General features: G+C 42.4%; 1 protein-coding gene and 1 long non-coding RNA gene across 2 annotated transcripts in view; one reads left to right on the top strand and one right to left on the bottom strand.

Annotated features, from left to right (window-relative positions):
• LOC137525786 (uncharacterized) overlaps nucleotides 1-14,122 on the bottom strand; it is a 44,973-nt gene extending 30,851 nt beyond the window's left edge. Inside the window, exons 1-2 of the long non-coding RNA XR_011023013.1 lie at nucleotides 14,038-14,122; nucleotides 12,482-12,830 (exon numbers count right to left, since the gene is read on the bottom strand). This is a non-coding gene — a long non-coding RNA (uncharacterized lncRNA). The remainder of the gene's footprint in view (nucleotides 1-12,481; nucleotides 12,831-14,037) is intronic.
• A 7,943-nt stretch (nucleotides 14,123-22,065) lies between these two features.
• Nucleotides 22,066-193,063, top strand: COL6A3 (collagen type VI alpha 3 chain). The gene is made up of 46 exons (XM_068245332.1): nucleotides 22,066-22,272; nucleotides 70,213-70,338; nucleotides 79,802-80,401; nucleotides 81,735-82,337; nucleotides 87,738-88,331; nucleotides 89,364-89,966; nucleotides 91,048-91,626; nucleotides 100,220-100,840; nucleotides 101,088-101,690; nucleotides 103,099-103,704; nucleotides 107,580-108,185; nucleotides 111,304-111,650; nucleotides 111,818-111,896; nucleotides 113,850-113,995; nucleotides 114,611-114,703; nucleotides 115,897-115,950; nucleotides 116,120-116,191; nucleotides 116,284-116,310; nucleotides 117,933-117,977; nucleotides 118,072-118,125; nucleotides 118,310-118,372; nucleotides 121,834-121,899; nucleotides 124,888-124,941; nucleotides 128,774-128,809; nucleotides 133,892-133,954; nucleotides 134,036-134,098; nucleotides 134,642-134,704; nucleotides 135,999-136,061; nucleotides 138,777-138,827; nucleotides 139,043-139,078; nucleotides 140,049-140,111; nucleotides 143,281-143,343; nucleotides 143,463-143,495; nucleotides 144,515-144,551; nucleotides 144,667-144,678; nucleotides 146,345-146,838; nucleotides 155,211-155,307; nucleotides 155,707-156,405; nucleotides 157,766-157,868; nucleotides 160,965-161,053; nucleotides 163,698-163,988; nucleotides 166,560-166,805; nucleotides 169,037-169,207; nucleotides 173,202-173,252; nucleotides 190,405-190,578; nucleotides 192,101-193,063. Exons 2-46 carry the CDS (start codon nucleotides 70,242-70,244, stop codon nucleotides 192,139-192,141), a joined length of 9,651 nt encoding a protein of 3,216 aa, XP_068101433.1. The 5' UTR covers nucleotides 22,066-22,272; nucleotides 70,213-70,241; the 3' UTR covers nucleotides 192,142-193,063.
• The last annotated feature ends 71,875 nt before the right edge of the window (nucleotides 193,064-264,938 follow it).

The raw sequence follows: 264,938 nt of genomic DNA, 5'->3' as shown, positions 1-264,938 counted from the left end.
GCCACGTAGAAAGCAATCCCATACTATTGCTCTGACTGCAGATAAACTTCAATAGAATAACAGTCACTGGGCCAAGACGTCTTGTGCGTGTAATTATTATAGCCTAGTTTCTGTTATTTTTTCATCATTGCACAAACCCCACTGCAGAGACTCCTGTACCGTGGTGTAGCAATAGGGGTTGCAGAGTTAGCGACCGCATTGGGGCCCTCTCTCAAGCACAATATTAGCTCTCTATTGGCCCTATGTTGGTAATAATCACTTCTACTATAGATGCTTTATATAGTAGTAATCATTAACAAACTGTTTCCCACCCCCAACTTGCACCTCTGACACTGTTGTTGTCTTTTGCAGATTTTGGTGCGCCGTATCAATTGTAATGTATAAAGTGCTTGGAGGGCCCCATGCAAAACTTATACCGGGCCCATAGCTCCTTAGCTATCCTGTAACTATCCAGCTCACACATCTATCTCAGTACAAAAGCCTGTATAAAGTGCATAAACCTCACTGTCAGTGACTCCCCTGCCCTGGCTTCTGCTCTGCAGATACCCTGGAATAGAGTGTGCACATATTCTGACTCATACAGTAATCAGTGGGGGATGCATAAGAGTTTTGATTTGTTCTTTCATTACAAATTTCTCCACTATACAGATATAAATGAGTGTTGAACTATTATTAGACATCTGTACTGATTGTAGGTTTCTTGGAGTGAAAATCTGCCCATGTGGCATGGCAGAGCCAGAGGCATTACTACAGATTATGAGGCCAGTGAACATTTCATAAGGGCCCCTGCCAAACTTTTACACCCTCCACCTCACTCCCCATGGTAATCACCTTAACCCCCCCCCCCCCCATTTAACACCCTAGTAAATGTAGCCAATCGTCACAACAAGTGTTGCCATTACTATTAATATTATTTGGATTTATGTAGCGGCAACATATTACGCAGTGCTGTGCAATACATAAGGTTACAGACAATGATAATGTGTAGCTGACAGACAGTACAACACTGGTGATGAGCAATAAGATACACAATGCCTGATCATACACTGGAGTGGTAGTCCCAATAATACAAGCTCACGTTATTATGTAGGTAGAGTGCACAATCAAGTATGATGCACAAGGTACAAGGGCCTAATCTAAAGAGAGGGGGTGGGGACACGATAGGAGAGGGGCTGAATCAAGAGGTTCTTGGCAGAAAGAGTTACACTATCAAAACACACTCCTCCACCAACAAGTGTGGCAACTGTCACCATCACCAACCTCATAACAATTGCTGTAACCATTACCCATCCCCAAGAATAGGTGAGGCTTACACAACTCGCCCCCTCCCCCACCTTCTCCCGATCAACACAGAAACTGTGGGTGTATAAGTCCACTACCCGACCAGTATAAAAATCCCCCCAAGTGCTGCTAGTATACAGTTTGAACAGCTGCTGTGGAGAGGAGGTAAGAGTGCCTGCTGCTGGAGCATGTACCAGTATACTCCACTATGCTGCTCTGCATATTCAAAGGTGGGTCCCCTTAGTGCATTAAATAAGAGTGTGAGGGAAAAAAGGGTGTAAGGTGAACCCGAAATTTCAAAATATTGTTTATAGCAATGTTTTTTTTTAATAATTTCTTCATCTTTATCTCCATTAGAATAATAAATATGGTAAATTAACGGTATTAAAAAGGGCAAAGGGTGAAGCAAAAATTGCAAAATAGCCTATATAACAATGTTTGTTTTTTTTTGTTTTTTTTATAATGAATATCTCTGTTAGTCTAATAAATATGGTAAAATAACGGTATTATAAGGGCCCGGGGTGAAGTTAAAATCAGTGTAAAAGATAAATATCATTGTAAATTGGGTGCCAAATGAACACGACAAACACTGGTATATATCACCGATATTTTACTACAGCTAAACCTAGCCCTACTCCCACATAGGACCCTCCCTTTACCAATGCCTGAACTTAAAACCCCCTTTCCTAATACCTAACCCTAAAACCCCCATTCCTAATGCCTAATCCTAAACCCCCCCTTCATGATGCCTAATCATAATACCCCCCTTCCTGGTGCCTAACCTTAACACCCCCCCTTCCTAACTCATAACCCTAAGACCCCCCTTCCTGACACCTAACCCTAAACCCCCCCTTCCTAAGGCATAACCCTAAGACCCCCCCTGGTAACCCTAAAACCTCCCTTCCTGACACCTAACCCTAAGACCCCCCTTTTCTGATGCCTAACCTTAAAACCCATTCCTCAACCGCAAATAACGTTAATTAATAAAATTATACATATAAAAAAATACATAGAACAATAATTTACAAAATTATAATTCTCCAAATGATTTCCGAAATGATAATTTCCAAGTTGATAATTCTCAAAACAAAAAAACTTCAGTTGGACGGGCCCGGCGCCGGCTATTTATCGGGAGCCTAAACTTCTACTTCTGGCACCCAATAGTCGATATTTTACATTAGCAGGCATCCAAAATGTCATGCTTCCTCCTTAGCCCCCCCCCCCCCCCCATATTGTACCATTATGATATATCCAAGAGAAAAATGAGCTTTCTTAGAGATTTGTAGGATGTCAAAAGCCAACTCACATACATTGGCCAGGGATCAAACCCAGGCCTACCGCTCTGTAGGCTGCTATTCTAACCATTATACCACCAACACAACACACTACAATGCACATGCTGAAGCCACCCTAGCATGTACCATTGTGATATATCCAAGAGAAAAATTACCTTGCTTAGGGATTTGTAGGATGTCAAAAGCCAACTCACATACATTGGCTAGGAATCGAACCCAGGCCTACAACTTGGTAGGCTGCTATCCTAACCATTATACCACCAACACTACATGCTGAAACTTCTTGGAGCAGACTTACTTCCTCCCTCCAAAAGACACACACACACATCCCCATAAAATCATTCAACAGCAACTGCGTGCACAGTCATTGTGGTACCAGTCTCTGTGGCACAATTGGTTAGCGCGTTTGGCTGTTAACTGAAAAGTTGGTGGTTTCAAGCCCACCCAGGCATAGCCTTGCCTTTTGTGTTCAACAGTTGTCGAAGAGAACCCCAGATAGCCATGCAGATTCATCTCTCTCTCTCTCTCTCTCTCTCTCTCTCTCTCTCTCTCTCTCTCTCTCTCTCTCTCTCTCTCTCTCTCTCTCTCTCTCTCTCTCTCTCTCTCTCTCTCTCTTCTCTCTCTCTCTCTCTCTCTCTCTCTCTCTCTCTCTCTCTCTCTCTCTCTCTCTCTCTCGTAGGGATGGTCACCGCTTTCGCGGAATTGTATTTTTCGACAATTTTGCGCGAAAATTGGTCATTCCGTTCCGTTTGGTCGGAACGGAATTGCTTTGTCAATCCGGCGGAATTCCGAAATTGCCTGTGAAATTCTGCCGGTATCCGTTGATGGTTTTAAGCTGAAAATTCAGTTCAATGGCGTCAATGGCGGAACGGAATTTGCTCTTTCCAATCATCCCTACTCAGAACAAGCAGATAAAGCATACATTACTTTTACATGTCTTGTACTTGTCAATTACCTCACAACTGATGATCATCATATGGTTTCACTTACTAATACCCCCCAAGTCACCATCCACACGTCCCTCTCTTTCATGCTTCAGCTATTGCAGATGGTTTCAGTATATCATACAGTTTACCATCTCCCATCAGCTTCCACTGAAGAGGCATGAGCTGAGCTGGGTCTCAGTTCTAGTCTTTTTAATGGTAAGCGAAGTTACAGCAAAATAGCATCCTGGAGACAATTAAGAACAAAGCTGATCACAGAAGGAAACGTTTTGAATGATTTTGTGGACAGCAGTAAACTGTCTGATCAGGTATAATGCATTCAGCAATAAATGTGCTTGTACAGTATATTTCACTATCATTATCTATCAATTAAACTATCACTCTGTTTTATACTTGAGTCTAATAATGCATACGTACTGTTGTTGAAGCATCAGTTCAAAGAACTATTATTATTTCAGAGTATCCCTTTCTTTCATTGACACATCTATCATTTTATCTTTAAATGACAAAAAGCACTTACTGTATGTGCCAATCTGCTGTTAACTTTTTATTATACTGGGGAGGACAGTTGAGCATTCATGTGTAGCCCCTTACTGGCTAACACAATACACATTTTTACTGGGGCTCGATTAGGCCTACACAAGATTACACTCAAACACAGTTCTTACTGTCTGTCACTGAGCTGTGGTGGACTCTTTACTCAGCTGGGCAGAGATAGGGGTGCATGGCTCTAGCCTTGCAGGGATAATAGAGAAATAACTGGAACCCCTTTAGCTTGTAAGGCATGATACAAAGTTGGTTTTACACCAGAGGAGTTGAAAGCCAAGCACCTCGAAAAGCAGAAGAGACAAGACCAATGGTTCATTATATGGCTAGATAGTGTACTGGTTAATAGCTCTGTCTCTGACACAGGAGTCCAGGGTTCCAATCTCAGCTCTCCCTGTTCAGTATGCCAGCACCTATTCAGTAGGAGACCTTGGACAAGACCTATATATGTATGTGTATATATATATATATTTGGCGCAGTTGGTGAGCTTAAACGTGTTAAAGCATAACCAAGAGGCCTTGTCACTGCTTTCCTGTTGTGTGCTGCCGCCCCTCTGTATTTATATATTTCTTATGGAGACTGGGGATCTCCAGTGCTGCGTGCATGCTTTGCATAGTATTGCATATAATTTGGTTTGTGGTGCTCATAACCTGGTATATATCCTACTAATATTATAAATGGGAAAGTTCGGATGTTTGGATGTTTGTTACTCGATCACGCAAAAATGGCTGAACGGATTTGAATGAAATTTGGCACACACATGGTACATTACCTGGAATAAAGTATAGGATACTTTTTATTCCCATAACCAAAAAGTGGGCGGAGACAAATACAAATTTAACTGGGAAAACGTAAACTGCAGCCATTCTTACACTGCTAATGGTAGGGTTCTCAAACTTTGCACAGTTGGTCGCTGGGTGACTAGGATTAATATTCAGAAAAGTGTGAGGAGCCTATAAAAGCCAATCAAAATACATTGTAACGGTTGTGGAACTTTCTCCGTGAGCAGCGCACAACGCGTGCGCTGATACGGCGGAAATCCTCCACAAGCGTATAATTGCAGGCACCCAGCAAAAGGTGCTACGCACCCGTAGAGGGAAATTCCTGTCGGCAGATGGGGCTGGGGAGTGCAGAGGAACCAATCCTCTGTACCTCCACAAATGCCAGACAGGAATTGCACGAAGCGCAGAACGCAATCGCAACGTATGCAAATTCCTCTGCAAGCACAAGCTGCAAAACTGACAAAAGCTCTTCTTTCCAGAGTCCTGCAGCATGCAAACCTACACAATGGTCAAAAAGCTGCCTGCCTGCACAGGCAGCTGAGCAAATCATCACATACACCTATTGATTTTCAAGGGGAATATTTACATTGCTGCCATTCCTGCACTGTTAATGGCACAAGCCTCAAACCTGGTACAGTTGGTCATTGGGTGACTAAGGTTCAAATTGAGAAAGGGGGTTTCATTCCAATGCAAATTATTGATGCCAAACACCGCAAAGCTCACAAACTTGGTAATTGAGTAATTGATTAATTGTGTGTTAGGGTTAGGAAAAGTGGGCGCAGCCAACACCAGCCAGATACATAGCCAGGCAACAACTGGGTCATCAGAGGGTGGAGACAAAATACAAATTTCACTGGGAAAATGTAAACAGCAGCCATTCTCACACTGTTAATGGTAGGTTTCTCAAACTTTGCACAGTTGAATACTGGATGACTGGGATTAATATTCAGAAAAGTGGATGGAGCCTACAGAAGCCAATCTGATTTGCTTCATTTTAATGCAAGTTATTGATGCCAAAGACCGTAAAGCTCACAAACTTGGTCGAGTTATTGAGTAATTGTGTGTTAGGGTTAGGAAAAGTGGGCACAGCCAACACCAGCCAAATATATAAGCGGGCAATGACGGGTCATCAGTGGGCAGAGACAAGTACAAATTTCACTGATAAACTGTAAACTGCAGCCATTATTAAACTGTTAATGGTAGGGCTGTCAAACTTTGCATAATTGGTTACTGGGTGACTGGGATTAATATTCAGAAAAGTGGGTGGAGCCTACAAAAGCCCATCAAAATTCACCTATTGATTTTTGAGGGGAATGTGTAATTGCTGCCATTCTTGCACTGTTAATGGCACAAGCCTTAATCCTGGTACAGTTGGTCATTGGGTGACTGGGGTTCAAATTCAGAAAAAGGAGTTGAGCAACAAACAGTCAATCAGATTTGTTTCATCTCAATGAAAATTATTGATGCCAAAGACCGCAAAGCTCACAAACTTGGTCATTGAGTAATTGTGTGTTAGGGTTAGAAAAAGTGGGCGGAGCCAACACCAGCCAAATACATACCCGAGCAATGTCGGGACATCAGTTGGTGGAGAAAAATACAAATTTCATTGGGACAATGTAAACTGCAGCCATTATTACACTGTTAAAAGTAGGTTTCTCAAACTTTGCACAGTTGGTCACTGGGTGACTGGGATTAATATTCAGAAGGGTGAGTGGAGCCTATAAAAGCCAATCAAAATCCACCTATTGATTTTCAAGGGGGAATATTTAATTGCTGCCATTCTTGCACTGTTAATGGCACAAGCCTCTTGCAATATTAATCACCTCTACCTGGTACAGTTGGCCAGTGGGTGATTGGGGTTCAAATTCAAAAAAGGGGTGGAGCCACAGCCAGTCAGATTTATTTTATTTCAATGCAAATTATTGATATATATATATATATCCTAGAAAATAATCCCCCTGTCCATTGTTTAAGGTGCCTGACACACAGGTGGGCTTTGGCCAGCCATTGCTGGCTGAATATCCCCCCCCCCCCCCCCACCGAGAATCCTGAGTTTGCCCCAGCTTTTTACTTGTTTTATGCTGGGTGTTGATAGGCGAGTGAATGGGCGCTGGTGGTCAGCTGAGAGCGGATGTGTAGGTGGGTGGCTGGAGCAGCATGTGCGCGCACATACACACACACAAACACACGCCATGCTTTCCTCAGTCACTCAGTCATACATGTACAGCAATAAACCGCAGCATAACCAGGGAAACCAGAGGGCAGATAGGCACATGGAGAGGAGGCGGGGCTGTCAAAGAGCAGTGCATATTTAAGTAAGGAGCGTTCCTGCAGATGCAGACTAACAGCAGGCAAGCTCTGTGCTCCCTGAGTTAGGCAGAAGCAGCAGAGCAGAGGGATAGACTGAAATAGAGTGTAGAGCTAATGCTGCCCCCTACAGTCTGCTGCCCTGAATCATGTGATTCAGTCTTCTTCATGGTAGGGCCACCCCTGAGCTTCCCCCTCCTTTCCCCCATAACTAATTCTCTGTAGTCTAGGAGGTACCTGATGACTAGGCAAATCCACCCTTCTCAAGTTGGTATTTCTTGTATTTTCAAAGCATCCTGCAGAGGGGGAAGTCTTGTTGCCTAGGTTTTTGGAAATCTGCTGTGCTAGCTATTACTGACTGCAAATTATAAGCCTTAGAACTAGGCCAGGATTTACATCACAGGAGCATAGGCACAGATGTCCTGGCACCCTAGATTTTGCCCTTCATGAACCTGCAAACCCCCACCGAACTCCGCAAGTGTGCCGCTGGCCCAGCTGTCACTTCTCCCTTACTTCCCTTGCTCATCATAGGTAGCTACAGGTGTCCCTTAGTATTGGGCAGCCAGAAGAAGTACCCTCAATACTAAGTAGTTAGAGGTGCCCCAAGTATTAGGTAGCTAGAGGAACCTCAGTATTAAGTAGCTAGAGGTGCCCCTGACTGAAAGGAGATCTGGTCAGTGGAATGCAGAGAGCAGGGTGTGTGACCTTTCATTTACACTCTCATCAGGACTCTGCATCGGAAGGAGGGAGGGAAGCACTCAGGGAGGGTAGTGAGCCGCCTTCCCACCTCAGGCACCTGTAGGCACGTGCCTACAGTGCCTTATAGTAAATCCGACCCTGCTTAAAACCATGTCAGGATACACTTATGTAAAATGGCAGTTGTTTCATAACAGATACCACAAGATATTTGCAACTACCTTTTGCTATACTCCAAACTTTCATGGTTATTTCCTAACACCCCCCAAATCTAGACTAGTGTATATACCAAACAGAAATGTTAGCTTCTTATCAGGCATTCTGCCCCATCCCTTCCTGCCAATCAGAGACTAACGAGAACACGTTATTACAAATAAGAATGATTTAATTAATTTGGACATCAAGAAGGGGCAGGGAAGAATACCTAACCAGAAGACAGAACTTCTGTTAAGCACATGGATTCCAGAAAAAAATCAGGGAAGCATCTGGAAAATAACTTGGGGACTTGAAGACACCTTGTTGTAGATGTATTTAAACAGCAATGTCAGTTTACAAACTGTGATAATCCTGACGGGTTTGATTTGAGTTAGTTTAGTAACTTTTATAACTTGAGGTCTGCTTTAGTGCCCAGTTCCTGATATTTGTAAATGTTTACCAACATCCTGCATACCGTCCAGACCATTCCTAGAGCTATATACACCATTTTCTGTCTCTTTGGAATCAGATGTTATGTGATATATACAAATATTCTTCTCTTCAACATGGACTAGCAAGATCCTGCCCTGTCCAATAGCCTGACAGCCTAGCACCTTTCCTCTTCCAAAGGCCTGTGTTGCAGAGGAGGGAGCCTAGCAGTCTTGGCCTCTCCAGTTCTCATAGGTATTGTGTAATCAGAGAGAGCCCGGCAGTCTGTTCCCTTCTACCTCCAAGAGTGCTGTGTGGCAGGGAAGAGAGCCTGGTAGTTTTGGCCACTCCTCCTCTCAAAGTCTATGTGGCATAGGAGGGAGCCATGTGGTCTGCTCCCTTGCCCTTTCCAAAAAGCAGTGTGGTAGAGGCAGGGACAGATTTCTGGAAAGGCCACAACGGCCCAGGACTTAAGTGGCTGCAGCCCCAGATGGCACCTGGACCTGTAATAGTTGTTCTTCCATATGAAAGAGAAGGCTGAAAATGGAGAACAACACATTAAAAAGTGAACCTGATGCCCAAGGCAGCTGTACATGAAAGAAAGGGGCTGCAGTACATGGATACTAAGTACACATGGAGGAGAGGGCTACGCGGAATGGGCACTGCTGCACTTGAAAGGGGAACCCCAACATACTCGCAGTTGCATGATTATAGAAATTGGGAGCCTAAAAAGGAGGTACAATCCAGAGCATGCTCCATGCAGGAACTCCTTAAACTTTTTCAAATTGCTGAAGAGTTACTTCAAGACTAAAGAAAGTTCCTCCAGTTTATGAACAGTCCAACAACCTCACTATGTTCTTGTATGACCCAAGCAACAGCTTCAAACTCTTACCATCCAACAGCAGAACATCTAAAAAAAATAGGCTGTCCAGGTTTGCTGGATTATTTACATTTCCCCAGTATTCTCCATGGTTCACCAACCACAGCAAAGCAACCAAGGGGAGCGTATTAACTCACCTTTTCTCCTTAGTTATTTTCTAGGAGATAATTTTCATCTTCTGTTTAAAATAACTTTAACAATGCAATTAAAAAAGTACCAAAAAGTATTGTTAAAATTGTTCTGAATATTTTCTTGCTTGCTGGTGGCTTAAAGGACAACTGAGCTGAGAGGTATATTGAGGCTGACATATTTAGTTCCTTATGAACCATTGCAGTTGCCTGGCACTCTTGCTGATCTCTTTGGTTGCAATACTATGTGGACCACACACCTGAAACTGAATCAAGTAAAAATGTAGCAGGACGAGTGCAGCTAAAAATTGCACTGCTATAGGTGGCAAAAGTAAAAACTGCGATTAGCGGCAATAATCAGTAATAATGGCCCACAAAAAAAAAGCATGTGCCTGGAAGCCACTATTTATCAAGCTCCATAATTACTGTTCACTGCTGCCAATCGCAGCTTTTACTATTGCTGCCTATGGTGGCAGCTAGGTAGTTTAGGGGTTAAAGCTAGGCAAAAGGAAAGGGGGGTGGGGGAGGGAATTTAAGCTTAAAGAGGAACTCCAGTGAAAATAATGTAGTAAAAAAAGTGCTTCATTTTTTACCATAATTATGTATAAATGATTTAGTCAGTGTTATTCCATTGTAAAATCTTTCCTCTCCCAGATTCACATTCTGACATGTATTACATGGTGACATTGTTACTGTGGGCATGTTATGTAGCTGTTTCTAGCTGTTTTGGCTGTTAGACAGCTCTAAACAGCTATTTCCTGTCTGTGAACATTGTTACATTGTGGCAGTTTGCCAGGAGTACCGCGGTATTCAGAGCCTCTAGTGGGAGTGGTTTCAGCACAAAATCAGTCACACAGCGCCCCCTGATGGTCTGTTTGTGAAAATCATTCTATTTCTCATGTAAAAGGAGGTATCAGCTACTGATTGGGATAAAGTTCAATTCTTGGTTGGAGTTTCTCTTTAAGCACAGGATTAGTTAGGTTTTGGGGTGTTGGTTAATGAGACTCTGAAGCTAATTTGTTTTGCTATATTTACCTTAGCATATGCTTCAGAAGTCTCACCGGCGCTAAATCGCTGCATCCCCGCCGAAAAATGAGGGCTGCAGACCCCCAAATCCCCGGGCAAACATCCACGACCAACTTGGTCGTGGATTGTGCTGCCCTGAGAGGCTGAGCTATTCGCTGTAGCTCCGCCTTTCCTGCTGTCAATCGCCGCATGGATCGCTTCCTCTCCCGCCCCTCTCTGTGAAGGAAGAGTGAGAGGGGCGGAGAGGGGTGGGGAGAGGCGGCGATGCGTGGTGATTGATGGCAGGTAAGGCAGAGCTACAGCAGAGAGCTCTGCCACTTCCAGGAAGCGCTAAGGTAAATTTAGCAATTATTTTTCGCTTCAGACTCTCTTTAAGGGCTTGGCACCTGGGGATTGGTTAAGGATAAGCAATGGTGTGTGTGTGTGTGGGGGGGGGGGGGGGGGAGGTGTTAAGGTTAAGTAGCACCAAGTGATGTCTTAGGGCTAGGCATAGGAGGAGGGAGGATTCAGCGTGAGAGTATACAGGGGTGGAAGCATTATACATTGCCTTCTCCTGGAGATTGCATCTCCTTCACTTCCTGGTTATTTTGCAGGTGCTTGCTGTGTAGCCAGCCAATCACCATGCGGCTTCAGTACCCACATGGTGATTGACTGGCTGCTCAGCACTTGCAAACCAAGAAGTGGAGGAGATGTGATCGCCGAGATCAAGTAATGTATAATGCTAGAGTAGTGTTAGGTAAGGTCATAGTAGAATATCGGTAAAGATCACTGATATTTTATTATCGTAATTAATTCGTAGAATATTGGTAATTTTACTGATGTTCTACTACCAACAGTCTCCAGTGCTATTTTTTTCCTGCAACATTTTTATAGGTATGCCCTGAAACAAGCATGTACAGTAGCTTGCTATTGAAGTCTGACTAGATTAAAGCGGAATATAACCCAAAATTTCTTCTTTGCTCTAATAGATTATTCACAGCATATTATATACAACCAGCATTTTTTTTTTTTTTTAGAACATCATTCAAAGGGTTAAACACCGCATCCGAAAATTAAACAATGTAATCTTGTGTTTACTTAAATGTATCAAGTGTGGAATGTGACAAATTTTTTGACTGTGCAGGAGCTCCCGGACACAGAGAGTGAGTCAAAGCTTGTCTGCCTGAATGAATGAATGAATGAATGAATGAATGAATAAAAGCAGTTATTAATAAAATGCAAAGTCAGCTCACAAAGCAAAAAACTGTACTTTTGGGAAGCTATAACTTATAAATGAATACTAATTCTTATGCACAAATGCAAATATGATAACTGTATGACATATAAAAAGTAGGAAAACATGATTTTACTGAATATTATGTCTGGGTTTTAAACCGCTTTAAGTTGAACTTCAGTCAGAAACTACTGATCTGCCAGCTTGTTCAGAGTCTATGGCTAAAAGTATTAGAGGCAGAGGATCAGCAGGACAGCCAGGCAACTAGTATTGTTTTAAAGGAAATAATAAATATGGCAGCATCCTATCCCTCTGAGTACAGGTGTCCTTTAAAATACGTGAAATAACACCGTCTGGCGCTGGAATTACACTTCCCTCAATGATAAGCTGCGTATTTCGTGGAGGGAATCCCTAAACCCTCATTGAAGAATATCAGATTTATGTATAACACCAATACGCGCTAAATTGTATATCACTTTATTAAAATATATAAAAGATTTTGAATCACTCTCCACACACTCTCATTAACCAATCATACTCCAGAGAGGCCTCTCCACTTACACTATCTACCACCTATCACTACTATAAAAGATTCAAAATTATCTTTAAGGGGATTTGTGTTCAAGGGGCTGTCTGTTTATTCCTTTTGCTTCACACAGCTCTGCTAAGTATGCAGATTTCCCTTGTCAGTTTTTCCAATTCAGGGATAGGTTCCACTGTATATAGTTCCTTCAAAACGGCAATATTGATACACTCACGTGCCTCCTTATGCTGCATATGTCACTCTATTGAAGTCCTTTTCGGGTCCTGGCCAGCTTTTCCTGTCCCTGTCTGGATCTCACCAGGCTCCGTGTCCCCAGAACTGTCTTCTGTGCCCGCCGCTTGCCGGATCAGCGTTTTCATGCGGCATACGCCACTTCCGCATAGAGATTATGGGAGTGCGCCCGCCGTATAATCAGTCTCTCGGCTTCTCGCGTGCTCTGCTTTCGGTGACGTCACCTTTGTCGGCTATTGGGATTTTTGCTGGCGGTTGTTGCGCGCTGACAATCCGCTCCTTCCAATACCTTTTACAGATTCATATGGGCAGTCGGTTCACTTCTGCTATTCCTTTAAAATACATTTTATTGATAAGGTGTGAAAATGGGAGAAAACATAGAAGAAAACATGAATTGAATAACGGCCACTTGCCCTTAGTCAATTGACTTTTTCTCCATTTTTTTCTCCCAGGAGATATTTTTTCATCTTACCTAAAAAATAAATTTTCAGCACTTAGCAATTAAAATGTACTAAAAAGTAAAAAAAAAGTAGGTAAAAAGTAATACCAAACTTATTTTGAGTATTTTCTTGCATGGTGGGAGCTGTAAAGATTTATTGGTAAGGTTTAAAAATATCTCCTTGGAAAAGAAAACTCATAGGATATGGAATTCTATTACACTCTTTCAGATAATGTCAGTGTGTGTTGGCCACATGTCTCCATTTGGTGAAACAATGGTTGGTATTTGCAGATGGGTCTAACATTAATGGATACTGACTGCCTAAACGAGTTAAATTTGTACTGTATGTGCCTTTAGCAGTGAGGACTCCTTATTTCTTTGTAATGATGAATATAAATGCATGTTTTAAATAAAATGTAAATCTATATCATGTTATGCAGCTCACTTCCAGATACACAGGATTTCTCTCACTGTGTGATCAAAAGTTTCACAAAGCCACATCTTCTAAAGAATTTGGCTGATACTGAAGGTAGACAGCTGTGTCTATCTAAAGGGGTCATTTATTTCCTGTGTCCTGTGGTCTCTGCAAGATCTGCTATAATTATATTTAGACTATTCTGTTTTTTTTAGGGAAGAAAAACTTTCACTGTCTCAAGACTGTTTGTCTATCAAGTGATGGAGAATAGCAATTTCTTACCTTTGGTTTGGGTGATGGAAATATTGAAAGGGGTATTTACTACTACAAGGAATATTGTTGCTCGGATACAATCCATGATCACGGCATAGCTGTGATTCACGAGCATTTTTTTCACTATTCGACCTCATGATCGGAATCCGTGATCGGGAATTGATCACAGAATTCAATCACAGATGCGTCCGTTATTTTGCGTATACTGGCCGTGATCATGGAAAATATATCCGTGATTATAAGCTGAAAAGCCGCCAACTTTAGTGGTTAATAGCAAAGCCCCCTTACATGATTTAAACACCAGATTTGCAGGATATGTTAAAGAGGAACTTCAGCCTAAACAAACATACTGTCATTACATTACATTAGTTATGTTAATTAAAATAGATAGGTAATATAATCTCTTACCCACCCTGTTTGAAAAAAAACAGGCATCTTTTTGGTTGAAAGGAGGTGACAGGGAGCATGAGACACAGTTCCAACTTTCCTGTGTGCTGATCACCCCTCCCAGTTGCTAAGCAACATGAATAACAACATAGGAAATCCCATCATGCTTTGCACAGCATCAGGGAAAAAAAAGTCCAGGCAGTTTTCTTTGATGGGTGGAGCTTAGCTAAAAAAGCAGCTAAAAATGATGTTTTGGTAAGAAAAACAAAGGTCTGATGCTGTGAAACTGTTAAAGAAACACCATGCCTTTTCAGTTCTGCTGAGTAGATGTTTAGTCCGGAGGTTCACTTTAAGTAGAACAGTGGGAACAAGTGGATTTAAAAAAACAAAACAAAAAAAAAAACATCTAGTTTTTGAGATAATCGATTTTAAAGGTTCAAAGGAAATTTCAATGGAAAAAAGTATACATGTAAATGCGGTAAATACATTGGCCTCAATTCACTAAGATCATGCTGGAGATAATAAGGCAAGAGAAAACGTACCACCACACAGTAAGAGAGTTATCTTATCTCTTCATTCCTTAAGATACCTCCTCTGTAGTTATTTTCACATGCAGTTAATTAACACCCTATATTTAACTTTAGAATTCTGGAGTTATTTTAAGGATTGAAAAGTTAACTTTAGGTTTGCCTGAGGTAAAATGTTTCCTGAATACTACATGCCTCATCACCATGGTGATAACTCTCGAAACGTTATTAAAGACAGGAGATAAGCTTAGTGAATTGAGGCCAATGACTGTCAGTTACTGCATTAAAATGTACAGTGGGATGCGAAAGTTTGGGCAACCTTGTTAATCGTCATGATTTTCCTGTATAAATCGTTGGTTGTTACGATAAAAAATGTCAGTTAAATATATCATATAGAAGACACACACAGTGATATTTTAGAAGTGAAATTAAGTTTACTGGATTTACAGAAAGTGTGCAATAATTGTTTAACCACTTCAGCCTACAGTGTCGTTTCACCTTATGCATCCGAGCAATGTTCAGCTCCCATTCATTCGCCAATAACTTTATCACTATTTATCACAATTAATTGATTTATATCTTGTTTTTTCTGCCACCATTTAGGCTTTTTTGGGTGGTACATTTTGCTAAGAATTATTTTTTCTAAATGCATTTGAAAAGGAATATTAAGAAAAAATTGAAAAAAAATCATTATTTCGCAGATTTCAGCCATTATAGCTTTAAAATAATACATGCTACCATAATTATAACCCACTTATTTTATTTGCCCATTTGTTTCGGTTATTACACCATTGAAATTATGTCCCTTTAACAATGTATGGCATCAATATTTTATTTGGAAATAAAGGTGCATTTTTTCAATTTGCGTCCATCACTATTTACAAGCTTATAATTAAACAAAATATAGTAATATACTCTCTTGACATGTATATTAAAAAAAAGTTCAGACCCTTAGGTAACTATTTATGTTGTTATTTTTTTTATTGTAATTTTTTTTTTTTTATTAAACATGTTATTTGGGTTTTTTTGGAGTGGGGAGGTAAACCGATACTTTTAAATGCAATTGATTGTGTATATTTAAAAAAATATATATTTAGATGTAGTTTTACTATTTGGCCACAAGATGGCCACAGTGATGTTTTGTTGTTATTCGTCCTGTAAGTGAGAGTCCTCGCTTACAGGAACTGAAGGGATAACGTGACACCTAGAATAATTGCGGCTTTTTAGAGAAGCCGTCGGTTTTTGTTACGGAGACACAAATCAATGAATGGGAACTGTCTTCCCATTCATTGATCTCCGGGGCATTGGAAGGCGAAGGGAGCGCACACAGTAGCGCGCGGGGCCAGCGGCAATTAGTTCAGCCTATGTGGACGGATATATCCGTCCAGATAGACTGAAGTGGTTAAACAAAATTAAGCAGGTGCATACATTTAGGCACCACAAAAAATAAATGAAATCAATATTTAGTAGATCCTCCTTTTTCAGAAATGATAGCCTCTAAAAGCTTCCTGTAGGTTCCAATGAGAGTCTGGATTCTAGTTGAAGGTATTTTGGACCATTCCTCTTTACAAAACCTATCTAGTTCATTCAGGTTTTATGACTTCTGAGCTTTAACTCACACCACAGATTTTCAATTATATACAGATCTGGGGACTGAGATGGCCATTTCAAAACATTGTACTTGTTCCTCTGCATGAATGCCTTAGTGGATTTTGAGCAGTGTTTAGGGTCTTTGGGCCATATGCAATTCACTTTTTCACCTGAGTTATCTCCTAGGAGATAATTTTCATTTTCTCTTTAAACTAACTGTTCAGCATATTACAATTGAAAAAGTACCCAAATGTTGGTGAAATAGTACTATCAAATTCATATTGAGTATTTTCTTGCTTGCTGGTAGCTTAAAAGGCATTTTATGAGAAGTTGTGAAAATATCACCTCGGAGAAAACTCAGGTGAAAAGGGGAATTGCATATGGGCCTTTGTCTTGTTGAAAGATCCAGCCCCGGCGCAGCTTCAGCTTTGTCACTGATTTCTGGACATTGGTTTCCAGAATCTGCTGATACTGAGTGGAATGCATGCATTCCTCAACTTTGACAAGATTCCCAGTCCCTGCACTGGCCACACAGCCCCACAGCATGATGGAACCACCACCACATTTTACTGTAGGTAGCAGGTGTTTTCTTGGAATGCTGTGTTCTTTTTCCTCCATGCATAACGCCTCTTGTTATGACCAAATAACAAAATTTTCATTTCATCAGTCCACAGCACCTTATTCCAAAAAGAAGCTCGCTTGTCCAAATGTGCTATAGCATACCTCAAGCGGCTCTGTTTGTGCTGTGGGCGGAGAAAAGGCTTCCTCTGCATCACTCTCGCATACAGCACCTCCTTGTGTAAAGTGCGCTGAATGTTTGAACTATGCAAAGTGCTCTTCCTCTGCAGCAAGATGATGTTGTAGGTCTTTGGTGCTGGTCTGTGGGTTGACTCTGACTGTTCTTACCATTCGTCGCTTCTGTCTATCCGAGATTTTTCTTGGTCTGCCACTTCGAGCCTTAACTTAAACTGAGCCTGTGGTCTTCCATTTCCTCAATATGTTCCTAACTGTGGAAACAGACAGCTGAAATCTCTGAGACAGCTTTCTGTATCCTTCCCCTAAAGCTTGATGGTGAACAATATTTGTCTTCAGGTCATTTGAGAGTTGTTTTGAGACCCGCCTGTTGCTACTCTTCAGAGAAAATTAAAAGAAGAGGGAAACTTACAATTGACCCCCTTAAATATTCTTTGTCACAAGTGGATTCACCTGTGTATGTAGGTCAGGGGTCACTGAGCTTACCAAGCCAATTTGAGTTCCAATAATTCGTTCTAAAGGTTTTGGAATCAATAAAATAACAGTGCCCAAATTTATACACCTGCCTAATTTTATTTAAACAATTATTGCGCACTTTCTGTAAATCCATTAAACTTCATTTCACTTCTCAAATATCACTGCGTGTTTCTCCTATAGTCCTATATGATATATTTAACGGACATTTTTTATCGTAACAACCAATGATTTACAGTGTACAAAAAAATCATGACAATTAACAAGGTTGCCCAAACTTTCACATCCGACTGTATATTATTTTCCTTTGAACCTTTAAAATCCATTATCTCAAAAACTATAAGGTCTTTTTGAAAAAAAAAAATCCCCTTCTTCCCACAGATCTTTTCTTCTTAACATATCCTGCAAATTTGGAGTTTATATCATATAAGGGGGCTTTGCTACTAACCGCTAAAGTCGGCGGGTTTTAGTGGTATTTAATCACCAATACTTTTTCATTGGAAACTCTAAATTCGATTTTCTCAAAAACTGTAAGGTCTTTTTGAAAAAATGTTCTTAAGTTGTAACCACTGATCACCTTTATAATCCATGCAATTTTGGTGATTGTAGCATGTATGGGAGCTTCGCTAGTAACGTTAAAGGCAAATCCGGATCACGAACCCATGATCACGGATTTTACAGGCAACCCCGATAAAATCTGAGTCAAATGCGTCAGTCGGTTTCATATCCGGATCACAGTCACGGCTTATCTGGATTTTGGGACGGCCCTGGCCGGATTTATTCGAATCCGTGATTGGGGGTATCCGAACGACAATAATTGCTAATAATCCACTTAATTTTTTCTAAATCAATCTATCACTTCTTTGGTACTAACAAACTGAAATGAATACGTTGCTGAAAATTACGGCTTTCCAAAAAAATCCTTGTTCTATGTGGCAGAATGCCGCCTGTTGGCATAGTGAATAGCACCCTTGACTTGCAGCGCTAGGGTGCCTGGTTCAAATCTGGTCCAACACACTACAACCAGGACTGGTCCTACCATGAAGCTGACTGAATCATGTGATTCAGGGTGGCAGACTGTAGGGGGCAGCATCAGCTCCACACTGAGCAAATCTTTGGCAGTTACCGCAAAACGCACACATTAATAGTGACAGTGAAGCATACTTTTCAATTACTGTGTGCTTCACTGTGTGCAATGCAACTCGTGGATAACATGCTGTGCAACTTTACATTCCATAGTGTTGAACTCGTGCTTTTACAGGGAATGCATGCCCACTGTGAACGTAGCCCTATGGAATAGCTGAGCACACACCTCTTTGTTGATGCAGCATTGCCAAAATGGCCAGTGCCAAAAGGAAGGCCCTCCCAAGCCCCTCAGCACAGATCTGCATGCAAATGAAGTTTCATCCCTCAATACTTTCTGATGCTGAGCACAGGAACGTTCCCATACTTCCCTTGGAGTTTTGGTGGTGAGTCGTGACATCACAGCTGGAAAAGGGAATTCCATAGATTATATATTTTTAGATAGGGATTCCAACAATATGATGGCTGCTACTGAGGCTGTGATTCCTATATATTCCTCTATATCTTCATACCTCAAGTTACCTGATTACCTCACTAAGAAAAGTTAATACAGGAAAACCTCACTGCTAACATCTGGAAAACATCAATTTAACACAGCATTGATGACTCATAAGACATCATACCACAGAGGCAGATGTGTAGGATTCATTAGGCTACTAATATTTCTGTCTCAAGCATAAGCTCACAATGGAAAACGAATAGAATGCATCTTCATCTACATGGGATAAAAGTCCACCAGCAGCAAGTCAGTTTGCTTTGAACATATATGACTATCTCTCTGAGTTCAGGCGCTGCTCCTCCAGCCTTCTACATAACTTCAGCATCTGCCAGAAAGTGCAAAGGACTAGAAGCTGCCAAGTCCAAATCCTGGAAGCTGCTTTCCGGAGAGGTTTGAAGCTTCCCTTCTCTAAAGAATAGTATGCAGAATAGAAGGAGGAGGGGAACTGGGAGGTGAGGGAAGGCAGGACATGGCATCATGATGATCATATCTGTCTTATCAGCAGGATAACAATGTCACAGGCAGGGAACACACTTATGGCCCATACACACGGGTTACAACTGTCGCCGCAACCACGTGGCACGCGCGTGTTGAGGCGGCAGGTCGCCCGTGTGTATGAAGCACACACCCCGAACCGTCGCTGCTGTCGCCAGACGATTGGACAATTGCCGGCAACAGCTGTCACCGCAACTTCGCTGCAACATCGACACAACTGTCGCTAGTCCGCCGTGTGTATGCGGACTAGCGACAGCAACTCCATACACAGTATATGGAGCTTCCGGCGACAGCTTCCGACGAATCTGTGTCCCTCTGTGCACCGTGTGTACGGCTGTTGCACAGAGGGACCCGGCGATGAGCTGTCTATGCTTTTTTTTTTTCTTTATGGCTCGAGCCACCGCCGTGGCTCATGTGTATGAGCCTTTACAGGGCCATTTTTTTGCTGCGATTCCTGGTCTCCGTTGGCCTTTGCATTTTCTGTAAATGTTTTTTCGCAATCGTTCCATGATTTTTCCGCATTTGCGGCATCATATACTGTGTGTGAATGCATGTGCGGAAAATCGATAATGCAAAATGCAAATGAACAGGCACAGCAAGCGTTTCCCATGCAAGGCTTTTTACTTCAATAGCCTGTGGAATCGTGTGCATTTTGCAGTCCACAGCAAAATGCGCACAATCGCATATAGTGGGTTCCCTGCCTAAGTCCGTGTACAACGCCAGCAGTTTTACACAGATGATTTTCTGTGTTTCATGCACGTCTTTGCATGTAGAGATGGCCCGAACGGTTCGCCGGCGAACAGATAGGGCAGTTCGATAAGTCCCACTACATACCTTGTCATTGGGCTAAACTTTGACCCCCTACATCACAGTGAGCAGACACATGGCAGCCAATCAGGCTGCAGTCACCCACGGACCCCCACCACCCCTATAAAAATGCAGCAGCGCCGGCCATGTTCTCAGTCTGGTGCTGCTGCTGTAGTGAGTGGAAGGGAGAGACATTGCTGCAGAGACAGGGACTGTTAGCTAGGCGCTTCTGTGAATTGCTGATTGCTGAAAGCACTCCAAATCAAAAGCCCTTTTGAGGGCTCATATTGTTCTATTTGGCGTTTTGTTTGCGTGTGTGAGACACTGTTCACACTGCATACAGGACCGGCCACATTCTATCTATATTGCAAGCAAGCCAGCACACTGCCTATCATAAGCTGTATTTAGCTTGCAACTGTATCTGTTATTCATATCTGTGTGGGTTACACACACTGCATACAGTCCACAGTCAGTTGCTGGGCTTTGTAGTTCTACTGTACTCTTCTATCTATATTGCAAGCAAGCCAGCACACTGTCTATCATAAGCTGCGCTTAGCTTGCTACTGTATCTGTTATTGTTATCTGTCTGTGTGGGTTACACACACTGCATACAGCCCACAGTCAGTTGCTGGGCTTTGTAGTTCTACTATACTCTTCTAACTATTGCAAGCAAGCCAGCACACTGTCTACCATAAACTGTGCCACGAGGACTGATGTTTTTTGTCCTGATAGTGTCAACTAATGACAACCCTTTGCGGCTGTCTGTGGCGGTGCGTTAAACAGTGAGTTTGGTCTGTCAGTGTGAAGCAGTGCATTACTTACACTACCTACACAAAATGTTTTAAAGCACTTCATGCCTCCAACTTAGCAATGCAATGTGATTTCTGCACTTTAGGGATTGTAACCCTACTCTGCGTCAAATATGTAATTTTCCGAGGGACTTTTGGCATGTATCCCACTCCGCCATGCCCTTCTTCAGGTGTTAGACCCCTTGAAACAACTTTTGCATCACTTATTTCATGTGTTAAAGTTTGCCTGCCCTTTGAAGTCTATGGCAGTTCACCTGGTTCGCGCAAACTCAAACTTTTGCGGAAGTTCACGTTCGCATTTCGCGAACCCGAAACCTGAAGTTCGAGCCATCTCTACTTGCGTGTGCGTTGGCCACCCTAGAATGCCGCCACCTGCTAGCAGTCTATTGGAATCATAGGTGCATCGCAATTTTATGTTGCGGGGAATCAGTTTTATTAATGTGTGCAAGTTCCCGGAAAATCAGGAACTTGCAAAGGAATGCACACGTCGCCATTGGAAAGCATTGCATGCGATTTCACCTATTGCAAAATTGTACGCGTTTTTAACAAGTGTGGCCCCAGCCACATCTCACCGCTGCTCTCTATCATGCGATGCCCACTGAGACTATTGTAATGCACATAGACCTGGAGAACATTACGGCAGTTTGCCAGGGGCTGGTCCGCATCACGTTATTACTGTAACAGTCCTTCATTCAGTTACATTTGCCTGATTGGAGCCTGTGACTACATTTGCCCTGTGCTGTTTATTTCCATACTGCTATACACAGAAAATGAGAGACCACCTGAGTGTGGCTACATTTACTTCATGATTCCCGGGATTAGAAGATTGTGATACATACGTTCCATAGTGGTTTGAGGGTTAAACAAGAAGTAGTGACATCAGCCCATGATAGGAGCCAGATGGGAGCCGTTTGGAAAGGGGGGCAGGTTTGGAAGGGGAGAAGGAGGGCAGGTTTGTAGAGGGGGGAGAGTGGGAGAGGAGTATTTTGAACTGCTTCTCATTTGGGCTGGGATTGTAGGGGATTGGATTTCCCTCTTTCAGTCCTTCACTGCTACCTTCAATCTCAGCAGCTGGACCCCTCACCATCCCTTCCCCACATCCCATAGAAGATAAGGAGAACTCTCTGCCCTGCAGAGCACCAGAGGATTCCAGACTGAAGACCATGATTGGCACTCACGTGTGAAGCTGACAAGTTACCTTCTATTGCTTCTTCAGCTCAGGGGTATGCGGGGAGGGGTGCTGTGTGTTTAGGAACGCTGAAAAGTCTAATAATACAGTGACTAGCTTACCAGATTTTCATACTAATGTTATTATAGTTTAGCAAGTAACAGCCTATTGATTTACAGGGTATGTGTGTTGTGCAAGAGCGCTGAGCACACTGTCTGCACACTGTACTGTACAGAATAATGTACACATGCAAGTGCAGCTGTGCAGGCTGCCTAATAGAGAACTGTAAGCTCTGCAGTCATTAAGTAGTAAGATAGACAGTGTGCATAGTGACAGTTAGACGTAACATCTTAAGGTGTCCATCAACCAAACAATTTTGATTGTAAAATCTAACCACCTCTATGTAATATGACAGGTAACGTAAAGTATCTGTTCAAAGTATTTTCACTCAGATTACCCTTGTGCTACACAGATTTAGTCTGGACAATCAAGATTGTCTCGTCAATGGGCACCTTAAGCATTTTATTTACCATACAATCTTGATTGTCCAATTTTACCACTTCCATATAGCATGCAGAACTACCTAAAGTTCAAATTGTATTCATTGAGTTTACCTTCCCATATTGATCTGGTGAACCTACATAAGTCAACAGGGATATGTGAGGGAGCAGGCTGGTGTTGTGCTTTGTACTGGTTGAGCTCGATGGACGTATGTCTTTTTTCAACCAAAGTAACTATGTAACTATGTAACTATGTAAGTTTGTACAATCAAGATTGTATAGTGGGTTGTCAGATTTGCTGGGGTGCAGAGAGAGAAGGAATGTGATAAAGGGCGGTGCAGAATAATGAAGCAATGGATGCATAAATGTCATGGTGACAGATATATTGAAGATTATAGCTTCAACACGATACTCAGACCTGCACAATAGGATGCAGAGCAAAATAATGCAACAACACTGCTAACTGGTGACAATCAGGATGTGGGAATCTAAAGTGACTAATTGTTCATGCTTCAGCAAGCAGGAACATCTGAAAAAGATGGATTGAAATATTACATTGTGTTATAATGGTGGAAGTCAGAGCCTACTTCATATACTGCAGGGAATCAGGATTAGACTAATGAAGACAGGAATAAAATAGAAAGAGTTGCTCTTGGTAATGAACTAATTACCTGATATGTTTGAAGGAGGAAATCTCATCAGCTGTTAAGTGCAATTGCTTTACTTTTACTTAGTTGCCCAGTCATTCCCTGCACATAGGAAGAAAGCTGCAGAACTATAGAGTTAAGTGTGTTGACAGGTGGTCCTCATAGCGATAGGTGTGTGTAAACAGGGTCATCATGGAGGTAGGTGTGTGTTAACGGATTTCCCTTTAAATTATGTGCACATACAGGAGGTTCCCTTAGAGTTATATGTGTTACAGGAGGTCCCCTTAGAGTTAGATGTGTGTACAGTTGGTACTCATAGAAATAGGTGTGCACAAATGGGATCTCCACACACTTAGGTGTATGTGCAGAAGGTCCTTATAGAGCTAGGTTTGTGTACTGGGCTTCTCCATAGTGCAAGGTGTTTAGAGGGGGTCCCTATCGATATAGGTGTGCACACAGTGGGTCCCCCAAGCAAGTGTGTACAGAAGATTCTCATAGATTTAGGTGTATTTACAGAGGAACCCAAGGGAGTTATGTGTGTGCATTGTTCCCATAGTGTGTTATGTGTACTAAAAGGGGATCCCTATAGATATATGTGTATAGTACAGTGGCCCCCCTGGAGATAGGTGTGTGTTCAGTGTGTGCCCATAGAGTTGGGTGTATTTGCAGAGGTCCCCAAAGAGATAGGTGTGTGTACAGATGGTCCTCACAGAAATAGATGTGTGTACAGCAGTTTTCAGTAAAGTTAGATGTATGTATAGAGAGTCCCCATTATGTGTTTACAGGGGGTTCTCTTAGTGTTATGTACAAAAGGTTTGTGTCTAGAGGTTCTTCATATGTGTACAGAGGGTCTCCATTGATCTGGAGATGTACACAGTGGGTCCCTATAGAGTTAGGTGTGGGTATAATGGGTCTCCTCTGTATAGAACTAGGCGTGTGTACAGTGGTGTCCTATAGGGCTAGGCATGGGTGTGGCGGATACCCAAAGATCTGGAGAATTCTGTGTACAGAGTATTCCTATAGAGCCAGGGGTGTGTACAGAGGGTCCCCCCAGTTTTTTTCTGTTGTGGGTGTGTCTGGTGATCTTGTCACGCAATTGCACGATCATGCAAAGCATTCTCCCTTTATGGTAATTGTGTTAACCTGTTCACTGATCTGCTGCTGTTTTTCTGCTATTTGCTGTTCACCTTTTCTTGTGTGTCTCTTGTATAATGCGATGCTGATGATCTGGACCCTGGTCTTGTTTTGTACTCGGCAGAGTAAAATTCATCCAGTATGGCTTTCACTGTCCAGTTGCTGCTGCATTTCCATGTGCTCTGCTCATTCACACTTTCTTTACTAGTCACAAACCTATATTAATGACTGTCATGGAATTCTCCTGATGTATTGTAATAGTCTAGTGCCTTTATTATATGTTTGCATATTCATGATTTTCACATTTCATATTCATGTTTCATTGTTGCTTACTGTGTGTTGCTATATCTAGCCTTGTTTGTGTGGGTTTAACAGTTTGTGTACTATTACATTCACCTATATATATATATATATATATATATATATATATATATATATATATATATATATGTGTGTATATGTTCACCTATATACCGTTTAAAAAACGGGCTCTAGTTCTCTCTCTCTCATCACCGCCACTGCCGCATGTCAGTGTGCATGCGAACACACCCACTGTGCGCACACCCCCTGTCCGCCACACGCGTGCACCCGTCCGCCCGTGCATCCGCCCTCCCGGCTCCCTGGCCCGTCCTCCTGTCCCAATGGCTGTCCATGCGGCACATGCGCAGTAGCGCAAACCCACAGACACAGGGGCACAGGGACAGGAGTGTACAACTGCTGTGGAACTACAACTCCCAGCACGCAACTATTAATGTCTCCAGGAGGGTATAAAAATGTGCTTGTACCCAGTCAAGCGGAATTTCTTTCATTCTGTGTCAGCATGGCCTGAGGTGATTTGTAGTCACACCAATGGCAAATTCCAAAGAACTTTCATCTACCATCACTACAACAGTCACTCAGCTAGGAGGGACAATTTGGATGGAAGCCAGGTTACCTGCTGTCTGGTGGGGTTTTTGGCTTTTGATGGCAAACAGCAAATGGAAAGCCACTGATTGTTGTGGAATTGTGGTGAGGGTGGTTGAGTTCTCCACTTTCTGGCCACATAATGACCATATATAACTGTACATACTCTTAAAACTACAATCTATAAAAAGACCATAATCATATCAACCTCAAATCATGAAATAGGTTGGTAATTACAAAGCATTGAGGCAACCATACCTGCAAACCACAATGACCTCATTTCCTTGCAGTTTCTGCAGTAGGGACTAGTTAAAAGTTTATGTGTGAATTGACCCTTGAAGGCTTATGTTTAGTTCCTTTGGGATTATCAGAGAATGGAATTACAATTATTAAACCCATCAGTTGATAGTTGACAGTTATACTTAGGAAAATATACAAATCACGTAATAAACATGTAATAATATACAGATAGAGATTTGGGAGATTTATCATAAGCCGATAATATCGCCTTGCAGAGGCATGTTTGTTTGGGCAGAGACTTACAGTATGTGTGCCAGAGAAGATCTTTTGTTTCCCTTTTCACAACGGCAGATGAATGTGTAATGAGAAATCAGTGGCATTGGGATCTGTTCCATGTATGTGTGGAGGATGATAGACGGATCAGTGACTGGTCTCTTATCCATCAGACAGAGGGACCTTCTGTGGTAGAATATCCCTAATCTGACACCCTGGCCCCTCCCCTTCTCCACTCCTACCAGCTGAAATCATTCATGAATGAACTTACCCGTAGTATGCACTGGATGGATGTCACTTGCACTTACATTTTGGAACAGTGATGCACTTTGCTTTTCACAGCCTGAATATATTTTTCTATACTATTGTTGCGATGGTTTAGAACATAACAACCATAAGAGTTTACACATGAGGGACATTTTCCCCCTAATTGTTGGGTAAACCCAAGTGTAGTTTATAGCTGCATTTTCTTGCATTTTTGTACAATTCTTCTTTTTACGAGCTTAATTTATGTAGCTTGTAAAAACGTTTTCAATAGCAGAAAACTCTATCCAACCAAAGCTGGGCCATTAAAGTTACAATAATGGCTTTTGAAAAGCCTATATGTATGAGCTGAAACAAGTCTTCAGTCAGGGGCGAATATTAGCACACAAAAGCTGTGGCCTAGGTGAGATGGTATCAATTAGTGGCGTTGAGCTGCTGCACACAGAGAGAGGGGAAGGGGAGCCAGATCTGTGGGGAAGCAGCCTATTAAATTCCAGATACACCCAAAACTGAAGTTGTTACATTCTGAAAACACACATTCCTTTAGTCAGCGTACCTGATAAGTACATCTTTTGGCACTGTCTTTCCATTCAACTTTAAAACTGTTTGCTGTGCTTGCCTGCAGCTGAACACCTATCTATACAGATTGCAAGACCCTTGCAGTTTGCTAACTTCCTGTTCAGAAAGTGGGGTCTTGAACTTCCACTTCCTGTTAAGTTAACTACTTTACCAGCATTGCGACTGTCACAAGCTGCTGCCCATTTTTGTACATAAAACTGAATATGTATAAGGTGGGTGATGAACTTTGCAGCTAAAGAAACAAATGCGCAAACTATCTCCATTCTTCACCCTTGTCACTGCCTCTTGCTTGCTGCCACCACTTTCAGTTACATGTTTTATAGTGTAATCCTGGACTATGTAGTCTGACATCTATTATTCTTCTTCCTTCTTTGGGAGTCCCACGGTCACACCTGAATGCCCCACTCTCCAGCTGAATCTAACACGAACAGGACACAAGCTGTAGTGCACTGGCAGGCACATTTGACTCATGAAAAATGTATTTTGTCTCCTACTTTGCTTTTTAAATATTGAATTATCAACCTGATTACTATTAGAATTTGCCTTGTTCAATATTAAAGGTCCAGTTGGGTTTCAAAGAAATAGGTTTCTGAACATAGTGTGAAGAATTGATGGTCTACTACAGTAGTTGCAAGTGATAGTCCTGATATAACTAAGCCTTGTCTGTTTTTGTTTTTTATATTATTTTATCTTCCAAATCTATTTAGGGCTATGTTCATAGAAGGATTCATATTTGTCCCTTATTCCAAAAGAGCTTGCAATCTAATATGTAATATCTCTGCCTTAGACATAAATAGCCAACCAAATAAATAGCCATACCGTAAATAGCCAGCAGGGCCGGTAAATGCATGTTAACCTACTAATATGTATTTGAGAAGTGGTAACTAACTAGTAGTGATGATCGTAATGGTAAGTTTTGCTTACGAGTAATCTTGTGTAATTTTCGTAATAACAAAATCGTAATTGCAAAAAATTATGCGATATTTCACGAAATTACAAGTATATGCGTAATTTTCGCAATTACAATTATATTCATACCTACAATTTTGTTCGGAATAGCTAGTTCATAAATAAGCACAATTTTGCATAATTATAATATATTTTTGTGTAATTACGATTGATTATGATTACTTTTCACATAACTACAAACAAATTATGCAAAATTATGAGTAAACATGATTTTACACATAAAATTACAAGTTAACAGGAAATTACGATCTGACAATACAAATCACGACAAAACAATGAGTTTGCTGAAAATAACAAATTACAATTTTGCATCTTAATTGCAAATTACGACGCAAAATTACGTATTTGCAAAATTTCACCTCATCACTACTATCCATCACAAACACAGGAGAACTATCTCAATACACATTTCAGAAACAGAATCCAGTTCCCCAGACCAGAGCTGAAAATCAAGAGCATTAGCCACATAGCCACCAGTAGCTATTCCTCCCCACACAGAACATATAATTGCGTAGTCTAATGTGTCATTATAACTGCATTTCACTGTTTTTCCTTTACCACCTAAAAGTTTTACAGCTGGTTTAAAAGCAGCAGTTATATTCCTCTTATTTCAAAAATCCCGCTTTCCATATAAGCTTCATCAGCCAAATCTGCATGTGGTTAAGACCGTTGCCAAAAGACTACACCCTTACCAGTAACTCCACTCTAGTGACATCATAACCGTCACACAAACCGCAGATTTTGTAGTAGTGGAAGCAAACGGAACACTAAACATCAGATTTTTAGGTCACCTAATTAACGTGGCAATGACATCCTGTAATGTGTTAATTAGTAGATAAATGACAGTCTACATTAATAATATTAAATGGGATTATAGGTTTGCTATCCCAAATGCATAGCTACTGTAAAGAGAAAATTGAGGCATGACTTTTTTTCCATTCCAGTTGTGTGATATCTGATATGAGAAAACTGTACATACTCATGCAGAGTTTTACCAGCTGTCATGCATGGAAGTAGTGCTTTTGCTACAGTCCCAATGAGATGTGAGCAGATGCTAATCTACTAACCAGTCCGAGCTTACATTAGAAAATGTATATTTACTGAAGTGACCTTGCAGTTGATCAATGCATATTTATCTATTACGGTATTATTTACTGAAACAGAAGTGTTTAATATCAAACTCAGATTCTTACCATGAACACATTTTCCGCTGTCATATGAACCATATGAAAAAAATCCTGCAGCTCACTCAAACCTGCTTTCATGTAATCATTCGTCAACTATCCCCACTCTCTTCCCTTCTGATGAGTCATACTGTCTACTCTCCACCTAGACAGCTAACAGGACCCCCTTCTGATGAGTCATACTGTCTACTCTCAACCTAGACAGATAACAGGACCCCCTTCTGATGAGTCATACTGTCTACTCTCCACTTAGACAGCTAACAGGACCCCCTTCTGATGAGTCATACTGCCTACTGTCCACCTAGACAGCTAACAGTACCCCCCTTCTGATAAGTCATGTTGTCTACTCTCCACCTAATCAGCTAACAGGACCCCCTTCTGATGAGTCATGTTGTCTACTGTCCACCTAGACAGCTAACAGGACGCCCTTCTGATGAGTCATACTGTCTACTTTCCACTTAGACAGCTAACAGGACCCACAGGACTTTCAGCTGTGACTGGACTACTCATTAGTTGATTTGAACTGCAGGATTTTCATATGGCTGAGTAAGACAGAAGAAAAGCTTTTTCAGGGTAAGAAATATCCACTGTGCTTTCATTAGACACTTCTGTGAGTGCTACAAATGTAATATCTAATAATAATAATAATAATAATCTTGGCCATGCATTTTAATAGTATACCCATTATATGGGCAAGCAACAGTTATCCAGGTTCACTCAAATGTACCCGTAAATTAGATAACAGTCTGAAACTCTGCCACCCCATCGGCAAATACCCCATGGCGGCTTTGCCTGAAGCCTTTCTGAAGCAGACGATAGCCCTGTAGACACCCAAGCTGTGTTGGTGCGGCCCGCCCTCAGCTTAGCAGCTGCTGAGCAAGGGACAAACTGGAGCAACACAACTGGGGGGTGGTCTGCCACAGTGGTTTTCCTGGCGGTGGGAGGGGGAATGTGTGGGATTTCAGGATTTTAGCTATTTACTGGTTGAGGTGACCACACACTTATCGATTTATCATGTTGATTCCCAGCAGATTCAATCACTTTGATCAAAGCTGCTAGAAATGGGTGCTCCAGCGTGCCAGCCTGATCGATAATTTGATTGATTTCAGGTGAAAATTGATCGAATTGATCAATCACACCAGAGAGAACAAATCAATCAATCATGGCCGGTTGAGAGCGCCGGTATATAAACCGCTCTATAGATTTTTTATAGATTTCATACTAAAATCTATTTAAAAAATCTATGTTTAGTGAGTGTGAGGATTCAATCCCTCTCTGATCAGATTTGATCTGACACAGGGATCTTTCTGATGGTCGAATCTGGTGGCCATCTATAAGTGTATGGCCACCTTTAGATTGGTTGATAATCATCTCATGTCTGTTTGTAGCTTTATATCCTAAGGAATAAAGCAAAATGAGTTGTTTTTGGAATATGCACAGCTAATATGGTAATATGATCTGCATATGAACCAGCCATGTGAGGGACCGTATTGGTAGGAAACTCTGGTTAAAAAAAAGGAAAAATGTAGCTGCATATTACTGGTTTTCTATTACTCAGTGAGGTTTCTGCAGATCTCTGCTCTTGTATGGGTTGCAGAGAATGCAGTAGCTTTCCATAAATGGAGACTTTTCAAGGCTAGAGAATTGCTGGCATAAGACACAGACACAGTAGTCCAACATCCCAGACACCACTCCTAACTCCTTCACTGCCAGAACTGCATAACAGAGCAATGATTACTGATAGCAGCCAGTGTGTGGAATATTGGCAAAGTCATGTGATTTCTGACACATAACAGCTGCGGAATACTGGAGGTGGCTGAGGTACCTCAGTTTAGCCTGTGCTATAAATTATATATATTATCATGTATTGCGCTCTATGCAATTGATTCCTCTAATGTGATTTGGACATCAAAAAGCAATCCCCCCCCCCTGTCACACAATATCATTAGGTGACTATCATATGTCACCAAAAGTATTGTTGGGGTACCCATTATTACCCTTCTCTTTTACCCTACAAATGCAGAAGGTACACATAGCAGTGTTCTATGACGTTCTCTATGCTCTGGACTTCTTCTCTTCCTCATTCCCTGCAGGCATGGATAGGGTCACCATAGCTGGAGAGGAGGGGGAGACACCTTGAGGGCCCCTAAAGGCTCTGGGACCCTGCTGGGGCAATTGCCCAGTTTACCTCTATGGAAGCGTCGACCCCAGCTAGGCTTATGCCTAAGGGTTAGTAGGTGCATAGAAGCCTGGCTGATATCCTTCCTGAGCGCCTGTGCTCACCTTACCTTATGAAATCTTTCAAGTGACAAGTAAGGGTTACCTATAGCACCATTTTGTGTTCCAAGAAAAAGAAATAGTGTGGCACTTCCCGTTTAAATGAATGTTCCAGTCAGTGAGAAAATCCTAATTGGTGGCTAAAGAACATGTAGCAGCGTGCTTTCATTCCCACCACTTGCTTCAGATGTGTGCTCCGCTGACAAATCACAGGAAGGAAGCAGAGAAATCCTGTACCAAAAAGTAAAACAGAGCGTGCACCTTCCATCCAAACCAAACCGCTTTATTGCAAGGGAATATCAACAATTGTGGTAATATGAGTAATATAATCCGTGTGTAAATACCTTGATTGTAGTTGCTGTGCAGGCTGGTCACAAGAGGAGGTGGGAGAGAGGGACAAACATGGGCCTAGCGACGGCCGTTTTGCATCCCACAGGACGCTTGGTCACGCTGCGTTCGACTATGAACTAGCACTAGTGGAACGCAGCGTGACTAAGCGTCCTGTAGGACACGAAACGGCCATCGCTAGGCCCACGTTTGTCCCTCTCCCCCACCTCCTCTTGTAACCAGCCTGCACAGCAACTACAGTCAAGGTATTTGCACACAGATTATATTACTCATATTACCACAATTGTTGATATTCACTTGCAATAAACCGGTTTGGTTTGGATGGAAGGTGCACGCTCTGTTTACTCTATAACCCCATTTTGCCTTAACGTCTAGGTACAATACTCAATTACTGACAGTCGTTGGGAGGATGTACATACCAGGTCATTTGGGTGCTCGTCTACTTTTGTCCCACCAGAGGGCAGTATTGCTCACCATCCTCTAACCTTCCACACGGGAAACAGCTGAGTGAATTAAAAAGGTGCATTTTATGATAGAACATCTGTGCTAAGCAGAAAGCAATTCCATCTAATGACACACTAAAATAAATCGCAAGTTTAAAGGAATGAGCACATGTCGCCATATTAATGTAAAAGAATAAAGTATTTTTGTCTTTATGCGACCTCGTGAAATACTGTAGGTCTTTTAATCAGCTACAAGTTTTATAAAATGCAGTACAAGATTGTGGTGGACTATATATAGAAGCCTGGCATATAAACATTATTGAGAGTACGAAACAGAAGACATGAAAGAGAATCCTGGGTGGGAGTCACTGTTGTAGGTCAAATAGTAGAGCAGGTTAGTGACCAGAGAAGGATTAAGATTTAAGACGAAATGTGGCACAAGGCAAGAGAGTAGTTTTTTCTTGCCTGATAGTCTTTTTGGTAGAATGGGAAAGTGGTCAGAGAAAGTGGTCCCTGGGTCCTTTGATACCCTTTAAAGATAACCCGAGGTGGGTTCTAAGAACACGAATTAGCATACAGAGGTTGGGTCTGCATATACTGCCCAGCCTCTGTTGCTATACTGATCCCCCCACAGGCCCCCCTGCACTCTGCTGTGCCCCTCATAAATCATACGCCGAGCTGTCGACATGCAGCCGGCTGTTTACCTTCTGTCACTTTCGCCGCTTCCCCGCCTCCTCCATAGCGCCAGTCCCCACCTGCGTCCCTCCCCTCCCCGCTGATTGGAGGGAATGGACGTGGGCGGGAACCGGAGCTATGGAGGAGGCGGGGGAGCGGCGAGAGTGACAAATGGAAGGTAAACAGCCGACTGCGACACGCTGTGTGTCGACAGCTCGGCGTATGATTTATGGAGGGTAAGCAGAGCGCAGGGGGGGGGGGGGTCTGTGGGGGGGGGGGAATTGTATAGCAACAGAGGCTGGGCAGGATATGCAGACCCAGCCTCTGTGTGCTAAGTGTTCTTAGAACCCACCTCGGGTTCTCTTTAAGCCACAGAAACCTGCCTAGGTGGCCTTGTAGATGATCCTGCTCTGTTAGTGACCCAATGTGTCACTTGCACAATCTGGTTTAGGGCCTGAGTACATTTTCCAGATGTAAATTTCAGTAATTCCTGATTGGGAGTGATTGCTAAAGGTCCATACCCATGGCAAGATTTTTTTAACCTCTAGCGTCACGCCGATGGGTGTGGCCGTGGCGGCAGACCCAGGACCGCCTAACGCCAATCGGCGTGAAGTCCTGGGGCTCTGTTTTGCAGGAGATCGCGCGCAGACTGCACGTGCATCTCCCGCATGGTGGGCAGAGCGGAGCTCCGCCTTCAGACTCCGAGCTGTCTAATTACCCGTACAGCACTGTGATCTACAGCAGCGCTGTACTGGGGACAGCCGTGTGACATGGCTGTCTCCTCCAGAGGCACAGAGGTGATCAGCTGTCATAGTCTGAAGCCTATGACAGCTGATCACAGGGATTGAATGGCGGGGGAGGAAGGGGGTGTATAATAGTTTAAAAAAACACATTATCTATTTAAAAAAGACAAATATACTGTAAACAAAAATAAACAAACAAACAAACATCTGGGGGGCGATCAGACCCCACCAACAGAGAGCTCTGTTGGTGGGGAGAAAGGGGGGGGGGGAAATCACTTGTGTGCTGTGTTGTGTGGCCCTGCAGCTTGACCTTAAAGCTGCAGTGGACAATTTAAAGGAGAACTGTAGTGAGAGGTATATGGAGGCTGCCATATTGCTTTCCTTTTAAGCAATACCAGTTGCCTGGTTATCCTGCTGATCCTCTGCCTCTAATACTTTGAGCCCTAGACCCTGAACAAGCATGCAGCAGATCAGGTGTTTTAGTCATTTTTGTCAGATCTGACAAGATTAGCTGCATGCTTGTTTCTGGTGTGATTCACTCTATTGCAGGCAGATGGCTTAGCTGGGCTGCCAGGCAACTAGTATTGCTTAAAAGGAAATCAATATGGCAGCCTCCATATACCTCTCACTACAGTTCTCCTTTAATGAAAAATGGCCTGGTCTTTAGGGAGGGTTAACACTGCGGTCCTCAAGTGGTTAAACCATTTTGCACGGCAAACAATTGTATCATACAACATTGCGTAACATCGTCTAATGCCGAACCTGGATTTTGTTCTGAATATGTGCATAGTTAGTTTGGTTGAAAAAAGACCATCCAACCAGAAAAAAAATAAATAAATAAAAACCACCTTGAAGTTAAACCTGAACATATCCCAGTTGATCCAGGGGAAGGTGAAAAACGTTACAAGCCCTAGGCCAATTAGCCTTAAAAGGGAAAAATTCCTTCCCGACTCCAGAAGGCAGCCAGATAAATCCCTGGATCAAATCTCCTGAGAATTACCTAATAAATATAGCCGTGGGCGCCCTTCAGGCTTTATTCACAGTGGGACGTTGCAGAGCTGCGTTATAAACTCTTATAACAGTTTACCGCACTGCAATGCTAATCCTATGGGATGTTCACAGTGCGGCATTAGCGTCGCATTGTAACATGTAGCGTTATGGTAACACACTGCTTGCAGTGCGTTACCTCTAAATGCACACGTTACTAGGTACAGGAAAGCATACTTTTCATTGCCTGTATGCTTTACTGTACCTACTGTATGCAACGGTAACGCAGTGTTAATGTGCGTTACCACCTTTTTTTGAGTTGCGTTGTAATGCTGCGTTGTGACTTTAGCATCGCATTACAACGCAACGTCCCACTGTGAATGAGGCCTTAATGCAAGGAAAGCACCCAAAGCCCTCTTTAAATGCAGATATAGAGTTTGTCATAACTATTTCCTGTGATAAGATATTCCAGATTTTTACCACTCTCACTGTGAAGGACCCCTTTCTAAATAAATGGTAAAAACTTTTTTCCTCCATACGCAGATCATGTCCTCTTGTCCGTTGTACAACCCTAGGGACAAAAAGCAAGCCAAGCTTTTGTATTGCCCTCTGATGTATTTATACATGTAAATCAGGTCACCTCTCAGTCACCTTTTTTCCAAGCTAAATAAGCCAAATGTGTCCAACTTTTCTTGGTATGTGAGCTCTTCCATCAATCTGATTAATTTAGTTGCCCATCCTTGTACCCGTTCTTTTTTAAAGAAAACTATTAACAATACCTAATGCAGCAGCTGATTGGTTCCCATCTCCTTGCTGCTGATATACTGGTCTCTCTGATCTTCTTCCCTCTCCCGCAGTCAAAGCCTATGACCCCCCCGCAGAGACTCATGAGTCAGAGACCACAGCTGTCAAATGTGTAATAAAAAGGATTTCAGCTTAACTCCAGGAAAATAACATATTTTAGTTTTGGATAGTGTGTGTCCATATTAGGGAGGGTTTCCCACACTGTCCCTGGGACTTCAGTGGTCCTCCATGGTTTCAATATGAGCTCTGAAATGATGAATAACAATAAAACTTGATTGAGGTCTTCACTTTTCCTTACACTGCAAACAAAAAGGTTCTGTTCATTGGCTCTGTTCTCGTTGACGGTGTTTACCAGTTACCTGTCAGAACAGGAAATTTGCCTCTGTTCACAGCAAAAATCACAATACAATCACAATCGCAAAGCAATTGCGATTTTAGCATGCATTTTTTTTTCTATGTTTTGCAATCTTCTTTTCATTGACCTCAATTGCAAACTCAGAAAAAAATGCATCAAGGTCAGCTATTGCCTTTTGGGAAAATCAGAATGCATTCTGTGTGGATGTGTTCTCGTCATTGCCATTACAACAGTGCTGACCTTGCGATCGGTAGAGAGGATTCACATTCTTCTTTTGCAATCCGGTGGGGAGCCCAATGCCGCTGCCAGGGCTCCGATCCGTGTCCCAGCGCTTGTCCCCTGCAGTGGACCCAAGCAGCGAGGATAGCAGCAGCAGTGGTAGAACTGAATGTGATGGCGGCAGGTAAACTGGATTGGGGGGGGGGTGTAGTGGACTGGATGTACAATGCATATGTAATCGAGGTGCACAGACCACAGAGTATCCTGCATGAATACTTAGTGAACGCACCGTTGTGCATCCAGTACAGTGAGAAATTAGCCATACTATGGCCTATGACCCTCCCCCTCCATTCCCCACTGTAACCAAAGGCAGCCCAAGTAATCATCCCACAATGAGAGGCTATTACACACCCAGCCATGCCCTAATCCTGCCTATTGCACTGATTTAATTGCAGGGTAGAAAGTGAGATTTAAACTGGGGATGTGATTTCACAGAGGACAGAAGCTCAATTCACATACGAGGACAGTACACTGCAGCAGATGAACAGGGAGTATTTAAAGAGACTGAAGTTTCATAAAATGCCACTTTTTATGTAACAGTTACCTTCAGCAGTATCGCCCTAACTAAAACGCTGCATCCCCCGCGGTAGATCGCTGGTTTTAAACCCCCCCAATACCGGGGCAAAGATCCAGGACTTTGAAAGTTGTGGATTTTGCTGCCCGGGGAGGCAGAGCTTTGAGCTGCAGCTCTTCCTCCATTCACGTCAATCCCCGCAGATCCCCGCCTCTCCCCCGCCCCTCTCAGTGAAAGAAGACTGAGGGGGAGGGGGGAGGGGGGGAGGGAAGAAGTGGCGATCAGCGGGGATTGACACGCATGGAGGCAGAGTTACAGCCCAAAGCTCTGCCTCTATGAGGAAGCGCTCTCCACATTTTCCCACGGGGATTTGGGGGGTTTAAAACCAGCGATCTGCCGCGGTGATGCACCGTTTTAGTTACAGTGATACTGCTGAAGGTAACTATTACATAAAAAGTGTTTTTAGGAGATTTCAGAGTCTATTTAACCATTATTTTAAAGTGTACTTGTAGTGCACCTATAGAGGCTTCCCTCTATTAATGGGTAATTACCTTAATTGAGGGTAATTACTTGACAGGCAGTGTATTGGGCCAATCAAAGTTCAGGAATCTCGTCCTTTTAAGCCACTGGACCCACCGGGTTCAGTGGATCGCCCATTAAGTTAATGGAACGCTCATTAAAAACGAATGGAGTGCGCCTAAGTTAGCAGCGCAAGCTATGGCAGCATAGCTAGCACTAGAGATTTTTTACCTCGCGCTGCTGGAAAGAAGTGCAGCTTAATGAATCAACCCCAATATGTGCATTGCATAGTGGTAATCCTTACCAAACTGTTTCATTACTCTAAAGACACCTCTCTGACGCTGCAGCTGTCCTTAGTAGGTTGTGAGGCTCCATATCTATATACAGGTAGTTCTTGGGGCCCAATGTAAAACTCACAACTGTCTCTCTTTTGGAGGGACAGTCCCTCTTTGGGAGCCCTGTCCCTGTTTCCTCCTCATTTGTCCCTCTTTCAGGACTTTGTCTCTCTTTCTATGTAAATATATATATTTCTCTACTAAAAACGTGTTTGATTGACTCTATTCCCATAATTTAAATTAATATATTACTTATTATAAAATGTTAATATGAAGGAAAATGAACCAGGATAGAAAGGGCCAGTGTGGGTTGAATTATAAAACAACATATTTTTCTTATGAAATCGTTATGGTATGCGTGACTAGGGTTGTGGCGGGGGCGTGATCAGGGGTGTGGCAAGGGCATGGCTTAAGTGTCCCTCTTTCTCATCTCAAAAAGTTGGGAGGTATGAACTCGCACTGGGGCCCCAAGCTCCTTAGTTATGCCACTGTGTCAGTGGGCTTTGATCTTGAAGTGCTGCTGTAACATGAGTACTGCTAGCTAAGCTAACTAGTGTAAACAGCAGACTGCAGAGTAGGGCCTCTGCTCTACAGATTGCAGGGTCACATTTTTATAAAGCTGATAATGAGCTGCATGAAGCTAATATGTGCCTCCAAAGCAATTAGTGTCCACATGATTCTATCAGATGCAACCTCTTACTGAAACATCAGTTCTTGGCCCCCAAGTAAACTTTTGCTACTCTGTGATGTCATAGCCTTGTAATCTATATGATGGAGTGAGACATGAAATGCTATAAAAATGTTCTTCTTGAAGGCATTTTTATCTTCCACTTAAACAGTTCCAAGAAAATATTTATAGTATAAAACCATGATAAAATGCTTGCATGCCAGTCAACTGTCTCTTTAAATCAGAATAGGTCCTGATATTGTAGCTATTAGTTAGGTAATGTTGTATCAATTCCAGCCATCACATTTTACTGCTGGACTCATGGCAAGAGTTCTTAATAAAGGGTAACGCTCAGATGAACTCATACCTCCTAGCTTTGAGCAATAAGCCATATGACAGGAGCAGTAACAGGACAGGGCATAGGAAAGTTATAAGACTTCAAAATCTTGAAGATTTAATCATAAAATATAATCCTGTGACCAGTGGCTCCCTCGACAGATTGTGTAGTCTAGTAATTATTTCTCAGTCTCTATTCCTCCCATTATCTGCTGCCTCTCAGCTGCTTTGTAACAGGAAGTGTCTCCAAAGGAATACAGACAACCAAGAAAAAAATTATTAAAAAAAACAATACAAAACTCTACTTATGGGGGAGGGGGGAGAGTTTGAACAATTGCAGCCAGTGCTTCTGTTGAAGAGATTCCCAAAGTTGCCACTGTAGTCCTAACAACAGGAAGTACTAACAGCAGGAAGTGCTAACAACAGGAAGTGTGACAAACTTTCCCCAGTGGGACACAGACAGCAGTAACAAAGATTCCAAAGCTCTGGAAGTCTGAATGTACAAGCTTTATAAGTCTTCCTTCATAGAGAATTTCATAAAGATAGTTATACATTTCATAAAGGTAGTTATATTTTTGCTTGTCTTGGTAACTTGGGATGCTGAATGATCCTCGTGTTATCCATATCATTGCTGTGTTATATATATATTGGACCTTTGTCCATCTTTAGTGTTTAGTTAGAGTGGCACTGCCATAAGATTCATAGCCTTAAGACCACAAGGGCAGAATGAGGGCTGAGTCTGCAGCGTTACCCCACAGGTGAGTCAGGCAGGGAAACGCTGCCTATTCCTAGTAGTGGCTTGCCGTCTGAATCGTACTGCAGTGTGATTCTGGACAGCATGCAGCAGTTTCCCACAGCACACATCCGAATACCTATAGCCGTGCAATATCACTACAAGTGCCAGCATGCATCCAGCAAGACGTTCATAAGTGGAAACCGGCCCTTCTTACTTTCACCCACCACAGGTCTAATTGATTGAAAACAATGGACTATTTACAGTCACACAACAGGAATGGGCTAGTCCTCCTAATAGTGCCCCTACACGGTACAATAAAAACATTTGATTTTCTCGTTTATTCCACCAAAATAATCAAATTGAAAAAAAATTTGAAAAGAATCCTTGTTTCGATCAAGAAAAATGAACAATTATCCTGTTTTTTTCGATCAAAAGCAATAATCGAACAAAATTATCTAATAGAAAAAATTAAAAAAATTGTTCCATGTATGGGCACCATAAGAATCAACACTGCTCAATTAAGATACAGATTGGAGGCATTGACTGATATCTCACTCTTCACATTGGGATTGTATCAATCAAATCTTGTGTTGTGGTTGAACTTGCTGCTGTGTTTGGTTTTGTACTGCTCAATTCAGACAAACCACCTCCCCACAGATCTACCCACCATGGATGTTATCCACACTGCAGACATGATTGATTTTGTATTTTGCCTTTAAATAGGATCAGCTAGTTTTGGGGGAAGCAGGGTATTTTGGGCAGGCTGAATTAAAATGATTAAATCTGCCTGCAACTGGTGGGGACCATGTGTGCCAAAGGGATAGTGTAAACACTAGTACCTCTGATTCTTTTTAAGACCCCCCACCACCACCACCCCCGCACATATTCACCACAGCTCCCCTGCCACGGGACTGTGTGGTAATGTTGGTTTCTAGACTCTTCTTCTGGTGTCTTCCCCACTGCTAGTACAGTGTCCTCCCTTCTCTCAGAGGTGCAGCTGGGTCCAGGGGAACCAAGCAGCCACTTGGGGCCTCACCCACAGCACGGTCCGCCCATGCTGCTAGGGCCTCTCTGTTTTGTGACTTGCATGGCCAACCCTGTATCCCTGTCACTGACACACAGAACTCAGACCAGCAACATTGTGAACAGAGGGGAGAGCAGCGCAATGCCCACGGAGTATACTTTAGATGCGGCAGTGAGGACATTGCTCATTTACTGCATTTAAAGTGTGCCACCCAGTTACTATGCACTGCTCTCCTGTTTTTGGGCCACTGCCGATCTGCAGGTGTGTGCGTGTTGGGGAGGGGGAGCCAGAAGGATGCTATATACCCCCACTGACACTAATGCCCTATATGGGGGGGGGGCACCTTTGGCTACCTATACTGGGACTGGCTATCTATACTGGGGGGACGCCTTGGCTACCTATATGAGGATAGCTACCTATACTGGAAGAACACCTGGGCTGCCTATACTGGGGATGGCTACCTATACTGGGGGGTGCACCTTTGGCTACCTACCTATACTGGAGGGCTACCTATTAATGGGGCTTAGGCTACCTATCATAATGGGAGAAAGGACTTCTAATGAGGATCGTTGGAGGGCCACAAATTATGTTCAGCTTGGGGCCACAAAAACTTAGCAACCTTGCTCATTAGTCTGCGCTGCTCAAAGGACCACTGTCACAAAAATCATATAATTTTAAATATATATAAGAACATACAATTAAGAAGTATGTTTCTTCCAGAGTAAAATGGGCCATAAATTACTTTTCTCTTATCTTGCTGTCACTTACATTAAGTAGTAGAAATCTGACAGAAGTGACAGGTTTTGGGCTAGTCCATCTCTCCATAGGGGATTGTCAGCATGGCCTTTATTCTTTATAAAGGCACTCCCTGAAAAAAGATTCATACAAAGATGTTGGCCAGCCTCCCAGCTCACCGTACACTTTTTTGGCAGTTGGATGGAGCAACTGCTATTCACTAAGTGCTTTTGAAATAAAGAAATCCCGGAGAATCCCCTATGCAGAGATGGGCTAGTCCAAAACGTGTTGGTTCTGTCAGATTTCTACTACATACTGTAAGTGACAGCAACATGGGAGTAAAGTAATTTATTGCTCATTTTACTCTGGGAGAAATGCGCTTCTGATCTGTCTACGTTTACATATATTTTAAATTTTAAGATTTTTGCGACAGTGATCCTTTCAGTGTTATCAGCACTTTAAGAAACATTTATTGAATACAGAAGTATGGACTACTAATGAGTCATTTTTCAATGCAAATAGTAGTCCTAACATATCAATATAAAGCAGATACAATCAGTAATGTTAGTATATATTGTATTATTGATCAGAACCTCATTTTAACGACACTAAAATTATGAATATAGTAACACTTTACAGCTTAAGTAAGACATTTTTGAGACTTTGGATGAGGGTGAAATTTTGCAGGGCTTTATTGTCACCTGAGCCCACCACTTAAGGACCAGGGGATTTTGCTGTGATCTGTGCTGCGTGGGCTCTCCAGCCCACAGCACAGATCACTTTGCAGCCCGGGCGACCAGACTTCCCCCCCTTTTTCCCCACTAGGGGGATGTCCTGCTGGGGGGGTCTGATCGCCGCCGGCTATCTGCGTTTTGCGGGGGGGGGGGCTCCTCAAAGCCCCCCTTCACAGCGATTTCCGCCCTCTCTGCCCTTCCTTCCCTCTCGCTATGGGCGGCGCAGGACGGATATCCGTCCTCCGCTGGGCGGATATCCGTCCTGCGCTGCCTAGGATAGGCTTCAGCCTATCAGATGCCGGCGATCCCCGGCCAATCAGAGGCCGGGGATCACCAACCTCCTTTACGCCGCTGCTGCGCAGCAGCGCCGTATGATGTAAACAGGGGGGATTTCTTCCCCGCGTGTTTACATTTCGCCTGTGAGCCGCGATCGGAGGCTCGCAGGCTGTTTATGGAGTCACCTTCCGTGAACTGACATGGAAACCATGTAATACCACTTACGACCTGCCGACGCCTATCGGCGTTAGGCGGTCGTTAAGTGGTTAAGGAGTGCCAGTCTTTAGAGCTGACATATGACAGCAAGAGTTGGCATCTGATAAAGGGCTCCGCCGAAAATTAGTAGTGCATTTCCTGTAATACTTCAAAACTACAAGGTTGCTGTTACTCTTGTGTGCCGTCTCTTTATTTGATACAATAGTGGTAATAGTGAAGGGTATTTCTTGAGGTTAGTAACAGTGGCAGCCAGCGGCATAGATATGGTGCGATGGGCCCCATTTAAAGTTTTATATTGGACCCCTTACATTGACATGGATCACCAAAATCTGCCAAACACAGCTGCAGGGTTATAGAGGTGTAAGCGGGGTAAGGGAATAATTCTTTTTTTTTATAATTAACACTATTCAAAGCACATATAGAAGTAATCATTACTAGAGTAGCATCAATAAAGAGCTATTGCAGCTGTGGAAGGAGGATCCCTGGTGGATCCCTCTGGGCCAGGGGCCTCAGGCGGTCCTAGCCTCTGCATCCCCTGTTGCTAGGCCACTGGTGGCAGCTACATCATTTTTTAGATGACATCAATCTCCCTTTCTGTGTTGTCAGGGGGATAGAGGAAGTTCAGACAGCATGATTTTTATGCATCTCGGTGTCCATTTTAAAATGAAGCACAACATCTGTGTGATTGGGCTCTCATGGGAGAAGTAAGACCACCACGTACAGTGGCTGCTCAGAGAGAGACTGTTATACCGGAATGGAAGAGTTCCGGAATGGTTTGGAGATGCATCATGTGTAAGAACTAAGCAAGGTAGTCATTTTGCTCTGACAGATAGCTTTAATATTTTACTAATCCCACCAGACTCCAGAGTTGAAATGTTTATTGTGAATAATCCAAAGAGGAAAATCCAGCAGGATTGTTAACACACTCACCTAAATTCTCCTAGGTGAAAATGTTTTCTCTTCTATTTAAAATAACCTTTCACCGCTCACAATTAAAAAAGTACCTCAAAGAAGGTGAAACTTTCAACATTATTCTGAGTAGTTTCTTGCTTCCTGGTGGCTTGAAAGGCATTCATTCTATTAATAAGGTGTTGGAAATATCGGCCAAGGAGAAAACTTGCCCCTGCTTCATATGGCTGGACCCCTTGCCATGCATTGGCCCATCTCTTGTTACACCTGTGCCCACTGTAGCCAGGGCCAGATTTACCATAAGGCACCACAGGCACGTGCCTACAGGCGCCTGATGATGGAAAGGCGGCTCACTACCCACCCTGAGTGCCCCCCTCACTCCTTCCCTATGCAGAGTTCCAACAAGAGCATAAATTAGAGGTTACTCACTCAGCTCTCCGCATTCCAGTAATGAGTTTTCACTTCAGTTGGGGGCACCACTAGCTACTTGATACTGAGGGTACCTCTGGCTATCAAATACTAAGATGCACCTGTAACTACCTATGATGGGCAAGGGAAGTAAGGGAGAAGTGACAGCTCGGCCAGCCTGCACACTTGTAGTACGGTTTGGCAAAGGTTTTGTAGGTTCATGGAGGGCGAAGTTTAGGGTTCCAGAACATCCGTGCCTTAAAAAAAAAACATCTAAAAATATTAGAAACATTAGAAATATTACAAATAAATGTTGAGGTTTGTTTTAGCTCCATTTGCTGTTTGGACTGGAAAAGCTTTACTGTTATGCAGATTTTTTTTTTTTTGGCTACTGCCACAGTAGTGCATTGCAGTGCTGCATAACAGGTTTTGCTGCATTGCACCACCTATGCGACATTCCCAGTGCGGCGGGTGCGTTGCAGAATAACGGCGTTCGACATCGTAGCATACTGCGGTGCCACTTTCCTGAATGGCTGCATTATGGGTTTTGCGTTTCTGATTTGTGGATGTGAGTAGACTGCAGCTTCCTTTGTTTTGAAGAACTTTGTATCTCTGAAAAGAAAAAACAAAACAAAAAAATAGTTGTCGGTAATTAGACGCCGGTAGTCAGGCTGTACGTAGTGTGTATTTGTCTAGAATGTCAACGATATTATTTTTGGCATTGTTAGAAGGTTTAAGAAATCAAACATTTCTAGCATATTAAAAAAAAAAAAGATATTTACGTCAAAGCTTCCCCACAGTGGTGCTCTAACTTACTTTAAGCAACATGTGTTATCGTGAAACCACTGGAGGAAACTCCCAGAGAGTCCTTCAAGCATGTTGATGGAAGGTAATGACATGTTTTATGTATCACTCACAAATGGGGTGCTTCCGGAGCCTTCTGCTTTTTATCACGTACAGCTGTGCACAGGACAGGACTGTGTAACATGCCCATCAAAGGCGAGAGGACCAAACCAGGCCACCAAGAGTTCACTTTATGAGAAACCTCTCCAGCCATCTCTGCAAGCAGGACAAGATACATAGCACTAAAAGCAACATTTCAGCACTCTGCAATTGAAAAAGTACCCAAAAAAGTAGATACAAAAGTACTGTCAGAATTATTCGGAGTATTTTCTTGCTCGCTTGTGGCTTAAAGCGGACTCAGACCATCCTCTCTGCTCCAGAAGATACACAACAGCATAATAACAAAAACATTTCTTTGTTACAGCTGATACAAACCCTACAATAAATCTGCACTATTTATACCTCCTGATTCATGGAGGCCAATATATTGTTAACAGCCTGCGCTTTCCAATGAGCTTATCTGCCATCTCTGCCATGACAGTCATGTGACACAGGGGAGAGATCAAATTACAACTTGTCATTAGACACAAATGAGGGGGAGATAAATAGGCTAAACTCTCTAAATACATACAGGGGCATTTCTTTGTTTTCTTTCTGTCCTGTGCAGGAGTTCGGGTCTACTTTAAAAGATATTTTATCGATAAGGTGAGAAAATATCCCCTAGGAGAAAATAGAAAGTTTAATCATAAGGGCCAGTCTGTGCAAAACAAAAACCACAGGCTTATATGTTGTCCCCCGTGTGTTGTGTTAAATGTCAATGACATTTTCCTGCTGATCCTCTGCCACTAATACTGTTAGGCACAGACCCGGAGCTAGCATGCAGATCAGATGTTTCTGACTGAAGTCTGACTGCATTAGCCACATGCTTGTTTCAGGTGTGTGATTCGGACACTACTGCATCCAAAGAGACCAGAAGGATTTCCAGGCAACTGGTATTGTTTAAAGTGGCACTATGGCGAAAAATTTTAAAATATGTGCAAACATAGACAAATAAGAAGTACGTTTTTTCCAGAGTAAAATGAGACATAAATTACCTTTCTCTTATATTGCTGTCACTTACAGTAGGTAGTAGAAATCTGACAGAAGCGACAGGTTTTGGACTAGTCCATCTCTTCATGGGGGGATTCTCAGCAAAGCTCTTATTCTTTATAAAGACACTCCCTAAAAAGGATATAGACAATGATGCTGGCCAGCTTCCCTACAGAGCAACTGCCATTCACTAAATGCTTTTGAAAATAAATAAATCCCTGAGAATCCCCCCATGAAGAGATGGACTAGTCCAACATCTGTCGCTTCTGTCAGATTTCTACTACCTACTGTAAGTGACAGCAACATAGGAGAAAAGTAATTTATGGCTCATTTTACTCTGGAAAAAAACGTACTTCTTATTTTTTTATGTTTGCACCTATTTTAAATTTTAAAATTTTCTCCACAGTGCCCTAAAGGAAATAAATATGTCAGCCTCCATATCCCTCTTACTTCAGTTGTCCACTAATCTGTATTATGCTTTACGTTGTTATGTATATGTGATGGAATCCCATTGTAAAATCATTTGGCCACTGTTTCTGTGCTCCTACAAATAAAGTTTTGTTTTCAGTATAGTTTTGACACTTACATATTTCAATTTCTCTTAGCCACTGCAGAGTTATATTAACATATGAAACTCCTTCCTTTCTTCTCATCCTGGAGTCTGATGAAGTTTGTGTAAGCATTTGGAATGTATATATCCTGTTAATTTTTTCTTCTGTTCCATACAGGCTTTTTCTCACGCTGCCCTTAGTTACAGTTGGGTGGTCCACAATTTAATGTAGGAACATTGTAGGAGTAAACTAGAAATATTTGGCTTTTGTTCCAGCAATTTTGTAATGAACTAATAGCCCAAGCAACAGAAAGCTTACATTAACAGCTGTGATGATATACAGCACATGCTGTCAACCAGGGTGTAGCTAGAGATCATGGGGCCCCATAGCACAACTTTCACGGGGCCCTCAGATGTAGGCACTTAAGCAATTACATCTTCCCCTACCCTACAGATATGAGTTATTTGGGCAATTTACATTCTTATGCAAATAACACTGCACATAGTTCATGGGCACTGAGACAAAGTCAGAGGGTGGAGAAACACAAGTAAGTTAATCCCTATGCTCCAGGACCCCATAGCAGCTGCTATGGTTGCTATGGCTATTGCTACGCCCCTGCCGTGGCTGGATAGTGTACTGGTTAGGGGCTCTGCCTTTGACATGGGAGACCAGGGTTCGAATCCTGGCTAGGTCAAGTACCTATTCAGTAAGGAGTTCAAGGCAGGACTCCCTAACATTGCAGGGTGGCCTCTTGAGTGCGTTCCAGTGGCTGCAGCTCTTGAGCGCTTTGAGTCCGACAGGAGAAAAGCGCTATACAAATGTTCAGATTATTATTATTATTAATCAAGAACACTGGAGACATTGGTAGATGACCAGAAAAAAACTAAGCTGCCTACCGACAAACATAAGGAGTGGGGTGGGAGTAATGCAGAAATAGTACTTATGATGAAGTGCATTTGGCACAGTGATGTCATCCGGTTCTTTCTATGCCAGGAATGTAAAACTCAAATACAAAGTGGGCTGAAATTGAACACAGGAACCAACACATGGACTAACCTCAATGTCTAGTGTCCACCTCACTCCCTTATAAAGTTCCCTGGTATCTGATGACTCAACCCTCTCTCGCCTATATAGTTTCCTTGTGGCTAGTACCCTCCCCCCACCTTTACAGTTCACTGGTGTCTAGTGGTCCTCCCTCCCCCATACAATGCTCTGGTGTCTGGTGGCCTTTTCCCTCCCCTGTACAGTTCCCTGATGTCTAGTAGTCCTTTATCCCCCATACACTTCCCTGGTGTTTAGTGGTTCTCCCTCCCCTATACAGTTCCCTGGTCTCTAGTGACCCATTCCCTCCTCTATACATTGCCTGGTGTTTTGATGTCCTACCTCCCTTATGCACCTCCCTAGTGTCTATTAGTGCACTCCCCTATACAGTTCCCTTGTGTCTTGTGGTCCCCTCCCTACTCTATATAGTTTTCTGGTGTCTAGTGGCCCTCTCCCTCCACTATACAGTTCCCATGTGTCTAGTGCTTTTCCTCTCCCTCCCCATGTGGCTTTCTTGGTAATCCAGAGCTTTATCCTCTATATAGCTTGCCTGGTCATCTAGAGTGGGCCAAGCATAATGCAAAAGGGGGAAGGGGGGGGGGCACTTGCGGGACAAATTTGATGGCTATACGGACCATATTTGGCCTGCGGGCCGGAGTTTGACATTTCTGTTCTATACAGAGGGAAGAGGATATTACATATGCTGCCAGCACATTACAATATCAGTTTAAGCATTAAAGAGAAACTCCGACCAAGAATTGAACTTTATTCCAATCAATAGCTGGTACCCTCTTTTCCAAGAGAAATCTATTCCTTTTCTCAAACAGACCATCAGGGGGCGCTGTATGACTGATATTGTGGTGAAACCCCTCCCACAAGAAGCTCTGAGGACCGTGGTACTCCTGGCAGTTTCCTGTCTTTGAACCTTGTTGCATTGTGGGAAATAGCTGTTTACAGCTGTTTCCAACTGCCAAAAAAGCATGCAGCAGCTGCATCACCTGGCAACAGTAAAAATGTCACCATGTAATAAATGTCAGAATGTAAATCAGGGATTTAAAAGATTTTACAATGGACAAACACTGACTAAATCATTTATACATAATTATTGTAAAAATGAAGCACTTTTTTTATTACAATTTTTTCACTGGAGTTCCTCTTTAAGCCTCAGTAGTCTGGTGATTCTATAACATCTGCCTGTCTGTTGGCTTTGGTTTGCTTGACATCAGCTCATGTTGTTAGTTGTTTCCTAAAAAAACATAAGTTTGTTACCATACCTTAATTTCAGAAGTGTGTGGCAGCACTTTCTGCTGTTCCTGTTTTTTTATTTTTTATTCTGTTTTTAAAACAGTTAATTAACGTTTATGGTTTTTAATGCTTTCACATTTAATCTATTCATACCAAAGTCCTCCAAATTCATTTGGAGGTTCAGATTCCAGCTTTGTCATACCAAGTTCATTTAGAAAAAAAGGTAGTCTGTGCTAACACTTCCCATCGCTTTTTAATGCCTGGTACACACCATGCAATATGGTACAGCTGATACAAATCCTTCAATAAATCTGCTGTTTGTCTACTTCCTGGTCTACTTCCTGCTTTCATGGACCCAAACATAGTGTAAACATCCTGTATTTACAAATGAGATCTTTGCTGTGGCAGTCAGGTGACACAGTTGAGGGATCAAATTACAACTTGTGATTAGTCACAGATACAGAGGAATTAGACAGGCTAAACTCTCTAAATACATACAGGGTGCTTTCCTCAATGTTTTCCTTCCGTCCTGTGCAAGAGATCAAAGCCTTGTACACATGTTAGACGGTTGTCATCTGAGATGGCCTCTGCCAAGAATCTAGCATGTGTTTGATGGTCCTCTACACCACCCCCTCCCCACATGAGACAGTGGGAGAAATGGACCATCCCGCCAAGAACTGGCCACTATTTTCCCACCTTGCCCCTCCCACTCAGTGTCATTCCATCATGCTTCATATGTCGTCTCTCTACCCCCTTCTTTAGCAAGCCTGGAGGCTAGCATTGCATCTGTACAGCACTAGGCCTTGAACCGTCATCCAGTCCCGATCTCTGCGGGTGACAGTACTCCTCCGTGTGTACACACTTTACTTAGCATTATGCAATAAATGTCAAATTCCCTTTTAAGTATCTTAAACAAAAAAGGTCTTTAACGAGTTAATGTGCCTTTTAGACACGCCACAATGTAAATGGTGAGAATAAGTTAAACATCTAGACATTTATGTAAAGTTATATACTAAAGGTAAAGAAATGTGATTTTACTTGCTAGGAACACAGGCTGAATATGTGCCCAAAAGGAGCAGTTGGGAGAGCTGAGATCTGAAGCCGGTACAATAACAGTAATGGAAAGCAGCTGCTAGGATCAGCAGACCTTCTCTGGAGTTATGGAACAGAGATGGCCCATCCTGACACATGTGCAGTGAATCAGTCGCACTAGGGAACAGCTGGCTTCACTTAATATGTCCTCCATCCCTTTGAATTTGACATTCTTCTGATCTCCTCATCTGTTCAGCACATTCTATCCTCATCCTCTGCTTGATGCACTGTAATTAAAAAATGACTCCAATAGACAATGCATGAACTTCGCACATACAGAAGAATATCACATGGCGGGGATGTTGGGATCAAAGCAATCATATAGACGGGAACATGGCAAGATCTGGTTGGTTCTGCAATGATGCCAGAACCTTGTTGTGTCTACATTATTGTGTTCTGTATGGAAACAGCCCTGCTATAAGCAGGAGCATAACTAGAGGGGACACAGAGCTTTTTGGGGGCCCCAAATACTAACCTTTCCTTCCCTAGATATAGGGGGCTATACTTCAGATCAGGTGATGGGAGGCTAGGAAAAGGATGTGAACATTGGAGAGGGGGGGGGGCATCAAAGTTTTGCTGGGGGCCCCCATAAATTGCAGTTAAACCCCTGGCTATATGAGCAGCACTTGGATGAAGACAAATAAACTGCAGAAATCTTGTTGATCTGCAGTTACCAGGTGATAAAATAGTAAGATATGAAATGAGTGTACATTTATTTCATGTGCATTCACATCTTTAGTTGTTTATGTCAAGTTCTGAAGGATTAAAAGTGATATTCCACCCTTCTGGACTGTACAAAAGGAACTTACCTGGGGCTTCCTCCAGCCTCTTGTAATCCATGAGGTCCCCCGCCATCCTTCGGGCTCCAACCGTTCTTCCCACCCACTTCTTCAGCCTAAGTCGTGCACAACTGCACATGCACGGCCCCTCCACGCATGTCTCACTCGCACCCCTGTCGGTGTGATCGTTCTGCACACGGGCGGTTCATTCTTTCAAGAACCGTGCATGCCAGAACGCACACAATGACATGTGCACGAGCGAGATGCGCAGCTGCGTACGACTTTGGCTGAAGTCGCCGCTCTCCTTGGGAAGAACAGAGGGAGCCCGGAGGACCTCACGGACTACAAGGGGCTGGAAGAAATCCCAGGTAAGGTCATTTGCCCATTTTAGATTACTGCTTAGGGTCCCTGTAACCAATAATGAAACATCAGAGCAAGGGATGGTCGGAAATGCAGATTTCCTATTCATCAGAAATTCTGATTTTCAAAAATACTGATTACCGATTCCATGGATTTCCACAGACATCTGAATTTCCAATACCAATTTCCGCAGAAAGATTTGGGTCACAACACTTGAAATTTGAAAATACTGGGTAGTATTGGACCAATCAGAGAATGCAGTCGTTTATCACGTGAATCAGAATACCAAGGAAATTTTAGACCAATCACAATACTACCGAGATTTACTGTGTCTTGTGTTTGGTTTAAAATTTCTGTGGTATTCAAATTTCCACTGAAAAATTGCTGCTGAAAAAAAACTCTTTGATTGGGTTACAATTTCCGAGTTTCGGTAATGAGGTACTTCCGCGGAAAACCGTTTTCCAACTACCGCTGTGGTAAGCCCATTTCCCCTCTAAAATCGGTATTCTGTTGAAATTATCCGACCAGCCCTAATCACACAAGTTGAAACGTAACTTTGCATGGATAACCTAATAATAGGGCAGCACAAGTAATGATTGTGACCTGATTACCACGTCAATGACTGGACTGCATCCACCAGGCTTTTTTTTTTTGTGTGTGTGTTGTGCTTGAATTTGGGTGTTGATTAATCATACGGTAGTTACGGTAGGTTGTACAAGTTATTTTTCCAGTTTGTTGCTGGGTTTGAAGAATACAGCGATGTGATGTTTGTTTGAGATTCTTGAACTCTCCAGTTATATAGAAGATCACTGTGTTGCTGCATTTTATGTTCCTCTCTTCTGTTCTTTGGGAAATGTTCTTTTGAACTTCATGTTGTTTTTACAAAGGCCAAGTCTGGGTAACCATTCTTTATTCTTTGCCTCTGTGCTGTTAATTACTATCTCAGCCCAGTGGTAAGTTCTAATAACAGTGGGAGTCAAAAGGAGGTACTGGTCTGTTTTTATTTTTAAACCAAACACTGAGACAAAACCTTGAATGCTCTAAGGATCCAATATCCACGCATGTGCAAAGTAACTATGTGTTTGCAGTCCAGACAGTATTGATGGCTGCAAAGTTTTGTATAGTGGGGAAAGAAAGAGAGCAACGCCTAATTTAAAGAAGACACGTGGGCTAGTGCTGAAATGTTTTGTACAACACAGAAAGGTATGCAGCTGAAGAAACCTTATTTCTGTTTGGCAGCAAAATTAATGTAACAGAAGCGCCAAAAAGTATAAAATGTATTAAAGAGACACTGAAGCGAAAAAAAAAATGATGATATTATGATTTGTATGTGTAGCACAGCTAAGAAATAAAATATTAAGATCAGATACATCAGTGTAATTGTTTCCAGTACAGGAAGAGTTGAGAAACTCCAGTTGTTATCTCTATGCAAACAAGCCATTAAGCTCTCCGACTAACTTATGCTGGGAATACACGTTTCGTTTTTGCCTTCGTTTAAACCTTCGTTTCGATTGTGCCTTTTGTCCTTTTCGATCCCGAAATAATCGACCGTACGGTTAATATCACCACCCACGGTTTCGTTTTTTTTCCGATTCTGATGGTTTTTCCAATGATCGAAGGCTGCAAAGAAACGAAACGTAGTACAGGGACGGACGGCATAAACGAATATATAATCGATCTGAACAGCCATCAAGCCTACCAATGGCTCGATTAGATGGATAAAGAGAGATAATATCAAACATGTTCGATCACTAGTCGTTCGTTTTTGGGGTCTATTAATCGAAACTATAATGAGATTATGACTATTTTCACATACGTTTTCAACACTCGATTCGTTTACCGAACGAATCGAAGGCTAAAACGAAGGCAAAAACGAAACGTGTATTCCCAGCATTAGTCGTGGAGAGGGCTGTTATCTGACTTTTATTATCTCAACTGTTCCTGGACTATTTACTTTTCCTCTGCTAGAGGAGAGGTCATTACTGCACAGACTGCTCTCAAAGACTCATTTTGAATGCTGAGTGTTGTGTAATCTGCACATATTATAGAATAATGCAATGTTAGAGAAAAACACTATATACCTGAAAATAAAAGTATGAGAATATTTTCTTTGCTGCTAATCTTCTAGTAATTATTCATAGTACACAACCAATTCACTATATCATATTTTTTTTTCCGCTTCAGTGTCTCTTTAAAGGGGAACTGAAGAGAGAGTCTGTCATGTTTATTTCCTTTTAATCAATACAAGTTGCCTGGCAGCCCTGCTGGTCTATTTCTCTGCAGTAGTATCTGATTAAAACCAGAAACAAGCATGCAGCTAGTCTTGTCAGATCAGACTTATAAGTCTGAACCACTGAAACACCTGATCTGCTGCATGCTTGTTCAGGGGCTATGGCTAATAGTATTAGAGGCAGAGGATCAGCAGGGCTACCAGGCAACTGGTATTGTCTAAAAGGAAATAAACATGACAGACTCCATATACCTCTCTCTTCAGTTCCCCTTTAAAGCTGGCTCAAAGTGGAGGTAGTGATGGACTTACCTCCTAATTGATAACCCAAATGGTCAATTAAAAAAAAAGAGTTAATTTATCGTTATTTGTCAAAAAACTTTAAAATGCCCACTCACTCTGGCAAAACAAGAGTATCTGGATAAGGATTTCTGTGAGTTAGGTGCCTATTTCTACCTGGATATACCATTACCTGGATACATGAGAACCATCAGAATGTATTCCCCAATGGACCCGACAGGGACTCGAGCCTTGTACACATCTCTAGATGGTTCTCAGCCAAGGACTCCTGGATCATATCACCCGAGTGTCTGTCAAGTCCATGGTGCTCCCTTCTTACCCTTCCCACTCTGTGCTGCTCTGCCGTGCACCATGAATTGTCACCCCATAGCAACAGTATACAGGCTAGGAACACCTCGGTACAGAGCTCAGTCCTTAAAAGACCAATGTTGCAAAAAAAATGTAAAATGTAAAATACATTTGTACACACGCATATGAGAACTATAATTCCCCTGCATAAAATGAGCTATGAGTTATTTTTGACTATGTTGCTGTCATGTACAGAAGGTAGTAAAAGTCTGACAGAACTGACATGGTTTGGACTAGTTCATTTCCTCATCCGGGATTCTCAGTATTTCCGTCATTCTTTACAAAAGCAATCCCTGGAAAGCATCTGTTCAAATATGTCAGCCAGGCTCCCTACCCACTTGCCCACTATTTTGGCAATTTGACAGAGCAACTGCTACTCAGTAACTGTTTTTGAAAATAAAATAAAAAAACCCTGGGAATCCCCCATGAGGAGATGGACTGGTCCAACACCTGTCAGTTCTGTCTTACTTTTACTATCTACTGTAAGTGACAGCAGCATAGGATAAAAGTAACTTATAGCACATTTTACTCTGGGAGAAATGTACATTTTGTACATATGTATACATACAAATTTAAAATGTTAACATTTTTCACGATAGTGGTCCTTTAACTGTCACCCGAGGGATTCAATCCAGATTTCTGTGGGTGACGGTAATTGTGTGTGTGAATGCACCCTGAGGTAAACAACTTCACCCTTGCTCCATTCTGATTGGCTCTGCTTGTTCTGTTGCACAGTGCACTACCGAGCAGCAGTACAGGCTGTCCAGTCTGTCAGCAGCACCCCATGTTATCTGCATAATCAAATCAATACGTAAGCTACTGTACTAAAAGCAGCATGTCAGTCACAGTATACTACACAGACATTCTCGTACACATTTGTCATTTCTTTGTCTAAATATTTCATCTTCAGCAGAAATCTATTTACTGTTGATTGTGGAAAGTCGCAGAAATTAGTCTTTGTTTATAGAGACGGGGGATGTTCCAGAGCATGATGGCCAAAGAAGTAAAGATGTGGCTTTTGGTGTTTAAATTATCTGCAAACAACTGATGCAGTGCAGCTTAGCTTCTTCGGTATAAAAGGGAACGTCGTCATAATCACTGTGGTAAGGAGTGAATAGTACCACCAGGAGATTGGCTCATATTTACAAAGATTCAGTAAAAGCACAAAAAGAAAAAGTCTAAGTTTGAATTTTTATAGTTAATTTAGCTTTATTCATTATGTAGTAGAAGATGTTTACATGTTTATTCTTTTTTCTTTCATGATTACCAAATACACAAATTCAAACGCATTTCACAGAGCACTCTTTTACATGAATTCTCCTCCCAAAAAAAGTTTTCTAGAAGGCATTGTATGGTTTGCAAAAGGAAAATAGGAAAGTAGCTTTTGAATAAATAGCTTTTTATCTCCTCCTTAGCAATCTCCATTTGCCTGGTCATGCCTTCCTCCCCAACTTTTCTGTATTTCCAAAGCTATACAAGAATAGCTATATTCCTCTCTGATAGACTTTAGGCCGGGCGCCCACTGGGAGCAGCGCTTGTGCGCAATCGCTTTGCTCACTGTTTTTGCCCACGATTTGGGGCACGATTTGCTGACGCTTGCAAGCACTGCATACAGAGTTTGCAATTTGCACTCTATATGGTGAATAAACATACCAGGTCCATGTGCAGTAGTTTCTGGAGCATTGCCCAGCCCCCTTGCACATAATGTCATTGCTTCTATGCAAGGCGGCGGGGCTATGCACCGGAAGCCACCTCACGGGGACCCGGCATGTAGAGCAAACTTTATTCAACAATAATGGCAGCACACAAAATTGCTGCAAAATTGCTTTTGAACAGCTATTCAAAAGCGATTTTTCAGCACTCCTTTACTTTGTATTTGAACGCAATCACTCCAAAATCCTGAAGAATTCGCAATTGCTCTTGTGGGTTTGTGGCAATTAACTTTCATTAGTCTAGGGCTTTTGGAATCACCAGCAATCATCTGCATTTCCAAAGCACGGCTAAAAGCGCTCTAGTGGGCCTTAGCCCTTCATTGGTTTTTTTTACTAAGATTATTTTATTCTTTTAACTTACCTTAAGAACTTTATTTGCTGCAAAAAATCTATATGTCCATATACAGTATATTTTAGTATGAATAAGAAATTTAGCATTCTTTAATAATATTTCCCATATAACAAGAAGCAGAATATAAACATCTTAAAGAGAAACTCCGACCAAGAATTGAACTTTATCCCAATCAGTAGCTGATACCCACTTTTACATGAGAAAAATAATGATTTTCACAAACAGACCATCAGGGGGCGCTGTATGACTGATTTTGTGCTGAAACCCCTCCCACAAGAGGCTCTGGTACCGTACGGTACTCTGGGCAAACTGTCACAATGTAACAATGTTCAGACAGGAAATAGCTGTCTGTTAAAGCCAGACCAGCTAGAAACAGCTCCATAATCTGCCCACAGTAACAATGTCACCATGTAATACAAGTCAGAATGTGAATCTGGGAGAGGAAAGAGTTTACAATAGGCAAACACTGACTAAATCATTTATACATAATTATTGTAAAAATGAAGCACTTTTTTTATTACATTATTTTCACTGGAGTTCCTCTTTAAGTCAAATATTCCATATGCAAAAAATGACTAAAGAAATTCCATTTTTGTTTGGACCTTTTCCTAGTCTCTTTACAAGGACATTCCTGGGCAGACAGTAACTGTGCTATGAGTAAGTGACACACTGTCCATAAACTTCCTTGTCCAAAAACTGTAAATCAGATGCCTATATGGAAAACAGTGCACTGTTAGGCCAGGACTTGGCCAGTGCTTGAAGGCATTTCTAATTTGGGGAGTGTGAGTGGTTTATAGCGGCATGACTTGGCTCAGGTAATGTCACTGCCTGGCACAGGGTTTAGGAACAAGGCGATGTGGCCCTGGATACATACGTGGCACTTGTGGAAGGATAGATTTACAATGGCATTTCTGTCACTTCAGTGTTGTTCACATTCACATCAGAAACACCTGAAAAAAATATCAGTTGTAATTGACATGCTGATACATTCTTCCAGTATGTTATTATGGTTGGTTAAATGTATTATTGGGTCTTGGCTATTGAGATAGCCACGTTGGGCTGCATGGATTCATGTCAGCATTTGAGTTCATGGAAACCTGGAGTACTGGCGCACATTAACATAGCTACTTATGAAAGTGTATGACTGACTATGAAACAAAGAGCTGGTAATGATTAGTAATCAGGTGCGAAGTATAGTCAGCTTTTTAATTCAAGGTCAAAGAACATTCACAGAATTTGTGGTTACTTGTACCTTCCACATGCACTTGTAATAGCTTATAACTTCCTGAATCTCAAAGACAAAGTACAAGCTGTACCACCTCACCGGCACCTGATCCCAGCTAGATCGCTCCCCGATACCACGGCACACCCAATCGAGCAAGTCGGTCCAACATCTTGCAGCATGTCCATCCGATTAATGCATCCAATTTCGGCCTGAAAATTGATCGCATTGTTGGTCCGCATGCACATGGCGGCACCATTTTCATCCGATTTCGATTATAATAATCGATGGTCAATCGGCCGCTAAGTCCCCTGTTGCATGGCCACCTTAAGACCCTTTCCTAGCTATGCTCAGACTAATGGCAATTCACACACCCTAGACTCAGATACAGCAGTGTTCTCCCCAGAATTTTTTTACAGCCGGGTGGCATGAAATAGTAGCCGGGTGGGGCACAACAGAGGAATGCAGGGTCGGTGCTTCTGTGTGCAACTCTGCTTACAGAATAGGAGGAGGTGAGCCAATGGCAGCCGGGTGCTCACCAAACTAGCCGGGTGGCGCACCCGGCTAAATGAGCCTGGGGAGAAAACTGTACAGGCTTCCCATCCCACATTTTTGACCACTTATAGCCACTTACATTTTTGGACAATTAACTATCTGATGACAGCGTGCAATCCATACCTCTCTCTACAGCCCTCATTCAACTAACTTTTTTCCTTGGGGTATTCACAGGATATGTTCTCTCACCTTATCCTGAAAATACTCGTATGAAATGGTAATTAGGACAGGGCATCGTCAAACTTATTTTGGGACAGTTTTGAAAACTTAATTTGCTTGCCTAAGCCTAGAAAGGTATTTTGTTGATAAGGTATAAAAATATCTGGAGAAAAGTTAACGGAATGATTGAGGGCCTATGTTAGAAACTGCTAACTGACACTTCCTTTTTTCACTTGATGAGTTCCCATTACCTCATTTTCTACCCTTAGTAAATGTGACTGTTCCCAGAAAGCTTGATACGGTAACACAAGGAAGTTAGAGTCTGAAGATCTTTTGGCACTTGGGGCCCTTTTACACTTGAGTGTTTTGCCAGGGATTTCGGCAAAACACTCAAACACTAGCGCTTTTGAAAGAGCTAGTATAATTAAACCCTATGGGCCCATTCTTACTTGGGCAATTTGTGCTAATCGCTGCAAATCGCCCAAAATCACGAAACGCAAACGCATCGCCTGCACCATTTTCAGGTGATTTCCCGGTGATCACATTTCAGTGCCATAGAAGCGCTAAATGCGATTGCGGAAAAATCGCCGCAGTGTTCAGTGATTTTTCTGCTAAAAAATCACTCACGCAAAACATCGGCGGTAAGCGCCGGTGTTTTGCGCTTGCAAGTGTGAATGGGCCCTTGGAAGTCTGAATATAGGATGCTAGGTATTGTTTTGATGACTTCATTACATTGATTATGCTAATCCAGGGTGGTATCATGGCCCAGGTTTTTTTAGAAGGTTATTTCTGTTTTTGCCTTTGTGTATGTATTTATTGGCGTCCATCACCTCTGCGGCACTTTTTTTTACTTCTGGCTTATAGGAATGTTGTCATTCTTTGTAATTATTATGCCGTATCTACAGTATATGGTTGTTTGCTCCAGTGCTGAGCAAAAGAACAGCACTTTCATCTGCAAAGTAGATTCAAGGACTTTCAGGTGGTCAATTAAAAATGTGATGTGCAACACAAACAAACCTTTCATTCCAGCGCAGGAGAAATGGGCGCAGCAGTAACTTCAGCGTCTTCAGAAGACGGAGCTGAAGTTACTTATAAAACACTATAATTCGGCCTCCAGCAATTGCTGGAAGCCGAATTATTTCATTCCCTACCATCCATGGCGGCCTGGAGGGGGAATAGTATTTAATACGGCTGGGATTTGTGCAGCAGCAGGATCAGCCATATACCAGCTGTATCCTGCGCCCAAGTCTCCTGCGCCTATTCCTCTCGTACGCACAACACAGAGGTAGCACCAGAAGATACTAAATAAAACTGTATATCTGTTCTTGCTTTGTGGTGGTAGCCATTTGACCTACTCCTGTATAGAGAGTAAATCTTGTGTATGGTAAGGAGGCCATCTCCTGTCGAGCTTTTCTTTTCCTTTGGTGTACTCTAATAAATAAATCTCAAGTAGTCCACTAATTTTCAGAAAATGTGTGTGTGTTGGTGCCCAGAACACAGTGCACCTCATTGCTACCTCCTCCCTCCCCTCATAATACTGACAATACTTCTACCAATGCTTAAATGTGCATCAATGGCTTAGGAATGAAAGGAGGGGCCTGAAAATTGGGGAGGCTAAACACAGAAGAGGGGCTGCTACCTACGTAATAGAGGGGCTGCTGTGTGATCATAGAAAGATAGACTAAAGGCCCGTATCTACCTTGCAAATTTTCTTCTGACGACAGGTGATTTTTTTAAGCGACGAGCGATCATTTTCGCAATCTCGTGATGTGACAGGTGCGCGATTAGCCGAACGCCGCTTTGTGACATGTGGCGGTAACGACCGTCACATCAGATAGGATCTTTAAGATCCCCCACCACTCCTGCACAAACTGCCGTGAACATTTGAACTCTTGTTCACGCCCGTCGTGTACCGCTGCGTTTCCCAGTGGGCAGGAAGATGGATTGGGGAGCCTCGTTCATCGGGAGGCATCAATGTGAGGTTCCCAGATGCATCATTAGGCGAGTTTTCAGCTTATGAGGTTGAACAGAGGGCGATGCAGTTGAAAGACTAACATAGGGACCTACACCTGGAAGGGGGAGGACATTACCTGCTGAATCTAAGAGAGTGCTGCACATGAATAAAGACTGCCATTGCACATATAGGATGTAATCTGCTGCACATAGGTCACTGACAATGGAAGATGAATTGCATTGTAAATGGGGGAGGGAATGAAGTGAGGACAGAGGCTGCTGTACATGGGAAAGGGTCATTGCTACACATGGAGAAGGGAATCTTCTATAGGTGGGTGTACATGATTTTTTTTTTTTTTTTTTTGGGCGGGGTTGCAAAATTGAGTTGGTTTGTGATGAGGGTATGAATGAGTTGTGTTACACATTAGATTTTTGAAGGTCTGCAGTAGTGTACTCTGGAAAGTTATCTCATTCCTAAACATGATACTGAAACTTCAGATGCTTTGTAACAGTAAGTAGGGTTTCCCCATCCTCATGGATGTGTAAGAATATTGATATTGGTTCTTATGGTGAAGCCAGTACATGCATCAAACACACTTGAGTTATCTCTATGTACTTTCTTCAGACAGAGGTCAAATGTACTGCTTTGTGATACTGACAGATCTACTTTAAAGGTGAGCTTTGCAAAATCAATATTATTTATTGCCCTGTGTGCTTCTAATGAGGACCAGATGTTCTGAGAGAGAGTTTATAGATAGGCATAAACTCCCAGCATGTGTTGGGCATTAACATAGTCTTTGGAGATCTGTAACTGCTTGTCTGAACTTGCAGACGGCTGCCTGGTTACCTACTGAGGGAACATGTGGCAGGACTAGGCCCATGCATAGCATCCTAGTTGGTGTCAGCAATGAATCCTATGCAGGAAGCCACTAATTTCACTAAGTGGGGTTGATGGACAATAGAGAGATTTTATATGAGTCAGTGTATGGGTAATTTCTATTTGGCAGTAAATAATAGACATTATGCTAGTAAAGGCAGATGGAAGATATCAGGCTTTCCTAGAAAATGCTCTCTTTGGAAAGTATTGCAACATCTAGATAGATTAAAGTAACAGTTGTGGTGTAATCCAGCAGCGGTCAAAGGAAAACCATTTACTTGGATGGAACATAATATCCCTAATGATGCTTTAAAGAAACTTACTTTAGTTTGTATTGTACATTTTATTCATAGCATAGAATGCTTCTGGCATATATGAAAGATGCCTTTGCTTTCAAGCCCTTCTCCTCTTTCAAGTGTTCTCTTACCCATTGTCCTTCTAATCCCGCACTACTGCATTGTAATACTGTACATGCAAAGCATGAAAGATACACAAAATATATTGGCTTTAAGGCTGCAACATAGTCCTGTGATCTACACTTATCCCTGCTTTTTTTCCTCTTGAGCTAGATTCGCTTTTCTCTGAGAGCCTGACATCAGAACTGTGCGTTCATCCCAGTTTCAGGAGGATTTAATGAATCAGAACTACACCTCACTTCCCTGGCTGTGGCATTCAGTCAACCCAATGAGAGGAATTGAGTGGATCAGAAGAATGGCTCATTCTCCTGACTGCGCCACCAAGGGTTGAGTGCAATTCAGAACACACCTTACTCTCCTGGCTGCACCACCCCCTTCATTCATTCCAGTCAGAAGGGGTTTGACTGGATCAGAACCATGCCTCGTTACCCATGTTCTTTCATTCATCCCAATGGCGGGAAGGGTTTGTTGTTGATTGAATCAGAACTGTGCCTTATTCCCCTGACCATGCTTCTGGCCCTTTGTATTCATCCCAGTGGGACTCTGAAATCCTGATGTGGTGGTTTGGGGAGTGATCTTCTCCCATAGGGTATGGGTTGGTTGGATTTAGAGCAACAGTATGAGTCAAATGACAGCACTGCAGGTCCCAAAGATAAAGGCTGAAGAGAGAGAGAAATATGAGGTTAGCTGTAGAAGAATAAAAACAGCGCCCAAGTACCCAGAAACATGCCAAGTTTTGTGTTGAATGGTTTTATATGTGCAGAGTGTGTTTTTAATCCTGTTGAATGGTACTGTGCTATAGAGATGTTTGGCTGTTATCTTTGAGCTCTGCTCTGAGATGGAGCTGTTTTGCTCAACTTTGGCTCAGTCCCCAGTGGGAGCACTGCTTAAATGAATGGGACACATATGGGTGCTCTGGGATGGGAAGCCAAGTCCATTCATCCCTGGATGTTAGAACCCACGTGAGTATTGGAGCCTAAGTGTAGTGCAGGTTTCTGGCAGGAGTCAAACAATGTAAACCTATGTGTGCTTTTATATAGTTGTTGACCTATGTCTGCTACAGGGATCCCATAGGTAGTAGGATTGATAAGCTTCTCTAACCATCATATGTCTTCTCGGTTTAATTCTGCAGTAAGTGTGAACATTGAAGGGGCTGATGAAACTCTCATAGATTAATTGTATTATTACGTTACTATGAGCCATGGGCGTAAACTGAACACCACTGCCACAGTGTATATCCTCTCTCCTAAAGCATTGAAGCTTTCTGAGCCACCTGACTTTTTGGTGGATGTGCATGTGGAGGAATGTGAAGCACTTTTTATTCAAAGATCAGGAAGGTGACACATGGAAGTGCAAGGCTGATATAGGAAACGGCTTCACACGTGTGGTAATGCAGTGTAACAGGAAAGAGGTTTATTCCACAACACTTCTAGATCTGCTGCATAATTTCAGTTAAATTGTGAGTGAACATATATTTTTGTGTGCTTAAAATAATCCAGAATGGGGATCTGATCATTAATGTAATATAAATGATTGATTTCACTTTTGTACTCCAATGCAAGTTTATCTCCTGACAGTATTTACATTGCAATGCAACACATAGCAATCCTTCTCTGTGGTGAGTGTAGAAGTTATCAGCACTTAAATAAAGGGATCATTATGAGTGCTTTGACTTAAAGGGAATGTCCAAGCAAAATAAAAAAATGAGTTTCACTTACCTGGGGCTTCTACCAGCCCCATGCAGCCATCCTGTGCCCTCGTAGTCACTTACTGCTGCTCCGGTCCCCCGCTGGCAGCTTGCCGACCTCGGAGGTCGGCGGGGCACATTGCGTACATTTTTACGCATTCCCGCTAGTGCAGGAACATTAATACATACATTTTTACGCGTTACTGGTTCAATGCGTACATTTTTACGCATTGAACCAGTAATGCGTAAAAATGTATGTGTTAATGTTCCTGAACTAGCGGGAATGCGTAAAAATGTACGCAATGCGGCCCACCGACCTCCGAGGTCGGCAAGCTGCCAGCGGGGGACTGGAGCAGCAGTGAGTGACTACGAGGGCACAGGATGGCTGCATGGGGCTGGTAGAAGCCCCAGGTAAGTGAAACTCATTTTTTTATTTTGCTTGAACCTTCCCTTTAAGGTGCATACACACGTCCAACTTTATGCCTGCATGTCATTTAAACTGGTCATTTGAACAACATGAAGTGCAAACAAGTCGTTCAGATGTCCTGTACACACTGACCAACAAATCAGCTGATATCCTAATTTACATGTCATTTAACCAACCTGATAATGGACAATGGACTGGCTAGGACAATGGACTAGATTAAAGGTACGTACACACGCACTATGGAAGCCAACGACAGGTCCATCAGACCCTTCCGCTGGGCGGACTTTCAGCAGACAGTAGTGCATGTGTACGCACTGTCGGCGGACTGATAAGGCTGTTCCTGAACGATCCGCTCAGCTAACTGCCTGTTATCAGTTGGTCCTTTAGGCATCCATGTATCCAACTTATCTTCCAACCAACAGGTTTGAACGATAGTTGGTCGAAAATTTGGACCTTTAATATAACTGTGTAGAAGCAGTGGGGAAGATTTAGATACATTATTGAAATAGAGGTCAGCACACACACAATAGTTTGTTTGCTTTAACCACTTCCCGACCGCCGTATATACAATTGGCGGCCGGGAAGTGGACGCCGCAAGGACCGCCGTATTGACAATTGGCGGCGGTCCTTGTATGGGCATGGGCGGAGCGATCGCGTCATCCGTGACGCGATCCTCCGCCTCCGCCTGGCGCCGCTCACCCGCCGCAACATCCCGCCGGCCATACGGAAGCGCCGGCGGGATGTTAACCCGACGATCGCCGCATACAAAGTGTATAATACACTTTGTAATGTTTACAAAGTGTATTATACAGGCTGCCTCCTGCCCTGGTGGTCCCAATGTCCGAGGGACCACCAGGGCAGGCTCTAGCCACCCTAGTCTGCACCAAGCACACTGATTTCCCCCCCCCCCCTGCCCCAGATCGCCCACAGCACCCATCAGACCCACCCCTGCCCACCCCCCAGACCCCTGTTTGCACCCAATCACCCCCCTAATCACCCATCAATCACTCCCTGTCACTATCTGTCAACGCTATTTTTTTTTTATCCCCCCCCCTGCCCCCCGCACCCTCCTGATCACCCCCCACCCCTCAGATTCTCCCCAGACCCCCCCCCCCCCATGTACTGTATGCATCTATCCCCCCTGATCACCTGTCAATCACCTGTCCATCACCTGTCCATCACCTGTCAATCACCCGTCAATCACCCGTCAATCACCCCCTGTCACTGCCACCCATCAATCAGCCCCTAACCTGCCCCTTGCGGGCAATCTGATCACCCCCCCACACCAATAGATCGCCCGCAGATCCGACATCAGATCACCTCCCAAATCCATTGTTTACATCTATTCTCTCCTCTAAACACCCACTAATTACCCATCAATCACCCATCAATCACCCCCTATCACCACCTGTCACTTTTACCTATCAGATCAGACCCTAATCTGCCCCTTGCGGGCACCCAATCACCCGCCCACACGCTCAGATTGCCCTCTGACACCCCCCCCCCCCCTTATCAATTCACCAATGCATTAATTACATCTGTTCTTCCCTGTAATAACCCACTGATCACCTGTCAATCACCTGCCAATCACCTATCACCCATCAATCACCCCCTGTCACCCCCTGTCACTGCCACCCATCAATCAGCCCCTAACCTGCCCCTTGCGGGCAATCTGATCACCCACCCACACCATTAGATCGCCCGCAAACCCGCCGTCAGATTACCTCCCAAATGTATCGTTTACATCTGTTATCTTCTCTAAACACCCACTAATTACCCATCAATCACCCATCAATCACCCCCTATCACCACCTGTCACTGTTACCTATCAGATCAGACCCTAATCTGCCCCTTGCGGGCACCCAATCACCCGCCCACACGCTCAGATTGCCCTCAGACCCCCCCCCCCCTTATCAATTCGCCAGTGCATTAATTACATCTGTCCTTCCCTGTAATAACCCACTGATCACCTGTCAATCACCTGCCAATCACCTATCACCCATCAATCACCCCCTGTCACTGCCACCCAACAATCAGCCCCTAACCTGCCCCTTGCGGGCAATCTGATCACCCACCCACACCAATAGATCGCCCGCAGATCCGACATCAGATCACCACCCAAGCGCAGCGTTTACATCTATTCTCTCCTCTAAACACCCACTAATTACCCATCAATCACCCATCAATCACTCCCTATCACCACCTGTCACTGTTACCTATCAGATCAGACCCTAATCTGCCCCTTGCGGGCACCCAATCACCCGCCTACACGCTCAGATTGCCCTCAGACCCCCCCCTTATCAATTCGCCAGTGCAATATTTACATCTGTCCTTCCCTGTAATAACCCACTGATCACCTGTCAATCACCTGCCAATCACCTATCACCCATCAATCACCCCCTGTCACTGCCACCCAACAATCAGCCCCTAACCTGCCCCTTGCGGGCAAACTGATCACCCACCCACACCAATAGATCGCCCGCAGATCCGACATCAGATCACCACCCAAGCGCAGTGTTTCCATCTATTCTCTCCTCTAAACACCCACTAATTACCCATCAATCACCCATCAATCACCCCCTATCACCACCTGTCACTGTTACCCATCAGATCAGACCCTAATCTGCCCCTTGCGGGCACCCAATCGCCCGCCTACACGCTCAGATTGCTCTCAGACCCCCCCTTATCAATTCGCCAGTGCAATATTTACATCTGTTCTCCCCTGTAATAACCCACTGATTACCTGTCAATCACCTATCAATCACCCATCAATCACCCCCTGTCACTGCCACCCATCAATCACCCCCTGTCACTGCCGCCCATCAATCACCCGCTGTCACTGCCACCCATCAATCAGCCCCTAACCTGCCCCTTGCGGGCAATCTGATCACCCACCCACACCAATAGATCGCCCGCAGATCCGACGTCCGATCACCTCCCAAGTGCAGTGTTTACATCTGTTCTCTACCCTAAACACCCACTAATTACCCATCAATCACCCCCTGTCACTGCTACCTATCAGATTAGACCCCTATCTGCCCCTAGGGCACTCAATCACCCGCCCACACCCTCAGAATGCCCTCAGACCCCAGCCCTGATCACCTCGCCAGTGCATTGCTTGCATCTATTCCCCCCTCTAATCACACCTTGAGACACCCATCAATCACCTCCTGTCACCCCCTAGCACACCTACCCATCAGATCAGGCCCCAATTTGCCCCGTGTGGGCTCCTGATCACTCGGCCAAACCCTCAGATCCCCCTCAGACCCCCTTCCGATCACCTCCCCAGTGCATTGATTGCATCTATTTTCCCCTCTAACCACCCCCTGAGACACCCATCAATCACCTCCTGTCACCCCCCTAGCACTCCTATCCATCAGATCAGGCCCAATACAACCTGTCATCTAAAAGGCCACCCTGCTTATGACCAGTTCCACAAAATTCGGCCCCTCATAGACCACCTGTCATCAAAATTTGCAGATGCTTATACCCCTGAACAGTCATTTTGAGACATTTGGTTTCCAGACTACTCACGGTTTTGGGCCTGTAAAATGCCAGGGCGGTATAGGAACCCCACAAGTGACCCCATTTTAGAAAAAAAGACACCCCAAGGTATTCTGTTAGGTGTATGACGAGTTCATAGAAGATTTTATTTTTTGTCAAAAGTAAGCGGAAATTAATTTTTATTGTTTTTTTTTCACAAAGTGTCATTTTTCACTAACTTGTGACAAAAAATAAAATCTTCTATGAACTCGCCATACACCTAACGGAATACCTTGGGGTGTCTTCTTTCTAAAATGGGGTCACTTGTGGGGTTCCTATACTGCCCTGGCATTTTAGGGGCCCTAAACCGCGAGGAGTAGTCTAGAAAACAAATGCTTCAAAATGACCTGTGAATAGGACGTTGGGCCCCTTAGCGCACCTAGGCTGCAAAAAAGTGTCACACATGTGGTACCGCCGTACTCAGGAAAAGTAGTATAATGTGTTTTGGGGTGTATTTTTACACATACCCATGCTGGGTGGGAGAAATTTCTATGTAAATGGACAATTGTGTGTAAAAAAATCAAACAATTGTCATTTACAGAGATATTTCTCCCACTTAGCATGGGTATGTGTAAAAATACACCCCAAAACGCATTATACTACTTCTCCTGAGTACGGCGGTACCACATGTGTGGCACTTTTTTACACCCTAAGTACGCTAAGGGGCCTAAAGTCCAATGAGTACCTTTAGGATTTCACAGGTCATTTTGCGACATTTGGTTTCAAGACTACTCCTCACGGTTTAGGGCCCCTAAAATGCCAGGGCAGTATAGGAACCCCACAAATGACCCCATTCTAGAAAGAAGACACCCAAAGGTATTCCGTACGGAGTATGGTGAGTTCATAGAAGATTTTATTTTTTGTCACAAGTTAGCGGAAAATGACACTTTGTGAAAAAAAACTATTAAAATCAATTTCCGCTAACTTGTGACAAAAAAATAAAAACTTCTATGAACTCACCATACTCCTAACGGAATACCTTGGGGTGTCTTCTTTCTAAAATGGGGTCATTAGTGGGGTTCCTATACTGCCCTGGCATTTTAGGGGCCCTAAACCGTGAGGAGTAGTCTTGAAACAAAAATGACCTGTGAAATCCTAAAGGTACTCATTGGACTTTGGGCCCCTTAGTGCAGTTAGGGTGCAAAAAAGTGCCACACATGTGGTATCGCCGTACTCGGGAGAAGTAGTACAATGTGTTTTGGGGTGTATTTTTACACATACCCATGCTGGGTGGGAGAAATACCTCTGTAAATGACAATCTTTTGATTGTTTTACACACAATTGTCCATTTACAGAGGTATTTCTCCCACCCAGCATGGGTATGTGTAAAAATACACCCCAAAACACATTGTACTACTTCTCCCGAGTATGGCGATACCACATGTGTGGCACTTTTTTGCACCCTAACTGCGCTAAAGGGCCCAAAGTCCAATGAGTACCTTTAGGATTTCACAGGTCATTTTGAGAAATTTCGTTTCAAGACTACTCCTCACGGTTTAGGGCCCCTAAAATGCCAGGGCAGTATAGGAACCCCACAAATGACCCCATTTTAGAAAGAAGACACCCCAAGGTATTCTGTTAGGAGTATGGTGAGTTCATAGAAGATTTTATTTTTTGTCAAAAGTTAGCGGAAATTGATTTTAATTGTGTTTTTTCACAAAGTGTCATTTTCCGCTAACTTTTGACAAAAAATAAAATCTTCTATGAACTCACCATACTCCTAACGGAATTCCTTGGGGTGTCTTCTTTCTAAAATGGGGTCATTTGTGGGGTTCCTATACTGCCCTGGCATTTTAGGGGCCCTAAACCGTGAGGAGTAGTCTTGAAACGAAATTTCTCAAAATGACCTGTGAAATCCTAAAGGTACTCATTGGACTTTGGGCCCTTTAGCGCAGTTAGGGTGCAAAAAAGTGCCACACATGTGGTATCGCCGTACTCAGGAGAAGTAGTATAATCTGTTTTGTGGTGTATTTTTACACATACCCATGCTGAGTGGGAGAAATATCTCTGTAAATGGACAATTGTGTGTAAAAAAAATTAACAAGTTGTCATTTACAGAGATATTTCTCCCACCCAGCATGGGTATGTGTAAAAATACACCCCAAAACACATTATACTACTTCTCCTGAGTACGGCAATACCACATGTGTGGCACTTTTTTGCAGCCTAACTGCGCTAAGGGGTCCAAAGTCCAATGAGCACCTTTAGGCTTTACAGGGGTGCTTACAATTTAGCCCCCCCAAAATTTAGCCCCCCCAAAATGTCAGGACAGTAAACACACCCCACAAATGACCCCATTTTGGAAAGTAGACCCTTCAAGGTATTCAGAGAGGGGCATGGTGAGTCCGTGGCAGATTTCATTTTTTTTTGTCGCAAGTTAGAAGAAATGGAAACTTTTTTTTTTTTTTCTCACAAAGTGTCATTTTCCGCTTACTTGTGACAAAAAATAAAATCTTCTATGAACTCACTATGCCTCTCAGTGAATACTTTGGGATGTCTTCTTTCCAAAATGGGGTCATTTGGGGGGTATTTATACTATCCTGGAATTCTAGCCCCTCATGAAACATGACAGGGGGTCAGAAAAGTCAGAGATGCTTGAAAATGGGAAAATTCACTTTTTGCACCATAGTTTGTAAACACTATAACTTTTACCCAAACCAATAAATATACACTGAATGGGTTTTTTTTTTATCAAAAACATGTTTGTCCACATTTTTCGCGCTGCATGTATACAGAAATTTTACTTTATTTGAAAAATGTCAGCACAGAAAGTTAAAAAAATCATTTTTTTGCCAAAATTCATGTCTTTTTTGATGAATATAATAAAAAGTAAAAATTGCAGGAGCAATCAAATAGCACCAAAAGAAAGCTTTATTAGTGACAAGAAAAGGAGCCAAAATTCATTTAGGTGGTAGGTTGTATGAGCGAGCAATAAACCGTGAAAGCTGCAGTGGTCTGAATGGAAAAAAAGTGGCCGGTCCTTAAGGGGTAGAAAGCCCTAGGTCCTCAAATGGTTAAAGTGGCCCTAAACTCAGAACTTTCTCTCTGCTCTAAAGGATACGCAACAGCATAATAACTTTTAAAGAAAAAAAGTCTTCGTTACAGCTGACACAAATACTGCAATAAATCTGCAGTGTGTCTACTTCCTACTTTCATGGAAGCAGATATAGGGTTAACATTCTGTGTTAACAAATAAGCTGTTCTGCTGAGGCAGTCAGCTGACACAGCTGAGAGATCAAATTACAGTTGTGATTAGTCACAGATGAGGGGGAATTAGACAGGCTAAAGTGTCTAAATACATACAAGGCACATTTCTCTATGTTTTCCTTCTGTCCTGTGCAAGAGTTCAGGTGTACTTTAAGTATAAGCACTTTAAGTACTTTAAGTATAAGTGTAATAGTTTAAAAGGTACATGCTGAGGATGACATGTCTGCATCTTAAAAAGGGTGAGTTAAATAATGCAGATATATGATATCTGCTAGTACATAGTATTTAATGGTTGTAGTCAATCTGCTACAACTATCGGCCATTTGGGTGCTCAATTTAAAGGTTCTTGGGGGCGGTTAAGTTTAGGCATTAGGAGTGGTGGGGTTTAAGGATTGGCACCCAAATGGGGTTAGGCATTAGGTAGAATGTTAGAATGTCTTCTTTTTAGGCACTTATAGCTGAGGGTTAAGGTTAGAATAGGTGCCAGGTAGTGCACCATTAAATATTGGTAATTTAAATTACTGATATTTTACTATTAGCGGCACCACCCAGGGCCCAACTGATGTGGCCGCTCCGCAATACGTACTAAGGGTCGACCCTCCCTTTGGAGCAGGAGCATGCATGACCTGGTTAGGGGTCCACAAGACCCGTTTACCTGTCCGTTAATAAGCAGATCAGTTTTCAAGGGAAAGACCTAAGTGGATTTGGCTAACTATTTAGCCAATTAATAGTAACAGCACTTTCTAGATGGTCATTAATCTGTTCATTGTTAATCAATAATCTGTTAAAGACAAAAAAAGTTAGCTGACTTACCATAACAATAGCATTTTAGTATTGTAATACAATTGTTATATGTTGTTATATTTCACTTTCCCTAATAAAAGTATTTTGCACATATCCTGTTTACGCTTGAAATAAATAAGTGAAAGAGATTATTTTGGCTGATGCAGATACATAGACTAGTCCTAATGACATTCTTTATCATTTTTCTCCACAGTTTAATCATCTGGTGCTTCTTACCCATATATGGTCAAAATGAGGGAGCGTGGTGTCCTGCCGCTGGTGGCCCTTTTATGTCTCACGCTTTCAGGGATACATCGACTGGATGCACAACAGCAGGAAGGTAGGTGTCACAGTCCACACATAGATATAAGGGGAAATAATAGCGAGGTACTAGGCATCTGATTTACTACACAAATAATATTACTTTTCAAGTACTGATTACATTCAGAGAACTTGCAGCTCTGTGTATGTAGATATGTGAATAATAGGGATATTCTGTACTGTATGTAGATTGTTGTACTTTTGTGGCAATATGTTTTCTGCTTAGAGTGCAGAGCTAGTATCCAAATGTGCAGGTCATTATCCAAGTGGATGGAGAGATGAGGAAAGCTCACATCTCCACTTCCTTAGTTGTATTTACCTCAAGTGGCCAAATAAGGAGAACATAATGAAAAAACAAGCATATGTTGTAAATATAGGCACTATATCCCATCACCATGTTGTCCAAGGTCCATGTCTACAAAAAAGGTATATATACCCAATATATATCGCTTCAGGACTGACTGTGTGCTACCTGGAGTCAACATCAAGACAAGTATAGTAATCCCGTATGATGCAACACCAACAGCAAATAATACTGATACGTAATCAATGTGTAAAAAAAAAACAACTCACAAAAAACTATTTAGATCTACAACTTATTGTGCTGCAAATTGCATCAAGAGCCCTTTTCAAGGTTGTTTACCTGCTTCAGAAATATTGAAGTGTAAAAATACATATAACTATACAAAAACAAATATGCAAAGCACACAATTACACAATTACTTATAAATAATCTTACAAGTGCAATTAAGCAATAAATATAGCAAAACACCTGCAACTTGAAAATGAGTACAAAAAACATCTTGAGATACATGCAGACTTTATATTAGGCCTGTTACAATAATGGGCTCTAGAACAGTCCGAGGCATACAGTTTTGCCATAGTGCCCATGCGGCCCTGTGCAGTCACACTATGGTTGACACGGCCGCAGTCGGTGGACGCAGATACCCTAAGATTTTATTAGGTAAGATGTTTGCCGAGCACTCCCTATTGTAGATAATATCTTAGTCACAGACTTTGTACAACTGTTATTGTGCCATAGGCCCTAAGATTAGATAGGGAGTAGTGGCTATTTCTGTATAATCCCCATATCCTCATTCCCACTCTCCCTCATGAGCCTAAACCACACAGGAAACAACCTGAATTATTGCAAATTCTTTCTGTTTTAAGAAAGCAAACTTTTGTTTTCCTTAAATATAAATGGTGTGGTAGAGAAATACAAAGCTAATAGTGGTGGGTTGAAAATATGTGCACTTACACCATTATAAAGATTTACATTTCCTTGCTTGTTTTTAAGCAGCATTTTCTCGTTGTTGGTAAGTACTGTAAAAATGTATGTATGTATGTTTGTTTTAATGTTTTTTTTTGTTTGTTAGTGTGCCTAGAGGATTAAAATCTCATGTAAATCAAGGTTCCTCTCTATTCACTATACAGTTACAGTTATCTCTAAATAATAGACATAATTTAAAGAGAATCTGTACTCCTGGGCCCCTCTGTGCTGTTTCTGCCTCTCCCTGCTGCAATCCTGGCTTGTAATTGCCAATTTTAGGCAGTGTTTACAAACAAAAGACATGGCTGGTAACCAGCATGTGATAGGCTGAGAGAAGCTCAGTCTGTGACTCATACAGAGCCTGGAGGGGGCGTAGAGAGGGTGTGTATAGCTTCTTCCTATCACAAGCAGAGCAGCACATTCCAGCCTGAGCCAACAAAGCTGACAAAGGAAAGAAGATTAGATTATATAACAGACATAATACAGCCACTGTGCAAGTAGGAAAGGCTGCAGTAAGACAGACCACATTAGAACAGGTATAGGAACTTATAGGATAGAAGAAATAAGGCTGAACATTTTGTTACAGAGTCTCTTTAAGTGGATTTGGTTATTAAAATCAGTAGTTCTAGTGCAGATGAAAAAGTCCCTCAGCTGAATAAACAGTGTTTTACCACAGCAATGATACAAGAACTATAGGTTATGGATTCCAGACCACGTAGCACAAGACATATGAGCTTCATTTGATTTATGAAGCATTATCTGTACTCTTATTGTTTATACACATTTTTGTCAGCTACACAGGGGCTTAGCTAGCTTTTTTTCTAGCCAGAAAGCATTTTATTAAATTTATCAGCCGTACAGTTTCAAGGAAAAACTGTTGGCCAGTTACAAGGGTTATCAATGACATCACTTTCTGAGACACTAGCTTGGGGATGCCAGTGGGTTAGGTTTACAACGTTGAAGATTATGTGTGCTGAAGCTTAGCTGCACATTGGACTTGCAGTGAGTGCATAATTCCATGATACAAATAGTCACTGGAAACTTCTCTCCCAATGCCACGGAAATGACACACTACATAAGGTAATGAACACAGCATACATTACGCAGAAATGCTGGGTTTGGTGCAAAAATCGTCATTTTTTCCTAAATCTGTGTGTCCCACATCCCTTCACACTGTGTCTCAAGCCTTAACTTTCACTGACCAAATACATGTTTCTGATTAGTGCAGAAACATGCTTATTGTGTGATGCACTGGCTTGTTCTAATGTTAATGAAGAGGCTGAGTTTCTAACAGTTTACGCACATTAGAGACCTTTCTAAAGGCCATTATTAGAGATGAGGGTACATTTTCTTAACATGTAAATCTACATCTACCAAGGAAGAGGAAGCAGTGCTTGCAAATGTAAGCCACTAGCTGATAAATTACCTGGCACCCAGGTCATTACATACTGTAGTTATCGGCTAACTAATCAACAGCATTTGTGTTTCATTTGTTAGCGAGGCTTCCATTTCCTGAGTCAGGTGAGATTTGCATGATAGGAGAATTTTCTGCTCATCCCTAGTTATTATTATTAGTAGTACTGCTATACTATCACCTTTTTTGTCTTTTTGTTGATATTGGTATCTTTTTAGATTGTCATTAGTTTAAATTGTCTACACTGCTGAAAGAGTGAGTGTAGTTTTGTACAGGGCTGCTGTAGCTCATGTGCCTTTTAGCAGCCGAGTAGCAATAATCTATTACATCTACTGTATTTATTAGAAACTTCTCTTTGAGCTTTGGGTTGTTCCATGACAATCAACATCAGCCATAGGTTCCCATACAGAAAGGATAGAAATGCCTGCAGACATTTTTTAGAGGAGGGTAGGGTGGTGGTGGTGGAAGGAGGATGTTAAAGCTTTAGGGCCATTTGTAGGTACCGAAATAACAATTGATGACTTATTTTAAACTCCTTTCATTTTTAATGGAAACAGCATTTTGTAATCAATGGTGTGAGGTCTTCCGGCACCCAAGGCAACAATGCTACAGTGTGCCTCCTCATCAAAGCTTGAGTGTTTGCTTGGCCTTGAGGGCTCCACTCCTCTCCAATCCCCCTTGCTGGATGAGTCTCATATAGAGAGATACCACTGGCACCCAACTTCAGTTTGCTGACTTGCTTATTTGGGCTGACTGAGTGAGGACCTCAGTATTTATCCCTCTCCCACTACAAACACACATACACAGAGTTACATGACCAGACACTCACCAGCTGATCCGACTGCACCACTTGCATCAAAGAGAGGCTAGTGACTGCCCACTGTCTGTCAGCCCCGTCTGCTCATTGTGATCAACATAGGAACAGCAGTGGATGAGACAGCTGTTGGTTGGTGCAAGGTGATGTCTGTCTGTACTGTGCAGTTGTTCATACCTGCAGCAGCACTGATATAAATGCACCCTAGTAACCTATCCTCGCAGATGCATTCAAGACTGGCACATCTCTTGCTTTTGCCTGACCCTGAGCAATACTCTCATTTTTTACGAACTATGGTAGTAGGTACCAAGGTCTCATGTGGGGGACAAGTGACCCTACAGATACCCACATCCCTTTTTGGTTCTCATGGAGAAACATGAAATCAGTTTGATCAGGTGATGGATTTGTAAGGCTCTATTTTGCTATGATCATTTCCTGCTTTAGCTTAAATAAGAAATAGTGGCGACCCAAAAAAGGCCTTACTAATCTATTAACTGATTAAAACGATGCCTCTCCATGAGTTCTGCAACACACGCAAACACAGGCGACACTAATCCCTATAATATGTCCATTGTTTACTACAAACAATCCCAACTTTATTACTGTAAACGTGTATTGATGCCCACCACTTCAGAACGTAAAGCTGATGTTACCTTCATGCTAGCCTCATTCAGGCTGGACAGCACAAAGAGGAATTTCTAAAGTACTTGGTTTAAATGACTTATCTGTAGTACACAATTTAACTGTAGTAGACCTGCCTATTTATATAAAACTACTCTTCAGTTGCGGTTCTGTGAGAAACTCAAGCCAAATGGAAATGTTTATACACCAACTGTTTATATCATACAGTGATGACTCTGCCTCTGTGTCCAATGACCACCCATGGAGAGACTGTTAATCTTGCAATCACTGCTAATGCATTTATTACTAGTTAATGCTCTACAAATAAATTAATTACTAGTTGTGCCATCTTTCAATATGTAAAGCCATTTTACTTGCTAGTGGTTACTTTAAAAAATAATGTTTACAAGTTAAAGGAAAGCTAAACATTCATGAAAGTGTAGTTATTTATTTCTTCCAATCCAGCATAGCTACCAGTATACAGTATATCATTTAATTATTTCAGCAGAAGTAGCAGAACTGTTTTATCTAGTCTGCTGTGTACATAGTTCTGTACTACTATTTGAAGTAGCTGAACTGATTCAGCACCTGAATAGAATATGGTAACAAGGAATGTCTGCAGCCGAACTGTGGAGATGGAGATTAGGGTGTGCAAATTAAAAAAAACTGAACTGATTTTCTTGTTGTCAATGAAGCCCAACTAAACACAAAGTTAAAGAAGGCAAATTCTAATTGCAATTTGTATGATAATTGAATATAAATGGTGTATAGAAAAACAATACAGATTTCATTAGCCAAATGTTCTTGGAAGTGCAGTACACCTTGCTATTTTTTACACTCTGGCGGTATCCGCTGGCTGGGTCACTGAGGCATGACCATGTTACAGACAAAGTAGGATAAACAATGGATGCCAGACTACATTTTACCAAAGAAGAAACCATGTATATAAGGAAGTGAGACTTAATAGCAAGTAGGCTTAAGCAATTATAAGACCTTATCTCTTCTGCAGTATCCCTTCCTCTGATGTATACAGAATTATACCACGGAGGCTTAAGGTGCCCATGAACTGGCAGATGGTCAGCAGATCTGACCATCAGATAGATATTGTATCTGATCAGAGAGGGATCTATAGTTGCCAGGGTAGTGCAATCAGATTTACAATAGATTTCAGCATGAAATCTCTTTGAAATCTGTGCAGTGGCTTCCGCCCTGCCTGGCCCCAAGTCTCCCCCAATTATAGTGTACCCTCCTGTGGTGAGTGTTGGAGGCTCACCTGTCTGCTGGCATGCCTCCTCCTGTGTCCTACATCTTTCTTCATGGTGCCTGTACTCCCTGACCCTTCCACATATACATGACATAAGTACATGTGGTTTCACGTGGTACAGATGATCCCAATGGCCATGGAGAACAATGCAGATAAACCTGCAACACTCACTACAGGCCTGGGGAGAATGGCCAGGGGTCTGTTCAAGTATTACCCCCCTCCCTGCCATGCGCACACCTGCCACATAACTGGCGCTTGCCCCTGTGCACATTATGCACATGTGCGTGTGCCCCTCCCTTCTCTTTCACTTCATTGAGTGGGTGGCGACTTGTGCTTTTCAGGGCCTGGACTCGGCTGCTGCGCACGCAGCTGCATCCAGGGTGTGCTTTTAAACTAATTATTAGGTAGATAGATGTTATTTAGGTATGTAGATCATGGCAGAGAAGAGATCAAATTGAGGATTGCTTTACTCCTCTAATAAGCAACCTGATTCAGAATTTACCTTGTTCAATTTTGAGTTTAGTTGCCCTTTAAGGACATTTGGAATAATTTAAAAATGTTTATGGTTGAACTTGATGGACGGATATCTTTTTTCAACCAAACTAACTATGTAACTATGTCTGAAAATCGTAACTGGTTGAAGACTGGAACATCAAAGTAATCTAAATTACATTACATTAGAGTCACTTGTGTACGACTTACATATGTTACATCAACATTTCAATGAAAGTTTAGCTTTCCTTTACATAATGAAAATGGTATAGACCTAGTTTCATGAAGGATGCCATACTCAAATATTTCTTTAAATAGTTTTACTCTTGTGTTTATGGAAATGATGCTGCTGCCTTGGACTACATCTGGTCATCACTGGTACTACTGTTATGCCTTAACAAGATTCTGCATTGCTTATTTGAATAATTGCTTATCGGATCTAGCTACAGTATAATATGCCTGATTTAACGAGACCTCATAGGCTTTACAAACAGTTAATTTTTAGAGATTAAAAGTACCTAATATTGCCAGTTAAAGGACCACTATTGCAATGGTGTGTACCACCGTAAACACATACATACAAGATGCACACTTCTATGTTACACAGTTATAATTCATTTTCAGTTCTATATGAATTTTCTATGTACTCAGTCTGAGCTTGACCATTGTTAATTCAATATTAAAATGGCACCACATATAGACAAAGAACATGGCTGGCTGGAACTGAAAAAAATCAATCACAATCTGTTTGCATTTGACCCTTTGTTTTTTTATTATTTAAATAGACAAATCAAATTAAGATTAACACAAATCATTTACGTCTGGTTCACATTGGGCGCTTTACCGCAATCGTGGACGCAATTCAGCTGCTCAAATCTTGCGATTTGCCACAATGTGCACTTGAGAATCAGAGCACAATCACCCCCAAAATAGCAGCGCTTTTCTGATCGCAGCCGATCAGCAGCGTGCTGAAGAATTGCCCCAGTATGAACCAACCCTTAATTTCAGTCCTCGGGTACGACAATTGCCAACACCTCTTGATCTAGATTTATTAAGATTATAATTCTATGTATCCTAAACATAACTTTATCCAAGAATGAAAGCAGAGGGTGTATTAAGAAGCAAAAACTTTGTATGGGTAAAATCCGAGAGAACTGAGACAGAGGGCTGTTTGACAACTGTGACTACACTTCTGAAAGACACATTCTCAGAGCATTTGTTGCTTGGCTCGCCATTAGGACTTTTGGGGTCTCTTTAATGTCAGAATTGCCATTTTTATACTGTGTGAGTAGTCTGATAACTCCTATCCAAATGTAATGCAGAACGCTGATGTTAAATGTTGCTGTTGTTTTAAAAATGATGATATGCAGTGGTTGCTGAGGATATTTTACAAGCATTTCAGTTCATTTTGTCAACTAATTTTCATAATAGTAAATAAATAATTTCACTGTTCCAAAAGACCATTATAGAGAAGAAATTTTAATCTGAAAATAACTTCTGTAGTATATTATCTTGATCCATCAAAGCCTTCTAGCCCATAGACACTTCCATAGTCAAGGTAGAGAGCCTAATCTACTACTAATGCATTAACAGAGATATTCAAAACATCTCCAGGGGAGCTATCATAAATGATTAAACAAACCTGGACTATTAAGGTGGCCATACATCTAGCCATTTGGCAGGCAATCAACCATCCGTTTCAATGAACACTATCGAGTTGGATGAAAATCAGTGCTACCACAAGCATACCTGATCAACAATTCAGATTTTGGGCCCAAATTGGTTGAATGCATTGATCGGAAAAGCTGGGAAATCTTGGGTCAATGTGGCTTATCAAGTGGGTGGCAGTAACGGCGTGTGATATTGCGAGCAATTAAATCCTCGCTATCCCTCCCAAATGTTATATGTGCCCCCAATGATTATGCCCATGCATTACAATACTTATCATGCCTACTGCTAGTGTCCACCAAGTGTCTGCTCTTTACGCCACATTCTGGTCCCACGTGACTACTGGCATATAGCAGTTCAGAATAGCTTTGCACCACTCAAAGGAACTTCCAGGAGTTACAGGAGCTATGAAGACCAGGGACGGGAAATGAGCAGTGCACTTATGAAAATGGTAAACTATCCTCCCCATGGGCATCATTTAAAGAGTAACTGTCAGGCTGCAGAAGCTAATTTAAACCTCTATTCTCCTGTGTTAAACAGTTTAGACAGAAGCCAAAAAGACATTACTAAAGATAAAAATCTCTCTTACATTTAATGTGTGCTTATCACCAAAGCTAAGCTCCTAAGGAGGACGCAAGCCGCATTCCATACTGCAAAGCATTCTGGGGCCCTCCCCTCGGCTGCTAAGGAGAAGACGGGATCAAGTTTCAGCAGCTTCTAACTCAGTCTAGCCACAGCACAGATAAATCTCCGGGAAGAGTACTCTGCAGGAGTCCGCTATTGTTCCTAGCCACATGGCTCATTAATATTCACTGCACACTGTGTTATTCTGTATGAGCTGTTCTGTGATCAGAAGCAGGCAGGACATGACGACACATTTGGCTTCACAAACATGGAACCTGCCATGGGCTGTCAGGAGCATCATTCTCTGCATATACTATATACAAATTCTGTGAAATCCAAACGTGGACAGTGAAATGCATATGTAATGTAAGTACAGCCAATCTTTAGCTACTGATATATGTGTTTATTTTCTCTGAGACCTTATACCTAACAGCTCCTCTTTAATAGGTTTTACCCCAGTTCAGGGGCTCTTTATTTTTATTTTTTTTAATCCTTCTGAAGAAACAGGCAAGCACAATATGGACAAATGCATTTTTATCAAATATGGATGTGCATTCTCTAGTAAATTAGAAGTAATTTTAATTTTAAAGAAAAGTTTGTATCTGCCAAATCCAGCAGAACAGATGGAAGGCTCTCAATAGGGCCACTTTTACATGGACAGCAAAACAACACATTTAATGCATTGTTTAGCTGCCTATTGTCCAGGTATAAGCAGCTTCCAGTTGCAAAATAATGCAAGCCATAGGGAGTGATTGTAACCACCTGGGAATCCGTGGTTGACATGAAGTGCAGTTGCAAGCGTTGCATGTCTCAACTAGTGGGAGACCACCCCAAGTGCTGGACACTTGCAGCCAACTGCAGTCGCCCAGCAAACCAACAGGAGTGGCTGGCAAGCTGTTGTCAGTTGCTTGTATCAAAGAGCCTCAGTGTCCAAAAAAATATAATTATACCAAAATTGGTGCCATTATATCAGCAAGTTGTCAAAAAAACCCAAAACACTTTACAGAAGTCTGAAAAACATCGCACCACAAAAGCAATGCATGAAGATACATAGTTGAAAATTAGTGTTAACTGCCAGGAACTGAAAATGCTTTTGATATAAGTCCTCATCTTCTGCTGCATCATGTTTCTTAGTGTTGTTGCAGAGAAACATGTGTTCACTTTTTATAGATCTGCATGTTTCCACTGCACCTCAATTAACACTGTTACCTTCTGCATTTCTCTCTCTCCTACTTTTCTGTTTGTTATTTTGGCACTTCTCTCTGTCTTTCACCTAACCTGCTATGCAACACCACTGTTCTATCAATAACACCAGACTCAGCTGACCTGGTTTTCCTCATTGATGGCTCAAACAATGTTGGACGCTCGGGTTTCAATGCCATCCGTGACTTCTTGGCAAATTATGTGGACAGGCGTTTGGAGGTGGGAAGGAGCCGGATGCAAATAGGAGTGGTACAGTATAGTGATGATGTCAAAATAGAATTCACCTTGGATGAACATACTACCAAACGAGAGCTGGTGAGCGCCTTGAGGAGATTACAGTTTGTGGGTGGAGAAGAGGCAAATATGGCGGCTGCGGTTGAGTATGTGGTGGAACAATTGTTTACCTCTGCTGCCGGAAGTCGAAGAGATGAAGGAGTTCCCCAATCATTGCTGATTATCACTGGTGGGCCATCAAGTGATGATCTGAGAGATGCTGCCAATGCTTTAAGACTGAACAGCGTCATCACATTTGGCATTGGTCTGGAAAGAGCAGACAGGAGCGATTTGCAGCAGATTTCAACCGATGATTCCTTTGTATTTACTGTGCCCCAGTTCCAGGCTTTGGGCCAACTGGAGAGTCAGATTGTTCCATACATTGCTGGAGTAGCCCAAAGGACTATTGTTTTACAGCCCCCCACTGTTTTAACTGAAGGTAGGTGAGACCTAAAGAGTCACTTTGATAAATTCTGGGTAAATTCCAAGGTAAGATTAAAAATAAAATACCATCCGACAGCTTAGTCATCAAAGTGCTGAAATGTTATATTTTTATGCCCCCCAAAAATTTGTTCTTTTGATTTTTAGACCAGAAGCAGCTGAGTAGTGTCAGGCTCTATGGGTGGGACTGTCATTGCTTCCTGGATTGCATCATTATGTAATTCAGTCTGCATGGGAGAAGGCATAGACTAAATATTGTCAACAAGATTGCAGTCTACATCAAAGTCAGTCTGCTGCGCAAGATGTGGCCTATCTTGAGGCCCCTGACACAGTATTGTATTTGACAGCAGCTAATCAAGGAGCTTATGCCCAGACACCTACACATATCCAGGAATACAATTGTGTCTGGAGAGAGGCTTTGAAGTTATGAAGACTAAAATCTTGTCCTTTTCTAATGCTGGTTTCCTTGCTAGAAGTCTGATCATCTGACTACAATGCTTTCTGAGACACTTTACAAATCTTCCTACTTCCATGATAGTGATTTCCAACATGGTTGGGGGAAAAATAAATGGCAGTATGCACGGTTAGACTTTTTTTTTATAATTGCTACTGTATTCTTCCCCTGCCCCTCATCCTCCCAACTATGGGACGTTAAAGGACAACTGTAGTGAGAAGAATATGGAGACTGCCATATTTGTTTACTTTTCAACAATACCAGTTGCCTGGTAGTCCTTCTCATCTATTTGGCTGCAGTAGTGTCTGAATCACACAAAAAAACCCATGAAGCTAATCTTTTCAGATCTGACAACACCTGATCTGCATGCTTGTTCAGGCTATATGGCTAAAATTATTAGAGACAGAGGCTCAGCACGATATCTAGGCAACTGGTATTGTTTAAAAGGAAATAAATATGGCGGCCATCATATCCCTCCCATTACAGTTGTTCTTTAGGTACGAGTAGAGATTGGTTATGGAACCACCATGGACCCTTGCCCCCTTCCCCAAGCCATAGCAAGTGTTACCACAACAACACCTGCATCAAAAGGAGAAAATTAAGAGGTTGAGTCGTCCTCCCCAACAACACACACAGCATCAGCCCACCTGAGGGTGCAGGGGTTCATTCCCCCCCCCCCCCCCAGCTACGAATCTGATACTGTCGAAAGCAGCATTTTTATAGTGAGATCAGAAGTGAACACTTACATGTCTTCTTCTTATGACAGGTATAATTTTGTGTATTAAATGTACCTTCACTCAAAGTCTTCGTTTTATTAGCAGCTTCAGCATAGAAACTTTGATGTCTTTTGTACACTTAACTATGTTTTGCTTTGCAGTTACGGAAGTCAACAAGAGGGACATAGTGTTCCTGGTGGATGGTTCCAGTGACCTAGGAGGGCCAAGTTTTTCTGCCATTCGTGAATTAATTGTAAAGATTGTCAACAGGTTGGAAATTGGTTATGATCTTATTCGAGTGGGATTAGCCCAATATGCCAGAGACACAAAATCTGAATTCTACTTGAACACCTTTTCAAGCAAAAAAGATGTAATTGCCCATTTGAAAAAAATAAAGCTCTTGAATAGCTCGCCATTAAATACTGGGGCTGCCCTGTCTTACGTCCAGACAAATTTCTTTACCGCATCTGCAGGAAGCCGTGTAGATGAAGGAATCCCACAGCTGCTTGTCATCATCACTGGTGGGCAGTCAAGAGATGACATTGCCCAGCCATCATTGGCTCTCAAGAGGGCCGGAATTCTGACCTTTTCAGTAGGATCCAAGAATGCCGATGCAGCAGAACTCCAGGAAATTGCTTTTGATTCCTCATTGGTTTTTCAGCCTGCTGAATTCAAACAAGCTCCCCTACAACTCTTACTTCCTCAGATTCTTACACCTCTGAAAACCTTAACAGGAGTTGTTATCACTGAAGGTCCAACAGAAGGTAACAAATCAATTATACATTTCTACAACTTAGACTAACATTTCTATTTCAGATTTGTCCTAGTATCTATATTGGAGGGCTGCACCAACTGTTTGCTTATCTCAGGCTATTATTGAAGTGTTAGACTGTATGTTAATAGTTACCTTGACAACAAAGAACACTTGGTTGATCTAGATTCATTTACATTGCTACTGGGCATAGAGAATAGCACTCTCACCCTGCAGTAGTAGGTTTGAATGTGAGCCAGAAGAGAAGACTATCTTCTAATGTTTGCTTATCTGGGTACTCTGTTTTCCTCTCACATCTCAAAAATAAGTCAATTGGTTTAACCAAACTTAGACTTCAACTGCGGAAGACATAACATTAATACTGCCCTTTTCTCCTGGCAAGCACACAGCGCTTAAGGGCTGCAAACACTTAAGGTGCAGCCCTCGGGTGACCAGGGTCATTAGGGAGCCTTGCCCAAATACTCTTTACTGTTTGACATACTGGCTTGAGCCAGTATTCAACTCCAGGTCAAAGGCTCAAACTCTACATCAAAGGCAACAGCCTTAACCAGTTCAATATCCAGCTGATGGAAGAGACATTAGACTTTGACTAGCGTAGGAATCAGATTGTGAGCTCCTCTTTGTTTGTGGACGACAGCTGGGAGGCTGAACTGACCAACAAACATGCAGTTCAGCCATCTGTAGAAAAGGGTCCCCATTTAAAAAGTTTTTCTCCTAAAGCAAAGGGTACTTTGCTCATGTCCATTTTTGCATTGATGCGTTTAATCGTGCACAGATGAATAGATAGCATTGCTGGTACATTTCAGTTTTGCTATAGCTATGGTTATATTTTGTTTCTTTTGTCCCTTACTCTGTACAGCGCCACTGAATATGTTGGCACTTTATAAGTCATTAAAGTTAATAATATTAATAATATAGTGCTGACATCTTGTGCAGTGCTTTATAGACACCATAATCATGTTATAAACCATCCCTCAAAAGAGCCTACAAGGTATACTCTAGAATAGTCACAGTCTAGTGAGAGTTCCTATCATAGTAAAAGGCCAGTTTTGTAGGCAAGCTAACTGGTTAACCAGAGTGTTTTCGGGATGTAAGATGAGACAGCAGTCCTGGAATAAATACAAGGAGAACATACAAATTCCATGCAGATAATGTCCTCCTGGACCATATTTGAACCTGGGTTCCCAGTGCTGTAGTGCTGCAGAGTGCTCTTCATTACATCACAAATGAAACCCTTATTCACAAATTTTACATGATCAGTTCATAATGATTGAAGATATTCAAGAGTACCTGTATACTATCATTAAAAAATAAAGAGAAAGAAAAGGTAGAACAGTCATAACGGGCTTGCTCAATGTAAATATCCACCAATGTTTGTTGAAGTATTTGTTTTCATGTATGCATTGAATTCAAATTAATTCAAGAGGACTGTTGCCTGGTTTATCACAAAAAGTCTTCTGCAGTATGACAAGCTTGGAGTAGCTTTTGTTCCTAGAGACACCTTCTTGGTATGTTTCTAGTTTGTGGAATAACACAGGACTAATGGTAAGATAAAACCTGTTATTGTCTTGTTATGCTGTGCTAAAAAGCATATCTTTTATAAAGGCTGCTAGGGCTTAGAGAAGACCTATGTACATCCACATAACACTATGTTAAACATATCATAATTTAATATAAATGACACAATAGAGACACCCCTTGGGATTATAATACTAGTTACTGGATCATCTAATTGATTGCCTAAGCTTAGCTTCTGCCTTTTTGGTTGTCTCCCTGCTATTAGTCACATTTGTTTGATTACTGCTGGTTATTATAGCTGGCCATGTCTAGGAGAACTCATGGAGAAGCATGTGATTTGTTTGGTCAGCTAATAGATTTGCAAAGCTCTGACTTGCTGTGATTACATCCTGCTTTAGCACATGATCGAGACTAACAAATCAGAGACTTACATACCTATCACCTGACCAAACTGATCACGAGTTCTGCTAGACCAGGCTTTCTCAACCTTTGTACCCTGGAGAAACCCTGCAAATAACTTTTGGATCTCAAGGAACCCCTGCAAACAATTTTTTGATCTTAAGGAACTCCTGCATTTATTTTGCAGGAGGCATGGTCTTTAAAAGTAGATGAGGCTGTTTATTTAACTACCCCTCATTTATACTGCCTCCTTATTCTAGTGCTTTTTATTAATGTGCTCATTATTCCGACCCCCGATTTAGTGTTTCTTTTTACAGTACCCCCTATTATAATGTGCTCTATTATACTTCCCCCCACGATAGGGGAAAATGCCAAGGAACCTCTGCAGAGTACTCAAGGAACCCTGGAGTTCCAGGGAACCCTGGTTGAGAAAGCCTGTCCTAGACAATGCTATCACTACTAGTGTTATCCATTCTACATATTTTGAACAAGAAGTGAGAAAATCTCACAATTAAGGCCACAGGCAGCAATATGAATCCACAGACATTGTAACTCTTCCACAGTGTAGTAGAATACAAATTTGACACGGAGGAGGACCGTGGCTGCGGCAAGGGACTAAGACGGCTGCGAGGGGCTGGAAAAAGCCCCAGGTGAGTAAAAAATAGATTTGTTATTTGGCTTCAGAAGTCCTTTAAAGGAATACTTAAGTCATCAAAAAAAATGACTTCTACTCACATGGGGCTCTCCTCAGCCCCCTGCAGCTGAACGGTGCCCTCGCCGTGTCCCTCCGATGCACCTGGACTCGCCGGCGGGCACTTCCGGCATGGCCGTCACCGGCCGACAGGCTGGGAACGCGGCTGATTAGCCGCGTTCCCGGCCGCAGTAGCGCCATCTATAATGCTATTGCGGCCGGGAACGCGGCTAATCAGCCGCGTTCCCAGCCTGTCGGCCGGTGACGGCTGAACCGGAAGTGCCCGCCGGCGAGACCAGGCGCATCGGAGGGACACGGCGAGGGCACCGTTCAGCTGCAGGGGGCTGAGGAGAGCCCCGGGTGAGTAGAAGTCATTTTTTTTTGATGACTTAAGTATTCCTTTAAGGCAGGATTTTAAGATAATGGGAAAATGAACTTGAAACATGCAGCATTGAGACTTCTCTACTTTCTTCTTGCTTTATTCTTGTCTTTCGCCTCTGATTGTTTATTCTGCCTTTCCACTGCCTGTTTCCATTTCTTCCTGCCCTTAGCTGCTCCATTGGGGTTGTACTTTTAATGACTTCCATCTACACAGACAAATGTTTTTTTTGTTTTTTTTTAATCATGCTGTATTATTGCCAGGTTCCACACATATACTGGCCGGGCTCACTGACTATTATGCATTCCATTATGGAACACTTTAACTTTTATATTTTGTTGGAGTGCAAATAAACAATTTATGGAATGATGCAGTGTGGCTTGAGAAAATTAACAGATCTAGGCCCACATGCAATTAACTTTTTCGCTGGAGTTATCTACTAGGAGATCATTTGAATCTTCTCTTTAAACAAAATGTTCACCATTTTACAATTGAAAAAGTGCCCAAAAGTTAGTGAAAAAGTGCTATCAAATTTATTTTTAATATTTTTTTGCTTGCTGGTTGCCTAAAAGGCATTTTTTGACAGGTTGCAAAAATATCACCTAAGAGAAAACTCAGGAGAAAAGATTAATTGCATATGGCCACTAGTGTTGCAAATATGGTGTGCATTTTAGTAAAGATAGCCTTACAGTTGATGCCTATGGAGAGCCACCTCGTCTCCTTTACATGGGTAAAAACTTGTGTTTAATGCCATTTTAATACAGACTTGAATGGTTTTAGAAACTGAAAATACACCACTTGGTGGAACATTAGAGATTAAAATAATTCTCCAGTTATAACTCACTTTTGCAATTTTCTTGTCCAGTTTCAATTTGTACACCATCTTAAACGATCAACACTCCTTTGTGATGGCCTTACATGGATAGACTTTAATGTCCTTGCTTAAAGCGGACCCAAACCAACATTTTTTTTGATTAAAAATATTTAGTTGCACCACTCTGACACATACAAATATAAATAAACACTCCTTCAAGCCTATGAGCATTTCAGTGCATGCTTTTCACCCTCCTCTTTGCATAACTAGGGTTATACTGGGGGCAGCCATTAGCAATTCCTCCTTTGCTGGACACCACCTACTCCACCAGTTTGCCGGATTATTTGCCGGCAATATGAAAGAAAGGGAGGGGTTTCTCCAATAAATGTAAAATATTTTATATTTGTCATCATGCAGCTGAAAAAAGGCTGCTATTTATTATTATAATTTAGAAAATAGATTTTATTTCTGAAATCTTGTATTTTTAGTTTGAGTCCACTTTGATGCAGTCTGCTTGAAAGTGGAATTGTAATTTAAAAGATCCTGAGAGGAGAGAGACATCTATACTTACCTATGTTTTGCGATCTCAATGCTGGCGAGTCCTCTGATGCCTGCACTGGATGCAGCTGAAATCTGCTCACACTAACAGCCATTGCAGCATCTGAATCCTCTTCATGATTGTTGGCATATCTAATCTTCCAGCTGCCATATGTAGTGCTTTGCAGTGATGGGAGTGAATATGGCACAGGCCACACGTGGAAATTGTAGTAGCGATCAATCATGGATCTCAGTGCTCTGAACGCAGGGCTGGACTGTCATTGTCTTTTGATCCAGGCATAAAAGCACTTGTTTAGCCTCGCAAGTACCACAGGGGATGTAAGTGCTGATGTTTATCTAACTTAAAATTAGTGAAAGTATTTAGTAAGTAATCAGCAATTAAGCAGTTACGTGCAAATGTAATAACAAATTTATGAGGCAATCAAAGCTTTAACATTTTCCTGTTCAGTAGTTTCATTCAATTAAGAAGGGAAATGTAATGTTATACTTTCATTTCCAATCAACATTGTTACATTATAGAGTCGATTGCTTCTCCATACCACAAGTTATTAATTATGTGGTTCATTTGAAAGATTGGCTTCCTGATATGACATCACATGACAATGAGAAATCATTCCCTTACATTGTAATTAGCACTTAAAAGAAAAGCTTCACACACGCACATGTAAAAAATAAAGCTTTTTAATTCCTGGAATTTATTTTGGCCAGTAATGTTCTACCAAACATGTATCTTCAGTTTAGTTGGTGGTGGTAATATGTTTTTGAGAGATAATGTACCAGATAATGTACAGTGTTGAGTTAAAAAACAATATTTCTTCATACGTATTTAGTAGATGGAAGGGTTTGGCCAAAACTAACATTGCTAGTGTTTTTCATTGCTTTTCCTTTCTTTAGCTTGCTCTATAAGCAATAGCATTATTAAGAGTTATGTGTCTACATTTTGTAAACACATGCATTCCATGATCTTGCCGCACTGATTTTGCTGTGATGTCATGTTCATTGTTTTCTTTATCCTTCACTTAACAACTTACAGTTCTAAACCAAAGAGATATCGTCTTCCTATTGGATGGTTCAGTCAACGTTGGAAGTGCCAACTTTCCATTTGTCAGAGACTTTCTCATCAATGTCATAAACAAGCTTGGTATCAGCAGTGAAGGGACTCGAGTTGGCGTGGTCCAATTTAGTGATACCCCCAGAACTGAGTTCTATCTAAATACACTGACCTCAAAATCTGAGCTTGATAGCCGATTGAGGCAGATGGCAATCAAGGGAGGTAATCAACTAAACATTGGCTCAGCACTTCAATTTGCTCTCCGCAACCAATTCTCAAGCAGTGCTGGTAGCCGAATAGAGGAAAAGATTCCACAGCTCCTTGTAGTTCTGGCTGCCGGGAAGTCCACAGACAACATTCAGGTCGCTGCTAATGAACTCTTGAGATCAGGGGTTTTGACTTTTTGCGTCGGGGTCGGAAATGCTGATAAGGAAGAGTTGGAAACCATTGCATTTAATCCAACCCTGGTTTATGAATTGGATGATTTCAGATCCTTGCCTGGCCTCAGCCAGCAGATCTTAACACCTCTAGTAACGTATGTTAGAGGAGAAGTTACAGAAGTGACAGTAATTGAAGGTAACTCATTTTTTCATTTTGACAACTTTTCTATGTTTATTTAGTCACCTAACATGTGTTTGATAAAAAAGTGAAAAAAAACACCCTACAATATGATTGAGGACAAGTCTGTTGGGTGTGTATATTTATTTGTTGTTAGTAAATACCAGTTTGCTGTGCCATCAACTTTTAAGCTTGCTTTTGCTGATGTGTAAGGTATATGAGAAAGGTGAAGATTGTCTGCTGCTGTATTATCAAATATACTGTACATACTCATTACATGGTATAGTAAGTATGGTTTCTCAGTGCTTCTTAACTGGTGTTTTGACAAGTCAAATGCTACACCACCATAACAACAAATAACCTCTGAGTCAATATTCCAAAGTGAATTTCAGAATCAAACACGATTCTACGAATAGCAGAGCCCTATAAACTAGCTTCACATTTATTTTAAAGATGCTCAGACCATTTTTACATCTGGTGTTACTTGACAGTGTTTCCTAATAAAAGAAACTCAAGCTGAAGCTGTAGGTATGGTTGTAGGCATCTCAGTGAACTTTCTTCAAGTGATGTTCTCATTGACTGGGAAATACATCTGCCCTTTGGAGTAAAAAAATATAGGGTTAGATTGCAAAATTTGCTATGTGATGTAATCTGAATGTTTTAAACTGGGTGTACCGTAGTATTTGTGCTTCACAGATTAAATGGTTATGGTGCAGTTCAGTTCTTGTGCATCAATGGAAGTTCACAAAAATCTTATGGTAATTCACAATTCTTTATTCAATCAGAACTTTCTAATAATAACCAACCCTTAATGTAATGGGTTGTAATGTCGTAATGTTGTTTACATTAAACCATTAAATTCTAATAGTAAAATTGTAACTGGTCACTTTACTAACTAACCCTTATATTGTCTCTGTTATATGTGTTTCTTGTTTGTATATGCTAATTCTCGTTTTACCCTCGGCTACATATGTTGACTAATCTCACAACTGTAATATTCTACTAAAACATTCTACCCTTTCTCTTATTCTCTGTTGACCCTTCTAACAGTGGATGAAGATGCCAAGAAGGATATAGTATTCTTGATTGATGGTTCAGATGATTCCAGGTCTGGTTTCCCATCTCTCAGGAACTTTATTCAGAGGGTGGTAGAGTCCCTTGATGTGGGTCAAGACAGAGTACGCATTTCAGTTGTCCAATATAGTGACGCCTCCAGACCTGAGTTTCTTCTTAATGCCTACTCAGACCGTCAAGATATAATAAGATCTGTTCAGAGCATGTCTCCTATAGGAGGCGCTCCACTCAACACAGGTGCTGCCTTAGATTATGTACAAAGAGATGTGTTTACTGAGTCGGCTGGAAGTCGAGCAGCAGATGGAGTACCACAATTCTTAATCCTGCTAACAGTTGGGAAATCTAGAGATGATGTGAGAAGACCTGCCACTTCTCTCAAGGCCAGTGGGGTTGTGCCATATGCTATTGGAATTGGCAGAGCTGATCGGACTGAGCTTCAAACCATTTCCTTATCTCCTGACTTTTTGATATATGTTCCTGATTTCAGCCAGCTGGACAGCGCTTACCAAACTTTCTACCAACGAGTCAGTTCACTTACTGCAACTGACTTACGTACTCTGATAAAGGCAGTTCCAACTGGTAAGAACAACTTACATTTTGTCTTTCAAAATACTTACTTTCATATAGCTACATATTTGAGCACACTGCTGATTCATAGGTTAATTAATAGGATGAGGTATGGTGTAAAAAAAAAAAGCTAGTGATATGACAGTACTGTTAGACTGCCTTCTGTCATATTAATAAGGATATACAGTAACTAGGACTTTATTGGGTCTGTACACAGCGAGATGCTAGTGAATGCATAATATGTTTTAAAGGTTATTTTCCACACTCTGCAGTGTCTGTGAGTTTGGAAAGAGCATTGTCCCGTCATCATAACTATATTAGCCTGTACTGGTCAGAACATAGGGTTGAACTAAAATTGCATGTGTCTGTGCATTGTCTGTTCTGTGTTGAATCAGGTCACTACTCTTTTGGAATGAGTATCCAAATAGCAGGGGCGGGCAATCAACGAAAAATTTTTTATAAATGGTAAACTGAATTGTTAGTACTTATTTTTAAGCACCTTCTGATTGCTCTCACTTGTTTAAAGATAGTTTTTGAAATCTGCTTGACGCTTGGCATGCTTCTAGCATTTTATTAATTAGGATTATAAGGAGAGCCATTCTAATTTTCTATATAACAACTTGAAAATAATTTTGATGCAGGCGCATAAATACATTTCTTCCGTCCTATACGACGACAATATACATTTTTCTGGTGATTTTTGCAGGCATGAGCAAAAAGTAGTGGTTTCTCAACAGCAAACATTTTTGATTAACTAAAAAAAATGCATACTGGTAAAACATTATTGCTCGAGGCTCAGTTATATAACTGCCCAGGGATGGGCTCCAAATTAATCTTTTTTTGATTACGTCTGCAAATATCAGAGTGCAAACTCAGATAAGATCTGATATCTGTCTGCATGGAGATCCAGGTGGTGAACGGTCAGCCCAGTGGATGGAATAGATTGCTTTGCCTAGTGATCTGGAAACACTAGGAGAACAGGCAAATATCTGATCTTTCGACGTATTGGACGAGAAATCTTTTCGCTTTCGCCTAGCTTAAGCATTTCTTGAGGATTTTTGTAACCATTGCATTTGGTATGTTTTTTGTACAGAGGTCGAAAGCAAACGGGACATCTTATTCCTGATTGATGGCTCTTCCAATATTGCTGGAAAGTTTCCTCTTGTACGAGATTTTGTAGCAAATATCATTGACGGCCTTAATGTTAGCCCAGATGGGACCCGTGTCTCTGTAGGCTTAGTCGGAGACAATGTCAAAGAGGAATTTAAGTTTGATTCATTTCCTACCAAGGCTGAAGTAGTCAGTGCAGTCAGAAAAATAAGGTTCAAACCCAGCAGACAGTTTGCACTTGGAGGTGCATTGGACTATGCTCATGACAATCTTTTCATACCAGAATCTGGAAGTAGAATCCGAGAGGGAATACCACAATATCTAGTGTTGCTTTCAGCAGGCAAATCTGCTGACAGTGTAGAAGAGGCAGCTAATAAGGTGAAGAGAGCTGGTATTGTGACATTTGCAGTCAAGGCACAAAGGGCTGAAGCCGACGAACTTGAGAAGATTGTTTTGGCTCCACAGTTTGTTGTATCCTCAGATACCCTTGCTGATCTTTCTACCATCCAGTCTCAGTTTCTTAATCTCGTTAAAACCTCAGTCGATTTGACAACAGAAACTTGTAAGTACTCTCTTTGTCTTGTATTGTTAGCAAAATGCACAGCACACAAAATGGAAAAGGAAAAATAGGGAAACATTCAGTTTGTTTCATTTTAATCAGTTCAAAATGACACTTTATCTCCAAGCACAAGAAAAGAAGTGGAAACATACTTGCTCTATTAAAAATGGAGGGTGTGAAAAGGTTTAATATAACATTTAATGCTTCATTTAACTTTTAAATATTTCAATGATTGCTGCTGCGCTCTCCGTGATCTGAAATACACATAAAGAGACTCCACATAGGGTGATAACGTTCTGTCTGCAGGTTGCCTATAACACACCACCTCCGTGTCTGTGAGATTCGTGAAAGTGCGTGTCACTCTCCTGTAAATCCACTTCTTTTAACTCTATGCGCTCACCAGAAAAAAGCCAGCTCAGCTTCCAGGTGAGTCTTAAGTTTTAATCACAAGCCTCTTGCTTGTACTCTTGTTCTCTGGTTGCAGGTGGATCATGCACATAGGTTAATTCCTAATAGCAGTCAATGGCATATGCAGAAATTCTTAGCCTCTCTTGAGGGTTCTTTTATTCCAAAACACGATCTCAATAAAACACATAAAATTCACATAGTGTAAAACTGTAAAGAGTTTGCCTCTGGGCGCAATTAGATTTGCACTTACGCGTCCAGGGAGAAGTACAGTGTGCAACATAGATTACTGCCCAATGCCCATCTGCTTTGTCTGAGCCCCTAATCAGTCCGGCATGAGGACGAAAATAGGCTGGAGCTTAACATTCGACGCGCAACGCAAGGAAGTGAACGGACCGGCCGGTCAATGACAGCTGTGCGAACTGAAAGCTCACACACGGTGGGATAGAGGACCCAAGCGGGACGCCGCAACATCCTCACCCGGGACCTACAAAGCGGATGGGCATTGGGCAGTAATCTATGTTACACGCTATACTTCTTCCTGGAAGCGTAAGTGCAAATCTAATTGCTCCTAGAGGCAAACTCTTTACAGTTTTACGATATGTGAATTTTATGTATTTTTATTGAGATTGTGTTTTGGAATAAAAGAACCCCCAAGAGAGGCTAAGAATTTCTGCATATGCCATTGACTGCTATTAGGAATTAACCTATGCGCATGATCCACCTGCAACTAGAGGACAAGAGTAAAAGCAAGAGGCTTGTGATTAAAATGTAAGACCCACCTGGAAGCTGAGGTGGCTTTTTTCTGGTGAGCGCATAGAGTTAAAAAGAAGTGGATTTACAGGAGAGGGCACGCACTTTCACAAATTTCACAGACACGGAGGTGGTGTGTTATAGGCAACCTGCAGACAGAACGTTATCACCCTATGTGGAGTCTCTTTATGTGTATTTCGGATCACGGAGATCGCAGCAGCAATCATTGAATTATTTGATTTTGGGACTTTTCTGCAGCGATCCCGGTAACAAGTAGACTTTGAACAGAACTTTGGGGACTTTGTGGAGCAATTGTATATTTTGAATAAATTTGAAATATGATGCACCCTAATCAGTTGCCAATGAGTACATATAAAAGGGTAGCAAGTATGAACTTACATGGTTATGTCAAAGTGTTTATGTGGTGTTATGAGTTATTTAATTGGAAATAAAGAGCGAACTTTCATGAGAATAACCAACAGATAAACCTCAGTGGAAGTCAGCAAAAACAGGTTTGTTCATTATTTTATGCATATTGAGAACTAAGACTACACATAGAGGCTGATTTTCAAAATAAGATAAAACAAATCCTGAAGCAAATGGAATAATCACCAATAGAGGTTAAAGGATATCCAAAGTGGGGAGTACCACTACCATGTCCACCATTCCCCCCATTCACCTCTGTCCCCCTCTGTTTTTCCTAAAAGCCAGCAGAAGCTGCTTCCATGTTGGCCAGGTCACTAGGCCTGGTGGCGCACATATCATTGATCACGTTCCAGTGGCCATGAGCACTCTGCGCAATGCGTGAATGGGGGAGCGATGGGCATGAGAACTTCTCCTTGTACATGCAAGTTCCCCCAGTTTTTACAATCTTATTTGCCTTGGATATCATTTAAAGCCACACTAAACCCTAAAGTAAACAAGGGAAATTCTCAAAGCAATCATGTTTAGTGTAAATCATAAGTATTACATTTGGAACTGAATTTTTCAAATAGAAGTTTATTGTGTAGCTCTGCTTGCCTACAGTTGTACACCTATCCATACAGGTTTAAGACCTGTCCTTCCTATGAGGTTCGGCATAGCAATCTAAGGTCTTACAGCTGCTCAACACCTACTTCCTGTGAATTATAGGTCCCACCTCCACATATGCAGGTTTGGCCATTTATATGGATACCCCTTAATAAAATGGGAATGGTTGGTGATATTAACTTACTGTTTGTGGCACATTAGTATATGTGAGGGGGGAAACTTTTCAAGATGGGTGTTGACCATGGTGACCATTTTGAAGTCGGCCATTTTGAATCCAACTTTTGTTTTTTTTAATAGGAAGAGGGTCATTTGACACATCAAACTTATTGGGAATTTCACAAGAAAAACAATGGTGTGCTTGGTTTTAACGTAACTTTATTCTTTCATGAGTTATTTACAAGTTATTTACAAGTTTATGACCACTTATAAAATGTGTTCAATGTGCTGCCCATTGTGTTGGATTGTGTTGGACTCTTCACACACTGATAGCAACACCGCAGGAGAAGTGCTAGCACAGGCTTCCAGTATCCATCATTTCAGGTGCAGCACATCTCGTATCTTCACAGCATAGACAATTGCCTTCAGATGACCCCAAAGATAAAAGTCTATGGGGGTCGGGAGACCTTGGGATCCATTCAACTGGCCCACGACAACCAATTCACTTTCCAGGAAACTGTTAATCTAGGAATGCTCGGACCTGACACCCATAATGTGGTGGTGCACCATCTTGCTGGAAAAACTCAGGGAACGTGCCAGCTTCAGTACATAAAGAGGGAAACACATCATCATGTTGCAATTTCGTATATCCAGTGGCCTTGAGGTTTCCATTGATGAAGAATGGCCTGACTATCTTTGTATCCCATATACCACACCGTCATCTGAAGGCAATTGTCTATGCTGTGAAGATACGAGATGTGCAGCACCTGAAACTATGGATACTGGAAGCCTGTGCTAGTATTTCTCCTGCGGTGTTGCTATCAGTGTGTGAAGAGTGGGAGAAGAGGGTTGCATTGACAATCCAACACAATGGGCAGCTCATTGAACATATTTTATAAGTGGCCAGATACTTGTAAATAACTAATGATAGAATAAAGTTACATTAAAATCAAGCACACCATTGTTTTTCTTCTGAAATTCCCAATAAGTTTGATGTGTCACATGACCCTCTTCCTATTGAAAAAAAAAAGTTGGATTCAAAATGTCCGACTTCAAAATGGTCACCACCCATCTTAAAAAGTTTCCCCTCTCACATATACTAATGTGCCACAAACAGGAAGTTAATATCACCAACCATTCCCATTTTATTAAGGTGTATCCATATAAATGGCCCACCCTGTAGACACATGTAATGCAGGGGTGCTAAGAAATATAGCATAGCAACTGTTGTTGCCTACTTGGATTGTGTGTTGTCACCCCTGATTGACAACCTACCAGAGCAAACAGGAAGCAAGCTGCACTGCACTGAAAAGCACATTTATTACTTGAAAAAATGTTTTCTGTCCAGCACATTGTTTCTACATATAACCTATGTTCATTGATCATCCTATAATTTGCCCTCTTCAATGTTAGGATTTAATCAGCATCCTTTTTCATTTCACAATGCTCTAGTTTTGATATTTATTTGCACCTGTCTTAGGACATCTTTCCTATAGTCATTTAAAAGCTTTGGGGGCTCTATGTGCTTCATATAATGCTAATATTTTTCTACCTACAAGCCATAAGCTTTCCATCAGCTCCTATTAATCTCTGCAGAACTATATTCTTGGTTGACTAAGCTTGGCATTTCCCTGATGCAACATGCTGCCAACACTGGTGTTTTTTCAGCTGTAGAAAGTACATGAGGTGTAACGAAGCACATGGGAGTGTTCTGCACATGTCTCTACAGTGATTGCAGGAGGAAGCATAGTGACTTAAAAGTGAACCTGAGTTGAAAATAAACTGATGAAATAAACAATTTAATCTATACTTCTAAAAAGGATTTATTTATTTTTAGATATCCCATAGTTTTATTTTATGCTTAAACAATTACAAAGTAGATTTAAAGTTTTATTGTCTCTGCTCAATGGCAATCTGTTAAGTGTTCAACAGCTAAAATATATGAACTATTGACCTTTTTTATCTATTTCCTGCAGTTAGATGCTCTTCTCTGTAGGAAAGAGTTTTATGGCCGTAATTCCTTTTCAGTGAGGGCTATGCTATAATCCATCAAGGGTCTGACACTTGCATGCTTGAATGTTAACTCTTTAATGCAGAAAAAGAAAAAAGAATCACAGCCTAGTTATAAATACGTTTGGCACGGTACTGACACATGTTTATCTCATCATGTCACATGTCAGCTCAGGAACACTTTAAATTACAAAACATTTCACCAAAACACTATAGCTTGGTAAAGATGGAAAGAGTCAGGTGGGCCAAGGACAACACGTAAAATAATGTGGAAATTGGGGACTTTACATTGTAGGTTCAATAGAATGTTACACGAGTCCAGGAGATTCCACATTAAAGAAAAGGGAAATGTGCTAATTTATTAGTTCTGGATTCCTTAATAGTAAATTATAAGTAGCAAGGTCCTGAAGAGCTGGTGTATTCCATCCATGGACTGAATTTCTTCAAAAATGATCACACACCATCTCCACAAGCTTTGTAAATCAGGACCAGAGCATGTCTTCTCTAGCTCAGTAATTTAGACCTTATCTCAACTACCTTCCACGGTGGTGAACTTCTGAAATTTTGTTCATGTATGTTAATTAGTGTTAAGTGAACTGGCTTACATATTACAAATCTGGCCAATCAGATTGAACAGTAAGTTTTCTGTATGCTCTTGTGAACTGCCATTAGCCTCTACCAGGAACCCTGAGATAATATGTAGTGCAAGTCTATGATTCCAATTTAATTCCTGATAAATAAAGTAAAAATCTAAACACTTATATAGATCACGTGGGCACCAGTTGCAGACTATATCACAATTTATTGCACTGTAAATAGTAATACACACAGCTTGGTACAAAGTACATCACCCGTCCAGGTGGCCACACATACAGACTCCCGGTTGACAACTGTTTTGCATGGTTGGGCTTCATCGCACACCACTACAACTCTATGGTGGGGATAAAGCTCAAGACTATAAAGAAAAAAAGGTGGACTTTTCTTAGAACTAGTAAAGGGGTCCAATGAACTTTTCACTAGTGCACTGTTATGATGTGTCTGAAAACAGAAGTAAAACACAGAATGTGAACAGTCCTCTCCTCCTCAGAGATTTACCTCTGTGAACTCCTGCCACCTTCTGTCAACACTATTTTTTTTATAATCGAAGACCAGGGAATTCCATGCCTAACACCAGTTGCTGCAAATTAGTTAGTAAGAAAAATTATTGGCAAAATCAAAACTGCAGTTAACATTTATATGCTGCTGCTGTTAATAGATTAGTTGTATTATTCCAAATTTTAAGAAAAACATTCTTGTAAAAAAAAAATGCCTGAAATAGTAAAAAAGAGGTTACATTTTATTTTCCACTGACTTATAAGTCACTGAGCCTTGTACCACTGAGCTTCAGTGTTGAGCTCTCCAGGCTGCCAGATTGTTTCTTTTATACTGTATTTCTAAATGCAGGAGATGAAGCTTGAGAGGGCTTCTGTGTGCAAGCTACAGAGATAGATAGATGTGCAGGCTAAAATGGTGTGGTGCTTACAGATTAAACTGGTTATTACATTTTTATGCAAAAAGGCAGCTGACCACCAGGAGGTTACTAAGATTCTTACACAGATGACAAGATGCCGACAGCAGCTCACCATTGTATCTGCAAAACTTTTTGACCAATTTGATGGCCAGTTTAACTATTTGTATACTAGTTCTTTCTGTACTATAACTCAGTGTTTCTCAACATTTTATTGGTATGTACCCCTTTTAAAACCCTGTACTCCCCAAGTACCACCTAGCATAGTAAACATTATCACAGGTACCCCTTGACAAATATATATTTAATTATAGTACATGATAATTGGTTGTAAACCATTTCCAAGCATTTACTATTGCTTTTAATTAGCTAAAATACTAATTTGGTGTTTAAATAAGATTTAGCATTTTCTAAAAAACTCTAAATTTGTTATTCTTGGTTAAGTATATCAAGCCTGAGTACCCCCTGGAACCATCAGATGTACCCCCTGTGGGGTACGCGTACCACACGTTGAGAACCTAGGCTATAACTAACTATTTTACAAAAACATAACATTTTATTTCAGTTGATTTTTATTTTACATAATTGAAAATAATAATTCCATTACAATAATAGAGTGTAGGCATCACTTTTAGAAACGTAGTTAAACTATATTTTGTAAAAATAACATTTTTCTAAAACATTTTCATTGCTGCTATCATATTGAATGTAAACATGTGGCTTTATTGCAAATATCTTTTTATGATATTTTATTTGCAGAAAGTCATTGCTTAAATGTAGCAAAGCACACCACATTGTCCTGTGCACTTCCCCTCCCACCACTAGGCTGAGAATGCAAGCAAACCAGAGCACTAATTAGAGGCATCACTGGGAATCCACCAAAGCAGATCTTCTTGCTGCTGTTAATCTGGGTGCACAGCATGTCTGAACCATCTATTGGGATGCTCTTCCCTGATAGGTTTCTCTGACATCAGGGCTTAGGCTTGTTAGGGTTGAAGGGGATGATGTTAGACTTTAGGTCAATATTTAGGCCATATTAGGTTTAGGCCAGGATTATCAGTCAGAGTTAGGTGAAAGCATTGAAATAGATTAAAGGCAGCTGTAGATGGGGAGACAGATTAGTTAGTAACATCTTAAAAGAGTATTGCTAGGCAGGGCCGGGCCGAGGCATAGGCTGAAGAGGCTCCAGCCTCAGGGCGCAGTGTAGGAGGGGGCGCAGAATTCATTCAGCTGTCATTCCTAATTGTGTTTGAAGCAGAAAGAAATAAGAAAAGGGGATACATGGCAGTGACTGCAAGCCAGATAACTAGATATTAAGGTGTTGGGGAGGTTGTGGGCCCTGTGGCGCCTCTTAGTCTAATAGCAATCAGTGTGTGATGGCTGGGGTGGCAGGGATGGAGGGGCGCACTTTGGTGTCTCAGCCTTGGGTGCAGGAGGACCTTGTCCCGCCTCTGTTGCTAGGGCATGGCTGAGGGGAAAAATAGTAAGTGATAAGGTGTCCATATAATACTGAATGTTGCGGTCTGATTGCCCTTTAAGTTGAAAATGTTATTGAATGAGAGCAGAATCGATACTGCAACATGGCCAATCTTTTGATTTCTGTCCAAAATTGGTCAAAAGGATATATTGGGCATGCTGGAAAATCTTGGTCACAAGGGTTCAATCGGGTGCACAGTGGTAACAGTGTTCTATTTTCTAATGATCGCCAGCGGCCCACCTCCATGCCCGTGATGAGCGTTGAAGGCTCAGTGTGGGGGCAGGCAATAGATCCCTCTCTGATCAAATTAGATCAAAGAGGGCTTAATCTAATGGTCAATCTGGTGGCAGATTGAGTGATGTATGGCCATCTGCAGACATTTGACAAATAGTAAAAGCTAGGTGCAAGATTTATGTAAACTCTATGAAGAGTGTTAGCAATAAGGAAGGGGTTAAAGTTAACATTAGGCACGAGAGAAGGGAAAGATTAGAGTTAGGTTGAGAGCAGGGAGTAAGGTCATGAGATATTCTTAGGGTCAGGAGAGGTCACGCAAAGGCAGCAAATTGATGTCATGGCTTGTGGGTGGATTGTTCAGATATCCAAAACCACCGCTTGTGCTGCAGTCTGTTTCTGCTACGGCTATGCTTCATATTAAGCTATCGGCTACTAGTACTATGCTTTATATTGAGCTTTAATTTACTATATTCCGCATCTATGGAGGCACATTTTTCTTGGCTGTATTAAAGATAGAAAGAATTTCTTTTAATACAAGTGCTGGTCTCAAGTACTTATATGGTCTTGTACACTTTCCTGCACCACTCTCTATATCGGGGAGGTAGGTAGAGAGCAGATGGATGCATTACTGGGAGAGGAGATGCAAACAGGAATCTGAAAACAGAAACATATCAGACACAGTTATACACCAAGTTTTTATGATGTTTGGGGGCAGTTTTTATTTGGTAAGCTCTTTTTGCCTTGCAGTAGCACTAGCAGAAAATCAGACATCAGAGCTGTACTGGGAGAGGTATTTCATGGGAGACTATTGATTCCAAAGTCGCTACAGAGATACATTGCGAGGAGGAGATAAAGCTTCTATGTCAAACCTACATCTTTATACTCTCACTGTCCTGAATAGCTCTACACTCTACAGTGTATAATACAAGCATTATCTAAATCTATATTCTTTAGAAAATATATAGGATTGAAAGAATTAATGTGTTCTGTGGACTTGTACTAATTTACTTTTTTTTGTTATATAGATGATTCAAATAGAAAGAAAGACATTGTGTTTTTGATTGATGGATCTAATGACGGCAGAGCCAGCTTTCCATCTCTGCGTTCCTTCATTCAGAGAGTGGTGGAGGGCCTTGATGTTGATCGGGATAAGATTCGGATAGGAGTTGTCCAGTACAGTGACTCAGCAAGACCCAGTTTCCTGCTTAACACTCATCCAGATCGTCAGGGAGTTGTCAGTGCTGTTCAGCGTCTAACACCTATTGGTGGCTCCCCACTAAACACAGGGGCAGCATTGGACTATGTTACATCAAGTGTATTTACCAGTTCAGCTGGTAGCCGAGCGGCAGAGGGAGTTCCCCAATTCTTGATATTGCTGACCGCTGGCAGGTCAAGAGATGATATCAGAAGACCAGCCACAGGACTCAAGGGCTCTGGAGTCATTCCTTTTGCCATCGGTGTTCGCAATGCCGACTTAACAGAATTACAGACCATTTCTTTCATCCCAGATTTTGCCATTGCTGTTTCTGATGTCAATCAGCTGGGGAGTGCTTACCAGACCTTGACAACAAGAGTGTCTGAGCTTAACGTTGGTGACATAGAAATTCTGAGACGGGCATTTCCATCAATCACTACCACTGTCGAAGGTGAGTATTAGAAAGGTAATACAATAACATTTATTAATGTGTTTACAAGTAGGACATACAGCCAAGTTAACACTTTGAAAAAAAAGGTTTGCAACTTCAAGAAGAATAATATACTACATGTATCAGTTTGCAATGTATGCTGTAAATTTTGAAGCATCACTGGTATTTATTAAACATTGTGTGATCATTCAGTATAAAATGCATCCACATTTGTAATAATTGCATTGTATTTATTTATTTTTATTAGCTGCAAAGAGGGATGTGGTGTTCCTTGTTGATGGCTCAAGAGGTGCCGCTCCTGAGTTTAATAATGTGAAAGAGTTAATTGGACGCATAGTAGACACAATGGAAGTGAGCCCAGACAGTACCCGTGTGGCCGTGGTCCAGTACAGTGATCAGGATCCCAAGGTTGAGTTTTTGCTGAATGCCCACTCTTCCAAAGATGAGGTACAAGGTGCAGTGAGAAGGATGAGGGTAAAGGGTGGATCATCTGTAAACCTTGGCAATGCTCTAGAATATGTATCTAAGAACATACTTACAAGGCCATCTGGGAGCCGTATAGAAGAGCAAGTCCCTCAGTTCCTTATTTTGACATCCTCTGGACCTTCAACTGATGATGTAGATGAAGGAGCAAGACAAATTAAAGCATCTGCTGTTGTCCCCTACATGATTGGAAAGAATATAGATACTGAAGAAGCCAGTAAAATTACATTGGGTCAAGATTTCATATACAGTGTGTCTAGCTTCCGGGAACTGCCAGCTTTGGAACAGAGACTTCTGTCCTCAGTCAGAACTCTTGACCAAAATAAGATAACAGAAATATATCTGAGACAACCAGGAATTGTTGTTGGTAATTGCTTCTACATTTACTAAGTGCATGTTAAAAAATTAATCTTTAAAGTTTACAGTGATAACATTATAGTATTTTTCTATTATCTAATTAAAGTGGATCTCAAGTCAAAACAATCATTATAATTGTTAGTGGCGTGTGTGTGTGGTGGGGGGACCCTATCAGGTTCACATTGCAGTCTGGATCCTTGCTGGAGACATTGCTTCCTAATTCCTGCCTCGTGAATCATTGTCTGTGAAGGAAATGCCTTCAAAGATGACCAACATTATCGGACACATGTACACCTTGGAGAGTTTAACCAGCTTAGGATCTTGTATGGCAGATTCTATGCTGCACTTGTGGCTCTCCTACTCTGATGTGGCATAGAATCTATGATTTCAATTCTCACAATGCTGTGCCGATCGTTTGCTCACACAGCCACTGATTCAGCTGTCATGTGACAGCTGAGCTTCTTCTGATTGGTAAGGAGGCAGATTAATTAGCTCCTTAACACGTGATTACTGCAAGCCAATCACAGTCAGTGATCATCAACAAAAGAATAAGAAAAAGGCTTAGGACCTTAACCTTCCTGGCGGTATGGTTACTTCTGGATTTTAGGGTCTAAAAGCTTTACAATTTTTTTCACACGCCTTCAGACCCTAAAAGCAGGAAAAAATCATACCGCAGAGAGATTAGTGGCAGGCCTGCACATTACTCACCTCCCTTGGATACAGCGCTGCAATTCTCCCTCCGTGACAGTGACGCTGTTCCCCTATAGTGAGATCACCTGCTGTCGTCATGACAACAGACACCGATCTCATCAGAGGGATCCAGAGTCTTCCAGGACCGGAAGAAGAATGGCTGCCAGCGTCTGGATCCCGGAGTAGGTGAGTTACAAATGCCTGCTGCGCACAGGCTCTACCTATACTTTCCGGCAGCTACCACGAGTCAGGTTCAAGGTTACTGCTGTCAGCTCCAGATTTCTGTCCAGCACCTGCCTCAGGGTTACCGCTAAGGAGGTTAAGGGGCCAGACCATTTAGGGTCTAACCAACCCTTTCTCAAGCACAATGAAACGACATAGGATGGTGGCATGAGTCAGGAAGTGAGTATCAAACTGGGATAGGCAATATTGTTTGAACATTCCAAGGTGTACCTGGTTCCTATAATGATTTTATTGGTGTGTTGATCACCTTGGTATTAGATGACACACCTTGGTATTAGATGACATAGTCAAAAATAAAAATACTTGTTTTAATTAGGTGGGGACATGTTAATGTTTCTGTAAGGTGTTCATTTTAATGGAAAACCTTCTAACTTGCATAATGTATACAAGTTTAAAAAAAAACAGAAAATGCTTTAGCTATGGCTGTGAAAGTATTTGAATTATGGAATATTCTAATGTCACCTGTTTTGTCTACTTTTCTGCAGAAACGGATCCAGACAGAAGGGATGTGGTCTTCTTGGTTGATGGCTCAACAAGAACGGGTTCTGATGGACTAGCTAACATTAGAGATTTCATTTTGAAGGTTGTTCAGAACTTCCAGATTGAGCCTACTAAAGTGAGGGTGGGTCTGGTCCAATTCAGCAATGACCCTACCACAGAGTTTTTACTAAAAGCCCATATGAACAAGCCAGCATTGATCCAAAATATTCGACGTTTACGACATAGAGGGGGAGCGCCTCTGAATATTGGGAAAGCACTGGATTTTGTTGTGAAGAATCATTTTGTGAAATCAGCTGGAAGCAGAATAGAAGAAGGGGTTCCTCAACACTTGGTACTCCTCACAGGAGGGAAGTCTAATGATGATGTCTCTGGAGCAGCCAGGTTACTTGGAACTAACGGAGTTCGATCTCTTGCTGTAGCTGCTGGTAATGCTGACAGGACTGAAATAGAGACCATAGTGTCAGACCCACGCTTCCTCTTCACTGTTAAGGAATTTAAGGACCTTCCAAACATTGAAACCATTTTGTTCAGGTCTTTTGAAGGACCTGTTGAACCAGTTGCACCACCATCACCACCTGAACCCATACCCAGTAAGTGTTCTTACCATTTTCCATTAAATTATGGTATTGGATTGGTAAGAGAAAGTTATATTTCTGCTCATAATGTTAATGTTAACACAAGGGGATGAGGTTTCCTAATGCTCAGGAACTGGAGAATCCAGAGGCACAAATATGGAGCATGAAGCACTTTACAAAAAGTTTCAAAATCCAAATGTAGACAAGCTGTCAGATACTCAATGTAAATGTATAAACCTTTCCTATCTTAGTGTGTGTGTGGACTTGAGAGGGGGATTACAGGAGACATATACAAAGACAAATCCATAACTGCTTTAGAAACTTTAGACTTTTTTGGGGTGAAACGGTCATTCAGAATACTTTTGATCAACAGTCTGATGTCTTCACAGACTGATATAACTTGGGCCAGTAGCCAGTGAGCTCGTCCATGTATGCCAAGGTGGATTGCTCAGCCCCTGGAGGGTCTTTTCACTTACTTTTTTTTTGCAGAACATGTAGCTAGCACTTTGCTACATGTTCTGTCCGATCGCCGCCGCTCCCCAACAATTCGCCGCGATGCGTCGCTAAAGGGGCTGCCCCCCAAAAAGCCTAGCGCAGCCTGGCAAATCAATCAGAACTCTCCATGATGTCATGACGCATTACCCAGAACGCCAGGGAGGTTAACCATTGTTATGGTAAGAATCTCTTTCCAAATAGGTGGTAAAATCTAATTTCCTCCGTACTCCATAGTTGATATCATTATGTAATTTTCTAAACCCAGGGATAAAAAGCTAATTTGCCAAGTCTCTATTCTGCCCTGGGGTGTATTTATTCATGTAAATTAGATTGTCTCTTTTTCTAACCTTCCTTGGTACAAGATATGTTCCATCCCTTTTATTAATTTACTTGCCATTCTTATACCTGTTCTGAAACTTTAATGTCCTTCCTGTAATATGATGCCTAAAACTGTAAAGTCCATATTTTCTAGTGTAGCCTCATAGGTGATTTACACAGAGGTAATGGCCTACTGGCATCTTATGTTTTTATTTCCTTTTTTTATGCATAACAAAATTATATTTGTAAAATGGGGACAGAAGGAGTGGAGACAGAACTGCAGTGTGGTTAGGATGCAGTATCAACCCTCAAAAACTTTTGTCTTATGTGGTGTGCTCTGGGCCAATTGTGAAATCAAGCATAAAAAGCAACTATTGAAAAGACGGCCCAGCACTATTATATTTGCCTTAGCTGCTGCCGCTTAGCTCTGAATACAGTTACTTAATTTATCATCAACCAGCAAGGATGATCAATGAGATGGAAATAATTTCAACCTGTTTCCACATTTTGTTCAAATTGTATGCAGCTTGAACTTGGACCAATTATTTCAAACAGGAAGTTAGTCTGATTGGTTCAGTTTCAAGCTGCATATAGTTTACATGAAATTTGCATGCAAGTCAAAATGATTGCCTGTGTTTATCAACCAATACTCCTGAATTCTTCTCCAAATCCAATGTCTTGAGCTATATCCCATCTAGTTTATATGATGCTATGTTTTGGGGGTGGGTTTGCAAAGTTTCATGACCTCTCATTTATCAACATTAAATGTCATCTGCCATTCATTCACCTGCCCATATAGCCATGCTGCTAAGATCATCATGTACAGTAGTATGTCACTATCCTGCTGATTATTGATAATTACTTTACATTACTTTCTAATTCACTCACTACGTTTTCATCCATTAAACTTAACTTAACTTCCTTGTTCATTAAAGTACATTACTGCTAGCAGCAGTTTCTGATTTTCTACTACTCTTTGCTTTTTTTTCCTAAGGCTGTTCCTTATCCACAGACACACACCTTCTTCCCTAGTCCCTCCATCTTCAGATTCTGCACAAGGCTTTTCTAAGAAAAACTCTCAAAAGATTTGCATAGTTCTAGTATATTGCCTTACTTTTATCCAGACTTGCATTTACCGTAGTCTAAAAGCTGACCATGTTGGCCAGGCAAGACCTGTCTTTAGTAAACTGATGCTGATTATCTGAAATGAGATTATTCTGTGCTCTATCATTTTGTAAAGTGCACTTTAGGGAGTGCATGTCATAAAGGGGCTGGGACATTTGGACACCGGGTGAAGCTGAAAAATAGCTCACCCTGCTGCGACAAATTTCCCGGCGATGTTAATTACTATTCCCCCTTTGAAACCAGTCTTTAGTGGGGTAAGACATAATTTGGCTTCTAGCTTTGGCTGGTGGCTGAATTATGGTGGTTTTTTTTTCATAATTTGGGCCCCGGCTTTTGCCCATACCGAAATTGCTCACTGAGCGCCACTATAGCCGTAATTCACATTACAGCCTATGGCATTGCCCAAATCTTGGCGGCACCCTTATTACCTATCAAATACTTTATGATACCTTCAGAGAGTTTACACACAACTGATGTTGATGTGGAGGGAAAAAATGTGCATGAACAGTTTTCTTCTACTGGGCATGTGTGGACATTACTTATGCATGCCCAGTACTGTTGCACTGGTCCACGACCAGTGCTTTTTGCAAAGAGTGTATACCAGTGAATAGTCTCTCCATGTCATGCAATTTCAACAGAATTTGACCAAATTTCGGACTACATCACAATTATGTCTATTGTCACTCATTTAAAGAGAAACTCCGACCAAGAATTGAACTTTATCCCAATCAGTAGCTGATACCCCCTTTTACATGAGAAATCTATTCCTTTTCATAAACAGACCATCAGGGGGTGCTGTATAGCTGATATTGTGGGGAAACCCCTCCCACAAAGAAATTCTGAGTACGTACTCTTGGCAGTCTCCTGTCTGTGAACCTTGCTGCATTGTGGGAAATAGCTGTTTACAGCTGTTTCCTACTGCCAAAAAAACATGCAGCAGCTACATCACCTGCCAACAGTAAAAATTTCACCAGGTAATACATGTCAGAATGTAAATCAGGGATATAAAAGATTTTACAACAGGCAAACACTGACTAAATCATTTATACATAATTATTGTAAAAATGAAGCACTTTTTTTATTACATTATTTTCACTGGAGTTCCTCTTTACATGATCCAATGCCTCTGGCCTTTCCCATTTCCAAATTTTATTTATACAGCCAGCCCTACCAAAGCTTTTACTGTTCAAGAAACAATTTTGAAAAAGGGATTTCTATTTAAAGTAAAATTAAAGTTACAGGTAGAATATATAAGTGAGGTGTGGAAATTACTCTAGATTCTGTATTCATGTAGCAAAAAAAAAAAAAAAAAAAAATCAAGCAACACACTGAAGGGTCTACCCTGAATTTACAGTTTTTCTAAAATGTAAAGTTTTCCTCCAAGAACAGTTTTAAACATGCCATCTGAAAGTGTATTAAATAATACGCCTGGAGTTTACATTTGTATTTACATTTGTATGAAACAAGGATAGTGTAGCTACTAATCCTGTTTTAAAGTCACATAACCAGAAGCAGCCCAACTGAAGGATGGCAGATTTATTTTATTTATTTATTTATTGTATTTATAAAGCGCCAACATATTACGCAGTGCTGTACATTAGTTACGGTAATGCAGATGACAGAATCTATGACTAGGGCTGCGGATGCTTGGTTTAGTATCATCATATTGCTGAGACTGCAAGGGGTGGGGCATTGACTGAAAATTGCTGTTGACAGCTAAGTAAGCCTGTGCAGCAGGAAGTGGCTGGCAAAAGATGCTCATCAATGGGTACATTACAAGAGATATTTTTGACAAAGCTCTGCCACTGTGTGTCTAAACAGAACTATAAAAATGTGTATGAGGAGGTGGGCTTTAAATGAAGTTGGTAGACTTAACAATATATACATGTTATAGCTGAGATGAATGTTACTGAAACAGAGCTAAACCATACATTCTTAATGATGTCATTTAGGTGGGAAGAAAGAAGCTGATGTTGTTTTCCTGGTGGATGGCTCCATGAACTTAGGAAGGGATAACTTTAAGGAGGTCCTTCAGTTTGTCTCCGGGATAGTGGATGCTTTAATTGAAGATGGCGATGCCATTCAGATTGGTCTGGCTCAGTACAATTCAGATGTGACCGATGAGTTTTTCCTAAAGGACCACGATAACCGAGATGTGATCATGGATGCCGTGACAAAGGCAGAGTATAAAGGAGGACGTCTGGCCAGCCTTGGCACAGCTATTCGTCATCTGCAGGACAAGCACTTTGTAAAAGAAGCAGGCAGCAGACTCGGCACAGGTGTCCCTCAAATTGCTTTCATTATCACAGGAGCAAGGTCAGTCAGTGACGGACAGACTGCTGCACTCGCTTTAGCCAGCAAGGGAGTGAAGGTCTTCGCCATTGGAGTAGGAAGCATTGGCGGTGATGAAGTAACTAAAATTGCAAGTGATGCACCTAGTGCTTTCAGGGTGCCCAATGTCCAGGAGCTCTCAGAGCTGAATGAGCAGATCATGATCACTCTAGAGACTGCCCTGCAGAAGAGGAGTGTTTGTCCAGATGCAGTAGGAGCTGTGAAAGGTAACTGAGAGTTTCTTACCATTGTTTCTATGATCAAATTATGTTATTTTTGGTGCAGATCTGTAACATGCAATAGCTTATAGGGATAATTAGTGTGAACACTGAAAGAGCATGTATTACTCCACTATAGATATTAAGGTTTGGTTCCCACTTGAGTCTAAATCCATCTGTTTCATGGAATGGACCACAACAGACCATGTCAATGTATCCTATGTTAACCATAGTATCCATTCAGACTTGTGATGACCCGATATTGTATATAATAAGAAAAAAGAGGGAGCGTGGCACAATAATCACATCACAATTCACAATGTGATGTTTAAAAGGGCCCTGTAGAGTAAATCATGTAATGAAAGCAAACACAGTAGCTTCATGTAGGCCACCAATTGCACTTACAGTCAGTGCTATCAATTGCATGAGCATGATGTGTTAGCATAGTGCATAGTGCAGTATCCCCTGATGCAATATATGACCAGCAGCCTGCTCGCACATCACACCCTGCCCACCTTCCCTTCAGCAGCCCATTCATCTGTACTGGTGGGGGAGAAGGTAGATGGGGTATGACTGCAGACCACTACTGAGATTGTACCTTCAACTGTTTGGGGGGCAGGCCTGGTGGTTACAACCTGAGGTACTATACAGTAAATAGATCCAAAACACACTATGGTTGTCCATCACCCTGAATAATGTACACTGATTAGTACCACTTAAGCTGCATATTCACTACTTGATGGGTCTTAAAGAAAGATCCAATCTGCCATGTCGGTCTGTAGTCATCGCTCGGCGATAAGCGCTGTTTGCCCTCATGCACCTGTACCCACCTCGCGACGTTATGTAAAAGTTGCCAGTCATCAGGAAAATCACCAGGTTGGTACATAGCTTTTGACTCTATCCTCTGAATAGGGCCGGGCCGAGGCAGAGGCGAGAGAGGCTCCAGCCTCAGGGCGCAGTGCAGGAGGGGGCGCACAACTCACTCAGCTATCATTATTCTGTTGTGTTTGAAGCTAAGAAAAATAGGAAAAGGGGATACATGGCAGAGATTGTATGCCAGATAACTAGAGATTAAGGGGTTGGGGCATTGGGGGCCCTCGGGCACCTCTTAGTCTAATAGCAATCAGTGTGTGACGGCTGGGGTGGGAGGGATGGAGGGGCGCACTTTGGTGTCTGAGCCTTGGGTGCTTGAGGACCTTGTCCCATCTCTGCCTCTGATTGACTGAGTCTGCACAATTTTTACACAATCATTTACATCTACAGTGCCCAGTCACATGTCTGCCTGCTACTCAGTACTGGCAATCCTGGGTACTCAACATAGCCCCATCCAGTGTCTTCTCCTTACAACAAGGTTTGTTGAGATTTTCCGATATAGAGAAGATTGTGTATGTGACACTGATCATTGTCTTCAGTGCCCATTTAAAAACAGTTGGAGGAAAATAATGTATAAACATCTAATGAACAGAGAGGAGCAAGGTTAGAATCCAAACTTAAGCTACTGGTGGATACTTGTGTATTGATCACTCAGCGGAACATCAATCATCTCCATTAGATTTTTTTTTATCTGATTTGTTATTCTGCAGAATTATCTTTCACAAACTGTTTTATGTGTATGCAGTGCAGGATTATCCACCAGGAAACCTAGGCAGATGCCTGGCGCCTAGTGGGTGTCAAGGGGCCCACCAGCCAACTTCTCTGACCTCTCTCCACTTCGGTTTATGAAGAAGACCACATGGGCCCTAGATCTACTACCTTGCCTAGGGCCCCATTGCATCTTAATCTATCTCTGTGTGTATGGACACTTTAGCATGCATTGAGGGCAGGTCCACACTTGTCTGGTTCCAGATCAGATCCATGTCAAACGGATCAGTTTTTCTGAAAAACTGATCCGTTTGACACAGATCTGATGTGGATGGTAGGGCACGTTCCGGTCCATGCACGCATCGATCGTGTTGCTGCCCACTTATTGCCACCACCGCTGGTCCTGCCGCTCGGCCCCTTCCACAGCCTGGAGGCCAGCAGAAGCGTGGCTCTCCATAGGCTGCAACAGGCCAATTCTGCCTAGCAGCACGGAGACTTTTCATTGGTTCAGCATGAACCAATGAGAATTTTCTCTGTTGCTGAGGATTCTCATTGGTCTATTGCAGCCCAATTTAGAATCCCCATACTTCTGTCGACCCCCCAGGCTCTTCAGAATGGACCGAGCGGCGGTGATGGATGGCGGGACATGTAAGTATGACGTCACGATGGCGATGGGATGTGGTTAAACCGGGCGGCGCAGATGCAGCGACTAGTTTAGTGAGAGCAGACAGTGTGCGTTCTCATAGGCTTGCATTGGACACGTTTTCCCATCCAGTCCGGGAAAAAGTGTCAAATCTGGACTCTGTGCTATGTTTTCTTTCCATGCAACATGGATCCGTGTGCGATTAGTGTTTCTGCGCGAGTGGGAACGGGTCCTATTTTTAACATAGGATCTGCTTCCAGTGTTTCTGCAAAGATTTAAAAATGTATCCCATGGATACGTTTTTAAAACAAGTGTGAACCGATCCTAAATCCTGATCCTGTAGGCTATGTGCACATTATACCAAATACATGTTATATATACTATATTCACTATAGGGCAATTTGCACATTCACTGGTCCTGCCTGGTCATATAAGTTTATAGCACTTTAATATTATTGTATGTATTGTATGGTGGTCATACTGTGGGTCATCGTGTGGCTACCACTTTTTGTATTCATATATATGCACATTGAGTATTTCTCATCTTAAATACACCTATTTCACTACTGAATCCGGGTTCTGCCCGACTAGGGCTCAGTTACTGAGCCCTCTGAGGAGCTGATACATTAACACAAGAAGGTATTTATCATGCATTGCGGATTTATTATGATGGGGCAGAGGTATTGATGTGTCTGTTTTTTGTTTTTTAATTGCTTTTAACTCATGGATTAATGGTGAAGTACAGCAATTCACATTATCTTGATTAACCAATAAAGATTTATATATTTTTGATAATCTCGATTGCCCGGAGTGGTGCTATTACATAGGGGTTTTCTCTTTCTCTCCCTTTACATATATACTATAGAGAACATGCGGATTAAAAACTCTGTCATCTGTTTTTAGAGTGTAATCTGGAGGTGATTATTGGATTTGATGTCGATGTCACCGCCGGTCAAGATGTTTTCGCATATCAGATACTGCTGAAGCCTAGACTGAAACAGATCCTGGAACGCATTTCCAGCATGCAAAAAATAAGCTGCAGTGGTGACAAAAAACCTTCTGTGAAAGTCGCTGTCTTGTCACAAGGCAGGGTTGGACCTGTTGAGGCATTTGATTTTACAAATTATCAACCAGAGCTGATTGACAAAATCACCACCATGGGAACACGAGGACCTTATTTGCTGAATGCCCGAACCCTACAGACATATCTGAACAAGTTCAAGACTGCTGGAGACCCAAACAGTGTGAAGGTAAAATAATATAAAATATCCTGAGGTACCATGTTTACAATGTGTGCAATGCTTTTAGATTTGCTTTAAATGTAGTTTTTGCATACAATATAAATTGTATTATTAGATATAAGTGAGACAAGCCAGAATGTTTGCATTATACTGACAGCTGGTTGTGTGATATTCAGGTGGTTATCCACATGACCGATGGGGCTGATGTAAACATGGGTGAACTTCAACAAGCTTCTGCTGCCCTCCAGGCTTCAGGTAAGTGAACATGAGATTATTCTTACAATGACCCTGAATCCATGATACTAATAATATGAATGTGAAGAAAACCGTTTATACAATGGAGAAGAAGTTAGAAAATCATAAGATAGTTTCTAGAGTTCTGCATTCAAGGCTCCAAAAAGCATCTGATCTTTATTATTTTAAACAATAATAATACCTCTTTCCTGAGAAACACACATTTCATTTGTCATATCATCAGTGGCATAGATGAGGAGCTTGGGTCCCCAGTGTAAGTTTTATGCACTCTTTTGATATGAAGCCCCAAACCCTACCAAGTACAGTTTCAGTGTCAGAGGTGTAATCAAAGTAAAGAGATGTTTTTTTTTAAGGATTGCCACTATGCAATGCACATATAGAGGTGTTCATTACCATTATAGCACCAATGAAAAGCTAATAAAATGGATGAAGGAGGCCCCTATTTATTTATTTATTTTAATATTTATATAGCGCAAACATATTATGCAGCGCCGTACGGAGTATATTGTCTTGTCACTAACTGTCCCTCAGAGGGGCTCACAATCTAGTCCCTACTATAGTCATATATGTCTATGTATGTATCGTGTAGTGTAGTGCCCCTAGTGTGCCCCTCTAGTCCCTCTAGTCCAGGGGCCCCGATGTGGTCGCAAACCTCTATTGCTGCCCCGGTGTGGTCGCAAACCTCTATTGCTACGCCACTGGATATAATAATATATGCTGACATTCCCACCTGTGATAATACAGCCTCAGAAAATGGATAGTTAAGACCACCCAGAACTGATATCGCAGGCTTTGTGCGATGCCTATGGCTATCTTTTATTGAATTCCTGGAGAGAGCACATGTAGTACTTAGGTGGTTTCCATAAACCCCATTGATTTTGCAAAAAGGAGAGGTTTGAAACATGAGTTAAGTCAGACAATAGAAGAGAATTCCAATAACGACATTTCTGAGAGATTCCAGAAAATTTTAGATAGCCAGCTAGTGTTTATCTCCCTAACATCCACTGTCTTTTTATTAAGCTGTGTTGTAGCCAAGCCTCTCATAGATATTAGATCCATTATTCAAAATCTTTGACCTCAATCAACACTTAGAACAGTGGGAAGTGTTGTACCATGTTCACCAAAAATAAGACAGAATCTTATATTAATATTTACACCAAAAGATGTGTTGGGTATGTCTTATTTTTCCATGAACAACAATCTACATTTATTCTTAGACCAAACCAATTAACATTTATTCAAATATAGTCACATTATCACATTCTAGAATACCACCATTACGCTCCAAAACCTCAAATCCATCATGAATTTATGACTCTATTCCTTTGTCCACGTACAACAATCTACATTGACAGAGAGCCTTGCATCTACCGGCCCTTATTGTTTTCTGTCTCATGGGGTCTTTTGGGGGCTTGCTTTCCTTGCCAAAGGGTCTGACCCCAATTTAAATAGTGTCCTGTCTGGAGACTATTTAAATTGACTTTTTTTTATGAACCATAACTAAAACTTGTTTTTGGAGTGAGGCTTTTTTTTCAAGCATCTTAAAAAAAACTGAAAAATTATGCTGGTATTTTTCGGCATATAAGACACACTTTTTCTCCCCGAAAAGTACCGATATGAATGTCAGGGACTCCCTGTCTAAGTTATTTTTTATAAACCTGCAGCTACAACACAGATCTTAGCGAAACAGATGATGTGCAACATGATCAGTGGTACTGTAGTAATTAAAACTTTTTCTTTGAATTGAATGAGAAAGGACTGGGATTTTCAGGATTTTATAGTTCCCTTTGTCTTTACTGTTGAAGCTTCCTCTTATTTCCTATCCCAGATATAGAGCAGGAAGTATCAGGGAATCTCTGCAGGAGAAAGAAAAATCTCACCTCTGTCAGTGAAAAAGATGATCCAATCATTGATTTGTTCTCAACTTTTTCTTCTTCCTATCATACATTACAGGAGTGAGAGCTCTGCTATTTGTGGGTCTGGAGAGCGCTCCCAAGTTTGATCAGATCATGCAATTAGAATTTGGCAGAGGTTTCACCTACAATAATCCACTAAGACTGAACAGAAGAGACTTGGATTATGAGATAATTGAAGAGCTGGTGAGTCAGTGGTGTCTGAATCACTTTCAATGTTGACTTTTTTCATCATGCAGAACAATTTTTTCACCTTTATTATAACATAACTTTTTTTAATGAAAAATTGTGTTTGTCAAGTGCTCTGCACAGAGCTGGATTTCTGGAAAAGGCCACAAAGAGGAAGAGGGGGCTACACATGGAATTGGATGGGTACTGCTAAGGGGGGGGGGGAGTGTAAATCACACTCATTCAGGGCCCTTCGCAAAAGAAAAACACAAACGCAAGCATTTGCAATTTTTCATCAATTTTGTTATGGTTGCGATTCTTAATTTATCTTTTAACATAAAACAAATCACAGGTAAAACTGCTCCAAAATGTTATTGCGATTTACAGAAAATCGAATCGTGATAGTGGAAAATACTTTTCACGATTCCTATGGTAAAGTAGCAACCCTACCGATTTAAAAACCGCTAGCGTTTTGTGATTTGAAGTAAATCGCTCTCACTGGAAAAGGGCCCTTAGTGATTTGAGAATGTTGTTCAGAACATGTGAAGATTTTGTCGATGGGATAATACAATAATTCAATGTATGATTTAATTGCCTCATTATTTCATGTGATATTTCATGTCTTGGTTACAGGATAATATTGCAGAGAAAGGATGCTGTGGAGTGCCATGTAAGTGTTCTGGACAGAGGGGTGATATTGGACCACCAGGAATTATTGGACTAAAGGTTAGTTTACTGATTAACTATTTAGCCATTATTAACTAAATCAATTTCTTTTTGAAATTATGAAAGACAAATTTGGATAGTGCAAAATCATACTTATATTTTTAACAAAATTTAACAATAATTCAAGTTATGGCTGAGATCTTAAATTTTAAAAAGAAACTCTAGGTTCCTTATTAACTTCACAATAATAATTTAGTAAAATAAAATATACAGACACTTGAGAAAAGTTTTGAATCACTTGATCAAAGTATCAACCAAGCTCCACTACTCCAAAGCAGGTAATATGGGCACCCAATAGACAGCAATGTTAATTGTGGATATTGTGGCATCCAGTGGGTCTCTTGGGCACCGCTGGCGCCTGATACATTTCATGATTAGGTAGTGCAGATATTGGTGGAGGGTTATTTTTTTGTGGCGCAGACACTGATCTTGGCCAATATTGCTGCAGGGGGAATATTTTAGGCTTAGGCACTGATAGAGGAAGGGTTCAAGTGAGAAAATGGTCAGGTCTGGTGATGGTGAAATATTGGCAAAAATTACAAATCTAGTACAGTAATTTATGTGTTGTTTACCAGTTTTGAAATAATGAGGACAACCTTCATTTTTTATGTACTACACTGTCTTTTGTTAACCAAATATAATGTAATAGAGCAAAAGTTTGGAATCTTGTCAATAAAATGAATTCATAAAATGTACCTTAAAGAGGAACTAAAGAGGAACTATAACCATAATTCTCCAACAGACTAGTGGCATTATAAGAACATCTAGGAACAAACGCCTGTTTGAAACAAAAAGTATCAGTTAATGTGCCTGCAGTGAGATCCAACATTGTTTTTTTTATTTCTAAGTGCAGGAGATACAAACTAAGAGCTTATTTATGTGCAGGCTTTATTAACTGTAGGTAGAAGATAGAATTGTCATCAATTTAGACCTTTATCCATGAACTAGTAAAAATATATCCACACAATGGCAGCCCCAGCACTATTGCTCTGTGAATTTTACACAGATGACGGTATTTTGGGAAAAAAGCAGGTAGAATAACTATATAGAAAATCAAGAGAAGGGAAACAGGCTTGTATTGCTTGTTATGCCAGACTGTAATTAATCTGTTGTGCCAGATTAATTACAAAAGGGATTTAAATAAGTGTAAAATGTATACATATTTCTAGTGACTTCAAAATGTTTTTTTTTAGGGTTCACCAGGTCTCAAAGGGCATCAAGGTTTCCCAGGAGAAGAAGGAGGACCGGTAAGTGCTGATACCTTATTAAAGAAGTCTTTTATGCTGAGCACATGTAATGCTCTAACTAGAAGGGATGCTTCATTTTATTCAAAATAATGCAGTTGTCTGAATTTGTACAACACACAAAAGATATATAAGCCGATAACTATTATTTATTATCCACCATATTTTCTAGGGTGAACGTGGTCCTCCTGGTGTGAATGGAACTCAAGGATTCCAGGGATGTCCAGGTCCAAGAGGAGGCAAGGTGAGGTGACCTTTGCCTTTTACTGTTGTTTTACGTAAACTATAATTTTTCCAGAATGATATCTAGCTAATAATATTTGTTATCTTTTCTAGGGCTCACGTGGATTCACTGGCGATAAGGTAAGATAAATTGTTCTATGAAAACAACATACCTCTATGTCCACAGCTGTACATCTCAACAAACACATTATAAGGCAAAAAGAGAGAATCTTAGTTGCTCTACCAACAACACAACAGTCCATTTAGATATCAAAAGCTGATTTTAGTTAAAATACCTACAGTATATGGACATATTCAACTGCACACTCTTAAAGAAAGAATAGCAAGTACTAATGCGTTGGCTGTGTTTTCGTGGAGACATCACTGATTGATTCCTAAGGCTTAGGAGGATGGGATAAGGCTCATTAGGATCCAGGGGATACTTACCTTGGAAGGGGGAAGCCTCTGGATCCTAATGAGGCTTCCCCTTATCGAGGTAACTATCCCCGGGGAGTCTTAAAGAGTCTCTTTAACTCCAAATAAGAAATAAACATATTGGGCCTGATTCAATTCACATTTTCTCCACGTTTTCTCCTGGGGATATTTTTACACTACTTTTTGGTACTTTTTCAATTGCAGTACTAAAAAGTTAAATAATAGTCTACTGTGAGAAAATTTAGGAGAAAAAGTTAAATGAACAGCTTAAATGATACAAAGATGTTACTTTGTCCCTTCTAACTTATCTATATTCTGGCTTAGAGCCATTAAGTTTGTGGAACGACAGGATTCAGCCATAATTACATATGGAAATGGGACATGGTTTGCCGCACTCGTTTAACTTCTTGACCATATCTTTGTGGCACAACCAATTTTTGTAAAACCATAACAAACCATAACATATTATTTTGTAACATTCCACCGTGTTTGCATTTCTCCAGTCTAGAACTTTATACTGAACTGTATCCTCTGTGTATTCTGATTCAGTTTAGGGACTGCAGATATGCCTGGAAAACTGTATAATTTAATCTATGTTTTCTGTAACCCTAGATAGCATCTGTTGGCCATGTTGTTTACTCATTGCTACACAGCAATACTGTACTACTATCGTTAGATATATAAACTAAAAAAAATTCATGCCAACCAAAGTTAGATTATTCTGAGAAGTCACTTAGTTTAGAACTCTATCATTATAAACACACATTGAGAACAATATATTTACTAATACAGAAATCAGTAACATTCAGTTTTGAGTTGTGTTATTGTTGACTGGAAATTATGACATTGACTACATAACAGAAACATGGTGGTGTGGCTGCATACTAAGCTAGCAGAGTTAATTAACCCAAATTGGGTTGTGCAACGTCATATTGGCTCCTGAATATATGGAATGGAAGTTCAACTGCATCCCTTCCCATTATGTCATACCCAACTCTACTGCAACATCTACAGCAGAGGCCACTGAAAGCTCACATGTGGCGAAGAAAATTGCAGGAACTAAAATGTAAGTTTTGGGGGATCTGCCAAGACCTAAGAGGACACCACTTATGAAATGTAAATCTATAGGAATAGTGCTCAGGTTGCAGAATAAAGCAATAAACACATTTTTAAGCTCTTTCTGGTTTTATGCTTCTGTCTGTGTCAAAATGTGTTGCTTTAAAACTACACAGTGAAGTTTCCTAGATGAATACATTGGTTGGCCCAGCATGCCCCATTCTCACACTGTTTTCATTACTGTGATTGCAATGTTACTTATTTTGCCCCAGGGTGAATCCGGAGAATTTGGCTTGGATGGCATTCCAGGAGAAGAAGTAAGTTGTCCATAGATTCTGACAAGACATTCAAGGTATATTCTGCTAAGTTTTGGAGGCTGTAGAATTCAACATGACTTTGTTCCCATTTTAGGGTACAAGGGGTACACCAGGAAGTGCAGGAGACAGAGGCAGCCATGGACCACGGGTTAGTAGTTTACTTTTTTGTCACTTAGCAAATGTATAGACGTTAGTTCTTCTGCATTTGTATTAAAATCTTGAAATATTAATGCAGCACTCATTGTTCTGTATTGATTTGTATTTTCCACCATACAAACTAACTGGCCTCTATACAGCTATAGGTTGCCTGTCTGACACTCTATTTTCTGTAGGGAGAGAAAGGCCAGAAAGGAAACAGTGGAGAGAGGGGAGAACCAGGTCTTCGTGGTGATCCGGTAAGAACCTTCTAATATCATATTACTCTAGTATGTTATCCGGTGTTAGTCATGGAGAGAATCTGTAGACATAACAAAAGCATTTGTATATACTTTTAATGACTAACTACAACTTTTTTTTTGCAAGCTTTTGAAACTCTAAGTTTCTTCTTCAGGCAATATACAGAACTGAATCGGTTCTGGATCAGTTGTGTTTTTATGTAAATTTGACCACTTCCCTCAACACCTGCTATTCCATTTAAAATCATGGTCCCTAAGCAGGATGAGCATAGCCCCTTCTTTTTTCTATGTATTTTTTAACAGCCATTGTGGTCTGGCTGAAGGCTGTAGTTCTCTTGTCCCCTGTGCCAGTACAGCCCTTTTATCGAATTGTGTAAGTATTGCTGTTTGTTGCTCCTGGGCAATCTTAGACTGATATTTGTGCATGCTTGTGTTCCCTAGAATGGTTGAAACAGACAGGTCTTAACAGGAATCCCTGGTCATGAGCATAAAATGTTTGCTTGCGTGCTGACTAGTATAGGTAGAGTAGGGAACCTTACCGTTAACGGCGGGACCTCATCACTGGTGTAAGGGTCTAGTACACAATGCTATTGCATGCAATCCATTTTGGAAGCTAAAGACCCCTTTCGTCAATTGCATAATTTTGCAACCTAGCTGTTTTTAATGCTACTGGTGTTCCAGCTTGATGTGAGTGTCGTGAGTGCAGAGGGTTAATTACTGTTTGTATGTCCCCTCAGCACCTGCTATTCCATTTAAAATCATAATCCCTAAGCAGGATGAGCATAGCCCTTTCTTTTTTTGCCTGGATCAGAACTATTCTGATCCAGTTCTGCACCATGCCTTAAAGAGACACTGAAGCGAGACTAAATCTCGCTTCAGGTCTTATATATAGCAGGGGCACGTGTGCCCCTGCTAAAATGCCGCTATCCCGTGGCTTAACGGGGGTCCCTTCACCCCCAACCCACCCCCCGCAAAAGTTGGTCGGAAAATGGTCGCTCGTATTCTTCTTCCTGGAGGCAGGGCTAACGGCTGCAGCCCTGCCTCCAGTCGCGTCTATCAGACGCGCATCGCCGCCTCTCCCCCGCCCCTCTCAGTGAAGGAAGACTGAGAGGGGCGGGGGAGAGGCGGAGATACGCATCTGACAGACGCGCATGGGGCAGGGCTGCGGCGGTTAGCCCTGCCCCAACCAGGAAGCGCTCCCCCGCTGCACGGAGGGGGTTTGGGGGGACAGGGACCCCCGTTAAGCCGCGCTATAGCGGCGTTTTAGCAGGGGCACGCATGCCCCTGCTAGCTATGAGGTCTGAAGCGAGATCTATTCTCGCTTCAGACTCTCTTTAAAGAGACTCTGTAACATTAAAAAGATCCCCTGGGGGGTACTCACCTCGGGTGGGGGAAGCCTCCGGATCCTAATGAGGCTTCCCACGCCGTCCTCTGTCCCACGGGGGTCTCGCCGCAGCCCTCCGAACAGCCGGCGACTGTGCCGACTGTCAGTTCAATATTTACCTTTGCTGGCTCCAGCGGGGGCGCTGTGGCGGCTTTCCGTTCCGAACTACACGGAAATACCCGATCTCATTCGGGTCCGCTCTACTGCGCAGGTGCAGGACACTTGCGCCTGCGCAGTAGAGCGGACCCGACGGCGATCGGGTATTTCCGTGTAGTTCGGAGCCGACAGCCGTCAGAGCGCCTGCGCAGGAGCCAGGAAGGTAAATATTGACGTCACCACTGCACGGACTCCACGGAGGGCTGCAGCGAGACCCCTGACGGATGGAGGACGGCATGGGAAGCCTCTTTAGGATCCGGAGGCTTCCCCCACCAGAGGTGAGTACCCCCCAGGGGATCTTTTCATGTTACAGTTCCTCTTTAAAGAGGAGCTGTCAGCAATACTATCTAAGAAAAAACAACAACACATATATAAGTAGATGAATACTTGCTCTACTTACATAACTTATGTATTGCACTGTACATGTTTTGATTTTACTGATTTTTCTGTAGTAAAAAAGAGAAAATCCTTCTTAGGATTCTCCTTTTTAACGGTTTCTATTTTGAAGCCAATGCTGATGTCATTTCCTTTCTTACTCTCCTCTGCCTGATTGTGTATGCATTGCCCGCATTCATCCCAGTCTTTAGTCACTCCCACCAGCTCTGCAATAGAAAGTGCATTGTCTCAGCATGAGAAATATCGGCCAATCAGAGAGGAACAGAGGTGTGGGAGGGGAAAACAGGAGAGAAAGAGGCTTCAGCCAATCAGGCTGCATTAGTTTAGTCTGATTGGAAAGTAGAGAAACAAAAAAGGACAACCCGGCATGCCCTGCAACTTCCTGTGTGTGGCAGATGTACCAAATAAGAGCCATGGAAACTGGGCAATATCATTTTATGGATAAGACAACTAAGAGTGATTTTTAACTTTTGGATTGCCTGGTTAGTATCCTTAATACTTACAAGATAAAAATAAAGAATCGATTTTTGATTTTATGCCCGACAGCTAGACTTTAACCATTTAAGCCTTTTGGACATAGCTGCTACGTTTAAAAGGCTGCTGCACGCTTCCACACGCTCCCGTGCCGAGTTCCGTTAGCCCGGAGATAAATGAATGGGAACGCAGTTCCCATTCATTGATCTAAGTCCCCATTAGAAAGAACGACGGTTTCTTTGAGAAGCCGCGATCATTCTAAGTTCTACGTTCCCTCGGCACTTCCTGTAAGCGTACAGGTTACGCTTGCAGGACGCATTAAAAAAACGCGCATTAAAAAAATGACTGAGACCATCTTGTGGCCAAATAGTAAAACTACTTCTACATACTTTTTTTGTAATAAATAGACACGCAATTACATTTAAAATGAACAGTTTACCTCCCACACGCTCCCAAAAATACCCAAATATTGTTTTTAATTAAAAGATAATTACAACTAAAAAAACCCAAAACATAAATAGACCTAAATTTCTAGACTTATACTCGAGTATATACAGTATTACTGTTACAAGCTGGTAGATCGGGCATTGTAAGGTGTTTCTAAGGTTAGATTTCTAGTAAAAAAATTATCTGTGTTTTATTTTGCTTGTGATTTTATGAATTTTACAAAAATTAGATTTAAGGTTTGCGGAGTTTAAAAAGTAATGTGTAAGTGGTGCCAAGACCACCTTCTGTTGCCACTGATCTGTAAATCGCCACTCTCCATGCTGGTTTCTACATGAGCAAAATATACTCAAATAGATCAGTTTCCCTAAAGATGCCCAAAAATATGAATATGTTTAGAGCTGATGCAGCATGTTCAGCACACATTGGCAGTTTAGACCTGTTTCATGCAGGACTTAATTAATCATCAAGTCATGTCATGATGAATAATGTGGTAAAACTTAATTCAAAATGCGGTAAACGCTTGATTTCATGCACATTATCAAAAGTAAAAAAGTTAGTTCTCTTGGAAACTAATTCTTTGTATTCCTTTTATGTTTTTCTTTAGGGTGAAACAGGAACTGACTCCACTCAGAGAGGGCCAAGAGGCTCAAAAGGAGAAGCAGGAAGCGTGGTAAAGTATCTTTGATTATTGGCTGACAATTAGAAGAGCAAGTTATCGTATGTGAAAGTGCATGGCGTTCATTCACTCTGTTGCATACTGTACATTCAGGCTTAAAGTGGATCTGAACTCAGAACTTTCCCTCTGCTCTAATGCTGGGTACACACATTAAGTTTTTTTCAGTCGATTCTGCCATTCCATCGATTTTTGATTAGTTTTTCTGCTCGATTTACCGCGCAATTCTCTTATCTTTCCTTATAAGTTTCCATTCACTTCTATGATAAATCGAGCGGTAAAACGATCGAGAGTAATCTCGGACATGACAGAAATTATCAATTGAACGCATCTATCGAATGAAAAAAACTTAACGTGTGTACCTAGCATTAAAGATTAGGGACAGTATGAAAACAATCAAGTAAAAAAAAAATGTTGTTGCAATGCAAAGAAATCCAATGTACTTGCAGGGAGCAAAGGAAGGGTTAAAGCATATGTCTTTCCTGTACAACTAACACTGAGGTGCTGTGAGTTATGCCTACTGATTACACACTTGTTACACTCAACTGCAACTAAATAAACAAACACAGTTCGGTGCAGTTTATTTCTACAGCATTTCTATGTCGAATGAACACTTTTCAGGCTGCTCTTTGCAAGAGTTCGGGTTCACTTAAAGCTGATTAGATCACTGAGCACCTGTAGGAGATGGGTAATGTATATGCAGATGATTAGGTCAGACTGACTAAAAGTAGTGCTTTGGGTGTGCCATTCAATAAGTAGTTAACTGTTGTCCTGGTTGCAATTAAGCAAATGTTTAATCATCATATTGGCATATTTGAATACCAAGATAGCTCATGGTGACTCAGAACCACTAGGAAAGTATCAGGGGCTCAGAGAGACCAAAAGCCTCCTTACTAAAATAAATAAATAAAAAAGCAAGCTACAGTATGCTTAATATGCATTTGCATTCATAAAACAAATACCTACTGTCATATCTGAAAAGTCATTGCTGACTGCAAACTAAAATGGTAATTTTTACTAGGACTAGCAATTTGTGCCTACTGCGCCTGGTACAGCTCATAAATATGTTTTGGGCACCGAAGTAAAGTTAGACCCTAACTGTGTCAGAACAGGGTAATGGAAGTGGCCTTGGTATATCGAAAGGAGGAGGTTAATTTCAGGTACAGGACTTGTGGAATTCAAAGATTAGGCACAGCTTGGTGGGGGAGGAGCAAGGGAATAACTATGGCAAAGCAGCCCCTGCAACCAAATAGGGGCCCAGGGATGTCTGGACACAGGCAACTTACCTTCCTTGGCTAGTAGCCCCACTACTAACCCTCCATCCTGATACAAATGTCTGTCCTACAGGTGTTCCTGTGGCCACATTTGTTATGGGGTGTGGAGATAATGATGGCCACATTTGTTATGTGACCCCTGGCAGATGGTCCTCCAGGCTTTGTGGGTCACCAAAGGGAGGCAAAGGAAAGGAATTCAAATGTTGGAAGGACTCCATTAAAGTTCTGAGGGGTGGGGGGGGGGGGGTCCAAAACAACTGACGAACAAGAAGTATGCTGCTAGTCACTAGGCCGTGTTGGGTAAGCAGTCCCATAGAAATGGTGGGATTTGGATGTCTACTGTTTATGGTTAGCCTCTGGCCACCAGAAATCCGGTGAATCAAAAGCTTAGATTGATTTTTTCTTTTTGCATAGCTAAAATTCTGTTTTCAGCATTTAGAATCTAAATAACATTTTAAAGATATTTAAGTATTTGTTAATTGACAGCGTCCCAGAGATATCAGCTGGAAAAATATAGAACAGAGATAACACCGATTCTTATTACCTCAGTGAATGACTCCAGGCAGAGAGACGTCCATGCAGGAGACAATAACTGCAAATAACAGCAAAAACACAGGGCAGGATAAACCAGGCTTATGGAGACCCTGTAACTATTTGGCAGAGCTCAGTATTATTATACAAATTTTAGCTTTTTGCGGTTGAACTCCTCAAGTCAGAGCAATCTTTTATTGCTGAAATATGGTAACATTCTGATAAACAAAGAAAGGATGTTATTTACTCCCACTTCCTGCTAGATAAACATATTTCTTTATCAGGCTTGCTAAATACAATTTAGATTTTGTAAAACAGAAGGTAGCTGGCAAGTTTTTGACTTATTTTGGCTGTATATCCATGATTTAACGAGTACAGTAAAACACTTATTAAACTCATTGAGATAAAATAGAAAAAATGTTTGCTTACATCACAGGAAAAGAGATAAAGTTTGACAAGTACAACTGCTAATGTGTAACTCCTTGTATACGAGAAAGGGCAGTAATCCTAATTGTGTATGTCCTTGCAAACCTAAATTCAGGTATGCATGCCTTGGTAATGTAATTGTAGCAAATGGGTTGTGACATTGTATCTGCCCATTTAGAGGAATCATTGCCAAAGAGATGTTAGAAAGACCCACAATTCCCCTGAACAGGAAACTCTCCTGATTAATTTCAAGGACACCTAAACAGACAATAACACCTGCAAAAATGATTGCACGTGCCAAGTCCACTAATGAGAAGGCTGCCATTTGTTCAACGCTTACCGATATAACCCTTTCTCCCAAACCGAATGTAATTTTGAGGGGGCTTGGGAGAGTCTAAATAAGCCGAATGTAATTTTGAGGGGGCTTGGGAGAGTCTAAATAAGTAGATTCATTTAATAGTCAGATGCCAAAGCAGCTGTCAAATTGTACTTGTGGTCTATGACATTTTTCACATTTTGTCAGAAATTAATTAATCCAAGCCTCTTCTTGGATGCATTAATATAGAAGAATAACTATGCCTTAATTGCGAGTTCATTCAAAATGAAATTTTTACATATGCTTTTCATTGTTGGTGGATTCCTAAAAATCTAATTCTTATGTTTTTGAAATAAAAGAAAATCTGGAACAAAGCAAAAAGTAATGACCAAATATTTTAGAGCAGGAAGTAATAATGTTTTATTCCACTGTCGACAGGGAGAGCCTGGAAGAGACGGTTTACCAGGAGTCGCTGGAGGTCAAGGGAAAGCTGTGAGTACTAATAAAGACTTTTTTTTCTGTAAGTGATCTGTATGAGTGTACATATATGTAGGTCTGACTTGTATCACATGAGGAATTCTGGGAACAGAATGGCAGAAAGGTGTATTTCAAAGGTCAATCAGTTTCAGAACACTTATCACATTGATATTTTTTATCTAATGGTATTACCAGAGCTGTGATTGCCATAAGACAACAAAGGCATTTGCCTAGGGCCTGTGGACACAAGGAGACCCAGCTGTATCCACCATGTTTAAATGGGCATATGTAGTCCCAAATCTCATGAAATTGTTAGTAGTTCAGTAGCGTATTAACAACATACCCACAATCACAGGATTTTTCCCATTTGTTACTGTAATAGCACTGTTCCCTGCCTTTCTGCATGCATATGGGTTCCGACTGCTGTACCAGTCTTAGGCTCCCTGCACACTGCAAATCCGTTTTGCGATTCCGATTTGCAATTCCGATTTTCCCTAAATGCTATCAAAAGAAAAACGCAGAAAAAAGGAAGCATTCAGTACCAATTGAAAATCGGAAATCGTAATCGCATGTGAAAATCGATTAAAAATCAAAATCGGAATCACATGTAGTGTGCAAGGAGCTTTATGGTTACACACCACATGCGATGCAGTGACATCACTTCCAGAACTGCCAACATTGCACAGCAGCCAAACTTTGGAGCAGACGCAGAGGCAAAGAGAGGAGCTATCACAGTTTGCCAGTGAGGGTGCAGAGATGAGAGTTTTGGACATGTTTCTTTAGACAACTAAGCTACTGATTATTTCAATAGGATTGCGATTTCCCACCCCATCTGAACATGGTGGGAGTGGCTGGTCCCCCTGCCTCATAAGTTTGTACAAAAACTTCCAGAAAAAAAAATTGGTTGATTCAGTCATGTTTTTTATGGTGATTATGATAACTGAGGGTGTGCCTCTTATATTGTATAGAATCCATTTTATGACAGAACCTTTGGGCCACCTCTATTTCCATCCTGCCATCTTGTGCGTACCTTTTCTTTCTCCATCTCCCCCTCTCTCTTTTCCCCACTCCCCCGTCTTGTTTCTCTTTCTCTCTCTCTCTCTCTCTCTCTCTCTCTCTCTCTCTCTCAGTGCTGGGCCGAAATTACGCATGAGCGTAATTACGCATCGTAATTCAATGTAAATTTACGCGTAAGCGTTACGCGTAACTTACGGTCTTACGCGTAATTATTTACGCGTAAGACCGTAAGTGGTATCGTAATTACACTGTCTACCGTAATTGCTAGGCATGCGTAATTTTACGAACACTTACGCGTAATTTTACGCGTAATTACTAACGTAAAATCTCCCATTTTCTAAGAGTAGCCAATCAGTCAACATCCTAAGCAACCAATAGTATCTTCTCCCGCCCTTCAGTATAAGCGTACGTTTTGACGCATACGAATGATATGTACGCAATAACTGTCACATTGACGGCTATTGCGTACATATCGTCCGCATGCGTAAAAAAATACGCATTAATTGGTATTACGGCACTACGCATAACATTGTAGTGTAAGCGCCTTCATTACGGTATCCTTACGCGTAATTGCGTAAGTTTACGCGTAATTACAGTGATGTACCGTAGATAATTTCCTACGCCGTAACCGTAATTGCGTAATGCGTAATAGCGTAAAATTACGCGTAATGATCCGTAAGCGTAGATTTTTCCATTACGACCAGCACTGCTCTCTCTCACTTGCTTGGCTTAGAATAATGTAGGAGAAGCCCTACCTTTAACTTACACCTCATTCTTAGACAGTAGTTTAATTTTGAGGGAAGGTGGGTGGGGATGTGCCACAGTTACTACACCCCCTTTTTATCAATAGGGCTATAAGAAAAGCTTTAATGCAGAACTGGTAAGAGAGGAGTGGTTATACTAATGTACCAGGAAGTATAGGATAAGAACACACAGCACTGGAACATCTCTACAAACAAGTACTAAAGCTGTATACAGTTACACCTTACACATAGCAGACATTGTTTTCTCCCACATGTATATAAGAAAAAGGCCAATTGTGGCTTTGTCCCTGATGTATATTAAGAAACTGAAAAAAAAAGTATTTGTTTTTGCTAAATTCCCAGAAACATTTTCTCTATGCAAAATCTAAATGGGCCAATCACTGCAATTGTATAAAGGTGGGCACTAACAGTACAACTAGCAAAAAATCATTAAAGCGATCAGATCATTTTGATCGGATGTGATCCGATTGGTTGTAAATAATCTCCATTGATGGGTACAATCAATTATAAACGATTGGATTTTCATCAGACAAAAAATTGGATTTTCTTGTCGGTTGTGATAGATGGGAAGCAAAGATTGGTTCATTGATGGTATAGGGAACAATGTATTGCGATCAGGGGTGTAACAATAGGGGATGCAACTACTTCATCCACAGGGGCCCGGACCCTCCCTGGGACCCGCTCAGGGCTGTTTTGGGGGGCTGGTGGGGTCACAGCATGAGGGGAGAGCTTGGCCACACATCGGCAGGGAGGGGGGATGGAGCCCCCTCACCTCTGGCTCTCCCCTCTGTGCTTCCCTCCAGCTTAAATCTGTGTCTGTGCAGTGGCGGGCAGCGGGCTTATACACATACCTTCCTTGCATTCCACCGCGGATGCTCCTCGCTCTAGTGTTTCATGTTACTTCCTATATAAACACAAGGAAGGTATGTGTATATGCCCGCTGCCCGCTGCTGCACAGACACAGATTTAAGCTGGAGGGGAGAGCACAGGGAAGAGCCAGAGGTGAGGGGGAGTGTCTCCCCTCCCCGCTAATTTAACATGCTGCGACCTCTCCAGCCTCCCAAAACAGCTCTGAGTGGGCCCCAGGAGGGGAGGGCTCGTTGGAATTCTTGCAGGGGGCCCTGGTGGGTCATAGTTATGGCCCTGATTACGATATTTCACTTCCGATCAGAATTATCGCTCAAAGAATTTTTATCACGAAGTTGGATCGTTAGTGGCCAACTTAAAGAGAACCCGAGGTGGGGTTCTCACAATGCAATCCACATACAAAGGCTGGGTCTGCCTATACTGCCCAACTCTGTTGCTATTTCAATCCCCCTAAGCCCCCCCTGCGCTCTGCTATCCCCCATAAAGCACAGCCGCGCTGGCGACACGTACACTGTCACAGCGGGCTGTGTTTACCTCTGTACTGTCAGTCTGCCGCTACCCCGCCTCCTGCATAGCTCCGGTCCCCGCCCGCATCCCTTCCCTCCCCGCTGATTGGAGGGAAGGGACGCGGGTGGGACCGGAGCTATGCAGGAGGCAGGGGAGCATGCAAAGTGACAGTACAGATGTAAACACAACCCGCACAGCGCGGCTGTGATTTATGGGGGAATTGTAGAGCGCAGGGGGAATTTAGGGGGATTGAAATAGCAACAGAGGCTGGGCAGTATAGGCAGACCCAGCCTCTGTACGTGGATTGCATTGTCAGAATCCCGCCTCGTTTCTCTTTAAGAATGAGTCTAAATTAGAAAATTGAAAAAAGCCTATACAAATCTATAAAAGGAAATTAAACCATAAATAAAATCTAACTCTTAGATTATTACAATAAAAATATTTTTAAGAACCCTATATGTTTTATTATGATCAAAATATTTTTAAGAACCCTATATGTTTTATTTTTAATATTACAATTCTCAAAATGACTCACTTACCAGTACTTTCCAGAAGAGTATAATTGGGTTATCTCATGTCCATAGAGACTTATTTAATCTTCCTTTTGTGCACCATTAGTTCTATATTTTAACATATTATTTTGCTTTCTTTTTTCATTAATTTATGATTTCCTTTTTAATGTTGCGTTGCAGGGATCTCAGGGACGCAGAGGACCACCTGGAGTTAAGGTAAGTGTCCACATCTTACTAATATTATAAATATGAACGTTTGAATGTTTGTATGTTTGTTACTCGATCACGCAAAAATGGCTGAACGGATTTGAATGAAATTTGGCACACACATAGTACATTACCTGGAATAGCATATAGGATACTTTTTATCCCCATATCAAAAATTGGGTGGGGACAAATACAAATTTCACTGGGAAAATGTCAACTGCAGCTATTCTTACACTGTTAATGGTGGGGTTTTCAAACTTTGCACAGTTGGTCATTAGGTGACTTGAATTAATATTCATAAAAGTGGGTGGAGCCTACAAAAGCCAATCAAAATTCACCTATTGATTTTCAAGGGGAATATTTAATGCACATTATTGATGCCAAACACTGCAAAGATCACAAACTTGGTCATTAATTAATTGTGTGTGAGGGTTAGAAAAGGAGGCACAGCCAACACCAGCCAAATACATAAAAGGGCAATGCCGGGTCATAAGTGGGCGGAGACAAATACAAATTTTACTGGGAAAATGTAAACAGCAGCCATTCTTACACTGTTAATGGTAGGGTTCTCAAACTTTGCACAGTTGGTTACTGGGTAACTGGGATTAATATTCAGAAAAGTGGGTGGAGTCTATAAAAGCCAATCAAAATTAACCTATTGATTTTCAAGGGGAATATTTACATTGCTGCCATTCTTGCACGTTAATGGCACAAGCCTCAAACCTGGTACAGTTGGTCATTGGGGGACTGGGGTTCAAATTCAGAAAAAGTGGTGGTACCACAGCCAATCAGATTTGTTTCATTTCAATGCAAATTATTGATGCCAAAGACCGCAAAGCTAACAAACTTGATCATTGAGTAATTGAGTAGTTGTGTGTTAGGGTTAGGAAAAGTGGGTGCAGCCAACGCCAGCCAAATACATACCCGGGCAATGACGGGTCATCAGTGGGCGGAGATAAATACAAATTTCACTGGAAAAATGTAAACTGCAGCCATTCTTACACTGTTAATAATAGGGTTCTCAAACTTTGCACAGTTGGTCCCTCGGTGACTGGGATTATCACCTATTGATTTTCAAGGGGAATATTTAATTGCTGCCATTCTTGCACTGTTAATGGCACAAGCCTCAAACAGTCGATCATTGGGTGACTGGGGTTCAAATTAAGAAAAGGGGGTGGAGCCACAACCAATCAGATTTTTTTCATTTCAATGCAAATTATTGATGCCAAAGACTGCAAAGCTCACAAACTAGGTCATTGAGTAATTGTGTGTTAGGGTTAGAAAAAGTGGGCGGAGCCAACACCAGCCAAATACATACCTGGGCAACGCCGGGCCATCAGCTAACATTGATATAAACCCTGTTTGCACCCATATTACATTTATTTAATTTCATTACAATGATTAGGTATTGTAAATTCTGACTAGTTTTTCTCTTAATGACAGTTTATGATAGTTTGCTTCTGGGATGTTTGCTTATCAATTACTTTAGACCATTTAGTTAATTTAGGCTGAATATTTTTTTGGTTCTTAGGTTGCCTGTTCAGTTTTTGCCTATAGTATAAATCACATTTTAAATAAAACCAGTCACTTCTGTTACAGATAAAATAAAGGCCATTTCAGTATTATGATAGGTCCTTACCAAGGGCATACACTGTTCAGAAATATGATTGTTCCAGATTGTTATCAGCTAGCAGATTGGTGCATGTTGGGCATGGTGAAGGTCAGAGGACAACAGAGTGTAGCAAAATCTGCTAGCAGATTGGTATATGTAGGATTTCAGGGGGTTGGAATAAGCTCCATGTAAGTAAATGGGATTTTTCTTTTACTTAAGGTTTCCCTTAAAGCGGAATATAACCCTGCATTTCAACTTTGCTCTAAAACATTATTTACAGCATATTATATGCAAAAAGCATTTTTTTTTTACTAGACCAGCATTGGAAGGGTTACACACAGAGGTTTTAAGTTCCGTGCAGACGTTCAGATAGTTACATTCTATTTAGTTAGATGTATCTATTGATAAACAGTTACACACTCTTTGGCTGTCCTCCAAGCTCCTTCTCAGTGAGAGAGATGAGTCACAATAAACACTTAAAAGATACATATTTGTAAACAAAAAGTATCTAACTGAAGTTCGGATGCGTCTGCAGAAATCTCTAGGGACTTTAAAGCCCTGTGTAACCCTTCCAATGCTGGTCTAGTAAAAAAAAAAAAATGCTGGTTGCATATAATATACTGTAAATAATGTTTTAGAGCAAAGTTGAAATGCAGGGTTATATTCCGCTTTAAGATGGTATTAGCACTGAAATGCCAATTGTTATGAGAAAGTCTTAAACTAAGATTTTAATAAGACCTCAGAACATTACAACATTTTTCAAACTTATTTGGTTGTGTTTTACAGCAGGGAAGAATAAAGACAAGACAAATAACATTTATATTGCGCTTTTCTCCTGGCGGACTCAAAGCGCCAGAGCTGCAGCCACTAGGACGCGCTCTATAGGCAGTAGTAGTGTTAGGGAGACTTACCCAAGGTCTCCTACTGAATAGGTGCTGGTTTACTGAACAGGCAGAGCCGAGATTCGAACCCAGGTCTCCTGTGTTAGAGGCAGAGCCCTTAATCATTACACCATCCAGCCACTGTAAGACATGTCCGTTATGACCCCTACTTCCTCCTGGACCTGTAGGTGGGGATGACAAGGGTGCTTTGTAAGGAGGAAGGTTTTCTGATCCCCTCTTTTAACACACCCCTATGTCAAGAGCTTTGTGGGCCAGTATGTGGCAGCAAAGCCCCACACTGGCATGCTCAACCATTCTGGCACTACCAGCTTGCACAGGAAAGGTAGACATACCTTCTGTATACATGCATATAGTCCATTCACAGCAACCACAGGTACTTTGACATCATATTCATTGCAATGATTTAACCATCTTCATTGCACATTCTTGCCTGTTTATGTTCTGGATGCAGTAGCACAAGCCGCTGCAGTCAGTACTGGACAGGAAGCACTGAGTGAGCGTATCTGCCTGCTAAAACCTAACAGTTCCAGGGATGTTAAATGAGAAACACTGCATATCTAGCATATCATTCAGTGTGCAAATTCTCTGCAGTTCTAGGAGAGAGGCTCAATGTAGAAGTCTTAAAGTGATACTTAAAGGCAAACTGAAGTGAGTAAAATTATTTAAAATAAACACATGATGTAGCTGCAAATGAATATTACATACTTATCTCGCCGCCAGTTCCTCTTAGAAGCTCACCATTTTCTTCTTACAGTGATCCCTTCCAGTTCTGACAATATTTTGTCAGAATTGAAATATATCAGTTGCTTGTCAGTCTTATATCAGCAGCTGTCAGTTACAACTGAATGTGCAAGGTAATGTCGATGTTTCCCTATGGCTCAAGTGGGTGATATTACAGTTTAACAGTATGCTGACCAGGAAGCGGTTATGGGGTATTGACCATTTTTAAAATGGAGGATGGAGATCTCAATTGTTCAGAGTGGACAAATGGGAAGCAGGAGAAGAGAAAAAGATTGAGTAGTAGACTACACAGGAGTTAAGTATGACCTCTGTATGGTTATTTTGACTTTTTATTTTCAATTCAGGTTCTCTTTAAGTGAAAATAAACTGATGAGATAAATAATTGTATCTATCCTCCTACTTCTAAAAATGACTTTTAGATATCTCAAAGTTTTATGTTATGTTTAAAAACTTAAAAAAATAGATTTATTGTATTGTTTTAGCTCAATGAAACAGTCCATCCCTTATCTCTGAATGCTAAAATATATGAACTATTGACCTTTTTATCTATCCCCTTCTCCCAAATGCTGAGTCCTCTGCCAGGAAAGCAGTAATTCCTTATCAGTGAAGAAGGCTATAGTCATGACTGGAGAAAAACTGTTCCAAGCTGAATATTAACTCTTAAGAAAGCCAGCACATTTATTTGTGTGCTATGCACTGTACTTACATATGTCTATTTCATAATGTCACATGTCACTTAAGATTCCCTTTAAAGAAAACCTAAGGTTCCATACTTAACTGAGACTTCCCTAAGCCCCCTTGAGGCCGCGTGTCCCTCGCCATCTCCCCGGTGGCTTGTGTCACCCGCAATAGTGGCCGAAAGCCTGGCTGAGTCGCGCTTTGTCGCGAATGCGAGAAGCGTCTCAAGTACCATACTTACCTGGAGCTTCCTTAAGCCCCCTTGAGGCTGCTTGTCCCTCGCCGTCTTCCCAGGTGGCTCCTGTCACCCGCAATAGTGTTCGTAACCCTGGCCGAGTGGCGCTAAGTTACTGATGCGTGGCTTGGCCAGGCGCGCTCCCCTGTTGCGCTCCCATCCCTGGGAGTGTTCTGCACCTGCGTAGTAATACTGTGCAAGCACAGAACGCTCTCAGCCATGGGAGCACAACGAGGGAGCGCGTCTGGCCAGGCCACGCATGCGCGATGTAGAGCACTTGGCCGGCTTTTACACACTATTGCGGGTGACAGGAGCCTCCGGGGAGACAGCAAGGGACTCAGCGTCCTCAAGGGGGCTTAAGAAAGCCCCAGGTAGTTTGGAACCTGAGAGGCTTCTCCTCTATGGTACACTTTAAACACAGTACTAGAAAGTTGGAACTTTTAATTCCTACTCTGTGCAGGGAAGTACAAAGCCAACTGTATGGATGCAAAGTGTAAATTGTGGAAAGTACATATGGTTACCGTTGCCTGCAAAAGACTAAAATGGAATTGTTTTGTCAGTCTATGGACAGCTGTGTGTAAACTGATATGGAAAGATAGCTTTCCGTAAATACTTAATGGTTTGTGCAGCCATTATTTATGGGTAGGTTATGTCCTTTTACTTGAAAGCGCAGAAGCAGATTTATATATTTTTATTGTGATTGACATTTTAAGCAATGTGGTTCACAAAATGTAATGACTGCATTATTAATAGAGATATATACAGTATACTTCTCTGTGTCTACATCAATTGCTAATTATATTTTGAAGCCTAGAATGGAACATTATTAGATCATGTGGTTGTTCACTCAGAAACCACCAGTTTTTGCATGCCTGTAATTAAAGCAAAGTGCATTCATTTAAATTGTTAACTTTATTCTTTAGGGTAACAGAGGAGGTGCTGGAGTTCCTGGTGGGGTGGGAGAGCAAGGACTGAGGGGCCCTCAGGCAAGTATCTAGGATGAAAATAAAATGAGGTCCATGCATTGTTATCATACCTTCATGCTGGATGATGTGTCTCTTATTCAGGGTCCACCAGGGCCACAAGGCTCACCAGGCACAAGAGGAGAACAAGGCGTTCCAGGACCAAGGGTAAGATACGATAACCATATCCAAACTCTAGGAAAAGTAGACCAAAAGTAGATGTTATCAGTGAACAGTGAGCTAGAATAACCAAAGCTATGAACAACTTGCATTCACTATGTTACAGCAGTGATAAAGAGAGTTACCACTGTACTCTAAGTTGGTGTGAAGCACAAACACGTGCTCTTCTGCTTAGGGTGTCCTTATTCTGATTGCCAATGTCACTACACAAGAGAACACAGTGCCAATAATGATGCTCAAATGACCTGAATTCCATCAGCTTGGTCTAATGTGTCGATGCAAAAAGGTTTTGTGAAGTCTGGACTAATATACCAGTAATGGCTGATGATACAAAAGTAATTCAACAGAGACTTATTGGTGGTGGTCTGTTTGCTATTGCTGTCTTATTATTAAGTACCATAAGCAATAAAGAAGACATACGGGATGTATTTACCAAACACAAGCTATAGTCAGTTCAGGTAGTATGGTTATAGAGCATGGACAATGACCAGTGTGACAGTGGACTGACTGTTTTGTTTTGTATTCCTATAGGGGCCAGGAGGCACTCCCGGACCGGTTGGTGATCGTGGTCGGCCTGGACAGCTTGGGCGCAAGGTTTGTCTCCAGCTGGACTCCTTCTCACATCAGCCCCAGACATTTCTCATTCTCCACACTCCCACACACTCTCTCCTCAGTGTGAAGATAAAAAAAAAGCAGTAAAAGTACTCAATGTAATCTCTAATGATTCATTTTCCATCATCAAGTAATTCAAAAAGCATAACCACCTTTATTTGTTTTACTATAGATTCATATTTGCTTAAGTTTTATTTGTTTAGTAATTGGTAATTAACTAAACTCAGTACCAAATCTACCAGTCAAACCTCCTGCGAGTAGAGTGGGTAATATTTACAAAATTATGCATAGAAACTAAGGATGAGTTCCAATTTTTGCCAGTCATTTTCACCTGACTCAAAATTTTCACGAAAATATAATAACATTTTTGCAAGATACACCTTTTTTTGTTGTTGCAAAAATAAGAACATTTTTCAATAGTGTTTTCTCGTTCCCATTGACTTCAATGCATTTGATGTTTTTACTCATGTCTGCCCATACATTTTTGCACATATTCTCACCTGTGTGAAAAGGTGTTTTATTTTTTTTCATGCCCATAGACTTTAATTCATTTGGTGAAAATGAGTTTTCTCCTGTCCATTTATTTTCACTTATATTCTTATTTGTGCCAGAATGTGCACAAATTATGATGACACAAAAATGGCCATATTCATTCATCACTAATAGAAAATTTCAGACTCTTATATAACATAATTGTTGTATATAGCCTTATATCGTAGCAGGCACTTTCAATAGAGACAAGCTGGGTGAGGAGGGGCTACCAACAATCTTCTTCAGTGAGATAATTAGAGAAAACGTTAATTACTTCCGTAGTGCTGTACATAGTACAAAACAAATAGCGAGAAACGTGTATAGGTATACTATTAGGACATCCAGCAATACAAATACATACATTATTGTTGTGTGGTTTGAAACATGTTCATATGATAAATTACATCAGAGTCAGAAACACTCGGAGGAGGTCCCTGCCCTTGCAAGCATATGATCTTACAACTTCATCTAAAATAAATACAACTAGGATAGTAACATAAAACATTCTATCATGCCAATAAATGTATAGAACCCTTTTAAATCTAGTTTTCTCATTATTTTAACATAGGACATTATAATGCAAATATCCCTGATTTGAGGTTTTTTCGTACATTGTACTAATGGGTGGGGGCAAATCCTCATCACAAGTTTAAGCTATTATTAATCATTCATATAAGGAGGGGGAAATCAAGTTAAAATTATTTAGATCTGTAGTTCCTTATTTGCATCCTATTTCATTTTTAAGGGTGAACCTGGAGATATTGGACCTAAAGGATCAGATGGGCCTGTTGGACCACGTGGTGAGACAGTAAGTGGACTTTATTGTTTATCTTTACTCATTTGAGCTAACAAAACAGTAGTGGGGGGGGGGGGGGGGGGACATAAATGTGAAATAGTAATCCATAAGGGTAAAAGGGTCCAGGCTGGTTATCATTTGAAGAGTAGAGGGGAGGATGGAGTTTCTAACAACAGGTAAATAGGCCATTGTAAAAAGAACAGACAACATACAGAATGGGTAACCTAAAATGTTTTACACAAGTGGGTCCATTGGTAGTGGAAATGTCAAAAGCTGAGGACAAAAGCAAGATCCTTGATTGGAGGTTAAAATGAGTAGCTGTAGATGACAACCACTTCATTAACTTGGTTTTAAGACTTCAATAAAGGGTTTCAGATACATGGGGCACAAATATTGCTATAAAATAGGCCCTATGAGGCCCGTTGGTAATTGCCAGTTGCCCTACATCTTGCTTTATGCGCACATCGTCTCATCAACGTTAACTTTCAAACAGGATATAATGAAAATGATGTAAACCAAAACTGTATAGATCTTGCAGGCTGATACACACAACCTTTATTTTTTTTCCCCTAAAAGCAAAATTGAAACTATTTTGAGCATTTAATACTCCTGAATCTCTGCAGCAGACAGCAGTTGCTAGGAAACCGTGTCTGAGGCAGATTTCAATTAGTGATTTTGCTATTGGAATGGATTACTCTGATGTTTGAATGTTTCCTTAATATATGCACATGAGCATTTCATTGGATTTTCTAAAATGCAAACAGGTAAAGCTTTTACGATTACACTGTACTGGCGATTCCTTAAAGTGGAATAAAACTCTGACATAACATTCAATAAAAATGTTTTTTCCTACTTTTTATTACCCATTCAGTTACCATATTTGCTTTTGTGCACAAATAATATTGCCTGTTTGCAAATGACAAGGTCCCAAAATACTGCTCTGAAAGCTGCCATTGCATTTTATTCATAGGCTATCATTCATAAAGCATTCCCGCATGCGGAAATGCTTAATACCGCTGACTTTACCGACCACATTGCAAAATGTCCATTCATAAAGGCTCTTTCCGCATGCGGAGCTGACATTCCCGTGCAGAGTGACAACTTACTGCCTTGTGCGGTGTTGATACGCAGTTATCCAGAAAAGGTAGCAAAGTGTCCATTCATAAACATTACCGCATAGCGGTATGCGGACGGGGATTACCGATCCCCTAGATGTAGCGGGAAGCTTGCGGAGTCCTTGTAAGTGAATGGGACGGACCTCCCAAGCAGCAGAAGAGAGATCAGCGCACAGAAGGAATCAGGCAGCTTTTCTGTTTCCGCATGCCTACCGCCCGCCTACCGACACCATTCTCCAGAAAACCTCCGCACTGCTATCGCACCAGGCACAATTTTTAGGAATGACCACCCAGAAGGCTAAACTACCGACGGCGGTATTCTCCCGCACGGGTTCTCCTTACCGCCAGCAAGTTTATGAATGATAGCCATAGATGTTAACATACAGTATAAATACAGCAGCTATCTAGTGAAAAATGTTAATCTGTCTCTGATTGTCAGCTCAGTGCATTTCCATTTCAGTTCCGTGGCTGGCTGTAACTAATTGTAACAACAGAGGGATGTAAACAAAAGATAACGTTATCACCTCTTTACATGCAGATTATAAGCTGAAGGAGCTCTCTACTGCAGGATGAAGTGCTGTGTTTAACTGTTTGAATGCTGTTCTGCTTCAATTTTTGTTTGTGGTAGTATGTTTAAAGCTGTAAATAATCTTTTAGAGCAAAGAAGAAATGCTGAGTTTCAGACCACATTAAGTAAAACCCATAAAACATGGCCTTACCTTTTCCCATCCTTATGACACAAACCATACAGATGGTACATTTTACATTAAAGGAAATGGATAACTTAATTCCACAAACCCTAACCTCTGTCATATATGGCTAAGATTAACCTCCACCCTGTGCCTAAACTGTCTCCTATTTTATCATTGAGCCAACACTCAACTGATACGTTCCTAGCCTAAGCATACCAATCCCATCTGAGACCCTTAATCTCCTTTATCTCCTCCTTAATCTCCCCTAACCTTTTATCCTCAATACATTTCATTCCCCACCTATCAGCATGGAAATATTTGCAGACTTAGGCATCAGGTGCTGACATAATGGGCTTGATTAACAAAAGAGTGGTAACTGTTAGCACGGCCGTTTTCGCGCGAATTTTCGCATTGCGCGCGATCGCGAATTTTCACGCGAAACGATAACGTTTTCGCGCGCAAACGCGAATTTTACCGCGAAATCGATATCGGTTTTGCGTGAAAATTCGCGTTTGCGCACGAAAACGTTATCGTTTCGCACAAAAATTCACACTCGCGCGCAATGCGAAAATTCGCGCGAAAACAGCCGTGCTAACAGTTAGCACTCTTTTGTGAATCAAGCCCAATGTGTCATCCTGGTGAACTGCTTCCATCAGAAGTGGAATCTGTTTGTTGAAACACTAAAACAGTTTATGGACTTTGCATGTAGTCTTCTCCAGAACAGCTTTTTCACTACCAAAAAGCTAGAAAAACTAAGACATGCCTTATACTAGAGCAAGACCTGGAAGCTGCATTTAGAATATATGATATATAAAAAGCACAATGCATAATAAATCAATAAAGTCTGAGTGTGTTGCTAGATTTGCCCTGACTATACAGATCTGTAAACTAGTAAAGCAATTACATTGTTTTTCTAACAGGGAGATGATGGTCGTGATGGAGTTGGAAAACCTGGACTTAAAGGCAGGAAAGTAAGTGGAACGTATGATATCTTCCAGAAGGGCTGCACCTTCTGGAAAAAAAAAAAATATCTGAATATTAAAACAAAACAGGTGACCTTTTTCCAGTGCAAGAATTCAGTACTTTGGAATGATGACAAAATTAAATCTAAAATCTTCTTACACTTCTGACCTATGCTCCAGAAAGAGTGAATATTTTTCTCATGGTCTCTTTTGTTTTGACCTAGGGAGAAACTGGATTCCCTGGATATCCAGGACCAAAGGTAAGCTAAAGCCCATAAAGTTTGATGTTTTATATTTATCTTTTAGCTGATTTTGTAGCTTTGTAGAAGTACTGCAAGTGAAATAAATAATTAAAATTCACTTTACTAATGGAGGTCCCAAGTGAGAGAGCGATTTTCTTTGGTAGTTATTGATCCTACAGTTGATCCTTCCGCTCTCTTAGAGTGTACATTGACTGGAATATCATAACCCCCAGTGTTTTGTGATGTACATGAGGGGTGACTATTTTCTGATAATTCATCTTTTAGTAAATGACAGGTTATGGTCACAGGATATAAGACTAATTAGAATTATGGTTCAAACTTTAGACTGTGTGCTCCTTTGAGGGACACATCGTAACATGAATGGTTTAGTGAACTCTATCATCACTCTATTTATGAATTAATAATATTAATAATAATAACAACATAATATATTTAACTATACCCACTCTGTCTTGCACCACACGGACATCCCTCCATTCCATAGTAACAGAATGCAACACTAGCGTTCAGGTTAGCAATCTGTACAGCACCCAAATTGTCACCCAAGTGACCAAGTCGGGGCTGCCTCTGCCTAGAATCTAGCATTTGTATGGTGGCATGATGCCTAAGCAGCTTAAAATAAAGAAAAGTGTTTGTTCAGTGGAACACAGTTATGCAAAGCAATTTTGGGGTCTATCTGTCTTCATGTCAGTTAAACAAAAAGTCTGCATATGTAGACAAATGCAGTGTGTTTTTTTTTCCTTTCATCCCTTTCTTTATTTGTAACAAAAAAGCAAAACAACTGCAGTATACTTTAAAAAGGAAAATGCATTCAGACTAAAGAAGAATCTCTTGTTTCTGAAATCTGAATTTATTAAATGTATTCAAGTGTGAAAAGTTTATTGTACATCAAAGGAAATTTTATAATTGATGATGCAACTCTGAAGTGGATTACAGGCAAAATCTGACTTATCTTCCTTTTTATTAGGGAGAAACTGGTGATAAAGGATCTCCTGGTGACCTTGGCCCTAAAGGAGGCAGAGGTCGTAGGGTAAGTGTTTAAGCTGCATTTTTGGCGAAAGAACAAAAAGAAAGTATGAAGGGAAAATAAATGTATGAGATGATTAATTGTATGTGTTTTATTAATGGTAAATAAAATACAGAACGGAGTCTCGTATTTTTATTTTCAATCTAGGAATTTTATTTTAAGACTGAATTTTAAACAACAGAGGTGTCAAATCTTCTATGCTCAGCTCAAAAACAAACAGAAGTAATGATTAAGGTTAGGGGGAGCAATAAAAGTATTTTAGAAACTGATAATCCAATTTAGGAGATATGACCTTCATATGCAGGAGATAAGATTTAATTATATATTAGGAAGGGGTTTGGGGTGAGCTTAATGAAAAAAAATGCATGTAAAGCTTATACTGCAAATTTCAACCAATGTACTGTATATTGGCTCCAAAATGGCAAAATCTCTTTTAATTTTGAGTCAATCCACTTGCTTCCCTCCACATTCAGAGTACGTGTATGGAATGTGCTAAGGGTCCAAGGTAGAATTTCCTTTCCTTATCCTCAGCTAGTACCTTATGGTGCTGACCATCATTCAGCGTTGTTGAATGACCATCATCAGAGCATTGTATGAGACATAATATCCTCAATGAAGATGAAGAGAAGATTGGAGGCCTCATAACTAGAACAAGGAATGGAACAATATTACACCAAACTATACTCACAGTACATTGCATATGTGCATTTTGTATGTGGTAAGAACAGTTGTGGGCAGAATGGCTGAGGGACCAGAGTGATGGTGGCAATGTTGGGGGAGACAACCCAAGTAGTAGCGTAACCAGATTGGCTGGGGAGGAGGGGCAGTGAAGGGAACTAGAACTGTAGTCTCAGGGAAGGCCATATTAGCAGCTTTGTAATAGAGGGTAGAACCATTAGGAGCTGTAAACATTCCCAAATGTTTACAGTCTAGTCAACCAATTTTACCTGTTTTCTCAAGTTAATACTTGTATTTGAGATTATAGATGGTATCCCACAAGATCAAATTATTCTTGTTGCATTTACAGTGAAGTTATACTATAAACATACTTCAGTTTATGTGACCCTGGATAAAATTTTAAGTATTGTAGCCCCATACTTGGGTATACAGGATTGCAAAGGACCATGAAACCACAATTCTCTTTTAGGCAGGCATGAAAGGCTTTTATCTGCTGGACCCACAGCCACCAATTTGATTGACAGCTGAGGGTGGAGAGAAGGCAGCGAGAATAGGCAGTGTCATAATAAACAGAAATGACTGCATTACTGTCCTCAAGGTGTACCCACAGTGTGAATGGTGCAGAAATATCAGACACTGCATTAAAGATAAATCTTGTGCTGCAGTATGCATTTTGTGTGCTGCCTCATTCAGTGTAAAAATGCAGGGTCAGCATTAATACAGACAGCACTACAGGTGGTCTTGTGTTGTGGTACTGTCCACATGTGAATCACATCTAAGCATGGCTCCATTCAGACATGGCAGGATGCATTTTTTTGGGTTGCCAGGTAACCGCATCATGGCCCATATGCAATTTACATTTTTCTTGAGTTATCTCCTAGGAGATAATTTTCATCCTCTCTTTAAAATAATTTTCAGCATTGTACAATTGAAAAAGTACCCCCAAGTTGGTGAAATAACTGGTGGTTTCCAATGCATTTCAGATCATGGTGTGCAAATTTTATCTAGGAAAATTAGAATCTAGAAAAAGTGAATTGCATATGGCTCCATGTGTCAAATGCGGACACAAGTGGAGTTACAAACGCAGCCATTCAGCTGCAGTAAATTGTAGCTGGAAGTCATAGTCGACAGATCAGTGTCTGAACCAGAAGAGGATTAAGATGAAATGGGGCCCTAGGCAAGATAGCAGTCTTTACTGTGTGAAAGAGGACTAAGAAAGCACTGTATAGGTTTCTAACTCACTAAATGCATACTTATAATTACTAAAGGATAATGTGGTAATTCTGTGATGGAGAGAATTTGTCTGGCTGCTTTTGTGGGTTTAGAAAGTAATGTTTTCTCCTGTGAGCTAAAACTGACCACAAGACTTTTCCTTTGTTCGCCTCTTGATCCAAGCAAATGAAATCATGAGAGGCTGAGCTCGATGACAAGTTTTATTTAATTTTTTTCAAACAGGACTACACTTTTCACGTAAAATTGTTCTCAATCCAGCCAATCCTTGGTCAGAACCAGATGTAAAAAAATACATTATGCTCACAGGTTTTGTAGGTGAAATCCTCATAGGACTCCATTACATCCTAGTCAGCTCTTAATGAAGCTCGTAGTTCAGGAGACCAGAGGGAGAGAAAAGGGATTGCACCCTAAAGATCAGCAGAGATATATTACAAAATATGATTATGAAATAAAAGTTGGACAGGAATATCAGTAGGGTACAATAGATGCAAGGGGACCTGTGTTTTTCAGAATGGCTATGTATGATCAGTGGCATAGGAATAGGAGGTGCAGAGGTTGCAACCACCCCAGGGTCCTTGGACCAGAGGGGCCCACCCTCATCCACAGTATTAACTCTTCATTGGTCCTGTGCTGGTAATGTTCACTACTATAGATGCTTTGAATGGCTATAACAAACTGTTTCCCATCCACTTCTTGCAACACTGACACTGTGGTTGTCCTTGGCAGATTTTGGTGTTCCATATCAATTGTTATGTATAGAGTGCTTGTGGGGGTGGACCCAATGTAAAACTACCCCATTGTGTATGATATTATAAAACTATGCTATTATAACATCAGTCACTCCCAGTTAGCAGGCTTGATTTAGTTAGGACTTCTCCTGAAATATCCAGCATCTCCAGTATATAATAAGGGCTGTTTTACACAGGAAGCTGAACTATGCTTTTGCTCAGCCTCCTGTATTTTAGTTAAAGCCAAATGACAACATTTGTAACCCGTGCATCACGTTGCATCTGAACACGGCCTACTCAAAGTGTGCTGTGCTGGTCAGACTTTATTGCCTCCCCCCTACTGGCCATGCCACTTTCCCTTTATACACCCATACATGAGGGGGTTTGCAGGCTGGCGATTATTGGTGACAATGTGACATGGCCATTATTTCAAATAGATGTCTACTCTCTCTTCCAAAAGGATGCATGCATAACCTCAGAGCACACTGTTTACACTAAATGCTGACGTATTCTATGTGGTGTGTTTTGTTCAGGGCAATGCAGGTGATCCTGGTATAGTCGGACCTCCTGGTGATGCAGGATACCCAGGACCAGTAGTAAGTTCCATTATTCTGTTACAGGATTGAAATTAATCCATCTTCACTATATTGTATTTATTTTTATTTTAAAGGAGATATGATCTTACATTGACTAAACATTAATGTTTGTCTTTCAGGGCCTGAAGGGAGAAAGAGGCGGCTCCAGAGATGTAAGCATTGGGCTATGAACAAGTCAATCTACATACACAGCTTCAGTTGGTGATGCCCACATTGATGTTTACAGATCAGTTTGGGCAGCAGATTTGGAATGATTTCTGTACAGTCATGATGGGGGAGTTGGGTGTCCAAACACTTTAGAGTGAAAAAATGACACAGAGACAACAGGAGCCCAGATAGTGTAGCACGTCTGTAGCTCAAATATGGTACTGAGAATAAATAAAAATTACTCACAAAGGTTGGTTGCAATGGGGGAAATCAACAACTTGAGGCAGGTGGAGACAATAAACCCGACTCCACTCGGGGTGTCCCAGCAGACATGGATGTAGTCGCTCTCTTGAAATATCTCAGAAAATCAACTGAGTATCGCAATGATCGTCAACCATGCATAATCAGAGGTAGCCCCTCCACTCTCAACAGGTGGGCAAAAAGTAGCAGTAGCCAATAGGATCGAGGCACTCGAAACTATTGGCTACTACTACTTAGGCGTGTTTTATTAGCCTGAGGAAGCGGGCTTTCACCCATGAAATGCATTGCCTCTGAATAATAAACCTTTGTCGCATATGACTGTCATTATAATGAGGTAAGCCAACTCATTTATTTACATTTTATTGTTTTTTTTACCTAATTTTATTCTATCTGGGCGCCTCTTTACCCCTGCTGTCTGTACATGTGTCTGGCATACTCTTTGGCTTCTGGCGGAACAACACGTACTGTTGAGTGGAGAGGGGAGGGGGTAGGACAAGCAAAAGGCCCCATACTTCATTCCTTTGAAGTTACCCCTGGAGGGAAAAGAACTGCAGGACATTAATCCAATCACTTTCTCACTGCAGGGGGAGTCAGTGACATTGGGGAACTCCTGTACACTATTTATATTTTTTTGGCTGAAATGATCAGGAACAATTATTTTGGCTGAGGAAAATATAAAGTATGCATGTAGCTTTAGTAGCCAAACTTACAGTATATATAAAAGTATTAAACTTTCTAATGTACTTTTTTTTAATCTTTATAGCAATGTGCTCTTGTGAAGACTATCAAAAACACCTGCCGTAAGTATTGCTCACTTTCTAAGATGCACACAGTGTAGTAAAGTATTTCTGTGAAATAGCTAAATATTTCCTTTTTTCTTTCCCATTGTGGACATTATTCTTCTGTGACCAACAGCTTGCTGCTATGGTGAGTGTAAACTTTCCATTCTTTGCTTATGCTTAAAAAGATGTTAGGCCAACTAGGACACCCATATTTGGCAAAATCATTTGCTGCTTACAAATTTGGAGCTTAAAGGACACCTAAACTGAGAAAGAGATATGGAAGCAGCCATATTTATTTCATTTTAAACAGTACCAGTGTACCGGCATTAAAGGGTAGGTTCAAGCAAAATAAAAAAATGAGTTTCATTAACCTGGGGCTTCTTCCAGCCCCATGCAGCCATCCTGTGCCCTCGTAGTCACTCACTGCTGCTCCAGTCCCCCGCTGGCAGCATGCCGACCTTGGAGGTCGGCGGGGCGCATTGTGTACATTTTTACGCATTCCCGCCAGTGCAGGAACATTAACACATACAGTTTACGCATTACTGGTTCAATGTGTAAAAATGTTTGCATTGAACCAGTAACGCGTAAAAATGCATGTGTTAATGTTCCTGCACTAGCGGGAATGCGTAAAAATGTACGCAATGCGGCCCGCCGACCTCCAAGGTCGGCATGCTGCCAGCGGGGGACTGGAGCAGCAGTTAGTGACTACGAGGGCACAGGATGGCTGCATGGGGCTGGTAGAAGCCCCAGGTAAGTGAAACTATTTTTTTTATTTTGCTTGGACCTTCCCTTTAATGCTGATTGCTTTAAAAAGAAAATAAATATGATGTCCTCCATATCCCCCTCTCAGTTCAGGTGTAATTTAAAGGCACTGGATTTCCTGAAAACTGTTCTATTGTATTCCTTTCTGTGAGTCCCAAGAACTGTAGTGAAAAAGTTTATAGTGTTTGATATGACTAAGACAGGGCAGAATCTCATTCATGTTTTTATTGTTGTCTGTGGTAGTGACTCAATACTTGAAAGTATCTTCTCAATGGAAACCTGAAAATGTCTTATCTTTTTTTGTTCTGTTATTAAAAATTACACCAGTAAACAATTTTAGATACCTTTATCTGAGTCTTACCATCTGCGTTGGAAGATGACAAAAAAATGTCTTCTACCCTTTGTGTTGCAGCACAGGTGTACACAATCCATAATGGGCTTTCTCTCTGTTGATGATGATTATTATTGTTAAGCAGAGATTCTTCTAGCAGGAAAATCTCTACTGATCTAGGAAGTAGAGGATGTATTAGCAAATGAAATCTGCTAGCAGCCCATTAGCCAACAGCTGTGTTAATCAAACAGCTGCCCACTAATTTATTTGCAGGTAGTGGTTTTCATTTGCTAGGCTGCTTCCACTTTCTAAATCAGGGAGATTTTCTGCTCATTTTTGGCTCATCACTACTTAGCGTTATAAGCAATATCTTCCAGATGGGACCTGTTCACTGCTTTGGAGTTCACAGCCTTGCATTTAACCTACCCATTATTCTGCCTATAGAGGTATCAGTCAACCATTTGAGGAGTTCTGACCCATCAGGGGAAGGTTTTCAGATAAACTGATTTGAACCTAAGAAAATCTATGTCCATTACCAAATCCGATGACATTTCATGATGTTCTTTTCGTTCTTTTTTCTAGTTCTTTTATTGTAGCTATCTAGTATAAGCTATAAAGCGGATAGAGGTATAAAAGAAGCAAATTATTAATTGTAAATTAATGATGACATATTGGATACTTTAACTAAAAGAATTATGTAAAATTCTGCATTGAACAGGTCCAAAAGAGTGTCCGGTGTTTCCCACTGACCTTGTGTTTGCTCTTGACACCTCTACGGATGTGAATCGCAACCAGTTTAACAACATGAAAGATGCAGCTCTGAGAGTGATCAACCAGCTCACGGTCTCTGAGAGCAACTGTCCTAGAGGAGCCCGGGTTGCATTACTTACCTACAACAGTGATGTCACCACAGAGATTCGCTTTTCTGAAGGCCTCAAGAAAAAAAATCTAGTCTCTGAGATTCAAAAATTGCAACTGGTGCAGTCTAATAAGCAGAGAAGTCTGGAAGGTGTCATGTCTTTTGTAGCACGTAACACATTCAAGAGATCACGTGGAGGTTTCCTGACAAGAAAGGTTGCTGTTTTCTTCAGTAATGCTCCATCAAGAGCATCAGTTCAACTCAATGAGGCTGTACTCAAGCTGTACGATGCTGGTGTTTCTTCCGTGTTCCTTACTACCAGAGAAGACAGGCCCTTGTCCAATGCATTGAAGGTGAGAGCATGAGAAACGTGGTTGAAAACAGTTACTTTGACATAAGAAATGTAAACTTCTGCTGGTTAAACAGGAATGTTGAGCTCCTTGAAAATCCTCCATGCACATTCCTGCCTCTCCTATGACTAGGCTCATTTTAAAATTTCTAAATGAGTATTCCTCCCATCACAATTCAGAAGGTTGGGTGGATGTTGCTGCAGGCGTGAGTGTGATTTGACATTACTGTCCAGCACCACCACTGAAAATCTTGTCTGAAGAGGTGACCTTCTATAAGTTATGTGCCAGTATGACCTCATCACTGTAATCCCATGAAACAATGCTAACAGTAATGAGGGTCTGATGCTGCCGCCTGCCTTTTGGACTGACAGGGCTGTATATAATGCAAGTGGGCCACACACACACAAAAAAAAATAGATCACAAGAACAAAATTAGCTCTCAAAAAAACTGTTGAGGGGTGCTTTTTTAGCAATAAGAATCAGCAAGCAGCAAGCTAACAAGCCTACAAGAGCCTAACTTAAGCTTTCCCTATGTGAGTCTGAAGCAGCTCTCCCTTCTCTAATTACTGCAGGCACACGAGTGAGTGAAAAGCCTGACACTGCCTGCTTTTTATAAGGGGGGCGGGGCTCCAGGAGGGAGTGTAGCCTAATTGACTACAATGTGCCTGCTGACTGTGATGTAGAGGGTCAAAGTTGACCCTAATGATGCACTATGGGGGCTAATCGAACGTCCGGAAAAGTTTGCGGTTCTCCGTGCTCACGAACCACGGAAGTTCGCCCGGGAACCATTCGCCGGCGAACAGTTCGGGCCATCTCTAATGTACAGTATAGAAATTTGTGCTGTATAGAAAGTTCACCATGTACCTGATCCTTAAAAAGTCTTCCTTCCTTACTTACTCGTGTGGCTTTACAAGTTTCCTTTCCATGTGATTTGGCCTCATTTACAGTTCATCTCCATGCTTTTCTGTCAGCCGCTACCTTTCACAATCCCTCATTCCAAATTTATAAGATCTTTATCCAGATCATTCTGACATGATTTACTTGGTCTGCTGCCTCTTGGTCTTGTGTCAGTGGGTACCCAGTTAAATAGATCCATGTTATTCACTGGGTCTTCATGAAATTAACTACTGTATATACTCAAGTATAAGTCTAGAAAGTTAGATCTGATTCACTTCATAAAAGTATAGGGGTCGACTTATACACGAGTCATGGGCATCACTGAGCACACTGAGTTATGTATGTACTAATCAGGGATGCTCGGGTACTACTTTTTACTACCCGCCCGAATCTGGATCCGGGTACCCAGTTATCCGGATCCGATTCGGATATCCGAATTTGACATTTTTTCTACCCGAACAGAATTCGGATACCCGAACTGAAAATCTAAAACTATTATTTTAAAGCCTAAAAATCTCTCTCTCTCTCTCTCTCTTTGTAAATCTGTGATTCGGGTAGTCCGGGTAATTCGGATATCCGCGGGTATCCGGATCGGTGGTGGAACTATCTGCAGATAGCTATCCGGATATCTGCAGAACTATCTGGAATCCGGATCCGACCCGGACAATAGAAAAAGGTCAGATATCCGGATTAATTCGGGTACCCGAGATCCGAATGAGCATCCCTGGTACTAATAGTGACATTCCCATTTGCAGAAATTTACCCCGTGGTAAGTGATACTTCGAGGAAAGGAAATGCCAAGAAAACACAGGTCTGAAAGTCCTGGCCACAACAATTGCAGCTTTTAACTTTGCTGGGTAGACTTACAATTGAGTCGATAAAAAAATTCCAGCTTAAGAGGGTTAAATATTGGAGTCGACTTATACATGATGTCGACTCGTATTCGAGTATATACGGTATACTTCCCCCCCTAGTATATCATTCAGTTCTTAGTTCTTTCCTTCAACCTTCATTTCCCAACTTTGGTCCATTTCAGGTCTTAAAACCTTTCTTCCAAACAGTCTTAATGTATCAATACAGTAGAGATGGGAATTGGCAGATGCTGCATAAATGTGTTTTCTGGTTGCTTGAGACTCAATGTTGAAAACAGGCCTAGCTAATACAATACAATACCCCACTCTATAAACTGTACATACCATGAGCTCTGTATTAATGTTAAAACACAGTAATTGAAAGTATATGAACGTTGGTGGAGCCATAGAACCCAGTCTTTAAGCACAGCAGAGCCCACAAACAGTTTAAGAAGTTGGCCTTCACCACTATGAGTACTTCCAGCAATTTATGCTGGTTGGTTGAGACTGCTGTTTAGTTGAGTTCCGGATAACCAGGACTCACTGTATCTTACTCTTAGTCATTGTCCATGTTAAAACAGCCCTGATAACAGTCTTGCGAAACATTCTAAGCTTGGAGTTCTTGTGGAAAGAACTGGAACTTAGAAGGTCTTTTTGGAAGTATAGCAGGTCTTTCCTCCAACAACAATCTTAGTTGTAACCCTTTCAGTAACATTATTGTTGCTGATGATTGTTTATCCCAAGTTTTGAATGATTTAACATTCTCATATTGATAATTGTTTATTTATATTACTCTGTTTTCCCTAAGTCTCAGACTCCAAATCTCACATTGTTTTTCTGTAATTGAACGCTCACTTTGAGCTATAATTGTGAAATCAGCTGCATATGCTGCCAACTGTCTTATTTGGAATGTAATATTACCATTCATATCAACTTTACTTGGTGCAGCTTCCAGCACTGAGATAAAAATGCAACCTCTCTTAAATGAGATATGTACTGTAGCATGTGGCAAGAAATCAGATTCCTGGGATTATTTCAGTCTAAGTTTGAGAAATAGTCTTTTTTTTTCCTTTGGGGTAAAAGAAATGTATCTTTGTACAGTTTCTGGAAACATGAATCTGCAATTTATAATTATATTGTTATTATATATGTATATTGTGCCCATATTATGCCACTTAGGGCTCATTTCCACTTGTGTGGCGTGCATCTGTGAGACGCGCGCCGGCACTGAGCGGGTGGGCGGGATTGCAGGCAAATCCCATGAGCCGTGCCATGCACGGCTATGGGAATCGCAGCCTCCCAAGCGAATTCTGCAGGGGGTTCCGGCCGAATCGCTACCTCAAGCTCCCCTATGGCACAGTTTCCCCGTGCGATTCATGTGCGGGGAAACTCTGCGGAATCGCAGCAGTTTCCACGTTAGTGGAAACGGGCCCTAAATGTACTTCAGAAAAAATCTAACCCTCACCATAGCAATGGTCTTATGTCCCTACCATAGGCTAAGGCCAATTTCTTTAGACGATACATTAATTTCTCAGAATTGTGGGGGGATGTAGTAGGTGACTGGTGTGCCCAAAGGAAACCCATGCAAGCACGGAGAGAACAGTCTCCATGCAGATAGTGTCTTTTGCATTCAAAATGATGCTACCAGGAACTTTGATTAGCTCACTTTAGCCACAAGTCAGATTCAGAATTATAAATTTGAAAGTTTAACTTAAATTATTGTTATTGATTTATAAAGTGCCAACATATTCCAAGATGGTGTACACAACAAGAAACAAACATGGGGTATATAACAATACAGACAATGGTATACACGCATACACAAAATATAGACAATGGTACATAATACAGAACTGGTAAAGGTAGACATCACAGTTATTACGGTGATATATGAACAAAACTAAATTAATAGTTTTTTCTGATTGGAGGCCATCAGAGATGACCAATGACTTGTTAGAGAAGGGCAGAACATATTTCGATCTTGGAGAATATACTGTAATTCAGTATTTGGCGTCATTATTTTCTCATTTTACTGCAGTTAATTACATTTTGACAACTGTATTTCTCAAAGAAAGCCAGCTAGGAATTTCAATCTCCAGGCACTAATGTATTCCTAGCACTGTATAGGCACTCAGTGATAGAGCTTTTTTTAATCTGTGTAAAATTGCCTTGATAAGCTGATTTCAAATACTGTGTTTCCCTGAAAATAAGACCCTGTCTTATATTAATTTTTGCTCCAAAAGATGTGCTAGGGCTTACTTTCAGGGAATGTCTTATTTTTGGGGAAACACTGGTAGTTTTCCTATACAAAATGCATATACTGCATGCCATGCTGAAACACAAGCAGCATGCACAGAGCTTGTGGTTTGCAGATATTGACTCTCACTTACAAGAAACTGATTCTGCTGATCATGTGGGTAAGAGTCTATTTCTTGCAGGCAGAGAACTCTGTCAGGCTCCCAAGAGCTGTGTTAGGATAAGCTGTATGTCCTGGGAAGAGGTGAAGAGATTGAAGTGCTGCTTATCACGACAGATCAGGAGGGCTGGCTCTAACAAAAACATAAATTGCCTGACACATATACAGGACTGTAGAACTCACATTATACTGCTGCTCTCCTGTATCCAGGCTTTGTATTGAGCGTGACTTGCTGGTGTCTTGTGGGCTGCTGCTAGGGCTTACATTCGGGGGATGTCTTATATTTCAAGCATGCTAGGAATTCCTGCTAGGGCTTATTTTCAGGGGATGTCTTACTTTAGGGGAAACACGGTAAATCCACTTTCAAGTACTCTGTCAGTATTGTAGACATTGTGCACAGTTTTACAGATTGTTATTGCTATAGACTGCAGTTTTTGCAAAGAGATCAGTTTATGCCTGCCACTTGTAGTCTAAACAGCAAGATGATGCAACCCAAGCAGCAGGGGTAGTGTTGGGCGAACAGTGTTCGCCACTGTTCGGGTTCTGCAGAACATCACCCTGTTCGGGTGATGTTCGAGTTCGGCCGAACACTTGATGGTGTTCGGCCAAACTGTTCGGCCATATGGCCGAACTAAGAGCGCAGGGCCGAACGTTCCCCGAACATTCGGCTAGCGCTGTGATTGGCCGGATGGGTCACGTGATTCGGACCCGAACGCGCTCTGATTGGCCGAACGGGTCACGTGGTTCAGGTAAATAAATACCCGATCCACGTCATTTCTCCGCCATTTGTCTGTGGGTTTAGCTTTGGGTAGGCAGGCAGGGTAGTTCTCTCTCCAGCCAGGCTAGCCAGGGTCCACCGGTCATTGTGTCGCTGCTGGGAATAGTAGTACACCGCTCACCCACACTATATAGCATTGTGTTTACTGCCACTCTGTGTGTCTGCTGGGAACAGTAGTACACCGCTCACCCTGTATAGCATTGTGCTCTGTGTCGCTGCTGGGAATAGAAGTACACCGCTCAGCCTCCACTGTATAGCATTGTGTTTACTGCCACTCTGTGTGTCTGCTGGGAACAGTAGTACACCGCTCACCCTGTATAGCATTGTGCTCTGTGTCGCTGCTGGGAATAGTAGTACACCGCTCACCCACACTATATAGCATTGTGTTTACTGCCACTCTGTGTCTCTGCTGGGAACAGTAGTACACCGCTCACCCACCACTGTATAGCATTGTGCTCTGTGTTGCTGCTGGGAACAGTAGTACACCGCTCACCCACCCACCACTGTATAGCATTGTGCTCTGTGTCGCTGCTGGGAACAGTAGTACACCGCTCAGCCACACTATATAGCATTGTGTTTACTGCCACTCTGTGTCTCTGCTGGGAACAGTAGTACACCGCTCACCCACCCACCACTGTATAGCATTGTGTTCTGTGTCGCTGCTGGGAACAGTAGTACACCGCTCAGCCACACTATATAGCATTGTGTTTACTGCCACTCTGTGTCTTTGCTGGGAACAGTAGTACACCGCTCACCCTGTATAGCATTGTGCTCTGTGTCGCTGCTGGGAACAGTAGTACACCGCTCAGCCACCACTGTATAGCATTGTGTTTACTGCCACTCTGTGTCTCTGCTGGGAACAGTAGTACACCACTCACCCACCACTGTATAGCATTGTGCTCTGTGTCGCTGCTGGGAATAGTAGTACACCGCTCACCCACCCACCACTGTATAGCATTGTGTTCTGTGTCGCTGCTGGGAACAGTAGTACACCGCTCAGCCACACTATATAGCATTGTGTTTACTGCCACTCTGTGTCTCTGCTGGGAACAGTAGTACACCGCTCACCACACCACTGTATAGCATTGTGCTCTGTGTCGCTGCTGGGAACAGTAGTACACCGCTCAGCCACACTATATAGCATTGTGTTTACTGCCACTCTGTGTCTCTGCTGGGAACAGTAGTACACCGCTCACCCACCACTGTATAGCATTGTGCTCTGTGTCGATGCAGGGAACAGTAGTACACCGCTCAGCCACACTATATAGCATTGTGTTTACTGCCACTCTGTGTCTCTGCTGGGAACAGTAGTACACCGCTCACCCACCACTGTATAGCATTGTGCTCTGTGTCGCTGCTGGGAACAGTAGTACACCGCTCACCCACCACTGTATAGCATTGTGCTCTGTGTCGCTGCTGGGAACAGTAGTACACCGCTCAGCCACACTATATAGCATTGTGTTTACTGCCACTCTGTAACATGAACAATGACCATCTGTGATGGGTTAGCGTTTCCGGTCCCTGTTTATTGAATCTCTTATCTGTATTACATTTATGACTGCATGGCGGCAAAAAGCATGCTATCCGCACGCTTCTTGTCCTCATGCAAGGCCTGGGTTGTTGCGTCTGAAAGGGTGGCCTTCTCCTCCTGCGCCTCCTCCTGTTCCATCACGTGTGCTGCTGCTGGGTTAGTGTTGCCGGTCCCTGTTTATGGAACCTCTAATCTTTATTACATTTATGACTGCATGGCGGTAAAAAGCATGCTATCCGCACGCTTCTTGTCCTCATGCAAGGCCTGGGTTGTTGTGTCTGAAAGCGTGGCCTTCTCCTCCTGCGCCTCCTCCTGTTCCATCACGTGTGCTGCTGCTGGGTTAGCGTTGCCGGTCCCTGTTTATGGAACCTCTTATCTTTATTACATTTATGACTGCATGGCGGTAAAAAGCATGCTATCCGCACGCTTCTTGTCCTCATGCAAGGCCTGGGTTGTTGTGTCTGAAAGCGTGGCCTTCTCCTCCTGCGCCTCCTCCTGTTCCATCACGTGTGCTGCTGCTGGGTTAGCGTTGCCGGTCCCTGTTTATGGAACCTCTTATCTTTATTACATTTATGACTGCATGGCGGTATAAAGCATGCTATCCGCACGCTTCTTGTCCTCATGCAAGGCCTGGGTTGTTGTGTCTGAAAGCGTGGCCTTCTCCTCCTGCGCCTCCTCCTATTCCATCACGTGTGCTGCTGCTGGGTTAGCGTTGCCGGTCCCTGTTTATGGAACCTCTTATCTTTATTACATTTATGACTGCATGGCGGTAAAAAGCATGCTATCCGCACACTTCTTGTCCTCATGCAAGGCCTGGGTTGTTGTGTCTGAAAGCGTGGCCTTCTCCTTCTGCGCCTCCTCCTGTTCCATCACGTGTGCTGCTGCTGGGTTAGCGTTGCCGGTCCCTGTTTATGGAACCTCTTATCTTTATTACATTTATGGCTGCATGGCGGTAAAAAGCATGCTATCCGCACGCTTCTTGTCCTCATGCAAGGCCTGGGTTGTTGTGTCTGAAAGCGTGGCCTTCTCCTCCTGCGCCTCCTCCTGTTCCATCACGTGTGCTGCTGCTGGGTTAGCGTTGCCGGTCCCTGTTTATGGAACCTCTTATCTTTATTACATTTATGACTGCATGGCGGGAAAAAACATGCTATCCGCACGCTTCTTGTCCTCATGCAAGGCCTGGGTTGTTGTGTCTGAAAGCGTGGCCTTCTCCTCCTGCGCCTCCTCCTGTTCCATCACGTGTGCTGCTGCTGGGTTAGCGTTGCCGGTCCCTGTTTATGGAACCTCTTATCTTTATTACATTTATGACTGCATGGCGGCAAAATGCATGCTACCTGTGCAAAGAAAACAGACATTTCCCGCATTTAAAAGACAGTTTTCCCTTTGAAACTTTAAAATCGATTTTCTCAAAAACTATAAGCTCTTTTTGCTAAAAAAATTTTCCTCTTGTACCCACTCCCAAGGTGCACATACCCTGTAAATTTGGGGTATGTAGCATGTAAGGAGGCTTTACAAAGCACGAAAGTTCGGGTCCCCATTGACTTCCATTATGTTCGGAGTTCGGCGCGAACACCCGAACATCGCGACCATGTTCGGCGAACGTTCGCGAACCCGAACATCCAGGTGTTCGCCCAACACTAAGCAGGGGTAGCACAACCCTAAGAATCCGAAACTCCCTCAACATAGCAGCTTTGGCCATGTGATCAAAATGCATATAACAGTGACTTAGTTATCTTGCTACAGATATTTTACATTGTAAACATTTTTACGTTAAGATTGTTGAGTTTTCTGAAAAAAGTAACAATAACTTGAGTTGATTAGCAATTCCATTCTCATGAATAGCTAATCTACCATTCCTCTAAATTAACACTTTTTCCTATTTTGTATATGTGCATCTCTTAGATTAATAACACAGAAGTGGGACAGGCCATTGTACTTGGCGCTGGAGGACAGTTGAATGAAACCATCCGTAAAGTTCTCAGCTGCCACGTATGTCTAGGTAAGTTAAATCTCATCTAATGTCTGAAAACATCAAAACATTGTTTAAATGCTCCTGTTTTGCTATGTGGCCAAGTGGCAGGAAGACTGTCAGAAGCTCTGGATAAAACACAGAATATTATACGTTTTTCTACAGCTTAAATGTTGCATAGCTAGAATATATTTTTTATGTAGGTCACTAATTTGTGGACTGTGCAAACCAGTAGAAGTTTCATTCATAAATTATGCACTATGCATCATCCAAAAAATATGTGGTGGTTAAATATGTTGTGCTGACTAAATGACATGTGTTTGGACAAAGGGGTAGGGTTTGTAGAAAAGGCGGACATCATTCTACATTCCCGGGACAACATGATGTTGAAACTTAATCTGTCTCTTCATCCTATGTTCTTATCTGTAGATATATGTGAGCCTGCTGGTGAATGTGGTGTCAGCCCCCCAAGAGGAGACCTCCGGGCCCGACGTTCAGCTGCCAACGATGTTGATATTGATCTAGCTTTCCTTCTGGACAGTTCAGACTCCACAAGTGCAGGACAGTTTGCAGAGATAAAGAGATATGTCTCCCATGTGATTGGACAGTTGGAACTTAGTCCAGATCCTAAATCATCTTCCCACCATGCACGCATATCAGTACTCCAACAGGCGCCCTATGAACATGAGAAGAATTCTAGCTTCCCTCCTGTGAGAGTCGATGTCGGACTGACTGAGTATACCGAGAAAGAAAAACTGCAGGGATTTATCCTGAATAAAATGACTCAGTTATATGGAGCAAGAGCTCTGAATAATGCTATCAAGTATGTGGTGGAACATGTATTTGAGAGTGCTCTCAACCCAAGAGCCACAAAGGTTATCTTCCTCATCTTGACCGGAGATGTGAAGTCCCATGAACTCAAACAGCTGCGTCAAACTGTAATTGAGGCCAAATGCAAAGGTTTCTTCTTTGTCATCTTAAGTGTAGGCAAGAAGGTGAATACTGGGCATCTGAACGCATTGTCAAGTGAACCTCATGATGTTTTCTCCAAGAAGGCTGAAAAGGCATCAGAACTAAATGAAGAAAACTTACTAAGATTTGGGCTTCAGCTACCAGGATTTATTAGCAGTAAGTGCTAGCAAAAATAATATTTGTACACATAACACATCCACATTTGTAGATATATATCATTCACAACTCACAGAAGTAGTATGGCACTATTTTTGAAGGTGAAAATTACAAACCATTTTCAAAATGTAGATGTCCTTTAAAGAGCATATAATCCAGTGGTGACACCAAAACACATACAATAACTGAAGTGGAAAATGCAGAGCTGTAGTTCCATGGTAGCCATCTCTGGTGCCATCTTAAAGGATAAGGAACTTTCCTTGGGGAGAAACATCAAAGTAGGAAAGGGGATATAGACAACCTAGAACCAATATGGTGTTGTATCCTAAAAATGAATGGTCAAGGATAACAGAAGAGATGAGGTACTCACAGACACAGATTACCTGAATGTTAACTACACACAATGCAAGAGTGAAAACAGGTCAATCCCAACTTGGTCTGCTAAGAATCCTGTTATTCTCTAAACAAGAGGAAAGGGTTAGTTGGGGAAGGTAATATGCCCAAACCTTCATCTAGAGGGTGGATATGATGATTTACTGCACAAGTTAAAGTAGGCAGCCACAGTTAATTATAAACTGTTTCAAAAGAGCGTCAGGGGTGGCACTTATCAGGCAGCTTAACACACTTTTGATCTGAGATACTGAGTTTATTTCTACTGTAAAGCACATTGTTATTGTGTCTTATTCAATATTAGTAACCAACTGTATCCCAAGAGTAGAGACGTTGATTTCAGGATGTAATCTTTTGACCTCTTTGTAAGTGCATACTTTCTGCTTACCGTGACATAAGATAAAGTGCACGTGCTGAAAATCTGTCTGGAGGCCTATTTTTGATATCACTGAAATAATATACTAAAGAGGCACTGTAGTGACTTATTGTAGAATGCAGTGAAATATTCAGGATACTCACTTTTATGGTAATTTTCATGGTTTCAGCATCAGAAGCACTTCCTATATCTATATATTGCTATATAGTGGAATGTATCCCCACTCTCCCAGTGAGGCTTAGCCTAGGCTGTTTAGCTATGCAGAATTCTCATCCCAGAGCATTCTTGGAGACCAAGCATTAGTTCCACTGATGTAAAAATTCTCAGTAACAAGCATTTTGCAGAGCTGCACCTAAAAGGACTAAAGATGTTGCCACCTGGGATACATTTCAGAATGTAAATCATTGGTATATTGGAAAAAATAAGCAATTTTATTTGTTATTTTCACTACAGTTCCTCTTTAATATAATCTTGCTTTTTCTTTAATGAAACTCTGGAACTGAAAATCTGAATGACTTCCTATTACTGCACAGCAGTAATAAAGTTAATGGAGACTTTTGATAACACTCTATCTCCTTCCTCCATGTATTGTAGGTGAGAATGCATTCCATTTATCTCCTGAGATCCAGAAACACTGTGATTGGTTCCAGAATGACCAGCCTCCACGTACTTTACCGAATGATGACATCAATGAAGTGTGAGTAAGGCTGATCTCTGTTACATTTTATGCCTACAGAGGTAAACTCCACTAGTAACATTTAATATAGGCAGTATAAGAAGGAGGTCCTATTTGAAAAAAAAAAATAGACAAGACATAACCCCAGAATTAGTAGTGAGAAGAACTCATAGAGAAGCATGTGATTTGTTTGATCAGCTGAGACTTACATATCTATCACCTTACCAAATAATGACCGTCACTAGCTATTAGTGGCAATTTTAAGACTTGAAGATTTGCTGGAAAAAATAAGTAGTCATTTAAAATCAAGGTCATGTAACTAATCCAATCAACAAGCAGGAAAAAATGAGTTCTTATCATTCAGATTATACAAAATTACACTTTATTGTAATCTGAGAAGTAAATCAATACTATTTCATATAACGCAAAGACATACTTGCAAATTCAGACTCTTCCATTCCTAAATGCCTGGTAGCACCAAGCAACACAGTCTTGTAATAGGTCTTGCTTTTAAAGAAATAAAAATTAATTTACACAATAAGAACCTTGAAACCTTGCAATGTTTTTCATACATAGGGCTCCAATGTGTCTAAACCTTTTTCTTCCCCCTTTGTAGCAGCCCCATCAACTACCGGTATCTGTTTGATTGGAGGCATTCATGCCATAAGCTAAAAATATGCTATTGACATGAATCAATTTTGGTGTGTATAGGTGTCAGTGGGCCCGGCCCCTGTTACTGACTATCAGCCACTCCCCAAGCAGTCTTTCTGTAACCCTATGCCAGGAATGTAATCAGCAAGCTGTTGTTGAATATATGGCTGAAAGTATGCATTAAAGTATACATGTTACCATATAGTTTTCCAGGAGACCAGGGCTCAGATGCAGTTAACGTTTTATCCCGAGTTTTCTCCTAGGAGATAATTTTTCATCTTCGATTTAAAATAAATTTCCAGCACTTTTCAACTAAAAAAAGTACTGTATATTCCTGCGTATAAGACTACTTTTTAACCATTGAAAATCTTCTGAAAAGTCAGGGGTTGTCTTATACGCCGGGTATCATTGATGCTGGGTGATACCCCCTATCCTGTTACCGTCTCTCAGATCTTGCTGCTGAGGACTGTAGTGAAGCGGCGCAGGTGCACATATGTGTGAGTTCTGAGAGGCAGAGAGGGAGGTAAATAGGATACAAGGGTGGGTCAGAGGGGTGAAAGAGGAGTATTTTATGGGCACAGCCCGATCTATTCTTCCATACTGCTCTGATAAACAGGGAGACAGGGAGAGCTGACCAATCAACCTTAGGGAGAGGGAGAGTTCACCAATCCAACCAGTCAATTGACTATATACTGTTATATACTGGGTACCACATACAGTACAGCACCAGTATATGATTTTTTTAAAATTTGGTGTACGTTGGAAGAGGGGTAGTCTTATACGGTGAGTATATCACAAACTCTATATTTTAACTGAAAAAGTTGGGGGGTCATCTTATACACCCAGTCGTCTTATACGCCGGAATATACGGTACCCAAAAAATAGGTGAAAAGTAGTCTCAAAATTATTTTGTGTATTTTCTTGCTTTCTGATGGCTTAAAGGGCATTTTATTTAAAAATATCACCTAGGAGAAAACTCAGGTGAAAAAGTGAATAGCATATGGTCCCAGGTGTTTACCTGTGGACTCAAGGGCTTAGACCTCCAGCAGAGATCAGCATGCTGTGTGGTGTAGTAATCCAAGTTACCTACACGTCCACTCCTGCCTGGTAGTTTGAATTCTCTCCACCCCTGTGCTTTTGGTTCTAACCCCTCTGCTTCTTCTTTCTTGTTTGCTCTTATGATCGACATGTGACAGTTTTGCATCATGACCATTATGAATTAGGAAAGCCATGACTTGAAATATGAGTGCTGCATTCAGGAGAAGTGTAGGTGACAGCAGTATCATCAGCACGCTCTGCTGATCTCTACAAATATACAATAAGGACAACAATATGATGAGGCAGCACCATAATGAGAGGTTACCATAATATATTATGCAACTTTTGCGGGGTAAAACACAGTTTGTTTAGTTTAGCACTCTGTACTGAAAGAATACACAAAAATATTTCATATAAAGCAGTTGCTTCATGATGTTTCTAACAAAAATTGTCAGGTGTGTCAAACTGTGCTGACAGTCTATAGATGAGTGCAAGTGTCAGAACAGATCAACACTTGCTCCTGCTCTGTTTAGCTAACTACTCATGCAGCAGGGTGGGGGCTTTAAGACAAACCAGAGCTCTGTTGCCATGTCTTAAAAGAAGTAAAGTTTGTGCTCACTATCAAAGAACTCTGAATTCTTAGCAATCTGTAAATAAATGTAAATAATTTTTTTTTTTAAAGTGGTATGAAACCCAGCATTTCTTCTTTGCGCTTAAAGATTAGTTACAGCATATAATATACTACCACAATTTTGTTTAGCAGAGCAGCATTCATACAGTTAAACACAAGACTAATTTTCCAATAGAAAGCTCCCTGCAGTGAGAGCCACATCCAAACTGGTGATAGCATTATCTTCTGTTTACTTATTTGTAGCAAGTGAAGAATGTAAACATTCCCTGGCAGGAATTTGTGTCCAGAAAAGAGACAACAGCTCAGAAATTATTACTGGGTACATTACAATGTAAATACACCAGTTATGAATAAAATGCAATGGCAGCTTTCAGAGCAAATAAACTATATTTTTGGGAACTTGTCATTTCTAAATTAATAATAATACTTAAAGCATATGTGATAACTGTATGGGTGATAAAAAGTAGGAAAACACATTTTTATTTAATATTATGTCAGAGTTTAATACCACTTTAATAACATTTTACTCAGGTACTTGTTTATATATAGAATTTTTGACAAAAGTGGAATTTTCCGACATGCAAGGATATGAATGGGAACATTCCTTAGTTAGAATTCTGTGTGAACACTGTAGTCTTACATCTTACATGACAGGTCCTGAGCTGGCCTACAGAACATGTGAGTTGCTTCAAAAAAAGAAAGTCAATACACTTTATAGTTTGTGATAGACTTAGTAAGTTTTCCTTATGGTTGGTCTCTCTTGAAGTCTCTATTTCTGTCTGTTTTATGCCCTGCAGGACTGAAGATACTGTAGCACCTGATGAGATAACGTCCAGTCAAAAACCTGAGGTCATAACAGTGCATGGAAACACAAATGCCCCAATAGGTAATAATAGCTACATTACCGGTATCATTCTACAATATATTATCACCTAGATTATCATCCATGAGTACTGTTGGTGTTTGAATTTTGTACCATGTGGTTCAGAACCTGAAAAGATGGATAGAGGAATTTAATCACATCGTCCTGCTGTTTGGTGCTGAAATGGTGCTGAATGCATGTGTTCGGGTTCTGAACCATGTGGTCTCGAATTCAAACACCAAAACTATCCATAAGTCCAATGCTTGTTCAAACTTGTTTGTGCAAAATGATCCCATAATGAATTTTCCCTCCCCAAAGCCCTGTTAGGGTTAACTAAATATGTCGAATGAAATCTTGGAAACGTACTTCAGATTCATTATGCATTAGTTGGATCTCTTGCAATGTAATCATCTAAATGCAGTATGAAAACTGTGGACCTGAATGCTTGGTTTTAATATCAGTTTTGGTCTCTGTGTTAGATCTCATGCATCAGGTCATGCCCTGTAAGACTTCCTTGTCTAGTACATGTTTTACAGATTGGAAAAAACATGGGACAAGATGTGTTTTTCCTAAAATATGGCAAAACCAAAATACTACCGTAAAACTGATTTCAAGCTGAAAGCTGTTGTGTGACCTCTGAAAATAATTTAGCACAAAATCTGCCCAGCAATGTCCTCTCCAACTATCTATAGTTTTCACATGTTTTTGTTTTTACTAAATAAATTCTGTACAGAGACACTAAACGTATGCAGTCCATCACAGCTGGTGTACCAGATGTGCACATAAAATAACTTCAAATACTTCTCAAAACATAGTTGACTGGTGCAATGAAAATTTAGTACCCATTGTGACCTTTGTGCATAGTGAGGTCAGAACAGTGTGGTGAGTACCTGTTCTTATGTTTTTACTGAGGCCATAGCACTTGGCAATACAAACAGAAAATAGAACTCAAAATGAATAGTAGATCTACACCAAAATACATTCAAATATTACAAAAAAATGATGGTAAACATCAATATAATATTCATATACTAATAATTATCATATATATTGTATGATAAAATAAAGTGGAGAAGGGCAGGTAGATGGAATGGGAGAAAATAACCAAAAGGCCAAGACAGGAAGGCTGAAGGAAGCCCATTCTCTAGTGTAGCCTCCACTAGAATAAATTCTACTATAAGAATGACTATCCTTAAATAAAAAAGAAACAATAAATAAAATAAAAATAAATCTGATTGTTAAGCAAGTTCCAAGGACAAAAAGTTGTTCCATACTCCAGATGCATCCCAATACATACAGAATAATGTATTGTATTTGCTTATCCGTAGATCGATAGATAGCTAGATAGATAATAATAATAATAGTATTAACTCTTTTGACAAGACAAATAACATTTATATTGCGCTTTTCTCCTTGCGGACTCAAAGAGCTTGAGCTGCAGCCACTAGGGCACCCTTTGTAGGCAGTAGCAGTGTTAAGGAGTCTTGCCCAAGGTCTCCTCGCTAAATAGGTGCTGGTTTACGGAACAGGAACAGCCAAGATTTAAACCCTGGTCTCCTGTGTCCAAGGCAGAGCCCTTAACCAGTACACTATCCAGCCACTACAAATGTATAATAACTTGCATGAAACTAATTACCATAATTATCGAATGTGTCATAATTGATCATAATTATTCATAATATTTTCAAAGTAAGTGAAGTATGATCCGGTGTTAGCCATGGAGCAGAAATGCAGACATCAAACCAACAAACGTTGATTCCGGTAATACTGTAAATGACCAATTGTACATAGTTCAGTACAAGCTTTCAGTTCTGATCCAGTTCTGTATCATGCCTGAAGAAGAAACTTAACATATTGAAAGCTTGCAATAAACCATGTACAGTCAGTCATTAAAGGTATCACCGTAATCGACGTTTGTTGGTTTGATGTCTACAATATTTAAAAAAAATGTTTTTACTTTGTATGGAAACTCCAATTACTGTATACAGATATTATGCATACAAACTGGAATTCCATGGAGGCACCCAGGTATACTGGCCAGATTGCTCAAATGGTCCAGGTACAACCAAAAGCACGAAGGAGGCGGCACACCACTTGCTGCAAAAGATGCTTGTATTGCGGACCTGTGTACATGTTCCGCAATACAAGCATCTTTTGCAGCCAGTGATGTGCCACCTCTTTTTTGCTTTTGGGTATACAGATATTACCCTTTCTCTTAGCAGTGCAGAATTATAGCTTAAAAAACATCGTAGTAGTAGGACGAGCTGTGAGTTTGTTATTAACAAGAGATTTCATGGTGTATTATTGCTGGAGAACTTGAAGACCATTTAGGCCCCGTTCATATCACGGAACGCAGGCGCGTTCCGTTCAGAACACAACGCACAGGAACGCACGTCATGTGCGTCTCTGTGCGTTGCGTGGCTGATCCCATTCACTGAAAGTGAATGGGACAGCCACGCGTTTTTACAAAAAATGCATGCAGCATGCGTTCCCGGACCGCACAGGTCCGGAACGCATGCAGTGTGAACATCAGACATTGCACTCTATGCAATGTCTGATGTCGTGCGTGTCGGCCACCTGCACGCGTTTCCAAAACGCGACTGGAAACGCGTGCAGTGTGAACGGGACCTTAAGGTCATTTTCATATTATTGCTGTTTTTTTTTCTAGATGTCACCCTGACTCCAGAAACCACAACAATGCACAGGACTGAGTTGCAAGTATATGATATAACAGAAAACAGCGTGCGTCTGAGCTGGGCCAGTACTGATCCCCAGAAACCTCATGTCTACGAACTTAGTGTCAACTCACAAGCAGACCAGAGTCTAATTCTTAAGCAGAATGTTACAGGCACAGAGAGACTTATTGGAGGACTGGCTAGTGGACAGATATACCAAGTCACCATAACAGGACAGCACAAGAGTCGTGGCCTAGTCACTTACCAAGCCACATTCAAGACTAGTAAGTTTCTGCATTATGAAATCTTGTTCGTTGTTAGGTGATTTAACTGACAACTTTATAAGGCAATGAACTGTTTGAACTGTGGTGTAATTGCCTTCTTAAAACAGAAGGAAATTTGCAATAATTCAGTTATAAATGAACATTTGTGGTTACCCACAATGCACACCTACTAAATATGCAAATTATCCCTTTCCGCCCTTGTTAAGCCAAGCAAGCATCCAGAACTGCTGGTTTATAGCAAGCCTATAGCTTTAAGTTTGAACTGTGGTAGAATGAAACCTGGAAACTAGTTCTAAAGCAAACCTGAACTTAAAATAAATGAATAAGATAATCAATTTTTTGCGTAGTACATTAGGTAAATAGAACTTAAATGGAGTGCCAAATTTGTATTTTTAGTTAAAGCTGAATTAGGCTGAATTTCTAAGACTGGATTTTAAATTGAAGCCATGTCAGTGTAAGGTAAAATCTGCTTTATTCAGCTGCAAAACCTAAGGAATAACAGCTATTTGAACTTTGCAGCTCTGTCTTGTTATCAGCAGCATTTCCTTAGCCAAAATAAGTGTTTTGACTTTTGGTTACTCATCGGGAGAGCTGTGGCTAAATTTAACTTTGGCTAACTTGCTCATTTACATAGACTAGTACACTATATGGCCGTGTACATATCATCGTGTCACATGTCAGTTCAGGTACACTTTAAGCAGGATGATTCTTTTCCTGCATAAATAATAGTCTTAAAGCTCAAACTAATCCTAAAATCGAACAAGGAAAATTCATGAAGCAATCATGTTGATTCATATAAATTATATGAATTACCTGAATAGAGTTTTTCAGATTGAAAGACCCCATTGTGCACTTCTGCTTACTTGCAGTTGTGCGACTTACATTTTTGTTTCAGGCTCCTTTTGCAGAGTGTGAAAGTGTCCCACAATATCTGCCAAAAACTCTTTAGTAATAAAACATGCTGGAAACTATTCACCAGTGCAGGTCCCCTCAGCATGTTCCCAAATCCCCCTTTATAGAACATAACACAGAGAAAAGAGTATGGGGAACAGCCACTCAAAATGACCAAGAATGATTGTTTCAGACTTGAAGCAGGTTGTTTCGAAACTAGGTGCCACTATAGCAGCAATGCAGGGGGGCCCTGCTAAGTCTACTTACGCCATTGCTTCAGACCACTATTTCTGTAGGTCTGTAAAGGCCTTGTAATTCACAGCCAATGCTGCCACTCACTCTTAACGAATACTGCTGTGCAAAGTATTACAGGATAAAGGTTCAGGTTTTTCTAATGCATATAAAAATGCATATTATATTTTTGCTGAATACATAACTAGATAAAATGGTGTTTCTCTGTGCTCTCTTACAGTTCAACATGTATACTGTATATAAAACTCTTGTGGTGGTGCAACCCAATAATTCCAATTTTCTTTAGTTAAAATTAAAAATCGAATTAGTTAGTATGACTTACCCAACTTTGTACGTATTCTGTGCACCTTGTTACTACTACTTTATATCTGGGTTAGAAAATATCCTCCTGATTTGACTCTCTGCTCACTGATAATGAGGGTTGCTGTTAACAGTGTTTAGGGGCCTCAAACATGGCAACGATTACTTGTTCAGGATGTAGCAGATGACAGAATGTACAGATGGAAACTGGCCAGTAACTGGCTGGGATATCTGGGCCTGTGGAATACAGCTGTTTGGTCCAAATGCAAGATGATGGCTCCCTCCAATTTGGCAGAAAAATGTTGACCATTAAAATCTAGGCTTGGCTGTTTAGCAGTCACATCATGTTCAGAGAGCACAAGGCTACATTCACAAGGATGATCTCTATTATATTATCTCATATATGTTTATATATTACAGAGCAGTACACATTACAGTGGTACAGTTCATAAAAAAGCTTCATGTTCTGTAACAGCTAAAACCACCAAGACCATTTTAGTTAAACGTCTACCTGAGGGGATATGTGACATGATGAGATAAACATGTGTATGTACAGTACAAAACATATTAATGGCCAGGCTGTTTTACTTGTTTTATTTTGCTGTCTGAAAGAGTTAATTTCTAGGCGTGGAAGTGACAGCTTCTGTCTTGTCGATACCTTGTTGGGAATCGAGAAATCCTCAATGATAAGTAAATTAGAGCCATAAAAGTTTTCCTGGCAGAATACAACTTCTGAGGGCAGGGAGAGATACATTACATGAACTCTTGAACATTTTCTAACTCTAGGACACTTAATAGGTTGCCACTAATTAGAGACAGTAAAAATATTTTTTAGGAGTAAGAGGATAAATAAAATTGGTTATCTCATCACTTTATTTTTACCTTGGGTCCACTCTAAAGCGGATATACAACCTGAAAATAAAAATGCTGGGGTCTATCTGTAAGAGAAAGTTATAATTTCCGTAACTTCTCCCCAAAAGGTTTCGTTGAAGACCCTGAATCAGCTGACTTCCGGCACATGCTTCCCACCCCCCTGAAAAAAAAACCATTCTGTCTTCTCTATCGAGATAAAAAAAAAACATTAAAAAGAATTTAAAAATACTAATACAGTCATTGTTCTTCTTTCAGGTATATCTCAGCCCAAGGCAGAGGTTGCCATTCCAGAGGTCATCATACCTAAGGTTGTCGTGCCTGAGGTTGTCGTGCCTGAGGTTGTCGTGCCTGAGGTTGTCGTGCCTGAGGTTGTCGAGCCTGATGTTATCGTGTCCGAGGTTGTCGAACCTGAGGCTGTAGTGCCAGAGGTGATTGTGCCAGAGGTTGCGGTGAGCTCCGAGACAGTTATGACCACAGAACCATTGGACAGTCCTGACATAGGTAAGTGTTTGATGAAGACCTAAGATAGATTTGGATCTTCTGCTAGTAGTTCAGCTAGACCCACTGGTTGGAGAAGAATAACTAATAACAATTCAAGCCATATAGGAGACCTCAGGGCCCAATTAATATAATTATGTCTTTTCTAAGGACATATTGTCAATATTTTGGTATATTAGATAAATACTGGTAATATGAAGATAATTAGGCCTGTGGAAAAAATGGCTTCATAGAGGCATATTGAAGTTGAAAATGAAAATTATTTAAAATGAATCTTGAAGAATATGATGCTTGCCCATCCAATCACTCACTAGCAGCTTTAAAGGTGACTAAATCAGAACCAAAATGATGTATGAATGGTTTAAGTCTACACACCAAAATCTTGCTTTATCACTTCAATCACATTTTTTGTGTGGAAACCTAACAATGGTAATATTTGCAGTTGTATTCCTTCTCTTGATGCTGTGTAAATTACAATTCAACATCCTTCTCCAAACATTTCAAATATGATTTAAAAACTGACCCAAGTGTATATAATAATTGATATGATTTGTCCTTACAAACACACTGAGTTCTCAAGACTGAAGCTTGCTTGTTAAATACCTGTGAACAACTCATCATATTCAAAGGGTCAGATTGTATCCATGCTATGCATGTTGCTTGGGCACTACATCTCACTCAGCCATACTGCTGTGAAGGCCACTGTGCATCGAAAATCTCATTAACATTTCTTTATTGCTAATTCTCCACTTCAAAGATTTGAATCTTCGTTCTTAAACAAAATCGGTTGTTAAATCAGAACCCTGTGCCATCTCTGTCCCCTGTACCTCCTCCGTGTCCCCAGTGACTCCAGTGTACCTCTCTGTGTCACCTCTGTTCAGTGTACCCCTCGGTGCCACCTCTGCCCCACACGATGTGCCACCTCTGTCTCCACTGTGTTCCTCTGCCTCCACTGTGTCCATCTGTATCGCCTCTGCCACCCTTTCCCCCTTTGTACCTCAGAGATACACACAGTATATATATATATATATATATATGTATATATATATATATATATATATATATATATAAATATCAGTTTCCTATTGCTAACATTTAAGTTCTGTTTGTCATTTTTCTGCAAGGAATGGCTGGTCATAAAAGTATGTATTTTTACTTTTTCACTTAAGTGGAAGTGTGGGCAGTATAACTAAATGTAGTGCTAACAATAAGTACCTTTTTGGTGCAATTTCTGCCATATAAACAACTCTCCATGTTGCCTTGCCACAGAGATGATGTAGGCAACTACTTCATCATCAGCCTGCACTGGTTTAAAGGAGTCAAGTTGTTGTGTTACAATGGCTAGGGAAGAAAAAGGCTATGGGTAAGGGGGGCACTATCACAGCTAACTTTAATATTGTCATGGGCAGCAATGCAGGTTTTACATTGGGCACTCTCAAGTACTCTATTCTTAACAATCGATATCAAGTACCAAAACCTGCCATGGACAACTGTACACAGGGAAAGAAAACAGTTGGTTTATGGTCACCACTAATTAAAGCACATATAGGAGTGATCATTACCAGCATGGCAGTAATGAAAAGTTAATTTAGAGGTCGAAGGTGGGCTCCACTGGTCTAGGGACCCTGGTGTGGTAGCAACCTCTGCACTCCCTATTGCTATGCCACTGGTTGTCATATTGAAAGGAGAAGGTGCCCATTACCAGCCCAGAGGATGGAATTATGAACCAGTTTTCTCCAAATCACTAGAAGTATGACACAAGTGGCATGCGTAAGAGCTAACTACAACTCATAGATATAATAACTGACATTTATTATTTGCCCACACTTCCACTTTCAATTATGTATAGCTTGTTGGAAGTGGGTATGGAAGTGGGGATAGAAAATAGATGGTTATAGTGGTCCAAATCCAAGTTTGGTGACCTGACAAAAATAAACTTGTTTGTTGTGAAAGTGTAGTTACTGTCTACATCAGTTTGTAAAAGAGGTTAGACTATATTAACCTCAATCAATTCTGATGCTATCATAAACTTATAATAATGGAAATTTTTGTTGCAGTACTAGCTGCAGAGCAATTGCAATATCTTGACTAGTAGGCAGTCCAGAAACCCAATATTGTTCATTTTCCCCTCTAACATTAAGAGGATCAAAGTCCCATGTCAGCCTTTAAGTATGGCCAATGTCCACGTGTTCACCTTGTAACTCTACGTACTCTCTGAAATTCCACTTTAACAGATCCTTGCGAGCTAGATCTGGACATGGGCACCCAGTGCAAGGAGAATGAGGTTAAGTGGTACTTTGACAAGACAAACAAGATTTGCACCCAGGTTTGGTATGGTGGGTGTGGTGGCAATGCCAATAGATTTGACACAGAAGCTGAATGCATCAGTAGGTGTCAAAAGACGTGTAAGTATCAGACCCAGGGAACACCTTCTACCACTTACTCTTCTATCAAAATAATGATTTTTATTCCTGAAAATAACTAACTTTCTCTCCTACAGACTTTAGCTTTTGCTGCAGATACGGATGACCTTATGGATGCAGTCTTTCTTTCCTTCTTAGTAATCCTGTTTCTTCTGCATGGAAGCATGAAAGGCATTCTTTTGAATAATCCGATCATCAGTTATCTTTATTAACAGGACAAGAGCTAGCTTGACATCATAACTTTGAATTGCCTCAAAGCTCAAGGCTGCATTAATTTACCAAGTAATCTATTGTCATGCTTGGACCTCCAAGTTGTGTTTGTTACAGCGTTGACTAAACCTTGCCTTCAAGAACAGATCACTTCCTCTTTACTCTAAAAGGAAAAAAACAACACTAATTTGGAAGGCTATGAATTTTCAGGACAAAGTAATGTCAATGCAGCTGGTAACTAGTATGTGCTTGTAGCTTATGATACTTTTTAAAGGGGTTTGTACTTATTCTTTTTATTTTCAGGTATGCATTATAGCAAATCTGTAGGCACCAATCCATGAAATGGCAGTGCTGCATTACAGCAGGCTCCATATATAAATACAGTATAATAGATCTTTATGATTACCCTCAGTGATTGTCCACTTTTACTCAGCAACAACAAGCCTATGGCTGGTCCTATGATTTCTCTTCATTTCAGCGACAGGAAAACATGGGTATGGGTAAGCTCCCACCACCATGATATTAGTATAGGTAATGGGTGTGGGCACTACATTGTTTTTACTATGTTAAAGTTCCAGTCCAATGAATGAATTAATGGTCATTTTAGTAATGGGAAAAGGGAAATCAAAATAACTTCCTAGCAGAAATCAAGCTCCTATAGTCTACTGCCTCCACATCAAGATTTAAAGCATGGGACTCCCGTGCAGTATCACTGTGTTGAGAAGAAATCACAGCAGTGACCTGGGAGTAGTAGCTATCAAACTACATATCCCAACTTTTCCGACCTTATAATAGTTTACATAGGGTGTGCTACTGACCAGGCTGGCCTTGATACACTGCTAGTATGAGAAAGAATATATCAAGTAGTTGCCAGAACCAAAGCAAACTGACCACTTAGATGAAAAGCTTGAACGTGTCTACAGAGGTTGAAACAAAAATGATCACAATTCTGTTAACTGTGTCTCATAATCAGATCAACAGCATGCTTTTTGTGTTCAAAGTTCAACTTTAAGCTTTGAGAGTCCTTTTCTTTAAAGAGAATGTGACACAAACAAAGTGGTGGGATGCACTGCACATTTGGGCCCATACGCAATTCACTTTTTCTCCTTAGTTTTCTCCAAGTTGATATTTTCACAACTTGTAAATAAAATGCCCTTTACATCACCAGCAAGCAAACTAATACTCAAAATAATTTTGACAGTACTTTTTAATTTACCTTTTGGTACTTTTTCCATTGCAGAGTGTTAAAAAGTTAATTTGAATTGAAGATGAAAAATTATCTCCTAGGAGAAAACTCAGGTGAAAAAAAGAATTGCATATGGGCACTGGACACTAATTACTTCACATGATGTTTTCTTCTAGCAATGTCTGAATTAATGTTACAGTGTGGCTAAAGAAACATACTCTGGCTGTAGGCATTTTGAATCAGTATCTGTAGTGTCTCAGCACAGAAATGCTGACTGCTCAACATAAATCTTAAATACAAAAATCAAAGCTCTTAATTCCATTGGAGTTGATTCATTAATAAGAGGAGCACGAGTTATGTCACTTGACAGGCAGCCTATTGGGCCAATCAAAGTTTGCGAATCATGTCAAAGCCACTGGGCTCAGGGCGGGTTCAGTGGAGCGGCCGTTACTTAGAAGGAGCGCAAGTAAGTTAGCAGTGCACGCTACGCTGCACTTTCACGTGTAATGTGCACATAACTCGCACTCCTCTCACTAAGCTGTGCCATTTGGCCATTTTGCTCTGGGGTAGGCTGAGCACAGTTTGAGCAGGGGTACAAGGGGCAGCGCCTTGCCTTATGCTGGGTACACACGATACGCTTTTCCGCTCGATTCTGCGCTTGATTCTCTTATTTTCCGCTCGTTTTTTATCTTTTTCCATTCACTTCTATGAGAAATTGACCCAAAAAACGATTGGAAGGAATATCGGACGTGTCGGAAATTATCTATCGAATCCGTCTATCGAGCGCAAAAATGTATGGTGTATTCCCATCATTAAACCTGATGAAACAGTTCTTTAGCAAGGTAGTCTGCTATCAAGAATTTGTTTCGCATCACACATGAAAGCAACTAAATAGAGTATGCTCCTCTCCAGCTTCTTTCTGTGCTGAGAACCACAGTACTACCTGGTGATAATCATGCATGTAGTGTGTAAGTTTTATATGGAGTGCAATAATAATACCAGCTTGTGAGTAACCCCTTCCTACTCCTGTACAAGCTGTACTTGGTGCAGCCCTAAACAGGGTTGCTAAAGACACTGGGCCCAACTGAACTGGGGGCATTCAGATGTTCTCCTGTCCCAGGCTATAGCACCCATGTGCTCATAGCCTTAGCTTATTCATGTGTGCCAGATTCACTCTACAGTTAATATAACAAATTACTTATTATTCTGAAGTGCTGTATTTTGCAGAACATTTTTAAAGAACAATGAGAATTTCCTTCGACCACAATTTTTACACTCTCCATATGGTTCCCTTTCAGTCCCCTATTATTCCTCTAATGGCCTCCAGGAACTTATGATGTCATGTTTCCATCCAGCACTGCAAATGGTAGACAAACTCTTCACTGAAACATACGGAAAAGCTGTCTACCATCAGGTTACATAAAAAAAACCCTCAACAATGGCTTCTGTAAAGTGGCTAAGATCCTGATAGTGGCAGGTGCCAATGAGTGGCAACAGGTATTTAGGTCAATTAGGGAAGTAATAGAGGGCCTATGTGGCTCAATATGGATAGAAAATGAGCACTTATGCTTACAGTACATATTTCCAGTTGTATTATAGACACTGTAACATTTTATTGCTGCTTTATACTTTTTTTGCATAGAGGCTTTGGCCCTTATTCAGATTCACTTTTTCTCCTAAGTTATCTCCTATGTAATATTTTCACAGCTTATCAATAAAATGCCCTTTAAAGTGGTCTGAAACTCTGACATAGCATTCAATAAAAATGTGTTTTCCTATGTTTAAGTATTCATACAGTTATCGTATTTGGTTTTGTACACAAGTAATATTGTCGGCCTACACATTACAAGTTTCCAAAGTGTAGTTTATCTTGCCCTGAAAGCTGCCATTGTGTTTTATTCCTGCTGCTTTTTATTATATATTAAAATTGCCTATTGAGCTTTTCTGAACTGTGTCTATGCCTGAAGCAGAGAGAGCTTCTCAGAGAGTGTTTTCAGTTGTTTATACACAAATGTAACAACATTGGAATGTAAACAAAGATACTGTTATCTCCAGTCTGGATGTGGATTTGAAGCTGAATAGCCTTTCCATAGCTGGACAAAGCGCTGTGTTTAACGGTTTCAATTCTGCTACAATTTTTTTTTCTGGGATAGTAGCTTTAAAGCTGTAGGGAATATTTTAGAGCAAAGTAGAAATGCTGACTTTCAGACCACTTTAAGCCTTCAGCAGGCAAGAAAATATTCGGATTTGACAATACTGAAAAGATTATTGTAAACATAATGATTACAAATTCTCTCTTAGGAGAACATTTTGGAGAAAAAGTGAAACTCGTATTCCATTTCTTTTTTCTAACTCATAATTCACCAATATTACTCCTAGGTTGCTTATATAACAATCTCTACATTTTGCTTTGCTAAACGCTAATTTGATCCTAGAAATGTAGCTCCATGTCATTTTATGACACTTTATAACCTTCTTCCTTAGAATCGCCATCATGCAGGAGTCCAGTCCTCTGCTTTGTGCTTCTTTCACGTTAATGTCAAGTTTTCAATTAAATTAAACCTATTTTCTTTTTCTTAGTGGTTGAGAAATCTATGCAGCTACCAGCGCTGGAAACAAAAACACTCGCAGGTAATTACACCCGACGCCCGTTCAGGAGGCCAGTGATCAGGCGCAGACGGCTTCACCCAGAGCGAGCTCCACTTTATCAAAAAAGGACTTTTGTCAATTAAACATACACTTTCCTATTTTTTTTCCTAAAAGGCATCAGATAACTACCACTTCGAGTCTCAGCTACTTGCACTTGTAAAAATGATGAGAACTGTACACCTGGCATTGGTAAAACCCCTAGGAATGTTGACTGTATGGTTCTGTCCAGAATGTCAGGGCTGGATTTCATTTGGGAACGTCCCTAAGCCACTTTAGCAGTGCCTGTCCTGAAGCCTCAGATCTTGGTGGTTGTCCACTTTCCATCACACGGTGCTAAATAAATGGTGCTATAATATGTACAGTTTTGGAGAACCACTTTGAGTAATGGGCTACAAGGAACCCAAAATGTTCCCTCCTGAACACACTGCAGAGAAGGGTAATTGCAGGTTCCAGAAAAAAAAACAAGGCTGCATCACTTTAGGACAATGGGCACTGGCAGAGCAATGCATACAACTTCCTTTCAGAGCAAGCATGAGTAATATTGTTCTTTTAGCCCCCAACTACACAAACTACATTGTGGTTTTCCACAGCTTCACTGGTGCCTTATATCACTACTCCCATAAGCCCCATGAGGCAATACCTTAAGTTGAGTATGAGTCCATAATTGGCTGTCTAGTATCAGGCTATGGGTTTGCTGTAAATCAGCAGTAGATGCATGTAATACAAATATGTACTTTTCTGTGGTCTGTCCAATGTCAGGAAACCTGAAACAAGAGGTATATGGAGGCAGCTATGTTTATTTCCTTTTTCACAATACCAGTTGCCTGGTGTCATGCTGATCTCTTTGGGATAAGTAGTATGTGAATCACACACCTGAAAGAAGCATGCAGCTAATCTTGTCAGACTTTGTATTGTTATTTTCTAGTTATATTAATGGCAGTATATTATTTCCTTAAAGAGAGGATAGCCTTGGGATCCTAGTAAGGCTTCCCTCAGTATCCTCTGTTCTCCCACTGTCGAGTGTAGACCCCCTACAAATCGGGGCCTCATTCCTTTTCTGCTATGAGCGTGGCTGTGCAGTAGCTGTGCAAGCATGACCATGTATAACCAGTAGCATGGAGCCACTTGTGCATGAACAGCTGCAGCTTACTGCTCTTGTTGGGTCATGCTCGGCAAGATACTGCACGGTTGCACCGATAGCAAAATAGGTGTGCAGCCTCAATGAGAATGTCGACTATCCATTGTTGGCAATCTTCCGGGGATCCATGCTCATCAAGGGGGACCACAGAACTCTGAAGGAAGCCTCAATAGCATTCTGAGGCTTCCCTCTCTTTAGGTAAGTATCTATTTTTTGGACCCACTTTAATAAACTTGTAAAGACAAAGAAAAACGTTTTCTGTCAGAAACCTCTGATCTGCATGCTTGTTCAAGGTCATTAATGTATTAGAGGCAGGGGATCAGTAGGACGCCAGGCAACTGGTATTGTTTAAAACAAAATAAACAAGACAGCCTCCATATACTTCTCACTTCAGGTTCCCTTTAAAGTGATGCATCATAGTCTTGCTTTTACAAAGCATGCTGAAAGTACTGATCTGCAATTACTTTAAGTTTTAATAAGACAATACAGTACTGTGTTATACTTTCAGTTAAACAATCAATTATTTCTGGGCAAAACAAGAAGCATCCAGCCATCTCCATGAAGAAGGCAAAGGTAGCGGCCAGTATTGCTTTTCTGCAAATCCAGCCCACCATGTAATTTATCATTTCAAACTAAAATGAGCAGAAGAGTACTGTGCCATGTTATAGTCGTCGATACACAAAAAGTGGGGAGTCAACAGGATACCACTGGCTCTGCAGATGGACACTTTGAAAACACATTAATTTTTTTGTCACTCACGATACTAATTAGAGAGATGGGATGTGAGAGGATGAGATGTAGGTTGAAACATGGGAACATCTCACTAAATGATGGGTGGAAGATTGGTAAGGGGCTGAGCTGCAGTATGGAAGTTTAACAACTTGATAAGAAAACAAGGACAACTTGGTGTAATATTTTTCATTAGGTAGAACAATTTGGATATGTCAGTGTGTGCTACGCCCACAGAATATAAATATCCAAAGAAGGTCCACACACTACACTTATAGGAACATTTTATTGCTCCATCACCATACACACAATCAATCTTATTACCAACAATCGTTTCAGGGCCACGCAGGGTCCCCTTTGACAAGGCTCAGTCATAACTGTGCCTTGACAAAGGGGACTCTACATGGCCCCGAAATGGTTGTTGGTTACGATCACTTGTGTATATGTTGATGGGTGTAATAAAAAGTTCCTGCAAGTGTTGTGTTCGGACCTTCCTTGGATATTTGTATTGACTATTCCTATATGGTCCAACACCCACCATCTTATCAGAACAGTGGCGTGCGATCCTTTGAAACAACACCCACTGAGTAGACACTGTGAACATGTGGTTATCACTGATATTATAACGTAAGCCTTAGTAGTGTATTATTATTCTTTCCTTTGGGCGGAAGAGGGTGTCCATTACACATACTATTTGTAAGCAGTACAGTACTTTTGAAACAAATGACCAGAAGATATTTGAAAATGCACATTTTGTTTATTGTAACAATCTGGGCCAGTTTCACTCTACACTGCTGTCTAGTGAAGAGTTAAATAAGACTTCATATAGTGAGGCTTACTGGAGGTCGATGGGGAGTTTTTTGTTTTTGTTTTTTTGTGTTTTTTTCCTTCGAATCTGTTCTTCATACCAAGAATGTATTCCCAAGTTATGGAAAATGTTTCAATGAGCAAAAAAGCACACATGTGAGTCCACAACTTGTTTTCTAAAAGATTTCATTAAAATGATTCATGGATCTGTTTTCAGTTTTCAATTGTAACTCAGTCCCAAACAGATGCAAACTTAATAAAAAAAAAAGACTAAACTAAAGCACATGTGAGTGTACAGTATATGTGGGATACTTTTGAACCTTTGTATGAGGGAAGTGTCAGTGACAGAGCCAACATCTTGGTACGTGGAGCTCTATGTGGAGAGGAAGCCAAGCACATCAGGTGACCGGCATTGTGAAATTGTGCCGATGTCCAGCCAACGCAGTTGGCCAATGTCTTCCTTATTAGGTGCAGCTATGTTCTGCTCTTATGACTGGTGCTAAAAATGAAACCAAAGAAGCTCTCTTGTTTAAACAGAAATATTTATAGTTACATTTACAGTATTTACATTTACAATAATCTCCCATTTAGGCTGCCAATACAATTTAGGTTTGATTTTCTGCATTATTGGTTTGTAGCATCGCTTGACTATAGATGAGCGCAGCTGGGCAAGAGCAGGGATTACAGCAAGGTCATGCAGTAAATATTCACCAACCTCATTTTAGAATTTGTGAAAATAGGATATCACTTATTTTCGTGATATGGTCAATAAAAATGAACCCGCAAAAAGTCACACATGCTGGGTAGCTGCAGAGGAAGAGTTTGTGCTCTACTCTGCTTTTTCTTTGGCAGGCAGCCAATCACGATCCATGATGCATATTCACGTTGATGTGCCTAATACAAAAGCAAGCTCTGTACTGTGCTGTTTAAGTTAGCAGCGAGTTATCCCTTTTTTAAACAAAAAGCTGTGGAAAAACTGCAAATATGTTAAAAAAATATTTTTTAAGGCATTTTCACCCACAAGTCAATTTTTCACTACTTTTGTGAAAATGGATGCGAAAAGAATATCAGCATTTTTGCTCATCACTGTCTGATAGCCAGAGATTCTCCGCTAGTAATTCATTCCACCTACTTCCAGAGAATACGTACTGCATGGAGGTGCTAATGGTTTAAAATAAGCCTGAAGTGGAATTAAATAGATAAGATAAACAATTGTATTTATAGACCCAATCCTAAATAGGACTTTCCTTGAATTCCACATCCTTTAATTTAGTTTGCAAGGTTAAAGATCAATGACTGAAGATGAAATTGTCTCACTTGCATATGCTCATTGTAATAAACCTACATCGGAGAAGCAATGGAAGAAATTGTAGTTCCTGCTGTAGGCAGACCACTGGAAAAGCAGTAACCCAATAACAAGAACAGCGTCCGGATTACCTCTTTTTTTTATTTGAGCTACAGCAATCTCCAGCGCTCAAATTAGTGATTGCGTGCCGCAATTCTCATTACGGCCTATGGCAGCACCCAAATCATCTGCGCAGCTCTGCACCCAAATTAGCTGTCTCAATTTGTAATGGATAGAAAATGGAAGCTATTATATTTACTCCTATTCAAAAGATGCCATTTGCCTGTTCATCATGGTGGTCTTTTCTAGTTTCTGAGTCAGAACACCTCTTCTGCATACGTCTTCTGAGTGAGTGACTCAGAAATAATGAAAATGCTGAGTATACCAAATCAAGTTGATTTTACGACAGTGGATCTTTGTGTCAGCACTTGGCTATTAGGGGCTACTGTGTTTGGAGATGGAGTTTAGAGAAGGGTTTTTATTGGAGATATTGGTTATCAGCAATCAGGATATGTTGTAATCAAGGACACGACAATAGTTAATAATTACATTGCAAACCAATAACAAAGACATAGCTGCCCCATGCTAGAATTAGCTAACAGCCAGGCAAGTGGCATTTTGTAAAAGAAAGAAATGAAAAATCAGCACTGACTTCTTCCATGTTCTATCATTTCAGATTCTTTGGTGTTCAGAACTAGGGATGGTTAATAAGATGCAAATAACTTTAAGTTGATGCAGCATTCTGCAAATTTTGTATGCAAAATTATGCAGCTTGAACATGAACCAATCCAATCTTGCTGAGGTAAATTTTTCCAGCTGCATACATTTGAATATGAAATTTGCATAATCCTGCATCACCTCAAAATTATTTGCATATAACTGATCCATTCCTATTCAGAACTACGGAATAGTTTTCTGACTACAGTTAGTAAACAAAAAAGAATAGGAAGTTTATTTAGCATTAAAAAAAAACAGTTATAAGTTGTTATAAGTTATAACTAATTGTCTTACCTCGTTCACCTGTTTGTCGTATTTGTTTAATCTCTGTCATATGTGGTGAAGTTTATCTTTATCGTAGTTTGTGTTGTAATGTTTGTTGTAATTGTCCTCGTTATGTTTCCATTGTTTATGGATTGCTGTTGTGTTCCCCTGGTTGTGCTTTGTCTGTGTCATACGTGGTGTGGTTTTTCTGTCAATGGTTCTTATGGTGCTACATTTCTGCTTTGATATCTGTGGTTGTACCTCTTAGCCTACTATACCCAGCATATGACTAGATATATTAGTCTATCACTTAGCAGTGTTCCCCAACCTGGTCCTCAAGGCCCAGCAACAGTGCATGTTTTGTGGAAATCTACAGAGGTAGTTAATCAGCTCTGCTGAGACAATAATTACCTCACCTGTGCATGATTGTGGTTTTCTGCAAAACATGCACTGTCCGTGGGCCTTGAGGACAGGGTTGGGGAACTGCCTTAGAGTCCATTCTTATTTTTTGTTTGCATATACAGTATGTATATACAGGCAGCATGAGCTCAGTTGATCCCATTGTCTTCTATATGGCTGGTTTAAATCTAGTTCTATTTAAATTCCATTGCATTAGAAACCCAATGTGCTTTTTTGGGCTTGCATTGGTCCTTCTTGTCTCTGATGTGATGTATACAGGGACTGACATCTATCAGCAGCTAATATAAACTGTGGCTGAAGTGCTTATATATAAACTGACAGAAAACATATCTGCCACTTTTTTGCCTTATTAAGCGACAGCAAATTAATTTTTCATCAGTTGCCAATGACATTTTTTCAATCACTTCTATTACATTTATCAAATTTATAAAACGCCAAAAATAAATTTTGCCAAAAAATAGATTTTTTTATTTAACACTCTGGAAGGGTTTACATGATGAGTAAAGAGCACCCCACAGCAAAAGGAAAGTAGTGAGTCGGCACCAGAGCTTGGTCAGATATCTGTGGGAACCAGGTGTGCGCCTGTGCCAAAAACCATATACCCACCAAATGTAGAGCTGAACAGAACCTAGCACCAGGCTGCTCGAAATTCAATACAGACCTTTAATACATCCACAGGACAGACAGACAAGGCATAAAAATGTATGTCCTGACAGCTGTTTCGCGGGCAGTACTTACTTCGTTGAGGCCTCTGACAAGGCAGGTACTGCCAACAAAACGGCCGTCAGGTCATACATTTTAATGACTTGGCTGTCTATCCTGTGTCTGTCTTTCCGGTGGCTGAAAAAAATATCAAACACTTTTCTGTCACTTTTGTTGTTTTCTGCCACTATTATTATTAATAATTTACAGTATATAGCACTGACACATTTTCTGTAGTGTGCATAAAGTAATTTCCTCACAAGCTTTCCTTTAGCAGGGCTCACAATGACATGTCCCTGTCTCAGTCTAGGGCCAGTTTTAGAAAAGAGGTGATTAGGCGGAGCTCATCAATGTGTTTTTAGGATGTAGAAGGAAACCTGGAAAAACATAAAAATGCTTTGTAGATATTGTCCTGGCTGGAATTCTGAGCTTGGCTCTAGTATTGCAAGGCTTCAGTGCTAACCACACTGGTTTATCCCAGCCTTTCCCTCGTTTTCTGATTTTCCATCACTTTTGTTGCTTTGCAGACACATTCTCCCCCCACTTTAGCATAATTACACTAATTATTTCAGTCACTGGAGAACTAAAAAGGTTTAAAGTACTTTCCACAGTTTTACTATATTACAGAGAACAAGTGGAAGAAGATCATAGAGGAAGGTAAACAACAGAGGGCAATATTTTCTGTCACTTGTTATCAAAGAGTCTTATTTTATAGATCCCAAGTTCAAGCTTTAAGTTGCTGGTGATAGACTGGCACATGACCTACCATCTGCAGACTGCCCTTTACATACTGCAGAGCGATGTCTGTTACATATGTTGAACGGAACCAAGCAGCACTTTTTTCCTGCAGTTTCTCTTGGTTTCTAATAGCTATAAGAGTTGCCATGTTCCCCCTCCCTTTCTAGCTGCCCATTTTTTATCCAATGGAAGGTATTAAGATAGTGACTTTTCTAAACTTTTTGAATTACAGTGTCCTATCTCCCCACCCTGCTGATGAAAGCTTTTGTTTGCTCCCTGCTAATGAGTACAATAAAACAATTACATCAGTCCTAATTTTTTTTCTATTAAATAGCCACATTGTTGGCATTGTTAGATTTTTAAGTATGTTTAATGTGTTATTGAGATGTCCTGGGTGCTAAAAATGGTTCCTGGTTCACTTTTAATTTGTTACAGCCGGCAAACTTTGTCCGGGAATGTACCTGTGTAGGGGGGAATGGAGATTCTCCACTGACTGCTAAACAGGCTGCCATGGTTACATGATGCTACCCTGAAGCTTTAGTGCAAAACAAACATTATCTCTTGTTTCAGCCAACAAGTATTATGTTTAGGGGTTCTCTTTGTGCCTAACAAACTAGATTTATTCATAAACCAATTTTGTCTTCCATTTTTTTCGGCTGCCAGTAACATGGCAAAGTAGCATTAGTTTCCATACAATTACATTAAAGAGTCATTTGGATTAGCAAATCTTTGTCATATACATATATAGGGGACAATATATGCACCAGGGCAGCATTTCTTTTGTAGTGTTATGTGGCTTGCCATTTTTATTTAAGAAAAAAATATTCAGATCAGCTCTTGTACATTTTGCTCAGCCCCTGTGAGCATTTTATATACTAAGAAAATGTATCACATACACATCCATGTTGTCCCTTTAGACTGTTTTGTCCCTTTATAATATGTGTTGTTTTACTCGGATAACTAGTGGCTCTGCTTTGCATGTTAAATGTTTGTATATGTTAAATCTATAATAAGGGATTATGTTCATTGAAATCTTAATTATGTATAGCGAGTCTTAATGTGTCCATTAATGATACAATCCTGATTGTACAATCTTAGCACTTCTATGTAATATGATGGACTACCTAAAGTATGCATTTATATTATATTCAGTTAGTTAATGCTTCTAATAAATAGATGTGTTAAGACTGTAAAGTCATGATTATATCATTGACAAGCACCTTAACCACTTGATGACCCAGCCTTTACCCCCCCTTAAGGACCAGCGCTGATTTCGCTGATCTGTGCTGGGTGGGCTCTACAGCCCCCAGCACAGATCAAACACCAGGCAGAGCGACCAGATCGCCCCCCTTTTTTCCCCACTAGGGGGATGATTTGCTGGGGGGGTCTGATCGCTCCTGCCTGCATGTGGCTGGCGGGGGGGGCACCTCAAAGCCCCCTCCACTGCAGGATTCCCCCTCTCTCTCTCCTCCCTCCCTTCCCCGGAGATCGGAGGCTGCACAGGAACAGATCTGTCCTGTGCAGCCTCTAACAGGCTCCTGCCTGTCATGTGACAGCAATCCCCGGCCGCTGATTGGCCGGGGATCGCTGATCTAGTACAACGCTGCTACTGTTAGCAGCGTTGTACAAATGTAAACAAAGCGGATTATTTTCGCTTGTGTTTACATTTAGCCTGCGAGCCGCGATCGGCGGCCCACAGGCTATTCACGGAGCCCTCCACCGTGAATTGACTGGAAGCAGCCGCTCACGCGAGCGGCTGTTTCCTGATTAATTAGCCTGCAGCCGGCGACGCAGATGTGCGTCGCTGGTCCTGCAGCTGCCACTTTGCCGACGCGCGTTATGAGTGCACGGTCGGCAAGTGGTTAAAGGACACCTGAAGTGAGAGGGATATGGAGGCTGCCATATGTATTTCCTTAAAAACAATGCCAAATGCCTGGCTGTCCTGCTGATCCTCTGCCTCTAATACTTTTAGTCATATACTCTGAACAAGATTAGATCAAAACTAGTGCAATCGTGGAGCAGTTGCTCTAAGAAGCCAACCAGAATCCTTGATCTGGGCGTCTGCTAGAGTTTCGAGTTTTGCTTCAGTTTTGCTTGCACTGGTTTTGATAAGTCTCTTCTATTTCGTAGATGCGTGTTAATGTAGGGCTGCAATATCCATTTAAATAAATTATTTCATGAATCACTGATTTAGGAACAATAACAAGGCTAGTGTGTCACCTGGATATGGAAACTTGTTCTACCAAAGTCTCCTCTTGCAAGGAGAAACATGTAGCAAGACAGTATCAAAAATACTATCACTGACATTGCTGTTAGCATTGTCATTTTCTTAAAACCCAACTTACTCTGAGGTTGAACAAGGAAAATTCTATTAGAAATCAGGTTGATAATAAACGGTATAGAAAACTAAAGTGGTGCAGAAAATCCCTTTTGCATCAGTTAAATGTGCTTGTCAATGCACACAACTTGCTTTCTGCCCTCTGTAGATTTAGCTGGTGGGTGGTCCAATCATGTGTGACACATGGGACTCTGAAAGTTGGAAGAACAATAGAGGTCAAACTACATTGGGCCATATGCAATTAACTTTTTCACCTGAGTTATCTCCTTGAAGATAATTTTCATCTTCTCTTTAAATGAACTTTTCAGCATTTTACAATTGGAAATGTACCCAAAAGTTGGTGACAAAGTACTATTACATTTATTTTGAGTATTTTCTTGCTTGTTTTCGCTCAAAAGGCTAATTTATGACAAGTTGTGAAAATATCACCTTAGGGAAAACTCAGGAGAAAAAGTTAATTGCATATGGGCCATTTTCCAAAATGACAGTAGAAACATGTGACTTAAAGTAAATGTCAAAGGATTAAAAAAGAAAAAAAATCTACTTAACCGGGGCTTCCTCCAGCCCCTGGCATATGTCCCTCGCTGTCAGGTCGGCATCTACTGCGCCAGGGCGAGGCCACCTGGTGATTGCACTCACGTGATCTGGAGTGTTCTGTGCCTGTGCAGAACACTCCAGAGCACGTAAGGAAGCCCCAGGTAAATAGATCCTTTTATTTACTTCCTCAGACATTCCCTTTAAGGTGGTTACAAAGGAAAGTGATAGAGGCAGTGACAAAGGTGGAGGATAAAAACATTGTGCACGTTTGTTTACGCTATATATGTGCTTTTAGTATGCAACAAAATACATTTGGGGTTAGCTGCCCTTTAATCCTAAAGTTGAGGCCTAATTATGAATCATTGATCTGACCATTATTTGTTGCAACTATCCCCAGTGAGGTGTTTGTATTTGAGTTGATTTTCTTTGGATGAAAACAGAAAATCCAAAATACAGCTTTAGATTATACTTGTCATTTCTTGAATATTCAAGGATCCAACGGTAATGAACTATAGGTAGAAGAAAATAAGGAATCCTGTCTCACTTTGAAAATTGCCATGAATTGCTCTGCTAATTATGCCTAATTTCATTTGAGGGTGGGATCTCTGAATACCAACCCCCCAAAAAAGTATAGAAAAAAACAGTAGCTTTAATACCTCCAACTTTTTGCACATCAGCTGTAGAGTGGCTTACTGACACTTCTTCCAAATACCTCATTTTAATGTATGAATATGTCTTGTCTTCTTTGTGGTGACTGCCGAGCCCCTTCCTGCTTCGGAGTCTGGCTGTCCAAACCCAACTCCAAGTCACATAATCCCTGCGAAGGTCCACACAGGCTCATCCATGATTTTGAACTCTCTGAAAATGCTCTGGAGAAACTAAACATCTCAAATGGCAAACCCTGAAATATAAAAACACTGAGAGCATCATCTCTTTAAAAACAAAATTACAACACATTCCCTTTAATTGCATAAGTAAAAGAGTATTTTAGGAGCTTTTTGGACATTTGTTACTACATTGGCTCTAAACCTCCTGGACTTAATAACCAAGAGTGTCTTGTTATAGCGAAAGTTTTTAGATTTTCTCCAGTCTTTTGCCATATTGCACAAGGGATATAAGGGGACACTCTACCAGTTACAATAAACTATTCTCTTTTTGAGTTCTCCATTCACGATGTCACACTTAATATGGGGAAATGTCTTTCTAAATTACATTAAAATACACAAATTATGAATCTATGAAGGTTGCTATCTTGATCTAAATTATGCTAGTTTATTAAATATAATGATGATCTTCTGGGTATGATACTTTACTAGCGGCTATACTGGAATATATTTTAAAATCAGGACAGTCACAGCAAAGTCAGAACACTTGCACTGTGGGTGAATGCTTTATGAAGCATTATAGCCAGAGGATCAGCATGACAGCAAGGAAACTAGCATTGTTTAGAAAGAAACCAAGATGGCGGCCTCCATTGCTCTGATTCCACAGGTGAACTTTATTAATAATAATTTAGATCAATGAGCTACACTTTATTGTACACAATATTCAGTTACACTAACACACCACACTCCTTAATAGCATAAAGGACCACCATCACAAAATCATAACATTTTAAATTCATGTGAACACATACAAATACGAAGTACATTTCTTTTAGAGTAAAATGAGTCATACATTACTTTTATCCTATGTTGCTGTCACTTAAAGTAGGTAATAGAAATTTGGCAGAACCGACAGCTGACAAACCGACAAAAGCACTTAGTGAATGGCAGTTGCTCAGTCCTACTGCCAAAAAAGTGTGCAGCAAACAGGGTTTGTGTAAATCCTTTTCAGGGAGTGTCTTTATAAAGACATGCTGAGAATGCCTCATGAAGAGATGGACTAGCCCAAAACCTCTGTCAGATTTCTACTATCTACTTTAAGTGACAGCAACATAGAAGAGGTGTCCTTTAACTGGTTAAATAAGAGAGAGGTTGAAATAAATCATCAGAAATCAGCTTTTATGCAGCTGAATTTAGTAACTTAAACAGTAATTTCATCAACTAAACAATTAGCAGTCTCTGTTTCTCAGCTCTCCCGCTCCAAACAATCAACAAACACTCGAGCGAGAGTTTGACTGTTGCGGTTGTCAATTTCTGTGAGAAGGGTGCAAGATCTGATGTATAAGTAGAATGAGCTATTATAAGGCATATACATATGGAGAAAACAGGAGTGACTGCGGTGTACAACAGTACGTCTGCCCCATCTTTCATTTATTTGTAAAAGCTGTGCATGAGGTGTACATAAGCCTGCAGCTATAAATGCTTAACGGAGGCAGTCCTTCTATTGTTTTACCCACAATTCCAAGATGAAAGCTCGAGATTTCAGTTTTAACTTTTATATGGCTTTTAAGCACCAGGCTAAAGAGCTTCAGATTTCGAGACAATTACACATCTGTGTCATATTAAACGTACGCTTTGGATTCACGCGTAAAGATGGCTGCGGCGCAGTTCATAAGAGTTTACCCAGAATTCCCTGTGGGAGTGGCCGTGGTAGCGATTTCCCATCTGTAACGCTCTAGATGCACGTCAAGGATGTGAGATATGAAGCAGAGGCGTATAAATTCAACACAGATAAAAAAAAAGTTAAAAATAGCAGCCAATCAGAGTGGGAAACCCGCAGAATGGAGCTGATGTAATCTCAGCCTGATCTAGCTACATGTGCTTTTTATTTAAATTTGATATATTGCCAACTAAGTCTTGACATTTAGTGGATCGTGTCCAACATACACGCACTTGTAGCATATTATCTGGCTATCTCAAGTCATGCGTGAGAGACTTGAAGGGTTTTTTCTTTTTTTATACTTGCACATGTGGTATCTAAAAGGCACGCCGGAGGGGGGGGGGGGGATGGAAATTTGCACATGAGACATTTTGTTTGAAGTTCTAAAATAGTACGAAAATACTTAACAACTCATTACCTAACCACTGCCTAAAATGTCTTAATTAATAGTCACTGCACTTTTAATTGGTGAACATTGTAATGCGCAGCAAGCTAATTTGCAAACATGTTCCCGTCTTTGGTGTTTTATTACACTGAGTCTGACAAAGCAGCATAATAGATGCACATATTGCTCCACAGAGTCCCGGGTCAATGTCTAGTGCGTCTGTTCGTTTTCAAAGCGTGAAATTATTTTGTTAAGGTGCAGAGGCTAAACTCCAGGCAAATAGCTGAAGATGCAGATGAAATTTAGTGTATGCATTTTTTTAAGACTTTGATTTAGTACAAGTACTATGATTTAGATGGCTCTAGACAGCCGGACCTCACTTTGCTCCAGTGCACTCTAGTAAAAATAAACAGGCCTGGGCAATCTGATTTTACTGTTTGGAGCAGCAGCACAGAAAGTAATCACTGTGGTCTCTCATCACTCTCATGTAAGGAAGCTCACAGAGACACATTGGATGCAGGGCTGTTTCTGGCCTATTTGTCACTCCAGGCAATGCACCTAATTCACAGCCCCCCCCCACCCCAATACACACATACACTGTGTTCCTCCTTCCTCCCATATTCTGGGAACTGTTGTGCAGGGGATTACAGGAGGATAATTGGGGTACTTACAGTAGCAGTTTATTGAAGTTTGTTCATTTTTTTTAAAGTGTTGATAAATGGTTTGCTTTTTCAAGTGTAGCTGGAGGTTAACGTTATGCTGCAGATGCAGCAACATACATGTAGTTCCCAGACTACCCACTATTAGCAACAGTTTTTATGTTAAAATCAGTCCTTCTTCCTTTTTCCTTTAAATCCATACCCTTCCCTGACTCTGTAACTGTATTACCTATCTAAAATGCAGAGGCACAGATCTCTATAATGTGTTACATTTAGAGAAGTGATGGGAAGGTCAGATAATAGCAGCGTGGAAGATGCTTTTTGTAAAAAAAAAAAAAAAAGTATGTCTTAATATTTAAGAAATCAGAAATCTTCCCAATAGATGTCTGCATAGGGAAATGGAAATTAAATTAAGATAACATTAAATTGGACATAACAGAGAGAAGAATAGTAATGTGTGGCAGTATAGTTACAGGCGCAGTTACAAGTTAAAACTGAGGGAAATAGAAAAGCTACCACTAATTAACTTTCCCAAAAAAGATCAAGAACAAAGCAGCAGACATCATGACAGTACACTATCTCCAGAGAAGTGATCTCAGCTTCTTAGTCTGTACTTACATTTGCATTATTCCTAAGTATTGGAGTGGATGGAAGGCTTTGCAGTGGTAGAGCATTTTTGACCATTATGAACTTCATATGTGGTGGTAACACTCCCTTCCTCTCACATGATACCTTTATTGGTCAGAAATGCTTTACTAGCACTTTAAAAGTGCTCTTTACATTAATACTTTCTTTGTACTTGATTGAGGAGTGGTGTGTACTCATGTATGACATTTCAGTTTTTATAGGGTACTAAATCTCAGTGAATCTGTGTAGGATACCAAATCTCAATGAATATGTGTAGTGAAAAGACCATATAGTCTATACAGTGCTGTGGAAGTTGTCCTTGCTATGTAAATACAAAATAACTAAATAAAAAAAATCTCAGTGTCTGTAGAGTATCAAATCTCAGTAAATCTTGCAGAGTAACAAATCTCAGTGAACCTTTGTAGAGTTCTAAATCTCAGTATGTCTCTATAGGATCCAATTCTCAGTTAATTCTCATTTACAGGACTATGTACTCTATACAGCTCTGCGGAAGTTGTCTTTGCTATGTAAATACAAAATAACTAAAAAAAAACAAATCTCAGTGATTGTCTGTAGAGTACCAAATCTCAGTAAATTTAGCAAATTACCAAAACTCTGTGAACCTCAGTAGAGCACCAAATCTCAGTAAATCTTGCAGAGTAACAAATCTCAGTGAACCTTTGTAGAGTTCTAAATCTCAGTAAGTCTGCATAGGATCCAATTCTCAGTGAATTCTCAGTTACAAGACTATGGGCCATATGCAATTCACTTTTTCACCTGGGTTTTCTCCTAGGTGAAATTTTCAAAGTTGTCAATAAAATGCCTTTCAAACAACCAGTAAGCAAACAAATACTCAAAATAATTTTGATAGTACTTTTTCGCTTACTTTTTGGTATTTTTACAATTGCAAAGTGCTTAAAAGTTATTATAAATCGAAGATGACACATTTTCTCCCAGGAGAAAACTTAGGTGAAAAGGTGAATTGCTTATGGCCTTATGTATTCTATACAGCTCTGTGGAAGTGGTCTTTGCTATGTAAATACCAAATAACTAAAAAAATAAATCAAAATCTCAGGGATTGTCTGTAGAGTACCTCAGTAAATCTTGCAAATTACCACATCTCAGTGAACCTTTGAAGAGTTGCAAATCTCAGTCAATTTTGAAAATTGACAAAATCTCATTGAATCTCTGAATAGTTCTAAATCTCAATAAATATTTTAAAACTAGTCTGAATATTTCCATGTAGTACCAAATCTTAGTAAAGCTAAAGTAGCAAATCTCACTGTATTTGCTGAGTAGTCCACTTCAAGAACACGTATTTTGAGGTTGACTACATACGGTTACCCAATCAAAAGCCATAACATACAATATATTTAGAAAAATAATTGTACATTCTGAGCTGAATAATGCTGGATACACAAATTGAGATTTCCCGTTCGATCCGCGGGGTCGATTGGATCGATTCGATTATTTCCAACATGTTTGATCGGCTTTTGATGGATACAGCCGTCGATTTTGCATATTAAGTATGCAAAATCAATGGCTGTATCCATCGAAAGCCGATCGAACATGTTGTAAATAATCGAATTGATCGAGTCGATCCCGCAGATCGAATGGGAAATCGCAACGTGTGTACCCAGCATTAGACTAGTGCTAACTGCAGGATAAGCTTAAATTATAGTTTTTAAAGTTACTTATTAATTTATATTTCAGTATTACAATAAAGATGTTTATTTATTTTACAATTGTTTAATTAGGTAACTTTAGCAATTTACCTATTAGTACCCCATGTTTACCATTTGGAGCCCGCAGGGGTATCGCCTAAGCAAAGCTTATTATTCAATTATGGTCTTGCTGTGAGATAAGATTATCTCGCAGTGCGGACAGATTGATCCATTAGCTTCTAGGAGTGAAATTTTGTTAATTTCCCTGCCTCTAGGCAGGGACATTCGCTGTGCTTTATTATTTGAAAACCAATGATGCTTTGCAGACTGAATACCGTGGCTGCATTCAACTTTTATTTGTAAAATTAAGTTTTGAAACAACTTGAAAAATAATATGAATTATGTGTGTGGATTGTGGTAGCAATACCAAGTATCCAAAGGAGGAGTCCGCACAAACTCTTTTTAGAAGCAAAAGTGCAGGTTTATTGCATCATCACACACAACTGTGTGATGGAGAAATAAACCTGCGCTTTTGCTTCTATAAAGTCTGTGTGCGGACTCCTTCTTTGGATACTTGTTGATGCTGCCTAGGAGTCCTGCACCAGCGCTTGCACAATAAGGTGTGCGTTTCTTTTTCTTTTTCTGTGGTAGCAATAATTCCTCGGATATTAGTGCCATAATCACTGCAAGTTATGTTGTATTGTAGGCTAAGTTGATGGACACAATCGATTCAGAACGATCATAAAAATAGTCGTCCCATTGGATTTTTGTCAAACCAAAATTTGGATTTTCTTGTTGGTTGTGATAGATAGGAAGCAAAGATTGGTTAGTTGATGGTGTAGTGAACAATTTTTCTTCCGATCAGAATTTCTGATTGCTCGAACGATTTTTCGCTATAAATTGGACTGTTTGTTAGTGGCCACCTTAAGGAGAATGCAAATTTTATTGCCTAAAAGTTAACTAAGCTGATATTAGATGATTATTCAATAAGGATCACTTGAAGTGTACCAGAGATATTTAAATACACATCTTTTATACTTACCTGGGACTTCCTCCAGCCTTATGCTGGCTGTGGTCTCCATCGCCACTCTCCTGGGCCCCTCCGTTCCTCAGATGTGTCCCCCGGTATATATATCTCAGTCGCGGCCAGTCATCACAGTTCACCGCGCATGCGTTTCCTGGCTGCGCGCATGCCCCTGTCACTCTCCCAGGCCAGTCTGCCCCTGGGTAGTACTAGCTGTGCAGACACCAAACGTTCCGGGCAACGGGAGCACACGGACGCGCAGGCGCAGTGAACCATGACTGGCCCTGACTGAGGTATACACTGGGTCATACAGTGGAGGAATGGAGGGGCCCAGAAGAACGGCAATAGAGCCCATGGCCGGCATGGGGCTGGAGGAAGGCTCTGGTAAGTATAAAAGGTGCTTATTTAAAAAAAACTTTCTTTAAGCCGTATAGTATATTTTTTAATTTTAATTTTGTCGGTTTCTGTTTCTCATGCACGCCTTTTTTTTTCCCAGTGGGCCCCGAGGCCTGCATGCTGCAGAAGGAGGAAGGCACCTGCAGGGAGTTTGTCCTGAAGTGGTACTATGACCCAGAAACAAAGAGCTGTGCCAGATTCTGGTATGGCGGCTGTGGAGGAAATCAGAACCGGTTCAGCACACAGAAAGAATGTGAAAATATCTGTATTGCAAGTGAGTAATCCATTACTCTTACTACAATTGTTATGGGGAGATTTGCTAATGTGAACACAATACATGGGGAATATACTTTATATGAATGTGCTCTTAGAAAATGTTAGCAGTACAATTTTCTTTTTGATGTGTACAGTCAGGCGTTGGCCACATATATGTGTTCCTCTACCTAAATAGTCCATAGCTTTCTACAGCCAGTACTAATGTCTATATCCCAGCTTCAGTGCTGCCTACAGTGGAATCTCAGTTATCGCGATGTAGTAATTCCCATAGTGCAGCACTTTCCAGTCCTCAAGTCCACCAACAGTACCTTCTTTTCTGGATAGCTGAACAAGCAGAACCCGACACAATGAAATATATATATATATATATATATATATATATATATATATATATATATATATATATATACACATATATAAATTATATTTTACAGTTTTTTGTGATAGAGGTCCTTTAAGTCCCACCCACCAGTAGTTGTGATGTGCTCCTGTGGGCAACAGTAGATAAACTCTGTGATTCACGTCCTGATTGTGTCCATTGACTATACAATTTGGGAATGATGAACCTTCCGATCGATCAGATTGAATAGTGTCAATGGTGCCAACAGAAAACAAACAATCGAATGATTCATTGATCTGTTCTTCAGATCGATTCCATTTGAAATTATCTATAATTTCTTTTTCTAAAACAATGTGCAGTCCTTATTGCGGCTAACACCTGCAGACACTGCGCTATGACACTTATACATAGTTGGAGGCGTAAGTATGTGTACGCCGCCAGTGAGCTGGGTGCAGGGTGAGCCGAATGACGGCTAACCCTGCTGCCACTCAAATCCCTGGTGTTAAATACTATTCCCCAATAGCAACTTATAAGGAGGAGCAATTCGGGGTCCGCCGATTGCCGGAACCCTGAATAACCCTTACATGCCCCGCGCAGGGTAACATTACTGCTATGGCGGCACCAAGTTTCGGCGCCCAACCTGATTGCTGACCACCCATGCAGGCTACTACAGCAACAACAACGAAGTGTGATTATTCTAAATCAGGTTTTTAATCCTGCGAAACCCACACTCAGTGTCCACCCATCTTGTCTCCCCTATACTTTAGACATATTGTACCTCTGTACATGAAGTGGCACCTGAGCTCACTACACATCCTGATTGCAGACTTGTGAACTTCCCATTTAACCCTACAAAGATTTGAAATTATAGGATTGGTTAAATATTTTACCCCATTTATAGGCCTAATCAATTGTTTTCTTCCGATCACAATTATCGAAGGTTGATCATTTACTAAAATTGCATAATTTATGGGCACCTTAAAAAAGTAGGAGTTGAAGGTTATATCTTGTGATCCAAAGCAAGTTTGCAAAAATGCTTCTACACTTAGACCTTTGTGGTGTGTGAAAACGATGCACTGCATTGTCATGTACAGTATGTCTTTAGATGAGTAAAACATTTACATTTGAAAACTAAAAGTAGTAATGTTTCTAATACTTCTGTTCAATTTTCTACCAACAGCACCTCTAAGTCCTGTTGTGGTCTCGGCAATCGGAACATAAGGGGGCTCAGCTCTTAGCGCTCAAGAGGAGGCATCCCAGGAAGCACTGTCCCTCCTCTCAGCCTCTCCCCTCGCCAGCTTGCTCTTCTAGCGAGGTGAGAGAGGCTCACACGGTTTATCAATATGGTGCTATTTCTTCTGTGGACCTGTTGCAGCTCGTGCCAAGCATGCTGTTAACCCTTTCAGTGCTGTAGCCATCCTAGAGAAGAGAAGGCCTCACAACCCCCGAGAAGTTCTTTCCTTCACTACAATCCTGAAAGGGTTTGCTCCGGCACACTGGACTCCTAACCATCAAGCTGGTTCTTATCAGGTTATATTTTTTTTATGTCAGAGACCCCTGCACTAGATTCTATCCCAGAGATATCCTGATCCTCTAAATAACACCTGCTTCATCCCAGTCTACCCTTCTCATGTTTCTGCTATCCAATTGCAGCCACAGAACTTTTCAACCAAACCCAGCACCTCTGACAACGAACTGCGAGTCCACTTGAGCAACTGTTACTTAGACAACCACATGTAAAGCCCCGTGTTTGATTCCCGCCAGGGGGACACTGCAAGCCCTTGCATCTCATTGTGATTGTAGAGCAGCAGATTTCTTAGATAGTGATGGTTGGGTTCCAGCCCTTCTTTCTGCCAGGAGGAGCCTGACTTGTATTGTGGGGCAAGGTTTGCAGGACCCCCCGGCAGCACAGGGGTTAAACGCTTTAGGTTTTACCACTTAAGAAGCTGCAGTCATTGCGGCCCATGCAGAAGAATACAATATTTTGTTTGGATTTATTGTTATTTTTGTCTATAAACGTTGGGACAGGGAGATTACTTGTTATAAATTTGGGAACGGGGTTGTTCTTGGTATGTTTTTATTTTTTTAAAAGAAGGGAGATGTTTAAAAAGATTGACCGAATAAAGAATGAAGAGGTGTTTAATGCTTGGTGTCATTATTTCCAGTTAAAAACTGATCTGCCGGTGTTTTGGGCTTTTTTTGCTGTCCCCAAAGTCCCTCATCTAGAGAATTCCAAATCCGCCTCCTTTAATGGCAGTTTTATAATGTTTATGTAATGGGATGTGGTTACTTGAAAAAAGCCTCAGAAACCTAAACCACCCATATCATTACATGATAGTCATAACTAATCCAAGCTCTGCACTTAGGATGTATAAAAGAGTGCGTAATAATATTACAGAACATCTGACATATTGGGAAGCATTCCAAGAAACATGTAATAAGGGAATATATCAAATGTGCTAGCCTGCCAGAACAGCTTAGTACAATATGACCTTCCTAAAATACAAGATAATTGCAGGCACAGTGGGCTACAGGTGTGCTATAAACCTGCTGTAGTTCTGGATGCATGCCTGGCTTACAAAGAGGCTCCACTTGCTTTCCTGTAGTGATGTAGTATGGGCTTGCTTATCGGGCTTATGCAATTACTTTATGTTTTAATAAGGTATACGTGTATTTTGCTGTGTTTTAATAGAAGGATTCATGTTTTGTTTTAGTCCACTACACACTATCCTGCTGGCTAATAGTAAAATGACTGTACGTTATTTTCTTCCTATTTTTTCCTATGTTGCCGTTATATAGGCAGGGATTTGTCCTCTCAAGGGCATTTTCCTGCACTCTGGGGAGTGTACCAGCTCAGACATCCTTTGCAATCCAGAAGCCAGTGCACACAATTTTTATGCTTGGGACCTAAAAACGAAAACCCTTCTGCCTTTTCTTTATAAATGTGGCTTGCGTTTTGCCATGTATGCCTATAGCAAGGGTGTGGTGGAGGCACCCAAAAACCAATAGGAGTTAAAACGTAAAAACAAACATGTAAAAGAAAGGTAATCGCTTCCATTTATATAAAAAAAATATTAAAATAATTGACAACGCATTTCACGGGTCATTGCCTGCTTCCTCAGGTCAATACAAAAAAATGCCTTAGCAGCATGACATATAGAGGCGCCTACACTCTACTCCTTATGCTGCTAGGACATTTTTTGAATTGACCCGAGGAAGCGGGCCATGACCCGTTAAATGCATTGTTGTTTTTTTGTTGTTTTTCTTTTATAACTGTTTTTCCGGTTGAACTGGTGTCTGTAGCTTCTGGAGAGGTAAGCGATTAGCTCTCTTTTACACATTGTTTTTGGGCACCTCCACCCTGCCCTTGGATCAGTCATACCTCTTTTGAAATTAATAGCTTTACAGTTTCCTGGAATTGAACTACAGAAAAGCAACCATCCAGTATCCGGCAGGACCTGGAGCACTGAGTAGGGTTGGTGAATTCCCAGCAGGCTTATACGGTGGTTGCAGGACCTGCAACCCACCTTTGTGAGTCTATATTCATACATGTATTATACTGTTGTCCCCTTTTAACCTAACGATACTGCACCATTAGGCTCCTGGTCTCTCTCTACTTCTTGTTTAGGTACTCTTGGTCCCTACAAGAACCACTGGACCCCTTCTACATGCCTATAGCAAGCTGCAGACAATGGGTGGTTAGGGGGTTAAGACACTAAGGGAGTAGACAAAGGGGTTTGCAGGCGAGGCAGTGAGCTTTAAATTCTAGCTATAGCAAATTATAAGCTTGTCTGTAAAGATGTGTCTTGAGGATACATTTGAAAATGTTCAGGCTTGAAGCATGATGGATGGGCTGTGGTAGAGTTCCTAAGGAGAGGTGACACTTGTGAGAAGTCCTGGATGCAAAAGTGATAGGAGCACTGGACACCAAGAGGGACTCTTGGGAGAAGTGACGGTTGCCATGGTTTTATTATTAAAAATCTTCCTTAACGGCACTGGCACAGTCCATTTGTGGGAATATTGGCACACCTTTGGGAAGGCCGGCTGGGCTCTTTGCATAATCCCTTGCTAGGGGGTGCTTTTGAAAAGAATAAAGCATAGCTTATGCTTTTCCAAACCTCCTTCAAAAGTAAAAATGAATTCATTCAAAAAAATGCACTGGCCATGGTATTTAAAAGGCACTTCGCTCCAGAAATTAAGACAGCAGGCTAAATACACAGAAGTCCAGACTTGTTCAGGTCTTGTGTTGTGCATGGCTAAATTGCTAGGTAATTCGTTTTATGGTCAAATAAATGATAACAAGCTTCTTATCTGATAATTAAAGCCCTCTTTCAGCCCCCTCATTTTTTAGATTCATGTGCTAGTAAGTTTTTATGCATTGCTTCTTGCAATACCTGTTTTGAAGTATCTGGCTGGTTGTGTGCTGTAGTTCCTTTCATGTTGAGATAAAAGTTCAGTTTTATTGAACAAATCAGATCGCTGGTTCCTGTCCAAACTTTCCCCCCATCCCATCACTACCCACATGAGGTAGTCAGAGAGAAGCCAGAAGGGGCCCCATACTCCAGATCAGGTCCCCTAGGCACAGTGATCAGCAGGCCCCTAATAGATGTGTGTGTTTTTATTGGTAATAAGGTCACATGGGGTGGGGATGGGCAGGCGTCTAATAAACACCTGTGGTATGTAACAGTAATTAGATGCCCAAGATGTGAGTTGGGTGCCCGATGCAGATAGTAGCCAATTGGCAACCACATAGGAAATAATGATTGGAGCCAATCATAGATGATCAGCTACAACTTGCGGTCTTTTGAGTACCGGGGTTAGTGTTAGGACTTAGGGAGGGGGAGGGGTTCTTTTTAGGCACTAGGAGGGGAGGATTCAAGTCAGGATGCGTGCAAGGTAAATGCATAGTAAAATATCAGTAATGTAAATTACCAATAATTTTTAATAGTGATACCACCCGCGCCCAACTCATGTGGTGGCGCTACAGGAGATCTGATGTGTGCTGCTGGGGCAGAACGATCACATCCAGCCAGCCAGGTACTTATCCAGCCAGCCAGGTAAATATTCATTGCAAAGCTAACAGTCAGATATGTATTGCTAGCCTCCCACGCCTAACGTTAGGACCCCCCTTCCGGACACCTAACCTTAAATTCCCCCTTAGTGAAGCCAAACTTTTAGCGGCCCGTCCCTACCCCCGCCACAAGTAAGTTAAATATAAAAACAATACATTTCAAAAACAATAATTCTCAAAAACTATACATTTCAAAAACGAAAAATCCTGGTTGGGCTGGCCCAGCGCCTGCTATTCATCGGGTACCGAAATTTCTGCTTTTGGCACCTAATAACACGATATCTGCATTAGCGCCCATGGCAGCACCCAAATTGTCCATTAGATGCAGGCATCCAGATTTCCTGCTTCCATCTATTACTTCAAGATTCAAATAGAATGACATTTATTTAAAGCATGAATTAAAGGGAAATTGAGGAGAGAGCGATACAGGAGCTGCCATCTTCATTCACATAAACAAAGCCAGTTGTCCTGCTGAACTTTAGGCTTTTGTTATTTTTGAGTCACACACTTGTAACCTGCATGCAGCCAGTGGAGGCAAATAAAGCATCTGACCTGCATGCTCATTCTGGTCCATTGACATAGTATTAGAGACAAAGCATCAGCACAGAAGTCAGGCAACTGGAATTGATTATTAGAAAATGAAGATGGCAGCCTCCATATTCTTCTCACTTCAAGTTCCACCCTTTATGTAAGGATTGCTTTAAAGCAACCCTTCACTCTGTCACGCAGAATAAAGCAATTAAGCTGTTACGCTTGGTGGTATATTCTCCACAGTCAGTACGTGGTGTATATCCTGACGTGAAGGAGGTACACACGCTAGCACAAGGAACCAGGATATCCCCAGTTTAGTGGAGGAGAGGACTGACTCCAACAGGAGATGTGGCGCATAGAGCAGGCGTAGATCCGAAGAGCCACAAACAATCCTTCCACTATAGTGTGAGCCACTATAGTGGAAGGATTGTTTGTGGCTGTTCGGAGGTAGCGCTGAGCACATAAACCAGAACGTAGAGGATCAGGACAGGTAACAGAGTGAACGCTTGCTGAACTAGTCACTGCTTAAGTGAAAGCAAGCGTCCATAACAAGACAGACTGGAATGAGGCAGCCAATGCGATTGCAGCAGTGGCGTGCCTCACAAGGACAGGACAGAATAGTCAGGAAATAGAGTCAAAGAAGGCAGACGTAATACACACAAATATACAATTGGTATGATTTTCTAGCGTATTACGATTACAGCTATCAATGAACTACAAACGACTAACTGACATATGTATATATCGGCGATAAACCGATATATGACATAAGCAAGGAACACTAACTAAGAACTGGAGCAGGACTAGGAAGGATTCGCTACTTCTACGCAGAAGCGAGCGCAATCCACGCAAGGCAACAGGAACATGACTGACTAGCTAAGCACGGGTGATCACGATACGCGCAACCTACCAAAACGTGCTGAAAGCTGACTGACTGAACACAGGATATAAACAGTTTGTGTACGTATATATCAGCGACACTGATGTATTAATGTAACACAAATACAAGGAAAATAACAAACATGCTAGCATGCGTATATATTGGCGATGAACCGATATATGATGCAAGACTAGCAAAGTAGCAATTACTGCTAAACAGAACAGGACTTAGAAGGACTCACTGACCCCTTTGCAGGAGTCAGTGCAGTCCACATGAGATCTAGGAGCGAGGGGGCCGAGACAGAGTAACAGACTGATCTGAAACTATGATAGCCCGAGGAGCCCTGCAGGAAGCAGATCTTTATACGGAGGTCATCCAATGGGAGCAGACATGCAGATTCCCACACAGCTGTATGGTAATCATTCAATCCTGAGCTGGCCAGACCTGCAGAGCCACTGCAGATGGAATCAGCAGAGTGCAACACAAACTATGCAAGCAAATGCATGTAATGACATCAAAAACTGCTTGTCTTCAGTAAAACTGCAGCCAGCAGTACATGCTGCAGATGTGATCATAACATAAGCAAAGTCAAATTCAAACAAAACATTCTTAGGCTTGCGTTCACATTTTATATCAAACCACTGAGCCCTTTCCCACAAGCAGGGTCTTTAAGATAAGCAGTGCTTGTGCTCCTCATTCTTTAAGTCGATTCCGACTCTTCATGAACATATGTACTTTTGCAGATATGTATTATCATATATTATATCAAGGCTGATCCAGCTTATCAGTGTGTTCCCATATATCTCACAAATGTAAAAAGGTGATGTTTATAAAAAAATAAGTAAAAATGAGCAACTCTAAAACTCATGTAGTCCTATGAAATTATGAAAAGAGGAGGGTGACTATGGATATATTCAGTGTTTTTTCCAATCTCTCATTAAAACATGATAACTCCTTTAAAGGGTACCTGAAGTGATGTTACATGATGATATTAACATGTGTATGTACAGTCCTGCCTAGAACAAGGCAGTGTTGTTTATCTTTCTTTTCTCATGGTAAGGATTAAGAATCCAGGGCCCTAATTAGTGTTGGGCGAACAGTGTTCGCCACTGTTCGTGTTCTGCAGAACATCACCCTGTTCGGGTGATGTTCGAGTTCGGCCGAACACCTGACGGTGCTCGGCCAAACCGTTCGGCCACATGGCCGAACTAAGAGCGCATGGCCGAACGTTCCCCGAACGTTCGGCTAGCGTTGTGATTGGCCGAACGGGTCACGTGGTTCGGGCCCGAACGCGCTCTGATTGGCCGAACGGTCACGTGGTTCGGGTAAATAAATACCCGAACCACGTCATATCTCCGCCATTTGTCTGTGGGTTTAGCTTTGGGTAGGCAGGCAGGGTAGTTCGCTCTCCAGCCACGCTAGCCAGGGTCCCCCCCAGTCATTGTGTGTCGCTGCTGGGAATAGTAGTACACCGCTCGCTCAGCCACACTAAATATATAGCATTGTTTACTGCCACTGTGTACCTCGCTCAGCCACGCTATATATAGCATTGCGTTTTCTGACACTCTGTGTACACGGCTTAGCCTGACTATATAGCATTGTGTGTACTGCCACTGTGCACCTCGCTCAGCCACGCTATATATAGCATTGTGTTTACTGCCACTCTGTGTACACGGCTCAGCCAGACTATATAGCATTGTGTGTACTGCCACTGTGTACCTCGCTCAGCCACGCTATATATAGCATTGTGTTTTCTGACACTCTGTGTACACGGCTTAGCCAGACTATATAGCATTGTGTGTACTGCCACTGTGTACCTCGCTCAGCCACGCTATATATAGCATTGTGTTTTCTGACACTCTGTGTACACGGCTTAGCCTGACTATATAGCATTGTGTGTACTTCCACTGTGCACCTCGCTCAGCCACGCTATATATAGCATTGTGTTTACTGCCACTCTGTGTACACGGCTCAGCCAGACTATATAGCATTGTGTGTACTGCCACTGTGTACCTCGCTCAGCCACGCTATATATAGCATTGTGTTTTCTGACACTCTGTGTACACGGCTTAGCCTGACTATATAGCATTGTGTGTACTGCCACTGTGCACCTCGCTCAGCCACGCTATATATAGCATTGTGTTTTCTGACACTCTGTGTACACGGCTTAGCCTGACTATATAGCATTGTGTGTACTGCCACTGTGCACCTCGCTCAGCCACGCTATATATAGCATTGTGTTTACTGCCACTTTGTGTACACCGCTCAGCCAGACTATATACCATTGATTACTGACACTCTGTGTACACCGCTCAGCCAGACTATATACCATTGTTTACTGACACTCTGTGTACACCGCTCAGCCAGACTATATACCATTGTTTACTGACACTCTGTGTACACCGCTCAGCCAGACTATATACCATTGTTTACTGCCACTCTGATTCTGCTGGGAACAGTAGTACACCGCTCGCTCAGCCAGACTATATAGCATTGTGTTTACTGCCACTCTGTGTACACCGCTCAGCCAGACTATATACCATTGTTTACTGACACTCTGTGTACACCGCTCAGCCAGACTATATACCATTGTTTACTGACACTCTGTGTACACCGCTCAGCTAGACTATATACCATTGATTACTGACACTCTGTGTACACCGCTCAGCCAGACTATATACCATTGTTTACTGACACTCTGTGTACACCGCTCAGCCAGACTATATACCATTGATTACTGACACTCTGTGTACACCGCTCAGCCAGACTATATACCATTGTTTACTGACACTCTGTGTACACCGCTCAGCCAGACTATATACCATTGTTTACTGACACTCTGTGTACACCGCTCAGCCAGACTATATACCATTGATTACTGACACTCTGTGTACACCGCTCAGCCAGACTATATTGCATTGTTTACTGACACTCTGTGTACACGGCTCAGCCAGACTATATAGCATTGTTTACTGACACTCTGTGTACACTGCTCAGCCAGACTATATACCATTGTTTACTGCCACTCTGAGTCTGCTGGGAACAGTAGTACACCGCTCGCTCAGCCAGACTATATAGCATTGTGTTTACTGCCACTCTGTGTACACCGCTCAGCCACACTATATAGCATTGCGTACTCTGCCAGTCAGTGTGTATATTGCTGGGATCAGTAATACTCCACTCACCGTCAACCACTATATGAGCTCAACATGAGTTCCCCAGAGACCTCCGCTGTGAGCAGCACTCCCAACAACAGCAACAGCCAACGCCCCACGCAAGCTATAACATCCACCCCAGCAGCCAGTGGTCAGCAGCAGCCCTCCCCGGAGGAGAACGTTGTGTCCATCGGTCCGTCGCCAGAGCGATTAATGAGGGCTGCCATTGAGGAGATGATGGGGCCTGATGTGGAGGAGGAGGTCTGGCTCAGGCCAGCATCCCAAGTTAATGTTGAGGACGATGAGGGGTCTGTGTCTGGGGATGTTGGGGTGGCAGAGGTGGTGGGTGGGTCAGACTCAGGAGAAGAGTTGTATGATGAGGATGATGATCGGGACCATCTGTATGTGCCTCAGAGTCCGACCCCGGAAAACATGTTGTATCGTGTGTAGGTACTAAAATCTGCGTTCCCTCCCAGTAGTGTTGGGCGAACAGTGTTTGCCACTGTTCGGGTTCTGCAGAACATCACCCTGTTCGGGGTGACTATATAGCAGACTATATAGCATTGTGTTTAATGCCACTCTGTGTACACGGCTCAGCCACACTATATAGCATTGTGTTTACTTCCACTCTGTGTCTGCTGGGAACAGTAGTACACCGCTCACCCGCCACTGTATAGCATTGTGCTCTGTGTCGCTGCTGACAATAGTGGTACACCGCTCACCCACCACTGTATAGCATTTCTGTACTGCCACTGTACTGCTGCCAGTCAGCGTGTACTTTAAGGATAAGTGAAATGAGGAAGAAATCCGGTGAAAGAGGGAGGGGCAAGGGAAGAGGTGTTTCCCCTGACGGTTCACGTACAGGCCACAGGGGAGCACCCAAGAAAACCCACTCAATACCGCCCATGTTGTCCAGGACAACAACCCTCACAGATCCAAAAGAACAGGACCAGATAATTACTTGGATGACCTCTCAAGCGTCCAGCAGTGGGTTAAGCAGCACCAGCACATCACGCACGAGGTCCGAGTCCTCAGCCAGTTAAAGTCTGGGCTTTCTTTGAAGACTGCACTGAGGATGTTACCATGGCGATTTGCAAGGTGTGCAAGACCCGCCTGAGCAGGGGGAAAAGTATTAACAACCTCTCCACCACCAGCATGAGCCGCCACATTCTATCCAAACATCCCACTCTGTGGGCAAACGTGGCAGGACAGGATACCACCAGCAACACTGCCTCCCTTGGGTTCACCAGACTCACCACCAGACCCGCCTCAGCAGCAGCAGTAGCCCAGCCATTGCGTGGTTCACAACATTCACAAACATCAGACGATGCTGACACTGTCACTTTCCGGACTAGTGCTCTTGAGGTCTCCCAGTGTTCATCAAACACAACAACCAACAGCCCTTCGGTGTGCAGCCCTACGGTTGAGTTGTCTGTCTCTGAGATGTTTGAGCGCAAGAGGAAATTGCCAGCAAATGACCCCCGGGCCGTGGCAGTAACAGCCAGCCAGCATAGCCAAGCTTCTGGCCTGCGAAATGCTGCCATATCGAGTGGTGGAGACAAACAGCTTCAAGGGCATGATGTCAGTGGCCATCCCACGTTACGTGGTTCCCAGCCGCTACCACTTTGCGCGCTCTGCAGTGCCTGAGTTGCATGAGCACGTGGTCAGCTAAATAACCCGTAGCTTGAAGAATGCCGTTGCCTGCAAGGTTCACCTCACCACTGACACCTGGACGAGTGCGTTCGGCCAGGGTCGATACATCTCCCTTACCGCGCACTGGGTGAACCTTGTGGAGCCTGGCAGCGATTCCTCACCTGCTACGGCGCGGGTGTTGCCCACGCCGCAAACAGCTGCACCGCCGTCCCTCCCACTGGATAACAACAGCAGCACCTACCTCTCTGACTCCTTCTCCTCCAACGCATCTCAAAGCTGTACCTCATCCGGAAATGCTAACCCAGCACCAGCAGCAGTAGGATCGTGGAAGCAGTGCAGCACAGCTGTTGGCATGCGTCAGCAAGCGTTGCTGAAGCTGATCTGCCTTGGGGATAAGCAGCACACAGGGGAGGAAATTTGGAGGGGAATAAAGGAACAGACGGATTTGTGGCTGGCACCGCTGGACCTGAAACCGGGCATGAAGCTAGACACCTGGCACGAACTGGCAATGTACGCAATAGAGGTGCTGGCTTGCCCGGCAGCCAGCGTTATGTCGGAACGCTGTTTCAGTGCTGCCGGAGGCATCGTCAAAGATCGGCGTATCCGCCTCTCCACAGAAAATGCAGACCGTCTGACTCAAATTAAAATGAATCAATCCTGGATTGGAAACGACTACGCAACACTCCAGGACCCCAACCAAGTAACATGACCGATGAACATCTGGGATGGTTTAGCGTTTCCGGTCCCTGTTTATTGAACCTCTCATCTGTATTACATTTATGACTGCATGGCGGCAAAAAGCATTGCTGCTATATCCGCACGCTTTTTGTCCTCATGCAAGGCCTGGGTTGTTGTGTCTCACAAAGCGTGGCCTTCTCCTCCTGCGCCTCCTCCTGTTCCATCACGTGTGCTGCTGCTGCTGCTGCTGGGTTAGCGTTGCCGGTCCCTGTTTATGGAACCTCTTATCTTTATTACATTTATGACTGCATGGCGGTACAAAGCATGCTATCCGCACGCTTTTTGTCCTCATGCAAGGCCTGGGTTGTTGTGTCTCACAAAGCGTGGCCTTCTCCTCCTGCGCCTCCTCCTGTTCCATCACGTGTGCTGCTGCTGCTGCTGCTGCTGGGTTACCGTTGCCGGTCCCTGTTTATGGAACCTCTTATCTTTATTACATTTATGACTGCATGGCGGTACAAAGCATGCTATCCGCACGCTTTTTGTCCTCATGCAAGGCCTGGGTTGTTGTGTCTCACAAAGCGTGGCCTTCTCCTCCTGCGCCTCCTCCTGTTCCATCACGTGTGCTGCTGCTGCTGCTGGGTTACCGTTGCCGGTCCCTGTTTATGGAACCTCTTATCTTTATTACATTTATGACTGCATGGCGGTACAAAGCATGCTATCCGCACGCTTTTTGTCCTCATGCAAGGCCTGGGTTGTTGTGTCTCACAAAGCGTGGCCTTCTCCTCCTGCGCCTCCTCCTGTTCCATCACGTGTGCTGCTGCTGCTGGGTTACCGTTGCCGGTCCCTGTTTATGGAACCTCTTATCTTTATTACATTTATGACTACATGGCGGTACAAAGCATGCTATCCGCACGCTTTTTGTCCTCATGCAAGGCCTGGGTTGTTGTGTCTCACAAAGCGTGGCCTTCTCCTCCTGCGCCTCCTCCTGTTCCATCACGTGTGCTGCTGCTGCTGCTGCTGGGTTAGCGTTGCCGGTCCCTGTTTATGGAACCTCTTATCTTTATTACATTTATGACTACATGGTGGTACAAAGCATGCTATCCGCACGCTTCTTGTCCTCATGCAAGGCATGGGTTGTTGTGTCTCAAAGCGTGGCCTTCTCCTCCTGCGCCACCCTCCTCCTGTTCCATCACGTGTGCTGCTGCTGGGTTAGCACTACCGGTCCCTTTTCCTGGAACCTCTTATATGTATTACATTTATGACTGCATGCCGACAAAAAGCATGTTACCTGTGCAAAGAAAACAGACATTTCCCGCATTTAAAAGACAGTTTTCCCTTTGAAACTTTAAAATCGATTTTCTCAAAAACTATAAGCTCTTTTTGCTAATTTTTTTTCCCTCTTGTACCCACTCCCAAGGTGCACATACCCTGTAAATTTGGGGTATATAGCATGTAAGGAGGCTTTACAAAGCACAAAAGTTCGGGTCCCCATTGACTTCCATTATGTTCGGAGTTCGGGTCGAACACCCGAACATCGCGGCCATGTTCGGCCTGTTCGGCCCGAACCCGAACATCTAGATGTTCGCCCAACACTAGCCCTAATCCAATTCTATTTTTCATGTCTTCTCCTAGGAGCGTACATAAACTGCCTGCAAAGCCTCCAGCAACAACTTCATGCCTTCCTGTAACCTTTCCAGCATCCTGTGTATATGGCTCCTGGTGTGCCACTTGACCCGTGCACAAATGCTGGAAAGCCGCTAGGAGCTACAGGAAGGCTAGAAGAGGGCGCTAGAGGCTTGGTGAGTATTTAATGGCCTGCAACCCCCCCCCCCCCCCCCAAAAAAAAAGAAACAAAACAAAAAAAAAGTGTAAAACAACAAAACAGAGCACAGTACCCTCAGGCAGGCCAGTTAGTTAGGACTTCCGGTTGCCTGAGTTCCGAATAACAGGGACTTTGTTGTATTAGGTAAGTAGGTAGTTTCTGCTCTGAGAGTTTTTCTTTTATAGAAATGCTATAAACAACATTTCTCTCTATTGCTGAAAGGTGAGTAACTTGCCCATTTTCTGTGATCACTTTGAGAAAGAGCACCCTCCCCACTTTCAGAAAGCTTTTCACTTTCAGCAGCCTATCAATATCAGTGTCATCACTGCTACATACAACATCATTATCTGTGACAATACAATCACTTTAATCACCTGAATCCTGCGTTAGCTGGCTATCTGATCCTGCACTACTTCTCCATAAGCAGCTTTGACACATCAGACTCCGACATTCTTTTACTCCCTGCCGCACTGCATGCCATTGTTTCTTTCTCTCCATGTGCACGCACTTCCTGCTATTGCCGATTAAGCACCTCCCATTCCAGCCAGACGGGTACCGGCCCGCCCATGAGGCGGGGTGAAACTTTTGCCTCAGGCGGCACTTCTGGGGGGGCGGCACCCGCCCGTCCATGTGTGTGGGGGGCCGCCCGAGCTGGAGGGGCTAGCGGGCAGGAAGGGGGTATTGGGCCTAGCGGCGGGGAGGGGGGTCGGACCCCCCCCTCCCTTGCCTGGGTCCCCCGTCCGCCGCTCCCCTCCAGCTTTAAAAAGGTCCGTGCTGTGGCTGCAGCTATTCGTAAGAGGCAACGGGCGGCGGGGATTACTCACCTCTTCCTCGTTCCAGGCCAGCGTGCGCTCCACTGACGTCACTTCCTGCTACGCCGCAGCAGGAAGGGGTCCGACCCCCCTCCCCGCCGCTAGGCCCAATACCCCCTTCCTGCCCGCTATCCCCTCCAGCTCGGGCGGCCCCCCACAACAACGGCTTGGGGGGGGGGGGGGGCGGCGGCGATTTCACTGAAAATTGCCTCAGGCGGCAAAAAGTCTAGGGCCGGGCCTGCACTTCCCACTTTGGTGTGGGACATACGACCCTAAAAACCGCCGCCATATTTTTGTCCCGCACGGCAGGAGATACGATGGGGACGGTAAAATGGCAATGTCCCACCCTGAGGATAACTTCTCTTTCATGGCAAGTTATAAATAATGAGCAAACAATTTTTACAGTTACTGAGCTATGCAATGGTGTTAGGCTATGCCAACACAAATTCCTGCCATGCACTATACGGGGATATGCTGTCACTATGCACCACACAAAACCCTTGTTCACAGAGAGACTCTGTTGTGTCTGTAACATCTGCCATGTCATAGGGCCGGCACTACCATATGGGCAAAGGGGGTAATTGCCCTGGGCCCCAGCATCCATAGGGGCCCAAAGTGTCTGCCATCACTCCCTCAACTCCTCCTTTCCCCCACACACAGCATTAAGGAAGCAGTGGTGACAGGCACACACTCACCTCCTCCGAGTTCCAGGCGTTGCAGGTCCATCTGTCTTTTCTTGAGTGTTGGTGCTCTGCATTTCCTGCTTCTCCATTTGGGCTCGCCTGTTGTGAGGAGCAGGAGGTGAAAAGCAGCAATAGTACAGAGAAGACAGATGGGAATTCCAGCACCTGGAACTCGGAGGAGGTGAGTGCCTGCCTGTCACAACTGCCTCCATAACGCTGCTGGGGGGTGGGGGGGGCATTAGGGGCACCTCTGACTAATAAACTAGGGGGTGGGGGGTGAGTGTCAGGGGGGCCCTCAGGTTACTTTCACCCCGGGGGCTAATTGTAGCTAGAACCGTCCCTGCATGCTGTGTGTGACATGTCCGCTGTCCAGAATTATTGTGTACCACACAACCCTGCTGCCCACTCATCTGAACAGAGAGGAAGGAAGCAATGGATTTGTTGGCAGGATACATTAACCTATTTGTTGATCTCCTGCCTTCCAGACTGTTTTGTTTTCTTTGGAAATGAGAACCAAACCTCCATGTATGAATTGTAACCCCATAATATAGTGATAAGACCAAAAGTCATTGCTTGGGTACTTCCATACTGCAGTGATATCATGTGATAAAAATAAGCAAAATTGGGAACTGCTACTGATTGTGTAAGAAATCTGACAGATTCTTAAATTATTGGCCACTACGGGAATGGAAGAGATCAGCTTATTTCTTCATCAGCTTCTACGGAATGCGTGCTGTAATACAATACTTTTGACATGATGCGAATGGAGAAAGTATGCAAATCAAATGCTCTGACATTTATTTGACTTTCTATCTGTATAAATGCTGACAGTGATTCAAGAAAGCAGCACAGCCAAGAGATCAGTATTGTAAACTATCATTAACACTTACTGGATAAATTAAGCACTTTTGCACTGTGATACCATCATATTGTTTTGTTTATACCAACCATTTTCTGTGTGTTTTGTTATTCATGCGATTGTTCATTTTCGCAGGTGTGTTTGCGCCTTTCCAATGATTTATTAGTAAAAAAAATGTAAACACAAATCGTAAGAAAATTACATATCACAGTATTTGGTATGGAAGTTTCTTCCTTCCCATTCAATTTAACCCTAAAACAAACACAGGGAAAAGGTAGCGTGTGCTACATTAGCCTTTGGTGGAAAATCAAGTTGCATTAGTGGAAAAGGAGCACTGTGATTTCCATGATACCCTTGCGATTGGTGAAGCGCAATGTCTGAAAAATGTCTTGAAATGGGGTCAGTGGTAATGTGTAGTTTAACAAGAGATCAATGTGCAAGATGTAGTAACCCACAACAATAGTCATATCAATGAGAGACACGTTTTCTAGAACTGCATCATAATCCTGATGTGTGAATCTGATTTATTTTTTCTGTAAAAACATTTGCTGAATATTTGTTAGGTTTCGCACTATTATCTGTTGACTATTATCAGGAGATCTCATAAGTCACTGCAGGCTGTCCAAACTGTACTCAGTGCTGGGGAACACTGGAAATGGTGAATTCCATTAGTAATTGCTGAGCACTTTTGCCACCGATTTTTGCTCCATTTTTCAGAGCATTTTCCTGCACTTAATTTGTATTTAAGGCTAGCGATTGTAGAGATATTGCGTTTTGTGTTTTTTTTTTTTTGTTTGTTTTTTAGGGGAGGAAGAGTTGAAAGGGTACCTGAGATGGGCAGTGAAGAAAAAAAATACACATACCTGGGGCTTCCTCACCATCCTCCTGCGCCATCTAGGTCTTTGGCAATTCTCCCTGGAAAGTCCTCCAGTCGGGGCCAGTCGACGCAGGTGCAGTTTGGCTGTGCACAGTCCCCTGTGGCGCTCCTGTGGCCAGTAGAATTCTGTGCCTATGCAATTGTACTGCCAGATCGTGCATGCTCAGTAGGGTTTACACCGGAGGACTGACCGGGGCAAACTGCAGAAGATCCTGAAAGTGCAGGAGGATGGTGAGGGAACGATTAGCTTGGAGGGGGCTGGAGGAAGCCCCAGGTATGTATATTTTTTCTTTCCTGCCCATCTCACGTTTACCAAGTTGAACCAACAGTTTTCCACTGATGACATGATACAGTGTATCTGCCACACCCCTTCCTTTACTATCAGGGAAGTTGGTTGGTTATTATGGTTAGGCATGTGGGGGATGATTAAGGTTAGGTGTGGAGGGGGAGGTTAAGGTTATCAGTGGGGGGATGGTTAAGGTTAGCCAAGGAGGGGGGGTTAAGGCTAGGGATAGGTAGGGGGTGGTTAAGGTTAGCTGTGAGGGAGGGGGTTAAAGGGAGTCTGAAGTGAAATCCCCCCAAAAAACAGATACTCACCTAAGGAGAGGGATGGCTCTGGATCCTATAGAGCCTTCCCGTTCCTCTCCTGGCCCCATCATCCCAGCACTGGCTCCCCCGTTAGAAGTCTCTAACCGATTGGTTGGAGACTGCTCTCTACCATTGTGGGGGAGACTGTCACTGGAAGTCTTTGGGAGTGTTTCCGAAGACGGGCCACTCCGTATTGTGTTTTCGCAAATGCACCAGAGAGCTTGCTCACTCATACGCAGTATGGAGTGGCCTGTCTTCGGGAGCACTTGGGCTTCTGAAGACTTCCGAAGTGTCCCCCGCAATGGCAGAGAGCAGTTTCCGACCCATCGGTTAGAGACTGCTAACAGGGGAGCCAGCTCTGGATGACGGGGCCAGTAGAGGAGCGGGAAGGCTCTACAGGACCCAGAAGTTTGATTGAACTCTTTGGGCTTGATTCACAAAAGAGTGGTAACTCTTAGCACGACCGTTTTCGCGCGAATTTTCGCATTGCGCGCGTGCGAATTTTCACGCAAAACGATAACGTTTTCGCACGCAAATGTGATTTTTTTCCTCGAAAACGATATCGATTTTGCGCGAAAATTCGCTTTTGCGCGTGGAAACTTTATTGTTTTGCGTGGAAATTCGTGAGCGCGCGCGGAATGCGAAAATTCACGTGAAAACGGCCGTGCTAAGAGTTAGCACTCTTTTCTGAATGAAGCCCTTTGTCTAGGGTGAAGCGCAATCCTGGTTAGTAGAGCTATAGCCAGTGCCAAGCCTCCAGGTAGGTACACCACTCCAACCACCACACAGTGAAACTTCAGCAATTAGAAGGAGGCACTCCACTGGCTTGAACTTGTGTTCAATTTTATTGCATGCCATGAACACTACATGTTACAGGCTCCGCCTTTCATCAGGTGAACACCTGATGAAGGGCAGAGCCCGAAACATGTAGTGTGCATGACATGGAATAAGATTGAATGCAAGTTCAAGCCAGTGGATTGTCTCCTTCTAATTGCTGAAGTTTCACTCTATAGGACCCAGAGCCTTCCCTCTCCTTAGGTGGGTATCTGTACTTTTGGCTTCAGACTCACTTTAAGTTTAGGTATCGTAGAGTAAGGGTTCTGTGTGAGAATGGGTTTATGTTTTGCTAAATAAAAGTAAAATATCAGCAAATTTTACCGATATTTTATTAATGAAAAATCCCACTCTGTAAAATATTGATATTCTACTATTGGCTATTACAAGCTGCTCACATTTCCCAGCGCCTCTATTTCATGCACGCATGACATGACCTTGCTTGCTCTGGCTGTTCATGGCTGAAGATGGCAGCAATCTCATGCTTGGTGTTGTATAGATCTCTCTGATGACTGTGCTCAGTATTACAGAAATTAGCTCTGCACAAATGACAACACCAGAGTAGTCTACTAGGAGAAAAGAATTGTCCTGGTGGTCACAGACAGTGCTGCTCATCCAGATTCCGGATATCCTGGTAACCCGGATATCCGACCTTTTTTCAGCTATCCGATTCAAATTCAGATACCAGATTTCTGTGGAAATCCGGATAGCCATCTGCGGATAGTTGGCTGGCAATGCGGATATCCACAGAAATCCGACTATTGAGATACTGTAACTAAGTAGATGATGTCCACGATGTCAATCAGAGGTCTCCCAGCAGATGCCCTAGCTACCAATCACAGAGGGGAACCCTGGCCAGCCCCACCTGACCTCATTGAGCCAATCAGAGGGCTCCCAGCCTAAGTCCTGGCACCCAATCACAGAAAGGAACCCTGGCCAGCCCCCCCCCCCCCCCTGTATAATAAGGAGGGCTGCCATGATGAGAAATCTCATCCTTGCTTGTGAATGCTCACTGAGAGACATGCTCCAGTGCTGCTGGCCTAGCAAGTGCTGTACACAGCGATAAACCTAAAGCTGTTCAGTGATTAACCCCTTCACTATCACTACACCATTGTTGTATTGTTAATTAGCTTGATTTCATTGTGTGACAGTCAGAGTGTGTGCTGCAGGGCTGCTGCAGCTGCTATGTGTCTCTGTGTGTGCTGTGCACAGACCAGGCCAGCTGCTGCCTGCTAGCCAGCTATTAGCCTTAGCTAGCTACAGTACAGGTTAGGTTAGGGATTAGGGAATAGGATTACTGTGTTATTGTGTAATTAGTACTATAGTACTGCAGTCAGTGCTAGTAGAGTAGTAGTACTACTGTGTTCGCTTACTACAGAACTGCTGTGCTGCTGAGCAGCAGTGCCAGTGTGACAGTTAGTGTCTTCTCCTCTGCTTTCTGACTGTCACTCGGCACGTGGCACTTGGCCCTTGGCACTTGGCACATGGCACTTGGCACGTGGCACTTGGCATGTGGCACTTTCCACTTGCCACTTTGCACGTGGCACTTTGCACGTGGCAGGTGGCACTTTGCACATGGCACTTTGCACATGTCACGTGCAAAATGCCACATGCAAAGTGCCACGTGCAAAGTGCCACATGCAAAGTGTAAAGTGCCACGTGCAAAGTGCCACCTGCCAAGTGCAAAGTGCCACATGCAAAGTGCCACGTGCCAAGTGCAAAGTGCCATGTGCCAAGTGCAAAGTGCCACATGTCAAGTGCCAAGCGCCACGTGCCACTGCCAAGTGCAACGTCCAGCATGCTCCTGGCAGATGTTACACCTGCTGCTGCTGCATTGCCCTGCTCCTGCTGCCTTTGCTGCTCCCACCGCCAGGGTGCCACAGGCTACTGCTGCTGTGCTGATACCACCTATATTTAACCCAAAACACAATTGCTGCATAATTTTTGGGAGGTGTCTGGGCTGAAAACTGCCATGTCCCAGTTGTGCAGTTGGACTTTGGACACAATGGGCTTGATTCACAAAGCGGTGCTAACTGTAAAGCCCTGTTCACATTGCAAGCGTTCCCATCCGCATTTCGGGAACGCGTGCGGGAGGCCGACACGCACCACATCAGACAGTGCATAGACTACACTGTCTGATGTTCACACTGCATGCGTTCCGGACCTGTGCGGTCCGGGAACGCATGCTGCACTCGTTTCCTAACAAAACGCGCGGCTGTCCCATTCACTTTCAGTGAATGGGATCAGCCACGCAATGCACAGAGACGCACATGACGTGCGTTCCTGTGCGTTGTGTTCTGAACGGAACGCGCCTGCGTTCTGTGATGTGAACGGGGCCTTAGCACGCCTGTGAAAACCCCCTTAGCACGTCTAAACAAGCTTTTCACGCATAAAACTTTACGCGCGTACTGCACAGAGCGCAGGGCGCTCCGCGCGAAGTGCCCATTAAAGCCTATGGGACTTATCGCGCATAAAACTTTGCAAAGTTAGCACGCGATCTGATTGAGAATTCCAGTGCTAACCTACTTAGCACCCTGGTTAGCGCGTCTAAAAACTTTAGAAGTGCTAAGTAGGTTAGCACCACTTTGTGAATCAAGCCCTATGTGGGCTGCACGACCGCTGTCTGGAACCTAGTCCTGATGTTAATTGACAGCCATTTTTTTTTTGGGGGGGGGGGGGATTTTAAGTCCCCACATCATCAATTAGTGTTTCCCTTTACAAAATAATGATGCTACATGCCTCATTTACCCTAAAAAAACGTTTTTAAAGCAATTTAAAGGCCACTTCTGTTTTTTCTATCCAGATATCCGAATCCGCCCGGATACCCCGGATACTGAGGTCGGATATCCGATTCAGTTCCGGATCAGAAAATTTTGAACTCGGATATCCGACCCGGATCGGATATCTGGGTATCCGGATCCAAATCCAATTCGGATTTTGAAAAAGGGTATCCGAGCACCCCTCACAGATAAATGTGAAAGCTAGAAAAGAAACACCCTGTATTGAAGAAAGCAGCAGAGCAGAAGATACACATACGGAGGAGTACAGGGCCTGAGAGGAGATGCGTAAGCTGGAATGCAAGCAGCAGCCAGCAGTGATTTCAGGCACACACTGCACAGAACATATTTTAGCATTGCTTAGCTGACATAAACCAGGGACTTGCGTTTGCATGTGCTCCACTGGACTGAGGAACGTTATAGTCAGGGAACACTGGAAGACACTCTATTCAATATGATTCATCTTAAATCTTGAAATCAACAGCTCTATTATGTTAGATCTGTGAAATGTGACAAAGTCATAGTTCCCCTGAGTCAGTGTACCAAAAAATGGATTAATACTTTCCCCTTACCTCTGTTGTTATGAGTCACGTTGTCACAGAGGTGGAACAGAAAGGTCTAAGACCAGTTCCATGAGTCACTTTATCCAAGTGAGGAACAAAAAGTATGTTATTCACCAAGGGACCAAATATGCCCTGAAGGACACTATGGAATCTGGACTTCAGCTGTCAGAAGTAGATTTTCAAAACGCTCATCAAGTTCAGCCAGGATGGTTAAACTATGATGATCTATAACCAGGGCCGGTTCAAGTAACAATTGGGCCCTAGGGCAATATTAGTCTGGGGACCACCAACAGACACCCCCGACCAAAAACCGCCATTAGAGGCCCTTTGTTGCAGCCAAATTTCCCTCCTGGGCCCCTGAGCTGGCTGCTGACCCTCCCCCAATCACCTCCCAACTTAACAGACTCTGCAGAGTCCCTGGGGAGCAACAGTTAAGATGGGGGAGGGACACCTTTGGGGCCCTACAGACTCTGGGGCCCTGTGGAAATTGCCCATTTTTTCCTATGGTAGCTCTGGCCCTGTCTATAACTAAACATATATAGATATTTGTTGTTGTTCAGTCGCTACTCAGTTAAGTCTTTGCGACCCCATGGACCACAGCACATGAAGCTCCTCTATCCTCGACTACTGTCTCTTGAAGCTTGTCCAAGCTCATGTCTGTTGCTTCCATGATGCTATCTAGCCATCTCATTCTCTGCCTTCCCTCCTCCTTTTGCTTTCTCTCCCACCATCAGGGTATTCTCCAATGAATCCTGCCGTCACATTATGCCTCCAAATTATTTCAGCTTCAGCAATGCTCCATCTAATGAACATTCAGGGTAAATGTCTTTTAGGATAGACTAATTGGAACTTTTTACAGTGCAAGGGATCCTCAAAGGTCTTCTCTAGCACCACAATTCGAAGGCATTGATTCTTCAGTGCTCAGCCTTCCTTGTGATACAACTCTCACAACCACACATTACTACTGGAAAAAACATGGCTTTGACTATATGGACCATTGGTTGGCAAGGTGACATCTCAGCTTTTTATTACATTGTCCATGTTTGTCATTGCTTTCCATATGTAAGGATGCATGTATGTAAAGATGCACATCCATACAGCTAAAGAACATGTTTGTTTGCACTAGGAAGACAGCTCTGGTACAAGCAATATTATGGGATACAACAAACACCTGGGAAGGTCCAGAAAGATCAAGTTGCATTTCCAGGGTGTCAGCTAAGCTCCCAAGGTTCCCATATGGGTTTATTTTAATCAAAAAGCAAATAAATGTGTGGAAAGAGCAGCCAATTAGAATCCAACTTTTACTCACTTGCCTTTTGCTAGGTGAATGTTGATTGGGTCTTATAAAACACTGTATTTTGCTTTTAGTGATGTGTACCTTGAAAAGCCCATGAGACAAATCATTATAGCTGGCTAAACAAGCTGGGAATTGGACAGATTTCCAGATGATCTCATGTCTATGGGTATGTTTAGAGGCATTATTAAGTATTTAATGATCAAAGGTAAACAAAAGGACAACACATTAATCTGGACCAGAGATTACAAAGCGCAACAAGAGGAGGGAGGTTGAATAATAGTAACACAACATAATTCATTAGATTAAAAACAGATGTGATTACTGATGTTGCGCAGTGCTGTGATGTGAGACAGAAGTGCACAGGAACCAAGGCATTACCAATATATGCCTAAGTAAACATCAGCTAGTAAGATACATGTCAGTAGAAGTTTGTGCAAATTCACTATATTAAAGGAACACTGAACATAACCAAAAAATGCAATACTGAACTTACCTGGGGCTTTCTCCAGCTCCCCCCCCCCCTATAGTCCATGAGGTCCCTCTGCGCCCTCTGTGCCCCCAAGTTCTCCAGCTGGCAGTTCCGTCACCTGCGCAACCCGCCAGGGAGTCATGCACGACTGCGCATGCACAGCTCATTCGCGCACCCGTCGCAATCGCGCTCCCATTATCATGAGCGTTCTGCACATGCATGGTTCATTCTTTTATGAACAAGGCATGCTCAGAATGCTAATGGCAATGGGTGCGCAAGATGGGCATGCGGATCGCCTGAGCATGTGCAGTTGCAGTGCCGGTTGGGGGGCTGGAGGAAGCCCCAGGTAAGTTTGGTTTTGCTTTTCTTGGTTATGTTCAGTATTCCTTTAAAGTGAAAGTTCACTTTTGTTGAAAAAGCAATCAGCACGACATTTAAAATCAGGATGATACCATGTATTGGCCAACTTAAATGAAAAAGAGTAAGCTTTCGGCTAATAAGACTTCTTCAGACTCTATTCCTGTATACTAAACAAAACAGAAGGAATTTGCGATAATTCAGGTTGGAGTGAGCATATGATGTCTCCCATGATACATCACTGCTGAATATGCAAATTATCCCTTGTTGTCCTTGTAAGCTAGCCACACCTCCAGAACCGCTGGAATACAATGATGTTTTTAGCTTGTTAATTGTACAGAGCCACAATAATCCAACATGCATACAGACTGTTTCGGATTGGTTATTCCTCCTCAGTGCATGGCATGGATTAATGTGGCTCTATCGAGAAGGACTTGAAACACCCAGACTACCCAGCAAACTCATGGTGAACCAGAACTTATTGGAGTGTTTAAGGGGCTACAAAGAATCAAACAGCCCTCTTACTAAAATGTTAAGCAAAACAACACAAAAGAAAATTTTAAGAAGGCAAACTTTTTGTTTTGCTTAACATTTTAGTAAGAGGGCTTTTTGGTCCTTTGTAGCCCCCAGGGCCGGGCCGAGGCATAGGCTGGAGAGGCTCCAGCCTCAGGGCGCAGTGTAGGAGGGGGCGCAGAATTCATTCAGCTGTCATTCCTAATTGTGTATGAAGCAGAAAGAAATAAGAAAAGGGGATACATAGCAGTGAATGCATGCCAGAGAACTAGATATTAAGGCCTTGGGGAGGTTGTGGGCCCTGTGGCCCTCTTAGGGCTGGGGTAGGAGGGATGGAGGGGCGCACTTTGGTGTCTCAGCCTTGGGTGCTGGAGGACATTGTCCCGGCTCTGCCCCTTACACACTCCAAAGTCTTATGGCTCACCATGAGCTTGCTGGGTAGTCTGCATACTAAAGATGTTAGAACATGCAGTTTATTTTTTTAAAGATTCTTCATTTCTTCAAAAAAGAACAAGTACAACAGACAAACAATTCACATCATCATGTTGAACAAATAGCATATAAATCAAACATCCAACAGCGCACCAGTGCTGTTGGTAAACAAACACGCAACCTGATGTAATTACAACATAAAACTCAAAATATAAATTCTGATTTATATCCAGCTGATAATCTATACCTAACAGTCACACTGATAGTACACGTAGCCCCTATGTGCACCCCAGCCACTCCCATCCTCCCCCTCAAGAGGTAGGTACGCTAGAAGAATTGGATGGCCTAGGGCCCAGAGGGATCATACACCCAGGACCTCCAGCTATAGGTATGATGTATAAGCAAGAATCGAGCTGGGAATCCATCCGTAGCCATATCCCCATGGATACCCAAAGATCGTCAGTACACTCACATACAAACAGAGATGACAGACAAAAAAAGAGAAAAGGAAGACAAAAGAGAAAAAGAGAATATGGTCAATAATGGATGCTCTGAAAAAGAAGGGGGAGGGACCCGGTACTATGAGCTGCTGGGAAAGAACTGGTACACCCCTGAAGCAGGGTGAATCAATCTCAGACAGGGTCGGACTAGGCCACAGTAGTACAGTTTTTTCCCTCGGTGGGCCCCCCCCTCCAGGTCTCTGGTGGGCCCCTTCTCCTTGTCTGACAGAGCTCCAATTGCTGCCTGCAGCACAAAAATTCTCTTCTCAGTGCTGTAATCACTCATGCTGAGAGCAGTGGCGTAGCTAAGGAGCTGTAGGCATCGATGCAAATTTTACACGCACCAAAACCTGCCAATGGCAACTACAGTGTCAGAGGTGCAAGAAGGGGATGGGAAATAGCTTGGTAATGATTACCACTGTTCAAAGTATCTATAGAAGTGATTATTATGAGCAAAGGACCAATAGAGAGGTAATACTGTAGTTGAGGGAGGGCCCTTTGGGACCCCTTTAGCCCAAGGGCCCCGATGCGGTCGCAACCTCTGCAACCTCTGCGGTCGCAACCTCTGCAAAGTAGGACATTACTTTATATTGAAGGAGGGGGCTCTATGCAAAGTTTTGCTGGGCAGCAGTGTCTCTGAATTACAATGCTGCTAAGATCATGTACATTTGGCCCTGTCCATAATACATCATGACCACGCCCACCTTCCGGTGCATGGTCACGCCCCTTTTTCACCGCAATCATGGGATGTGTGGGCCCCAGGTTGAAATTTCTTTGGTGGGCCCCCAGTGTCCCAGTCCGACCCTGATCTCAGAGACTAAATCAATGCCAAGAGAGAGCTAACTATATCGAGGAGGGCAGGTGATAATGAATGGTATGTACTTCGGAGAGGAAAAGTAATAGCATCACATTTCATGGTTAAAAAAATATACAGTAAATATTTTTTCGACAGGCCCAGCTGGTTTCAAATTAAAATGGAAAAATAATTTGTATCAGCATTAAGTTACAAACTTGCTTATGCAGCAGGAATCTAAATCATAAAAATCCTTGAAGTGACATGCGATATGAAGAGAAAAACGTGTATGCACAGTCCGATTCCCAGGAAACTTTTCTCTTGAGTTACCTCTCAACTTACTTAAATTATTACCAGCTGATTACCCGGCATTGCCCGGGTATGTATTTGGCTGGTGTTGGCTGCGCTCCACATTTTCTAACCCTAATACACAATTACTCAGTTACTCAATGACCAAGTTTGTGAGCTTTGCGATCTTTGGCATCAATAATTTGCATTGAAATGAAACAAATCTGACTGGCTGTTTGTGGCTCTTTTTGAATTTGAACCCCAGTCACCCAATGACCAACTGTACCAGGTTTGAGGCTTGTGCCATTAACAATGCAAGAATAGTAGCAAATAAATATTGCCCTTGAAAATCAATAGCTGAATTTTGATTGGCTTTTGTGGGCTCTACCCACTTTTCAGAAAATTAATCCCAAAAATAAATATATTTTTTTACCATGTTTATATTTGTTCTTATACCTAACCTTTTCTTATCCAACACTCTCAAATAGCTATTAATTTGCAGCATACCTACTATCACAGATATATAAATTTATCAGAGGGGGAAAGCCGGAGAAACCCCTTATATGGCAAAAAAAAAATGGGAAAGGGATATAAGAAGTAATTGGGGAAAAGAATTATGGCATAAGATTTATCAGATTATTTGGAAATATCCGAATCGTAGATGCCAACTCTCTCAATATAAAATTCTATCTAGATGGCACCTTACCCCGACAAGACTGGCTAAATTCTCCGTAGACGGTGTAGACCACTGTTGGAGGTGTGGCCAGGGGGGAGGGGACCAGATTCATATGTGGTGGGCTTGCCCTCGGGTGTGCCAATCCTGGCAAATAATAGAGGACTTTTGGAGTAAATATATGCAAAAAAGTATACATATAGGATGCTTAGAAGCGGTATTTGGAGTGGTAGAAACCGAAGAGAATATCCAATTAAGGGAACTCAGAGAAATTGGGAGCTTGGTAGCACGAAATATTTTAGCAAGAACCCATTAGATTTGAAAACATGGCTGGCTGGGATGTGTTCTTTTTGGGAGGAGGTCTTTGTGGAGGGGCCAGAAGATACAGGAGAACCGAATAGGATAAAAGGATTAAAAGAATCCTGGATGGATCTGATAAGGAGGGAGGAGGACTCAACAGGAAACGGAGGGGTGGACCTGGCTAATAGGTAAATGAGTTGGTTGTGGATCGAATGAGGGGGGGAAGGGTTGGAAGGATACGAGATGAATGGTAAAATTGGTTTTTGAATGTGGTTTGTATGTTTAGTCTAAAAATGATTATGAATGATCGAGAGGGGAGGGGGGGGATAAGTGGGAGGGGAAATTAGGCAGTTTGTCTTGGGGTTTATAGCATACCTAGCCCTTACAAAGTATTTGACGATATTAATCTAGTTTACTTGATGATTAAAAGGAAGGGAAAAAAAAGGGGAAGGGAAAAAAAAAAGGGGAAGGAAAAAAGGGGAAGGAAAAAAGGGAAAGGAAAGGGGAAAAAAAAGGAAAAGAAAAATTAAAAATTAATTATCGAACTATGATGCAATCATTAGCCGGACATATGGAGTCTCTCAATGAAGCCTGAATTATGGTCTGGCATGGGCAAGGTTAAGCCAAGCTGAGTTCGATAAGGAAAAAAAAACAGAAAAAAAAAAGAAAAAAGAAAATTAATCCCAGTCCCCCAGTGATCAACTGTGCAAAGTTTGAGAACCCTGCCATTAACAGTGTAAGAATGGCTGCAGTTTACATTTTCCCAGTAAAATTTGTATTTGTCTCCACCCACTGATTACCTGGCATTGCCTGGGTATGTATTTGGCAGGTGTTGGCTGCGCCCACTTTTTCTAACGCTAACGCAAAATTACTCAGTTACTCAATGACCAAGTTTGTGAGCTTTGCGGTCTTTGGCATCAATAATTTACATTGAAATAAAACAAATCTGATTGGCTGTTTGTGGCTCCACCCCTTTTTCTGAATTTGAACCCCATCACCCAATGACCAACTGTACCAGGTTTGAGGCTTGTGCCATTTACAGTGCAAGAATGGCAGCAATGAAATTTTCCCTTTAAAAATCAATAGGTGAATTTTGATTGGCTTATGTAGGCCCCACCCACTTTTCTGAATATTAATCCCAGTCACCCAATGACCAACTGTGCAAAGTTTGAGAACCCTATCATTAACAGTATAAGAATGGCTGTAGTTTACATTTTCCCAGTGAAGTTTGTATTTGTCTCCGCCCACTTTTTGGTTATGTGGATAAAAAGTATCCTAGATGTTATTCCAGGTAGTGTGCTATGTGTGTGCCAAATTTCATTCAAATCCATTCAGCCATTGTTGCGTGATTGAGCAACAAGCATCCAAACATCCAAACTTTCACATTTATAAAATTAGTAAGATTAATTGATAAATTATTACTATCATTTATTAGTTGTATAGTGATAGCATAATACCTTTTCATTAATTATTACGTTAAAATGTACTATAAATCAGCTGAAAACGTAATATAAAACTTACTAATAACCTATATTTTTTTGCTTGCTATTACCAAAATGTTATTACATGGCGAGAAATACACTGTATTATGATGGGAGACTTTTTGCGTGCTATTAACAAAATGTTATAATATAAATAAGGTGAGAAATAGATTATGGGGGACTTTTTGCTTGCTATTACCAAAATGTTATTATATAAATAAGGTGAGAAATATATTAAGTAATGTAACTCATGAGTAAAGTTCAGTGCATCAGTGCCATTATTCCATATTCTTACATTTTCCTCTTTCAGTGCATACTGTATAATTATAAAGTCTACTGCAAAAGTTTACTAACAATCAGTTTCTTAATTAGTCCTAGGCAGGCCCGGATTTACATCACCGGCACCCATAGGCACAGATGTCCTAGCACCCTAGACTTCACCCTCCATGAACCTACAAACCCCCACCAAACTGCCCCACAAGTGTGCTGGCTGACCCAGCTGTCACTTTTTCCTTACTTCCCTTGCACATAATAGGTAGCTACAGGTGCTCCTTAGCATTAGGTAGCCAGAGGTAGCCTCAGTATTAAGTAGCTAGAGGTTCCCCCGAATGAAGGGGGATCTGGTCAGTGGAATGCTGAGAGCAGGGTGAGTAACCTCTCATTTACACTCTCATCAGGACTCTGCATAGGTAAGGCGGGAGGTAGATGCTAGAGGAGGGAAATGAGCCACCTTTCCATCATTAGGCGCCTGTAGGCACGTGCCTACAGTGCCTTATGGTAAATCCGGCCCTGGTCCTAGGTTTGTTAAGACAGAAACAAGCCATCTGCTCTTCATTTTAGGAGTAGGTGAAATCTAGCTAGCCTTGGTAAACTAAGGAATAGAATGGTAGCTCATAAAAATGCACTTCCCTATGTGTGTAGCTAATTATACTGTACATTATCATGATATATTTATATAGCACTGACACCCTTCCGCAGCACAACAGCATCACTAACTGCCCTTTAAAGGAGCTCACAATCTAATTTTGGGGTGTACCAATTACTGCTTCTGTATGCTTTTGGGATGTGGGAGATAACCAGAGAGCCCAGAGAAAGCACACACACACAAAGAAAACACACACAAAAACATACACATACCTTTCAGATAGTGTCCTGGCCCAGATATGACCCTAAACCCTGAACCTGAGCTCATCAAAATTGTTAAGAACAGTGAGTCTCTAAAAAAATAAAAATAGGACATTAATCACGTGACTTGGATGCATAAGTAGCATCATGCACAAGTACATAGGGATGAGCGTAATGACTTAATTACGAATTTCCGAAATTTCGCGAAATTACTACAATTACGATTTTAGCAGTAATCGAAATTTCGTAATTTTCGCAAATTACGCAAATTTTCGTAATTACGATTACGAAATTTAGTATTTTAAAGTTTGCAAAGGTTTCTATCCCTCTAGATGCCTAAAATGAATAACCAACTCCTCCTCCTCCTCCTCCTTCTCTCTCTCTCTCTCTCTCTCTCTCCAGAGATCTGTAGTATTTCAAAACCATACTCACATTCATGACATGTCCAGGGATCAAACCCAGGCCAACCACATGGAAGACAGCTATGCTCACCACCATACCACCAAACACACACTAAATAGACTGCTAACCTAAATCTTACTTGTAGACAGTCATATGAGACACATGCTGGGTGCAGGGCTTTGTGATTGGACCATGCGATAGAGTGAGGTGCAAAAATGAAATCATGCCTAGCAGAGGATGGTTTCACAGTGCTAAATGCTAGGCTGGCTGTGGTGCAATTGGTTAGTGTGTCTGGCTGGTAACAGCAAGGTTACAGGTTCAATTCCATCCAGGCATGTCTTTTCCTTTTGCGTTCAACAGTTGTCCAAACAGAGCCAACAGAGCCCCAGATAGCCATGTAGAGTTAGGTCACAGCTAGCCTGGCTGTGGTGCAATTGGTTAGTGTGTCTGGCTGGTAACAGCAAGGTTACAGGTTTGATTCCATCCAGGCATGTCTTTTCCTTTTGCGTTCAACAGTTGTCCAAACAGAGCCAACAGAGCCCCAGATAGCCATGTAGAGTTAGGTCACAGCTAGCCTGGCTGTGGTGCAATTGGTTAGTGTGTCTGGCTGGTAACAGCAAGGTTACAGGTTCAATTCCATCCAGGCATGTCTTTTCCTTTTGCGTTCAACAGTTGTCCAAACAGAGCCAACAGAGCCCCAGATAGCCATGTAGCGTTAGGTCACAGCTAGCCTGGCTGTGGTGCAATTGGTTAGTGTGTCTGGCTGGTAACAGCAAGGTTACAGGTTTGATTCCATCCAGGCATGTCTTTTCCTTTTGCGTGCGCGCGCTGCGCCATTGAACCCCATGGGGTATTTTGCGTGCGTAAAACTTTACGCATGCAAAACTTTGTGCTCGGTGTTTGGACAACTGTTGAACTCAAAAGGAAAAGACATGCCTGGATGGAATCAAACCTGTAACCTTGCTGTTACCAGCCAGACACACTAACCAATTGCACCACAGCCAGGCTAGCTGTGACCTAACTCTACATGGCTATCTGGGGCTCTGTTGGCTCTGTTTGGACAACTGTTGAACGCAAAAGGAAAAGACATGCCTGGATGGAATCGAACCTGTAACCTTGCTGTTACCAGCCAGACGCACTAACCAATTGCACCACAGCCAGCCTAACATTTAGCATTGTGAAACCATTCTCTGCTAGGCATGATTTCATTTTTGCACCTCACTCTATCGCATGGTCCATGGTCCAATCACAAAGCCCTGCACCCAGCATGTGTCTCATATGACTGTCTACAAGTAAGATTTAGGTTAGCAGTCTATTTAGTGTGTGTTTGGTGGTATGGTGGTGAGCATAGCTGTCTTCCATGTGGTTGGCCTGGGTTTGATCCCTGGACATGTCATGAATGTGAGTATGGTTTTGAAATACTACAGATATCTAGAGGGATAGAAACCCTTACAAACCTGAAAAATTAAAATTTCGGTTGGAGACACGAAATTCGTCATTACGGGAGTGAAATTTCGATTACGAAATTGTAAATTACGATTTGAAAATTAATTACGAAATTACGAATTTGGGTCGTAATGTTAAATTTCGCATTCGTAATAAAAGCAGTTCGAAATTTCGAAAATTTCGGCTCATCTCTACAAGTACAGTAATCTAATCCCAAATTTTCGCATTGGCTGAGATAGCCAAATTTCCTTTAACATAACATACACATTTCCTCAATCTGGAATCATCATTTCAATAAGATTTGGCATTTCTGTACAGTTTGTCTGCTCTGAAGCATACGTGTTTTTCTAGTGAAGGTGATCACTGTTTAGGGGATTACAGTATGTTTCCTGAAGAAGATGATACAACCAAGGAATTGGACATAAGTCAACTGTACTGTTAAATAGGAACTGTAGTGAAAATATCATAATGAATAAAATGGCTATTGATTATTTAGTCAGTGTTTGCCCATTGTATAATCTTTCCTATCCCCGATTTACATACTGAAATTTATCAAAGGTGGTGACATGATATATTTAGTTCTGACAGGTTTTCTGTACGGAATGTTCGTTACTGAGAGTTCTATGAGAGATATTCTTTGCTTGACAGTTGGAAAAAGCTGTTATTTCCCACAATGCAACAACAGAAAACTGTCGGGACCTAGGTCATGACATCACACTGTGGGAGGGGTTTCTCCACAATATCAGCCACACAGACCCCTCTGATGATCTATTTGAGAAAAGGTTAAGATTTCTCGAGGGAAAGGGGGTATTAGCTACTGATTGGAAAAAAGTTCAATCCTGGGTTAAAGTTCCTCTTTAAATATACTGATGTCCAAAGATGTAAGGAATGACAAATGCCCCCAAACTGAATAGGTCTGATGGGACAGAACCAATCCCAGAAATAATAAGGGAAAAATAGATAAGAAAAGTGCATACAATACAGTGGATATTTTATAATCCACAAGAGGTTAAAATAGCAACAAAAGTAAAACGGTTGAGTCTTCCAAGATTGTCTCATAAAAAAAATAAATCAGGAAGCAAAGTTCTTGCTATACCTTGTTTTTTCTTGTGTTACTATGGAAACTATGCTATTAAAAGTGCAAGAATTTGATTTCGTTGCTATACTTTTTTTTTTTTTTACATTTTCAAGTAGGCTGAAAAAAAGGTTTCCTTTCGCTGCTTGGACAGAACTGCTTGTGGAATCTGAAGGATTTTTCCAAGAGGTATCTGTAAGAGGCTGCAAGTCAAAACCCAATTAAGAGTCCATGTTTATCTCAACTCCTGTATAGAAATCATTGCAAGGCTGGAACACGGAATTTTTAAAAATAAATTCTAAAGAAACACTATGTAATTTTAGATAGTGAGCTCAACCTGTGATTGAAATGCAATTAAATCCATCTCAGTAGTCATTCTGAGAATGAAAACTACCTACTAATAAGCTAAACCAACCAAATACCCATATTAAAGTGGTTTGAAACTCCGACATAACATTCAATAATAATGTGTTTTTCTACTTTTTATCACTCATACAGTTACCATATTTGCTTTTGTGCATCAGTAATATTGTCTGTTTACAAATTGTAGTTTATCGTGCCCTAAAAGCTGTCATTGCATTTTATTAAAACTGCTTTTTATTAAAAACGTGCTAGGTCTGTCACTGCACATGCGCGCCCGCCCGCCGCGCGCTCACGCGCCCGCCGCTTCTGGCCCCGTCCTCCCCTGCAAACCTTTAGTGTCTTTGCATCCCTGCACATGCGCAATGCAAAAAACCACTGACACAGGGACAAAGCAGGACGCAGGGACACTTGCAAATTATTATATAGGATTAACATCTTCTAATGAGCTTTTCTGAACTGTGTGTATATCTGAAGCACAGAGAGCTTTACAGAGAGCTCCTTTTCACTTGCTACACTGTGTCTGTTTACATTCCAATGTTGTTACAATGTGTGTAAAGATACTGTTATCTTCAGTTTGGATGCGGATTTGAAGCTGAATAGCAGGACAACGTGCTTTGTTTAACCATTTCAGTGATGTTCTGCTAAAAAAACAATTCTGGGATAGTAGATTTCAAGCTGTGAGGAATCTTTTAGAGCAAAGTAGAAATGCTGGCTTTCAGACCACTTTAAACCTTTCTAATCCATTTTCTAAATCACCTATGTCCCCTCCAGCACTTACTTTTTTTTGGCTCCACCCCATTGCAAACAAACAGCAGCACAGTGTGGTGTTGGAGGGGATCAAAGTGTAGTAGTGGACCAGACTAGATCCGGCAATGGTTCCCCTAGCAAAGGTCATGTTTTCCTATTTCCGACATTGGGCCTATACTGGGAAATGCCAATGTCAGACATAGGTCAACATAGGATGGAAACGTTTAATCCAAGCTTTGCACTGAAGAGGACTCAATAGGCAGAAACAGCTGTTTTCTGATATCTGATTTCATATGCAAATTATACAAAATAAAACAAAAAAGTATGAAACAAACATGGGTACAAAAAAATCAGACAATGGTATTTAGAGAAATAGTGATATTGGTACTTGATATAACGTTGCTTGACAACATAATTGTTACAGGGACAAACAAATATATTGTGATTAACAAAATAAACAACAACTTAAAAGACAGAAAATAGAAAGATCCTTGCCCGTGCGAGCTTACAATCTAAAGGAAGAGCGAGAAAATAAGAGGTAGGGCAATATATAAGGTGTGCATCCAAAAGTGGTGCATTTTAAACTATATTCAGCAGTTTGACCAGAGCCTGAAGAATGGCCTAGGGTAGAATAATGCATGAAAAGGTGGCCTAAAAGTTTTAAAGGGAACCAGAGAGGATGCAATATACATACCTTGGGCTTCCTCCAGCCCCATACGCACGGATCGCTCCCACGCCGCACTCCTCCGCTGCCTGGATCCGCCATTGCGAGTCGGCAAGGCGGCCGGCGGACGCGGCCAATTCTCCACATCACAGGGTGCTCTTCCCATACAGATACGCATGTGGCTGCTAACTGCGCAGCCGCATGCGTACATGTATGGAGGGAGCCCCTGTGATGCGGACAATTGGCCGCGTCCGCCGGAAGTGACGGGCCCGGTACCGGCGGATCCAGGAAGCTGAGGACGGCGGCGTGGGAGCGATTCAGGCTTATGGGGCTGGAAGAAGCCCCAGGTATGTATAAAATCTTTTTCTTTTTTTACCCCCCCCCCCCGTTCCTCTCTGGTTCCCTTTAAGGGTTGGAGAGTGACAGATGTGTTTTGGAAGGGAATTCCATTCCAGGGTAGAGGAGAGAGGGTTGTGAGAAATCTGGTTTATGTGAATGCAACAAAGTGATTCTAGAGTTTAGAAGAAGGTCCTGTGCAGAACAGAGGTTGCGGTTTGGGCAATTTCTAGAGACTAGTGGGTAGATGTACTGGGAGAAAGATTGTGTAGAGCTTCATAGGGTAGAGTTAAGAGTTTAAAGTAGATCTTCTGGTTAATTTGGCAGCCAATCAAGAGCTTGACAGAGAGGAGCTGAGGAGCAGCTTACCATTAACTCACCCACTTCCTGGAGTCCAGGAATGCAGACTTCCTGTCACTGCTGGGCTCTCTCCCTAGTGCTGGCATCGCTTCCTGCATGCATATAATGTGATGCAGAAAGCAGCGCCAGGCAGTAAGGGAGAGCTGAGTGGTGAAAGGAAGTCTGAAACCATCGGTGGATTCCAGAACGCAGGCAAGATAAAAGCACTTACTCTACTGCGTGCTATACTCTGCATATATGGGGGCATCTATTCCAGGCTATCTATGCTGGGGGCTATTCCAGGCTATCTATACTATTCCAGGCTATCTATGCTTGTGGCATATATTCCTGGCTACCTATGCTGGGGGTAACTATTCCAGGCTATATATGCTGGAGGCAACTCATACTATTCCAGGCTACCTATACTGGGGGCAACTATTTCAGGCTATTTATGCTGGGGGCAACTGTTCCAGGCTATCTATGCTGGGGGCAATTATTCTAGGCTACCTATACTATTCCAGGCTACCTATACTGGGGGCAACTATTCCAGGTTATCTATGCTGGGGCAACTATTCTAGGCTATCAATGCTGGGGGCAACTATTCCAGGATACCTATACTATTCCAGGCTATATATGCTGGGGGCATCTATTCCAGGCCATCTATGCTGGGGGCAACTATTCCAGGCTATATATGCTGGGAGCAACTACTCCAGGCTACCTATACCGGGAGCAACTATTCCAGGCTACCTATACTATTCCAGGCTATCTATGCTGGGGGCAACTATTCCAGGCTACCTATACTGGAGGCAACTATTGCAGGCTTCCTATTCTGGGGGCAACTATTCCAGGCTACCTATACTGTGGCAACTATTCCAGGCTTCCTATACTGGGGGCAGCTATTCCAGGCTACCTATACTGGGGAAAATATTCCAGGGTACCTATACTGGGGGCAACTATTCCAGGCTACCTATACTGGGGTCAACTATACCTGGCTAACTATACTGGGGCAACTATACCTGGTATTACCCACCGTAGCAAGCTTAGCATGCCACACTCACTCCTTTACTTTTTTTTTTGAGCGGGGGTGTCATTTAATACTTAGCACCGGGGGTCAAATGCCCTATCTATGCCACTTGTCAAGACCATGCATATAAATGTAAAAAAAAGTCTTCTTTAGTTAAACTCCCAGTGCTATAAGACTTGTCTTAGCTTGTCACCTTTCAATGTAATTACTTTCTTTGTCCTAAAAAAACCTATTCATAATGAGCCCCTCAAAACACCAAATTAAGCTTTCCTTGTTGCCCTGTTCCCATCCTAATGCAAGCGCATCCCAACTGGTCATGTGCGAGCAAGGCCCACGCATGTCCAGTAATACACAGCACTCATGTATGGAGGAAGAAAATCATGTATAAGAGGTTTTGTCCTTGGGGCGCATGTGTGGACCTTACTATGCCTGGTCAAGGTGTGCTCATAGAGCCATATTGCGGTTCTAGAGTTGTGTTTAGCTTTCAGGGACATTTAAATATTCAGCAGTGATGCATTGTGGGAGACCTCATATGCTTACTCCAACCTGAATAATCGCAAATACCCTCTGTTTTAAGAAGGCAAATTCCTGTTTTGCATAGTGTTTTTAGTTTGATGGCTTTTTGGTCTTTCTTAGCTGCTTACACACTCCGAAGAGTCCTGGTTCACCATGAGCTTGCTGGGCAATCTGTACAAAGAGTATTCGACAAGGTCTTGTTGAATATGTTCAGAGGGGCTCAGCGCTGGAATGGTGGGCTGTAAGTGAATGCAAGAAGCCTCTGGACTGGGGTTCAAACCTCTTACTGATGGAAGATCCACCACACTACTCTGCTGCTACTGCTTATGAAAATAAATGACATCTTAATCACAACAGTCTGAAAAGGAATGCCCTGTCATCATATCTAAACTTTATTGTTACAGAGTAATTATGTTACTTTTTATCACTTTGTAAAGTTGTTTGTATTACAAGCACAGCAGTGATTTCTAATCTCTTCTAGAGCCCCAAGGCATTGGTGAAAAAAACACAAAAACAATAACTATCGCTATTCCTGCCAAGGCCCAAACGCTCTGCACTGTTAGTAATTAGAGCTGAGATCCAGATCAACCACACCCCAGCTGACAAGTTAACTTCCAAGTTACTGTTCATAAATATTCTGCATCACTGGAGAGGGACCGGCTGATGGCACTGGAAGAAAGGGTGCTCTTCCCAAGTTCTCAGGAAGCATTTCTTCATTGTTTTCATGTCTATGCTGTGGATAAACTCTACCAGTGATTATAATCTCCAACCGCTGCAGGGTCACAATTTGTTCTTTTTACAGACAGTAGATCTGTCTCTGGAGAATGTTCCCCATGACAAGGGATTAGCCTGAGCAGAAGCTAAACCATCCGCCTTATAAAAACTCTGGTGATGGAACAGCCACACATTGCAGCACCGGCTGATGTGTCTGTTGGCACTATTAAAGAAACATGACGGGGGAGTTTGCACATAGCAAAATAATGGTCTTCTAGATAACCAGATCCCCCAAAAAACCCCAATGAGAACATCTGCAAGTAAGGATGATAAATACAGCAGATACTTAAAGTGTATGGGCAGTTTTCCAGTCTTTTCCCACTTCTGTTTCCCTCCTCCTTGCATAAGGTAAACATATCATATGTGAGATAAAAAAAGGGCTGGTTCTAGACTTTTTGCTACCTGAGGTAAACTTGTGAGGATGCGCCCCACCCCCCGATTTGGAATGATCACACAGAACCTGACAATTTACTCTGCTTCATTTAGTGATCTCACATGACATACTGCAGCTCAACACATTAAAACACTGGCTGGCTGTGAGTCTGTGACAAACAAGCTCACCCTCAGCCACTCCATTCCTCCTTAGGAAGGTACACACAGTACAAAAATGTTGCCCCTAAAATCTCTGCGCCTGATGCAAATGTTACACCTTGCTTCACAAGAGGACCGGCCCTGGATAAAAATGACGAAAAAAAAACCCCACATCTCACCAAAACAGAGCATAATGCATCTAAACTGGAGAATGGTGTATTCTGAGCTCTTTCCACTTCTCCAAACATTGTTTAGAAAGTCGTATCAATAACTATAATAATCATTTATTGGACACAGGAGTTAAAGTGTGAATAAACGTATGTAGACACAGTTTTTGGGTACCTCTGGGATTATGTACAAAATGTGGATGTAATCATGACAATTTGTGGGCTTGTGCAAACTATGCATTCTACAAATTCATTGCTTTGTTGTGCTCCAGACCGTAACAGTAGAGAAAACACTTATACAGTAATTTGTGCCGAAACAAGTTATTTCGGCAATTCTATGATGTGCACCCCGCGTTGCGGTAATTCTGGGCTCTGGCAGCTGCCAGACCTCGAATTACACCTCCTTGCGACAACTCGGAGGGGGAATAGTATGATGGGAAAATATCACCTAGGAGAAATCTTAGGAGAAAAACTGAATTAGGGCCCAGGAGCACCAATGTAGTGTAGTATTTTAAATAGAGGGATAACGAGAGTAGTGAAATACTACTTACAAAACTGGGTTAGTAAAAGGCAACCATAGTAACAGACAAATAGATAATTCCGTTTCCACGCGAATCTGCCAAAGATCTTCTACGATGGTCGCTCTCCCAAAAAACCTTTCGAGAGTATTGTCAGGGGGAACCCCTCACTAGATGGGAGGATCGGAAGAGGAACCCTGTGTGGATATAGAATGTTTAAAAACCTAGCTAGGTACTCTAATAGGTGCTGTGAGGCCATGAAAGTGACCCGAGGAAGCCTGTAAGACCTGTGTGAAACGCATTGTCATTTTAGTATCCAATAGATTTTGCATTAAAAACCCATTCATCGTTTCAGGTAATAATATTTATTTATTTCAAACAGTATTTAGACCTTTTGTATCTCTGGGGTGCCTCCTCCCATCCTGTCAGGGGCGTAGCAATAGGGGGTGCAGAGGTAGCGACCGCATCGGGGCCCTTGGGCCAGAGGGGCCCCGAAGGGCCCTCCCTCAACTACAGTATCAGCTCTCTATTGGTCCTGTGCTCATAATAATCACTTCTATAGATACTTTGAATAGTGGTAATCATTAACAAACTGTTTCCCATCCCCTTCCTGCACCTCTGACACTGTAGTTGCCATTGGCAGGTTTTGGTGTGCCACATCAATTGTTATGTATAGAGTGCTTGGGGGGGCCCATTGTAAAACTTGCATCGGGGCCCACAGCTTCTTAGCTACGCCACTGCATCCTGTGTTTTTTTTTCTTTTTAATTAATGGAATTATGTTTTAAAGTGAATCTGTAAGGAAAAAAGTGCCCCTCGGGGTGCCTCGGGAAAGTTAAGCCTCTGGATCCTGAAGAGGCTTCCCCTGTCCTCCTCGCCAGAGGGGATCCAGTGAAGGGAACCCCAAAGTTCTCTTTGTCTGGGCCTTGTTGTTGTGCATGCCTGCGCCCTAGCTGCTCCCCGCTTGGGCTCCAGGGAAACAGCCAAGCCCAATCAAGTCCACTATACTGTACAAAAATCAGTAACCCTTTGCACACTCGCATGCACATGTTCAAACAAATGCATTCACAGATTCACTCATCCAGGCACCACAGTTCACAAAGGAATGCATTCTCTTGCTTAGTCACCTACACTGCGCAGAGGTGACTAAAGGTGGCCACACACGATACAATAAAATGATCCGATTTTATGGCAATTCGATAAAAACGATCGGATCTCACGAAAAAATCGAAAGCTTTTTTTTCATTCGACTGAAAAATCTGATCGGATTTCCCGTTTTCTTCGATTTTAATGGATCCGGAATGCCAGATATTTTTCTTCAATCTTTCTAAAGATTGTATGGTGTGTGTTGGATTGTCAATGTATTAATATACACACCCTAGCAATTTTTTCAGAGTTTCCAATCATTCTTATCATAATTGGGGGAAAAATTGAACATACATGTGTGGTACATTGGTCAGATTTTTGAAATGTTACAATCAGTCAGAAAAATTGATTGCAATTCTTAAATTGAACAGATATTTAAAAAAATGTATGGTGTGTGGCCACCTTAAGCAAGAGAATGCATTCCTTTACTGATTTTTGCTATTTTCTGGCCACACCCCCTTTAGCACCTCCCTTTCCTTAAATTACTTATTTAAATGTCCTAACTAGAAGCGATATGTCTGGATTTATATGTTTTTTTCACTATACTGTGCAGGCGCAGCACTGTGCCTGTGCAGTAGAGTGGACCCAGTGGGCTCACCTATTACTGCCAGAGCCCGAGCGGGGAGCTGCTGGTGCTAGTGTTGTTTTTATAAGCGGCTGCCAGTGCTGGATTCCCAAGGTGAAGATGTGAAGAGGCGAAGAGGACGTGGGAAGCATCATTAAAGGATACCCGAAGTGACATGAGACATGATGAGATGTGTATGTACAGTGCCTAGCACACAAATAACTATGCTGTGTTCCTTTTTTTCTTTCTCTTCCAAAAAGAGTTAAATATCAAGTATGTAAGTGGCTGACTCAGTCTTGACTCAGACAGGAAGTGACTACAGTGTGACCCTCACTGATAAGAAATTCCAACCATAAAACACTTTCCTAGCAGAAAAATGGCTTCTGAGAGCAGGAAAGAGATAAAAGAATCAATAGTTTATCGATTTTAGCTCTGGCATACTTCAATGAATGTGTCATTGAGCAAAAACAATAAAACAGTTAAAACTAAAAAAGTAGATTTAAACATAAAATAAGACTGTAGAATATCTTAAAAAGTCATTTTTAGGAGACGGAAGATAGCTACAATCGTTTATTTCATTCGTATATTTTCGCTTCAGGTGTCCTTTAAGATTGAGAGGCTTCCCCTTGCTGACAGAAGTACCCCCCAGGTGCTCTCTTTTCATTACAGGTTTTCTTTAAAAGTACAATTCTGTATAACAGTAGAAGAGAGGCCGCATTCAGGGCAATCTTACCAGCCTTTTTTTTTTTTTAAATGAATATGCAGAAAGCTGTTACAGGTTAGATGCCCCTTGCCTGCCCATCAGATCATACATCAGCCTCGACAATAGAAGAATTTCCATGCCCCCTCCCACCCACCTAGCTATAAGCCAGCCACTGCTCCAATGCAAACACTAATGTAGGATCACGTGGGCAGGTGGAGGTGTGGTTATGGTCATTGTCTGCATTTCTACACCAGGGAGTATAGGCAGCAAAAAGAAATGTTTCAGCTTTTTACAAACTTATTTTTCTAAAGCTAGCATAGAATTAGCCTTATCCTTAGTGGGAACTGTGCCATTTTTGATGCATTCAGACTATTTGTCTTTAAAGAGGAACTCCAGTGAAAAAAATGTAATAAAAAAAGTGCTTCATTTTTACAATAATTATGTATAAATGATTTAGTCAGTGTTTTCCCATTGTAAAATCTTTCCTCTCCCTGATTTACATTCTGACATTTATCACATGGTGACATTTTAACTGCTGGCAGGTGATGTCGGTAAAAAATAGCTGCTGCTTGCTTTTTTGGCAGTTGGAAACAGCTGTAAACAGTTATTACCCCCACTGCAATGAAGTTCACAGACAGGAAACTGTCTGGACCATGGTCCTGACAGTTTCCTGTGGGAGGGGTTTCACCACAATATCAGCCATACAGAGCCCCCCGATGATCCGTTTGTGAAAAGGAATAGATTTCTCATGTAAAAGGGGGTATCAGCTACTGATTGGGATGAAGATCAATTCTTGGTCATGGTTTCTCTTTAAGATACTTTTGATACACCTCCCTCCCCCTCCCCATTCAATGGCGACCGCTAAACTGGTGCATAGCTGCAAATTCCATGACCACATTTCTTGCAAAACCATAAATGCAGGTGCTATGACATCACATATTTGGAATTTAGTCTTTCTCTTTAATATAATGTTTTTTATTCCAGTACACATAAGTAGGACAGATGATCAAAAGCAGTATGAGCACAGAAACACCGTCAGTTTGTGCCATAAGTCATGAGACTTGTATCCGGTCCAGCCTCAGTGCCAGATCCCACAGACTCCAGTGTGACTAGCTACAGCTGTGACCACTGCTTTACATCTTATCTACACGATCGCTATTCCCTTTCTTACATCCTAAACTACAGTTTAGTTTTTGCTTTACAGGCACAAAGAAACACGGAGATGACTGCTAGTATAGCAAATAACTACTGACAGTTATGGAAATAACCAAAAGCAGAATTAAACTGTACAAAGTAAATTGTTTCCAAAATAAGTCAATCATCCTCAAGGGTAAGCTATAAGAAAATAGTATTTTCACAAGATTTGCTGTGGAAATGCTTCTCGTAGGACTTCCTTACATCCTTGACATTTGAATGGAGATTGTAGTAGAGCAGAGTATGGAAAGGGGCGTGGTTGGTGCAACACATAAAAGGAGATACACAAGTAAATCGGCAGGTGGATCCATAACCTCAGTCAAGGTTTGATGAAATGGCACATCAGGAAATATTGACTCAGGACTCAGTAGTGTAAGTTTAACTACAGTAGGCACATCTCCCAATTTTCATTGACCTGAGAAGGCGGGTAATGCATACAAGTTTCTTATGATACTGGACGCCCAAATGTCCCGCTTTGGGGATGTATACAGCAAACAGAGGCACTAGAAGAGTAAAATTCACTAAAATTGTTAAAATGATAGAGGAAGCAGTGGTGGACTTACCTCCTCTGTGCAGACACAAAGACTGTCGGATTTGACAATCACAGAAATGTTATTGACATACTCCGAAAAAAAGTTGTGCAATGTGTTTCGCAGGCGTGACCCCGCTTCATCACAAAAGGAGTACATAACAGCAGCAAGTCCGAATAATACCAAGCGCCTCTGTCCTCTTTGGGGAATACACCTTTCAATTCACTCACCTTGCAAGGTGTACTCCCTCTGGCAATATCCAGCAATTGTCCTGCTGCAGGCCATGGTCTAAGGCAGGGGTCGGCAACCCGCGGCTCCGGAGCCGCATGCGGCTCTTTTTCTCCTTCGCCGCGGCTCCGGTGTCAGTGGCTGACAGGCTGCGGGGCGCGTGTGACGCGTGTGACGTTGTTGCTGGCCGGCAGCCTATCAGAGGGGCCGCCGGACCAGTGCCATGCAGGGCTTCGGGCGGCCATTTTCCCGTAGCCCTGCAGGCAGGACGTGACGTAGGTAGAGCATCGTGGGAGTTGCGCGCCACTAGGTCGGGACCGGAGGTCGGGACAGGAGGACATCGTGACAGGAGGTCTTCTGACGAGGTGAGTAAATGGGTTTTTTTTTCAGATCTGCTCGGATTGTGCATATGGGGGTCATATCTGCGAACTATCTGTGCATATGGGGGTCATATCTGCGAACTATCTGTGCATATGGGGGTCATATCTGCTAACTATCTGTGCATATGGGGGTCATATCTGCTAACTATCTGTGCATATGTGGGTCATATCTGCGAACTATCTGTGCATATGGGGGTCATATCTGCTAACTATCTGTGCATATGGGGGTCATATCTGCTAACTATCTGTGCATATGGGGGTCATATCTGCGAACTATCTGTGCATATGGGGGTCATATCTGCTAACTATCTGTGCATATGGGGGTCATATCTGCTAACTATCTGTGCATATGGGGGTCATATCTGCTAACTATCTGTGCATATGGGGGTCATATCTGCGAACTATCTGTGCATATGGGGGTCATATCTGCGAACTATCTGTGCATATGGTGGTCATATCTGCGAACTATCTGTGCATATGGGGGTCATATCTGCTAACTATCTGTGCATATGGGCGTCATATCTGCTAACTATCTGTGCATATGGGGGTCATATCTGCTAACGATCAGTGCATATGGGGGTCATATCTGCTGAAGGACTGTGCATATGGGGGTCATATCTGCTAACGATCAGTGCATATGGGGGTCATATCTGCGAACTATCTGTGCATATGGGGGTCATATCTGCGAACTATCTGTGCATATGGGGGTCATATCTGCGAACTATCTGTGCATATGGGGGTCATATCTGCGAACTATCTGTGCATATGGGGGTCATATCTGCTAACTATCTGTGCATATGGGGGTCATATCTGCGAACTATCTGTGCATATGGGGGTCATATCTGCGAACTATCTGTGCATATGGGGGTCATATCTGCGAACTATCTGTGCATATGGGGGTCATATCTGCTAACTATCTGTGCATATGGGGGTCATATCTGCTAACTATCTGTGCATATGGGGGTCATATCTGCGAACTATCTGTGCATATGGGGGTCATATCTGCGAACTATCTGTGCATATGGTGGTCATATCTGCGAACTATCTGTGCATATGGGGGTCATATCTGCTAACTATCTGTGCATATGGGCGTCATATCTGCTAACTATCTGTGCATATGGGGGTCATATCTGCTAACGATCAGTGCATATGGGGGTCATATCTGCTGAAGGACTGTGCATATGGGGGTCATATCTGCTAACGATCAGTGCATATGGGGGTCATATCTGCTAACTATCTGTGCATATGGGGGTCATATCTGCTGAAGGATTGTGCATATGGGAGTCATATCTGCTGAAGGACTGTGCATATGGGGGTCATATCTGCTAACGATCAGTGCATATGGGGGTCATATCTGCTAACTATCTGTGCATATGGGGGTCATATCTGCTGAAGGATTGTGCATATGGGGGTCATATCTGCTGAAGGACTGTGCATATGGGGGTCATATCTGCTAACGATCAGTGCATATGGGGGTCATATCTGCTAACTATCTGTGCATATGGGGGTCATATCTGCTAACTATCTGTGCATATGGGGGTCATATCTGCTAACTATCTGTGCATATGGGGGTCATATCTGCTAACGATCAGTGCATATGGGGGTCATATCTGCTAACGATCAGTGCATATGGGGGTCATATCTGCTAACGATCAGTGCACATGGGGGTCATATCTGCTAACTATCTGTGCATATGGGGGTCATATCTGCTGAAGGATTGTGCATATGGGGGTCATATCTGCTGATATATGCAGTGTTAGATTTGTTTTATAATGGTTTTGCGGTTTTGCGGCTCCCAGTTTTTTTTCTCTTTTCGAAAACGGGTCCAAGTGGCTCTTTATGTCTTAAAGGTTGCAGACCCCTGGTCTAAGGGTTCATTTGGTGAAGGAAAGATTTTGTTCACGCAAGCTATATATGCTGTAACAAATGTTTATACATTGTAAGTGCAATTTTAGCACGGCTACCAAATAGACCTAAAAGATATCCCTCTATGAGAGTGTTTTTTTTCTTCTAAATAAACTGTCATTGGTCCATCCACTGCCATCAGGAGTCACACCTCCTGTCTGACTCCAAGCTTTTTTGGGTATACAGAAGATGACATCACTGATCTGAACATAAAAGAAGGTACAGAGACTACCTTCACAGACTAATATGTCATCCATACAGGGAGTCTTTTTGACTTTATCATAAATAGTCAGGCAGTCATTAGAATTCTCAATATGTAGGAACAACATCTTGCTCTTATGACATATTTCTTGCCATGACAATAAGGACTATCTTTCCGAATCTCCACCACTTCCAGCCAGATGAACACCAAGACTTGGATCAGGATGTTTAGTACTAAATCATGCACGTCATTACACATTAAATGTCTTCCATATGCTAGATAGATCAGCCAAGTCTTTCAGCAATGTATCCTAGCTTGATTTCATAAGAATTAAATGGTAGAATTTCACTTCTGGTAGCATTTTCTTGCTTCATGTAAGGAAACTTTGATTTAAAGGGAAACACAAAATTCTCAGACTTGTTTAAGCATGTGAGTAAGTAAACTACATCTTTGTCCAGCAAATAAAAAACATTTTCAAATAAGATAGTAGACTAACAAAAAAGTGACTAGGTTCTGTTTAAGATACTGGTCTTGGGTAACTGTGCAAAGCAGACTTAAAATTCTATGAATTCTTCCTGTTCTGTGCATAGTGCTAACATTATCAATAAAGTGGAAATGCCCATGCTGGCTGAAAACAAATAGCAGGAATCAGTAATGGGAAGTAAGTAGTTATCAAAATTCGGTAGGGAATTCCCAGCTATCAGAATCCCAGCTATCTTTAGTGGGACAGTAGCTGCTTACTCAGTATCAGTCAAGCTGCTCTGCCAACATATTTACCGGATGTATTTAAACAATTTTCCTGGCATGTCAAAGAAAATGTTTATAAGAAAGTGTCAATAATATTTTTGTTATTAAAAATTTATTTAACATTTTTTAAAAGTGCGTGTCTTCCCGGAACCTTTAATTTCTTTCCCGTGCAGATAAGTGTAACCCAGGGGCTACAGTCACCCCTATCTGAGCTATTCCCACATGCTCCATAATATTGGGGGCAGCAAGCAATTGAGATGCAGGAAAGCTATTCCCCTAAAATTGCCCTTGTCCAGTGCTATGGACAAGGAGCTCATTCCCACACTGGGCTAACTATCCTCCTGCATGTGGGGTAAATCCAAGAAGGCCGAGTCGTGCTTCGTCGGACATGTGAGGCCCATCTCGGTCCTGTGGTGCAACTGGGGCATACGCGGCCGGGCCACACATGCATGACGAAGTACGACTCGGAAAGAGTAACAGGCCGTCCAGCAGGGTACAGGACCAGCCCCGAGGGGGCTGAAGGAAGCCCTAGGTATAGGTAAGTATAAAACTAGAGACATCTTTTGACTCGGGTACACTTTAAGTAAGTTTGCTGAAAAAAGATAATTTATAACATAGGTGAGAATCGCGGAAGCTGCTCGTTGTGGTGCAAAAAGTTCAGAGGAAATATATGGAACAGTTTCAGAAACAATTATACAGTTTTAGAAATAACTATTTATTAAAGATAAAGAGATATACACTGCTCAAAAATAGGGGTACACTTAAACAACACAATGCAACTCCAAGTCAATCACACGTCTGTGAAATCAAACTGTCCACTTAGGTAGCAACACTGATTGACAATCAATTTCACATGCTGTTGTGCAAATGGAATAGACATCAGGTGGAAATTAAGGCAATTTAGCAAGACATTCCCAATAAAGGAGTGGTACTGCAGGTAGTGACCACAGACCACTTCTCAGTTCCTATGCTTTCTGGCTGATGTTTTGGTCACTTTTGAATGCTGGAGGTGCTTTCACTCTAGTGGTAGCATGAAACGGAATCTATAACCCACACATGTGGTCAGGTTGTGCAGCTCATCCAGGATGGCACATCAATGCAAGCTGTGGCAAGATTTGTTGTGTCTATAAGGGTAGTGGCCAGAGAATGGAGGTGCTACCAGGAGACAGAGACATGCCAGTACATCAGGTGATGAGGAAGAGGCCGTAGGAGGGCAATAACCCAGCAGCAGGACTGCTACTTCTGCCTTTGTGCAAGGAGGAACAGGAGGAGCACTGCCAGAGCCCTGCAAAATGACCTCCAGCGGGTCACGAATGTGCATGTGTCTACTCAAATGATCAGCAACAGATTCCATGAGGGTGGTAACTATGAAGGCCCGACGTCAACAGGTGGGAGTTGGGCTGACAGCCCAACACAGTGTAATACGTTTGGCATTTGTCAGAGAACACCAAGATTGGCAAATTCGCACTGGTGCCCTGTGCTCTTCTCAAATGAAAGCAGGTTCCCACTGAGCACATGTGACAGACATAACAGAGTCCAGAGACACCGTGGAGAACATTCTTCTGCCTGCAACATCCTCCAGCATGACCGGTTTGGCAGTGGGTCAGTAATGATGTGGGGTGGCATTTCTTTGGGGGGGGGGCACACAGCCCTCCATCTGCTCCCAGACTGCCATTAGGCTCCAAGATGAGATCCTCAGACCCGTTGTGAGACCATATGCTGGTGCGGTTGGCCCTGGGTTCCCCTAATGCAAGTCAATGCCAGACCTCATGTGGCTGGAGTGTGTCAGCAGTTCCTGCAAGACGAAGGCATTGATGATATGGACAAGCCTGTTCTCCAGACCTGAGTCCGATTGAGCACATCTGGGACATCATGCCTCGCTCCATCCACCAACAACACATTGCACCACAGACTGTCCAGGAGTTGGTCCAATCGTTCCCACACCGTCTTCCCCACCTCCTCCTTCGCTTGGTAGAAGCCCCATTAGCTTGGCCAGTCGGGCGCATTGCGCATGCTACTGCACTAACAGTACTACTGAACAGGCGCAGAACGCTCCCAGGCACGTGAGCACGGCGCAGCACGCACAGCCACATTGCACATGAGCCGACTGGCCAAACTTACGGGGCTTGTACCAGAAGGAGAAGGCGGAGGAAGACGGCGTGGGAGCGACTGATGCGGAGGGGGCTGGAGGAAGTCCCAGGTATGTATAAAACTTTTGTATTGATTCGTCTCAGATACACTTTAAAGAGAATCTGTACTGTCTGATTTGCACAATAAAAACATATCAATAGAGTCACTGTGATCTCCTGGATCGCTCTTTGCCATTTCCGCCGATCCCCGCCACGATCCTGGCCATTAATCGTCAGTCTTAGGCAGTGTTTACAAACAAAAAACATGGCCGCTAACCAGGACGTGATGTTTGTTTGAAGATATATATATATATACATATATATATATATATATATATATATATATATATATATATACAGTGGGTTGCAAAAGTATTCAGCCCCTTGAAGTTTTCCACATTTTGTCACATTACTGCCACAAACATGCATCAATTTTATTGGAATTCCACGTGAAAGACCAATACAAAGTGGTGTACATGTGAGAAGTGGATCGAAAATCATACATCATTCCAAACATTTTTTACAAATAAATAACTGCAAAGTGGGGTGTGCGTTATTATTCGGCCCCCTGAGTCAATACCTTGTAGAACCACCTTTTGCTGCAATTACAGCTGCCAGTCTTTTAGGGTATGTCTCTACCAGCTTTGCACATCTAGAGACTGAAATCCTTGCCCATTCTTCTTTGCAAAACAGCTCCAGCTCAGTCAGATTAGATGGACAGCATTTGTGAACAGCAGTTTTCAGATCTTGCCACAGATTCTCGATTGGATTTAGATCTGGACTTTGACTGGACCATTCTAACACATAGATATTTTTTGTTTTTGTTGCCCTGGCTTTATGTTTAGGGTCATTGTCCAGCTGGAAGGTGAACCTCCGCCCCAGTCTCAAGTCTTTTGCAGTCACCAAGAGGTTTTCTTCCAAGTTTGCTCTGTATTTGGCTCCATCCATCTTCCCATCAACTTCCCTGTCCCTGCTGAAGAGATGCACTCACCAAGCATGATGCTGCCACCACCATATTTGACAGTGGGGATGGTGTGTTCAGAGTGATGTGCAGTGTTAGTTTTCCGCCACACATAGCGTTTTGCATTTTGGCCAAAAAGTTCCATTTTGGTCTCATCTGACAAGAGCACCTTCTTCCACATGGTTGCTGTGTCCCCCACAAGGCTTGTGGCAAACTGCAAACGGGACTTCTTATGCTTTCTGTTAACAATGCCTTTCTACTTGCCACTCTTCCATAAAGGTAGAGTGACCATATTTTTGTGGGTCCAACCTGGGACGGGGGGGGGGGGGGGGGCGGCGGCGAAGACTGGGGGAGGGGGAAGGAGTGAGGAGCACGCAGCGGCGAAGACTGGGGGAGGGCCGAAAAAATGGGCGTGGTCATGACATTGTATGGGCGGAGCTAACGTAATGATGTAACAGCGAGGCATAAGAAAGCAGTGTTTACGCCATGATGTGGACAAACGAGACTTTGTATCATGGGTGTGCAGAAACTGTGTGATGCTAATAGTATACCGTAACCACAAAGCAGCAAACATAGCCATCTATGACCATTAAATAATAAATGCAGTAACAGTTACCCCGGACACCAGAAAATAAACGCAATAGGCAACATGTCAGTATAAAATAAATGCAATGCGGGCAACCATGTCAGTACAAAATAAACGCAATGCGGGCAACATGTCAGTACAAAATAAACGCACTGCGGGCAAACATTTCACCAGAAAAGAAACGCACTGCGGCCAAACATTTCACCAGAAAAGAAACGCACTGCGGGCAAACATTTCACCAGAAAAGAAACGCACTGCGGCCAAACATTTCACCAGAAAAGAAACGCAATGCGGGCAAACATTTCGCCAGAAAAGAAACGCACTGCGGGCAAACATTTCGCCAGAAAAGAAACGCAATGCGGGCAAACATTTCGCCAGAAAAGAAACGCACTGCGGGCAAACATTTCACCAGAAAAGAAACGCACTGCGGCCAAACATTTCACCAGAAAAGAAACGCAATGCGGCAAACATTTCGCCAGAAAAGAAACGCACTGCGGGCAAACATTTCGCCAGAAAAGAAACGCACTGCAGGCAAACATTTCGCCAGAAAAGAAACAATGCGGGCAAACAATAACATTTCACTAGAAAAGAAACAATGCGGGCAAACATTTCACCAGAAAAGAAACAATGCGGGCAAACATTTCACCAGAAATGAAACAATGCGGGCAAACATTTCACCTGGAAAAGAAACAATGCGGGCAAACATTTCACCAGAAAAGAAACAATGCGGGCAAACATTTCACCTGGAAAAGAAACAATGCGGGCAAACATTTCACCAGAAAAGAAACAATGCGGGCAAACATTTCACCTGGAAAAGAAACAATGCGGGCAAACATTTCACCAGAAAAGAAACAATGCGGGCAAACATTTCACCTGGAAAAGAAACAATGCGGGCAAACATTTCACCTGGAAAAGAAACAATGCGGGCAAACATTTCACCTGGAAAAGAAACAATGCGGGCAAACATTTCACCAGAAAAGAAACAATGCGGGCAAACATTTCACCTGGAAAAGAAACAATGCGGGCAAACATTTCACCAGAAAAGAAACAATGCGGGCAAACATTTCACCTGGAAAAGAAACAATGCGGGCAAACATTTCACCTGGAAAAGAAACAATGCGGGCAAACATTTCACCTGGAAAAGAAAGCATTTACTCACCTGGCAGAAGTGTCCGGCCTCTGGCGCGCTGCTCCGTCCCGGGACCGTCTTCCTCCTCCTGCTCTTCTCTCCCGCGCTGACAGGGCTACGGCAAGATGGCGCCCGAAGCCCTGTACTAGTGACACAAATAGGTCTCCAGTACAGGGCTTCGGCAGCCATCTTGCCGTAGCCCTGCTCGCCTGCCGGTGTCGGAAACAGACACCGGAAGAGGAGGCTGGAGCGGGGCTGCGGGCAATGAACTGGCACGGCGTCTATAGACGCCGCTGCCAGTTCATTGAGGAGAGAGTGGCCAGAGTCCCGAGGCCGGGACGTCCCGCTGCTGAAAGCGGGACGTTTCCCGGGACCTCATTAAGCCTGGGACAGCGGACCCCGAATCCGGGACGTGTCCCGGGCAATCCGGGACGTCTGGTCACTCTAATAAAGGCCAACTTTGTACAGTGCATGACTAATAGTTGTCCTATGGACAGAGTCTCCCACCTGAGCTGTAGATCTCTGCAGCTCATCCAGAGTCACCATGGGCCTTTTGACTGCATTTCTGATCAGCGCTCTCCTTGTTCGGCCTGTGAGTTTAGGTGGATGGCCTTGTCTTGGTAGGTTTACAGTTGAGCCATACTCCTTCTTCCATTTCTGAATGATCACTTGAACAGTGCTCCATGGGATGTTCAAGGCTTTGGAAATCTTTTTGTAGCCTAAGCCTGCTTTAAATTTCTCAATAACTTGATCCCTGACCTGTCTTGTGTGTTCTTTGGACTTCACGGTGTTGTTGCTCCCAATATTCTCTTAGACAACCTCTGAGGCCCTCACAGAGCAGCTGTATTTGTACTGACATTAGATTACACACAGGTGCACTCTATTTAGTCATTAGGACTCTTCAGGCAATGCCTATAGGCAACTGACTGCACTCAGATCAAAGGGGGACGAATAATTATGCACACACCACTTTGCAGTTATTTATTTGTAAAAAATGTTTGGAATCATGTCTGATTTTCGTTTAACTTCTCATGTGTACACCACTTTGTGTTGGTCTTTCATGTGGAATTCCAATAAAATTAATTCCTGTTTGTGGCAGTAATATGACAAAATGTGGAAATAATCAATGGGGCCGAATACTTTTGCAACCCACTGTATGTATATATATATATATATATATAAATATATATATAAATACATATATTACAAACACAGACATACACTAATATGTGTGTATGTACAGTGTGTGTGCGTGTGTGTGTATATACAGTATATCATGTGACAGTATACTTCACGTTTTTATTACATAGTGAATTATCTGCACTCCAGACTGGGATTAGTCACAGTGTGGCAGGCATGTGACAGGCAGCTCCCTCCCCCCTCAGCCTCACAAACTGCATCAGTCTTGTCTGAAACTGAGAGCAGAGAGTGAGGAGTAAACAAAGCACACAGAGCCTGCAAGGGGCGTGCATAACTTGTATCCATTACAACGGAGGCAGCCCATTCCTCCCTGGGTCGACAAAGTTTGACAAAGAAAAGAAGATTAGATATATTACAGAGACAGTGCAACTAGAAAAGGCTGACGTTATCCAGACCACATTAGAACAGGTATAGGAACTTATAGAATAGAAGAAATAAGGCTGAAAATGTTGTTACTGAGTCTCTTTAAGGACATTTCATTAAAGTTGAATCATCTTGTAGTGTTTTTTCCACTTTTTTGAGTGTGACTCCAAATCCAGACCTCAATGGGTTGATAAATTTGAATTCCATTGATGATTTTTGTGTGATTTTGCTGTCAGCACATTCAACTATGTAAAGATCATAGTATTTAATAAAAATATTATTTTAAAATGGTTACTATGCCGCAATTGCTATATATGCTGCATAACTCTCCAACATGGCTGCATCTCAAGATTTTCAAAACAATAGATCTTTTGGGACTTTATTTGGGGAACTGGTATGGTTAAAATAAAATTGCAACACCTACAATACCCCAAGGATGAGGGGGGTATTGCGGTCCCCAATGCTTGGGTTTACTACTTCGCCTCTCAGGCTCAGCACTTAGTAGGCTGAGAATTAGCAGAGTTTGTGGACTCCACTAGATTGATTTTGAACTTAAAACTCGGTTTTTCTTCTATATATGCTGCGCTGGAGGCTGGTGTATGTGGGTCCCTTGGAAATGGAAAACTCCCTACTATGGTTTTGATGCAAAAAGTTTGGGACAGAATAGGGTCTATGCAAAATATAGAAGGTATTACGTCACTTACTCCAAAAAATGGTAATCCTCGTCTTGTTGAGTTACGAGAGCTTCCCTTTCTGAATCATTGGGCTAAAAGGGGCATTGTATACTTAGCTCAGGTACTGAATGGTACTGAGGTTTGCTCTTCTTCAATTCTTGCAGAACTAATGAATGTACCACCAACACCAAAGCTCAACTTCCAACACGCTCAATTTGCACATGCAAGTCACAAACAACAGAAAACATATTCACTTTCACCACAACCTACACCTATGTTTAATCTGATTGCTCAGACTAATTCTAAGAGGAATGGACCGAGATTCTTCAAAGTGTACCCCTGGTATCAACTAGTGTTGGGCGAACAGTGTTCGCCACTGTTCGGGTTCTGCAGAACATCACCCTGTTCGGGTGATGTTCGGGTTCGGCCGAACACCTGATAGTGTTCGGCCAAACTGTTCGGCCATATGGCCGAACTAAGAGCGCATGGCCGAACGTTACCCGAACGTTCGGCTAGCGCTGTGATTGGCCGAACGGGTCACGTGTAGTGTTGGGTGAACATCTAGATGTTCGGGTTCGGGCCGAACATGGCCGAACTCCGAACATAATGGAAGTCATTGGGGACCCGAACTTTCGTGCTTTGTAAAGCCTCCTTATATGCTACATACCCCAAATTTACAGGGTATGTGCACCTTGGGAGTGGGTACAAGAGGAAAAAAAAATTAGCAAAAAGAGCTTATAGTTTTTGAGAAAATCGATTTTAAAGTTTCAAAGGGAAAACTGTCTTTTAAATGCGGGAAATGTCTGTTTTCTTTGCACAGGTAACATGCTTTTTGTCGGCATGCAGTCATAAATGTAATACATATAAGAGGTTCCAGGAAAAGGGACCGGTAACGCTAACCCAGCAGCAGCACACGTGATGGAACAGGAGGAGGGTGGCGCAGGAGGAGAAGGCCACGCTTTGAGACACAACAACCCAGGCCTTGCATGAGGACAAGAAGCGTGCGGATAGCAATTTGCATTTTGTCGCCATGCAGTCATAAATGTAATACAGATGAGAGGTTCAATAAACAGGGACCGGAAACGCTAACCCATCACAGATGTTCATTGTTCATGTTACTTGGTTGGGGTCCGGGAGTGTTGCGTAGTCGTTTCCAATCCAGGATTGATTCATTTTAATTTGAGTCAGACGGTCTGCATTTTCTGTGGAGAGGCGGATACGCCGCCGATCTGTGACGATGCCTCCGGCAGCACTGAAACAGCGTTCCGACATAACGCTGGCTGCCGGGCAAGCCAGCACCTCTATTGCGTACATTGCCAGTTTGTGCCAGGTGTCTAGCTTCGATACCCAATAGTTGAAGGGTGCAGATGGATTGTTCAACACAGCTACCCCATCTGACATGTAGTCCTTGACCATCTTCTCCAGACGATCGGTGTTGGAGGTGGATCTGCACGCTTGCTGTTCTGTGTGCTGCTGCATGGGTGTCAGAAAATTTTCCCACTCCAAGGACACTGCCGATACCATTCCCTTTTGGGCACTAGCTGCGGCTTGTGTTGTTTGCTGCCCTCCTGGTCGTCCTGGGTTTGCGGAAGTCAGTCTGTCGGCGTACAACTGGCTAGAGGAGGGGGAGGATGTCAATCTCCTCTCTAAAGTCTCCACAAGGGCCTGCTGGTATTCTTCCATTTTGACCTGTCTGGCTCTTTCTTCAAGCAGTTTTGGAACATTGTGTTTGTACCGTGGATCCAGAAGGGTATAAACCCAGTAATTGGTGTTGTCCAGAATGCGCACAATGCGTGGGTCGCGTTCAATGCAGTCCTAGGCCGAAGAGGTCATGTTCCCCCTAAGGGTCCCTACAATGCTAGAAAATTTGGTACTGCTGAGCCATTGCCCTTTGAAAAGATGTGAGATTTTGAAAAGTGAAATAGGGAGGCAATGAAATCCTATGGGGGATTTTACCAATTTTGGACCCCTGTAACTCTGGTTTGCAGAGATGTAGGGACCCCATCTTTGGAATCCAAGTCTAACAATATGTCTTCTACCTGCATGAGACATTTCGTGAGATTCAGACGTTGCTAACGGCCATGGCTGAGATTTATGTACGCCACCATCACTACCATTGAAATAGCCCAAATAAACAGGTTTTTGTGACCCTAGGCTATGACCTCTTCGGCCTAGGGGCCCGAAACTCACCAGTCATGTTCCCCCTAAGGGTCCCTACAATGCTAGAAAATTTGGTACTGCTGAGCCATTCTACCTGCATGAGACATTTCGTGAGATTCAGACTTTGCTAACGGCCATTGCTGAGATTTATGTACGCCACCATCACTACCATTGAAATAGCCCAAATAAACAGGTTTTTGTGACCCTCGGCTATGACCTCTTCGGCCTAGGGGCCCAAAACTCACCAGTCATGTTCCCCCTAAGGGTCCCTACAATGCTAGAAAATTTGGTACTGCTGAGTAATTGCCCTTTGAAAAGATGTGAGATTTTGGAACTGTAAATAGGAGGCCCAATGAAAGCCTATGGGGGATTTTACCAAATTTGGAGCCCTGTAACTCTGGTTTGCAGAGATGTAGGGAACCCATCTTTGGAGCCCAAGTCTAACAATATGTCTTCTACCTGCATGAGACATTTTGTGAGATTCAGACGTTGCTAACGGCCATTGCTGCGATTTATGTACGTCAGACTCGCCACCATTGAAATTGCCCAAATAAACAGGTTTTGTGACCCTAGGCTATGACCTCTTCGGCCTAGGACTGCATTGAACGCGACCCACGCATTGTGCGCATTCTGGACAACACCAATTACTGGGTTTATACCCTTCTGGATCCACGGTACAAACACAATGTTCCAAAACTGCTTGAAGAAAGAGCCAGACAGGTCAAAATGGAAGAATACCAGCAGGCCCTTGTGGAGACTTTAGAGAGGAGATTGACATCCTCCCCCTCCTCTAGCCAGTTGTACGCCGACAGACTGACTTCCGCAAACCCAGGACGACCAGGAGGGCAGCAAACAACACAAGCCGCAGCTAGTGCCCAAAAGGGAATGGTATCGGCAGTGTCCTTGGAGTGGGAAAATTTTCTGACACTCATGCAGCAGCACACAGAACAGCAAGCGTGCAGATCCACCTCCAACACCGATCGCCTGGAGAAGATGGTCAAGGACTACATGTCAGATGGCGTAGCTGTGTTGAACAATCCATCTGCACCCTTCAACTATTGGGTATCGAAGCTAGACACCTGGCACAAACTGGCAATGTACGCAATAGAGGTGCTGGCTTGCCCGGCAGCCAGCGTTATGTCGGAACGCTGTTTCAGTGCTGCCGGAGGCATCGTCACAGATCGGCGGCGTATCCGCCTCTCCACAGAAAATGCAGACCGTCTGACTCAAATTAAAATGAATCAATCCTGGATTGGAAACGACTACGCAACACTCCCGGACCCCAACCAAGTAACATGAACAATGAACATCTGTAATGGGTTAGCGTTTCCGGTCCCTGTTTACTGAACCTCTCATCTGTATTACATTTATGACTGCATGGCGACAAAATGCAAATTGCTATCCGCACGCTTCTTGTCCTCATGCAAGGCCTGGGTTGTTGTGTCTCAAAGCGTGGCCTTCTCCTCCTGCGCCACCCTCCTCCTGTTCCATCACGTGTGCTGCTGCTGGGTTAGCGTTACCGGTCCCTTTTCCTGGAACCTCTTATATGTATTACATTTATGACTGCATGCCGACAAAAAGCATGTTACCTGTGCAAAGAAAACAGACATTTCCCGCATTTAAAAGACAGTTTTCCCTTTGAAACTTTAAAATCGATTTTCTCAAAAACTATAAGCTCTTTTTGCTAAATTTTTTTTCCTCTTGTACCCACTCCCAAGGTGCACATACCCTGTACATTTGGGGTATGTAGCATGTAAGGAGGCTTTACAAAGCACAAAAGTTCGGGTCCCCATTGACTTCCATTATGTTCGGAGTTCGGGTCGAACACCCGAACATCGCGGCCATGTTCGGCCTGTTCGGCCCGAACCCGAACATCTAGATGTTCGCCCAACACTAGTATCAACAAATGCCACCCATAAATTATCTCAGTTAAATATATTACATAGAACTCTATTGACCCCTAAAAGACTACATGCCATGCATTATAGATCTGATCCTATTTGTGCTCGTTGTAGCGGGGAACATGAGGATCTCATTCATATGCTCTGGTATTGTACAAAACTTCATAGGTATTGGGGATCTATACTGGACATAATAGATACTGTCACAAAATTGTCCGTCCCAAGAACCTTTCAATTTTGCGTTTTAGGGCTATTTTCGGGGTTGAGCATTTCTGAACCAACACAAATGATGTTACATAGAATGCTATTTCAAGCCAGGAAATGTATTCATTCTGCATCGATTGACCCGGTTCCTCCATCTGCTTCCTCCTGGATTACTCAAATCAATTTATATCTAAGGCTAGAAAAATTGGTTTATTCACATAGAGGTGCACCGCATAAATTTGAAAAAATATGGGCTCCTTGATTGGATACTCCTGGTCTTCCTGACCAGGCATTGGTTATTGATAGGTTATTTGCAGTTGTGAGTTAAGTTCTTGAAAAAGACTCAAATGATCTTTGGTTTTTTTTTTTACAATTCTTTGGGTATTATTGTTTCCCCTTAGTACCTAGACATATGTTAGTGAATTGAACTATATCTCTTATGTTTTAGTACCTTGTGAATGGTCATCAGTTCTTCTAAACATTGATCTGCATACTTACTGCTGCTGCATTATGTGTTATCCTATAAACATTTGGTTTGTTGTATATTTGTCTTTTTGCTGCAATAAAGGCTGATTTTAAAAAAGCCGTATATATACCGTATAGTTTTATATTTATTTTTTTTTTTTAAATAATTCATTCAGATCTAGGATGTCTTTATTTTTTTGAGCAGTGTAGTAGTTTTATATTTACGCAGCACCCTTTTTATATACTTACAAGATAGAAGAAATAAGGCTGAAAATTTTGTTACAGAGTCTCTTTAAGGACATTACATCAAAGTTGGATCATCCTGTAGTGTTTTTTTTTTTACTTTAATTTAGAGTGTGACTCCAAATTCAGACCTCAATGGGTTGATAAATTTGATTTCCATTGATGATTTTTGTGTGATTTTGCTATCAGCACATTCAACTATGTACAGATCGAAGTATTTAATAAGAACATTATTTTAATAATATTTTTATATATTTTATATATATTGTAATGATCCGCTCAGCTGGCTGCACAGGCAGACAGCTGTTTGACCATTCCTTAAGTCTGTGGGATGCAGATCTCTGGATAAGAGACCTGTCTTTGCTTTGCAAGCTTCAGACCTGCTCTGCTGAGGAATTTGCATATACTGATTATGCAAATTGCCTAGTCTCCTCCCTTGAAGGCTTGCAGCATAAATACCATGTGATCCCACAGTCCTTCGCTGGTCATCATGGTTTGTTAATACACTCCTGGAGTGTCAGCCTTGCTATTGTTTGCTAAAGATTAGCTTAGAGTAATTCCTGGGGACTGCACTAGGCAATCCTCTTAGGGCAGTCAGTTTGCATTATCTGTTTTGCCTGTGTTGTCTCTCTACTGCGATTGTCCTGTCGCCAGCGGTGGTCAACAGGAAATCGTTCTGTCTTTCAGGGATGCTAACCAGAGCAGCGGTTGCCACTTGTAGCCCCATCTGTTTGTGTGTCTGGATCACACTCTCTCTGGCGGTAAGAACAGTGGATCCTACTAAGCTCTGTTTCTGTACTTGGATCACACTTGCTCTGGCGGAAAGAGCAGTGGATCCTTCTGGCCTGTTTCTGTACTTGGATCACACTTGCTCTGGCGGAAAGAGCAGTGGATCCTGCTAGCCTGTTTCTGTACTTGGATCACACTTGCTCTGGCGGAAAGAGCAGTGGATCCTGCTAGCCTGTTTCTGTACTTGGATCACACTTGCTCTGGTGGAAAAGAGCAGTGAATCCTGCTAACTCTGTTTCCCTACTTGGATCGCACTCGCTCTGGCGGTAAGAGCAGTGGATCCTTCCTGTCCTGTCCCTGGACCTAGATCGCACTCGCTCTGGCGGAAGAGCAGTGGATCTTATCTGACCTATTCCTGTTTCTGTTCGTTTGTCTGTCTGGATCGAACTCGCTCTAGCGGTAGCAGCGGTGGTTCCTTTTGTACTCTGTCTGGGAGTGTAGGCCAGAGCTGCGCTTGCTGCTGGCTGCTCCTTCTCTCGGTCTTGTCTGATACGAATGCTTGCTGTAGGCTCGGTGGGGTAACCGTTAAGCAAGCGTTCGCATTCTCTGTTTCATGTTTGTGTGGCGTTGGTTAGGGTGGCGTGCTTGTCTCTGTTGCGCTTAACATGTGGAGACCGCGCCGTAAACGCGTTCGCTGTTGCGAATAAGTGCGGTGTTCGCGTTTAGCTAGCGTTTGTTATTTTCCTTATCTTCTCATTGTTGTTTGCTGTGCCTTTGCTACTCTCGTGCTCTGTCTTGCTCAGTCTTGTGTCATTCTGGCAATCGCCTCTCTCGCGATTGCGTTCCCACTTTGTTTCTGCTGTTGTGTGTTCACCGTCGCGGGTTGGCGACTAGATTGGTGCACACACATACATTCTGTCCATGTGCTCATTCTCATTGGCAATCGCATCTCTTGCGATTGCGTTCTCACTTGGTTTCCACTGTTGTGTGCTCGCCGTCGCAGGTTGGCGACGAGATTGGTGGACATACATACATTCTTTCTCTGTGCTTATTCAGTCTTGTGTCGCTGTTAGCAATCACCATCTCTTACGATTGCTTTCCCACCTGATCTTCACGGTTGCGTGTTCATCGTCACTGGGTGGCGATTAGATTGGTGGACACACATACACCCTGTCGCTGTACTCTCTCTCTTTAAGGGCTATCTTGTCCTGCATTGCTTCCCTTCGTACAATTCCTATCTGGCATCTGTGGCTGGGCAGAGGATCTGTTCCTCTGCACTCCACGGCTCCATCTGCTGGCAGGAATTCCCCTCTACAGGTGCATTGCACCTTTTGCTGGGTTCTCTCAGATTATACGCTTGTGGAGGATTTCCGCAGTGTCAGCGCACATCCTGTGCGCTGACCACGGAGACAATTCCACAATCGTTACAGTATGACCAGCCAAACCGAAATTCCCACTGTAGAGGGAATTTCCGATTTGTACATTTTTGTCGAATTTGGTTCTTATATCTTTAAGAGCTTCAAGAGACTGGACTCTGAGACCAAGGAAGACTTCCTTGCTGAATGTGTAAGATTTTTGCTGAATCCTACCTTTCAGATTACTGACCCGTCCACGTCAGCTCTCCAATTCGCTTATACGCTATTGCAAGGAGATCTGTTTGTGTGGGCTTATGAGGTATTGAAAAGCAATTCCTGGGAGGATAATCTTTATCAGTTTCTTACATTGATTTTTTCCCACTGGTTTGAGCTGCCTTGCTTACCACCCATGCTTGATGAGTGTGTATCTGCTAGTGATGCTCAAATACCCCTTTTCAAAATTCGAGTTAGGTCGAATTCGAATAGTAAATTATTCGAGGTCAGTCGAATATTCGAGTCGAATAATTTTTACTATTCGATTCGACCTCGGACTTCGAGCTCACTATTCGAGTCGGTATTCGAGCTCACTATTCGAGCTGACTATTCGAATTGGCCTTAAATAGCTTCCAACACTTGTTTTGAGGGTGAATGATGCAAGAAACATCTTTTTTTCCAAGTAACAACAGCAAGTGATTATGTGGGGATGTTCCTTTAAAAAAAAATGTGGAAAGAGAAGTTGTGTCCTTAATTTTGTTCAGTAGTGTTACTGTATATACTTGTTGTTCTTCTTCTTTATCTTTCTTCTTCTTCTTCTAGATCTTCTTCTTCTATATCTTCTTCTTCTTCTTCTATATTGTCTTCTTCTTCTTCTTCTTCTTCTTCTTCTTCATCATCTTCTTCTTCTTCTTCATCATCTTCTTCTTCATCATCATCTTCTTCTTCTTCTTCATCATCTTCTTCTTCATCTTCATCTTCTTCATCTTCTTCTTCTTCTTCATCTTCATCTTCTTCATCTTCTTCTTCTTCATCTTCTTCTTCTTCTTCATCTTCTTCTTCTTCTTCTTCATCTTCTTCTTCTTCTTCTTCATCTTCTTCTTCTTCTTCTTCTTCTTCATCTTCTTCATCATCTTCTTCATCTTCTTCTTCTTCTTCTTCATCTTCTTCTTCTTCATCTTCTTCTTCTTCATCTTCTTCATCTTCTTCATCTTCTTCTTCTTTTTCATCTTCTTCTTCATCATCTTCTTCATCTTCTTCTTCATCTTCTTCTTCATCTTCATCTTCTCCTTCTTTTTCAATATCGTCTTCTTCTTCTTCACGTATTTCTCTTTTCAATTTTTTTTTTAAAGAAATGCAGCTATTTTTGAGCGTAACAAATAGCTGGTGGGCGCACGCATGTTGGAAGCGCCATTGTATGTGCTCCCTGGCAGTGGAAACACAAAGACAGCAGGAGGTAAATTCAGCAGCAGGAGGAGGAGGATGAGTGTGTGGCAGCAGGCAGTCAATGAGGCAGGCAGCTCGCCGTGACATAATAGCCCTGGTACCTAGCGGTGATACCAGGGCTGTAAATAAACACAACAGGAGGTCCCAGACAGCGGTCGTGCAGCCCACATTGTGTCCAATACACAACTGGGACAACACAGTTTTCAACCCGGGCACCTCAGAAAAATTAAACCTTTTTTTTTTTTTTAATGGTTTGTTTGGTTTTGGTTTTGCAACCAATATAGCTATTGTTTGACGTAATAGCTGGTGGCAGAGTGGCAGCAGAAGGTAATTCTGTGTACCCTGGCAGTGGGAAACACAGACAGACAGCAACAGCAGCAGGAGGAATGGAGGAGTAATGTGAGCAGCTATTGTTTGACGTAATAGCTGGTGGCAGAGTGGCAGCAGAAGGTAAATCATCTGTGTAGTGTACCCTGGCAGTGGGAAACACAGACAGACAGCAGCAGCAGCAGGAGGAGGTATGGAGGAGTAGTGTGAGTGTGGCAGCAGGTAGGCAGCGTGACATAATAGCCCTGGTACCTAGCGGTGATACCAGGGCTGTAAATAAACACAACAGGAGGTCCCAGACAGCGGTCGTGCAGCCCACATTGTGTCCAATACACAACTGGGACAACACAGTTTTCAACCCGGGCACCTCAGAAAAATTAAACCTTTTTTTTTTTTTTAATGGTTTGTTTGGTTTTGGTTTTGCAACCAATATAGCTATTGTTTGACGTAATAGCTGGTGGCAGAGTGGCAGCAGAAGAAGGTAATTCTGTGTACCCTGGCAGTGGGAAACACAGACAGACAGCAGCAGCAGGAGGAGGAATGGAGGAGTAGGCAAGCAGCTATTGTTTGACGTAATAGCTAGTGGCAGAGTGGCAGCAGAAGGTAAATCATCTGTGTACCCTGGCAGTGGGAAACACAGACAGACAGCAGCAGCAGCAGCAGCAGGAGGAGGTATGGAGGAGCAGTGTGAGTGTGGCAGCAGGTAGGCAGCGTGACATAATAGCCCTGGTACCTAGCGGTGATACCAGGGCTGTAAATAAACACAACAGGAGGTCCCAGACAGCGGTCGTGCAGCCCACATTGTGTCCAATACACAACTGGGACAACACAGTTTTCAACCCGGGCACCTCAGAAAAATTAAACCTTTTTTTTTTTTAATGGTTTGTTTGGTTTTGGTTTTGCAACCAATATAGCTATTGTTTGACGTAATAGCTGGTGGCAGAGTGGCAGCAGAAGAAGGTAATTCTGTGTACCCTGGCAGTGGGAAACACAGACAGACAGCAGCAGCAGCAGCAGGAGGAGGTATGGAGGAGCAGTGTGAGTGTGGCAGCAGGCAGGCAGCGTGACATAATAGCCCTGGTACCTAGCGGTGATACCAGGGCTGTAAATAAACACAACAGGAGGTCCCAGACAGCGGTCGTGCAGCCCACATTGTGTCCAATACACAACTGGGACAACACAGTTTTCAACCCGGGCACCTCAGAAAAATTAAACCTTTTTTTTTTTTAATGGTTTTTTGGTTTTTGGTTTTACAACCAATATAGCTATTGTTTGACGTAATAGCTGGTGGCAGAGTGGCAGCAGAAGAAGGTAATTCTGTGTACCCTGGCAGTGGGAAACACAGACAGACAGCAGCAGCAGCAGCAGGAGGAGGTATGGAGGAGCAGTGTGAGTGTGGCAGCAGGTAGGCAGCGTGACATAATAGCCCTGGTACCTAGCGGTGATACCAGGGCTGTAAATAAACACAACAGGAGGTCCCAGACAGCGGTCGTGCAGCCCACATTGTGTCCAATACACAACTGGGACAACACAGTTTTCAACCCGGGCACCTCAGAAAAATTAAACCTTTTTTTTTTTTTTATGGTTTTTTGGTTTTTGGTTTTACAACCAATATAGCTATTGTTTGACGTAATAGCTGGTGGCAGAGTGGCAGCAGAAGAAGGTAATTCTGTGTACCCTGGCAGTGGGAAACACAGACAGACAGCAGAAGGGCAGTACACAGCAGCCCACTGTAGGTGTAAAATGTGTGGCTGCAGGCGACGTAATAGTCAAAGTGAACCAGGCTGGCTTAGTGAGCAGGAGCCAGGAGGTGGTAAAGGGTGGTAAGGCACATTAACGATGGTTCCGGCAGCCAGTTCATGTCCCCCTCTCGCCGACAACAGGGGCCAGGAACTCGCCTTCCACCCACGCCTGGTTCATCTTGAGAAACGTCAGTCTGTCCACAGACTTGTGAGACAGACGTGAGCGTTTCTCGGTGACCACGCCACCAGCTGCACTGAAGCAGCGCTCGGACAGCACGCTGGAAGGGGGGCAGGACAGCACTTCCAAGGCGTACTGCGCCAGCTCGCTCCAGATCTCCATGCGCTTGACCCAATACTCCATGGGATCAACAGGGGCATCGCTGTCAAGCCCGCTGTACGACCCCATGTAGTCAGCCACCATGCGGGTCAGGCGCTGGCTGTGACCGGAGGAGGATGCTGCTGCATGCATCTCCTCTCTAGTCACTGCTGCCGGAGCCTCTACAGTCCTGTAGAGCTCGTGGCTGAGAGACAGCAGGTCTGTGGGGCGCTTGCTGCTGCTGGATGCAGGCACCTGCTGCTGCCTCTGTGCTGGCTGCTGGACAGTGGGGGTGGAAGGCTGGGGGAAGGCTTCCTCCAAGCGCTCAACAAGGGCCTGCTGCAAGCTCCTTATTTGTTGCGCTGGGTCTCCTCCTGCAGGCGGCAGGAACTGGCTCAACTTCCCCTTGAGGCGTGGGTCCAACATCATGCTGATCCAGATGTCCTCCCTCTGCTTCATCTGGATCACCCTGGGGTCCCTGCGCAGGCACGTCAGCATGTGCGCTGCCATTGGGAAGAGGCGGGCCACGTCTGCTGGCACATCGACGTCAGTGCTGTCCTCATCCTCCTCCTCTGCCGCCTCATCCTCTCTCCACCCCCGCACCAACTCAGCTGCGCTGTGCTGATCCCCCTCATCAGCAGCCAGGTCAGGGACCTCCACCAAGTCCTCCTCCTCCTCCCCCTCAGAGGTGGACTGCGCAGCTGGTTGCCGCTCCTGCTGGTCCAAGGCTGCCGCTCCCTGTTCCAGCAAAGCATCGAGGGCCCTGTTCAGCAGAGAAACCAGGGGCACCCACTCGCAGACCATAGCATGGTCCCTGCTCACCATGTTTGTGGCCTGCAGGAAGGGAGCCAGCACAAAGCACACCTGCTGCATGTGCCTCCAGTCATCATCGGGGACGATGGACGGGATGTTGCTGGTCTTGTCCCTTCTCTGAGCGGCGGAAACAGTGGCCAGGGCAAGGTACTGGTTGACAGTGTGCTTCTGTTCAACCAGACGCTCCAACATCGCCAGGGTGGAGTTCCAGCGAGTCGGAACGTCAAGGATCAGCCGATGGCGTGGCAGATCCAGCTCCTTTTGCACGTCTTCCAGGCTCGCACAGGCTGCAGCCGAGCGCCGGAAGTGACGCACAAACATTCCTTGCCGTTTCCAGCAGTTCGCCCATCCCCTGGTAGGTGCGCAGGAACTTCTGCACCACCAGGTTCAGCACGTGGGCAAGACAGGGGATGTGGGTCAGGTTTCCCCTGTCTATTGCGGCAACCAGATTGGCCCCATTGTCGGCCACCACCTCTCCGACTCTGAGGCCTCTGGGGGTCAGCCAAATCCTCTCCTGCTCCTGGAGTTTGGCCAACACATGGGTTGCCGTCAGCTTGGTCTTCCCAAGGCTGACCAAGTGCAGCAGCGCTTGGCAGTGGCGTGCCTTCACGCTGCTGCTGAGGCGGGGGGTTTGGCCAGGTGTGCCGGAGGATGGCAGAGGATCGGAGGAACCTGCTGCAGTTCCCCTGACCCTGCGGGGTGGCACCACCCACTGTGTTGCTGCTGCTGCTGTGCCCGCTGCTGCTCTCCCATCCTCACCCCCTTCCACCAAGCTGACCCAGTGGACAGTGAAGGACAGGTAGCGGCCTGTCCCGAAGCGGCTGCTCCAGGAGTCCATGGTGACGTGGACCCTTTCACCAACTGCGTGCTCCAGCCCTCGCTCCACATTGGCCATCACAAAGCGGTGCAGTGCAGGAATGGCCTTGCGGGCAAAGAAGTGTCTGCTGGGGAGCTGCCAGTCTGGGGCTGCGCAAGCAAGCAGCGCACGAATGTCGCTCCCCTCCTGCACGAGCGTGTACGGCAGGAGTTGGGAGCACATGGCCCGTGCCAGCAAGCCGTTCAGCTGCCGCACGCGACGGCTGCTGGGAGGCAGAGCCCTAACCACCCCCTGGAAGGACTCGCTCAAAAGGCTCTGGCGTGGCCTTTTGCTGACACGGGAATCAGCAGACACAGCAGAGGAGGCCACTGAGGACTGGCTGCCAGAACAGGCCTCAGTGTCGGCGGCAGGAGTTGCAGAGGGGGGAGGAGCAGTGCGTTTCCGCACTCCTGCTGGTGCTGCTGGAGGAGCAGGAGGGCGGGTGGCTGCTGTTGCTGCTGCTGCTGCTGAAGGCTGTGCAGTGATGGGTGTGGTGCCACTGCCAGCACCAGATGCCTTCAGCCTCTGGAACTCCTCATGCTGGTGGAAATGTTTAGCCGCAAGGTGGTTGATGAGCGAGCTGGTGCAGAACTTTAAGGGGTCTGCACCTCTGCTCAACTTCCGCTGACAGTGGTTGCAAGTGGCGTACTTGCTGTACACAGTGGCCATGGTGAAATATCGCCAGATTGGTGACTTAAACATCCCCCTGCGGCATGGAAGCGCTGCTGCCTGTCTCCCTGTGGTGGTTGGGGGGGGGGCTTGGGGGGCTTGGGTGCGGCTGGTGGTGGTACTGGCAGATGCTGCTGCTGCTGCTGCTGAGCCTGAGACACCAGCAGGCTGTGGGACCTGCCTACTGCTGCTGCCAATGCTTGCAATGATGCGCCTCCTTGCAAGGCCCACAAGAGCATCCTCCTCCTCCTCCTCAGAGCTGCTGAGGACGACATCCCCTGGAGGTGGTGGCACCCAGTCTCTGTCTGTCACCGGGTCATCATCATCCTCCCCCTCCTGAAACATGTCCTGCTGGGATGAGGACCCCCCAAACTCCTCTCCTGATGCATGGATGGGCTGCTTGACTGTCGCCACAGTCTTGCTGTCCAATCCCTCATCCCCCAAAGTGCCCATCAGCATCTCCTCCTCAAAATCGCCAACAACAGCAGACAATTGACTCATGATGCCTGGGGTCAAAAGACTGCTGAATGACAGGTCGCCAACTGACGGTGAACTGGCCTCCTCCCCAGGCCCTGCTGGGCGGCTGCTGCGAACAGGGGTGGTGGTGGTGGTGGTGGTGAGGGTGGAGGCCTCGGATGCAGAGCTGATGGCGGGCTGCTCATCCTCCGTCATGAGTTGCACCACAGTGTCTGCATCCTTTTCCTCAATGGGACGTTTCCGACCCGGCTGGAGGAAAATGGGAGCAGGTGCTACACGCTGCTGCTGCTGTGTCTCTGCAGCGTGAGTTGCAGATGCTCCTGCTGGGCGGCGCCCAAGGCGTCCACGGCCAGTGGCTATGGGAGGAATGTTAGCCACTGACGCTGCTGCTGCTGCGGAACTGTGCATGGTGGCGCGCCCGCGGCCGCGGCTTGCCACAATGCTGCTCCCTCTCCTCCTGATTCCCTTGCTGCCCTTGCCCTTGCCCAAACCGCGCTGGCTGCCACTTCCAGACATCTTCAATGTTTTGGGCGTATAGACAAAAGTTTTTTAAAAGGGCGGGTGAAAAGTGGGGTACTTTAATGAGGTGAGTTGGTTGGTTGGTGAGGTGACTGAGTGAGTGTCCCCTAGTACAGTAAGTAAGTAGTAACAGTCAGGAAGTACAACTAGCAGTTACAATAATCAGTAGTAATCACAAGTAAATTTAGTGTGTGTACACTCAGACAGTGAGTGCACGCACGCAGGAGCTAGTAGCCTATGAACACAGTGACTGAGTGTCCTAGACTCCTAGTACAGTAAGAGTAAGTAGTAACAGTAAGTAGAACTAACTAATTACAATAATCAATCAGCGATCAGAAGGAAATGGAGTGTGGGTGTGTGTACACTCAGACAGTGAGTGCACGTACGCAGGAGTTAGTAGCCTATGAACACAGTGACTGAGTGTCCTAGACTCCTAGTACAGTAAGAGTAAGTAGTAACAGTAAGTACAACTAACTAATTACGATAATCAATCAGCGATCAGAAGGAAATAGAGTGTGTGTTGTGTGTGTACACTCAGACAGTGAGTGCACGCACGCAGGAGCTAGTAGCCTATGAACAGTGACTGAGTGTCCTAGACTCCTAGTACAGCAAGAGTAATTAGTAACAGTAAGTAGAACTAACTAATTACAATAATCAATCAGCGATCAGAAGGAAATAGAGTGTGTGTTGTGTGTGTACACTCAGACAGTGAGTGCACGCACGCAGGAGCTAGTAGCCTATGAACACAGTGACTGAGTGTCCTAGACTCCTAGTACAGTAAGAGTAAGTAGTAACAGTAACTAATTACGATAATCAATCAGCGATCAGAAGGAAATAGAGTGTGTGTTGTGTGTGTACACTCAGACAGTGAGTGCACGCACGCAGAAGCTAGTAGCCTATGGACAGTGACTGAGTGTCCTAGACTCCTAGTACAGTAAGAGTAAGTAGTAACAGTAAGTACAACTAACTAATTACGATAATCAATCAGCGATCAGAAGGAAATGGAGTGTGGGTGTGTGTACACTCAGACAGTGAGTGCACGCACGCAGGAGCTAGTAGCCTATGAACACAGTGACTGAGTGTCCTAGACTCCTAGTACAGTAAGAGTAAGTAGTAACAGTAAGTAGAACTAACTAATTACAATAATCAATCAGCGATCAGAAGGAAATGGAGTGTGGGTGTGTGTACACTCAGACAGTGAGTGCACGCACGCAGGAGCTAGTAGCCTATGAACACAGTGACTGAGTGTCCTAGACTCCTAGTACAGTAAGAGTAAGTAGTAACAGTAAGTAGAACTAACTAATTACGATAATCAATCAGCGATCAGAAGGAAATAGAGTGTGGGTGGTGTGTGTACACTCAGACAGTGAGTGCACGCACGCAGGAGCTAGTAGCCTATGAACACAGTGACTGAGTGTCCTAGACTCCTAGTACAGTAAGAGTAAGTAGTAACAGTAAGTACAACTAACTAATTACGATAATCAATCAGCGATCAGAAGGAAATAGAGTGTGTGTTGTGTGTGTACACTCAGACAGTGAGTGCAGTGCGCACACGCAGGAGCTAGTAGCCTATATGAACAGTGACAGTGAGTGTCCCTACGGGTACAGTAAGAGTAAGTAGTAAGTAAGTACAACTAACTAACAATAATCTATCAGTAATCAGAAGGAAATAGAGTGTGTGTACACACAGACAGTGAGTGAGTGCACACACGCAGGAGCTAGCTAGTAGCCTATAAACAGTGACAGTCAGTGAGTGTCCTACTCCTAGTACAGTATAACTACAATACTATTAGTAAAGGACAGCAGAAATACTGGTATAGATGAGAGAAATAAACAGAGGACAGCTGCCCACAGAGGCAAGGCCCCCCTGAGGCCTAAACCTGTAAGCTTGCAGCAGCTGCCTGTCTCTAATGTAACACACAAGCTACTAACTAAAATACAATGTCTATCTAACTAACAACAATATAGGTGTGTATAGGAGGTGTATGTGAGCAAAAACGCTAGGTAAATGACCACAATAGAGCTCTTGCTAAGCCAAAGCACAAAGGAGCAACTCTCTCTCTGTACAAGTCTCAGGCAAGCACGGAGAAACGTAACATGGCGGCCGCTATTTATAGGGTAGGGGCTGGCCAGGGTCCCCCTCTGTGATTGGCTGCCGTCAGAGGGCCTGGGAGCCCTCTGATTGGCTCTAAGGACATCAATCTGGGCTATGACGCTATTCGAGCTCGGTACCGAGCTCGAATAGCGCCGGGTTGCTCGAATAGCTCGAATAGTGAATGGGCTATTTGAGTGTACTCGGATAGCCCATTCGAATAGCTCCAGCTATTCGGAGCTCGAATACCGAGCTCGAATAGCTGAAAAAGAGCTCGAATATTCGAGCTACTCGAATATTCGAGCTCTGCTGAGCACCACTGGTATCTGCTAATCAGTCAGCTGTTCTATCCCTTTCATGCAAAGCCATTCAGTTTGATAATGAATGCAGTAACAGCTCCTTGGTATCTAGACAGCAGCCACTTGTAGCAGCTGAAACAAAACAGTCTAGGAAAACTTCCCAGCGGAAAAATCCGTTGCCTATAGCAACTACAAATAAAGATTTTTTTTTCTGTAAAGTCTGAAATGTGTAAAACACTTGAAGGTGGCAAACTCAGAGAGACTTCTCAGTCTCAGGGGTTGTTGCCCCAGGCTAAGGCATATGTGGAGCCTATGATAGGCCAAATTATTTTCTATGGTAAAGGAGTAAGAGAGTCTATGCATGTTTCTGATCCCAACCCGTATGAATGTTTCTTTGATAAAGGGTTGTTTGAGCCTCCATTCGCTCCGTGCGAGGTCAGGGCATTGGTTGAGGAGTTTGAGTTTGATTGGAAAGCGTTTTGCAACTTCTACATCGTAGAAAGCGAAGAGACTCTTAACGCTTGTATAAATTCTATGTACGCCTTGATTGATTCTGGTGAGTGTGACAAGTGTTTTGTGGATCCGGTGATGTGTGTATGGCAGACTATTTTAGATGAATTGCACACACACCCATCAATTGATTTCAATAAAGAGACATCGTTATCGGATGGTTGTTCCTGCCTTTCTGGGGTAAAGCATGTGAGTCTAGACATTGTGCAATCTGAAATTAATGGGTGTACCGCTGTGGTTGATTCATGTGTGAATCCTGAAAGATTCTCTCCTGCTTGTGTAGAGTTTGAATCTATGCAATGTACTGCCTGTTTCTCAGATGTTCCTGCAGACTGTGATCAACATGAATGTGTCAGTTTTGTCAAGGAGATGTGGGATCCCTTGTCAATTAAATACAGATCTTTTCCCCTCAGTAATTCTTTAAGACCTTCTATCTATGATCCTGCTTTGGGGAAAGTTCCTAAACTATGCAGCATCAAAAGTAATATTAATATGTCTAATAAAGTTTCTCCTGTTGTTGTCGTAACTTATGTCTCACCCTGTTCACACCTGTAAAGGCCCGTTGCCTGATGACAGTTGCTCCAGTGTTTTTGTCCTGAACACCTTGCAGTCTGGTCCACAGATTGCGGACGTTTGCGCTAAGGAAGCATCAGTTTTGCAACCTAAAGCGATCCTTGATTCGCAAATTTTGCGTTCTGACTCCTCGGATTCGACATTGTTAGCCGAGTCTAAGGGTGAGACAGCGCTTTGGTTTTGTGAATCTGATACTGGGGAATCTTTGCCTTGTCCAGAGAAGATCTCTGGGAGCCTGCCCTGTACCATGAATAAAACCATGATGTACAATCGCACTGACATTTGTGAGTCCCTTTCTTGCTCAGAGGCTGGTGCTAACTCTCCACCCTGTACTCTGGATGAGTCAGTATTGCCTTGCATAAAATCTCCTGTAGTGACCCTAGAGGCTCGTCTAGGTATTGCTACCATTCTCACCTGTTTTTCTGCCATTTTTAAATTTCAGTCTAGTTTAACTGCTATGCAGAATTCTGTGTATAGTGAGATTAGAGTTAGGGAGTCAGTGTGTGTTCCAGTAAATATTCCCGTGCATCCTGTTCATGAAGATAAAATTCAGTCTCAGCGGATTGTAGAACCATCCCTGGGACATTTGCTCTGTCCGCAAAATGTATCTGATGTTTTGCTCTGTAACATGGATAGTTCAGAATCCGTGATTTCTTTGTCAGAGAACTTGGGAAACGATGCTCCTGAGCTTTTGTCTGTTGTTCTGGGGGTCTCCGACTTGCTTCCAAAGGGTGCAGAACTTTTAGGAGGTGCCTCCTGTCCCGCAGGGCCACCTGAGGTGTTGCCCACTTCGATAGGCATCGCTGCTATATTGACTACTTTTGCAGCTCTTGGGGAGCTTCAGTCATGCGTAGTCAATGATGAGTGTTGGTTGGATACCAGTACAGTCACGGAAATTTCTAAGTCTGAGTCCAAGACTTCTTTTGTAAGTCCAGTGCTTGTGACCACTACTCATGATGATTCTCTGCCCGGTTTTGGTTGTGATCTTGTCGTGACGGACTCTGAGGTTGGCAGTTCCTCGACGTGTCCTGAGGTTTCTCTTGTGCTAGTGTACCCCGATGTGCTCTGTGACCCAGAAAGTCCAAGTGTGTCTCGGTTGCCAGCATGCTCAGATGCTTCCTCAGGGGAGACATGTTCTGATATTGCCTGCCTGCTTGCATGCCCAGAAGTGGTCCCTGAAAGCCCTGATCTTGATACTTGTCCTGGTAATCCTGAATCCGGAATTGTCATTGGTTCCATAGGGGTTCTTGGTAGTTCTCCATGTGAGCCTGGTGATCGTTCTGCCCTCTTGGGATCTCTGTGGAGCTTCAAAGTGTTCTGGGAGATTCTGGGAGAAATATTTGCTGGTGCCCTGGATGAGATCAGCAGTGGTTTCTATGTTGAAAGGGACACTTCAAATGGGTATTGTGGCAGGTTTGGTATTTTCGGACGGTCTCTGGAAGGTGGCGGGCATGGCTCAGAGGGTGTCGATGGGTGGCATTCACAGTTCTGATGGGTGTTACGCTGAGACTTGTAGTACCGATGGGCATGTTTCGATGGCTTCTGCTTCCGATGAGGTCGGTTTCGGAAGGATTGGCGCTGGAAGTGGGCCTAGTCGGGCTGTCCCCGACCTTCCTGAGTCTTCAGTCAGAGTTTTTTGCTAATACCAGTTTTGAGAGATGTCTGGAAGCCGTCTTTAGAGGGGGAGGGGGGGTACTATAATGATCCGCTCTGCTGACTGCACATGCAGACAGCTGTTTGACCATTCCTTAAGTCTGTGGGATGCAGGTCTCTGGATAAGAGACCTGTCTTTGCTTTGCAAGCTTCAGACCTGCTCTGCTGAGGAATTTGCATATACTGATTATGCAAATTGCCTAGTCTCCTTCCTTGAAGGCTGTCAGCATAAATACCATGTGATCCCACAGTCTTTCGCTGGTCATCATGGTTTGTTAATACACTCCTGGAGCGTCAGCCTTGCTATTTGTGATGAAACGCGGAAAAGCCGCTGCCTCTCAAGGTGAGGCGGCTGTTTCTGCGTCCAGCAGGGCGTCACAACGCGGAAAAAACGCTGCATGCTGCATAGGCAGAGCGGCGGAATCCGCATTGGGAACGGCGGAATCCGCATTGGTAACGGCGGAATCCGCATTAGAGGCGGCTCCCGCACTCAGTTCACTGGATACATTGCAAAACAGTACTGGTGTGGCTGGGAGTGGGACTGATAGTCCACCTAGATTCAGAGTGACACGCGCGCGCGCACAGAAGCAAAGCTTAAATAACAGCCAGAAGGGAGTCAGCTGACCAGGCGGGTCAGCTGACAATTTCCACTACTCTCATTGGTCCAGCAATTAGGGAGGTCCTGGAGAGGTCCTTGTGTATATATACTGCTGGCTGTTCACTTGCTCTTTGTCTGGCGTTGCAAACACATACGTGGGAGCACTCAGACCTGTAGTCAGATCCTTAAGTGTGCCGGGACCAGCTGGAGCTGTAATCCTACACTTAGCTAGATTCTGTTGATAGCTTAAAGTACTAGTTTGATTGTGATTATCTGTTATGACTCTTTGCCTGCCTGACTATCCTCCTGAACTCTGATCTTGTACCTTGCCATTCTGATACTCTGTTGCCGAACCCCGGCTCGTCCTTAGACTCTGCTTCTGCCTCCTGATCTTGTACCTTGATATTTCTGATACCCTGTTGTCGAACCCTGCCTGTACCTAGACTCCGCCTCTGCCTTCTGATTCTGTACTTTATCTGTCCGTGTGTTACAACCTGGCTTGTCCGACCTCGAGAACCGACCTT

This window comes from Hyperolius riggenbachi, chromosome 7 (genome assembly GCF_040937935.1).
Source record: "Hyperolius riggenbachi isolate aHypRig1 chromosome 7, aHypRig1.pri, whole genome shotgun sequence".
NCBI classification, from domain to species: Eukaryota; Metazoa; Chordata; class Amphibia; order Anura; family Hyperoliidae; genus Hyperolius; species Hyperolius riggenbachi.
This window is presented reverse-complemented; position numbering and strand designations above follow the sequence as displayed.

Bases quoted from the DNA above. Each gene is read 5' to 3' on its own strand.
- COL6A3 (XM_068245332.1), top strand. From the start codon at position 70,242: ATGGTCAAAATGAGGGAGCGTGGTGTCCTGCCGCTGGTGGCCCTTTTA. The intron at 70,339-79,801 runs GTAGGTGTCACA...CAATAACACCAG, and splicing joins GGATGCACAACAGCAGGAAG to ACTCAGCTGACCTGGTTTTC. The intron at 113,996-114,610 runs GTGAGTCAGTGG...TCTTGGTTACAG, and splicing joins ATGAGATAATTGAAGAGCTG to GATAATATTGCAGAGAAAGG.